The 288,358-nt window shown below is 44.5% G+C and overlaps 1 protein-coding gene across 4 annotated transcripts; it reads left to right on the top strand.

Moving 5' to 3' along the window:
- Positions 1–94,792: 94,792 nt before the first annotated feature.
- DGKG (diacylglycerol kinase gamma) lies at positions 94,793–260,725 on the top strand. Of its 4 annotated transcripts, XM_082461452.1 has the most exons (24): positions 94,793–94,922; positions 108,623–108,699; positions 116,572–116,737; positions 117,316–117,378; positions 132,830–133,000; positions 136,276–136,325; positions 139,711–139,785; positions 140,523–140,645; positions 144,842–144,959; positions 146,510–146,598; positions 149,668–149,784; positions 150,803–150,895; positions 152,452–152,511; positions 155,009–155,088; positions 156,273–156,347; positions 158,922–159,007; positions 163,594–163,683; positions 165,752–165,912; positions 173,318–173,382; positions 202,257–202,347; positions 221,550–221,727; positions 243,044–243,164; positions 245,435–245,495; positions 254,304–260,725. In XM_082461452.1, exons 1-24 carry the CDS (start codon positions 94,856–94,858, stop codon positions 254,400–254,402), a joined length of 2,376 nt encoding a protein of 791 aa, XP_082317578.1. In that variant the 5' UTR covers positions 94,793–94,855; the 3' UTR covers positions 254,403–260,725. The 4 variants fall into 4 exon arrangements, with proteins under 4 accessions (XP_082317578.1, XP_082317580.1, XP_082317579.1 ...); XM_082461454.1 differs by lacking the exon at positions 149,668–149,784; XM_082461453.1 differs by lacking the exon at positions 156,273–156,347.
- The last annotated feature ends 27,633 nt before the right edge of the window (positions 260,726–288,358 follow it).

The following is a 288,358-nucleotide window of genomic DNA, read 5'->3' as shown; positions in this document are numbered from 1 at the left end:
CTTTTTGACCCTACAGGCTCTTAGCATCTAGAGATTATTATATTTAGAGACTACCAAAGTCACCGTCCTTGGTCTTACCTGGTCCCTAGGCTGCCCATCACCTTGTAAATATAAGTTTGCTTACCTAAAGCATCCAGCTTTATAAGATTACACAAGAGTTTGTTCCCATTGAATTGACACTCACAAATCAGAGATGTTTAACATCAGTTTCATTCTTTTCCACATGACACATAAAAATGTTGACTAAGGCCAGTCCCTTACTTGGATCCCTGCTCTTTCTAGTTTATCACTCAGAAAAATGTCCTTTTTTTCATACCTTTTACTTCCTGTCTCTTAGGTATGTCCCTGGACATAATGGGGGGAAAACTGAGTTATTACTGATATGGGGAAAATACTGTAATAAACTTTGCACAGAATTTGTTATCAGTAATGTCTAATTCATGAATGCCCTTTACCCCTATAAAAATATGGTGTATAAAAGTGTACCTTAATATTAATTTATGAGAAATATCCTTTTATTCCTTAGCCATGAACACATTATATTGCAGGGTTCAATAATTACATCTTTCAGTCTAGCACCTATCAACTCACCTGATGTGACTGTAACCTTCACGTTTAGTACTGTAGCACCAAACTTGCAAATTTTTTGCATTTTCTTTCCCCTGAAAGGAACACATAGAGCACCTGGTTCAAGTTTCTTACTTAATTGATGTGAAAACTGAGGCCCAGAATGCTGAAGTGACTTGATTAAAGCTGCAATTTTTTTTTTTTTTTTTTAGTAAATTTATTTATTTATTTATTTTTGGCTGCATTGGGTCTTCGTTGCTGTGCATGGGCTTTCTCTAGTTGTGGCGAACAGGGGCTACTCTTCCTTGTGGTACACAGGCTTCTCATTGCAGTGGTTTCTCTTTGTTGCAGAGCATGGGCTCTAGGTGTGCGGGCTTCCATAGTTGTGGCACATGGGCTTAGTTGCTCCACAGCATGTGGGATCTTCCCGGACCAGGGCTCGAACCTGTGTCCCCTGCATGGGCAGGCGGATTCTTAACCACTGCGCCACCAGGGAAGTCCCTAAAACTGCAGTTTGAGTTGTCCCCAAGATCAAGGTTCTCACTAGCTCTCCAGCATTTCAGTATGCCCATTTAGACTTTCAGGTGCCTGTCATTTATAAGGATGCATTCAAACATTCTGACTTGGCATTTCTGCCATGTCCCTCATGGGCCAGCTGTCCCAAGAGATGGGTCAGTTACTAGGGCATCTCCATTCTTAGCCTATCATAGAGCTTCTTCCTGAATACTCTAGTAGGCACTTGGCATGAATGATAAAATGATTCAGATTTTATGCTTGGGTGGATGATGTGCAACTTGTTTTTCTCTGCGTTATATTACAGTTCTTACCAACATATGTTTCTCTTATACTAGATGATGAACACCTTAAAGGCAGTGGTCATTCATGGTTAGTGATTAGTATCTTGGATTATAGCGGGTACTTGGGAATCACTTGAATAACTGAATAATTAAAGCACTTACCAAGGACACATAGGTAAACACATTGTAATTAACTATCTGTGTACTTAACTGTCCCGTAAGCCTATGTTACAGGTCATTCAAAAGTGGTTTTGGCAATCAGCCAGCCAAATGTAAAAAAGAGAACCTTGGTCCATGCCTGGTATCACATATGAAAAAAATAAACACTCAAAATGGATCATAGATCTAAATGTAAAACCTTAAACTATAAAACATCTAGAAGAAAACATAAAGAAAATCTTTGTAGCCTTAGGTTAGATGAAGATTTCTTAGATATAACACCAAAAGCAGAATTCATAAAAGAAAACAATGGTTAAATTGGACCTTATCAAAATCAAAGCATCTGCCCTTCAAAAGATACTATTAAGAGAACAAAAAGACAAGCCACAGAATGGGAGAAAATATTTGTAAAGCACATATCTGATAAAGTCCTTGATTGTGTAATATATAAAGAACTCTCCAAACAATAGTAAGAAAGCAAACAACCCAGTTTTTTCTTAATTGGCAACAGATGTTAGCAGACTGTTCTGCAAAGATATGTAGATAGGAGATAAGTATATGAAAGCATGCTCAACACCCTTAAGTATGAGGGAAATAAAAATGAAATGCATTCAAATAACCATGAGCCTAGTGTTATAAGCCTATTAGAATGGCTAAAAATCCCACCACCAACAAATGGTGGCAAAGATGTTGAGCTATCTGTCATATATTCATGGTGGGAATGCAAAACGGTACAGCCACATTTGAAAACTATCAGACAGCTTTTTAAATAAAGTTAAACATACTAAACACATGATCCAGCAATCCACTCCTGAGTATCACACACACACAAAAAGAAAATGAAAAGAAAGAAAACTTATGTTCACAAAATAACCTGTACTGGAATGTTTATACTAGCTTTATTCGTAATTGCCAAAAGCCAGAAACAATGTTCTTCAAATGTTCTTCAACCAGTGAACGAATAACAAAACTGGGGTACATCCACACAATGCAGTGCCAATAAGCAGTAAAAAAAAGTACTGACACACACAACACAGTGGATGAATCTCAAATAGATTCTGGCCAGTGAAAGCATCCAGACTCAAAAGGCTACGTAGAACTAATATGTGACATTAAGGAAAAGGTAAAACTTAATAGAGGGCTTCCCTGGTGGCGCAGTGGTTGAGAATCTGCCTGCTAATGCAGGGGACACGGGTTCGAGCCCTGGTCTGGGAAGATCCCACATGCCACGGAGCAGTTGGGCCCGTGAGCCACAACTACTGAGCCTGTGCGTCTGGAGCGTGTGCCCCGCAGCGGGAGGGGCCGCGATAGTGAAAGGCCCGCGCACCGCGATGAAGAGTGGCCCCCGCTTGCCGCAACTAGAGAAAGCCCTCGCACGAACCGAAGACCCAACACAGCCAAAAAATAAATAAATAAATAAATAAATAAAGTAGCTATAAAATTTAAAAAAAAAAAACAACAAAAACTTAATAGAGAGAAAATTGATCAGTGGTTGACAAGGACTGGGAATGGAGGGAGGGGTAAACTACAAAGAGGTACAAAGGTATTTTTGGGGTGATGTAAATGGTTTGCATCTTGACTGTGACAGTAGTTACACGACTGTGTGTGTTTGTTAAAATTCACAGAACTGTACACTAAAAAGGTGAATTTTACTTTCTATATATTGTATCTCAGTAAACTTGACTTTTTAAAAAATTTATTTTATTTATTTATTTTTGGCTGCGTCAGGTCTTCGATGCTGCACGCGGGCTTTCTCTAGTTGCGGCAAGCAGAGGTTACTCTTTGTCGCGGTGCGCAGGCTTCTCACTGCGGTGGCTTCTCTTATTGCGGAGCAAGGGCTCTAGGCGCGCGGGCTTCAGTAGTTGTGGCACGCGGGCTCAGTAGTTGTGGCTCGCAGGCTCTAGAGCGCAGGATCAGTAGTTATGGCGCACGGGCTTAGTTGCTCTGTGGCATGTGGGATCTTCCCCGTCCAGGGCTCGAACCCGTGTCCCCTGCATTGGCAGGAGGATTCTTAATCACTGTGCCACCAGGGAAGCTCCAAACTTGACTTTTGAGACAGCATTTTTGTTTTTTTCCTTTGTTTCCAGGTTCCTGAATGTTGAGACGCTCATTTAGGTGTTATTAACATAGGAACACCAGAACTGGCTGGGTGCACCTCCACACCCCAGCTGACTATCTTCAGACTTTGGCAAGACTTCATCAGGTTCGTGATTTTTCAAATATCTGTTAAATAATTAATACAGAAATTGTTTATAGTTTGGATAAGGCCAGGTAGCCTAGCCTTTACCAGAAATACATATTTTTTTAAAAACATATATATTTTGGGGGGAAAGACCCTGAGATAATTCACACCACACATAATGCTTAGCTTACAAAGACAAACCTGCTAAAATGATTATCTGATACTGACTGCGAACAAAAAAACAGCAAAGATACAGACATCCCATATTTGTCTAATAAGATTTTTGACTATAGTATGAACTTAGTTAGTATGGGGTAGGAAAAATAATATAAGCAACATTAAAACTGTTAATAATATTTATGTCAAAGTGATAGAATTATGAATGATTTTTTTCATTCATAAAAATTTTAAACATGCATAAAAGAAGAGAAAATTGTAGAGTGAACTTCCCAACTGCAGCAGTTTTTGTTTTGGTGCATTTGATTACTTTTAATTTCTAAAAGCATAAATGTCTTTATCTATTTCCAAAAATAATACACATTGGTTGTACAAAATATTTGAAAATACTGAAAAGTACATGTGGGCACACATACACAAATAAATATCACCACTTTCAACATTTGTTGCGAGTTCTATCCTTTTTCTAAATGTAGAGTATACAAATATTTTCCACATTCTTTTACAAACATGGACTCATCCTACTTTACAACAAGCCCTTTTCCACTTACTGATATTTCATTATCGCAGAGACCCCACTGAAATGGAGTGGCTGCAGGAGGCTAATGTTTACTGCTGCAGCCTGATTTGATAAGGGGCCTGCACGCTAAGCAGGCTGTCTTCTTCCAGTGAAAGTTTTCTAGGCTAATTCAGGAGTGATGTGCAATTGAGATAATGCCACCCCCCTCTGTGTCTTCCCAGAGTGTCGTTAAACTTCCCTAGAGGCATGTTTGTGTTCCTGTGGCGGGGGAAGGATAAGGCTCTTTCCTCTTTGCAGCCCCTGCATGCACAGGGCTTTGTTTCATGCAGAAACCCAGCAGCTGTAAGGCTTAGGGCTTTTGGGAGCCACCTGAATGAAGACGCTCCCTTCATTAAGTGCTCTGAGGGTTGTTCTTGGCTAGACCCAGAGCTCACTTCTGGAGCCCTTAGGCAATGTGTTTGGCTCCGGTGACTGTAGGCCAAAGGGAACAATTCATAAAGCTGCCACACCCCAAGGCTAACCCAGGCCCTGGGGCTCCTTAGTCCTCAGAGCTGGATTAAGCAGTGACTATGGAAACACCCAGCATCACACACCTGCCTCTCGGGGGTCCGGATCTCTCCCACCTGAGACGTCTGCCCAGCACTGTGGCCCAGGAGAGTAACTGCTTGTGTAGGGGCTAGCTTGAGCAGATACATGATCTGAGCTATGCTTTAAGCTAGCAGCTGCGTGCAGGACTCACTGGAGCCAAGAGGGCTTCCAGGAAGGGGCCCCTTTGGCAGCCACGGGAACGGTCCACTTATAGGTTTACCCAGTGGAGAACTGAGCGGAAGGGAAGAGGCCTATGGGAGAGATTTCTTTTCCTTTATTGTGTTTGTATTAGTCAAAATGTAATACATGTTCATTGAAGAAAATCTAGAAAATATATAGAAACAAAAATGGAAAAGAAAAATCACTCGTAACTTCACTGCTTAGACGTAAGCTTGTTAATAGATGTGGGGTCTTCTGACCTTCTTATGTATGTGGGAAAGTGGCTCATGCTGTGCATACTGGATATATAACCAGGTTATAACCTGCGTTTACTTACTTAATCACAGGGAGAACATCCTTCTCCGTCATTAAATGTTCCAACTTGCTGAGGTTGGACAAAATGGGCAAGGGATGCCTTCGGCTCTTCAAATCTCTCTTCTTCTCTACTCTGTCTATCTGACTCCTCCTCTCCAGGACTCCCCACTCAGGCAGCTGTCAATGCATGTCTGATAAAGTGCTACCCTGCCCGGAGCTGTTTGCCTTTTACAAGAAACTTAAAAGCAGAATGGTTTCCACATACCCAGAATTAGTCACTAATGGCAGAATACCTGGGCAGGGAGCTGTTTGGGGTTTCTCAGAACTGTCTACTGTGTCAGCTCTCTGGTTGAAAGGAAATCTGAAGATAATGGGAACATCTCGTGCCTTTGTGAGATGGATGTAGAGATGTCTACATTTCTCCTAGAGCTGAAAGGATGGTGTAAGCTAATCCATTGATGTATTAAGATCTGCTGGTAATGGAGGAAAAGCACTGGGGTAAGACTCACCCACAGCTTGACATAACAGTAAAAACATGGGTCACACAGCTATGGGATACAATTCTGGCTCTGTAAATTTCTAGCTGTGTGACCCAGGGCAAGTTGTTAGCAACTGGGTACCCATTTCCTCATCTGTAAAGGGAGATAGCAACACCTCCCTCACGGGATTGTTATAAGAATTAAAATGGGATAATGTATGTAATGTATTTAGCTGGTACGGAGCACTCAGTGATTGATATGAATTATAAAACAAGAAAAATAACACATAATTTTGGAAAGGATTTAGCTAGCAGACAAGTATATAGAAACTCAAGAAAATTTGATATATGAATATCTGAATTTGCATAACAAAGTAAGGCCTGCTTGTTTATATCATAAAGAATAATTTGCTTTGCAAAGACTCAATAAGTCAACAAGTATTTATTGGTATGTGCCAGGCACAGTACCAAGTCTTGGGTACATACAGGTGAATAAGTCTGTCCTTGCCCTCAAGCTCCTCACATGTTGATGGGGAAGACATGATTAACTCATACTTTCATACTTACAACTATATAGATATGGATATAGGCATGGATGTGGTGATAGGTACTATGAAGAAGATGAAACAGGATAATCTGGCAGGGGATAACTGGTGTAGGGATGCTATAGCTAGAATAGTGACCTCTGCAGAGGTGACATTTGAGCTGAGCCAGAAGAGTTGAGGAAGAAGCCGTGTGAAGATCTGGCGGGAGGACAAACCAGGCAAGAACTACAAGTGCAAAGATACTATGGCAGAGCCAAGCACGGGCAAGGAAAGAACGTGGGCCAGTGTTACTAGAACGTTGTGAACAAGGCAGGAAATAAAGAGAAACCTGATGGGAGAAGGAGGCAGGAGCCAGGTCATTTACAGCAGGGAAGACAAACGTTTTTTTTAAAAAGGGCCACACAGTGACTATTTTAAGCTTTATGGGCCACACAATCTCTGTGGCAACTCCCCAACTCTGCCCTTGTAGTGGCAAAGCAGCCATAGATGGTTCAGAGATGAATGGGTATGGGTGTGTTCCAATAAAATTCTATTGACAAAAACAGGCGGGAGGCAGGGGTGCTTCTTTGGCCCAAGGGCAATAGTATGTCAACTCTTGATTTAGACTCTTGAAGGCCTATATGAGGAACCTGAGCTTATTCTCAGTGTGTTTCAAGCAGAGGACTGATAGGATCTGACTGACACTTTTCACTGGAGGATGGGTGGGGGAGGCAAGGGTGGAAGCAGGGACCTGGGAAAGAGGCTCTTGAGATAGTCTCAGTAGAGATGAGGGTAGTGTAAAGTCAGAGCAGCAGAGGTGTTGAGAAGTGTTCAGATTCTGAGTACATACTGGATTAGAACCAGAAAGATTTTGAATTAATTGAATTGGCAAGTGAAGGAAAGAGAGGAATCAAGGATGATTGCTGGGTGTTTGGCTTTAGCAACCGGGTCCATGATGCTACCTCTACTGAAGTGGGGAACCCTAGGAGAGACGTGTATTTCCAAGGGAAAAAAGCAGTAGTTCAGCAGAAGCTATTTTGGTCTAAGCCATTTTGTGGTCTAAGCCTGGCCATAATGCTTGCCCTTGAACAGGTCTCAATAATCAATAATCTTAAGGGAACAAAGGAATGCAGGAACAGAGAAAAGGCAGCCAAGCAACAGTACAGTGATAAAGCAGAGTCCTAGCTCCTCTTCAAGGGCTATACATAATATCTTTGAGTTCTGCAGGAATTAAGGCCCCCACCCAGGTGGAAGACGGTGTGATGATGTCAACCCCCCTGACTTCAGTCAACTAAAACTTGGACTCTGTCAACCTTTGCCCAAATTCTATGCTCATTTCTCTTCTGCTCAAGCCCCTTCATGAATATGCATATACCAAGGCTTAAGAATTCCCCAATTTTGTTGTTGGGGGGGAAACCCTGCTTTGGGAAAGATCTCCTGTGTTCTCTTTACTTGCTGCAAGTAATAATAAATCCTTCCTGTTCTCACCCTTTGGCTTGACTGTGTCTTTTGGTTTGACAGCCACAAGAGGCGAACCCAGTTTTTGCGTAACGTTTCAAGAAGGAGGCCGTGGACGACTGCATCCTATTCTACCTAGTGATTCCATTAAAAGTTTCTCTAGAGGATTCACCAGAGGCATCCCATAACTGTTGAACTGTCCAGAATGTTTAAATATGATTCAACCTACAAAAATACAAAAATTCAATTTACCCACAATTTCTTGGTAACAAATCAACTCAACACGTATTGAGTTACTCCCATGACTCACTTATTTGCTTAGAACTGGAACAAAGGCAATTGGGCAAAGTGTCTTAAATTAAGCAGCCCACACTTACAGAGGGGAAAAGTCAGAAAATAATTTTTCCTTATTGCCAGAAAGGCAGAGGTGAGGTGGGGGAGGTGAGGGGAGAAGGCCAGTTTTTTATTATCTATGCCAATCAGAAACAGGTGGAGATAATAGAACCCATCAGTAAAATCCACAGGTGATTGCTTTTTAGGCAATGGTTTTCATCTCTCCCACCATTTAGATTTTAAATTAGAGATGAGAAGAAAGCTGCCTTAATTTCACTTCTCCTTTTTCCCTTACTGTTTTTTCTTTGATTGTTTTGTTTGTTTTTGTTTTTTTTAGGAAGGAGTGATAATAGGAAATAAAATGACCTCAGGGCACAGGGAAAGGAAGAAAAAGCAGGAGGCTTCTAGATGGTCATCAGTCTGGTTCTCAAGAACAGCAGGAGGTGCAGTCTCCCACCATTCCCTGCCAGGCTGGGCAGGTACCTACCAACAGCCACCTGGCCATGCTGAGGCTTCCATTCACATTTCCTGATTTGCATTCAAAAGACTGCTCTTTCTGGCCCAATTTGGCCATAGGCACGGGCTTCACTGCCTCTTTTTTTTTTTTTTTTTTCTTTAACATCTTTATTGGAGTATAATTGCTTTACAATGGTGTGTTAGTTTCCGCTTTATAGCAAAGTGAATCAGTTATACACATACATATATCCCCATATCCCTTCCCTCTTGTGTCTCCCTCCCACCCTCCCCATCCCACCCCTCTAGGTGGTCACAAAGCACCGAGCTGATGTCCCTGTGCTATGAGGCTGCTTCCCACTAGCTATCTATTTTACATTTGGTAGTGTATATATGTCCATGCCACTCTCCCACCTTGTCACTGTCTCTTGCTTCACTGCCTCTTGCTATGTCTCAACTTCCCTTTCTCATTTTACTCCCCTCCCCTCCCAGACTCTAATGCTCTCCTTCCTGTCCTGTGAAAAGCAATTAGGCCCCCGGAGGCCAGTAGATGTATAGAGAAGGGAGTACCTGCTCTATGAAAAGAATTATAAATCTTTTTCTAGCTTGTGTCTTAAACCATGAGCCCTGCAAGGCCCCCAGATATCAATGAGCTAAAAATAGCCCGAGGCTTGTAAAAGAACTGGAACGGTTTCTGCTGCTCTCCTAGTCCTTCACAGGCATGGGGACATGGGGAGTACTGTTTATTTTTCCTGCCATGCCTGGTGGAGGCCAGAGCCCGCGTCCCCTGTTGCTTACGGATTAATGATGGCATTTCCACCTTCTAGTTTCCCAGTCTCCTGTGAAGGTACAGCTTGTCCTGTTCTGGGACGCCACTTGGCATTCCTCCTAGAGGAAGTGGGTTTTGAGTTGCATTTCAAAAGCAATGTAATGCCACACTGATGTGCTCTAAATTAGCCATCTTGCCTGCTGTCAGGATAAGTCCCATTGCCCACAGCTCCAGCTCTTTGCCCTGAGGGCCCTCCTGGCCTGGCATGTGCAGCTAGGAGACAGGGTATCCCTCCTTCTATCTTCTAATATTTTGGGGATGGCTGCTAGGTGCTATATACTATATGCAAAATGCTGCTGGGTACGATGCCAGATGCTCAGAATTCACAAATGAATAAATGCAATTTATTTGTAATTCCTCATTTGCTCTCGGAGATAATGGAGCAGGGGAAGGGTGTTCTCTCGGTCTTTCCGGACAGCCCAAGGGTAGGCAAGGTCAAGAACACAGTGAGAGGGAGGCAGCCTAGAACATCTCCAGGGGCTGGGGGTGGGGAGGGTATTTTCCTTGGGGTCCAAAGACCCTAAGGATGGCCTTGGCTGCTTTAGTCTTATGCTCTATTTTGGCACCCAGTAGGCACTCAACAAATGGCAAGAGAGTACAGTAAGTCCCCTACATACAAACCTTCAAGTTGCGAACTTTCAAAGATGCGAACGTGCGTTTGCACGTCCAATCACATAAGTTAGTCCATGTGTCTGGTGTACACTGTCACGTGCGTGCATCCTCTACAAGTGGTTGTGCTTTTGTGTACTTTACTGTACAGTACTTTATAGAGTACAGTAGTACAGTATCTTTATTTCAAGCCCAGGATGTCATCTATGACGAGAAAAAAAGAACTACTACCCAGACATCACTGGATCATTTTTTTCAAGAGGGTAGATAGAATTGAATCCAGCAAGAAACCAGAACCTGTGCCATCAATGTCAGGCATAAGTGAACTTGCAGCTTGCCCTCTGTCTCCTATTGCTGGTGATCCTTCAGCTCTACCATCTCCCACCTCCTCTCCCCCCTCCAGTCAGTAGCTCTTCTTGCCTGTTCACTCGATGCCAGCTCCTGTATGCCAGCTGTTGTACTGTACTACTGTACTTTTCAAGGTACTGTACTGTAAGATTAAAAGTGTTTTTCTTTAATTTTGTTTGTTTTTTATATATTATTTGTGTGAAAAGTATTATAAACCTATTACTGTACAGTACTATATAGCCAATTGTGTTAGTTGGGTACCTAGGCTAACTTTGTTGGACTTACGAACATGTTCTCAGGACAGATCTCGTTCGTATGTAAGGGACTTACTGTAGCTTCCTTTGAGGCTTTCTTTTATTCAGATGCTTCATAATGGTTGATTTACATAGGATTTCAAAGAAGTGAACTGAGTTAAGTTCCATTGAATACCAAGGGCAGTTTTGAAAGGAAAAAAATTTACAAAAGGCATCCTGCAGGATATATGTGCAAAGAAGAGAAGAGAGTAGAATTTATAGGTGGATCAAATTTGTACATTATAGACACTTGGCTTGTTGATGGCCTAGCGGTCTTTGCCATCCATGGCCTGGCCACCCTCCCATACCCACCTCCTGGCTGCTCTGGAGGCTGTCAAGCCACTGAGGCAATGGTCTTCAAATTCTAGGATACATAAAAATTACCCAGGACTTTGTTATAAAACAGATTCCTGAGACTCCTCCAGTGCCCAGATTCTATCAAGTTGCACATGGAATCTAGACATGATCTTGAGGCAAGGGGCTCACACACAGACCAGACACTTGGATGCTTCTCTGATGCCACCTCTGAGCCCTAGTTCTCAGTCTCCTGCCAACAAACCTGGGGTGGCAGTCAGGGCCCACAGACAAGACTCGTGGAGCCAAGGGCCTTAGACTACCATTCAGATTCTGGGCAAGTACTTCGTGGGTGATAAGGCATTCTGCATATTAGTCTGGAGTTTAACTACCTTATACTTAAGTGTTTCTATGAGAAAATGAGCTTCAGTTTACTTACAAGCTAACTTTGGAAATAAAACCCACTCTTAAGGAGACACTGCCTACGCTGATGGCCAAGGTGTAGTTGTTGGGACCTGGGGACTAGTGTGAGGCTTTCCTCAAGAACCTGAAATAAAAGCGTCCTCTAAGTGGTCATTCTCAAATCAGCACAGATGATCTGATGGGTGACAGCAAAATCCAACCTTAAGAGATAGTCCAGCACTTGGGTCTGGAAGATGTAATTGGTACCCAACTGAGTGTATTCATTAATTCTTCCCCAAGCTTCCATCCCTGTCTCATCTGCTCAGTTCTTGAAATATCTGTCTAGTGTCTAATCCATTATTATGTAATATTTCCCTTTAAAATGACAATACCCCACACAATTTTTTTAAAATTTAAAATATTGAAGAGGAAACTCCTGTATAAAGGGGAAAATATGAAAACTAGGACAGATCCTGGACCCAGAAAGAAAATGATTCCCCCAGAGTGAGAGGGCAGGGGTCATAAGACCAAGAACAGGGAGGACGAGCAGGTGGTGGAGGAGAGAGAGAGCAGGGCAGGGAGCGGTAAGGCCTGGAGAGAAAGAAAGAACCCCAGCAGTGGGGGAACATCGCTCGCTGGAAGCTCAGGGAGGAAGACAGGGTGGGGAAGAGACAGGCCAACAAGAATGCAACTGTGGAAAGAAGCTGGGGACTGGGAGAGGCACGGGGCTCAGGAGGGGTACTGTGGGACAGCCGAGGCCTCCCAGAGGAGGCACAGAGTGGGAGGCTGAGATTTGGGCAGGCTTGGGGTTTGCAGGGAGAGGAGAAGACGGAGTACTGGGGGCAGTCAAGGCCCAGAATGGCACATCGGGGGTATTAAGAAAGGGGATGCAGAGATGAGAGAGCTGAGGAGGGGCCAGATCTGGCTGATGTGGGCAGGTGAAGTGCTGGGGAGCTGGTAGAAGGTGTGCACCCCGCAGCACAAGGCTACAAGTTTTATCTTCCTGGGACTGGGCAGGAGCAAGGTGGCGCTGCCAGCAGCCAGCGGGACAGATGATGTATTGGCACCTGCATTTCACCCTCAGGGAAATACGGCATTAACACCCCCAAAGGAAATATCTCTGTCTCTAGAAGAAGGGCTGCAGGCACGGCATCAGCAAGGGAGAGAGGAGCAAGTGCCAGCCCAGTCCATTCCCAGCACCGCTGATGGTGGCAGGGGAGGGCTCGCCTTGCTTAGTCCTAGAAAGTAAGGTCCATGAGGGCAGGAGCCTATCTTATTTCCTGCCATATCCCCTGTGTCAGAGCAGTGCCAGCACATAATAGGAGCTCAGGAAGCATCTGGGAATGGACGAGCGTGCGAGCATGTGGGTGACAGGCGGCAGTTATCCATACTGTGAAGAGAGCTGAGTCAGACCCGGCCTGATGTCATTAACCTTGGGATTCTGACAAGGAGCACCTGCTCAGCTCACAAGACCCTTTGAACATACCGAGGGGAGAGAAGCCATAGTCGTGCAGAACAACCCTCCAGTCTGCAGGGGTGGACAGACATCGCCTTGGAAAGTGCACACCTGTCTTCTGACTTTGAATAATCAACCTTGGAGACGAATTCATTCTCAGTATTTTGGCAAAACCAGGCTTCTGAGTCTGCCAGCTTTATACTGGGCTCTGGACCATGGACGTTATGAAAACAATAGTAATAAAGTAGCTAAAATTATTAGTGCTTATTCTATACCAGGCTTAACATATATCATCTGAATTAGTCCTGACTGCCCGGTGAGTCAGGTCCATTGATTAGCGCAGCAGAGGGCAAGGTTCTGGCCTAAGTGACAACACTTGAATGCTGACAGTAGGATACAGACTCGCACTTGCAAACTTCAGCCCCCTATCTTCTCACCATCTGCAATGAATCCCACCCAGTGACACCCCCTCTGCAGCCAGCCCCTCGCTTAAAACTTCTGCAAGTTAGTGAAGGAGCGTGGCCTGGGAGACAGGGACCTGGATTTGACCTTTCTGTCTAAAATTTGCTGACTCTCTAGCTTTGAGCAAAGAATAAACTCAGCTTCTTTGAGTCTGGGTTTATTCAATTGTAAAATTCTCATACTCAACGCGGGATTGTAATTATACAGCCTCAAGTCTTTGTTGGGATTGTTTTGGTTCCCAGGGAACAGGACTGCCTCCTTTTCCTGTGCTCTGAGTTCGGACTCAGGGTTGGTTTTCAAAAGAGCGCCCAGGGTAGCGGCCGGGCCTCAGTGAGGACTGTACAAGGGATCCGAGCTAGGCTGCCCCGCAGAGGTCAGGACCGCGGGAGGCCAGGGGCAGAGAAGCAAGGAGGATGGCCATCCTCCGTCCGAGGCAGGGGAGGAGGAATGAAAAACCCTCTGAGAGGAGAGAATTCTCTGAGTAGTTGACTGCTCATGGGGGCCTCTCCCTCACCTGACCTTATCTCCAGGTAAACCCACTGCCCTGCGTCAGGACCATTTTTTTTTTTGGCCACACCACGCAGCTTGTGGGATCCTAGGTCCCTGACCAGGGCATTGAGCCCTGGCCCTTGGCAGTGAACGCATGGAGTCCTAACCACTGGGCCACCAGGGAATTCCCAGGACTTTTTCTGCTAGTGTCACGGGCCTTCCTGACTCTGACCTGCTGTAGTTAGTGGCTCAGTCAGAGACCTGGGCTGCTGCTTCCCAGATACTTCAAACTGTCCTTATGTTTTCTGAAACTCCAGGCTCAGGGCTGGATCTCAGAGCCTGGTACCTTCTCCTCAGCTGGGGGCCTGTGCACCCTCCAACGACTGGATGCCTGTCCAGCCTCTGGTCAGCTCCCTTACAATCCCACAGGGCCAGAGGCGTCTGCGCTGCTCCCTGACAATCCCCAGGCCTTAGCCCTTGTCTTCAGGGAGGTAGCCTTCACACTGGAGTGGACACGGCCGTCACCCCAGGGGGACACCTCGTGTGTTTGGGCAGAAACTTCAGGATTCTTAGAAGCTTAACTTCAGTTCTTGACCTCTCTGTTTTTCTTTTTCCACTTAAAGGGCAAAAAAATCTATTGCCAGGCTATTTTAGGTGAACTCATCGAAGCGGGGGCAGGGGGAAGGAAAGAAGAAAATCAACATTGGGACGTCACAGCTATTTTTAGCTGGTTCTTCTCTCCCTTCAGGACTCAGGCTCTATTTGGGAACCTTGTGTCTTGGTGGGCAGCCAACCTTGTGCTTTTTCACAGAGTAATCCCCTGGCATATGGCAAAGGCTCCTGGTCTTTCTCACTGTTTTTATGGAGAGGAGTTGATGGGCGACAGCCTAACCTCTGCTCCGGCTCCTGGCTCACTGGCCCCCGCCTCCAGCTGCTCAGCATCTTTTATATTTTGCAAAGCACTTTGCAGTCGGGACCACTGTCCTGCCTCTCCGGGCTTTAGACACGTGAGAACAGAACAACTTTTAGCTAATTAATGAATCTATATTTAGGTCCCATTTGTTATGAAGGATCATTCATTATTTGTTAGCCTAAGAATTCGTATTAACCTAAGAACCAAAGTCATGTGGAAATGTCATCTCACCCGGGATCCTGGCTCCCAGATACAAATCCAGAAAGTCACATGTACTTTTAATTCAAGTAGAAGAAGCTACTCTGGTTTTGAGATGGGTCACCATGAAAACTGGGGAAAAGACCAAACATAAACAAATGGGATTGAAACCCGGGCGAGGCACCAGACTTAGGAGCGCTGAGACCTGGGTCAGGGAGGTCCCAGCGAATGAGGTTCGGTGTTGGAGGCAACTGGACACAACACGGGGTCCCAACAAAACGGACCATGGAGAGACCTGGTACCTGGTTTCTTATTGCCTAGTCTCACTCCTAGAAAGAGCCATCAAGAACGATGAAGTCCTGGTTCCCAGTTTCTAATTAGGAGTTGATGGAATTAGATATTTCTGAGAATCAGATCTCCCTCATCATGGGGGGCAACAGATAGAGTACTCAGAAATGCTTAGTGTTTGGCCAGAGGGGACAATATTTCTTGGGATACATAGTTTATTTTTCTTTCCCAAAATGGAAATGGCTTTACTCCAAGTATAAAAATAATTTACGTGCATTATGAAGAGAGTGAAAGGCATCCCAAACCCCATCACCCAGAAATAATCACGGTTACCGCTTCAGGGAATAACACACAGGCCTTCACTTAGATACACAGGTATTCAATTGCATCTAAACAGGTTCATGCCATTCTTGAGGGATGGCCTTATTTTGACAATAGGAGATGCAGTTATCTGCTTTTTTTTTTTAACACCTTTATTGGAGTATAATTGCTTTACAGTGTTGTGTTAGTTTCTGCTGTATAACAAAGTGAATCAGCTATATGTATACATATATCCCCATATCCCCTCCCTCTTGCACCTCCCTCCCACCCTCCCTATCCCACCCCTCTAGGTGGTCACAAAGCACCGAGCTGATCTCCCTGTGCTATGAGGCTGCTTCCCACTAGCTATCTATTTTACATTTGGTAGTGTATATATTAACTACATAAGATAGGTAGAGGTACCTATCTTACCAGCAAGGGTCAGGGGAACACATTTTTTTTTCTGACACTGTCAACCACAGTGCAGTCATGGGGAAACCAGCCCGTTTATCTGCAAGGGGCCACTTTCCTTTGGAAATGCACTAATTCCAATCAATCCTTCCCTTGGACCTGCTCTTCAGCTGGGTGGGAGGTGGGACTTCTAGCTAACTTTTTCCAGTAGTGGCTAAGAATCCCTCCCTTCCTCAGATGCTACAGCACAAGGTGGATATTTGCCCCAGACTGGCCTGAAAGGGGCCAAGTGCTTTAGAGCTGGGGACGACCATGATCTAAAGGGGCTACTTACCGTTTACTCTACTGGCCCTCATGATGGAGTGGAGCCCTTAGGCTGGCTGCCCTACCAGTGACAGAAATTATGGTTTACACAAGCAAATGCCTCTGGTTGACAAAAGTTTTATTACTGAATATGCTACCGTTCTCCCTCACATTGCCCTGTTTGAGCTGTTGGCTACTGGGATGGGAGTCCTGGGGACATTTTAGTTCTAGGCTGCTCTTACACATGGACCCCTTCCTCCTATTTACTGACATTGGTCAGTAAATAAATGATTTCCTTCTTTGCCTTTAAAATGAGGGTAGCAACTGATTGTAACTTTCCATTTTGTTCGAACCAGGATCCAAATGAAGTTCATATATGGCAATTAGTTGATATCACTTCTTAAGTTTCTTTTATAGATTTTTTTTTCTCCCTTACACTCTTCCTATCTTCTTTCTGTCAACTTATTTGTGGAAGAATCTGGTAGAGTTTCTACAGTCTAGAATTTGCTTGGTCTGCCTGTGGTGTCATGATGCTACATTTTAATCTATTGCAGTCAGTATCCTTATTGATGCCCAAACTGGTTTCATCTTTTGTTTGTTTCTTCACTTTGGCTCCTGATCCATTTGGTACGACCTCAGTAGTCTTTAACAGCTTTTTTTTTTTTTTTTCTGTATGATAGGATGTTCTAGGCTTATCCTATATAGTTCCCTCCACAGACCTGTAATCAGTCATTCCTCCAAGGAGTCCCGGTTCCTTTTGTGGGAAGCACAATTTAGGGACCACAAAGTAGGCATTAGGGATGCTCATCACTGCTGGTTGGTCATTGTTTCTGGTCCTTTTGAATGGACTAGGAAACGTGCACCCTTACTGTGATAAAATACGTCATGAATTTCTAGCAATACCTCAAATTCAGGACGACAGGGTTTTTATCCGCTATTATCACTCTTATCTCCGTATTTTCTTCCATGTCAAAATTCCCCATTCTCAACAATATCAACATAATTACTTTCTTTATCGCACATACAACAATCTCAAGATAACAAAACCATTACTACCACCAACAATATGATTACTGAAAACAGTTTAAGGTGTGTGTGCATGTGTAGTGTACGTGTAAGTTTCTTTTTATTTTTACCTGTCTCCCAGTAGGAATGTACCATTAAATAATTGTGTTTTAGTTCTGTGTGGTTATGCCACCAACTTAAAATACATCTATTTCATTTAGCTTTTGATTTGGGGGATAGCTTTTTAAATTTTTATTTTGTTATATAGTTGTATAAAGTATTTTCATAGTTTCAAAGTCAAATCTACAAAGCTATGTTCAGAGAAATGTAGATTCTCCCTTCCCTCATACCATAGATAACCTTTATTATTATTGTTATTATTATTTTAATGGCTTATATCATCCATATTTTTAATATGACCAGTTATGTATTATATATATTGGGTTGAGTCATATGATATTGCTATTTTTGTTAAGTCAAAAATAGTCCAATATTGGCAATTTCATTTGGTTTTACCTAATACATTCACATCCCTCTTCTCAAATAAACAGTAGTATATGATACATTCTTTTCTCCAACTTGCTTTTTCCCCTTAATATATTCTAGAGATACTTCTATAATATCAATACCATTTCTCGAGTTAAAACACTCAGTAAATTATGAGTAACTATATTTCCCTAATGTGATGACATACATCTCTTTCAGCCCAAGAGCCAGCTGCACGCAAAACAGCAAACATTAGACATTTCCCCTAAAGTTAGGAGGAAGACAAATCCACATTTACTACTAATTTTTAAAATACTGTACTAAACTAAGTAATGAGAAAATAGAAAGAAGTTAAAGCTATAAAAATTGGAAAGGATAAAAAAATTATTACCACTTGGAGATAATAATGAATTTATACCCAGGAAATCAAGAGAATCAACAGAAAACAAAGAATTCTGTTAAGTAGCAGAGAATAAAAATAACAACCGGTTGGAAAATGTAATGAAAGAGAAAACTTCACATATTAAAAAAACCAAAAAGATAAAAACATTTAGGAATAATCTTCATGAGAAATAAGCAAGATCTTTATTTTTAAAAAGAAAGCTCCTGAAAGTCATGAAAGAAGATTTGAAAAAATGATAAGATATTTCAAGTTTGGGATAGGAGGTCTCAACAACTTTAAGACAATCACAGTACAAATACCAGTAGTTGGTTTTTGCTTGTTTGTTTGTTTGTTTTGTTTTTACATAGACAAACTGATTGTAAAGTTAAAATGGAAAAAAAAATTAAATACAGGAAGAATGGCCAGGAGGTAAAAAGCAATGAAAAGGATAGGAATATCCCTATCAAATATTAAAACAAATGATAAGATGTCAATAATTAAAACATTATGAAATTATCCCATAAGCCAACAGCAAGGATATCAAGAAATAGATCCAAATACATATGGAAATTTAGAATATGATAAAAGTAGCCTTTAAATTAGTTGGGAAGGTAGGAACTAGTGAGTTAAAGATATTGGGACTACTGATTCTCAGTCTTCTAGAAAATATTAAGTTGGATTCAGACTATACAGTGTACACCAGAATAAATTCTAAATGGATCATGGATTTCAATTTAAAAATTGAAATCATTCAAATACCAGAGGAAATCTGGAAAAAAATCCTTTAAGAATTTGGAGTGGTGAAGGTCTTTAAAATGATTCAAAACCTAGAAGCTACAAAAGAACAGAATGATACATTAACTGCCTTAAAAAAGTAAAAATAAACCTCTACATGGTAAATAAAACACCAAAGACTAAAAATGGCAAACTAGAAAAAGTAAATGCAACTAATATCACAAACAAAGATCTAGTCATCCTAGACAAAGGTCTCATTCTCCTAAAAATCAGTAAAAGGACCAAAAATTCAATAGAAAAACAAGCATAGTTATCGACAAATAGTTTACATACAAGGAACAAATGAAAATATTTGTTCAGCTTTACTCAAACTAAGAGAAATGCAAATTGAAACTACCCTGAGTCACTTCCATTTTCCCCATAATCAGTTTGATATTACTTTCTGTCAGGAAGGCTGTGGGGAGAGGGATACTCTCATTAATTAATGATAGGAATGGAAGTTGGTATGACCACTATGGAGGACAATCTGGCAGTAATATCCCAAAATAAAATATTGAAGCCAGCAATTCCACATCTACAAACGCATCTTATAAAGATACTTACACAAGTGTAAAATAACACATGTGCAAGGTTATTCATGACATTGGTGTTTATAACAGCAAATATATGGAAATAACCCAAATGTCCATCAGTAGGAGACTAGCTAAGTAAATTATGGTTTAAAGAGAATAATGAACCTTTCTGTGTTCTGATACGGAAAAATATTCAAGATATATTAGGTGTAAACAGCAAAGTCAGAACTGTAAGTATCATTTAACACCTTTTTTGTAAAAATGGCAGGGAGTAGGGGGGAGATAGAATATATATTTGTATTTGCTCATGTATGCCAAGGAGACTCTGGAAAGCCATACACGAAATTGATGACCGTGGTTACCTGGATGGATAGGAATTGTATGGATGAGGGATAGGGGTGGGTGAGACACTTTTTGCTGTATATATTTATATATTCATATATATTTATTTTATTTATAAATCATGTGAATGTATTACATATTCAAAAATAAGATTAAAAAAAGATAAATTAGAAGTTAAAAAATAGAAGCCCCAGCGCAGCTCAATTCCTGCAGCCCTGTCATCATTGCCAGTCTCCAGTGGCAACCTAGTGAAGGAAACAATGACCCCTATAAACCGTGGGCAATGAGCCATGCCATACACAACTAACAGAAATTAAGTTTGTAGAAAATAACAACGTAATTAAGAATTTGGAGAACCTGAGGCAGGTTTTTGCAAGGGAAAAATCATAAGCTCATTAATTTTCACAAGTTAGTAGAGTGTTAATTAAATATCCTGTTAGTGAAATAAAGTTTATTTTTTGAAAGAAAATTGCCAAGAGGAGAATGGAAATAGTGTTAGGCCACCATTCTTCTTACCGAACATAATCTCTGTGAGAGTTCGTTTCACTCTCTTGATACCCTTCTATATTCTGATGAGCTCTATGTAAGACTACAGCCCTTTCTGCACAGCTCCAGACCCACAACAAATAGTCTACTGGACTCCTTCCCTCAGACATCCCACGGGCACCTCAGATCAACCTGTCCAAGGGGAAGCCCAACACTCCAAAGCCCGTTCTACATTAGTGTGGGTGGTACTGCCATCTACCCAGTTTCCTAATTAGGAACCCAAGGAGGGACGTTTATTCCTTTCTCTTCCTTCTCCTCACCAATCATAAAACCCTGAAGATCTTACCTCCTCAGTACTCCTTCATTCCTTGAAAAAAATACTTCTTCTTTTTACCTTTTACCACACCATCACCTCCAACCCATCCCCACTCTCTCTTATGCTATTGCCAGAGCATCCTAAGTGGTCCTCCTCTTCAGCCTGGCATCCCTTCAATCCATCCTCCACATTGGTCCCTGAATAACCCTTAACAATTAAGTCTGGTTTTACCACCTCCCTCTTAAAACCTTCAATGTCTCCCCACTGTGCATAGACTGAGGTTCAAATTCCTCAGTGTAGACTCTAGGTGAGAGTGACTATACATTGTGGTGTCCCCAGGATAGTTCCAGGTTATTCCTGTTGTCTTGAGGTCCCAGCTTGCTAGCGCCCACTCTCACTCTCAAAGTATCCTTTAGGAAATTATTTGGTCTCCCTAACCATAGGACTGTCCCCAGTCCAACTATTGCCTACCTCCAAGCTGCATCTCTTACCATTTTATGTTCCAGCAACACTAAACCGCAGATCACCCACATCATATATGCCATTGTTTCTCATCTTTGGGCTTTTCCTCCCATTGTCTTCTCTGCCAGGAATGTGTCACAACCTTCCCTCTCCTACACACTCCATCTTGTTCACTCCTGCTTGTTCTTTAAGACTCGGCTAAGCATCATTCTTCGATAAAGTCTCTCCTGGCAGCTGTCCTCTTACACACACACACACACACACACACACACACACACACACACGGTCAGTTTTACTTCCCTGTATTTCTGTTATGTCTTAGAGATCTCCATTAACGAATTTAGTAGACTGCATTATAATGATCTATCTACGGGTCAGCCTCCCATCACCAGATTGTAGATTTCCCAAGGACAGGCGTTGTGTCCTACATATCTTCACATTTCCAGAAGTTGCAGAGTTTCTACATTCCAGGCACAGCAGGACACAAGAGCAAAAGCACATTGGCAGAAACAATCTGGGTGCATTTGAGGAACGGAAAGAAGGTGTGTGTGGCTGGAGCACAGTGAGGGGGCGAGTGGAATACAGGATGAGGTCACAGTAGAAGGCAGCAGCCAGCCCTGTATTGGCCTTAGAGCACAGTTAGATGCCTTGACCACCCAGACGATTAAGCAGGGAACATGAGATCTGAGGTCCAACAGACTTGAGTTTGACAACTGGTTTTCCTGCTTACCATCTGGGTTAACATGAATAATATTTTTAAACATCTCCAAGCCTCAGTTTCCTTGTCTATAAAATGCACATAGTACAACTGTGGTGAGGAGTGAAGGAGATAAAGTCTGTTAACCACCTAGCACAGCGTGTGGCATGTCAGAGTTGTTCATTAAATGGGAGGTATTATGATTATTTTCCAGCAGAAATTGAAGGAAGTGAGCCAATTTCCAAAAGTTCTGAGTGTGGAGTCAATATTTTCAGGGATTAGAGGATTTCTTATATTCTGAGAAGGGTTGAGAGGTGGCAGCAGACAGGAGACCCCAAGGTCAGTGACGTGTGCCAAGTTCTCCAAGTTCTACAGAAGCAATCCTGTAAACCAACAGCTAGCAGGCTTCAGGCACAGGACTCTTCTCAAGCCCTGCCTGATCAGAACAGGTCTTTGTCCATCAGTAATGAGCTAACCATTCAAGTGTAATTCTGATTTTTATCATGAGAATCAATAAGATGATAGGGCTCATTTGAAGAATCTCATGTTATCCCGCTTTTGCCGGCACACATCTTTTCTTTTCTTTTTTAGACTTTTTTTAAAATTGAAGTATAGTTGATTTACAATGTTGTGTTAATTTCTGCTGTATAGCAAAGTGATTCAGTTATACATATATTGATTATATACATTTTAAAATATTCTTTTCCATTATGGTTCATCATAGGATACTGAATATAGCTCTCTGTGCTATACAGTAGGGCACATCTTTTCTGAATCGTGGAGAATCCTTGAGCCAGTCTTCACCAGCACCCATGGCCCCTCACTCTGGAACACACCTCACCACCTACAAGTTATCTCTGAAAGCAGGATGTTTCTTAAGCCAGAATCCAACTAAGCATTTCAGATATTGCTCAGCATCCAAGAGCCCCCATTCCATGTCATTCATTAGGTCAGGCAGAAGTGACGCCAAAATATATAACAGGTATAGCACAGGCACAGCCAGCCGGTCAGAGTGAACAGTGACCAAAGCACTGGGGTGACCATGGTCCTGAGGTCCCTGAGGCCCTGGCGATAGCCCTTTAGTTGCTGACTTGTAAAGTCCTGGGAGAACTGACCAGCATGGCTGGGATGCTGCAAAGTCACTCAGGTGGCAATTTACCAACCGGTCAGTATTTAAACAGCCAGCTCAGGCTTCCCAGTGTGTATCTGCCACATACCAGTTGGGAACAGGTGAGTTTGTTCATCTGCAGGAACCTTATCCAGCGGTTATCATTGCTTCATTTCCCACCCATCCATGCCCTCTCCTTCCAGAGCAGGAAAAATGAGCCCCCAAACAATATGGTGTGGTTGAAAGCTGTCCAGAGGTGGTAGCAGGACATCTGGTCCTAATCTGAGCTTTGCTTCTTACCACCTGTATGACACTGGGAACGTTAACTTCCCCACCTGTAATATGAGATGGTCGTGCTCCCTTAGTTCAGACAGAGTGAAAATCAAATAAATACATATAAAAGGCCAAACACAAGGCCTGACCCAAAGCAGGTGCTCAGTGCATGGAATCAGCCTCCAGAGAAAAGTAGAGACATGGAAGCTGCTCTCAGGGACTTTCATTGGGAAGGTCCATTGCCATCTACCCTACAGTTGATTGCTGGGTGGGTGATTCCAAGGAGGGGTGATGGGTGAGAACAGCTACTAGGATTTGCCTGCAGCAGCCTCCTGAGTCCGGCGCTCCCAGCCCTGTGGGGAGATGCCCACAAAATCTGGCTTTGCAGTCCATTTTGAAGAGGGATTGGAGAGTAGGGGTGTCAAATGGGTGTGGAAGGAGGGAGAGTGCTGCTGGATGACTCACTGTTCTGGACCACAAGGCACTGGGGAGACAGGGGAGGGTTGGGGGAGCTGGCGCCCACCCTTGCCATCCTGGTTTTCTTTCCCTCCTGCGCACCACTGTTTGGGCAGTTTAATAGGGTTGCCATGGGAACAGTCTGCACAGCAGAAAGAACAGAAACCAGCAGTGTGAGGACTTGGGTTTGAATCCTGACTCTGCTGTTTTCCAGCCATATTATCTTGGCCATGGTATTTCATGCCCACCACCTTCCCTCTACAACCTTTGCTTCCTGAAAAATTGGGATCCTGTGCCGTCCCTGCCCACCTCTTAAGAGTTGCTGTGAGCTTTGCGAAATATGTACTTGAAAGCAATTTGTGTAATGTACTCTCCAAACACGATGTTCTGTAATGTGACTGTGCTTGCTTAATGGAACCTGAATTTCACCAGACCTACTAGCTGGTGAGGTGCCATTAGCAGTGACTATCCGTGCTTCACTGGCTGCTACCCTTGTGGAGCAAGCTGCGCCCTGGTGCCTATGAAGTTCCCCTTAAGGACTTGTCACACTTCCAGGGGACCTCTACCGGGCACCCCACACAATCTGATACCAGAGGCACAGCTCCTGCACCTCACTTTCTCCTGCTCTAGAGCTGGCCCAGTGGGCATGATGCCAATGGCTGAGAACCTCCTCTGCCACTCCCACCCCATGTCACATACTGTCTCTTGGGTGCAACAGAGCCCTGCATAGGAAGAGCTCCTGGAGCCCCTCTCTCCCTGGGGTTTGGACACCAACCCCCTGGGCCAGGTAGGGAACAGATGCCCATCTGCCCTCTTCAGTACTTCTCTCCACCAATCAGGTTTTTCAGCACAAACCTTCCTTCTCATTCAGACAAAACCAAAGGCCTTGGACGAGTTAATTTCACAAAAATTAATTCTTCCAGGGACCCACACGAAATTAACTGGTGTGGGCTAATCAGACCACAAGTCAACCAGACATGTTTAGAGAAATTTGGATTTCATTTTGGGCTAATGGTGGTATGCTTGCTGCAATAATATTTATTATGAATCACCATTTTCATTATTGCAAGTAGCTACAACCCCATTTGTGGTTCTTGAATTTATTATTTTTCAAATTTTATTTAATTAATTAATTTATTTATTTATTTATATTGAAGTATAGTTGATTTACAATGTTGTGTTAGTTTCAGGTGTACAGCAAAGTGATTGTTACACACACATATATCTTTTTTTCAGATTCTTTTCCCTTATAGGTTATTACAAAATATTGAGTATAGTTCCCTGTGCTATACAGTAGGTCCTTGTTGGTTATCTATTTTAAATATAGTAGTGTATATATGTTCATCCTAAACTCCTAATTTATCCCTCCTCCTCATCCCCTTTGGTAACCATAAGCTTGTTTTCTGTGTCTGTGGGTCTGTTTCTGTTTTGTATATCAGTTCATTTGTATTTTTTTTTAGATTCCACATATAAGTGGTATCACATGATATTTGTCTCTCTCTGTCTGGTTTACTTCACTTCATATGACAATTTCTAGGTTGTGGTTCTTGAATTTAGTTGGAGTGATCCTCATGGTGGGCTCACCATATCCCATACCCCAGGTGTGACTTAGCATGCAGCCCTTCTAGATACTTCTGAAGAGAATCCAGGCAGATGAGCTCTGGCTGAAACGATGATGAAAAAGGACATTTGTGTCTGAAAGTTTACACAGGAGATTTAAAGTGATATTTAAAGGGAGTGGGATTAACATTTCAAAGAAGCATGGTTACCAGAATGGTTTCGTGTAGGTCATATTTTCTCACAACTCATTAGGGTGTCATGAAATCAGTTTAGTGGGTTGTGACCAGCATTTTAAAAGATAAAGTAGGATAGGAAGGGATAAAATAGGAGTTTGGGATTAACAGACACACACTACTATATATAAGATAGACAAACAACAAGGACCTACTGTATAGCACAGGGAACTATATTCAATGTCTTATAATAACCTATTAAAAAAAAAAGAATCTATATGTATAACTGAATCACTTTTTTGTACACCTGAAACTAACACAATATCGTACATCAACTATAACTTCAATTTAAAAAAAGAGAGAAAAAAAGATGAAGTAGGATAAAATATAAGTATTACAATGTATTATACATAACAGAGGTATTATCTCATAACCTTTTTGTTTCTGTTATACCATACATAGAGATTGAACTATATGAAATTACCATTTTAAGGTCAAAAAGGTCCAATATCTGCAGTTTCATATGGTTCACCTTAACAATATGTGCATATTTAGCATATTAAAATTTTTTTCTGTGAATCACAGTAAAAAAATTTGAAAAAGACTTGGAGTCAAAAATCTGCATTGAGATTCCAGCAGAGCTCTTTACTAGCTGTGCATTCTTTTTTTTCTTTTTTTTTTTTTTGATAGCTACTTTTATTTATTTATTTTTGGCTGTGTTGGGTCTTCGTTTCGTGCGAGGGCTTCCTCTAGTTGCGGCAAGCGGGGGCCACTCTTCATCGCGGTGCGCGGGCCTTTCACTATCGCGGCCCCTCCCATTGCCGGGCACAGGCTCCAGACGCGCAGGCTCAGTAGTTGTGGCTCACGGGCCCAGTTGCCCCGCGGCATGTGGGATTTTCCCAGACCAGGGCTCGAACCCGTGTCCCCTGCATTAGCAGGCAGATTCTCAACCACCGCGCCACCAGGGAAGCCCCATAGCTGTGCATTCTTTTTTTTTTTTAAAGAAATTCACGTTCTTTTATTTATTTATTTATTTATTTATGACTGTGTTGGGTCTTCGTTTCTCTGCGAGGGCTTTCTCTAATTGTGGCAAGTGGGGGCCACTCTTCATCGCGGTGCGTGAGCCTCTCACCATCGCGGCCTCCCTTGTTGCGGAGCACAGGCTCCAGACACGCAGGCTCAGTAGTTGTGGCTCACGGGCCCAGTTGCTCCGTGGCATGTGGGATCTTCCCAGACCAGGGCTCGAACCCGTGTCCCCTGCATTGGCAGGCAGATTCTCAACCACTGCGCCACCAGGGAAGCCCATGTGCATTCTTTAAGTCTCCTTTATGTTTACAATGGGGATGATCAGCCTAGTTAATGGAACTGATGTTGAGAATTGTGGGAGAGAATGCATGTGGTGGCACTTAGCGTCAGTTAAGTCCAGGGAGAACGGTAGATGCCAAGTGTGTGTTGTTCAGGACTCTTTAGCTGCAAATGTTAAACCCAATGCAAAGCAGGTGAAGCAGAAAATGGAAGTCCAGGAGTGGGGTAGCCACAGGCATAACTGGATGAAGGGACTTGAATGATGTCACCAGATCTGTCCCTCCCTCCACCACTCAGCTCTACTTGCCTTTAAGGATGGGGTTATTTTAGCAGGAGGAGAGGGGATCATTGTTACCCACGCTTCAGGTCTAAATCACCCCACTAATGACCTCATAGGTGCTCTCAGGGGAAGACTGATCCAAATTGATACATGTGCTGTCTCATGAGCTTGTCTCTGTGATAGAAAGATGCGATGAAACTGCCTGGGCGGATTCATCCAGGGGTTGATGAAACTTCCCCTGTGGCCAGAGGGTGGGGTGTTGCAACTGATGGTTCCAGCAGAGACATAAGGGGGTTGGAGGAGGGCAGTTTCCAAGGGAAGAGGAAGTTCTTATCACTAGAAGCAGGAGAAGGAAAGGAACCCTGGGCAGACCACCACCACAAGATGAGTAAGAGAATCCGAGGTGCCTCGCTGGGGCGCCTGAGACAACATTTCTCATTGCAGATGTCCAAAACGTCTGCGTCTTGAGCAAAGTGAAACAGGTGATCCACGGGGCATCCCATGTGCTCTGGTATGGCTCTCTGGGTCACAGCAATATGGGCCTCAAGGCTGAAATAGGACAACTGAAGGATAGGTGCCATTCATAAAGCACATACCCACCACCAACAGGCCAAAGCAGAGACAGAAGTCAAGAAGGTTTAGGCTACCTGGAAATGGACAATGCTCCCGAGAGGAGCACTAGGCAAAGGAGCAAGTGGGGGAAAAGACACGATAGAACCTGGTCAGAGAGAGGAAAGGGAGGGTGCGTTCTGATACAGCTCATAAAACTGGCCCCAGGGAGAATATAGTAAGCTGGGAACTTGTACTATTCAGATCTGTGGAACATCATTAGGCTAAAAGCAGAGCATCTGATACATTCATAATTTGCCTTTCTGACTATTTTATCTCCCAGGGAGCAAAGGAAGTAGCAGATAAACTTTTCTAGACCAAATTCCAACCAGTAAGGAAGTTGTGATGGTGATGTGGTCGTGGTGCGGGTGGAAAGGAACTTTGGGGAAAAAAAACTTCCAAGTAGTCTCACAGTTAGTTCACGATGACATGGGAGAAGATAGCTGGACCTCCTTACAGATCCACCCTGCACCCGGGGCAGGCAGATGTCAGAGCCTCCGCAAAGAATAGGTGTAATTTCGTGGCTAAGAGGGTGCCTGGAGAGCATCGGCAAGCTCTCAAATCACAGTTCCGATGGTGTAAGTACAAAAGGTCCTTATGAGGAGAAAAAATGTGGGATCTTAAAAAAAAAAAACAGAAATGGTGGAAAATCCACATAAATGACTTGTTTTCTGTTTACAGTGGAACCTAGGTTTTTAAAAAACATTTTTATCTTCTTGTGAGTTCTCTAAGCATCTGTCTTCAACCAGTGACAGTGCTGACAGTTTAATCTCTCTCTCTCTCTCTCTCTCTCTCTCACACACACACACACACACACACACACACACACACAGACTGCTTCTCCAATAACTCAGTTCCCTATTTCTCTAACTTCCTCTTTTCTTTACTATTAATGGGAAACTTGGACAGTCATTAGTTTTGTCATCATCTTAGCGTTGCCGTGCAATATTTGGAACATATTTACACTAAAAAAAATTATTTATCTGAAATTCAAATTTACCTGGAGATCCTGGATTTTTTGGTTGTTTTGGGGGAGAAGATTGTGCTAAACCTGCAACCCTAGCCCACCCTCATCCCCAGACCCTCACTCTGGAAGGCTCGGGTAACAGACAGGACACTTGATGGGTAGAGCAAGGGGCAGGGAACCACCTCCAGGTTCTGCAGAGTCCCCAGGCTCCAAGAAAGGAGGTGCTCCTCAGGGCGGCTCTTTAGCTACACCACTCCCAGTAGAGCGTGTTATTTTCTTGCTCACAAACAAAAGCTGTGAGGAGGCAATGCTTTTGGTCAGCTCATGGTGGGTGGTTGTTGCTTCCGTCTCCATCTTGGCGCTTTCTTCTCGGGGACCTCCTGCATCTTCTGTTGCTTAGTCTCTCAGGATTTGCAAGTCAGACCCGTCTTTGCCTGGTTGTAAGTGGGAATCACCCCCACCCCGTTTACTTCCTCCGGATGCTTAACACGGAGCCACTGGTCCCTTCTTTCAGGCTTTTCTTATAGCCCTTCGAATGGTTATCGTAATTCCCTTTGAACAAGCTCCAACTGGCTGTGGTTTTCAGAAATGAGCTGTGCACCCCTGGATCCAGCGTTCTAGGCAGGACCCTCCTTATGCGGACAGGTCTTCTGTTGCCTGCTACAGGGACCTTCCCAGAAGATAAAAATACCACTTCCTGACCCTCGGTTTTAGGCTTCCTCACTCGTCCAATGCCTTCTTTCTACCGAAAGGATTTTGTTTAAACTGTCACCGTTCCCTTCTTCCCCCAATAAAACATCCCTTTAGATTTTCTGGGAATCTATGGAATTCACATATACACGTTTCATATTTGTATGCACGGTTTTCCACTTTTTTTTCCTTAAAACTAGTTTTTCTTATTCAGACCCAAGTAAGAAAGAGTTGATCCCATGAAAAACAAATTAAGGAGATTTTGTTACACACCAGTTAAATGAAATTGAGAAAGTCATTTACTCTTAGGGAAGGCATTTTATGTGTCTGAAAGAAATACATGATGATGATAAATGAGGTCAGTGGGGATGGGGGGATGGATTGGTTATTTTTAAGTCCTATTCAATTATAAAATGATTGTCATTAAATTACTTTCTACAGAAGGTACATGGGTCCAGGTGTTCAAAGACCCTTTGTTTTCCTGAGTCCCAGGATGAGTGTAAGTCTGTGAAGCTAGGAGCTCTTAGTAGTTAAAAAAATATATAATGGGGGGGTGGGGGTAGTATGTAGGAAGAAGGAAAGAAGAATTGGGAAACAAAAACAAAAATGAAAAAACTCCTGCTGGTGCTCCAGCCACATAGGGGCTTAATATAAATCAGAAGTGGTTAAGAGATGAATTTATTAAAGTTGTTTGCTTCAGGATAATGCATTGCAGTATCTTTCTTCTGTCTTCCCTGTCAAATCTTCAGTACCAGTCTACATTCTTCATTGCTCATTGTTGCTTTGGAATGAACGAATTCTTCTTAGAGAGCTCAAAGTGATGCTGAGTTCTGCAAATGGATTGTACAGGGAACAAAGAATATAGGACGGAGTTGGAGCACTAAGGGAGAGCTGACTCAGGATTACATCTATAAATCATTGCTAATATTAGATTGAAAAACATTATGCAGCAATTAATATATATAATACATAATAATTATATTTATAGAGCATTTTTATGATATAAATGCTTTATGCTAAATGTTACATTTAGAAAGAAAAATTTAACTTGTGTATACTCTATGATCTCAATTATGTAAAAATTATAGAAAAATGACTGGAAGGAAATATACCAGAATGTTAATAGTGATTGACCCTAGATGGTAAAATTATGATGACCTTTTTTCTTTTTTTGTTGAAGTATAGTTGACATACAATATTACATTTGTTTCAGGTGTACAACATAGTGATTCGGTATTTCTATATATCACAAAATGATCACCATGATAAGTCTAGTTACTATCTGTCACCATACAAATTTATTATGATATTACTGACTATATCACCCATGCTGTACATTTCATCCCTGTGACTCATTTATTTTGTAACTGGAAGTGTGTACCTCTTAATCTCACTCACCTGTTTCACTCCTCCCTCACTCCCCTCCCCTCTGGCAACCACCTGTTTGTTCTCTGTATCTGTGAGTCTGTTTCTGTTTTGTTATGTTTGTTCATTTGTTTTGTTTTTCAGGTTCCACATATAAGTGAATTCATATAGTACTTGTCTTTCTCTGTCTGGCTTATTTCACTTAGCATAATACCCTCTAGGTCCATGCATGTTGTTGCAAATGGCAAGATTTCATTTTTTTTTATGGCTGAGTAATATTACATTGTATATATTTAATATATACTATATCTTCTTTATCCATTCATCTATCAATAAACACTTGGGTTGCTTTCATATCTTGACAATTGTAAATAATGCTGTAATGAACATAGGCGTACATATATTTCTTCAAATTAGTGTTTTTATTTTCTATGGGTGGGTACCCAGAAGTGAAATTGCTGGATTGTATGGTAGTTCTATTTTTAAGTTTTTGAGGAACCTCCATACCGTTTTCCAAAGTGGCTGCACCAATTTACATTCCCACCAACAGTGCACAAAGGTTCCCTTTTCTCTATATCCTCACCAACACTTGTTATGTCTTGGCTTTTTGGTAATAGCCATTCTGACAGGTGTGAGGTAATATCTCATTGCAGTTTTGATTTGCATTTCCCTGATGATTAACGATGTCGAGCATCTTTTCATGTGCCTATTGGCCATCTGTGTGTCTTCTTTGGAAAAATGTCTATTCAGGTCCTCTGCCCATTTTTAAATTGAATTATTTCTTTTTTGGATATTGAAATGTGTGGGTTCTTTATATATTTTGGATATTAACCCCTTATCAAATATATCATTTGCAAATATTTTTCCCATTCAGTAGGTTGCCTTTTAATTTTGTTGATAGTTTCCTTCACTGTGCAAAAGCTTTTTAGTTTGTTGTAGTCCCATTTGTTTATTTTTGCTTTTGTTGCTCTTGCCTGAGGAGACAGATCCAAAAATATATTGCTAAGACTGATGTCAAACAGCACATTGCTTATGTTTTCTTCTAGAAGTTTTATGGTTTCAGGTCTTAAACTTAAGTCTTTAAATCCATTTTGAGTTTATTTTTTATATGGTGTAAGAAAGTGGTCCAGTATTCCCAACACCATTTATTGAAGAGACTGTCTTTTCCCCACTGTATATTCTTGTCTCCTCTGTCATGAATTAACTGACCATATAAGCATGGGCTTTTTGGGGGGCTCTCTTTTCTGTTCCACTGATCTATATGTCTGTTTTTGTGCCAGTACCACACAGTTTTCATTACTATAGCTTTGTAGTATAGTTTGAAATCAGGGCGCGTAATACTTCCAGCTTTGTTCTTCCCTCAGATTGTTTTGTCTATTCAGGGTCTTTCATGGTTCCATATAAATTTTAGCGTTATTTGTTCCATTTCTGTGAAAAATGCCATTGGTATTTTGATAAGGATTGCACTGAATCTCTAGATTGCTTTGGGCAGTATGGACATTTTAACAATATTAATTCTTCCAATCCATGAGCACAGAAAATCTTTCCATTTGTTTGTGCCATCTAATGACTTTATCTAATACTTTATGCTTTTATGTACTTTCTGAGCTCTATACAATGAACATACACTACTGTAACAAGCAATACAAAAGAAAGAAAACCAAGCTTCTCAAAAATTCCATTTGATCTATAGAAATTTTTGGTTCTCATTCTTCTCCTAAGTATGTCTCTAATAGAATCTGGGGAAACCATGCTTGGACCTTAGCAGCCTAGGTAAAAGAGGTAAGATGTGGTGGGATGGAAGTTGGGGAACTCTAATTCTGCTGCTGCTGGTCCTGAGGTACAGCTGGATGTTCTAACAGAATATGGGACAGAGAGGGTTCTGTCCTCAGACAACAAGGCTGGCTGCTGCCGTACCCCTAGGGTCCAGTGCACTGGTGGAAACCCAAATGGATGGTGATTACAGGTAACCAGTAAATTCAGGAGAGGACCATGGACAGTACTTAATGGTATTGGAAGTGATTCTTTAATGGAGACTTGAAAGAATTTGTTCCAACCAAGCTCAGAACAGAGATCCAGGGAGATAGTGTGAGACAGGAGAACTTAGGTTAAAACCCATAAACATTATGAAGAACCTAGGGGCAGGACAGGAATAAAGATGCAGACATAGAGAATGGACTTGAGGACACGGGGAAGGGGAAGGGTAAGCTGGGATAAAGTGAGGGAGTGGCATGGACTTATATATACTACCAAATGTAAAATAGATAGCTAGTGGGAAGCAGCCGCACAGCACAGGGAGATCAGCTCAGTGCTTTGTGACCACCTAGAGGGGTGGGATAGGGAAGGTGGGAGGGAGACGCAAGAGGGAGGAGATATGGTGATATATGTATATGTATAGCTGATTCACTTTGTTATAAAGCAGAAACTAACACACCATTGTAAAGCAATTATACTCCAATAAAGATGTTAAAAAAAACAAACAAACCCATAAACAGGGACTATATTGCAGGATATAAGAAGGTTGTGATATGGAGGTTCTGTGGATATTCAGGGCTCATTTCTTTTCATTCATTCATTCATTTGTTCATTCATTCATTCATATATCCATTCATTCCTTCATTCATCCAATAAACATTTATTGGGGCTTCCATCCTAGGTACTGGAGACATAAAGCAAATAACACATTGTCAGCAAATTATCAGACTCATGCCTGGTCCTTTCACCTTGGTGATGCTAAGGTCATGAACACATCTAGGATTTTTATGGTCTTGACCAATCTATGGACAAAGTACACAGTGACCCCAGTTTAGGCGGGACTGGAAAAGGGTTTACATCCATAAACCCTCCCTAGGATCATTCATACCTTGTGTCACTGCTTCCTGTTCACAGAATCAGAGAAATGCCAGAGCTACCAAGAGCCACAGAAGACTCTCCCAACCTGACTCTTACTTGCATATCACTAGGGATCTGCCCCGGATTGTGCACAGGAAGCAGGATTTAATGAAAAATAATAAGGTACACGGAGCTTTAAAGGTGACAAACCACCTTTAAGTCCATTATATCATGTAGTCCTAACATGACAGCAGTGAGATAGTCAGGGATTACCACTCCCATCTATGATGAGAAAACGGGCTTGGAAAGGCTAAGTCTTCTGCCCACCACAAAAATCAATGAACTGGATCTCCAATTCAGGTCCTCTCCATACCTCCAAGTCTATGGCTTTCTCACTACAGCTTGCCCAGAGAGTCCAGATGCCCCATCATTCCAAGGGACACAGAAAGCCCATGACACACTCAGACTGCAGGGCATGTGTGCAGAATGTGTAGGCATGAGTCAGGGGGCAGGATGAGACTGGGTGTATTCATTTTCTACGGCCACTGTAACAAATTACCGCAAACTTAGTGCCTTAAAAACAACAGAAATATATTCTCTCACAGTGTTGGAGGCCAGAAGTCCAAAATCAGTCTGACTGGACAGAAATCAATGTGTCACAGGGCTGCATTCTGTCTGGAGGCTCTAGGGCAGAATCTATTCCTTGCCTTTTCCAGCTTCTGGCATTCCTTGGCTTGTGGCTGTATCACTCGCTCCAATCTTAAAGGCCAGTGTCGTTCAAATGGTCTTCTCCTCTGTCTGCGTCAAATCTCCCCCACTTCCCGCTTAGAAAGGTACACGAGACTGCATTTAGGGCGCACCTGGATAACCCAGAATATCACCTCATCTCAAAATTTTAACTTAATCACACCTGCAGAGCCCTTTCTTACAAATGTGGTAACCTCCACCGGTTCCAGGGATTTGGGCCTAATATCCAAGGGACATGATTCTGCCTACTACCCTGTGCTAGGGTCTTGCACCTCGTGACCTCTTCAGTCTGTAAGTAACTGCTCAGTTAAAGCTGAGTCTACATGGGGAAAGAGAAACATGGTATGACAACAAAAGGATTTTGGGAAAACTACATGAAGGAGGGTAGGCCTAAGATTGCCTTCCTTAAGTAGCAGCTTATTTATTGATTCTGTTTTAAATCTGCCACTTCTTCACATGGTCCTACAGAGCTGGCTAAAGTCCCCAGACTCTTAGTATCCTCTCTATCCAGCCAAAGCCAGGGAAGTGGGCTGGCCCTGATGTCCTGGAGTGTCAGAGCTGGAAAGATCACCTGGGCTAATCCTCGCTCCCCTCCTTTACTGATGGAGAGCCTGAGGTCTAGCCTCTTCCTTCAGAAACCAGTACTTCCAATACTTGAGTCTATACTTTTAAGGAGCCAGCACAGTATCCCCCCAAAGAGGCTTCAGGTCTGGGACACAAGGATGAAGGCAGGAGTAGCCAGGATTGACTGAATGTGTGAAAACCATCCTTTTTTTGCCCTCTTTGAGCCCCGCTATGGTTCTTCCTGCTTCTCTTTCTGGATCAGTGGGCCATCTCCTTTTTACCCTCCGTATCTTCTTCTCCCCATATGATTAGGTCTCTGCCTCCACACTCACCCCTCTCTTCCTGTCCCTTAGCCCTAGGTCCTCACAGCCCTGGCAGGACTTCCTCCTATTCCCCTCTCCCTCCCTCCTCCCCTCCCCACCGCCCATTGTTATCCTTCTCTTCTCAGCCTACCACCCACCCTACTCTGGTGTCCTCGGCAGTAGGCTCTTTGTCAGTTTCAAGGCAAACATGATGAAACAGAGAAGCATAGTGGCTTCTGGAGGCAAAGAATTCTTTTTTTTTTTTTTTTTTTTTGTCAAGTTTAAGGCCTCTAAAACTGAGAGAGATAATGAGGAAGGAAGTGGGGATATGAGGGAGGGAGGTTCACCTTAGCTTCTCTGTTTGTGGGTTTCACTTGCATGAATTTTCCTGTCACCAGAATGATGAGTAGATATCTGGGCATCTACTTATATAAGTGCTAGGCTGAAGCTTATGTGCATGAGCAAAAGAGACCCCCAAAGTTAGGACATCCATTGTTTGGGTGGTCAGACTGAGGGCTCTAATTCTACCAAAGCTCCATATCATTCATTAGCCATGTGACCTTTGGACTTAAGTTTCCCCATCTTTGAAAATCACAGGGATAATACTATCTACTTCACAGGGTTTTTGTGAAGCATAAATGAGATAATGCCTGTGAAATCCTCTAGCACAGAAATTGGTGTTAACAGTCAATAAATATTCGTTGACCTGATATCTGGGTCACTTCCCCTGTGAAGACTTTCCTGACCCTCCTAATCCCAGGAGAACTGACCCCTCTTTCCTCAGTGTACCCCTTACACCCTATTTATGTCCCTGTGTTAGAACCTATAATACTTTTTTACCCTCTTGGCCCTCATCTGTCCCACTCCTCACCTCTCTCCAGCTCTAAGCATCTCCAGGACAGTGACAATCTTACTCATTTTTGTAATTCCATTGCCTAGTATAGTGACTGGTTCATGGGAGATGCCCTGTAAATATTGGCTGAATTGATTTGAAATGGTGAGGGTTTCTGAGCACAAGCCTCCCAGGTCAGGATTGTTTTGAATTTATCGTGCCAGTTGCTGCCTCCTTGTATTTATTAAGATTGATGGCAAAACCCGTTGAAAGGCATCTGGCTCTAGGAGCCCCAGGAGATTCTGTCGGCTCTGGCCCACCCTAGGCAGACGGGCCTTATTAAGAGAGATCAAACTGTTTACTATGCTGGCAGTGCCCAGACTTGCTTCCCACCAAAGCTGGGGCAGTTCACCATTCAATGCCATCATATCATTGAAATGGTGAAGGCTCAACTGAGAGCCATGCTCCTCTCCAACACTTCCAAGGAGGCTGCTTCATGGGCTCATTCTCCCTGGGAACAGTCTCCTCTACTTACAACCAGTCTTTCAAAGGCTTTGGGGTTGGTCCTGTCTGGATGTGACGGGTGGGAGTGCAGCCCAGGGAGTCACCTCTGGACAGGCAGAGTCCTGGGGCCTGGAAATGCCAGAGGCTGTTCTCCAAGAATGTCTGTGGGACATTGCAGGATGGAGTACCACCAATGCTGTAACTTGGGAAAGAGTAAGTTGTGTGTCCAATGTGAGGGTCATGTGGAAACCCAACAGAAGAATGAGCTGCTAAGACATAGTTGGGAGTTGCTGAAACAGGTCACAGGAGGAATTGGGAAACTGGCTGAATGGTTATTAATAACTAAAAATAATTACCATGTATTAGGAAACTACTGATGTGCCAGGTACAGTTATATACTTTATCTTCTTAATCATCATGACAACCTGTGTAATAGGCTTGCACACAAAGAAACTGAGGCTCTAAGGACTAAGTGACTTGCTTAAGTTCCCACAACAACAACAAGCAAGTGACGAAAACGGGGGCAAAACCAGGCAGTGGGCCACAGTCTTCTGGTCTACCACGCTCAATTGCCAATATAGGAATGGAGGGTATGTACTATGACATCTCTTTTATACGGTGTTCAGCATGGGCCTGGTAGAGGCCTGGGCCTGGCTGATTCGGGGGTCCACACTGGTAGAGACCCATGACCCATTCCATAGCTTGTAAAGAAATAATGCTCTTGTCCCCATTATGACCTATTTCTGGCTCTTGTATCAATGCTTGTGTCATTGCATTATACCGGATGGAGTTTCCTTCTCATGGATTATTCAACAACATTATTCATTGTCTCTGTTGTGGCCTTAAGAAGGACTTCTTAAAGTTGAGACATATGGCCTTTCCCAAGTCAATCACCACAAGAAAAGGCAGGAAACCGAGAAGGTGGGAGAAAGGATTCCCTGTTCCTCTAGGGCTCTTTCCTTTACTCGCATACGAGGCATCAACGAGGATGGATTTCTAAGGCATGACTTTTGGATGCTGGATGGTGCCCAGCATATAAAGACTGAATGAAACCCAAAGCCATAATCTAAAGACCAAGGAGTATCTTGAGAACCAGATTATCTAGTTGCAAATTACGCTCTGTGTTTTTTCCTGCTACTATCTCTGAACACTGCATGAAGAATTGTTTAAATATCCCAGCCTACCCTCTGCTCTACAGAGGAGCTTTTAAGAGAAAGATTGTAGTTATGGCATTAAAGAGGAGTAGCGCCCTCTGAGGTCCTCATGAAAGGTGAATCTTTGGAAATGAGAGTTGGGCCGTGTTGTTTTTTCTGCCTCTCTCCATGTGGAGAATTTCCCTCTCAACTCAGCCTTGCAGCGAATGTCACTTAGGATCATTTTGACTGCAAGGAACAGAATGTGTTGAATCAAACAATAGGGAGATGCATTATCAGACATAACAGGAGGCTTGGGGTAGAGTAGGCCCCAGGCATGCTGCAATCCACATTTCAATGATGGCATCAAATACGCAGGTTCTTTCTGCGTTCCACTCAGCTGCCCTCAGTGTCAGCTCCTACCCAAAACTGGTTTCCCTTGTGGTTTTAAGATGGCTGCTAATGGCAATCAGGACTACGTCTTGTGCATATCAAGAAGTATGATGCTACCTCAAGCATGGACTATAATTTCTTACACTTCCCACTCCTGGACCAGTAACAGACGTCAGTGGAATGCCACATTGGTAATGGGTGGATGTCTGAATAGACTCAGGATTCAGTTGGGAAGTTCGGTTAGCAACCAACAGAATCTGCTGCAGAGAGTCTGGATATTATTTTATTTTACCACTGAAAGTGGCAATTTCCTTAAAACTGGCCTTTGCTTCTGTGGTTTACTAGAATTTAGGGGCCCCTCCTTATATCGAGACTGAGAGCCAGGTGGAGTTGCAGGGACACTGCTGCCAGGTACACACAGTGACAAAGCCTCATGCCACAGGTGACTTTTTGTTTATGGCTAATCTCTGAGTCACCGTCCAGAGTTTCAAGGGGCTGTAGCTACCAAGGGCTGACCCTATCCTCATGCAGACAACTGGGATACAAAGGAAACCCTTAAAATTGTGGGTCTGGAGAATTTCTAGGTACCAACATGTACCACTGTCTTATGCAAACCTGTCCAGACAAAGGCTTCATAGCCTGTGGTCCTAGGAAACTGTATGCATGGTCTGGCAGTGCTGAGTTGGGCCCTTTGCTTCCCGGAGGCCGTCGAAGATTTCAGTTGACCTTTTCCCTGCACTGCAGTTAATGTGGCCTTAAAAAAACTAGAGATTCCACATCTGGAACTCCAGTCCTCATTCCCCTCACTGAATGTTCATTTTCTAAGTGTCTCCCAAGAACCAGGCACCAAGGAGGAATGATTATTTACATGCTCTTCTACCTTCTTCTATTACTCACCCATGCAAGGAAGTAAGGGATCATATCAAAGGCAGACACTTTAGTGAATCTCTGATTTGGGAGGTACTGCTGGGAGCATGGGGGTGATGGATTGAGGAGTGCTTGGAATATGAGCTGTACATGCTTTTGTGGGGAAGGGGTTCTGTGGAGCATAATAAATGATAGGAGTCATTATGGGTCAAGGCTACCCTAAAACAGCCTTGAAAATAGCTACTCGCCAAGGGAGGCCCATATGTCATACTGGTTAACATAGATCATGCAGAGTAGAGGTTTCGTCTATCAAGTATCCCATATGTCACTCCTGACAGGTAAGAAGCCTGCTGAAACTCAACAGAAGGCAAGCCTGGTGTTGACTGGGGGACCGTGGAGAGCTGCTGTCAAGGCCACTCTTTGTGACTCTTCATCTGGCATGCTCTCACTGCAGAGAGGCAAACAACATATTGATTTTCTTCACGAGTGGTGTCTCAGTGACTAAGTCAGTGGCAAAGCTGCCAGCACCATGTAAGCAGCCCGGATCAGGATGGCGGAGGTGGGCATGTGGCACGTTAAGCACATACTCCATTCTGTGTATACTGGTTTTTAAAAACAAATAGCACGAACTTCTGCAGACACTGTGTGAGTGTAAGTGTGTGTGTGGGGCGGGGGGGTATGTATCTATCAGAGGAAATGTGTTACAGTTTGTGGACCTGAGAGTGTTTCTATCAAAACCATTTCTATTGAAGCTTCAAAAATTTTGCAAGGTCTCAGAGTCCTGTGACCTGGGAATGGTGGACACTGGCAGTATCTGGCAGGATTCTGGCCTGGGGGACTGCCAGAGCCAAGTAGCACCCTGGGCTGGGCAGGCCGGGAGGGAGCTATGGACTTTTGCTTCTCCTCATGGCAGTGGGCTACCCTGAGACAATCTGGATAGGTGTTTGGTGTTCTAGGAAGGAACTTGCCCTCTGCCAACGCTGGGCCTGGAGCCTTCCCCGTGTGCACTGGCTCCTCATACTTTGAGAAGTTCAGCTTAAGCCTAAATGTTAGAGGGTAAACCACCATTCCCTCTAAGGCCACCACCACACCCTTCCACCTTCATCCCTGCCTCCTCCTCTGGAATCACCTCCCCTCCATCTTTAACCGCCATCACTACCATTCCTGCCACCCTGTCACCTCTACTCCTCCCCCACCACCTTCATCTCCAACCACCATCACCACCACTTCCACCATCATTGGCCACCGCCACCTCCTCTGCCACCATCAGCACCACTTGCACCTCTTCTACCACCACCAACACCATCACCACCACCTTCATTGTTACCAACAAGCCACCACCTCCATCATCATCCCTACCTCCTCCGTCAGGACCACCAGCACTGCCACTGCTATTACCGAAACCAAACCGTCTCCTGACCACAACCACCACACAATCTGGGCGCTTACCCTGTAAGCCTGCGCATTGCTGGGGTCACACCCCACTTGCTACTATTTCTTACCATTCTTCCCTTTGTAAAAATTCTTACATTCTATAAATCTCCAAGCACAGACCAGAAAACTGTCTAGTTTAGCTACTAGAAAGTTAATGAATCAGGGATTTGGATTAAATGACCGACCAATTCTTTGCCAGCTCCAAGATTCTTTGGTAGGTGTGTGTGTCTGTCTGATTATGCGTGCATACTCATCTATATCCATATGCACGGAGGCGGCCAATTCAGTCTGGTAATCGTCTGTCTTTCCAGGAGAATTTCTGATAGAGCCTAGATTTAGAGTGTGTAGAAGGAGACAAGGCACAATGACCACTGTGCACGTGTAAGCCCCGCCAAGCTCACGCCATTCAGCACTACCTTAAAAACCAGTGATGTGTCCCAGGAACTCTGGTTCACGGCAAAGCTTGGGAGCTGCATGGCATAAAGGAAGAGTCATCACGGAGAATTAGAAAAGCCTGGTGTTAAAGAGCGTTTAGGCCTCCTACTCACTGAATGACCCTAGGTGAATCACTTTTCTCCCTCTTAGCTTCAACTTCCTCTCCCTGTAATGGGAACAATTTTACCCACTTCCTGGTATTACTGAGGGGACTAAAAGAAAAAACAATTTGTGACAGTACCTGATGCCAGCCTGGAACACAAGGGGTATTGGCTCCTGCCTTTGCTCCCCCACTGCTCCGACTCCCTGAAGCCCTCCATTGCTCGGGGAGCACCATCCTTGGTCCAGTTCTCTGAGACAGTGGGCTTCCTGTTCTCAGTTCTATCTCAAATGGCTCTGAAGAAAGAACACAGTGATCCTGTAAAATGTCACTGAATCAGAAGTTCTGCAGCTTTGCCAACAATCTGGGGGAGAGGACTTTCTACAGGGAGAAAGTGAGAGGACACAGTCCTGGGCTTGAGCTCCTGCTGGGGATGGACACTGGGCCTTCCATCCCTCACCCCCGAGCATACAGATGGGCCAGCTGACAGCCTCCCTGCCAGGCCCCCTCAGCAGGTTTTTTTGCTCCACTTCTCTCCCTTCTGACTATGTCTCTTGCCAGCCTTTAGCCCAGGTCTCTCTCTCCTTCCCCTTGGCCTCAGCAATGGGGGCTGGCAGGCCAGGAAGCCACAGAAGCGCAGGCTGGGGCTGGGGAGCCATTGAGAGATGACGGCTTGGTGACAATGACCTCACCTCTGTCCCAGCTGCTAGCACTGTCCTCGAAAGCCCAGGGTCAGCTCCCAGAAGCAGAGCCAGCGAGGCAGTTGGGTCTGCCTCTTCAGCAGTCATGGTGCTTCCTGGAAAGTGTCTTTTTATTTCCTTTTTAGCTCATAAGACTCTTCATGGGAATAAATTCCGACCAAACCTTGGGGTTCATGTGCTGGCGTCTACTGGAGGTGGAGACTTCACTAATACCCCGAGCCCTGGATTTGACCCCTGTTCTACCGCATAAGGCTAGATGACTTTGGACCAGTGACTTATCCTCCTTCTTTATGCCTTTCTATCTTAATCTGTAAAAATAGGAATAATGACATCTGTTAAGAGAGCTGTTGTGAATTTAAATGAGATTATTTAAATGAGAGTTATTTTCTGGCACTTGAAGATTTCCCAGTGTTCTACAAATGTTAGCTAATGCTGCTCCTACTACAACCGCCTCCATCACTATAATTACTGTCACTATCAGCAAAGCTTGTTAGAAGAGTTAACACCAATCTCAAAGTTGAAATCAGCTTTAGTTACCATTTAATTCGCACCTACCATGTGAATACTCTGTTGGGTACCTTTGCTGACATTAACTAGTCTATCCCTCACAATTAGCCTATGCAGTAGGTCATACAATTTTCTACCCGTTTAATGAGAAACCAGCGATAATGGTGGAGTCGGGGGGTAATTTCTTAAGGTCCCAAGGACAATGAGGGTAGGGAAGGGAACTTTGCATATTCTTGATCCAGGCATTTATTGAGTAATTTATGCCTTGCTTCAGTCCAAAGAAGAGTTGAGGTCATGTGTCAGGCAGCAGAGTGCCCTAGAAAGTACAAAAACAACAAAACTGATGAGCTCTGGGTTGGAACCCCAGCTCTGTCACATACTAGTCAAATGACATGGGAATGTTATATAAAACCTCTGTGAGCTTCAGTTTCTACCACCCATTGAATTAGCTATGCAAATTGAAAGATATTCATTATCATCCCCATTTTTCTGATGAGTAAATCAAGAGTCAGAGAGGTTGAAACTTTACAAAGTTTGCAAAACTATTAGGTAAGTAAATAACAGAGCCAGATATTGGCCCCAATTTGAAATCTGATCTGATTTCAAATTCCAAATTATTCTGAGCTATCTAAATGGTGCCCTTCCCAAGTGCAAAGCTGGGATTCAAACATAGTACCATGCTTCCTATCACTGTCGTTATTCTAGCAGCATTGGACTTAAGGGGAAAACATACCAGACGTTCTGACTCCCCCATTTGCACCTGTGGCTCCCGAATGACTAAATATCTCAAGCCCTTCTTTCAAGAATAATTAAAAACTATACTGCCTTCAAAGTGAAGAGGGAGAAGACGGACTAGTGGAAAGTGAGGCAGCCCGGATTATAGCTTGAGTTACTGGTTTCTTTTTCCTTCATCCACATTCTGTATACCACTGCAGTCTGGCATCTGCCCCAACACACCTTGGGAAAATGCTCTCCTAAGGTTATCAGTGATCTCCTGGTGGTCAACCCCATAGGCCTTTAAAATTTTTCCATCATTTAGTACCAAATATATACAAACAACCTGCTACACAAAGGCACTGTGGGAGATGATTCAACGTTTAAAAGGTGCCAGGCCTCAAACCCAGTACAGTCTGTGGTGGGGAATGACAAGAAGAAAAATAAGCAGAATGCAAGGCAAAGCATGAGACGCAGACGCACAGACAGCTCTGGGTGATATCCTCACCTGTCCTCCCTCCCACCTCCTGCTTCTCACCCTACCCATCTTCTCTGTGTGATCTTTCCACTCCCACGAACAAAGCTACCCGCCACCCCCCTCCACCCTCAACCACCACTCCCCATTCAGCATCTCCCTAATTACACCCTGATCACTCAGTTGCCACTGTGATGGCCTTCAAAACCAACACGTTCAAAGCCGCACTCACCATTCCTGCCGCCAGCAGGCTTTTCCTGCAGAAACGCTTCATTGTTCACCCTTAACACCTTTTTCTCCCTCGTCCCCCAAATCTAATCAGTCTCCAAAATCTTTTCATATCTTCCTCCTGGATAGCCCTTGAGCACATCTGCTTTTCTCATCTCTACAAGTCACTTGGTATATTTCAGACCACCCTGTCTCTTGCCTGGAGTGTTCAGTCAGCCTCCCAGCTGATCGCCTTCAGCTCTTTAGCCCGTCTCTCGTCAGCTGTCCACACTTTATCAGAATGATCTTTGTAAAGGCAAACATTGATCTTGTACTTTCCATGTTAAAAATCCCCATAGTCTTCACCATAGAAGTCAAAACTCTTATGCCTGGCCCACAAGGCTCTTCCAGGCCTGACCCCACCTTCTCTCTCATCCCTTCCCATCTCCCACTCCACACCCTATTATGGTCCATAATTAAAGTGATTGAATAGTTTTTCATCCAAATCCGAATACTCATGAGAGTGAAATGAGGCCCTAGTCATAATTACCCTGAGACCAACTGGGATTCCCCAGGGCAAATTGAGACGTTTGGTCATCCAATCCACAATGGCCATCTCAGACCCCAAATCTAAGTAAATTTTTCTCTCTTCCCCAGAGCTAACCGGCAACTTCTCTGTGTCTCTTGGCTCATGTTTTCAGACACAGAGAATTCAGTTGTCCCAGCTCTTCTTTTTAATGCAAACCTAAGTTACAGCCCCTGGCCAGCCTCCAGACTGGTTGGCTGCCCTTAAGTCAGGTGACCAGGATGGGCCATTCAGGGGTGTCCGTGTGGGCTGCCTCAGGGCATAGTACATGGCCAGGCTCACACATTCATAGTCACTCACTGCAGCAAGGCCTGTGGGTAGGGACTCCCTTAGAAGTGCATGGAGAGGAGGGGAGTGAGGGGGGGAGGGAGAAGGGAGAAAAGGGACCAAGATCTGGTAGCATCTTATCCCTGGTTCCAGCTGGTCATGAAGACCATCCATTTCCCTGCTCTTTCTTCAGTTTGGTGATTTAGAGGTTTGGGTTGGTTTTCTATTTCGTAATAGAGTCTTGACTACATGGGACCACCATGGATAGGTCAGACCCCTCTTCCCCAGGACCCCCCATCAAATGTTGGAAGATAGCTCTTGGGTCCCCTGCCCCTGGGTCATTCCTGATCGGCAGCGCAGCACAGTCCACTGCACTCTGTGCATCCCTAGACTTCACAAGAGCCTCCTCAGAGGCCACCTAGAGCTTTGCCTTGCTTTGATTGTTGGGCTTATCTGTAAGGTCTCCTTTGAACAAAGGACTCTGTAGTTTAAAAATATTTAAAGACAATTGCCCTGAGTTTTAGAACCAGAGCCCATGTTGGATTCACTGTTGTATCTTCAGTGTTTACAATAGGCTATGCATACAGTGGCATCAGTAAATGTTAGACAAATGAATGCATTATTGGGATCAACTTCCTTTACCACCTGCTCTCCTCTGCAGGCACTGGCCTCTGAGTTCCCTGGACTTATCTTCTACACTTTAAAAACCCCTCCCCTTCCTTGGGAACATTTTCCTGGAGGTGACAGGCCTAGAATGGACACCACCAAGTTCCCACCCACCCTGTTCCTCCTCCATACCCCAGCCACCCTGCCCCACCTCTCCCAATACTGACAACCCATCAGCTGGGTAACTTGGAGGATGTCCTTTCTCCCCAGCTGAATTTTCTTCTTTCTCCCTTTCACATCCTGGTGTGCTGTTATTCACTACTGGAAACAGCAGAAATCACTTTAGAGAGGAAGCCATCTGGTTCATTAGTCTGATTAAACTCAAGCAATGGGATCTGAACACAGTTCACGTGATGAATTGTGTGCCTTCTCTTTGGCCACAGTGAATTTCTCAGTGATTATTAATCTTGGGGCTCAGTCAACCCTCACATCTGCACAGTCATGTGGGTCAGAAAGAGAGGACAGAGCTATAGCCAGAGGATGTCAGGATTTTTTGAGTAGAAGGGGTTCAGTCTCCCCTCTCTCCCTCATTGCAGGCCTGGCAAACTCCACAAAGTATGCCAGGCTCCCCAAGTCTGTCTGAAAGACCTGGTCTTCAGTGACAGTGAGACTTGACTTTAAAATCAGATTTTGCTGCCTATTAGCTGTGTGATTCTAGGCTCAGATTCTTCACCTGAAAGGAGGTATAAAATGTATTTTTAGAGGAGTTGCAAGGACCAGCAGCTACTTAAAGCTCCAAATGTAGTGCTTCAGAACGTCTGGAGTGTAGGCAGGAGTGGGCAGAGATGAGAAATGAGTCAGAACAAGGTAAGCAGGGACCAAGTCACAAAAGGTCTTATTGGATGGGGAAAGGAATTTATGATTTTACATTGAAAGTATTGGGGAAATTGCAAAAAGAGAAAATCACAGGACAGTGATATGATCAGATCTGCATTTTGGGACACATGAGGAATCGGCTCTCTTGCAGCAGATGTGGAAAACAGCAAGGAAGCAAAACAAATCGTCGCTGCTGAGGGGCTGAAGATGGAAGGGGGCACTGGAGAGGGAAAGTCCAACTGATCCTGAGGCTTCTGGCTTGGTTGGCTTTGCAGAGAGTGGGAGCCAATCTCTACGGAAAGGAGCACAAGTGGAGAAGCAAATTTATGGGACACAAGGAGACAAGTTGATTCTGGGACATGCTGAATTGGAGTCAATAGTTCAAATGTTCCATTTAATGCCATAAAATCCAGTATGTTGGGGATATAGAGTTAGACCCGGTCTAAAGGGGTCACCTCCCCAGGCCCTATTTCTAGGAAGATGAACAGCCAAATGAGCCAAGACCAATCTGTTTATCCCTCCAGTCTGAAAATTTTCCTGGGAGGTCCTTTTGGAGGCTCTAGCAGCCATGGCTGGGTCTAGAAATACTTCTAAGTTTTCTACCAAGAAAACTCACTTGCTGTGTAGAACAGCAAAACCTACCATTTCTTACTTTGCCCTCAACCTCCAGGTATGCTCCTGTGAATATACCTTTTCTCTGCTGGTTCCAGGGGTGGGAGGGGGAGGGTAGCAGCTTCAATAGGAGGGAAGAACAACTGGTTTGTGCTCCTGCGGAAAGAGGTCAAAGATGACCCCAGAGGATTGCTGCTCTTAGGGGGAAAAGTCACAAGGGTGGGGAGAATGGCAGGGATAAGCATAAGGAATAATGATAATCAGGGACAATAAAAATGAACAAAAGATGACAAACAACCTACATCCAAAGGAATCCCCAAAGCTGTCTACAATAGGAGAGAAAAAGAAAATGGACCTAGTAGGTGCCTTCAGAAGGTGGGTCCTGTGATGGAAAGAGCACAGGTTTTAGAGCTCCACAGTCTCAGGTTCAAACCCCAGGTGTAAGCATGGCTGTGTGACATTGGCTAAGTCATGGAGGCTCTCTGATGCTCAGTTTCTTCACCTGTGAAATGTACTGTAGGATAGTAATACTTTCCTTGCGGGGTCGTGGTGAGAGTTGGCCCAGCACGGTGAGCAGTGCAGGGGAGGTGATGGATTTGTTTCTGTAGTTGTTACCGCTGTGATCGTCTCCATTGCCCTCCTTCCAGCTGTCCTTGGGCTGGTTCTCTCTGCTTCACAACCCCAGGAACAACCCTGCATCCCCGTGGGGACCCAGACCTGAGGGACCCTCTCTGGCCACAGCCCGGGAGGACACTGAATGCAGGACATCTTCACCCAAGGAGCTCCAGTGGCCCCTTTTGGTTTGTGGAAAAATGAGGTTTGGCCTCAGCTTCCCTGGAGTTTGAAGACATCTGGTGATTATGAGGAGAGGCAATGAGATGGAATGAGGCTGGGCCTCGGTGTCTGACAGAACTGCACCTGCCTCCTGCCCACTGCCACCCCGGCTCTGTGACCTTGGGTGCCTCACCTAACTCTCCTGAGCATCAGGGTCCTTGCCTCCCCCTTGAAGGGCTGCTGTGAGGATGAAATGACACAACCCACAAGAGAGTGCTGGCACATGACACGTATTTTCCTTCTCCCTCTTCCTTTCTTCTAGATACCTTTGAGATTCTTGACAAGACCAGAAATTAAATACAAAACTGCATAGGGCTCAATGATATAAATCAATCTCTTAAATGACTATTAAATGTAATTTTCAGCAGAAGAGAGCAGAAAAACCAGCATCCAGAATGCAACAAAATAAGCTGACTCTGACTTCGTGGATGGATGGAAAACTGGCCAAGTTCCTATTCTTCCCCTTTTCTTTCTTTTTTTTTTTTTTTTTGATGCTGCAGAGATGAAGTAACACCAATATCCAGGCTGAGGAAGAAAATCTCCAAATATATTTATGTTTTGAGTTTCATACAAGAAGCAGACAGTCACCTAGAACAAAGCAGCCCAATGATGCTTATGCAGCAACTAGGGTATTGGAGCTCAAATTGGGAACTTTTCTCCATCTCCATTCACCACCCAAAAGCAAAAGGACAAAGAGCACATTTCTGCTGTTTATTTCTATACTAAACAATCAGGAAAAGATCATGGAGTTGAGGTCCAAATTTCTATCAGTTTTAATGACCAAGCATGAGGCAGTAAAGAAATCCAAAGCTCGCAAGCTTTGCCTCAAGACCCAAGGAGGAAGACACACGCTTACCCTGCAGTGACAGTGATATTTCTGGGGGAAACATCTGAGAAGAACTGTGTGGGCAGCAGTCTCTACCTTCTTAGCCCCATCACCCTTAGGAGACCCACCGTCAGAAACCGGCTCCCCAGTTCTCAACACAGTGGCACACCCCATCACTCCTAGAGACTTGGTGGGGCTTCTGTTGAGGGACCCAATGGAGGGCAGCGGTCACTGTGAGGGTCTGAGTGGAGTGTTTACCCAGGAGGCTGGAGAGGTGAGGGTAGGAAGGTAGGCAGACCATTCACATGGTAGAACCAGAAGCTAAGCTAAGCTGAGGCTCTTTCCTCCTCCCTGTGTTAGTTTCTACCATGCATCAGGTATTGGGGGGGGGGTATGGTAGGTACCTGCTACTAAATATTTGACAAACAGCTCTGGTGAGAGTGGGGCAAGGGTGCCTGATTTACAGCAGCATTTGCTGTAAATCACAGTGGTATAAATACTCTCACTGTGGCTGATTTCAAACTACCAACATGATGTCACTGAGCACAGAATTGGGAAGAGATGCACACCATTGTCTCCAGCACCCCACTGGGTAGGGCCCTGGGACCACCGCTGGCAGCAGGTGTCAACGGGTCCCACGTGTCACAGAAGGACAGACAGAAGACCCTGGCTAGCTTTGAAGACACAGATAAGGCATCATCACCTACCTCTGAGAAGTCTCATTCCAGCCCCCTCCAGCCACCTACCCCAGCTGGATGCCCTGTGCCTCTCTCTCCCAGACCAATTGTGAGGCCATGGTGTCATCATTGGTCCACACGCCAGTCCTCCCATTAAACACAGGCCCATTCTTCATTTCCATACCCCCAGCACCTAGCAGAGTGCCTGGAAAAAGTAGGCTCGTAAAGAGCGTTTGGTCACTAAATGTGTATTGGATGGACACCAGAGTGAATGATAAGTGAATGTTCTGGGGCAAAGAGGAGGAGGAATGTGGCAGCTGCCATCAAGCACCTGCGGAGATGTCCTATAAAAAAGGGATGCATTTTATTCTTACGGATACCAAGGCAAGATCAGGACCAACAAGAGGAAGCGGCAAGAAAGCAGGTGTAGAGTCTCTTTGAAAAAATAAATAGAGCTCCTAGCCCCTACAAAGCCATAGAATGCAGGGTCCTCCCTGTCTTCCACCTCTCAATTAGCATCTCCTGCCCCTCACCCACTTGAAAAATGGCCCTGGTCTATTCCCCCTGCCTCCAGCCCTGCCCCCATACCCCAGCACAGGGAGAGGAGTTTTTGCTGTTGTCACAAATACTGAGGGAACATCTGCTGGTGTGCATGCCTAGGCCAGCAGAGGTGGGGATCGCGCAAAGCAATGGAATATCTATAAATAAAAGAAAAATAACTCCCGGTGGGTGCTTGGGATCTCTCTCATCCTTCCTCCACCAACTGCTTGATTCTCTTCCCTTTAGACCTTAATCCCACAGCACCCTTCTCACCACCAATTCCTTCTCTGGGTGGTCGGTAATTTTTGCTCCACCTACCAGACTCAGCCTCTCAAGGACAGAAAGCAAGACTCCTGTCTGAATCCCCAGTGCCTACCATAGCATCTGGTACACTGGAGGTGCCCAAGAAGCATCTGTTGAATGAACAAATTCACAAATGAGAAAAAAAGTCCACTTCCTACACCTGTAGCTCATATATCCCAAACTGGCAAAACTCCCAGAACACCTAGAAACAATTTGCAGATCAAGAAAGCCACAAAGCTAGCTAGAGTTCTGTGAGAAGGAGATTTGGGAAAACTCAGAGCCCCCCAAAGCACATCCTTCTAGGGCTAACTGTAAAAGTCTTTTTCTCAGAGATAAATAACTACAAAAACTGTAAAATACAGACAGTTCCCTACTTAGGAACATGTTGTGTTCTGAAAGTCTATTTATGAAATTGTTGTTTGAAATTCTGAATACACTTTTTCATGGACCCACGTTAAGAAAAGTAACTGACAATGTAGCTCTAACTGGAGATATTTGCAAAGGAAAATCATAAGAAGCAATAAAGCTATACTGTGAAGGGAACTTTTTCTTTTAAACATCACAAAATAGACATATGGAATGTGCCAAACTGTACAATAGCCTTTGGACCAGGGGCAACACTGGGAAGCAATAAAATGAAAATTTAAATGGTTTCTCTTTATTTATTATGGATGCTGATAACTTGAGAAAAAGCCAGTTTCATCTGGAACAGCTGCAGTTGAAAGGGATCCCTGACAGGAGCTTAGCACTGGCTGTGGTGCTCAGATTTCAGGGTCCAGGTGAGTCACCTTCGGGACTTGTTTAAAGAGGCAAATTTCCAGCCTCTGCCCCCAGGGAGGCAGATTCAATGGGTCTGAGATAGAACCCAGGAATATGCATTTTAACAAGCACGCAGGAGAGTCTGACCCAGGTGATTTGAAGGCCACACCCGGAAGACTGCCAGCTGGAGAGGAAGGCACATCACCTCAGCTGAGCTTAAGTCTGTCTCCTGAGACTGTGTCTCTTTGGTATAGCACCCTGCCCCTTTTTCTCCTCCCATTTCCTTTCAGTGGTGGAAGAAGGCAGCCAGTGACTGACTACCTGTCATTTCACGAGATATGTATGGGTTTAGGGTTAAGAGCATATGTCAGAGAGATGAAAGAAACTATCAATCATTCAATAAAAATTGAGGGCTGAGATTCAGCTGGTATGCTGGTGATTAAAATAACAAAAACATTATACCTGTTGGAAAATAGCTTCCACCCTGAGTATCACATCCCCCCCAGTACTTCCCTGCCAATAGCAGGCCCCAATTAAACTCTCTGTAGAATGGGATTAATAACATCTCCTTTGTAGAATTAATGTGTGTGTCTCTGTGTGTGTGTGTAAAGTGCTAGATACATAAGCATTTAACAAATGGTTATTTATTTCTATTATCATATTGCTCAACAACTACTTGGAGAAGACAACGTCAAAAAATACAGCCAGGCAGCAATAAACCAGTTTTATATCATACAGTTCACAAGTGTTGTAGAATGAAAATTCAAGCGCGCTCAGTGTGGGAGACACTCAGAGGAAGTGGGGAGTGTACTCACTGAGGGTTCTGGTTTCTCTTACCAGCTCCACTGCTTAATGCCTGGGTGATCTTGAGCGATCAAGTCTCCAGGGTAAAGTGAGGCTGAAGGTGCTCTCCTCACACGGCTCTCAGGAGGGTGAACATAGGAACACGCCACAGTGCCTGGCACACGGTATGTGCTCAGCGACTGGTAGCTCTTTAGAAGATTTGAAAGTGGGGATCAACCTTCCCTCAGTGGTAGAACCTCAGGGACAACAAGGAGGTCTTCTTTAAATTCAATCCAATATTATTGATCCCCTACGATGCACAATACTCTCTGAGCGATAGGAAGATGATTAAGATGTAGTCTGAGGGGCAATTGCTGTCCCAGGGATGGGGCAGGGCAGTGGGTGTGAAGCACATGCAAGGAACCATAATAGGAGGCAGCCTGCTGTAAGTACTAGGGTAAGTGTTAAATAAATCTCAATGGGAGGAGAGGAGAGGGGATAATTAACTTCAGCAGAGTGTGTTTAAGAGGTAGCACTATAGAAAGAGTAAGAGAGAGGAAAAAGGCAGCTCTCCCTGCCGTGGGAGGAGCCTGAGTAGGACACAGAGAGGGGTGGGTCCAAGGTGTGTTGGGATGATGAAGTCAGTCAACGTGTGGACCGAGTCCTTGAAGGGCTTACAGGAAGTGTAAGTGGATGAGTAAGCCGGGCCCACTTCACGGAGGACCTCACATGCCATTTTAGGGAATATCAAGGTTATTCTAGAGCAGTAACAACAATAATTCCATTCGCTGAGAACTTACTATGTGACTGACACTGTGCTAACTCTTTTTTGCAGCTTCTTTAATATTTTTAATAGATCTTTATTGGAGTATAATCGCTTCACAATACTGTGTTAGTTTCTGTTGCACAACAAAGCGAATCAGGCATATGCGTACACATGTCCCCACATGCCCTCCCTCTTGAGCCTCCCTCCCATCCTCCCCATCCCACCCGTCTAGGTCATCGCAAAGCACTGAGCCGATCTCCCTGGGCTATGCTGTGTGAATTTTTTAATAGATAATTTCTTCTAAACGCCGTAAAAACTTATGCATAATAAGCATTATCATGTCCATTTTATAGATGAGGAATCTGAGGCCTTGAAGGCTTTTAAGCAGAGGGAGGGCTCTGGGGTGTCTGCCTTCAGAAAGTAATTCTGGCAGCAGGTCGGGAGAATGGATGAGAGAAGGGCCAGCACTTAGGGGCCCCCTTAATTTCTAACATTTTGTGACATTTTGTCCCTCTAAACTGGTTAACGAGAGATAAAGAAGTGACCGGTATTTTTAAAAATGGACTGATTCTCTCAAAAGTTTTGTGAGTTGGACAGGCTTTGAAGCACATGGTCATTTATGGAACTGGAAGCTTTTCCTCCCTGTGGCTCTTCCCAGGGGTCCCCAGAAAAGCTTCCCCTTTAGGGACAGCAGTGAAGAATTCCACAGCAGTGTCTGCAGAAAACAGATCCAGAGTGATGTGAGTGAACCAAAATTAGCCTCTTTACAAGCTCATTAAAGCATGAAGTTAAGCATCCATTGCCCAAAATACAACAGGAAGGCAACAGGCTTTTCTCTCTCTCTGTCCCTACTTCCTCACACTTCCCTTCCCTTCCTCCCACCGGGCCTCTCTCAACAGGCAGCAATCAAAGCAGGATCTTGGATGGGTGGGTGTCTCCTTCCTTTTCAAATAAACCCAATCAAAGTTCCTGAGAAATCCACTGTAACATTGCATAATTCTAGGCAGGGGGCAGATTTGCAGCCTGTTAGTCTAAAGTCCGCCAGCTCCTTTATTAAGTTTTCATGTTAAAATATTGCTATCCTTAGGGGCGTGGAGACAGTTACTGACCCAAATTGTTGCTTCCTAGGAAGCAGACCAGTGAGTAAGTAATATAATTGGGCTGTTTTTTTTTTAAAGACAGACTGTCTTAGGGGAACAGACCATCTTTAATAACTATACATTTTTCGCATAGCAATTCTAAATATACAAAGCATTTTCACATATGCTTCTTCATTTCATCATTACCCTATCCAGTGGTACAGGTATGGCTAGTTCCATTTTACAGAAGAGGAAACTGAGGCTTAGAGACACAGACCCAGGTCTTCCAATTCCATCTAAATGGTCTGTTTATTACTCTTAACCTCATGGCTTCTCTCTTGTGCTTTCCCCCCAAGTTTATCAGTTGTTATTGTGGTTATTTTTCAAGCTAGCCTTGTGGAGGTGGTCCACCCCGGTTATGAGGCAGTACTTAAAAGTTATTCAGTTGACAGTACTTAACACAGTAGCAGAGCCAGAAAGGGTTGTAGAGACCATTTCCAACCTCCTTATTTTACCAATAAGAAACCCGAGGCCCATAGAGGGGGTTGCCCTGCCTACATTCCCAGGGCTGGATTCACCTACCCTGTTCATGGCAAAACTGTGACCAGGAGCCGAGCCTCCTGGTTCTTCTGTCCCCATCCACAGCCTCACAATTTCTTTCCAGCACAACCTTTACAACCAAAGCAAAGAGGAAAGCTAAAGTTAGGACTTTAATATCCATTCCCATCTTCTACCTATTTGATAAAATGGAAAGATCCTACTAATCATGAAATCATGAAATACTGGGTGGAAGGCAACTTGGAGATAATCTAGTGTAAGTTTTTGGTTTTGCAGGTGAGAGAAGTGAGGCCCAGAAAATTGAAGCAAACTGATCCCCCCAAGCAGGGTCTTGACCGAAGCCAGGTCGCCTGGTCCCCAGTCACTGACGCCACCTCTGTGACCTCAGCTACGTGCAGCATCACGCGCAGTTCCCCTAGCTTGTCAGAGACAGTCCAGCTTAAAGCTCTCCAGACACAGGTACCTGACGCAGCCCCAGCTTTGCCTTGGCAATAGAGATCAGCCATCAGCTGCTGGCTTGGATGATGTGTTCCCAGAGCAACATGGCAAGTGTGAGCTGCCAACATCGAAGTCTCAGGGAATGTAAAGTGTTGAGCCAGTTAAACATCCAAAAATGCCCTGTCTCTCAGAAACGAGGGTGACTCATCAGAGTGCTTGGCCACCAATGGGAACAGCATTAGAGTGGCCACGGAGGCTAAAGCCCACGCTCAGAAGGCTCCAGCCCTTTCCTCGCGGTTCTCCTCTCCAACCTGGACCCAACGCAGGCTCCACTGGGAAGCCCAGAACTTCCCCCTCCCTGAAACCCCCCTGGACTCTTCAAGTTCGGAGGAGGTCTCCCTTCTCACGCCCTGAGAATCTGCTCTATACAACTCGACACTTAATTTTATACTGTCTTTCATTGCTTCTGAATCGTTTTGAGTGTTTGTTTTATAGCCGCCATGGGTTGCAAATGCTCTGGGGAGAGGAAGTAAGCTTCCTCCTCTGTACCCTGCAGTGCATCTCCCAGTGTCACCCAAGAGCAGAGGTGGGCTCAGGCTCACAGCTACTCCTGCTTCAGACTCTTTCCACGTTACCTGCATTTGCACTTATAGCAAATGCTCAATAAATCCTCACTCGTTTCACTGGGGCTTCAGCCGTTTCAAAGACAGAGTTCAGCAGCCAGGGCCTCTGTCAGCACATGCCAAGCCTCTGTGCAAACTAGAGAAAAGGCAGGACACTGTCTCTGCCACGCTGCACGGCTGGGCTGGTGGGGCCTGGGCTTCAGCCCCTCACTGGGCGCCCTGTGCAGTGAGCCACCTGCACCCCTGGGCTCTGGTTCCTCATGGAGGCAGCAACACGACATCTCTGCCTCCTGACCCTCCTCGGCTCTCCATTCTGACGGGAAGCCCTTACCTGGGGAAGCTGGCATCAGAGGCTTCCCAGCCCCTTCCCTGTCAAAACCAAATGAGAACAACAAAAAGCGCATATCTTCCATAGTTCCTCGATACTCATAGCCTGAAGTCTACACTGCTGGCGGGGCACTTAAGGACCCTCTACAACAGGGTCCCAACTTCCTTTCTTCTACTGTAAGGCCCAGAACTCACCATGAGTTGTCCTCCTTCTGTGCTTTCGCTTTCCCTCAGCCTAGGTTGTCCTGGCTTGCTGATCTGTGTGTCAGATCCCTACTCTCCTCTCACATCCCATCCCAAGCCTCACCTCCCCCATGAAGTCTCAGTCAACATAAATGTTCTTCTCCGTGCTTCTCCCTACCTCCAGCCCCCTGCCTTCCGCATTGCTTCAACCTCTTGCACAACCCTTTTCCCACATGTTATTTGCATGTAACCCAGTGGCCAGCTGTCTTTAAGTCCTCTGCCCACACAGGCTTCTCTGTACTCACCCTACATCAACCCAGATGCTGAACTCAACACCACCCTGAGTTCCCCAAAGGAATCCACTCAAAAATTGAGGAACAACTGCCTTTACAAATGACTTAGCTCACAGGAAGGGTAGAGAGCAGGAACCTCATAGTGAGCCCCCTCTCCCCTAGCAAACTACTTACTGATCTTTGCAAGCATTCCTGTTCTCCAAATCCTTGCTTGGCAGCCCTGTTCTGGGCGTTTCTCTCTCGTTACTCTTCCTCAGTGCACTCCCAGCCAAGTGTCTGCATTCTGTCTCTGCATGTCTTCCCCATTCCTCCCACCCAACTTATTTCCTTCCTGTTCAAATAGGCAGAATAACTCCATGTTGCCCCAACCCCTACCTGCAAGCATGCATCCCCAGATCCACCATGATGCCCGGCCAAATACAAGCTCTCTCTCAGTTTCCCCTTCTTTGGAAGGAGGCAGGATTAGACAGAACAAAATTGTTTTCTGTGACGTGTGTATAAGCTTGTTTTCCTCCACAGAGAATGTGGTTCAGAAGGCAAGGATTTTGTCTTCTACATCCACCCAACCTAGCACAGTGAAAATATATACAGTAAGCTTGAGACCAGCCTTCTCCTCCATCAGGGACAGGGACAGTTCTAAGCCCTTTCTGTCTCTTGCTTCCTCTTTCTTCCCAAGTAAGGCGCAGGACTAGAGTCAGGGGAAAGTGCCTGAAGACACAGGAGGAGCTTAACAGATAGTCAAGAAGTGAATGAGTCAGTGAGTGAAAGGAAAACAAGAAAAGATACAAGAACTTTGAGAGCAACCTCACCAGGATTATTTCAGTCTAGCTGAAGGGAACTTTAAGAACCAAGCCAGGATGACAGATAGATAGATGACAGGTGAATGGTAGGATGAAGTGTGAACATGAGATTCCTGGTATTGGCACTGCCTTCACTACGCTCTGGAACCTTGGGGAAATCTCTGAGCCTCAATTTCTCACGTGTCCCATCATCCTGCCTGCAGATGGCCCAATATGGACACTGACCACCAGGGTCCTCGGGGCTGTTTGACATTCATGTTTGAGGCTTCTTCCCCAAATGCCCAGACACCCAGGGCCCCTTGGCGCCTCTGCATCTGCCGAAAGCTTTTCTTGGCTGCAGTCCTGAGCCGGGGACCTTCACTGCCGGCTGGCCGAAAAGAATTCTCAGTGTGGAAACTGGTAAACTCTACATATTTTACAGATGAGAGACCAAACTCCGGATGACTCTAAATGTGGTGTGAAATGGACAGAAGTCACCCTGCTGGTGTGACATGCCTGAGATAGTGTCATCACCACCACTGTCACCCCATACAGACCTGCACGTCATGGAAAGAGTGGTGCCTTGGCCAATGTTGGCCCTCATCACTTACCCCTCACTCCCAGCCCCTTTTCTGTGCTTTTCTACATTTTAAAAGTAAGAAGGGGTCTACTTGCTGTGCAGGAAAACAGCCCATGGTCACCTAAAAGCAAAGGAGAAAGGGAATTAACCCTCAGTCCTGAGACCTGGCCCAGCGACCAGAGCCCAGCTCCGGTGAGCTGCGGCGGTTGCCACTATACCCGCGGAGGGAGAAAGCTTTTCAGATTGAACAGCCACCAATCCCCAGCCTCCGAAATGCGTCCCTGGGCAGGGGCAGTGATTTGAATGCTAGAGACAGTGCCTAGGGAACGGAGCGAATTTGTTGACTTTTAATTTTTTGTTTTTTCTTTGACTTGGTCGAGATAGTGAGGCAGCCTAGGCCCTGGCTGAGATGTGGGTATTTGTCAAACCGTTGTCCCTGTCCCCTGAGTCAGCGGGCCTTTGGCCTCTCCCTGCGGAGCCCACCACTGCTGCATCCTCTCCAAACCACTCAGCCTCTAACTCTTCCTCCCAAACCGAAGCCCCTATCCGTGAGAAGTGCCCGAACCACCAAAGGGGCGCGGGCTCTCACCGAGCCCACCCGCATTCACGCGTGTGTGTGCGAGCGCGCGCGCGGGGGTGTGGCGCGTGTGCGCGCGCACGCGGTTGTGTGGCGGGGGGCGGGCTCTGCGCCCGCAGGCAGGGCTCAGCTCTGAGCGTGGCATCCTGACTTGCCCGCTGCGAGGGGCAGGGCGCCGCAGTGCCGTAGTAGCGGGCAGCCGAGACGCACCGCTCGGGAGCCGCGGGTACCGAAGCGGGCAGAGACCCCGGCGCTGCCTAACCCCCACCGGGCCGCCCGAGCTCCATCCCCCTCCCCGGGAGGGCTGCGCGGGCCGCAAGACGCCCAGACGCCAGCTCGGTCCCCTTTCCGTCTCTTGGTTCATCTTTCCTCCCAAGTAAGGGAATAAGCCCCAAGGAAGGAGCGCTCCGGAGAACCGCGCAACAAAGTGTTGCATGCTGAGGTAAGACAGTGGCCGGCGCAGTGGAGGGGGGCTCGGGCTGGGGGCGCGGGTTGCAGCAACTTGGAAAAGGGGAGCAAAGCGGGAGCCGGTCCCGGGGCCAGGGGACGGAGCTGCAGACAAGGCCTCGGCGCGCCACCCCCCCCGCTCCGCCCCCGACGATGCCACCTGCCGCACAGCCCCTGCCGGAGGAGATGCCCCGCTGTCAGGGTGAGGGCACGGGGAGCCGCCCGGGGTGGCGCACCGGCTTCCTCTTCGACTGGGAGGACCTTCCGAACCTCAAAGGTGTGCGGGCGGGAGGCGTCCTGGCTCCACGCAGTTTGCTGAAGCAACTGGTCAGATTTCGCCCCTTCTACACTTACCTTTGGTATTCAGTTCGCGCTCCAGGGCGCACAAGGGCGGCAAAGAGCGGGGACACTTCTTCTAACGTCTGGCCGCCAAAGCGTCTGACCGTCCCGCGGGGTTCCAGGACTTTGGGGGACTCCGCAAAGCCCCCGAGCTAGGGGGGCGTAAAGGGAAGCTGAAGAGAACGCGGAAACCTTGACAAATAGTAGCTACGGAAGGAGAGGAGGGTCAGGGAGAGAACGTCGGGTTGACCTGTTTAGTCTCGGACTCACGAGATGTGTGTTCCTGTGTGTGCGTGCATCTAGTATCACCTGTGGGGCTTTCGAAAACTCCACCAGTGCACTCATCCTGCACATTCAGTGATTTTCTTCCTCTAGACGAGTGGGCTAGAATTTGGGGAGGGGGCTGTGGAGTTCGAAAAAGCCCTACAGGTGATTCTGATACGCTGTCCCCATCCGTGCCATCACTGCAGCGGGAAGCACGAGACCGGAGCCAGGAGGCAGCTCCCAGGTGTGAGCGATCCAGGTGCGGGACTCAGACCTTCCCGCACCCTCCCTCTTTCCCCGCGGCGAGGCAGGAGGGTCTGCAGCAGCGCGCGGTGATTTGTGGCTGCGCCGCAGTGGCGCGCGGGAGAGCTGCGAACCCGCGGGCGCGCTCGCAGGCGGGCGCGGGGCGGCTGTCTCCTCCGGCTTCATTAGCATACGATGACCTCGCTGTCCGGAAGAGGGCCTGGGAGGGTTGTTTGTCCTTCTTTCATTTCGGGACTTGGGGGAACGCACCTTGGTTTGGGAGGTGTGGACCAGGGGGAGTCGCTGATGAGGGGCAGCGGTCAGGACACAGGGCTGGGAACTGACCCTCGGGTTCGAAAGGTGGAGACGACGTCGCTATTTCGGTGCCTGGGATTTTTTGTTTAAAAAACAGCCCTCAGAGTCGCTTACTGGAGCACAGGGCATCCCTCGTTGTCAGCGAAGGGTATTAGATCATAGGGGGCAAGTGTCATCACTATTTGGACACACACACACATACAATTTACCTTTCCCTCTCATTCCAGGGCTGTGTCCTAACGTGGGAAGGGACTTAGTCTTCTTAAAAAGGGCTGTACTTGCCTCCGTTCCGAAGGTAAATTATACTCATCAAATACAGCGTCTGCCACTAAGCTAACTTCCCTGCTGTACCTCCCATCCAAGTCTTTTCTTTACAGATCACCCTTAACGTTTGTGAATAGCACTGTAGGCGTTATTACAAGCATTTTTCTGGGAGGGGTGTGGGAGTAGGGAGCAAGTGGATGAGTCTTTGCCACCTTACAATCTCATGTCAGTGTTTGGTTCAGATCAGCCCAGACATGGGGAGAAAATGATAAACAATCAGAGCGTCTTGGAACCTAGACTTTCAGAGGTAGGAGAAACTACTGAGGACATCTGTTCCAGCTCCCCCTCAAATCTCGCAGAGCACCTGCAGCAGGTAGGGGAGGATCCCGCCAACCTTGCACTCCCAGAGGTCGCAGCTGTGCTCGAAAGGCTGTGCTCAGGAAGGTCCCCATAAAGCAGCAGCTCTCCCCTCTACTGCTGATCCCTAGAGGGGAGGCTGCCCCTACCGTTTTTGTTGTGGTAAAACTCTTTTTTTAAAAAATATCTTATTGTATTGCAACACTATGATATACTTTTTTAGTATAAAGGTAATTCATGTTGAAGGTGGAAAATGTGGAAAGTCGAAAAGTGTGCAGAGAATCAAACAAACCACCCACAATTGCACACAAATCAGATTATTGTGTAAAATATGTAAATGGCATAACATCCCACTTCTCCACACAAATAATTAGAACAGCCCTCACTCCTAGGAAGGTACATCACTATCAGAGCCAAATTCAGCCAGCCCAGCCAATCAGTAACAGCTTCTTCACATACTGGCCGTTTTCGCAGAAGTGTTTGTTTACACCAAGTATTAGAATTCCACAACCAAACCACAGTGGGAGGTGATACCTTTTCATATGTAACAGAGTTCACCTGCCTCACTTCCCTTCCCCACCCCAGCCGCTCACGGCTAGTGACTATGGATCATGCAATAAAAAACAAGGTGATACATATCATCCAAAAAAATGTCCTCAGGTGAAAAGAATGTGGCCACAGAAGAGAAACTGAATTAGGCAACACGAAAGGGGAAATTTTGTGGTAGAGAATTTTCCAGGTAATGGACTGGGTGCTCTATGTGCGTTCCTCTGTCGATGCATCTCTATTCTGCTCAGATTGGTTGGTCTCAGAAATGCACCTGAAAGCTGTCTAGAGCTGTGCAGTGTGTTTCCACAAGTGACTATTACCATTTTCACTTAATTCATTAAAATTAAATAAAATTAAGATTTCAGTTTCTCAGTCACATTTCTAGCACTTAAATGCCACATATGGCTTCCGGCTGCCATATTGGAGAATGCACATATAGAACATTTCCAGCATTGCAGAAAGTTCTACTGGACAGTGCTGGTTAGATTGGAAGCTTGGTGCAGGCAGAGGTGTGCATTTGGTCTTCCACAGTATCCCCTGCAACCAACACAGTGCCTGGCCAGAGGAGGACGAAGGGGAGGAGGAGGGATGGTGGGAGTAAATGTAGTGTTAACATTAGCTATACCATTTATTGGGCACCTATTTTGTGCCCCTCACTGTGCTGTATTTTGTGCATACATTGTCTTCCTTTAGACTCAAATCACTACAAGCCTGGTGGTAACCTTATTTCACAGACAAGGAAACTGAGTCTCAGGAAGTTTAAGTAAGTGGTTGTAAAGCTAGGAGTAGAGAGGCTGAGTTTTAACTCAGGCCTTTACGATTTCAAAGCCTATTTTCTCAGGCCTTTTGCTTTACCGCCTCAGTAAATATCATGTGTGGTAATGCACATGTGAATTGTCATCGTCTTGGCTTCCCAGGAAGTCAGAGAAAGGGTACTCTTGAAGGCTTCCCAAGGGAAATACTGGTATTATTTGCAATGTTAATAGCATTTCAAGAGTGTAAAATTTTGCTTGGGGGCTCAAGAGGTTTTGTCCTTGGATGGGTGTGACGTCGGGAGAAAGGAACCCACCCATAGTGTGGTCTGACCAGAGGGCCAAAACCTAGGAGAGCAGGCCAGCCAACCACCACCCCCTGTGCTTCTCCTCAGGGAGGCTGATTATCAGCCCGGGAGAGAAATACTGGCTTGGTTAGGATCTTACCACCAATTATTGGCATAACCTGGCTCCCGACTCCCTGGCCAGTGCCCTTCCCACTGCACCATCCTGCCCCATAGGCCACTGGCTCCAGTATTGTCTTATCATTATCACTCTTGCCCCATTTTTCCCTAATTTCTTTATTCTTAATGAATAAAACACAACATTTCAAGGGATGCTTAATCAGCACCAAGTAGAGTGAGATTATCACTTCCTTTTTTCTACATCTCATGCTTCTCTTAAAACCCTGTCAGGTTGAACTGGCAGTCTATACAAGTAACATCTGTTGAGTTTAGTATCAGCTGAAAAAACTCAGCTGTCTTTTAAACTTACTCTTGAACTGTATCCCCTGCCTGCCACCCCCCTCCCCTTCTGTGCTTGTACAGATGATACCTGGGACTCAAATACAGAGCCCTTGCATTTATTCCCAGTTTTATCTTGTTTAATTCAGTCTGTCTTGCCAGCTTGCCCAGATATTTCTGACTTTGATTCTGCTATCCAGCATATATACTGTCCCTTCCAGCTGGCTTCCTGTTGTCCCCAAACCTGATGAGCATGACCTCTTCAACTAAGTCATCAATAAAAAATGATGAATATTACAGCATTCTGAGACATTCCACTATATGCTCCTGAAAGACAATGTTAATTCAATAAGTAAATAGCACTTTTTAAGAAAATTTATTTAACTTCTTGTGCTATCTATCACTCAATCCATAATTCATCTTTTATGCTGGAGTTTTTTGGTTTTTTTTTTAAATTATGGTCAATTGATTTTTTAAAAATTTTTTTTAATTTTATTTATTTATTTATGGCTGTGTTGGGTCTTCGTTTCTGTGCGAGGGCTTTCTCTAGTTGCGGCAAGTGGGGGCCACTCTTCATCGCGGTGCGCAGGCCTCTCACTATCACGGCCTCTCCCGTTGCGGAGCACAGGCTCCAGACGTGCAGGCTCAGTAATTGTGGCTCACGGGCCTAGTTGCTCCGCGGCATGTGGGATCCTCCCAGACCAGGGCTCGAACCCGTGTCCCCTGCATTGGCAGGCAGATTCTCAACCACTGCGCCACCAGGGAAGCCCCCTCTTCATCTTTTTCAAAAGATTATCAGATTATAAAGGTCTTGATAAAGTCCAGATACTCTTTATCACTGGTATTTCCCTGATCTCCCTGCCTAATAATGTTGTCAGAGAAGCAATTTTGTTACTTTGACATAAACTACTAGCAGTTAACCCACGTTGATTTCTCAAGATCACAACTTCAGTCCTAAAAGCTCATTCCACATCTTGTTCTGCAGTGTCTCCTGGGATTAACATCAACACCTCAAGTTAAGACATTTTTATAAGTTATTTTTCCCATTTTAAAAAAGTAAAATTGTCTTTGCCATGAGGGTGATGGTGATGGTGGTGGCAGTGGTGACAGTAGTGGTGGTGGGTGGTGATGGTGGTTCATGGTAATGGTGGTGGTGGTTGTGGTGGTGATAATAATGGTGATGGTAATGATGGTGGTAGTGGCTTTCTTATTCTATGATTCTGAACAGATTAAGGAGAGTGGTTCAGTGATCTCAATTGCATGTTGTCTTGGCACCCTGGAATATATTCAGTAAGGCCAAAAGATTGTATTAATTTGAGGCAGATCTAAGAGTCTCTAGCATCACTGAAAAATGAGATCAGAGAAGGAGCCAAGGAAGCAATTGGTCCCAGGCCTTTCTATTCAAACTGAGGAATCCTCCATCTAAAGGGGAAGGGCCCTGCATGGGCTCACACCTCCAGGACAGGCCAAGGTCTCACCATTCTTCCCCAGTGCTTTGTCCAGGACATACTCCTTCTTTCCATCTCTGATTCTGAAGAAACCTAAGGCTTTGTTTCCTGCAGAAATGTTCTTTTATTCTCTTGGAATTAACCTCTTAATCATTGATGTCTCAGTGAAAATTAAAGATTCTTTCCTGGTATCATGATTTAAAAGGAGAAAGGAGAAGCAAGCTCATTTTCCAAGTGGGAAATGGAGCCAAAATATCTCCATAGCAGGACAAGGGCACAGAGAGAAAAGGGCTAAGTAAGAGAAGACTTTTTAAAAAATTTTTATTTTATATTGGAGTATAGTTGATTTACAATGTTGTGCTAGTTTCAGGTGTACAACAAAGTAATTCAGTTATACATATACATATGCCATTCTTTTTCAAATTCTCCTCCCATCTAGGTTATTACAGAATATTGAGAAGAGTTCCCTGTGCTATACAGTAAGTCTTTGTTGGTTATCTGTTTTATATATAGTAGTGTGTATATGTCAGTCCCAAACTCCTAATTAATCCCTCCCCACTACCTTTCCCCTTTGGTAACCATAAGTTTGTTTTCTAAGTCTGTGAGTCTGTTTCTGTTTTGTAAATAAGTTCATTTGTATCATTTTTTTAGATTCTGCATGTAAGCGATATCATATGGTATTTGCCTTTGTCTGACTTACTTCACTTAGTATGATAATCTCTAGGTCCATCGTGTTGCTGCAAATGGCATTATTTCATTTTTTATGGCTGCATAATATTCCATTGTATATCTACCACATCTTCTTTATCCGTTTCTCTGTTGATGGACTTTTATTAGGTTGCTTACATGTCTTGGATATTGTAAATAGTGCTGCAGTGAACATTGGGGTGCATGTATCTTTTCGAATTATGGTTTTCTCTGGATATATGCCCAGTAGTGGGATTCCTGGATCATATGGTGGCTCTATTTTTAGTTTTTTAAGGAACTTCCATACTGTTCTCCACAGTGGCTGTACCAATTTACATTCCCACCAACAGTGCAGGAGGGTTCCCTTTTCTCCACACTCTCTCCAGCATGTATTGTTTGTAAACTTTGTGATGATGAAATCACAATAATAATAACTGTCCTTTACACATGTACCCACTTGAAAGATAACAATGTATTCATATCCATGATCTCTCCTGATTCTAATCATGAGTGTGAGACAGGTATCTTGGATGCCATGGGCCTCATTTCACTGGTGTGATTTCACCGAAGCAGAGGCTGTGAAGAGTAGAAGAGTCTACTATGGCAAGAAAAGGGATGAATGCTAAAACTCAGGGGCCATGCAGCAGCTGACCATTTGGGCCCATCACTCCTTTCTGTGTGAGTTTGCATGTAAAGTTTTCTTCTTGCTTAAGGCATAGATGGTGTCATCTACACAGGAACCAAGTTTTCACATTCCTGTTGGCTGATCTGGTGTGAAAGTACCAAGTGGCCAGAGGTCAGCAAGGCCACTTTGACCCTGAGATGCTGAAATTCTTGAAATGTTTTGGCCCAAACGTTTTCATTCCCTGCTGTGTTTCTTCACCTCTCTGCTCTGGGACAGCAGCCTATAGCACTTTACCAGCTGCCTCGGTGCCCCTGCCCTTCAGATAACATGAAGGAGCTAGAGAAAGCTCTCTCATTCCCTGCCGAGGGCCAGAGTGTTCCTTCCAGAATCCTTGAAAGACACACAAAATAGGTGCTGTTATCCAGTCCCCCACACTCCCCATCCCAAGGTCTCATCAACAAGGATGTCCATGACTCCCAGAACCTGACATCAGGACAGCCACTGGTAGAAGACAGTCCCTGCCCTTTTCTCATGCCAGGATGTCCAGGAGGCTTTGGCAGATCACAAAATGATCCTTCCCAACAATTAGAAAGCCAGTAGCCGTACATCTCTATAGCTGGGGAAGTTCCCGCTCTGCCCCAAAGCCCCCACTGTTCCTAATCCCTAAATCATGCACATCCTGGCAAATGCTCAGATGCCAGGCAAACGCTCAGATGATTGAGTGAATCTCCCTGAGGAGATTCACTCAATCATCTGACCAACATTAAATCAGCAAATAGTTATTGAGAACCCTCTCTGTGCTAGACACAGGACGAGTTTCCAGGAGCTGGGTGGAACTGGGTAGAACAGATAATCATGCAGCATTACCTTTAGATGAGAGTCAGAGGAGGGTCACCTCCCCAGCCTGGGAAGGTATTGGACCAAGGAAGTCAGGTAATACTCTCTGGAGTAGATGGGCTTCAGCTGAAATCCAAAGGCTGGCTAGAGGTTAAGTGAAGAAGTGAGTGTAAGTAATACATTCTAGTTAGAGGGAACAGTGTAAACCAAGGCTCAGAGGCAGCTCTTGTCTCCAGTGTTGCTGGAGCAAAAACTGTGCATTGAGAAATGATGGGAGATGAGTCTAGAGATGTGGACAGGAGAGTCTTGTCTCCCAAGTTAAAGCATGTGTATCGTTTCTCATAGACAGTGAGGGGCCACCAAGAAATGTTAGGTGGGAACTGACATGATCAGATTTTAACATTAGAGCAACCCCTCTAGCTGCAGTGTTGGGAGGGGAGAAGACATGAAGCAGGGCTGCCCATTGGGAGGCTTTTTTTGGAAGTTAGGAACTATGAGGGCTGGACAAGGTAGTATGGATGGAGGAAGGGGCAGAATCAGGAAAGAACTGGTAATTAGGTGGATATGAAGGTAGTGAGGAGGGCAGAGGAACCTAGGGCAATTCCCAGGCTTCTACCTTGTGCATCTGGGAAGATAGTGGTTCTATCCACCAAGAGGATCAAGGAGCAGGAGCGAGGTTATTGATGAGTTCAGTTTGGGGCCTGCTAAATTTGCAGTGTCGGTGAGAGATGCAGATGGAGAGGTAGTTGATAGACGAGCTATGTGGCTAGAGACCCAACATTGTGGAGGCATGAGTCTAAGTGGTAGGTGAAACCACAAGAGCCAACGAGATCATAGGAGAGTCAATTTTCATTTATCTTGATACGTGTACTGCCAGTATGTGAAAGATCCATATCAAGGAGATTCATGCCTTTTTGACAAAAGGAGGAGACTTTTCACAGCATTGAGGGTCTGGGCTTGACAGGCAAGCTGTGCCAATAGCCATCTGCTGACCCAGCTAGACCAATGCCCACTTCTGCCAGGTGAGTGGGCAAGCATGGGGGTTTTTACAGAAACTCTTGTATTCCTCTTCCATTAGAGCCTCACAAATTTGTCAACATGGTCCTTTTCTCTAGACCAGTGGTTCTCAATGCTGGTTAAACATTAAAATCATCTGGGGAGCTTTGCAAAAATACCAGTTGTGGGTCCCAATCCAGGAGATGCTAATTTAATTGGTCTGGGGTTAGGGCCTGGGCCTGAGTATTTTTTTTTTAAAGGTCCCCAAGTGACGCCAGTGTTCAGCAGAGTTAAGAACCATTGCTAAACAAGAAGTTCCCTCAGTGATTTATCAAATTACAGGGTTTTTAATTCTTAACCTCCTCTGGAAAATCTCCTATGACTCCGTTACAGTTTCTCTAAAACTCACTTTAACGTGTCAGAACCTACACTGGACACTGCACTCCATCTGTGGTCTTGGGCATACTGTCCCTGTCTTTGCATTCAACACGTATTTCTCCCTCGTGCCTGCAAGGTTCATGGGAAACTTTGTCAAATATCCTGTGCTTACAACCTCTGTCTACCACATTCTCTGAGTTATGTAACTAATAGACATCAAAAAGACTTAGGAGTCACCTGCTATGACTTCTGAGTGAAACTTGGTTAGTTCCAAAGTATCCTTGCTTTCTCTTCTAAGTGCTCACAAGGCAGCACTCAACCCAGCAGTTCTTGAATGAATTTTCATTTACATTCAAATTACCTAGAGACTTTCCCCTCAGAGATTCTGATTATCAAGTGTGGGGTGGGAGCCCAGAATTTCCCCGGGCATTTCTAAGTTCAGGTGGCAGGGACTGCAAAGAGTGGGAGAAGATATTTGCAAATCACATATCTGAAAGGGGATTGATATTCAGAATATATAGAGAATTCCCCAAACTCAACAACAATAAAACAAAGAATCCAATTCAAATATGGGCAAAGGATTTAAAAAACATTTGTCCAAAGAATATGTACAAATGGCCAGTAAGCACATGAAAAGATGATCAGTATCACTAATCATTAAGAAAAGGCAAATCAAAGTCATAATGAGATAAGACTTCATATCCATTAGCATATCTATTATCAAAAAACCCCACAAAAAACAGAAAATAACAAATGTTACTGAGGCTATAGAGAAATTGAAACCCTTGTGCATTGTTGGTGTGATTGTAAAATGGTGCAACCACTATGGAAAACAGTATCTCAGTTCCTCAAAAAATTAAAAATAGAATACCATATGATCCAGTAATTCCACTTCTGGTTATATACTCAAAAGAATTGAAAGCAAGTATATGAAAAGATACTTGCGTACCCACGATCACAGCAGCATCATTCACAATAGACAGAAGGTGGAAGTAACCCAAGTGCCCATTGATGAATAAACAGATAAACAAAATGTGACACACGCATAAAATGAAATATTATTCGGCCTTAAAGCAGAAGGAAGTTCTGACACATGCTACAACATGGATGAACCTTGAAGACATTATGCTAAGTGAAATAAGCCAATCTCAAAAGAACAAATACTGTGATTCCATTCATATGAGGTATTTAGAATAGTCACATTCATAAAGACAGAAAGTAGAATGATAGTTGCTAAGGGCTGGGGGTGGGAAGGGAAGAATGGGGTGTTATCATTTAGTCATACAGAGTTTCAGTTTTGCAACATGAAAAACGTTCTGTGGATGGATGGTGGTGATGGTAGTACAACAATGTGAATGTACTTAATGCCACTGAACTGTAAACTTAAAAATGGTTAAAATGGTTAATTTTATGTTATGTATGTTTTACCACCATTTATAAAAGTAAATATATATATATATATTTTAAGTGGCAGGGACTATAGGAGTGCTAGACAGGTAGGTGGCGGAAAACAAATCTCAATTACATAACTGCCGCCTCGGACAGGTCTTGGCCAGCACACATGGTGATGGGCCGTGGGACTCACTTTCAATCAACACATGATGGAAGTTTATGAAAACAGTATTTAGTAGTTCAAAAGAAAGGAGATATCTAAGAATGCAAAACTAATGTCTCCCTATAAAATAGACACTAAAAAAAAAAGAGAGAAACCTTTAAAAAAAATCTCCAAGTTGTATATACAGAGATTTAAGAGGATGTAGCAGGAATTATCAAAATGGAGCAATGTGAGATTAGGAAAATTGACCTCTTTTAAAATGAAAAATATTTTGCAAAATTCAAATCATACAATGGAAGCATGAACATTAGAACAATGCAGAAAACCAACGATGAATGTAAATTCTCATAGTACTGATAGAAAATACATAAAGAAATGAAATAAGGAGTGAAAAAATGGAGGCTAGAATTCAACACATTAAATATAAAAATACAGAATTTTTCAGGAGAAAGGGAAATGGAAGATAAGTTATAATAAAAAATATAGAAAAATATTTTCCTGATTTCAGTTCAAAATAGTTCATTGTTTACCGGAGAAAATTAAAGCTATATTCTGATGAAAGTTAATTGTTTATATGAATAAGAAAATCTATTGTTATACTGTCAGAAAAAAAATATTTTATTAAAAAAAAAAAATAAGCATGTGCCAGACATTCTGTAACACTAAATGTCAGAAGAAGGTTGATATATGGCTGTCAAATTTTGTGGTAATAAAATTACAACCCAGAATTCTGTATTCAGTAATTTGTGAAGAAAAAGAAAATTTCAGACAAAAAAAAGTACCCAGAAAGTAGACCACTAAAATCCTTAACAGAAAAGAAGTATTTACTCCAAATACTCTGATCAACAAGAAAATTAATGAACATTAAAGTTTGAGAATGGAGAAGATGAGATATAGAAGATATGAGGTGAAAAATGAAACCAGTCAAACACTGACTTAATGTTTAAATGTTGTTAATATGGTTACAAAACAATGCAACTGTCAAAAATCATTCTTAATAAAAAAAATACATAAGAAATTTAATGATAATAATCTGGGTCTAAAAACTCAGATTACTCCAGAAAAAGAAAAACAACCAAAAACCCTTAGAGGGCTAACTTCCTCATTTTGTATCATGGGCAACATGAATATTGTTTCATTGTTGACATAGATGGAAAAATATAAGTTTAAATAAAATTTTAAATCAGAAAGAGAGTAGATGAATATACACTAGAAGTGCCATGTTTAACTTCAAAATTAGGAGGAAGATTTGGAACGTTAGCACCAAGGTTAAAAACTAATACAGCAAATAGCAAGGAAACATTAAAAAAAAAAAGTATAAAATAAGATGATAGAAGTGAGGTCAAACATATTATTACATTAAGTACAAATGGTTTAATCATTTTTATTAAAAGATGAAGAAACATGGATTGGGCAAAAACTAATTCTAAATATATGCTCTTTTAAACAAAATGGGACAGAAGGGAGGGAGAAAAAGAGTATAGATATACCAGGAAAATGTAAACCAAAGAAAGAAGGGAGAGCAGTATTAGACACAGTAGAATTTAATGCAGGAAACATCGAGCGATGCATTAAATGTGGCTAAAAGATATAATCCATTAGAAGACATACCATCTGTGAATATTTTTATTCTGAATAACATAAAAATATCAAAATATATAAAATAAACTTGTCAAAAACACAATCACAGAGGGAGACAACATATTTCTATCAATCTTCAACATGCTGAGTGACAAAAACAAATGAATATGTAAAGAATTTTAAGGATGTAAGAAACTTGACGTAATGGACATACACTCCTTCACATTCAAGAATGAACATATATCTATTTAAATGCTTATGCAATATTGGGAAATTTTGGTGACATTGTAAAGAAAATTGTGATACATTCCAAAAAGCAGAACTTGTTCTATCAATAAGAGGAAAATAAAACTAGAGTTACTCTAGGATAATATATTCTGGGAACTTGATGTTGCCTGGGATCTGAGAACATCCACCTGCCACTATTAATTCAACATTCAAGAGAACAAGACCCAAGACCTGTTATTTGACAAGCATCAAGTCTGTAGAATGCTTCCTTCTTTAAGAAAGAATAAATGTTTTAACAGAGAGGAACTAAGGAAAATGCAAAACGAGAGAATAGCATACAGAATTAAAATGAATGAGCTCCTCCAGCTGGGCCTAAGAGAACATTTTAGGAGACTGGAATCGTCTTAAGAGGGCAAGAAGCTATGGCCTTTACAAATCAGAAGAGAACAAGAAAAAGCTGAGGTGATAATGAAATATGGTATGCAAAGATATGAATGAGTTATGGAAGGATGGCAAGGAAACTAAAACCCAACTACAGAATTAAAGTCTATTAGGTGGAACTAATGAGCAGAGTTTAATCTATAGAAAATCAAATCAAGTATGCAGAGGAAGTAATGTTATAAAGGATAGGCAATCAGTACCGAAGCCAATTTAAAAAGAGATGTCTAAATAATTATTGTAAATCCAGTTTTTAAACTGTATGCAAAAGTAAAATATATTCAAAGAGAAGATATGTATTGCTACACAAAATTCTGAAACACCAAATTTAGATTTAAAACCCCAGATAACATTTTTAAAATCCTGAAAAGTCTGGTGTTTCTCTGGAGAATGTAGGACAGGATGGGACAATGTAAATAAAATGTTCTGAATTCCTTGGTTCAACTGTGAGAGATTCATTTTATTCTTGACATTTAAAATTTAGAAATTGGGCGATTGGGATTGACATGTATACACTGATGTGTATAAAATTGATGACTAATAAGAACCTGCAGTATAAAAAAATCAAACAAAAAAAATAAATAGATAAAAATAAAATTTAGAAAATAATAGTTATCAGGACTTCCCTGGCAGTCCAGTGACTAAGACTCCGTGCTTCCACTGCAAAGGGCGTGGGTTCAATTCCTGGTCGGGGAACTAAGATCCCACATGCTGCACTGCGTGGCACGGCCAAAAAAAAAGAAAAAAAAGAAATTAATAGTTATAGAATTCTTTTCCCCACTATTCTATCTTCCAAACCAAGGGGTCTAAGAAAACATACGTCACATGACAAAGGACAAAAAATAAAGGAGATGGCAAGGAAGCATTAAAAAAAATTAAAAGGAGCATGAAAATGATGAGATCAAATACTTCATTGATAACAACTAACATAAATGAACTAAATGACCCATTTTTAAGAGGTCTTCATATTGGGTCCAAAACTAAAATTCAACCATATATTGTTTACCATAGGCATCCCTAAAACAGAACAGTGTACAAAGATTAAAAGAAAATGCTGACTACCAAATGTAAAATAGCTGGTGGGAAGCAGCTGCATCGCACAGGGAGATCAGTTCCGTGCTTTGTGACCACCCAGAGGGGTGGGATAAGGAGGGTGGGAGGGAGATGCAAGAGGGAGGGGATATGGGGATATATGTATACATATAGCTGATTCACTTTGTTATACAGCAGAAATGAACACAACATTGTAAAGCAATTATACTCCAATAAAGATGTTAAAAAAAAAAAGAAAATGCTGAGAAAAGGTATAGCAGGCAGATGCAACAAACACTAAAGCAAAAGTCATGATATTAATGTAAGACTAAATGCAACTCTAGACAAATACTTTATGTTTTTCAGGATATTTATTTATTTTTAATTGAAGTATAGTTGAATTACAATGTTGTGTTAATTACTGCCTTACAGCAAAGTAACTTAGTTATACATATGTATATATTCTTTTTCATATTCTTTTCCATTATGGTTTATCACAGGATAATGAATATAGTTCCCTGTGTTATACAGTAGGACCTTGTTGTTTATCCATTCTATATATACCAGTTTGCATCTACTAACCCCAAACTCCCAATCCTTCCCTCTCCCATCCCCCCTCCCCCTTGGCAACCACCAGCCTATTCTCTATGTCTGTGATTCTGTTTCTGTTTCATGATAGGTTCATATTTTTGATTCCACATATAAGTGATATCATATGGTATTTGTCTTTCTTTTTCTGACTTACTTCACTTAGTATGATAATCTCTAGTTGCATCCATGTTGCTGCAAATGACATTATTTCATTATTTTTTATGGCTGTGTAGTATTCCATTGTATATATGTACCACATCTTCTTTATCTGTTCATCTGTTGATGGACATTTAGGTTGTTTCCATGTCTTGGCTATTGTGAATAGTGCTGCTATAAACATAGGGGTGCATGTATCTTTTTGAATTATAGTTTTGTCTGGATATATGCCCAGGAGTGGGATTGCTGGCTCATATGGTAATTCTATTTTTATTTTTCTGAGGAACCTCCATACTCTTTTCCACAGTGGCTGTGCCAACTTACATTCCCACCAACAGTGTAGGAGGGTTCCCTTTTCTCCACACCCTCTCTAGCAAGGACAAATTCTTTAAGACAATTAGGGTGGTTTTATATAACTGAATAGTTCAATTCACAGTGAAGATACACTGTTGTGGAAATACATGCATCAATAAATGTTGATAGATATAAAATTAATGTTGCATTCAAAGCACAATCATGGTAAAAGATTTCAAAATGCCACTCTCTAGGGCTTTTCTATATCAAGTAAAGAAACAAAAAAAATAAATAGAGGAATTATGTAATATTATGAATATGATTTTTAAAATACATGCTGTATAATACCCAAACTACAGAGAATAAAATTTCTTTTCCAGGGTTCATAGAACATTTACAAAAATTAACTCTGTATTAGGTTACAAATAAAATCTCTGCAAGTTCCTTAAAACAGAAATAATAAAGGTCACAGTCTCTAACCATTAGAAAAGAATAATAATAAATAACAACGGGGGGACAAGCAATAAATTATGGTCCATTTATATAATAAAGTACTGTGTAGCCATGGAAGACAATATTGTATGTAGAAGGATGTTTAGTAACACCAAATAATGGTCACCTTAAACAAATAAGTGAAAAAAGTCAGAAAGAGGTTAAAAGAGTTAAAAAAAAAAAAGTGTATGCATACATATATACATAGGGAAATTCTAGAAACAATTTATGGCAAAATGTTAATGGTGGTGGTTATAATTGGTGGTGAGGTTACATGTGATTTTTATTTTAAAATCATTAAAATATGATTTGGACTCTTGGCCAAGATTAATATTATGCTCACACTGTTTATAGTTTGTAGAATCCATATTCTTCCAGTTGTTTTGATAATGAAGATTAGTTTGCTTGTTTCTAGTCGTTTGGCTTTTTGTTGGTGCTGTTGTTGTTCTCCAAAATTCTTCAAAGATCAATTAACAGTGGTTAAAGAGCCTGGTCATCCTGGTCCCAAGCAGTAGACCAAACTATCCTTTGCTCTACTTGCTCTAGAATTAACCAGCCCACTCCCCAAACTTCCCTCAAACATTGTTTGGTCAGTAGTGTTTTGGGTTAGTTAGTTTGTTTCTTTGTTTTGGTCACTTAATGTTTTCAGATCATTTTGAGCTATTTTTTTCATGATGTACTTCATGTAAGTTTGTACCATCTTCCTGTATATTGCTAAATTGTGTGCCTTCCCTCTTCCTTATTTCTAAACGTCCTTTCCAGCTATGAACCTGTGGGTTAGTCCTGCAGGCACGTTTTTGTTTTTTTTTTAAGAACCATTCCTTTTCCCTCTTGTGTCTGCCTAAGTTTAAAGGTCCTGGCTGTTTATTACAGCCTGGCTTCTCCTTGACAATAATGACCTCTGAGCTGGAGTAGCTTCTTTCTCCTAAGATGTCTCTTACGCTGGCTTCACCCTTCTGCAAGTAGGGTCTTTCTGTTGGTCAGAGTGAGGTCCAGAGGAGTTCATCCAGTTAGACTTCTTTACTCCATTTCAACAAGGGAAATAGAAACACTTGGCTGATGCTCTTTTAGCCAAATGAGGCTTTCTGCAAACGTTTAGCCAGCACGAGTTCCCTTTCACTGCTCCAACTTCCCTCATGCCAGAAGAGTAGGGGCTAGGAATGCACCCTTCATTTCCTCCTTGTGGTCAAGAGGCTGGTAGAGCATGCTCACGATGATATCATACTGTTCCTCACCCTTTTCTGCTCATTCATGAGATATTTTAGGTGCTCTGTCTTTAGGGTCATGAATATCCATCATAAACCAATTTTTGGTCCAAAGCCATGTTGCCATATAGACATGCCAGTCCTTAAATACAGTTTTTAGTACTCTTTGTAATAATGTGTACATGTGTGTGTATTTGTGTGTATCACCAGGCACCTCCCCTGTCCTATTTGTTTTACCAGCAGTTCTACACTTTAGATTGATTCGTAGTGTTATTACAGCTCTTTGATCATTTGCTCATCAGTCTCTAGGCAAATACCTGCCCCCCCACCCCATGCTCATGAGATGCAAGCATTTCATTACTAGATATGAACCCCCCTTTCAGCATATGGTGAATCATGACCCAGAAAACTACATCCAGTATTGACACTGTTTGCTTCCATTTAATCTCAGAATCCCAACTGTCAGCAGAAAGAACGGATGACAACATCATCCCTATTCCCAAGTTTTTCACTGTCTTGCCGAAAACTAGTGGGACATCAGGTCAGACGAGATGATAAGGGACCTTGAATGCCTGGAAAAGGAATTGGACACAAAGTGATAGTCAGTAAGAAGTAATTCTTAGTTCTTGAGAAGGGAAATAATTGAAACTAGTGGTTCTCCTAGGGTAAAGTATTCACATGCAGAGCAGACTGAAATGGAACGAGACAATTCTGAAGACTAGAGGCAGATGCTGGGGCCAGTGAGCAGGCTGTTACTCAGAAACTGGAGGCGCTGCCACAAGCAATGGAATGAAGGGGCAGAGCTGATAGATAATACAAAGCAAAACTTGGTAAATTGGTTTCTGGTTTGGTCTGGAAATTTGGGGAGGAGGAAGGAGGCTGAAAGTAAATAACACCAATTATCAACCCGCTGAATGTGGAGAATGACATTTACATTGAAAAAGTTAGGAAAATCTGTGTTATTCAGTTTTTGAGGTAGAGGTGGGAGGAAGATAAGTTTGAGAGTAAGATCTATTTATATATTTAAAAGTCACACCTTATATATGCTTGGAGCACTGTGTAAATGCATGTGATTCCATCAGCAGCAGGATGCCTTTCTGACCAAACTAAATTCAGTATATGATTTCACACTCCAATCAAAATAGAGTTAGTCAATCAAATCAAATTACTTTTCTCTTTCTACTATTTCTTCTTTAGTTGGGGCTGCTTTCTGTTGGCTATTTTTGTCTAGTTCAAAGTGATTCACCCAGGGAGGCCAGTCCCTCCAATTGGACTGTGATTTATTAAATACGTTCATCCAAATGACTAACTCTGTGCTCATCTCCCAAACCCTCCAGTGTCCTAATCTAGCTCATGCACCCAGCCACTCCTAACCACTGCAGGCAGATGTTGCCACAGAGTTCCCATGTCATAGTTTTTTTGATTTATTCATTAATTGCTTCTGAGGGGTGAAAGTGAAAATTTATACCGTTTCATCTTTTATAGCTGGTTCTGAAAAGCATCATCGTTCCCTTCCATCCTCTTTCTTTTTTTTTTTTTTTTTCAGGTAGTGGACCAACCCCTCCCTGATCCCATGGCCCTCTCTGTGCCTCTGTTTCTTTTTTTTTTTTTATTTAATTTATTTATTTATTTTTGGCTGTGTTGGGTCTTCGTTTCTGTGCGAGGGCTTTCTCTAGTTGCAGCAAGCGGGGGCCACTCTTCATAGTGGTGCACAGGCCTCTCACTATCGCGGCCTCTCTTGTTTCAGAGCACAGGCTCCAGACGCGCAGGCTCAGTAGTTGTGGCACACGCGCCCAGTTGCTCTGCGGCATGTGGGATCTTCCCAGACCAGGGCTCGAACCCGTGTCCCCTGCATTGGCAGGCAGATTCTCAACCACTGCACCACCAGGGAAGCCCCTCCATCCTCTTTCTTAAATTGAGATCTAAGATTTTTCACCCTGAAATTCATATCTTTTCTCATCATAAACTCATTTCTCCATTATATGAGGCCATGCAAGGTATCAGGGGATCTTGGCACATTTACTCGTATCTGATAAAAAAGAAGGGAAGGCAGTTGGCCTCCATGGAGTCCTATGGCACTGTGCTAAGAAATCTGTATTCATTATGTTTAATGCTATTCTGCAAGGTGATACCACTATTCCCATTTTCCAGCTGAGGAAACTTGGACTCAGAGAGATGAAGTAAGAATAAGTAATGTGCTCAAGGCCACAAATCTAGGAAATGCAGACCCAGGTTTGTTGAACTCCTGGGTTATACTCTTTTCTATTTTCTGACAAATCTGTATTTCTAGGTATAGAATACTGTTGGTATGTTGTTCTCCACATCAGAAACCAGTGGTGCAGAGGAACAGTCGAGAAGTGCTTTACACCTCACAGGCCCTGGTGTATAGGTCTCCTGACACTCCCAACCCATACACACCCTTGAATGAACAAGGCTCATGGGTTTGGAAGAGATTTGGGGGAAATGAAATGGCATGCTCCTAATTATTTTGAACTAAGGAATCCATTAGCTATAATTTTTATTGAAATTGAAAATACAAGAAATAATCTTATAGCATGAAGAAACTCCTTTAAATTAGACCCAATTTAGAAGTTTTGAGGTTTTGATTTCAGCAGTTCCTCCCTGCAGTGCCAACATGTCAGGTACACTTAGTAAACCCGAGTCTTTTCTCTTCTCTGCCCTTTCACATTAGCTGTGTGAGCACCATTGTGAGCTGAGCTCTCCTGTCTCTGAGCTGCACAGTGTCAGTGCTTTCTCAAAAGTCTTCCCATTTCATCTAGGCTTTCAAATGTAGTGCTGTAAAGTTGATTATCTTATTCTCCTATCATTTAATAAAACCTCTTGCGTTTATAGTGATGCCCCCATTTTTATTCCTAATATTGGTGGTTCCTCCTCCTTTTCCTCCTTCACCTCCTCTTCCCCCTCCTCCTCTCTCTCTCTCCCAAAGAATTGTCTATTTTATTGATTTTTGTCAACAACAGCAAAAAGAGCTTTTGATTTTACTTACTGTCCAGTTGTTTTGTTTTGTTGTGGGCTCTAGCCTTCATCTTTAGTGCTGCCCTTTTCAGTTTTATTTAGCTTTCTTTTGTTCCTTTTCCAGCTTCCTGAGTTGGAAGTTTGATTTATTTATTTTCATCTTCCTTGTTTTCTAAGAAATTTATTTAAGGCTACAAGCGTCCTGTAATCAAACTGCACATTTACTAGATTGATAGTAACTCTTCCATATTTTCACTTTCTTCTTAAACAAGAAGTTACTTAAGAATATATGGGGTTTTTAAAAAATTACCATATTGTTGCAGATTGACTTCCCGGGGAAGCAGATTCTGAGATGGAGATTGCAATGCAGGAGTGTTATTAGTTTTAAAGGGAATGCTTTTGGGATCACTACTTGTGGAAGGGATGGGACAGAGCAGGATGTGGCAAAGAATTTGGACTGGGATGGCCCTGCTGAGTTGTTTCCCATTGGGTTGAGGGGACCAGGCCTTTATGCCCCTTCCCATTTGTATCATTCAGTAATTGTATGTGGGTTGCCCAGGAAGGGGGCATGACCTTGGGCAAGGCAGATCTTTCCAGCTAAGGCAGTTCCTGAAAAGGGCTGACAGCTGAGAGCTGTCTTCCAGCAGCACTCCCAAGTAGCTGGGGAAGTAAATCCTTTCCAAAAGGGGATCTGGTTGGCACAGTTCAGCACATACTACAAATATTTACAGTTTAATATTTTAACTAACTTTTGGCTGTTGACATTTAATCTGTATAAGACATTTCCCCATAGTATTTAATTAGATGCATGTACCAAAATGTATTTAACAGTCCCATCTTGTGAGACATTTAAATTGTTTGGAATTTTTTGCTATTATAAACATACTGCCAAAAATATCCTCAGAGCTGAAATCTTGTAGAAGTACTAACAGTAGTCTCAGAGGTAGTGCTGTTATTTTTGTCCATAGTTACTTTCTTTTTTTAAAATATATATCTATATCTATATTTTATTCCTCCTCACCTGTTTGTACTGTATACACTATTCTACAACTTTAACTTCTCTCTTTGTAATAAATTCTGATAAGTTGTCCATAACGGCTCATGAGAAACATCCTCACTTTTTAATTTTGTTTTTTCTTTAAGTTTGAGATATAATTGACATACAGCAATGTATAAGTTTAAGGTGGATAGCATAATGAATTGACTTACATACATCATGAAATGATTATCACAATAAGTTTCATGAATATCCATCATCTCATAGAGATACAAAATTAAAGAAATAGAAAAATTTTTTTTCTTGTGATGAGAACTCTTAGGATTTACTCTCTTAACAGCTTTCATACATAACATAAGCAGTGTTCATTATATTTATCAAGTTGTACATTACAACCCTAGTACTTACTTATCTTATAACCGGAAGTTTCTACCTTTTGACCACCTTCATCCAGTTCCCCCTCCCCCCACCCCCATCGCTGGTAGCCACAAATCTGATCTCTCTTTCTGTGAGTTTGTTTGTTTGTTTTTGAGGTATAATGGACCTGCAACACTATGTTAGTTTCTATTATGCAACATAGTGATTTGGTATTTCTATACATTTCAAAATGATCACCACAGTAAGTCTAGTTATGATATGTCACTATATAGAGATATTACAGGGACTTCCCTGGTGGCGCAGTGGTTAAGAATCCGCCTGCCAATGCAGGGGACATGGGTTCGAGCCCTGGTCCAGGAAGATCCCACATGCCGCGGAGCAACTAAGCCTGTGCATCACAACTACTGAGCCTGCGCTCTAGAGCCCAAGAGCCGCAACTACTGAGCCCGTGTGCCACAACTACTGAAGGCCGTGGGCCTAGAGCCCATGCGCCTAGAGCCCATGCCCTGCAATGAGAAGCCTGCACACCACAACAAAGAGTAGCCCCCGCTCACTGCAACCAGAAAAAGCCCATGCACAGCAAAAAAGACCCAACACAACCATAAATAAATAAATAAATAAATAAATAAAATTTCTTTTAAAAAAAGATATTACATAGTTATTGACTGTATTCCCCACACTGTACATAGCAATATATATATGATTATTTTGTGTAGCTGATCTCTTAAGTTCAAATGCATTTTAACAAACCTATGTTTTTACTCACTACCACTATGTTTACTGTTTTTGACATCATATTTTACATATTTTTGTTTTGTGTATCACTTAACTACTTATTGCAGATATAGATGACTTTACTACTTTTGTCTTTTAACATTTCTGCTAGCTCTCTACATGGTTAATTTACTGCCTTTACTGTATATTTGCCTTTACTGATGAGTTTTTCTTTTCATAATCTTCATGTTTCTAGTTGTGGCCTTTTCCTTTTTATTTAAAGAAGTCTCTTTAACATTTCTTGTAAAGTTGGTTTAGTGGTGCTGAACTCTTTTAGCTTTTGCTTGTCTGTAAAACTTTAGATCTCCCTATCAATTCTGAATGAAAGCCTTGCCAGGTAGAGTATTCTTGATTTTAGGTTTTTACCTTTCACCACTTTAAATATATCATACCACTCCCTTCTGCCTGCAGAGTTTCTGCTAAGAAGTCAACTGATAGCCTTATGGAAGTTCTTTTGTATGTAACTCATTGCTTTCTCCTTGTTGCTTTTAATAGTCTCTCTTTATCTTTAATTTTTGCCATTTTAGTTGCAGTGTCTTAGTGTGGTCCTCTTTGGGTTGATCCTTTTTGGGACTCTCTGTGCTGCCTGGACTTGGATGTCTGTTTCCCTTCCCAAGTTAGGAAGTTTTCAGCTGTTATGCCTTCAGTTATGTTCTCTGCCCCTTTCTGTCTCTCTTCTCCTTCTGGGACCCTTATAATGTGAATGTTAGTACATCTGATGTTGTCCAAAATCTCTTAAACTGTCCTCATTTCTTTTTATTCTTCTTTCTGTTCAGCTTCAGTGATTTCCACTAACCTGTCTCTTCTAATCTACTATTGATTCCTTCTGTGTATTTTTCATTTCAGTTATTGTGTTCTTCACCTCTGTTTGGCTCTTCTTTATATTTTCTAACTCTTTTTATTAAAAACTTCCCACTCTGTTCATCCATTCTTCCCCCAAATTCTTTGAACATCTTTACGCCCTTTACCTTGAACTCTCTATTGGGTAGATTGCCTTTCTCCACTTCACTTAGTTCTTCTTCTGGGGTTTTAACTTGTTCCTTTGTTTTGAACATACTCCTCTGTTGCCTCGTTTTGCCTAATTTGCTGTTTTTATTTCTATGAATCTGGTATTTGTTATGTTTCCCGACCTTGGAGAAGTGGTCTTTTGTGGGAGACATCCTGTGTGTCCTAGCAGCTCACTCCCCTCTGGTCACCAGAACTATATGCTCTAGGGGTGCCCCCTATGTGGGCTGCGTGGGTCCTTCCACTGTGGTGGGCTGACTAACAGGTGGTCCGGTCAGCATGGCCGGCTCCCCATCCAGCTGCTTGCCAGGCCCTGCCTTGTGCAGAGGCTGCTGTTCACTGATGGGTGTGGCCGGGTCATGAGGCTGCTGGCTTGGAGCCCTGGGGTTTCCCAGGGCTAGTGCTGGCCTACTGTTGGGTGGAGCTGAGTTCTGGAATAGGTAATTGTGGGTCCCAGATCTAGTGTTGGCCTGCTGGTGGGCAGGGCCAGTTCTTGACACGGCTGACCGTGGGGTCTGAGGTGTCCCGAATCTGGTGTCAACCCACTGATGGATGGGGCCGGTTCCCAGGGTGGCTGGCTGAGAGACCCAAGGTGTCCCAGAGCTAGTGGTGGCTTATTCTGCCCGTGGGTGGGCAGGGCCGGGGCCCAGTGGGCCCAGTGCTGGCCTGCTGATGGGTGGGCTGTGTCCTGGTATGGCAGGCTGCAGGGCTGCAGTGCTCCTGGGGCTGGTGCCTGCCCACTGGTGGGTGAGGCAAGGTCCTGGGGCTAGTGCCAGCCCACTGGTAGGTAGAGCTGGGTCCTTGGGCTAGTGCTGGCCCTCTGGTGTTTAGGGCCAGGTCCTGGGCCCTCTAGTGGACAGAGGCAGTCCTGGGACAGCTGTGGGCTCAGGGGGTCTTAAGGCAGCAGGCCTGCTCATGATTGGGGCTGTATCTCTCCCCAGCTGGCTGCATCTCAGTACTGGGACTGAAAAGCTGGTGGGTGGGACTGGGTCCCGGCACTAATAAGATAGAGGGAGGATTCCAGAATGGCCCTTGCCAGCGCCAGTGTCCATGTGGTAGAACAAGCCCCCCAGAATGGCACCCACCAGTGTCTATGTCCCTAGGGTGAGCCCCAGTTGCCTCCTGCCTCTCCGGGAGGCTCTCCAAGATCAGTAAGTGGGTTTTACCCAGGCTTCTTTCAAATTACTGCTTCTGCCCTGGGTTGCAGGGCAGGTGAGATTTTTGTGTGCACCCTTTAAGAGTGGAGTCTCTATTTCCCACAGTCCTCTGGATCTCCCAAAAGTAAGCCCCGACACCTTCAAAGCCAAACGTTCTGGGGGCTCATATTCTCAGTGCAGGACCCCCCCAGGCTGGAGAACCTGATGTGGGGCTCGGACTACTCGCTCCCTGGGGAGAACCTCTGCGATTGTAATTATCCTCTCGTTCATGGGTCACACACTGAAGGGTATGAGTCTTGACCATACCGCATCTCTGTCCCTCCTACCTGTCTCACTGTGGTTCCCTCTCCATATATTTAGTTGTAGAAGATGTTTTCTGCTAGCCTTCCGGTTTTTCTCATCAATAGTTGCTCGGTAAATAGCTGTAATTTTCGTGTGCCCAGGGGAGGAGATGAGTTCAGGGTCTTCCTACTCCACCGTCTTGACCACTACCTCAAAAATCCATAGTTACTTTCTTAAGATAAACTTACAGAAGTAAAATTACACAGAAATGTACATTTCGAGGCTATTGATATATAGTGATATTTTGGCTAATTTACTTCAATACCAGCAGTGTAGGAGAGTTTCTATTTCATTGCTTTCTTAGCAACAAGGATGTTCCCTATTTTAAAATTGTTAACAATTTGATAAGGTGGCAATAATGCCTTATTATTGTTTCTATCCAATGAAGTATGATTTAAATGAGTATAAAAACAAATGGCATTTCCCAGCCTAAAATAATGGTACCAGATACTGTGTGGCAAGAGCGAAGATTTAGATTTTGTGCTTTTACTCAAATCAGAATATTTTAAAATTATTACAAATATGTTTGTATTTTCTTGATGATTATCTAATGCCAAGTGCTGTCATATGATTTCATTGCCCCTTTTATCTTTGTGTCACATGGCATAATGGTGAAGAACCACCCCCAGAGTCAGATTATCTGGATTTGAATCCTGTATTTTTCAGTTCATAGCTGCATGACCTAGGACAAGTTACTTTACTCTCTGTTCTTTAGTTTCCTCATCTTTAAAATGGGCATATTTGTATCTACCTCTTAGGGTTGTTAGGAGTAGTCAACCAGATAAGTCATGTAAGTTGCTTAGGACAGTCTGGCATGTTGTAAAGGTTAACCATTATTAATAAGGTGTTTTTCAAATTGGGGGCTAGACACCTCTGAGGTGGAGGGGGCCATCCAGGGACATATTGTCAGGGGTCAGAATAAGGGGTAGCCATGTCTGGGTGCTGTTGTCCATGGTGCTGAATCATAGTTATGTAATTCCCCAAAGGACATTGCTGCTCTATAGAGTTGGTGGAAGAAGAGGCACATGACTGCCCAGAGTCTTCTATAAACTAAATCCTGGGTTCCTGAAATGAGCCAGAAAATTGATCCTCAGGCAGTCTGTAATCTAGAGATAGTATTAATAATTTTCCCAGGTCTGAAAGTCAGCACAGATGCCAAGGGCAAGTATGGGCTTTGCATCAGGCAGACATGGGTTTGAATAATGGCTTAGCTGCCTGCAAGGAGTCTGATCCTAGATACAGTGGCATGATAATTCCTTGAAAGATTATTTTGAGGATTATATTAATGTGGAGAAGGCAGTAGATTCTCAATAAATAGCAGCTATTCTTCAGATTGTTATGGGAATCAGGAAGTGGGGAGAAGGAAAAGGAAAGGAGAATTAGAGAATGGAGATGGAAGGGTAGAAGAGGAGGGAGGGGAGGGAGAACACAAGAGGTTCTTCAAGTGGAGAATGCTCACGGGCCAGCTCACCACAAGCTCCTTCTGGCCCACAGGAACTTTCCAAGCTTAATGCGGTTTCACACACTTCCAAACTTGAGTGTGGTCTCTGTGGTGTGTCTTTGTTGTGGTTATTGTTAACACACACACAAGCACACACCACGCCACTGCCACCACAATACCTGATATTTTTATAGTGCTGTCTTTTTCTAGTTCTGCCTGGGCCCCATACTCGTATCTTGAGGTGTCTCTTCTGTGACTGTTCCATTCCTGACACAGGGATGCTCTGTGGCATGAATAGGGCTGTCATTTTCTCACCCCCTCAGGCTTTTCTGTTTGTTGGGTTTTGCCCTTCACTTTATGGTGGGAAACTCCTATTATCTGCTCTGTGCCCTCTCAAGATTATATATTTGGCACAAAATGTGATAGGAAGAGTATGAAACATAGATCCAGATTGTAAAGAAAGGAAAATTCCCCAGGGAATATAAATCATAACATGAGAATTTTAGGAGCTCGGCTGGATGACAGACATCTGACAGTCATGGGGCTCTGGCTTCCCTGTAATGTTTTCCTGCCTTGGGAAAGTGGAACTGACTTAAGAGATCCAGAACCTGTCTGCTTTAGGGCCCCCTTAAGGAGAAGGAATAGCTCCAGATAGTCCAAGCTTCTCTTCTTCTTTCTGTCCCTTACATTAATGTAAAGCAGTGCTTATAAACACTGGAATGCATCAGAATCCCCAGGGCTCTATAAAACGCAAATTGCTGGACCACCCTGAATTTCTATAGATCTGGGGTGGGTTCTGAGAATTTGCTATTCTTACATGGTCCCAGTTGATGCCAGTACTGCTGGTGTGAGGACCACACTTTAAGAACCACTGATAGGAAATTTTACTTGCTATGATACTCATAAAACATTATACAAATAATTCCCATAGCAACCCTGTGAAACATGTACTACTACTATTATTATACCCATTTAGAGATGAAGAACACTGGTTTAATGTCACATACTAGTAAGTGGTAGAGCCAAGATGTGAATTCAGTTCTAATTCCAGTGCCAGACTTGTGCTTGGTGCTTTGGGAAGAAGGCTCCCTGACATTGGATGTGAGTCATTTTCCCCAGGCATTAGTGTTGTGAAGGAGGCCTCCTCTCATGCTCTTATCCCTACATCAGCCCCTCAGCTCTGGAGTCCAGAATCGGACCTTGGTCCTGATGTTTATAGCCCCACTTCTTTAGCATTTCCACTGCAGCGTGCCCCTAATGGCAGAGCCAAGTGAACACTCTCCCACATTTTTGAGAGCAAAGGTGGCCCCAGGGCAAGAAATTTATTTTTTTCCGAAGTCTCATATTTTACCTCAAGCTTCCTGAATATTTTGCATTCTATGCCATTCTCTGTTCATGTTTAATATAATGTAGATGTTTTTCCCCTCAAATAATATTGGCTTTCCAGGTGCATGCCATGGTTTTTCCTCTGGCTTCTAATTTACCTTCCAGTTTGAGGATGAGGATTTAGGCTCTCCATAGTTGGTTTATTGATGGTATCAGCACTTAGCACAGGACCTGGCACTTAGGTACTCAATAAGTATTCATCCAGAGGTGTTATGGTGAAAGAAAGACCATGGGCTTTGGAACTAAACAGACTTGAGTTCAAATACCAGTTCTGTCACTTACTGATGGATGAACTTAAGAGCATCACTCTGGGGCTGTTTTTACAGCTGTAAAATGGGCATCAAAATACCTTCCTCTCAGGGGTTGGTGACTATTACAGATGCAGTGTGCAAAGCACCAGATGTGTGATAGTCTATAAATGAAGTTTGCTGCTATAGCTTCTATTTTAATGACTTGTAGAACAGGTGGATAAATAAATGAATGAGCCCACTTGAGCTGTGATGGCCCTGGGATTTAAACACTCCCCAGTCTGACATTGCCTGCCTGTACCAAAGGCAGCCCCTCAAGTAGCAGGTCTCAGCTTCTCCCAGGAGACTGCATGCCTCTCCTGGCTACCGGTCCCCTGCACCTGGGCAGCTCTGTTCAGCCTGACATTTTCACACCTCCGCCAGAGCAGGGCTTCTCATGTTCACTCTGAGGCCACTAATGAGATGCAGAATCCTCAAATGCAAGTCCTCTCTGAATTCTTATGGGTAGCACACAAATCCAAGGCTTTTATTTTTATGTTTATGTAAAGACTTATATACTGGTAATTTACTAAATGAGTTATTAGGGATTACTCATATTTGCTATTCATGAAATCAAATTAGATCTTTACCAAGTTCTCCAGGGGCTCTAGTTGGGTTATCTGTGAAGTCAAGCTGCTTCTAAATGTTCAGCAACTACTGGCTCCTCTCTCAGCCAGATGGTTCGAGAATCCTGTGACCTGGGGGAAGGTCACGCTGTTATCATTGCAACGTCAGACTTGTTTTGAGTTGGTTGTGGTGTTCAGCTACTGCTCTTCTTGCTTTTTAATTAGAAATGGTAGTTCATTTAACTTCATCATTATCGCATTAGTCTGTGGAGGATAATTGGTTAACCTGACAGCATGCAGTGATACGTATTTGCATCAAAGGTATTTTAGGCCTATAATTTTCCAGTTACTAGATTTTAAGACATGAGCAAGCTGCAGTTCAAGCATGAATCATGCATACTCTCTTGCTAAACAGATACATATGTAGTCTGAACCCAAACATGCTTCTTCAGTTGTTTTGGTTATTTACGACTGCATAACTATCGTAAAGCGTAGTGGCTCAACCGTTACTTTATTATTCTGCATGATTCTGTGCATCCAGAACTTGGGCAGGGCTCAGCGGGGACAGCTTATCTCCACTCCACATCATGTCTACTGAAGCTGTAAAGTGCAAAGTGGCTTCATGTCCGGCATCACAGCTAGGGTGGCTTACATGACTGCCTGCTGGCTGGATGGCTTGACTGGAATCTTACCACAGGGGCTTCAGGTGTCATCATCAGCTGGTTCTCCTCCCTCTGGCCACATGGTTTCTCTGTGATCTCTCCAGCAAGGTGGCTGAACTCCTGACATGGCAGTCCAGTGCTTCCAAGAGCACAAAAGTGGAAGCTGTCAGGCCTTCAGGCTTAGGCCTAACACTGCCACAACGTCACTTCTACTGTAAGTTAAAGCAAGTCACAGGCATAGCCCAGACTCAAGAGGTAGAGAATAAAAAGGACATGAATATCAGGAGGCATGAACCACCAATGTTATAGACTATGACAAAAGTGACAGTTCCTTGATGAATTCAAGCAAGTTAACCCCTAACATACTGTAAGTTAAGCCTAATAAAGTGACTATTATAAGTTTATAGATTATAGTTTATAGTTATAAATTTATGGGTAATTATTTTAATATTAAAATATATACACCAATTCATGTTTTTTATTGTAAGTGAGGCAGAACTAATATTATCATCAATTTTACGTCAACTAGTGTCTTCTGTTCCTCTCCAGTTCTTTGTTAGCACCCAGTTCTTTTTCTATTGGGAAGTGCAAACAGGTGTGGTAGGACTTTTGCTCCATGCAAATAGTCTCAGTCAAAAAAAGTTGAGAATCACTTCTCTAGTGGTCAAGAAGTGAACCCTTAGAAGTCCTCTAATAACTAGAGCTACAAAGTGGGCAGAACACTGTTTCCACCCTGAAGGAGCTCAGTCTCGCAGGAAAGAGTGGGCAAGTACACTGCAGTGTGGTGAGTGCCGCAATGGAGAAAAGCCCAAGGAGCTATTAGATAGCAGAGAAGATATGTCCAGCCCCGTCCAAGCAATTAAAGGGAGCTTCTTAGAGTAGATGATACTTGAACTGAACTCCAAAGCCTGAATAGGAGTTGCAGAGTTGAAGAAGGATCAGCAAGAGCAAAAGCCCAGAGATGGTACAGTTATCAAGATGTGACTTGTCACAAGTCTGGGAAGAGAGAGGGGTTTGTGTCTTTCTAGTTTTTAGTGATTCTTCCCTTTAAAAAATATACTCATTACGGTCTGTTATAAATCATCAGACGCATATAAACAAGCTCCCCCAATCTGATGTTATATTTGTAAATTAATATTTTTATGAGAGCAAAGAGGAGATGAAGAGGTGTTTGTTCCTGGATAATTGGCGATGGCTGATTCATTGGAATGAATAGAGAGACCTGGGGTGCAATTCAATACCTATTGAATTTGCCATCTTCCTTCTGACTTGTGATTTCCATGCCAGCATCTGTACAGAACAAACAGGATTTGATCCAGTATATGAAATTGCAGAGCTAGAAAATGTGTTCAAAACCATGACTCCCACCCCCTCGTTTTTAGACAAGGAAACTGAGGCCAGGGGAGCTGAAGCAAGTGCTAAGAGTGGCATAGCTGTAGGGATGTACCACACTCTTCTCCCACCCAAGCCTGACAATATCCAATCTGAGTGTTATTTAGAAGATCCGATTACATTTTTTTCTGTCAGCAAAGATGTTCAGGGTGGTAATAAGAAGATTGTTGGCACTGCAAAGAGCCTCCAAGAGGGAAGTGATAAGATAGGCTGCTGAAAGAGAAATGCCAAGAGATGTCAGCTGGAGCAAGCCCTCTTGTGCAGTAGCCATCACCTCTATCAAAGGATGGAAAACCAGAGGGAACTGTCAGGTGGGAGCATGGTCAGCAGTTACCATCTGGAGAGTCAGGCAGTGTTTCCTGTTGGAAATTAAGAATGGTGCAGTTTCACTAAGCTATTTACAAAAACAAGTGGCAGATCCGATTTGGCCTATAGGCAATAGGCCCCTGGTTTAAATAATAGCCTGGGGATGATTATAGTATATACTCCCAAACAGCAAAGCAATTTTTTTAAGCCCAAGTTTTCTACATGTTGTCAGCCTATATATAGTTAACAAATAAGAAGACATGCAAAATAATTATCCTTTGGCCTAAGAAGAGGCTTTCTCAAAGTACCCATAGTATCTGGTGTCATAGTAATTTGTAGCACTATTTGAAAATCTGCCAGTTTCCTTAAATAACAGAAGTAGGTTTATATGTCTTACCTCCATTTAAGTTGCTGTAATAGAAAACAAAATACCTGTTATGTGCCTTCCATAAATGCATCTAGTAAATGGAGAAATAAACTGGGATAAAAGCTGTTTTGAGTTATATTTGAAAAGGAAAAAAATTTATATTAATATACTTGTTATTCAATCTTGAATGTGTAAATTAAAAAAAAACAAACCTTATGCCACACCTTCAAGTTAGGTAAAGGTTTATTAATACATTTCAGACAAACTTCAAAAATATGAATAAAAACACTAAATTATGTTCATTCTAAAAAAAAAAAAAAGAAAAGAATGGTGCAGTTTCACTAAAAATAGAACTACCATATGATCCAGCAATCCCACTCCTGGGCATATATGTGGAGAAAACCATAATTCGAAATGACACAGGCACCCCAATATTCATTGCAGTACTATTTACAATAGCCAGGACATGGAAGCAACCTAGATGGCCATCAACAGAGGAATGGATAAAGAAGATGTGGTACATACAATGGAATATTACTCAGCCATAAAAAAGAATGCAATAATGCCATTTGCAGCAACATGGATGGACCTAGAGATTATCATACTAACTGAAGTAAGTCAGACAAATAAAGACTGATATCACTTATATGTGGAATCTAAAATAAAATGGTACAAATGAACTTATTTACAAAGCAGAAACAGACTCACAGACTTTGAAAACAAACTTATGGTTACCGAAGGGGAAACATGGGGGAGGGATAAGTTATGAGTTTGGGATTAACAAATACACACTACTATATATGAAATAAATAATCAACAATGACCTACTGTATAGCACAGGGAACTTTACTCAATAGTCTGCAATAACCTATATGGGAAAAGAATCTGAAGAAGAATGGATATATGTATATGTATAAATGAATCACTTTGCTGTACACCTGAAACTAACACAACATTGTACATCAATATACTCTAATACAAAATAAAATTTTAAAAAAAGAATGGTGCAGTTTCTTCTTCCACTATGAAGCCAAGCACTGAGCTGCAATGGAACAGCAATGATAATAATAGGAGTATTTGTTTAGTTATTGCAACATATACCTCTTTACCTTGTTACTCCTTCTCAACTTCAGGAATCTTTCCACCTGCCCTGTGCCTGCTACAGACACATTAGCTAGCCCCATAGTTCCCTTTATATATCTGTACCACTCCTCTTACCAGCTGTGTGTTAATTATCTGTTCAGGTGTCTGTCTCCCACATGGGACTGTCAGCTACTACAACAGGAAAATATAGAGTGACATGTGCCTGTCCAAACACAATGACATGTGCCTGTGCACACACAATGTATGTGTTCTATGGGAACGCAGCTGGGAGAACGGCTTGGTTTGCTCAAAGAGTTCAAAAAAACTATAGTGACCTTTGTATCTGCAGCCAGACATATGAGTAGTGGTTTGTTATGGGAAGGAAGGAGTGAAGGGAATTCCAGGTAGATTAAAGGCATGGTGTGTTTGTCAGTCCCTTAACTAATGTTTATGAGGTCCTACCATGTGCCAGATACTTTGCTAGGTGCTAGGAGTACACAGTAGGTTGATTTGGCTGTAACGTGGAGCACGTGGAACAGGAGGTCATCGGAGTAAGGATGGGGAGGTGAGCTGTACCACAGATGAAGGATCTTCTGCAGCTGCCTAAAGAACCTGCCTTTAATCCTGGAAGCCAATGGAGGCCTCTGAAGGGTTTTAAGCAGGTAAATGCTGGAGTCAAATTTGGTTCTAAATGGGGAGGATATCTATGAACAGATATGGAGTGATTCATGGGATATTTTGTTAAGTGAAAAAAACAATGTGCAAAAGACAATCTACAATGTGCTACCTTTTGTAGGTAAAGAAGGGGAAATAAGAAAATGTCCATATATCTGCTCAATGATGTGAAAATAAACAAGAAGAAAAAACTAGAAAACATAAGGATGGGGTGGGGAAAAGATGATAAGGAGGGGGATGGGAACAGAGTAAAGGGAACGGGGGAAAGCAAGGCTTCTCTGAAGAAACCTTTTTATATAGTTCTGACTTTTGAAACCATACTAAAAAAGAATCAGTGGGAATGGAGGAAAACCCTACAGTGAAATACAAACAGGAATGAATGGGAGTGGGAAAGAACTAACCTAAGTAACTTCTGAAAATAGTCCTTTGAGGATATGCAGTTGGATGAAGACAAAGGAACTATAAATAAATCTTGAACTCTATTTTTCACAGAGATGTGGCTAGCACTTCAGAAACTACTTTCTGTATATTTTAGGGTTGAGAAAATAAGCACGTTGTAGATAATGGAAACAGAGTTTGTTGGAGAAGGGAGTTTAACAATATGGAACGACAGAGTGTTTGAGTATGAACTTGGGGTTTCTAACATGGATGCATGGATGGATGGATGGATGGATAGATGGATGGATGGACGGACGGAAAGATAGATAAATAGCCAGAGATGAGATATGTGTGTATACGTGCATATATTTCCTAGCTCTGCCCCTGACAGGGCCTAGAAGTAGTGACACCCCAGTAGCAATGAGCATACCTAGTACCCAAACCTTGGTTTCAAAAACCATTCCCCACTAGAAAGAATCAGGGATCTTTGGGAAAATGACTGATTTCAGGACAGTACTGAGGAAGAAAAAGATGATCCTGAAATATTTTGTAGTACCAGAAAATAAAGATGTGATCAGAGAATGATAGGAATATGTCTAAAGAACAAGGAATCACCTTGAATGAGCTTGCTCTGGCCAAATCTGGGACGATTTGAAAATCAAAACAAATAACGATGGTAATGGATTATAAGCCATTGAGTAAAGTAAGAATCCATGAATATAAGTAAATATATATTATATGTAAAAGTAATACACATTTATACTTATGTATTTATTATGTATATTTATATAAACATTTTATATATTTATAGTATATGCAGTATTTATAGTATAAAGAAAGTATAGTATAGTATAAAGAAATAAAGAAGGGAAAACTCTCCCTCACAGTAGAATCCCAACTAATATAGAAGGGAGGATGGAATTAGAAATTCATATCATAGTAATAATTAATCCAGGAAAGAATCCTCAGTGGGTGCTAAAACTAGTGGATAAAAGTTTGATGAGTAATTACAAAATTACAGCAACCTGAAGCAGGATGAGATCAAGTTCAGAAATCTATGTTACAGCACAAAGCACCCAAATGCTGTCAGCTGATTGTCATATTGCTAAGTGTTGTATTTGCAATAGGATGATAACAATAATTATTTATTGAGTGTCCATTGTGTGATAAGCATTATGCTAGGTGGGGTTTGGGGAGTTTTTTGTTTGTTTTTTGCATATATTAACTCACTCAATCCTAATACTAACTCAGATTTTTTTATTAGTTATTCCCATCTTTAAGATGAGGAAACCAAGATTCAGGAAATGAAAAAATTGTTTAAAGTCAAATAGTTATAAGAGGCAGAGTCAGGACTCAAATCCCCTGCCTTCTGACTTCAAGTTCTGTGGTGTTCTATCACGTTGTGTGTCTCTGGGTCCTCTTAGAGTTCTGAGCTTCTGAAAGTGTGCAGAATGATAAGATCAGAGAGGCATTTTTAAACAAAAGCATTGGGGGGTTCCTTCTTTATCCTCACCATATTTACTAAGCATCTTGCCTCATATTTCTTGTCTAAAAATAGGGAAGGCAATGCTTAATTTACATGCTTGTTATGAGGACTAAATTAGATAATATATGTAAAACATAGAGCACAGTATAAAATGTGTCTGGCAGCAGTGTTAATACCAGTTGCAATGCTGAATTCCCTTGTATGGTGGAAAATGTTTCTAAAGGTCCTGCTTTTGGACTGAATTGGTAATCAAAGGCCAGATCATAAAGAGCTTTGTGTGTCATGAAAAGAAGATTACCTTTTATTCTATAGGCAATAGAAACCACTGAAGAATTTTATTACTGGGAAAGATGTGATTTGGTTGGCAATTTAGAGCAGACCAAGGGGAAGAACCCAAAACCCAAGGCAGGCAGACCAGCAGGAGGCTGTTGTCAGAGACCAGGCAGATGAGGGTCTGAGTTAACAAGCCACCTGGCATCATGGAGAGGAGGGAACACACAATGGACAGTCACACCCCCAGACTGGTGCCTGAGTGTGGCAGGAGAGAAAGGGTGAGGAGCTTAGGTTCAGCCTCAGGCCTCTGGTCTGAGTATTGGCTCTTCTTGGGCATGACCAGAATATAGAGGAAGGGCAGGCTGGGGGCGTGGAAAGGTGCTGATTCAGGGTAGTTTGGGACATAGAAGGGAGTCACAGTAGACAGTTGGATATGCAGATCTGGATTGAAGGGAGAGCGCAGGGCTGGAGCAGCATGTCTGGGAGTCATTGAAGCTGTGCAAGTGGATGAGATCCCTGAGGGAAAGGGTGCAATGTGAGGAGAGGGCTGAGGATAGGATTGTGGAAACACCCAGTATTTAACAATGGCAAAAGAAAAAGTGGAATGAGACTGAGGAGGAACACTTACAAAGATAAAAGAGTTTCCAGGGGGTTGTTTTCTGCAAAGGCCAAGGCTGCATAGAGAGCAAATAAAGCAAAGAAGGCCTGAAAGGTGCCTGTTGGATTTGACAACTGGGTTACTGGTTTTGACCTTAAAAATAAAACAGCCAGTTATTTTACAGCAAAAATGGGTTTATTTGGGAATAGCAGAGGAATTGCAATTCAGAACATGCAAGCTATAGCAAATGCCATAGGCAAGTCCAAAAAACAAAGAGGAATGTTATTTTATAGAAAAAAAGGAGGAGGTTGGGAGGGGATGTTTTGAATAAAAGTCCATTTGACAAAAGTGAGAGCTCAGGGTGATGACAGTTACTTATTGGTTGAATTGCTAGGGTAGTAGATTTCTTCTAGGCATGCAATGTACACCTTTTCCTGTTGGGGCCTGTAATTGATGATTCTTTCCTGTTGATGAGTCTTCTGTTGGGGTCTATAATTGACAATTCCTCCTGCAATTGACATCAGTATTACTGTATGAGAGCTTCCCCTTTTGACCTCTTGCCTCCATCCTAGTGAGGTTTCCCTTTATTAAGTTTCACACTGGAAACCTTGGCAAGAGCAGGTGCTAAGAAGCAGAATCCAGTTGACCAGTGGATTAAGAAGAGAATGACATTTTTTTTTCCCCCCCACAGCATGTGGGATCCTATTTCTCCGACCAGAGATTGAACCCTCACCCCCTGCAGTGGAAGCGCCAAGTCTTAACCACTGGACTGCCAGGGAAGCCCCGAGAATTAGACCTTTCAAGGAGAGAAACTAGAATTTGGATGCTCCCAAAGATGCAGGCATCTCACTCCCTTGCCATGCACTTCCTCCTACTGTTGGAGAGTGCTGACTGATGGAAGGTCTTCCTTATAGAGGATCTCCTTACAGAAGATCTCCCTCTAGCATTTTCCCTCAGCTCTAGTTCAGCCCTCCAGGTCCACACCAACCAAGTCTATTTGCCATTGCAGAGAACTGTCCAGATCTGCCACCCCTCCACCATTCCTCATATGCTCCAGACTCCCAGACTTGCCTTCAAGTCTGACCCTGTACGGTGGATTCTCGTTTATTAAAACTGGGCTTGTTTTTTGGTAACATTGGTCTTTATTCTTTGTCCTATGAGGTTGATGACTTTTCAACATTTTTTTAACCTCAACCTAGAATAAGAAATACACTTTATATTATGATAGGTGTATACATATATGTATAACTGAAAGGAGATGCACTCTTATTTTCAATTCCATCTCATTCCGTTGCATTCTATGCTATTGTATTATGTGTTTTTAGAATAGCACACCCCATTAATTTCACAACTCATTAAACTGATTTAATGACTGAGGGTAGGACTGATAGAGCCACCATGCTAGGAGGGGCTCAAAGGAAAAGATGCTAAGTTTTTGTCTGAATCCACCCCCTCCCTCCCTCCCTCAGGCTCTCCACAATGGAGCCAGCAGGCCTTCCCTTTAATCATGTTTTTATGGTTCTGAGAGGAAAGAAAACTGCTTCAGTCACTAGGATGTTAGCCAGCCTTGAGGAGAGTGGTATTTGAATTTCCAGAGTGACTCAATGACTCATAAAAGGAAGGTAAGCAGCTCTAATAGTGGAATTTAGAAATCAGTGGAGGAGAGACTGGCTTACCTTTCAAATCACGCCACATGAGCTACTGTCCTGTACTTACTCATGAGACACCTACAGCCTGAGGCATTTTCATGACTAGAGGATGCCCTTAGGTGGCCCTACTACCACCTCTCATGAGACACATTTTAAATTTTCCAGAGTTTGGGAGTATGGCTACCTCTTTATACAGATCACCTAACCCCCACTCCAGCCAGACAGCTGTCTGGACTTGTGCTGCTCTGGTCTGTATGTCCTCTTCCGAATTCCCTCAGGTGGCTTCCCCCCAACCTTGAGAACCATTGCCTCCTATAGAGCTTTCAGCAAAGAACATTTGGGGTTTTTTTTTTCTTTACAAGAAAAGATGACTTATATATTCTAACATTCTCATTCCCAATGTCTTTTCTACTCCTGCCCAGGAAAAGCAAGGATTTCTGAATTTACCATGACTACAGATAGAAGGATGTTGCCTTAGGAATAGCAGAGGTCTTCTCTCAGCTGCTAAACGGTGCCCGCTGCTGCCATAGACACTTGGGTCCTCGAGAAATCTCCTGAAGGACTTGTCCATCGTGTACTTGCAATGAGCCAGGCCCTAGGCTGGGCCTTGGCTACAGCCTGGTGAACAAAACTCTCTCCCTAGCCTCAAGCGTGCACATCCAGGAACGATGAGTGAAGAACGGTGGGTCTCCCTCACTCCAGAAGAATTTGGCCAACTCCAGAAATATGCAGAATGTGAGTAAGTGGATTGACGCATCTGGGGTGGGATTTCCTCTTGGTTGGGGAGAGCATTATTGGAGAGCAGAGTAGTATAATCATTGCAAAGCACAGAGAATGGGATCAGCTTATACCTCCTTATAAAAACAGAATTTGTGTCTTTAAACATAAAAACACAATTATCTTTATATTCTATAAATGATACATGCTCACCATAGAAATTTGGAATATACAGGGAAGGAAAATAAAAAGTAGGTTAAAAATCACAGCTAAACTCTATGAACATTTTGGATGCATCCTGTGCATATTGCTGTACGTGGTTGAGTTCCTGAATGTACCTTTTTTCTTTTCAGTCTGCATTTTTCACCTAGCGTAATATTGTAAGAATTTTCTCAGGTCATCAAAACCTCTTTATAGCAGAACTTTTGAAGGGCTGCAAGCTGCTTGGTTACAATGTTACTCAGTCATTTGCTTTAATATACTCTTGTGTTTGGACCCAATGCCTTCTTTCAGCAAGATACGGAATTCTGATGGGTGTCTCTTTCTCGACTTTGCTCTGGAAAAACCTGGGCTTTTGCGTGGAGCTCTTGGTTTCACTAGTTGCACCCAGGAACAGTTTCAGTGCATCAAGCCACAGTGGTGGCGAGGCCCACAGCCGTGCCCCCCGCAGGCCACTCCTAATCCTGACTGGTGACAGGAGTCTGCCCGGGCTGACCGCTGCACTCTGCACACACACAGTGCCCGTCATGGTTGTGCAACAGCAAATTGTTGCACAGCCTGTTTGTTGCAGAGCCCTTTGTCTGGCAGAGCCCTCAGCTGCACTGCCAACCCCACCTCATCGTTCTAACCCTCTCCCTTCACGTTGGTCGTGCTGGTGCTTTTGTAAGTCACTAGGCCTGTAGCGCATTTGACCTGCCCTACAGAGCGTGCCCAGGTGGTCCTCCGAATGCCCTGTAGGCAGCCTGCCCCCTCCCACAGGGCAGGCAGCCCCTCCACTGGCCTGGGAGCCGGGGGCCGGGCTCATGCCAGCTCTGGCTCTTGCTCTCTGTGATGTGACAGCCCTAACACCCACCCCACCCTTTAGTCCCCCATCCCCATGGCCGCACGCCCAGCCTCTGTGTCCTCTGAAAGGGTTGGACTAGATGATCTCTCCCCGTGATCCCTCCAGGCCTAACACCCCATGACTCCATGTGCTTCCCCTGTAGGGCTACTGGTCCGTCTCTCCTTGGTGACCTGGAGCCCGTGGGCTCTTGTCTGACCGCAGTAGGTTTAGAGAAACTCTGTAGTGTATCGACAGGGAGCAAGGAATCATCCTCCAGGGTAAACTCCATCTAATTCGGCCTCCTCCGTAGGTCAGCAAAGTACCAGGCCCTGTCAGGGATGAAAAAGAAGCAGAGAGATAAGGCTTCACCTGAGGAATCTGAATCTTGTTAGGGAGTCAGATATGCACTTGTGATACAAGCAGAGAACAGGCTTAAGGCAGCGGGGAAACACCTCTGGCAGAGATGGCTAAACGGAGTGCACAAATGAGAAGGGAATTTAGAGCTGGGGGAAACCGATACGAGTGGCTTAGAACAACAGAAAGTCTCTCACAGTTCCGGAGGCCAGAAGTCCAAAATCAAGGTACTGGTAAGGTTGGTTCTTTCTGAGGGCTGTGAGGGAAGGATCTGCGCCAGGCCTTTCTCCTTGGCTTACAGATGACTGTCTTCTGTATCTTTCACATGGTACTCTCCCTGTGCACGTGTCTCAGTGTCCAAATTTCCCTTTTTATCAATATATGGACACAGTCTTCTTTTTTCTTTTTCTGTCCTTACTTTTTTAATTTATTTTTTTATTGATGTATAGTTAATTTACAATGTGTTAATTTCTGCTGTACAGCAAAATGACTCAGTTATACACATATATACATTCTTTTTTGCATTCTTTTCCATTATGGTTTATCCCAGGATGTTGAATATAGTTCCCTGTGCTATACAGTAGGACCTTGTTATTTATCATTCTATATATAACAGTTTGCATCTACTAACCCCAAACTCCCAGTCCATCCCTCCCCCAACCCCCCTTCTCCTTGGCAACCAGAAGTCTGTTCTTAATCTCTGGACACAGTCATTTTGGATTGGACCCACCCTACTCCAGTAAGACCTCATCTTACCAATAATTAATTACCTCTGAAATGACCCTGTTTCCAAATAAGGTCACACTCTGAGGTACCGGGGAATTAGGACTTCAACGTATAAATTTGCAGGGGATACAACTTAACTCATAACAGAGGATTTAGCTGGATGAACTCTGTGGAGAAAAGAAGTTTAAAATGTGAGTAGTAGATGGTGCGGGGAGGGATAGAAACTGTGGAAGCAAAGGTAAAGGGGCACAAAGGGAGAAGGTGTCTATGGGGTGGTAAGGAGAGCTTGTGAGCTGGATGGAGAGAAGCAGCAGGAGGGTGGGGAGGAGGACGTGGGAGGGATGTGGGTAGCAGCAGGCCTTGGGCCCCGCATGTCAAGGCATGGCATTTGGACTGAGGTGGCCAAATGTAGAGCCATGAATCTGGTGACTATGTGCAAGGTGGCCCGGATGAGGAAGCTGCCAGGGCAGGGAGGGCAGGCAGGTCCTTTGAATGAAATCTCGTTTGAAGAGCTAAGATGGGGAACGTGGCAATGAACAAATGCTAATGTGTGGGAAATTGCTGTGGAAGTTCCTCACAACTTGTGGAACGAAAGGAAGCCAGCAAAGATACCTCAAAGCCTGAGAGTCTGTGGAAAGTAAGGACAGAGGGGTCCAAACGTGGCAAAGCAGTCAAGGAGGGAGGGGTGGGAAGAAACCCGAGTATTTGGTAGGAAATGGCTCCTCTGTGGTCTTTTTTTCCAACCGTAAGCTTTGTCCTTCTCGGACCCATCCTCATTTTGTCCGTGTCCCAGGACTGGCTGAGGTGCTCCGGCACCATTTCTAACAGGAGAGGAAAAGAAGATACAATTCTTGGAAAATGATTAATCCTCAGAGGAAACCCTGAAAAAGGCACTTCTACCAGTTTTAGACTCATTCTGGCATTCAGTCAGATTGCATTGCCATAGCAACCCCTCTTCCATAACCACAAAAACAGTAGCTTTACAGTAGCGAAATAACTGAAGTGTACAGCCTGAGAATTGAAAACTTTCTCCAGTGCAGTTCCGGGTGGGAGAGGCCAAGAATTTCAGGACAAGAGGCTTTTTGTATGTCCTGTTTAAATGTCATAAACCCTGCCACTTCTCTGGGGAGAAGCCATGTTAAAATACTCTCAGAGATAAAATATGTATTTATTATATATATATAATCAACAGTAAACTTAATGTGAATTAAGATTGTAAAGTGCTTGTCAAAAGGATAATGTGACAGTTTAAGAATTTTCTGTTACAAAATAAAAACAAGTGTAAAATTTTTGAAAAGCGAAAAGATGAAATTAAAGACACTCATGATCCTATCTCCCAGTGAAAACCACAACCAGTATGTTTGTGTATAAATATAAATATCAAACTACACATACACCTACACATATATACATATATATATATTTAAAAAACAAACATGCTAGGCTATTTTGCATGCTGTTTTCTTCACCCTAACAATATGTTTCAGTTATCTATTGCTATGTCCAAACAACTTCAAAATGTGGTAGGTTAAAACAACCATTTTGCTTTTGTTCCCATGGTTCTGTGGCTCGGGCACCCTGGCCAGGGCCCAGCAGGATGACTAGTTCCTGCTCCACAGTGTTTGGGGCTGCAGGTGGGATGCGTCACATGACCCAGCATGGCCTGTTCACTCACTCGCTGGTACCTCAGCGCTCCTCTCTGGAGCCTGTTCCTCCAAGTGCTTTCTCATCTCCCAGGGCCTCTCTGTGTGGCCTCTCTTGCCAGCAGGGTAGCCTGGACTTTGTACATGTGGCTCAGGGCTCCAAGAGCATAAAAGCAGCAGCAGCAGGCCTTTTTAACACCTGGGCTTAGAGGTGCTAGAACATAACTCTCTCCACATTCCATTGGTCAGAGCAGTCACCGGCCTGGCCCAGATTTGATGGGGTGGACGATGGACTCCACATCTCATGGGACAGTGACGCACAGCAGGGAGGAAGATTGGCAGCAGCCTTCTCTGGAGACTAGCTAGCACACAACATGTCATGCGGTGTTCCCAAATCATCCAGTACTTTTCAGAAGCATGGTTTTTAGTGGTTACAGAGATTTCTTTTGAGTGCATGTACATTATTTTATTTAACCAAATCATTAATTGTGATCTTAGGATGTATTAATAGACTCATAGTTTCTAGTAAGGCAAACCGATATCCACATTCTATCCTACCCTGATCAGACCTTTCTAGAGAACTGAATTTATTTCTGGGCACCACAGTTTCCAGTGGATATGGACGAACCAGAACTTGTTTGAGAAGTGCCAGCAGCATGGTGAGGGGCCTCACAGCCTGGATATGAAAAAATGGATGAAAATACTATGCATATTTTCTGGAAAGGGGAAGACTCAGGGAAGGGTGAGAGAGAGCTAGCTGTATTAAAATAGCCACAGTGCTCTTGTGGGGAGAAGGTGTAAACTTAATTTTGAAAGGCTTCAAGAAGTAGCCCTAGGACTAATGGGAGGAAAGCATCAGAAGAAAGACTTCAAAGTAAAGAATACTAATGGTATGAGTATTAGTAATGATTCCTAATGGTCAAACCTGTCCAAGATGGAACAGAATGGACCCCAAAGTGACTGAGTTTCCTTTCCCTAGAACTGCCTGGGCAGAGTTGGCTGAGACTCTAGAGGGGAGGTTAGAGCATCAGATGTCTGGTTGATTAAATGACCTTCATTAGCCCTGTCAATACTTAGTTTCTATGTTTAAACAGGTTTCTTTTCAACCTCACAGGGTGTGAGCATGTGGGGATGCCTCCTACTGACCCTCCCCTAACAGCTTCAGAGAGATAATTGTCTTATTGTCCTAATCCTGTTATTTGGGGGGAGGGATTTTTCCAGTTTTTTCCATGATTTATCAAGGACAGAAACTATCATCTTATTCATAAAGGGAAAAAGGGGGAAAAAAACCCAATAAAACATCCATGTTTACTTTTAATTCTCTAAGAAGTGAAACCAAACATTTCCTACATCAGCTAGTTGTTGCTTGATTTTGTAGACTTTTTAAAGCTAGGAGAGATCTTAGCCATGATCAAGTGCAAGTCCATTTTACAAATGAGAACACTAAATTCAGAAGAGCTCAGTGACTTGCCCAAGGTCACACAGAAAGTCAGTGGCAGAATAAGAATTAGAACCAATGTTTTCAATTCCAGGTAAATTCAGTTTGCTTCAATTCAGTTTCAATAAATTAAACAGAAAGTACTCATTGGAGCTCAACCTTCAACCATACATTGGTAAAGAAAAATAAATATATGTATATGTTAATTAAATTATAATAGAACAAAAAAAATTTTAATAAACATGTGCCAAAGATTTTATTTAACTCATTAATTAGTGGAGGAACCAGTAAGACGTTAAAGTTGAGAAGCGAGGTATGGACGGACCCTGGATGGATACAGATCAAATCCATAAATTCCTAGTTAGGCAACTTTGTAAACAAATGTAAGGATAAGATTGCTTGGTTAGATACAAAACTGGTTACTGTCTTACAGGACAACAAACCCTAATCTTTTGGGTTATCTGTTCCACCAGACAGTTCTATGCATATCTGCTGGAAAAAAATCTGTAAGTTAACATGTAACTTCACTAAATCTGGTACATTTAATACGTTTAATCAATAGTAAACAGTGAGTAGAACTAAGTACATTCACCTAGATAGTCCTTGGGTAGCCTTTATTCCATATGACATTGAAAAGATGTGCTGCCCACTTTTTTTCTTATTTCTAAGTTTTAGGTAATTTTAAAAATAATAGTGACATACAAAGAAATAGAGAAAAAACTGGGGTTTGCTTCAGTGCCCTTCTAAGGCTCTGAGATGGGACCCCCCCTTCCCCTTTATGCTTCTGTTCTCTATTTAGTTCTTCACAGAGGAGTCTATAAAGTCTCTTTGGCCCAGAGTCCCATCTTCTTCCTTCCATAATCTTTTCATCTTAGTTACCACCAACAATCATTCTCCCCTTGAGATAGTGGGAGAGGTGTAGACAAGAAGAAAGAGGGCCCAAGGCAGGGTTCCTGGGCAGGAAGGTCTCATTTAACCCCCATGCTGGTTCCCAGGTGTTGAATTCCACCAGGTCAGCAGGGTCCTCAGTGAGGGGCAGCCCTGATGCTTTTTTCTCTTGCTGACTTTTCGTACCTGGACAAAAATTTTAAATACATTTTAAGGAGAATGAATCAGCAAATTCTGCTATTCAGAAATATATTTCAGTAGAATCAGATCAAGGCAAAGTTTTTGACTTTAAGATGTAGATAATTTATAGCTCAAAATTCAAACCTGTCAGAGAAAATGTTTAGGGCTGATTTGTAGAACAATGTAAAGCTCTAAGTAAGCTTTGTTGAAACTTTGCTATTTATATTGGCCAGTAGAGTGAGATTTAATCACTTGTTCATGGATTCCTAGTCCCGTAAAGGGTCATGTCTAGTTGCTTCCATCGTGAAAGGGATAATCACAGCTGTTTCTCCCCACATCTCTTTTGGTGCGACTGGCCTTCTTTTCATTAGTGATGACTGGGACTCTGCCACAGACAGTCACAGAATCTACAGATAGGGAGAGCCTTCTTTGGAAATAATGGCTCTCAAGTTTGAACGTGCGCATGAATCTCCAGGATTCTGTTAAAATGCAGATTCTGAATGAGTAGGTCTCTGCTTGTTCTGAGATTCTGTGTTTCTGACAAGCTCCCAGGTGATGCTGGCGCTGCTGGTTCAGGGACCACATTTTTAGATGCAAGAAGGTAACTATTCCTCCAACTATGGCTGATGAGGCCAAATTATTTGGAGAAAAAGTGGGAAATCTTGCTAGCAATGCAAATTTTACTTATACAAATAAGCCATACCAGCCCTTCAGGTCATTTATGATGAATCAGAAAAACTTAGTATCCCAAAGAGGGTTTTCTTTATCAGCCAAAATTCCCTCTGCTTCAACGTAAAGTATTTTTCTCTTATTCTCTATGTAACACTGTGGCAGAGCCATCACTTCCACGGGTTTCCCCGAGAAGTTACCTTGGTGGGCCCCAGTGGTCCTCAGCCTTGGCTGCACACTGGAAATACCTGGGAGACTTTGAACAATTGCAGTGTCCTGCCCTCATACTCCCCCATCCCTGGACCGTTTAATCATCATCTGTAGGCATGAGACCCAGGCATCAGTAGTGTTTAAAGCTCCCCAGGTGATTCCAACAGGCAGCCAAGATTGAGAACCACTGGTCTACCTTTTCATGCTTTTTTTCTGGTTGTGACAGGCAATCCTTACTAGTCAGCCACAGATACACAGGAACCTTGCTTAAGGTGTGCTCATGAAAAGTGAGGTCCATGGACCTGCATAATTGGTGTCACCTAAGCTCTTCCTTGAAATGCAGAATCTCAGGCCATGATGCAGACTTACTGAATTAGAATCTGCATTTAAACCTTATCCCCAAGCAATCCACATGCATGTTACAGTTTGAGACGATCTTAGGGAAGTTTGAGGTGATATTAGGGAACTTGGAGGTATAGAAAGTTATCATGTACCTTAGAATTTCACCCTCACCTATGGGTTTTCAGATTCACTTTTTAAAATGTTGATTTATAGTTATTTCCAAGTTTAATGGTCTGACTAGTGCCAAATACTCAGGGCTCCTAACTAGAAGACAGTCCATAAACTTTGGGTCCTGGTTCAGGCAGCGCAGCTGACATTCTGCTGTAAACACTGAAGCTCCTGATGTGTCTGTTTGTTCCGAGGACATCCCCGTCCCACACAAATGTGGCAGCAAAGATGCCTGTGAGGGAGATCAACTCAATGCTTTGTGACCACCTAGAAGGGTGGGATAGGGAGGGTGGGAGGGAGGGAGTCTCAAGAGGGAGGGGATATGGGGATATATGTATACATATTGCTGATTCACGTTGTTGTACAGCAGAAACTAACACAATATTGTAAAGCAATTATACACCAATAAAGATATATATATGTATGTGTGTGTATATATATATATATATATATATATATATATATATATATATATATGTATATATAAAAGATGCCTGTGAGTAGGGCCAAATTTTCTCCTTCAAAAGGCTTTGGAGTTGCTCAAACCACTAGGAACAAGTGCTTGGTTAAGGTCCCAGAATTTTTGGCATCAAGAAACAACTTTAGACCAAAACTTAAGGCAGTTGTTATCACTAGCAACTTTGATCACAGAAAAGAGCCTTCTAAACCTCTAATTTGGGGTAAAACTGTGTGCTGATGGTCCCACCAGGGTGGGTTAATGCAAAATGTGTCCCTGCATTGCCAAGCAGCTGAATAAGTTGACCTGTTGGGTGGAGTCCTTTAGTGCTGTCCACTTAAACTATGGGGAATGTTAGCCAAGGACAGCAATTTTAGATTTAGCACAACTATAACCTTTTTTTCCCTTTTGCAATGATTATCCAACAAGGTCAGCAGTATCCTAATTTATTATTATTTCTAATAATACAATCACATTATAGAACAGCAGTTCTCAACCTTGACTATACATTTGAACCCCCAGAAAGTTTTAAAATATACTGATTCCTGAGTTCCCCAAGAGATGCTGACTTAATTGGTCTGGGGTGAGGCCTGGGTTTCAATGTGTTTAGGGGTCCTCAGGTGATATTAACATGCAGTCAGATTTGACAGCTATTGTCATAGAAGGAGGGCCTTATCTTCTGACTTACCAGTATTCATGTATCCAATAACTCTAATTAGATATGTTTTTTTTAATTAAATTTATTTATTTATTTAATTTATTTATTTTTGGCTGCGTTGGGTCTTCGTTGCTGCGCGTGGGCTTTCTCTAGTTGCGGCGAGCGAGGGCTACTCTTTGTTGCAGTGCGCGGGCTTCTCATTGCTGTGGCTTCTCTTGTTGCAGAGCACGGGCTCTAGGCATGCGGACTTCAGTAGTTGTGGCACGTGGGCTCAGTAGTTGTGGCTCACGGGCTCTAGAGCACAGGCTCAGTAGTTGTGGCGCAGGAGCTTAGTTGCTCTGCGGTATGTGGGATCTTCCTGCACCAGGGCTCGAACCCGTGTCCCCTGCATTGGCAGGCGGATTCTTAACCACTGCGCCACCAAGGAAGCCCAAATTAGATATGTTAAAAGTAAGAGTGACCCACTCACTAGTTCTGTGCCCTTGAAAGAATCACTATTTCCACAAAGTTCAGTTTCTCCTTCTCTAAATTAGGGGTAACTATTATATTCGGGGTTAGCTGTGGAGGTTTAAATAAAATACATAAAGTGACTAGGACAGAGCTTAGCACATAGCAGGTATTCAACATAGGAGTTGCTGCAAAGAACTGTGGTCATGGCTCTGCTTTGCACACTTAGAAATGGAACTCCATCTCCTGTGAGTCTGGAGGTGGTGTTACAGCACAGACTTGGACAGGGTGGTCTCCACCGAGGTTGTTTGCTCTTGGGTCCACACGTGGTGCCTGAAGTAAGATCAGGGAATGCTCTGAAGAAGCCCCTCATTGTTCTTAACTATCGTCAGACAAACAGGATGGAGCAGTGCCCACTTATTCCTCAGGGAAAGAGCAACCCAGCCCAGAAATCTGTTGAGAAGAAAGCTGTGATAAAGTATCAAAGGACCTCCAAGGAGAAAGTAATGGGTCTCAAGTTTGAGAATTAGACTGTTTCCCTTTTTTGAAAGGGAAAGGTGTTGATGCTATGAGCTCATAAAAGCCCATAAAACAGATTGATGTAAATGTATGGTGAGGAACACCCCTCATGGAAATCTAGGAGCCAGCAATCTCTTAGGTTGCTTTTTTCCTATTTAATTTTAGGCTAGTGGTCAAATATTTTCAAATGAATGCCTCTGCTATTTTTTTCTTTTTAAAACCTGTTTACTTGAATGTGTACATATGAATATATGAGTGTATGTGTTTATATGTAAAACAAATATATACACCTATGTGTATATAAATATACATATCATACATTTAAATATAAAGCAAGATTAGCTCAATAGCACTTGAGAACCAAAGGATTTCTGCTAGGATGAATCGTGGAATCTCTAAAATGTGACAATAACATCAAAAATTCAAGTGACAAAGAACCCAATCCAAAAATGGGCAGAAGACCTAAACAGACATTTCTCCAAAGAAGATATACAGATTGCCAACAAACACATGAAAGGATGCTCAACATCACTAATCATTAGAGAAATGCAAATCAAAACTACAATGAGGTATCACCTCACAGCGGTCAGAATGGCCATCATCAAAAAATCTACAAACAGTAAATGCTAGAGAGGGTGTGAAGAAAAGGGAACCCACTTGCACAGTTGGTGGGAATGTAAATTGATACAGCCACTATGGAGAACAGTATGGAGGTTCCTTAAAAAACTAAAAACAGAACTACCATACGACCCAGCAATCCCACTACTGGGCATATACCCTGAGAAAACCATAATTCAAAAAGAGTCATGTACCAAAATGTTCATTGTACCTCTATTTACAATAGCCAGGATATGGACGCAACCTAAGTGTCCATCGACAGATGAATGGATAAAGAAGATGTGGCACATAAATACAATGGAATATTACTTAGCCATAAAAAGAAATGAAATTGAGTTATTTTTAGTGAGGTTGATGGACCTAGAGTCTGTCATACAGAGGGGAGTAAATCAGAAAGAGAAAAACAAATACCGTATGCTAACACATATGTATGGAATCTAAAAAAAAAAAAAAAATGGTTCTGGAGAACCTAGGGGCAGGACAGGAATAAAGATGCAGATGTAGAGAATGGACTTGAGGACACGGGGAGGGGGAAGGGTAAGCTGGGACGAAATGAGAGACTGGCATGGACATATATATACTACCAAATGTAAAATAGATAGCTAGTGGGAAGCAGCCACATAGCACAGGGAGATTAGCTCAGTGCTTTGTGACCACCTAGAGGGGTGGGATAGGGAGGGTGGGAGGGAGACACAAGAGGGAGGAGATATGGGGATATATGTATAGCTGATTCATTTTGTTATAAAGCAGAAACTAACACACCATTGTAAAGCAATTATACTCCAATAAAGATGTTTAAAAATAATAATTAATTATTTATTTAAAAAAATAAAGCTAAGGAAGTAAAATATATAGTATACTAAATGGTGGTAAGAGCTATGGAGAAAAATAAAGCAGGAACGAAAGATGGGGGAAACAGAACAAAACAAAATTCAAGTGAAGTCACTTTCTTGGTTCTCAGTCAAAATGCTGGCTCTATACTACTTTTGCAGAAGCCACACCAGGAAGACCCATGCTCCAAATTTTTCATTTTTTAAAAAATTTGGCCATTCTGGCTAAGCTGAAAATCTCCCATTGAAATAGATTCTAAAATATAGTGTTTTTTCCTAAATATTTAAGCTACTCATAGAATAATTTGAATATAATTTATGTGTGACCTTAACCGAAATCTGACCTAATTCTAACCTCTCTTCCATTCTGTTGCTGGAGTGGCTTTTTAAAAATAGACCTGGTTATGTTACTCTACTACTCAAAAAGTCTTCAACAGTTTGAAATCAATGTCCTTAACTCGGCATTCAGTACTCCCACAAATCTGGCCCCAGACTACTCTCTGGTTCTAACCTTGCCTAAAGGTCCCGTAGTGCCCATCTTCATTCTTTGTTCACCCTGTCTCTTCTGAGAATGCCCTGTCCACTTTATGTCTGCCTTTCAAAACCTTACTCATTTTTACACCCCAGCTCAAATGCTACCTCCTTCATGGGGCATCCCCAGTCCCCACCTTAACCCCACTCTCATCCTAGTTTTACTTCTTCCCTGTTATTTTACTTCTTCCCCACTCTGTACTTCCTAGAGCTTCATATCATTGCCACAGCATTAATTACACCTTTCCTTGTGTTAGCAAATGTTTGGGAAGTAATAGTGAATAGTGCTTAAGGAAAAGTAATACAGACTTTTGAGCCAGACTAGACCTGGGTCAAAACCCTGACTCTTAGGCAAGTCATTTAACTTTTCTGACTTTCAGTTTCCTCATCTGTAAACTGAAGAAAATATTACCAAATTTGCATGGACTGGTAGGGGAGAGCATATGAGAATATGCAGTAAAGGTCTTTAATAAAGGGCAGCTATTATTACCACAGTTATTCATATCCTGTCCCCAACTAGTTCATCAGCAGTACCTAGCAACATCTTACTCTCCATAGTGTTTTCTGAATTGACTGGAAGCAGCCCAAATTGATGGCATCTGCTGCCTGGATCTCACTGAGCTATTAGTTTTCCAACATCTGTTTTGAATTTCAGAAAGAAATGTCCATTTTTAGGCAACAGCAGCGTTTTCCTGTGGCATTTCAATATGTCTCAATCCTGAAATGATTATAACTTGTGCTTGATTGAATCCAAGTCAGCAAAGTCATGGAGAACAGCCCAGCCCACAAGCACATCCACTTTACGTAGGCCTAAGAAAGCATAGCCCTCTGTACAAAGAGCCCAAACACCAAGGAACACTATATCAGCTTTTAATGACATTTCCCTTTGTTCAGATGTTTAAATTATGGCAGTAATGGAGCTTGAGAAGCTCTTAATTATCCACAATACTGTGAGACAGAGAGAGTGCAGAAATCCTGGTTTTCTTTGATGTCTAGAGTACTGGTAACTACTCAGGATGTTATAATGGCAATTATTGACTCCCTTCTCTTGACTCCCAATTCCCTTATAAACTTAAAAAAAAAAACAACCACAATTTTCTCCAGTAGTTTCTAAATTATTTCCTATGGAAAGCAGAATTTTCTAAACTACCATGCTTTATGAATCCTGTCTCTGTTTCAGCACCAAGGACAGAACCCTGCCAGGCTTGATGCCCACCCATCCCATTTAATTAACAAAATTTTAAATGTTTTAAAATTTCTGCTCAGATGTTTATTCAATCATCTAATATATTGGTTTTCTGAACACTGGTTATACGTCAGGCCTTGATATGGTATACAAAGACTTACAGCTCTCAAGGTTGAACTGAGGCAGGAGATGAGCAAGAAAGGCAAGTTAATAAATATAACACCATATGACAGGCGCTGTTACAGAGTTATGTACAAGCCATGTGGGAGCCAGGGGAGGGAGTGATTAACTCTGACTAGTAAAGGAAGGCTTTTCAAAGGAGTTGACATTTGAGCTGGGTACTGAGAATTGAGTGAAGTTTGTAATACACAGAAGAGACTCCATGAAAAAGTACAGAGCATAATAAGAAATTTCTAGAAATGTGGTTTGATGTGGCTGAAAAATGGAGTGAATGAAAGGTTAAGGGAAGAGATAAGGAATAGGCTAGGTCAGATCACCAAGTACTTGTATACCAAGCTAAGGGTTTAGGCTTTATCCTGGGAAGGTTAAGAGCTGTGTAAGGGTTTTGAGCAGAGACGTGATCTAATCAGATTTGTGTTTTAGAAAGATAGTTCATACAGCAAGAGAGAAAATATACTAAAAAATAAATAAATAAATGAGAGGGCAGAAGGGCAGATAAGGGTGACATTCCTCCATGTGGTTCTGGAATGAGGGCTCACTCCATCATAATCAGGATTAGACACGGAGAATTTACTTGGCCCAGCTCCTATTCACTGTTCACCGTGTTTCACATATGCATTATGTCTCTCCAGATTCTTCCAAGAAGATAAATGATGTCTTGGCTGAACTTAATGAGGGTGGGAGCCTCAAACAATATGACCCACATGAGGTAAGAACATTTTCATTTCAAGCCTTTAAAAACCCCACGTTCTAGCCTTCCCATAATTTGTTCCTCTCTTAGAAGTTTAGCTCACTTTGAAGAACATGCTTCTCAACATATTTTCTCCCAAGTTTCAGGTGAGCCATTGGTGCTACCTGGAATCATAAGTTCCTCAAGTCCATTCGCCTTCTCACTGTCCTAGAAGGCCACATCATACCTTTTCTTCTCTCCTCAAATCTCTCACTCCTCCTCCCTTCCTCAATTCCCAGTTATCAACTGTGTTTTCTACATCACTGAGAAAATAGAAAGAGTCAGAAGCAACCTTCCCCAAAATCCTCACCTTATGTGCCCACCTAGCTGTACCTTTTCTCCTGTAATTAGGGACAAGCTCTCCATGCTCTGATCTCAGTCTAATCCCTCCACTTGTGCACTCAGTCCCATCCTCTTTGGTCTATTGACAGGCATTGCTTCAGCAACGTATTTCTCTCTCACTCTCACTCCATCTCCTTCCCATCAGCTTTCTCTATGTATTAGATCTTCCTCATCAACAAATAAACATACTGCTCTTTCTCCTACATTAAAAAACATTTTTCTGGCTCCACTTCTCCCTCCAGCTACCACCTCATTTCTCTCCTGTCCTTTATAGCAAGTAAGCTGTGCAAAAGATGTGTCTATACTCATTGCCTCCAATTTCTCCTCTTCCCACTTTTCTGAAAGCTCTTCAAGCAGCGTGTGACCCCCACGCCTACACTAAAATCACTAGTCAGAATAGCCAAGGACCTCCATGTGGCTAAAACTCAAGTCATTTTACTCAACAGCATAGGACCTGATTGGTCAAATCTTCCTCCACTTCCTTCACTTGGTTTTCAGGACGCTATACTCTTCTGATTTTCCTCTTACCCCTTTACTTGACATTTCCACTTAAAAATCAAATAGGTATCTCAAACTTAACATAAGCTAAACTGAGCTCCTTGATCTTCCTCTATAAAACCTGTTTTTCCAGCAGTCTTTCCCATTTTAGTAAATGACAAGTCCAGTCTTCAAGTTATTCAGCCTAAAACTATGGAGTCATCATTGACTTTTCTCTTTTTCTCACATCCCACATCTAATTCATCAGCAACCTCCATCATTTCTACCTTCAAAATACATCCAAAATCCAGACACATCTCACTACCTGCTCTGCTATCACCGTGACCTGAGGCACCACCATATTTTGCCCAGATTATTGCAGTAGTCTCCTCATTAGGCTCCCTGTTTTTGCTCTTGACCTTGAAAATCTATTCTTTATGCACATCCTGAGCAATCTGTTAAAACTGAAGTCAGATCATGTCACTGCTGTGTTCCACAATCTTTTATGGTCTGCCCACCTGGTACTCAGAGTCAAAATCAAGGTCATTACAATCTGCATCTCCCCTACTATCGGACCATTACAATCTGCATCTCCCCTACTATTGGACCATTACAATCTGCATCTCCCCTACTATTGGACCATTACAATCTGCATCTCCCCTACTGTTGGACCTCATATCTTGCTACTCTTCTTCCCATTTTTTCCCAGCCATATTAACCTCCTTGATGCCTTCATACAAGCCAAGGCTGCTCTAACCTTAGCACCTGTGCCATGCTCTGGCCTCTTCCTGCAATGTTCCTCCCCCAGATATCCATATCATTCATTCCTTCACCTCCTGCAAGTGTTTGCTCAAATCACCTTCTCAGTGAATGTCACATTCTCTATCTGAAATGTTAAACCCTCTTTCCTGACACTTCCTATCTTCCTGCTCTGCCTTATTTTCCTCCTTAGTTCTTCTCACCATCTGTCACACTGTATAACTTACTTATTTAATTGTCTATCTCCCTGACTAGAATAGTTTTGTTCACTGCTATGTCCCCAGTGCCCAGAAGAGTATCTGGCTCATAGCAGGCACTCAACAAACATTTGTTGAATGAATAAATGCATGCAAGACCTCCCCTACTTTCAAATTCAGCTCATCTAATGTTTCTTGAGCATCCAGGCACTGTGCTGAATGCCGTCGAAGATATGAAGATGAGGAAGCATAGTTCCTCCCCTCCAGAACTTACTTCCTACTGACAAGGCCAAGTTTAAGAGCCATGACCCTGGAGGTTATGCTCTTAGGTTAGACCCCTAGCTTTGCTGAGAACCAGCAATGTGGCTTTGAATATTTCACCTCTCTGAGCCTCAGTTTCCTCTTCCGTGAACTGAATATATAAAACAACCAAAAAGAAAGACCTTGAAGTTTGCAGATGAGTGAATTAAATAAGATGCTTTTTGCAAAATGTCTAGCACTTTAAGGACACTTAAAAATAGTGCCCATTCTTATTACCCTTCTATTACCTTTCCCCAAAATGTTTTAAACTCAACTCCCTTTTCCCTGGTCCTGGGTCCTTTTATGAGGGCTAATAGCAGAAAAGCAACTGATAAGCAGGACAAACTTGGAAGGAGGCTGGCCGCTTATTTATTCATATTGTCATCCTTTCAACGAACCTTGAGTTAGCTCCTTCTCTTCTGGGCCCTGGAAGTGAATCAACAGAGCCCACACCCTCGAGGTACACCTGAGAGGTGCTTTGAATAAAATGCACTGATCACCTGAGAATGAAGCAGGAGGAAGGGTGCCAGAACAGGAGCCAGATTGAGAACGCACCCTTTCAAAGAACATTCCTGAGGAGGAACCATGTGGAAATGATGCCAAAGCCAGCAAAGAACTTGCAGCCCCCCAGTCCCCACCCCCACCTCCAAAAACACAGGAACAAAGACTGGCGGGGGCTGCTCCTCAGCCTGTCCGCCCTGAAGCTGACGAGAGTGGGAGGGGAACAGTTTGGTCAGGGCTGCCGAGGGTGTGAAGGCCGTAGGAGCTTTCAGAAGCAGGCCCCCGCCTCCATCAGGCTGGCCCCCGCTCTTTATACCCTGCCATTGCCATGTCCTTGGGGAGCTCCGTCACTCTGATTTCTTTCTCTCTCACAATGTGGCTGGCTTCAAGTAGGTCTAATGTCCCAGCACGGGGTTCAGAAACAACAAGGGTTTAAATTCTCTTGAGTTTGATGGCTTACTGCTGCTAAAATGTCTCAACAAGAAATGAGTTAGCTGTGGGAAGGGGCAGGTTGCTAGGAAAGGGTGGCTGGGAATAAAAGTTTACAGAGTGGCAGGGCTGCATCTGGCCATGACAAGCGTGCCCTTGCCCACCGGCACCGAGTGATTCTCTGGAGAACAGAGCACAGCTGAAGATGGCCAGAAAGCAGACAGAAACAGTGCAGCCAAAAAGGTAGGGGGGCCTGGTATCACCATGATCTTAGACTCAGACACACCTTAGCACAAAGCATAGCTCTGCCACTTGCTTTATGACTTGAGCAAGTTATTTATGTTCTCAAAATTTTTTTCATCCACAAAATGGCAGTAATAGTACCACGTCACACTGTTGTTTTGAGGCTTAAGTAAGATAACGTATGTACAATGCTCAATAAACTCTCCATCTAGTTCTCCTTCCTTCTTTGACCTGTGGAAGAATTAACAATTGCCTAGCTAGTTTCCACATGAAAGTTGCAGTTTCTGGGGAAAAAGAAAAAATGTCTGAACAATGGCAGTGTCTAAGATGTTACTCAGGGCTCTGAGAATTGTCAGCGTGCTACATAGTGGTTGTTTATCTGGTTTGGGCAGAGTACGAGCCACTCCCTACCCATCACACATGTACCAAGCAGCTACCCGGAGCCTGGCCTGTGCTCATAAAGAACTTACTCCTTTGCAATCCAGATATCACTTTGAGAGTGGCCCTCAGGCACATTTCCTTGCCTACTGAACTTGGGGTGCTTAGAGGGAATGACAGGGAACACGATGTCAGCACCAGGGCCTGGGACAGATCAGATACTAGAGCAGGAACACTGGACTAGGAGTCAGACGATCGGCTTCTGGTTTCGCTTTGCTGCTAGCTGGCTGGGGCAAATCAGTAAAATTCCAGAGTCTCAGTGATGTAAGGAGATCTAGTCTACTCTGAGCTCTTCTGACATGAATGCTCTGTGTTTCTGGGCTTATTTTATGCCATTTTGTTCCCCAGGATAGGGCCATAAATGGTTAGACATGTGTTCAATCATCATTGTTTTCTAAGTTCTCATAATAGTTTGTCAGTTCTTCTGCTGTGACACTCACCACTGTTGACCCTGTATTAGAATTATTTCAATACCTTTCCCACTGAGTCTCTTAAAGGTATGGGCTCATGCCTAATTCACTGGTGTGTTCTCCAGTGGTGCCCAGCACTGTGTCTTGTACCTGGGAGACTCAGTACATATATGTTGACTGAACAGACCCCACAATGATTGATGACAGCCAAGTGTACCAACTAGAAACCCAACGTCCATTAGAATACCTATCAGGAAATACCGTGATAGGTGGTGTGGAGGATACAAAGATGAAATAAGACATTTCCCTACCTTCCAGGAGCTCTAGATCTAGTCAAGGAACTAAGGTGTGTATGTCATGAACAACTGTATATTGCGAGGGCAGCAGATATGAGTGTCCCAAGTCAGGAACCAAGGTGGAAATGTATAGCAATTCAGGCACAAGAGATCATACCAGGCTTCCTGGAAGAGGTGGCATCTGAGTTGGGCCATAAAAGATAGCTGGAATTTTAACAGGTAGAGAAGGAAGCAATTCATGTAAGCGCATGGAAGCTTGGCCAGGAAAGAACACAGAGATCAGTGTGGGCAGAATGTGAAGGTACACACAGAGAATAGTAGGAGAAAAGACCAGAATGGTCTCCGAACTTGAAGTAGCTACAGATCTAGGTTGGAGTGGGATTATGGTAGGGCTGTGAATCCCAAAGGACTCAGGGAGTGCACAGGATGATCCACTGGACTGTAGGAACCCTGCATATTAGACCTTCTATTTACATTGATTTTTATCTCATCTAATTTCCATTTTCTAATTTCTTTGTGTGTCTTTTATAATGTATCATAGCGGAGCACAGTAGTACATATATATAATGTATAAGTAAAGATAAATGGCAATGTATGCTTGAAAATCTTACAGAAGGGCGCATGATTTTAAAAGTTTGGAGACAAGTGATCTCAACTCTCCCATGAGCAATTAGAAGCCATGGAAAGTTTTTGAGTTGGGAAGGAGTCTGATCCGAGTTGCGCTTTGGGAAGATCACCTTGGCAAGGATGGAAAAGATGAGAGGACTAACAGATGGAGGTGGAGGCCTGGAAGCCTTTGAGGGGCGTTGCAGTTGTACAGATAGGACACATGAAACACGAGTCGAAAACCAGGAGCATGGGGGACTTCAACAGCCGCCTTGTCAGGGTGGGGCCGACGGGCAATGGATACAGAAAAGACCTGGATATGACAGACGTTGCAAAAGAACAGTGGAAAGAAGGAAGGGACAAGAATTGATCTCAGACAACTGGGAGTTCAAGCTGAGCCTGGAATATTTGGAGGATAATGCTGCCATTGACATGAACAGAAACTGTAGGGTCAGGAAGAGGAACTGGTTTAAGGAAGAATCCAGTGGAAGTTTAGAACTTGAGATCTTCTGGTCCAGCATTCACAGTTTGCTAAAGAAAAACCTGAGGTTCAAAAAAGGAGGAAAATGTGGTGGACCTCAGACCAGCCACGAGGTCTCCTGAATCTCACGCTGATCTTGTTTGAAGATCTTTCAGCTTTGGTTTTTTAAGAGCATTATGTAAGATTTTGTTTAACTGAATTTCCTTTTTTGTTAAATCATTTAGTATACGCTGTTTTCCAGAAATATGCTGATAGTTTTCAATTTGAGGCCAACCAGAAAAAAAATTAACAACATTTTGGAACTCAAAACTATATTGTAAAACAGTACTTGTCGATCAAAATAGTGCAAAGGAAAGGACGATGCAAAAAGAGCCTTTTAAAATAAATTAATAATAAAGATGAGAAGATCTAAAAAAAAGACCATTGAATTTGTGACCTTCAAGAGAGCAGATTCAGAGGTGATGCGCTAGAATCCAAATTGAATGGATTAAGGAGGTGAGGAGAAGTGTGAAGGGGAAGGGAAGAAGCACAGGCTAGTAGCTCGAGCAGCCAGCAGTTTCTTTGGAAGAGTGACCTGAACGTGCCTGCAGGTAGACAAGCAGGTGCTGGGAAATGCCATCAGAGGCAGGGAGGGCGGAATTGCAGGTCATGGTGGGTTCCACTGGGAAAGTAGGAGGAAAAGATTTTGCTGATGTGTACTGGGAAAAAGAGGATGTGTGTGGAAGGGACATTCTGAGGTGTTGAGGCAGTGGAGACAGAGAGGGACAGAAAGAGTACAAGAGAGAGACAGAGATTCTGGGGCAGGAAAGGCAGAGAGATAGAGATTGGTGGCTGTCACAAGAAATGTGAGTCCACCATTTGCTTAGAGATGCCTTCATCTGGTAATGAGCCTTCATTATCCTCTGTCCAACTGAATCAGGCTTCCTTCACTCTGCTAAAGAGATGTTTAAATAGCCCAGCCTGGGGCTAAGGAGAAACTGCCTTGCAAGCTCCCTCCTGGTGGGGTCCAGAGGGCATTGCTTGTTTTAAGGACCAGGACTTTGTATCCAAAACCTGATCGTGCACGTGCCAGCCAACTCTGGTTCTGGGAAGGCTCCCAGATCTTCCAGAAGAGACAAGGGGTTAAATGCTACCAACATTTTCAGAGAGAGCCAAGTAGGCTCCCAAAAAGGGATTTTATCGCTATTATTCACAAAAGCCTGCACAGCAGATCTTGGAGGAGTGCTTCCTCAGATGATTTCCAGGAGCATCTGCTGATTTGATGAAGAATCTGATGCCATCAAAGCACAAGCCAGTGATGACTCACTGCTCACTGTTGTTGCCGAGTGTTTGCTGAGTGCAGCAGCCCTTTCTGGCACAGTTCTCCCAACCTGGGACCAGAAGCCAGGCAGCACTGGGCGACATACAGCAGGGAGAGGTTTTGGCTTTGTTTCTTGGTTTTTACCTTCTGTCCTTGGCTTCCTGCTCTTCTCTCCTAGTGCCTGAAACCTTCACAAGGACATGGTTTGAGAGCAGTCGAGCCAGACACACACCCTGCCCTGTTATCTTGAGGGTTGTCCAAAGAAGGTCAGTTATGAAAGTAATGAAAGATGGAGCCTGTTCTTTTTTATTTTCTGAGACCTGAATCCTCAGGAATCACATCCCTCACGGCATAAGCAGAAAATTGACATACCGCAGAAGAGCGATTTCTTTCCATTGTGTTTTCAACTACATCCTTCTTCATCTTTTTTTTTATTGCGATACAGTTGATTTATGATATTATATTGGTTTGAGGTATACAGCATAGTGATTCAATATTTTTATAGATTACACTCCATTTAAAGTTATTACAGAGTGATGGCTATATTTCCCTGTGCCGTACAATATATCCTTGTTGCTTTTTATTTTATACATAGTAGTTTGTATCTCTTAATCCCATACCCCTGTCTTGTCCTCCCCACCTCCCTCTCCCTACCATTCTTCTTCATCTTGCCTAGGATTCCAGGGCACTGACCTAGTCCTGCTCATTAGAGACAAGACCCTCATGTGGTCCCCGACTCAGGCAGAGCCCTCACTCCCAGTGCTCAGTCTTCAGCACCCCCTTTTCTTCCTAAACTTAGACATGTCTTGTTACGAAAGCCTCCCATGGTTCCATGGCCCACCAAGCCCCAACACACAGCCACCAGCATTTTCTCTTCCTCACGTCCTACCCCCGCTCCCTATGCTTGTCACCCTCTATCAACTCCGAGGCCTTTTCATTCCTGCCCCCACCAATCACTCCACTCCCTTCTGCTTCCCTTGCCATTGCCAGCTCCCCCATTCTTTCTTCTTCTCTCCCGCCCTCTGCCTCTTCACTTCTCTCCACTGACTTTTCCCTCTTTATCCCTTCTCAGCCTATTAGCTACGACGTCTTCAAGCTGTTCATGAGGGCGTACCTGGAGGTGGACCTTCCACAGCCACTGAGCACACACCTCTTCCTGGCCTTCAGCCAGAAGCCCAGACAGGAGACCCCGGACCACCCAAAGGAGGGGGCCAGCAACAGCGAAGCCAGTGGCCCAGGTACATGGACCAGCATTCCCCAAGATGGAAGGGAGATTTTGCAGCTCTAACCCACTTGCCACAGGTTCAGCCTGCACTCCTAGATGGTCCTCTGTGCCTGGTAACTTCCCTATGGAGAAGAGGGGGTCACGGAGACCAGGGGACCAAGACTCCTGCCCTTTCAGGAAGCCCTGTCTGATGGATCTCTCACTAAGAGAAATAAAGAGGGCATAATTCCTGCTACTCAGGATCGGAGGAGAGGATGGGGAGAAGAGGAGGCACAGCCTAATGTATGGCAGGGGCGGGCGGGCCGCCCACAAAAGCTGCCAGTCCCTGGAGAGCACATTCAGCTCTTGTGCCCAGGCTGGGACGAGCCTGGGAGAGTCACCGGAGGGGAAAGTCGTGGTTACTGTGTTTCTGAAGTTTGGGCTATAATGGGGGAGACACTACCAACCCCAATAAGTGAGCATGAACCCAGCTGACACCAGAGACATGGGCGTAACCCAAGTGATCCAGACTTCGTGGGAAAGTCTCCTACCTGCCTCTCTGAAAACCTAGAGGGCATGGGCTGCTCACCGCATCTTCTTTTTATTCCCCAGATTCCAACATACAGAATGCAGATAATGCTGCCAAAGCAGACGAGGCTTGTGCCCCTGATATGGGTAAGTCTTTGGGGGAGGAGTGGGCAGTACCTCATCCTTGGGGAAGGGGGAAAATCTAACCAGCAGTTTTGTCTCCATGTAACTGTAAGCCTTTGAGCAGATCTTGTCTGCCTCCATCTCTGGGGCCCCTGACACTCAAATGTGTTGGGATTCTGAGGCTGGATGAAGGTTCTTGCTTCATTTGTCCCAAAAACAGGGCGGGTCAGGACTTCGGATAGCTCATTACATGTTTACTTCTGACGGGTCTGCCTAGCCAAAGAGGGGAAAAGGAGAAAGTGTACCGTGGGGGGAGCAGGGGGCAGAGAAAGAGGGAGAGACAGAGAGCATGTGGGAAGAAATGGCCGTAGGGCTGAGGTGGAGATGACGCTACCAGTGAATGGCTGAAGGGGGTTACGGAAAGAGGGTAAGAGTGTGCTCTGGTTGATTTCCCATGATATTTACATGCACTTGTTTGAACAAGTTGAGAGGAGCAAGAGGAAGCCAGCTAATGTTGTTTTGAAGATCTATTTGCCAGGCACCTGCTTTACTGCATGTTTCACCTTAGCCTTTGTAGTCATGCCACGTCACACACTGAGGAGCTAAGGCTTTAGGAGATTACATACCACTGTGCAAGCTGAGGAGCTGGGGATTCAACCCAGAATTGTCCATCCTCCAAGCTGCTGCTCTTTCCTGCACCAAGATAGGAAGCAGTGGTCTCTGTTGAGGTGCCTGGACTAAGGTTTGTCTCCACGTAAAGGCACCAGTTTGGTTAGGTCCTAGTGGAATGATCAAGGCTGCATTCCCAGTGGAGCCACCGTCATGATGCCTGGCTGTCCATGAACCCTCTCTTGGGTCGTGACTGACGTGGAAACTTCCCCGGCACATTTATCAATGGGAGGCCATTCCTCTGTTGACAGGCTATTGACAGGCACAGTCCCAAGTGCAGAAGCTCCTAGTAAAACTGGAAAGAACAAAGATTATCCTCCTTGACCTCTGTTCTAAGATATAATACAAATTTCCTGGACACTATCAACCTAAGCTGGGTCAGGTAATAAGCATATTGGTTAAGAATCCGGACTTCAGAGACAGACTTCCTGGATTTGACACCCAGCTCTGACAACACCTAGCTCTGAAACCTTGGGTATGTTTGAACAATGTCTCTGTGCCTCAGTTTCCCCATCTGTAACATGAGATGACAGTAAGTGAAAAAGGTTAAGTGAGTTATGTGTGTAAAATGTTTAGTATAGTGCCTGGAACAGAGTAAATGTTCAGTAAATATTACCAATTATTATTCAGGCCACCCTCCAGAAGTACACCCTATTCTCAGCTCATCATGTCTGCCAAGATCTCCTTCAGTCTGCACCCTCAGTCTCCAGTTGTGTCAGATGGGCATCGTCTTCTCATGGAAGGACTCTCAGGGACTGTCTCCCTCCCAGGTTGCTCTTGGAGCTTCACATACAAAGACTCAGAGAGACAGACCTTATTTCCTTTGCATTATTGTTTGGAAAAGATTGATGCACATTGGTGAATTCCAGCTCTTGGGATGTGCCCAGGGGATAAAGATGCAGTTTTATTGTATCTTTCAATATATATTATATACATACATACACACATGGCAGAATAGGTAAGAGATAATACAACTGAATGAGAACTAATTGTAACAGAGACTTAGGATGACAGAATTTCTTCGAGTGGGTGATAGATGTAGTTCTCATCTTTTTTCCAGTCATTGCCAAAAGGGCAACTAGAGGATTATAGAGTTTTCAGTGTGTAACTGAAAGACTGATGAGATCAAAAATTCACTCTGAATGGAAAGAAGAACATGGTTGGGAAAGGAGAATTGCCTCTGGACCATAAGCTCAGCAAAATCCAGACTTCTCATAGAGCTCCAAAAAGCAAGGATTAAGAGTATTGGTGCCTTCCTGAGGCCTTCAGGGACAGCAGCAGGGCAAGACTGTGCAAAGTATAAGCTCACCCACCCCTCTGCCCAGCATCTCACCCAGGCGTGCTAGGTCTTGGGCCCCTTGGTCAAATGGATTAAAGTCATAAATAAGTCTTAAATCTTATTTGGAATAGAGAGGGCATTTTATGACATAAATCATTCTCATGGTAGAAAGAAAAGGTTCAAACTGGAAGCTTTGAGATTATTCTAAACTCTCAGCAAAAAAATCAAAGAAAAGCATCTTTTTCTTTACCCAGATTCTTTACCCATAGATGTTCTTAGTCCAAGTATCTGGAACTTCAAGAGGAACCTGAGAGAAGTTACACTTCATTCCCTGAGGTTCCAAATTGTCTGGGCAGGGTTTGTTTCAGTGGCTGAAGTTTCCAAGGTACCAGATAAGGACTTAGTGGGGATCCTGTCATTATGTGATATTTGAGAAAAGATAATGAATGATGATAATAGACGTTGGCTGGCTTATTTGACCACCATGTTTATTTGCAATATCTGTATCATTTGGGGTCTCAGAACAACTTCCAGAGACTTTCTCCTGGAGAAGTGATTTATCATGCACTGTTTTCCCGTGCATGCTGAGTATCAGTCTCTTGTGGTCCAGTCATGAAAGGGCAGTTATCTGACTGCTGGCCCAGGGAGGTGTACAGCATTTTTTCATCCTCTTTTGTAACTCGTGATGTTAAGTAGCAAATCCTTTTCCTGTTGGGCCACCTTCCATGAATGTCTTAATTAGATGCCCCTATTCACCAAAAACAAGAATGTAGGGACAGGTGGACGCCACAGAGCAGGGCCTCTGCCAACAAGGAAGAGCCAAGTTCTGGAATCACCTTAAATCAGGCCATCTGTTGAAAATTCCACCCTTTTCCTGCTGCCCAAGAAGAAGAAACTCTGTTCTCATTTGATATGGCTGTTTATGCCTATCAGATCAAGCTCCAAGCTCAGATCTAGAACAACCCGCTTTAAGTTATTCATTCCCAGAGCCAGGTGGGGGCATGGTTGGGTCCATAGGCACAGCAGACAGGAGTTTCACTGAGTCCAGAGGTCGGCTCAGAGCCTTGAGCAACATGTCATTGTCAGGATGTCAGCTCAGGAAGGGCTGAAATCACCCTTCCCCGAATGCCCATGAAAAGATGGGATAAACAATATGAACTTCATTCCCCTGGTTTTTATTTAGTTCCTCAGGCTGTTGAGATGGTTCAGCAGCTTGGACTATTGGAATCTCAAGGAAAGTCCCTCCATTTTTTTTCTTATTATTTTTTTCCAGTTTTAACAGTAACACATTGTATCAATAAAAAATCTTCTGAAGAGTACAGAAAAACTAAAGAAACAACAAAATCACCTAAATCTACCAATGTGATCACACACACACACACACCTATACATATGTATCCTTGTAGGGTTTTTTCCATAAATTTTGTACAGAACTGGAATCAGACTGTATATATATAATTTTGGATCCAGCTTTGTTTTTCACTTAGCATTATATTCACAAACATTATTCATGTCATTCAAAACTTCTGGTAAACATCAATTTTAATGCAAGTCTGTCTTTTAACAGATGAAAAAACTGAGGTTGGGTGTGGGGAATAAGCATCCTTGTGCAAGATCACACACCATTTAGCACAAACCCAGTTTTCTGCCTCTAGCTTGGTGCTCTTTCCACACAGCCCAACTGAAAGGCAAGAAGTAATGCAGAGACTAAGAGAGAAGGTGGAACAAGTCAGCTCTGCCCAAGAACCCTCATTTAGAAGGGTATGTGATGTGGCACCTGGGCAAAACCTCTGTGCTCTGGAAGAGGGTAGTCCCTGAGGGATGTTCTCGGGTGGGTGTGGGTTAGGGGTATTTCATGTAAGGCAGCATGAGCAGGTAGGACACCAGGGGGACTGTGTGCCACTCAGTCCCTCTGGGCCCCAGCATTTCGACTGCTGGACTGAACAATAGACCTCAATGAGGACTAGAACAATAGCTCAAGATCCATTCAAAGCTCTGGTAACCAAAGGATCTTTGGAAAAGGCTGTCATAATGTTTTTTTAACTGAAGTATAGTTGATCTATAATATTGTGTTAGGGACTTCCCTGGTGGTGCAGTGGTTAAGACTCCGCGCTCCCAATTCAGGGGGCCCAGGTTCTATCCCTGGTCAGGGATGTAGATCCCACATGCATGCCGCCACTAAGAGTTCGCATGCCACAACTAAGACCTGTGCAACCAAATAAATAAATATAAATATATATATATATATATAATATTGTGTTAGTTTCAGGTATACAGCGAAGTGATTCAGGTATATATTTTTTCCAGATTATTTTCCATTATAGGTTATTACAAGATACTGGATGTAGTTTCCTGTGCTATACAGTAAATTGTTGTTGCTTATCTATTTTATGCATGGTAGTATGTATCTGTTAATCCCATACTCCTAATTTATTCCTCCCCCCACTCCCTTTCCCCTTTGGTAACCATCAGTTTGTTTTCTATGTCTGTGAGTCTGTTTCTGTTTTATAAATAAATTCATTTGTATTATTTTTTAGATTCCACAAATGAGTGATATCATGTAATATTTGTCTTTCTCTGTTGACTTACTTCACTTAGTATGATACTCTCTAGGTCCACCCACGTTGCTGCAAATAGTATTATTTCATTCTTTTTAATGGCTGAATAATAGTGCATTGTATATATATACAACACATCTTCTATCCATTCATCTGTCGATGGACACGTAGGTTGCTTCCACGTCTTGGCTATTGTAAATAGTGTTGCTATGAACATTGAGGTGCATGTATCTTTTCAAATTAGAGTTTTCTTCTTTGCCCAGAAGTGGGATTGCTGTATCATATGGTAGCTCTAGTTTTAGTTTTTTAAGGAACCTCCATACTGTTTTCCATAGTGGCTGCACCAACTTAACATTCCCACCAACAGTGTAGGAGGGTTCCCTTTTCTCCACACACTCTCTAGCATTTATTATTTGTAGACTTTTTAATGATAGCTATTCTGACTGGTGTGAGGTGATACCTCATTGTGATTTTGATTTGCATTTCTCTAATAATTAGTGATGTTGAGCTTCTTTTCATGTGCCTGTTGGCCATCTATATGTCTTCTTTGGAGAAATGTCTATTTAAGTCTTCTGTCCATTTTTTGATTGGGTTTTTTTACATTAAGTTTTATGAGCTGTTTGTATATTTTGGATATTAACCCCTTGTCAGTTGCATCATCTGCAAATATTTTCTCCCATTCTGTAGGTCATCTTTTCATTTTGTTGATGGTTTCCTTTGCTGTGCAAAAGCTTTTAAGTTTGATTAGGTACCATCTGTTTATTTTCACTTTTACTTCTTTTGCCTCGGAAAAATGATCTAAGAAAATATTGCTATGATTTATGTCAGATAATGTTTTGCCTATGTTCTCTTCTAGGAGTTTTATGGTGTCATATTTATATTTAGGTCTTTAAACCATTTTGAGTTTACTTTTGTGTATGGTGTGAGGGTGTGTTTCTAATTTTATTGGTTTACATGTGGCTGTCCAGCTTTCCCAACACCACTTGCTGAAGAGACTGTCTTATCTCCACTATATATTCTCCTTTGTCAAAGATTAATTAACCTCAAGTGTATGGGTTTATTTCTGGGCTCTCTATTCTGTTCCATTGATCTGTATATCTGTTTTTGTGCAAATACCATGCTGTTTTGATTACTGTAGCTTTGTAGTATTATCTGAAATCCAGGAGGGTTATGCCTCCAGCTCTGCTCTTTTTCCTCAGGATTGCTTTGGCAATTCTGGATCTTTTGTGGTTCCGTATAAATTTTAGGATTATTTGTTCTAGTTCTGTGAAAAATGTCGTGGGTAGTTGGATAAGGATCACATTAAATCTATAGATTGCTTTGGGTAGTAGGACCATTTTAACAATATTAATTCTTCCAGTCCAAGAGCATAGGGTATCATTCCATTTCTTTGAATCATTTTCAACTTCCTTTATCAATGTTTTATAGTTCTCACCTCCTTGGTTAGGTTTATGCCTAGGTTTTTTGTTTTTTGGGTTTTTTTGATACAATTTTAGACAGGATTTTTAAATTTTTTCTGATATTTCATTGCTAGTATAAAGAAATGCAACAGATTTCTGTATATTAATTTTGTATCCTGCTACCCTGCTGAATTCATTTATTAGTTCTAACAGTTTTTGCATGAAGTCTTTAGAGTACTCTATGTAGAGTATTATGTTATCTGCACATAATGACAATTTTGTTTTTTGGTTTTTGGTTTTTTTGACAATTTTGTTTTAAAACAGCTTTGTTGAGGTACAATTGGCATAAAATGAATTGTACATGTTTAAAATGTACAATTAATAAGTTTTTATGTCTGTATACACTGATAAAATCAGCACCATATCAATATAATGAAGATATTCATCAGCCTCAAAAGTTTCCTTTATCATCCCTTTCTCCCACCCTCGCTACCCACCCATCTCCATCTCCATACAGCCACTGATCTGCTTGTTGTCACTATAGGCCAGATTGCATTTTCTAGATTTTATATGAATAGATTGATACAGTATGTACTCTTTTCCACTTCTTTCACTCAGCATAATAATTTAAAAATTCATGCATGTTGTTGTATATATCAGTAATTAACATATTTTTATTGCTGATTAGTATTTCAGTATACAGGTAGATAGTCCACAATTTGTTTATCCATTCATGTACTGATGGACATTTGGGTTGTTTCCAGTTTTTGGCTATTAAAAATAAAATATGAATATTCGTATACAAATCTTTGTACGGAGAGCTTTCATTCCTTTTGGGTAAAGACCTAGAGGTAGAAATGTTTAGTAGGAGTATTATGTTGTCTTAGTGACTTGACCTCTTTACCATTATGAAATGACTCTGTTTATCCCTAGTAATATTCTTTGCTTTGAAATTTACTTTATTATAATTATATTCATAACTAATATAGCCACTCTGGTTAACTAGTGCTGCCATGGTATATCTTTTTTCATTGTTTTACTTTTAACGTATTTGTGTCTTTATATTTAAATTGACTTTCTTATAGGAAGCATGTTGTTGGGTTTTATTTTTTAATCCAATCTGACAATATCTGCCTTTTAGTTAGAGTTTTAGAACATTTACATTTACTGTGATAATTGATATAGTTAGGTTTAAAACCACCATCTTGCTATTTGTTTTCTTTTTTCTGTTCTTTTTTTCCCTTTTGCTCTTTTTCTGCCTTCTTTTAAGTTAATTGAATTTTTTTATGATTTCACTTTATCTCCTTTCTTATCTTAGTTGTTTTAACTATCACAGTCTACCTTCAAGTAGCAGAATTTCACTTTACATATACTATAAGAAATTTACAACAACATACCTCCATTTCTCTTATCCAGGTCTTTGTGCTTTTAACTTCTACATTTTACTTCTGCATGCTATAAACCACACAGCATGTTATTATTGTCATAGTTAACTATCTTTTTAAAAGATTTAATTAATAAGAAAAATATTCTTTATATTTATCTATTTATATTTATCAGTGCTCATCATTCTTGTGTATAAATCCAGGTTTCCATATAGTGTAATTCTAGTGAAAGGATTTCCTTTACCATTTCTTGTAACACAACTCTATATGGTTTGTACATTTGAAAAATTCTTTATTTAGCCTTTTAATTCTAAAGACATTTCACTGAGTAAAGAATTCTAATTTGACAGGTTTTTTTTTTCTTTTAGTTCTTTAAAGATGTTGTTCCACTGGCTACTAGCATACTTTGTTTCCAGTAAGAAAGCTATAGTCATTCTTATCTGTGTTTCTCTCTATATCAGGTGTCTTTTTTCCTCTGGCCTCTTTTATGATTTTTATCACTGATTTTAATCAATTTGATTTTGGTGTTCCTTGGTATAGTTTTATATATATTTCTTATGTTTGGGGTTCATTGAGCATCTTGTAGCTGAGGTTCCATAGTTTTTATCAAATATCAACAAATTTGAGAAAATGTCAGCCATTATTTCTTTAATTTTTTTTCTGTTCCTGACTCTCCTCTTCTTCAGATATTCCAATTACATGTTTATTTGACTACTTGAAGTTGTCCAACAGCTCACCGGTATGATACTCTTTTTTTTTCTTTTTTGTAGTCTTTTGGATAGTTTCTGTAGCGATGCTTCAAATTCACTAATCTTTTCTTCTGCAATATCTAATCTGCTATTAATCCCGCTCAGTATATTTGTAGTTTTCATTTAGTATATCATATCTTGACAATTGATGTGGGCATTTTTAAATATCTTTCATGTCTCTACTTAACATGTTCAATCTTTCTTCCAGCTACTTAGATATATGGAATAGAGTTATAATAACTATTTTAAACGTTTTGTCTATTATATCATCTCTATCATTTCTGGATCCATTTCAGTTGATTTTTCTCCTTACTGTTGTTCACATTTTCTTCTTTTTTGCATACGTAGCAATATTTTATTGAATGCCAAACTTTGAAAATTTTACATTGTTTGTACTAGATATTTTTGCATTCCTATAAATATTCTTGAGCTTTGTTTTGGGATACACTTAGGTTTACTTGGAATAGTTTGACCTTTTTTTTTTTTTAAATGCGTTTATTGGAGTATAATTGCTTTACATTGTTGTGTTTGTTGCTGCTGTATAACAGAGTGAATCAGCTGTATGTATACATATATTCCCATATCCCCTCCCTATTGCATCTCCCTCCCACCCGCCCTGTCCCACCCCTCTAGGTGTTCACAAAGCACCGAGCTGATCTCCCTCTGCTATGCGGCTGCTTCCCACTAGCTATCTATTTTACATTTGGTAGTGTATATATGTCCATGCGAGTCTCTCACTTCATCCCAGCTTACCCTTCCCCCATCCCGTGTCCTCAAGTCCATTCTCTACTTCTTCGTCTTTATTCCTGTTCTGCCCCTAGGTTCTTCAGAACCTTTTTTTTTTTTTTTAACTTCAAACGTGGGTCATTTTAATTTTTTTTACTTTTTTATTTTTTAATTTTTTAATATCTTTACTGGAGTATAATTGCTTTACAATGGTGTGTTAGTTTCTGCTTTATAACAAAGTGAATCAGTTATACATATACATATGTCCCCATATCGCTTCCCTCTTGCGTCTCCGTCCCTCCCACCTTCCCTATCCCACCCATCTAGGTGGTCACAAAGCACCGAGCTGATCTCCCTGTGCTATGCGGCTGCTTCCCACTAGCTATCTATTTTCCGTTTGGTAGTGTATATATGTCCATGCCACTCTCTCACTTTGTCCCAGCTTACCCTTCCCCCTCCCCGTGTCCTCAAGTCCATTCTCTAGTAGGTCTGCATCTTTATTCCTGTCTTGTCCCTAGGTTCTTCATGACCTTTTTTTTTTTTTTTTTTTTAGAGTCCATATATATGTGTTAACATACGGTATTTGTTTTTCTCTTTCTGACTTACTTCACTCTGTATGACAGACTCTAGGTCCATCCACCTCACTACAAATAACTCAATTTCACTTCTTTTTATGGCAGAGTAATATTCCATTGTATATATGTGCTGCATCTTCTTTATCCATTCATCTGTCAGTGGACACTTAGGCTGCTTCCATGTCCTGCCTATTGTAAATAGTGCTGCAATGAACATTGTGGTACATGACTCTTTTTGAATTATGGTTTTCTCAGGGTATATGCCCAGTAGTGGGATCGTTGGGTCATATGGTAGTTCTACTTTTAGTTTTTTAAGGAACCTCCATACTGTTCTCCATAGTGGCTGTATCAATTTACATTCCCACCAACAGTGCAAGAGGGTTCCCTTTTCTCCACACCCTCCCCAGCATTTATTGTTTGTAGATTTTTTGACGATGGCTATTCTGACCAGTATGAGGTGATACCTCATTGTAGTTTTGATTTGCATTTCTCTAATGATTAGTGATATGGAGTATCCTTTCATGTGTTTGTTGGCAATCTGTATACCTTCTCTGGAGAAATGTCTATTTAGATCTTCTGCCCATTTTTGGATTGGGTTGTTTGTTTTTTTGATATTGAGTGGCATGAGCTGCTTGTATATTTTGGAGATTAATCCTTTGTCAGTTGCTTCATTTACAAATATTTTCTCCCATTCTGAGGGTTGTCTTTTCATCTTGTTTATGGTTTCCTTTGCTGTGCAAAAACTTTTAAGTTTCATTACGTCCCATTTCTTTATTTTTGTTTTTATTTCCATTTCTCTAGGAGGTGGGTCAAAAAGTATCTTGCTGTGATTTATGTCATAGAGTGTTCTGCCTCTGTTTTCCTCTAAGAGTTTTATAGTGTCTGGCCTTATATTTAGGTCTTTAATCCATTTTGAGTTTATTTTTGTGTATGGTGTTAGGAAGTGTTCTGATTTCATTCTTTTACATATAGTTGTCCAGTTTTCCCATCACCACTTATTGAAGAGGCTGTCTTTTCTCCATTGTATATTCTTGCCTCCTTTGTCAAAGATAAGGTGACCATATGTGCGTGGGTTGATCTCTGGGCTTTCTATCCTGTTCCATTGATCTATATTTGATCTGTTTTTGTTGATCTGTTTTTGTGCCAGCACCATACTGTCTTGATTACTGTAGCTTTGTAGTATAGTCTGAAGTCAGGGAGCCTGATTCCTCCAGCTCCATTTTTCTTGCTCAAGATTGCTTTGGCTATTCGGGGTCTTTTGTGTTTCCATACAAATTGTGAAATTTTTTTGTTCTAGTTCTGTGGAAAATGCCATTGGTAGTTTAATAGGGATTACATTGAATCTCTAGATTGCTTTGGGTAGTATAGTCATTTTCACAATGTTGATTCTTCCAATCCAAGAACATGGTATATCTCTCCATCTGTTTGTATCATCTTTAATTTCTTTCATCAGTGTCTTATAGTTTTCTGCATACAGGTCTTTTGTCTCCTTAGGTAGGTTTATTCCTAGGTATTTTATTCTTTTCGTTGCAGTGGTAAATGGAAGTGTTTCCTTAATTTCTCTTTTACATTTTTCATCATTCGTGTATAGGAATGCAAGAGATTTCTGTGCATTAATTTTGTATCCTGCTACTTTACCAAATTCACTGATTAGCTCTAGTAGTTGTCTGGTGGCATCTTTAGGATTCTCTATGTATAGTATCATGTCATCTACAAACAGTGACAGCTTTACTTCTTCTTTTCTGATTTGTATTCCTTTTATTTCTTTTTCTTCTCTGAATGCCGTGGCTAAAACTTCCAAAACTATGTTGCATAATAGTGGTGAGAGTGGGCAACCTTGTCTTGTTCCTGATCTTAGTGGAAATGGTTTCAGTTTTTCACCATTGAGAACAATGTTGGCTGTGGGTTTGTCATATATGGCCTTTATTACGTTGAGGTAAGTTCCCTCTATGCCTACTTTCTGGAGAGTTTTTATCATAAATGGGTGTTGAATTTTGTCGAAAGATTTTTCTGCATCTATTGAGATGATCATATGGTTTTTACTCTTTAATTTGTTAATATGGTGTATCACATTGAGTGATTTGCATATATTGAAGAATCCTTGCATTCCTGGGATGAACCCCACTTGATCATGGTGTGTGATCCTTTTAATGTGCTGTTGGATTCTGTTTGCTAGTATTTTGTTGAGGATTTTTGCATCTATGTTCATCAGTGATATTGGCCTGTAGTTTTCTTTTTTTGTGATATCTTTGTTTGGTTTTGGTATCAGGGTGATGGTGGCCTCATAGAATGAGTTTGGGAGTGTTCCTCCCTCTGCTATAATTTGGAAGAGTTTGAGAAGGTGTTAGCTCTTCTCTAAATGTTTGATAGAATTTGCCTGTGAAGCCATCTGGTCCTGGGCTTTTGTTTGTTGGAAGATTTTTAATCACAGTTTCAATTTCAGTGCTTGTCATTGGTCTGTTTATATTTTCTATTTCTTCCTGGTTCAGTCTCTGAAAGTTCTGCTTTTCTAAGAATTTGTCTATTTCTTCTAGGTTGTCCATTTTATTGGCATATAGTTGCTTATAGTAATCTCTCATGATCCTTTGTATTTCTGCAGTGTCAGTTGTTACTTCTCCTTTTTCATTTCTAATTCTGTTGATTTGAGTCTTCTCCCTTTTTTTCTTGATAAGTCTGGCTAATGGTTTATCAATTTTGTTTATCTTCTCAAAGAACCACCTTTTAGTTTTATTGCTCTTTGCTATTGTTTCCGTCATTTCTTTTTCATTTATTTCTGATCTGATCTTTATGATTTCTTTCCTTCTGCTAACTTTGGGGGTTTTTTGTTCTTCTTTCTCTAATTGCTTTAGGTGTAAGATTAGGTTGTTTACTTGAGATTTTTCTTGTTTCTTGAGGTAGGATTGTATTGCTATAAACTTCCCTCTTAGAACTGCTTTTGCTGCATCCCATACGTTTTGGGCCATCGTGTTTTCATTGTCATTTGTTTCTAGGTATTTTTTTATTTCCTCTTTGATTTCTTCAGTGATCTCTTGGTTACTTAGTAGCATATTGTTTAACCTCCATGTGTTTGTATTTTTTACAGTTTTTTTCCTGTAATTGATATCTAGTCTCATAGTGTTGTGGTTGGAAAAGGTACTTGATACGATTTCAGTTTTCTTAAATTTACCAAGGCTTGATTTGTGACCCAAGATATGATCTATCCTGGAGAATGTTCCATGAGCACTTGAGAAGAACGTGTATTCTGTTGTTTTTGGATGGAATGTCCTATAAATATCAATTAAGTCCATCTTGTTTAATGTATCATTTAAAGCTGTGTTTCCTTATTTATTTTCATCTTGGTTGATCTGTCCATTGGTGAAAGTGGGGTGTTTAAGTCCCCTACAATGATTGTGTTACTGTCGATTTCCCCTTTTATGGCTGTTAGCATTTGCCTTATATATTGAGGTGCTCCTATGTTGGGTTCATAAATATTTACAATTGTTATATCTTCTTCTTGGATTGATCCCTTGATTGTTATGTAGTGTCCTTCTTTGTCTCTTGTAATAGTCTTTATTTTAAAGTCTATTTTGTCTGATATGAGAATTGCTACTCCAGCTTTCTTTTGATTTCCATTTGCATGGAATATCTTTTTCCATCCCCTCACTTTCAGTCTGTATGTGTCCCTAGGTCTGAAGTGGGTCTCTTGCAGATAGCATATATATGGGTCTTGCTTTTGTATCCCTTCAGCCAGTCTATGTCTTTTGGTTGGAGCATTTAATCCATTTACATTTAAGGTAATTATCAATATGTATGTTCCTATTACCACTTTCTTAATTGTTTTGGGTTTGTTATTGTAGGTCTTTTCCTTCTCTTCTGTTTCCTGCCTAGAGAAGTTCCTTTAGCATTTGTTGTAAAGCTGGTTTGGTGGTAGGTTGACCTTTTTGGGTCAAGCTTTTGTTAGGTAGGACCAGGGAGGCATTTTTTTCTAGGGCTAATTTTGCCCAGTTAGCAAGGCAAAACTCTCTAAGTACTCTACTCAATGATTCATGAATTATGGGAGTTTTCTACTCTGATTGCTGGGAATAGACACTATGCCTAGTTCTCTATGCCTTCCAGGGATTGTTCCCTCTCATCCTGATTCCTTCCCCAGCCTCAGGTAGTTTCCTCACACATCTGTGCTAATCACTACTCAGATGAATAATTGAGGGAACTCTCTGCTTATTACTCAAAGGGACCTTCTGCAGAGCCAGCTGGAGTTCCCTCTGTGCAGCTCCCTCCTCTTCAGTGCTCTGCTCTGTGAACTCCAGTCACCTTGGGCTCCCCAGATTCCCAACTCCATCTCTGCAACTCAGAGAGACTTCCAGGATCTGCCTGGGTTTCCCCTCCCTGTGCCACAGCCTAGAAACTCTTTCCAGTCAGTAAGATGTGGCATTTGTAGGGATCACCTCATTTGTTTCCCATCTCTTGGGATTGCCCTTTGGTGTTAGCCATATGCAATGTCCTATGGACCATTGTTTCATATCTTTTGTCCAGTTTTTTTAGTTGCATCACTAGGAGGGTAAATCTGGTCCCTCTTATTCCAGTTTAGTCAGCATAGAAGTCATTCTAATAGTGTTTTAATGGATGAATAATTTGAGGATATAACAGTAACTTGGGGCATAATGGGCTACCCTATACACAGAATTTTTCACCTTTGTCTTATACATTATTAAGTTAAGTTTTTCCCTAACTTTTCCCCCAGTGATGATTTTAATACTTCTGTTGCATACGTAATTTCATGGCAGTTTTCCCCTACCTCACTATCCTTGTTATCTCATCCTATTGTGTTTTCATCTTAACTTGCTCACCCCTGAGGCTTTCTGCTCCTGTTTAATAGAGGTTACACCTTCTTGCAACCTACCGAGGGTCTTGTCCGATAGGAAATTATTTCCAGATATCTTGTCCTCTGAGACTTCATGATGAAGCTTCCTTTCCTTGTTTTGCAACTCTGTTTCATGGGTCCCATCTTGGTCTCTTCACAGGACCCTTTGTAACATACAGAGTATGTCAGTGGCCTTTGGTCTCACCCACTGTCCATCTGGGTGATGGCTAACTCCCTTCTCAAACCACAGCCTAACCCCTAGGACCTGGTAGGCTTTCATCTAGCACAGCTCTCTTGTCCTGAGCTGAACTGTTTGCTATTGCTTGGCACTTTGGTTCTCTGAATAAAGAGTGTACTGGTGGCATTGCTTTCCCCAGCAGGCAGTACCAGCAAGGCTATCTCTCCCTCTGCCTGTGCTTCAGCACTCTATTATTTGGTGGTACAACACTTGGGTTAGATTTTCCACTGCCAGTCTTCCTTTTACTGTTTTCTGTGTTTTCTCTGAGTTGCATCCTCTTATTTGATATTGAGACCATGGATATAAAGAGGCTGGGGAAAAAGAGATAGCCCTTAAAGTGCCTCAAAAGAGTATGATTCACACGTAAAATATTGGTGCCTGGTTTTCTGGTTAGTAATAACATCATATTTCTTAACCAGAGGGCAAAGAGACAGTCTTCCTACCTATGAGAAGGAAAATTTCAGAGGGAAGACTCACTCTATTCCTGTGGTATGATAAGCCACTCTCTATACTTTCCTTATGCAACTGATTAGGCTTTCAGTAAGTCACAATTCTTCCTAGTTTCTGGAAATTAGTTGTCAATCCCAGTTTTCTCTTTCGAACTTTCATCTTTTTATTTATCTTTAAATGCATTTGAGAAGAAAATTGTAAAACAGTATGTTGGTAAATAACCAATAGTCTAGACTTTTGGAATCCCAGACAAAATTACCTCTACAAATTGGGTGTGTTCCCCCCAAAATTAGGCTAAATGACATTTACTTGTTGGCTATTGATATTACTAAAAATCACTATCATCTTTTCTTAAAATTCCCAGAGCATTGGTGAATTTCTTATAAGGCTATAGACTCTTAAAAGGGTCAGAATGGGGTTCATTCAGAAAGTATGAACTCTACAAACTGGATTTCTATGGCCACTGATTTGATCATATCTATGTAATCCATGCTTTTGAAGACACTCATAAAATTTGTGTCTTTACCGTGAAAAGAATGGGGCAACAAAGGGTTTCATGTTTACTAAACATTGTGTCCTTGGATGCTTTCCTCTTGCCTGCCACAGAATCAAAGATCACTGAGAAGCAAGTGCCAACTAAAGACCAAGTATCTGTGACCCCCCTGGGAAACCATGCTGCTCAGTCTTCAGGCTCAGAATCCCCCATAGTGTACCTGAAGGATGTCATGTGTTACCTGTCCTTGCTGGAAACCGGGAGACCTCAGGATAAGCTAGAGTGTAAGTATGCACCCTGTCAAGGGGCTTTGACTTTTTCCTAGAGGAAGAGCTAGTGTCCTGTCTATTGTTCTAAACAGGCTGGAGGTTGAGCTGGGATCCTGGGGATGGGTCCTGCCTCCCTGGGGGAGCTTTTCTGCCCTGTCACCAGCAGTGACATGAATATTTCCTAGAATCTGCCCTGGAACACAGTACCAGTTGTATAGGGTGGAAGGTGCATTTGAGACCTTGGTATTGAGAACCAAGATCTGGAAAGGTAAGGGGTCTCTGCAAAGGGTGAAGACTCCCTTCCTTTGCTGGCAGGATTTCCTGAAAGCCTCCAATCAGAAAGCTGCTGCCTCCTCTTAGAAGATTTTTCAAGGGAAGATTTTCAACATCTATCTTCCTTCCCCTATTCCATGCCCAAGCAACTGTTTAACTATGAAGAACTCTTTTTTTCTTGAGATCTAATCAACCTCTATCTTGTTATAGCTTATTTCCATGTCTTCACCCACCCCCACCCCAAGTGTTTTGGCCTCTTGAGAAAGAGGGCTAGTTAATTAAGGGAGTTGAGCTTGGTTTCAAAAACATGTCTTCAGAAGGAGAATAATAGCTGGGGGCAGAAAGGAAAGCCCACAGTGGCTGAAGCAGCCTGCAGTCTGGCAGATGACTCACTCTGGGGACGGTCTCGCTGACCTTTGCGAGCCTACAGGCAAACTTTGAAACAGATAACAGGTAGGACCTTGTTAAAAATATATATTGTTTTGGCATCTCTTGGGATCTTAGTAGACACTGAGGGAAAAGCATACACATTATAGCAAAAGTCAAAATTCCAGTTAATAATCGGACTAGTCAATGAAACTTAAGCATTAGGAAAAGTCTGGCAAAGGTTAACCCTTGCCCAAAACAAAATGAAACAGTTTGCTCTCTTAGCCAGCTTAAAACTTCCCCCATAAGTTTGAAGTGTTAACAATTACAAGTCTTAATGCTAATTTGGAAGCAAATGTACCAGATTTCTGTTTCTTCTGACTAATGTTAAAAGGGAAATGTCAAATTATTTCCCACATTCAGTTGGATTTTGAGTTTCAGGCATTATATTTGTTCATAACTACCAGAGAGGAGCAAATGTGGCAAATTCCTCGTATTAATGCCTCTCAGACTGAGTCCTGTAATGGTAATGAAAAGAAACTGTATTTCTAAAAGTTTTTTATTACAGAAAATTTCAAACACAGATAAAAGTAGAGACTACAAAGAACTTCCGTGTGCCCATCAACCACCTTCAACAATTACCAGCTTGTGGTCAGTCGTGTTTTATTTATACCTCCCACTCATTTCTTCTGCCCCAGATTATTTTGAAGCAAATTCCAGACATCATATTATTTCATCTGTAAATATCTCAGTATGTACCTCTAAAATAATATAACTTTTTATTAAATATACCCACAATACCACAATCACATCTAAAGAAAACGATTCCTTACTATTATCAAATATTCAGTCAGTATTCATTATTGTCCCTTACTTGGGGAACAATTCAAGCACTGTTTGTTTGAATTGGGATCCAAGTAAGGTCCATACATTGCCATTTGTTACTACGTCTCTTTAGTCTCTCTTAATCTTTTGCTTATTTTTTTCCCTACAGTTTTTTGTTGCAGAAACTTGGTCATTTGTCCTATAAAGTTTTCTTTTTTTAAAAAATTAAATTAAATAAGTTCAAATCATCTCTGATTTTAGTGATTGAAACCAAGTTAAGGTTTTTTTCTAAATAACCAAGCATGTATTTTTTTTTTTTGGGAAATGATAGCCTGAAATCCCACCCATCATCAATGTAATAACAATAATAACTCATCACTGAACACCTTATTTTTGCTAAGCACTTTAAATGCATTTTCTCATTTTAACCTCACAGTAACCCTAGACGGTTGACATGATTGTTCTCACTTTATATGTAAGAAAGCATGGAAAAGTTAAATGACTTGCCCAAGGCCATGCTGCTAAAAAATAGGATGCTTGCTCACACTTTCTCATTCTACTCCTCATGCACAGTGGCGCCAAAGAGGGCTCCATGTTAGAGCCACCTGGGCCCAGAGTGTCTCTGACCAAAGAATCGGAAGCCCATGACTTTTAAATAACTTAAACTCCAACCAGAGACACCACTGAATAAACACAGGGTACAGAGACATAAAACACATAGAAGGAAGTGACAACACAAGGGCAAATGAACAGGAATGCTGTGACCCTGTGGGTACATCCCAAGAGGTCCAGAGCAGTTACACAAGGGAAGGGTCAGCCACAGAGAACACAGGCATGATGAAGGGTTTTAAAGGATGGGAGGGAAATGAAGATGTATTCAGCTCTGCTCCCCACCCTGCTTACTTCTGAGACCACAGACAGGATCTCTACCTTTTAGATGGATGATATGGCAAGTTTCCAAATCCCATAAATGAACATTTAGTCCTTTGCCCAAAATTCACTCCCAAATCTTTATCTTCCATCACCTCTCTACAACTAGAGCATGGTAGAGGATGTTTCTGAATTGCGTGTAGACATTTTAGAAAAAGAAATATAATAACTTCTATAATAACTACTTCATAGCATTATTGAGGATTAAATAAGTAATAATGATAAGGTGCATAGGATGGTACGTTGTACATATTAAATGCCATATATAAATATTCATTAATGAAAGAAAATAAAAATAAATAACATCTGTTGAGTGCTCTCTACATTCCAAGTGCTATAGATTTAGCATATCACTGACATATTAATCTTCATTTGAAAAAAACTTAGGATAAAGAAACTATTATAATCTCCATCTTACAGATGAAGAAATTGTGCCTAAAGAAGATAAATGACTTATGTGATGCCCTAGAGGTGGTAGGACAGGACCAAGGTCTGAACCTGCCTAACCCCACACCCTTTCTGTGTGCAGTAGAAGCAGTGTCCCGTCTATAACTGTGGTGCCTCTGCCCCACCACCAGCAGGGCATCTGCTCTGAGTTGTGTTCCCGTGATGCTGAGAGGTGTGAATGCTCTACAGGGAATCACGCTCGTGACCCAGACCTCATCAGCTGCAGAGTTATTGCTTAGACAGTCCCAGAAGTCAGGTGGCTTGGTTCTCCTCCCTCTTCCCACTGTAAGGAAAGTCAGACTCTGTGCCTTGGAGGGTGGGTGAGCTGGCTGCAACGGACTTCACTCCAGTGATGGTCAGAACTGATCTAAAAACTGGCAGCAGCAAAGCCTCTGCCCACCCCTGGTACCCGGAGGACATCTCAAGCCTCACCTCTGTGTTTCTTGCAGTCATGTTTCGTCTCTATGATTCGGATGAGAATGGTCTCCTGGACCAAGCGGTAAGCTCTCCAAATATCCCTCCAAGATCCAAGAAAGGTGGGGGAGAGGGAAACAGGTGAAGGGAGAGGCCGAACACTCTCAGCTCCATCTTCATAGCAATAGCAGTGTCTCAATATGAGCTGCAGAGATGACTAGAACCCCCTGCCTTCTACTTCCAAAGAGCCCGCCCAGAGGAGAGTGAACTCCAACTTGCTTTTTCATTCCAGAAGCTCAAATCGCAAAATCTCAGGTTGGGGAGATGCTTTAGTATCTCATCTAGTTTAACTTCCCAGCTGGTTCAGAAATTCCCCCTGTAATTTCCTGCTGAAGCCCAGGGGTGGAGGAGAGGAGATGGGGAGAGGCAGCGAGACCAGGGCAAGAAGACAGGAGAAAGGCAGGTAACTGCTGGCGTGCTTTGCCGTCACCCTTGCCTTCCTCTCATACCCCAGGGCACTAGCTCTAGGAGTCTGGCTCTGTCTGCTCTGAGCACATGATCCCATCCCACCACACCTGGGAAAGCCTGAGTCTCATCCCCACCTCCCCTCAGGAAGAGGCAGGGACAGGTCAGGGGTCATAGAATGAGAAGAAGGATGGAAAAGGAAGACGGCAGAGAGGAGAAAAGGCAAAGAGAATCAGACAGGCCCTGTCCTCATGACTGGCAGTGCGAGAGATGGGACTCATTAACAGAAAGGCTCTGAGGTTGAAGTGCACGGGGCTGAGTCAGACCAGAGGGAGGAAGAAAGGGAACCAGTCCACTAGACCAATTGCATCATCCCGGTTCCCACTCAACCCCAGAGTGTCTTTATGGGATCCCTGCAGCCACATTGCAGTTCCGTGAGCTGGGTCATGCGGGGGAACCACCAGAGAATCACAGACTCTCAAGCATTTGATCAACACATATTATCTCATATATGTCAGGCTGAGTATCTCATATATGTCAGGCTACTGTTCTAAGCACTGGGGTGGGTGTATCAGTGAGCCAACAGACAAAGATCCAGGCCCTCATGATGCTTTCATTCTAGTGCAAACACACACACTGCAAAGCATAGTCAAGTATGTGTTAGATAGAGATGTGTGCTAGAGGGAAAATAAAGGAGGGAAAGGAAGTATTGGAGGGAGCTGCAGTTTTAGCTGGAGGAGCCAAGGAAGGTCTCCCTGAGGAGGGGACATCTGAACAGACACTTGAAGGAGGTGAAGGGAGTGAGTCACGGGGAAGCACCTTCCAGGCAGAGGCAAGTGCAGAGGTCCTGAGGGATGCCCGGAATGTTAGCAGATTAACTAGGAGGCCGGAGTGGGTGGAACAGGATGACTGAACAGATGAGGTTGGAGTGAGTAACAGGAGATGAGATCAGAGAAGTAATGAGAAGGGATGGGGCGTTTGCAAAGCATTATCAAGCCTTACAGGTGATTGAAAGGGTTTTCTCTCTTTTACTCTGGAGAGGTAGAGAACCATTGGAGATTCTGAGCAGAGGAGTGACATGATTGACTTAGGTCCTAACAGGATCACTCTAGCTGCTGCGTTGAGTCTAGACTGTAGGGATGCAAGCAGGGATACCAGTTAGGAGACTATTAAAATAAGCAAGACAAGAAATGGTGGTAACTTGCACCAGGGTAGCAGCATTGCAGGTGTAAGAAGTGGTTAAATTCTGAATCTATTTGGAAGGTAACACTGGTGGACTGAACTGAGTCTCAAAATAGTTCTCTCTCTTTCAACTTCCCACCAAGACCCCCTGGCAGTTGGATGCCCAGCCTCTTTGTGAACACTCCCAGTAATGGAGAGTTCACCCGGTACCTTAAAACAGCCGCTCCACCACTGGGGATGACTGTTAGAGAAGGCATCCCTCCCGCACACAAGGCATCTCTAGTCTGCCAGGGAAATTTTCAATCCAAAACCTGATTCTGCTCTTCTCTCCCCTCCCCCAACCCAGTGGTGAGGTCAAAATAGGCCAACCCTCAACTCTTCCCTCCCTCCATCCCTCAGCTTACTTCTGCTGACTGGTGGAGTACCTCACCCCCATTTCTTCTGCTGACTTCTGCTTACTCTGTAGCTGACCAGGGCAGCTGACCAGTGGAGTACCAGTTGTACACAATAGGCCTTCAGGTATTTGAAGGTACTATCACATCTTCCCAAAAATCTTCCCCAAGCTCATATTTCCTAATTTCTACACTGTTTCTCATAAGGAAGGTTTAAATCTCCACTCTGGTCAAGCTCTAGTTTGTCAATGCCATTCTTAAAATATGGCATAGAACTGAACCCGCCCCTCCAGGGCTCTTTAAGTATCCACATCAGGGAACTAGTTCTTCCTGAAATCTGCCCACTCCGCTTCCTGAAAATGCCCACCTATTTACACAGCCCAAGATTGAGTCTAATTCTCCATTCCTGAACCACATCGTTTGCTCACATTGAATCTTGGACCCAACTAGTTTCATGAGCTCTTTTTCATTGGAACTTCTGCTGAGCCCTATTCCCACCATTCTGCCCACTTCCTTACCCCCATCTACCACTTCATCTGCAGTTTTGCAATGGGTTATTTTCTACTTTAAATGAAATACAATTTTAAAAATTGCTGTTGGGTTTTAGCTTGCTTATTTTGACCCAGCATTCTACCTGGTGAAAGTAACACCTTTAAACCTTGCTTCAGTTCTCCAACCTGTGTCCCCAAATCAACCTTACTATGAACATCTTAGATGGTGCCCAAGACATGCAAATGCTTTCTCAGTCCAGTGTGTTTCAGTGGGACTCTCAGTGCACTGATTCATTAGCGTCCAACAATTCTGTGAGGTTTTAGATGGAGCCTGGCCTTGGTACCAAACAAAAGGCTCACTCATTAGGCAAACGTACCCTTCATGAATTTCCTGTTCCAAGAGTCCTGGACCCAGGACTTGATACAAAGGAAACAAAGGAGATGCCAAAAGGAATCTGAATCATAGTGCCTGAGAAAGGACCAACACAGTGGCTCTACATCCAACTGAAACTGACTCCCAAGGGGTATAGATGAATCCCAAGTTGCCAAAGCTGTGGGAATGAGGTGTGGGAAAAGAGGGAGGAAGTTAGTGCCTTGGTTTGTAAGTATTTGTAGGATCACAAAGAAGGAGGGAACAGGAATGCTTTCTATGCTAAGTCAGAGCACAGAATAGGGGAAGGAAGGTGGGTCTAGGAGGAGGTCAGTGTTCAGTGAGCTTTCTGCATACCTCTGGCTTATCCACGGTCTGTGTTTCTTGTGAGCTTTGTGGTCAAGGCAGAAATAAAGAGCAAAAACAAATACTGAGTGCTTGATGAAATGCCAGTGTATTGTACCAGCTGCTTCTCACACTCTGCCCTGCCCATCTTCCCACGGGGTTTGATTTTGAGTCTTGCTCGTAAAAACACATCTTCAGTTGGCTTCTCTCCTTGATGTTTTCTAGGAGATGGATCGTATTGTCAACCAGATGCTACACATTGCCCAGTATCTCGAGTGGGATCCCACGGAGCTAAGGCCTGTGAGTTTCCAAAAGCAAGGGGTGACTTTCCAGTGAGCTTCCAAGATGAGAGTGGGACTTGGAAACACATGTTTACGGTGCAGGCTGTCCCAGATCATCTTCTTAGAGGTGACTTCTCTGGGTCCTACACCTTGATCTCCCACTTCCCTGATAGGAAAGATTAGAGGCAGCAAGGGAAAGTGTAGACTAATTCAAATAATAATACCTCATAATAGCCCCTAACGCTTTCACCAAAGCTAAATTTTTATAACAGGAGCTCAGAGATCAGAGAATTTAGAGCTAGAAAGACTTTTAAAGATTTTTCTCAATCATTAGATAATATTAATAATAAGAATTACATTGGGGGCTCCTATGAGTCCGATATAATATTTAGCATTTTATATACATTTTCTCTAATCTTCACTACCATGCTGCGAACATAGCAATACTAGTTCCATTTTACAGATGAGCAAAGCAGAATCCAGAGAGTTGGGGTGGCTTGTCGAAGTCCACACAGGTCAGGGCAGAGCCAGGCCTGGACCCCTGTTCCCCTCACCCCCGTTTGCTCCCTCAATGCTCTACTCACTCCGAATCAGAGGGGAAAGGGGTAAAACACAAGCCAGAAAACATAGAACAGAAGAGAAAGAAAAGGGGAGCAGGGCCCTTAAAAAGGGCAGCAGGGCCCTGTGGGCGGGGCAGGGGCGGGGCAGAGAAGTCAAAGATGAAAGTGGACATTGGTTGCTCTATGGATTCCACAGATATTGAAGGAGATGTTACAAGGGATGGACCACGACCGGGATGGCTTGGTGTCTCTCCAGGAGTGGGTCCACAGAGGGATGACCACCATCCCATTGCTGGTCCTCCTGGGCATGGACGACGCTGTAAGTTGCAAGCTTGAGGTCAAAGACCTCTCACCTTTCAGAAGCATCAAGTTCCATGTGGAAGTTAATATCCCTGGCTTCTGCCCCGGACTTCCCAATGGACAGCCCGTACGCTGTAGGCCAGCCCAAAAGTCCTCTCTTTTTACCTATTAGTGCCTGAAATATTCATTCATTCATTTGACAGACGTTTACTAAATTATTACTAAATAAAGATACTGTTCTGAGGGCTACGAGGGAACACAGGTACAATATTCACCCACCGGAAACTTATGCTCAACCAGGCAAAGGGCAAAAAATATTCAGGGAAGAATTCCATCTTTTCCACAAATTAGATTTAAAAATGCTAAGAGAGTTGGGGAAGAAAGGAAGGAAAGGAAGAAAGAAAGGAAAAAATACTGATTTGTTGTGAGGCAGAGGGCGTTCAATGATAATATCTTATTTAACAATCAGAACAACCAGATAAGGTAGATCTTTTTTTACCCATTTAAACAGATGGAAAACTGAGATTCTGAGTCCGGAGAGGAAAAAGAATAGCCAGCATTTATTTGTACTTGACTCCAAAGAACCTGCACTTTGGAACATCTCACACTTAGGAGTGAGACCAGTGGAAGAAACTTTGGAGGATGTTTGCCCTGGCTCTGAAGGATGTGTGGGATTTTGATATCCCATTCTTGAGATAAAGATAAAGACCTAGGATATTTGATCTGGCTCTCAAGGATGGGTATGATTTGGCTGGTAGAAGAGAGAGTTTGCAGCCAGGAGAATAGCTTGATCAAAGACCCACATGAAAGAAAGTTCAGGGTATATTAGAGAAACCTCCCAGTTTTGATCAGAGTAGGGAACACATGTAGAGGCTTAATGTGAAATCACTGGCATCTGACCTGGTCTGCTTATTTACCATGAAAGTAGCTTCCATACATTAGGTTGGGAAGATTGGAACTAAAAGTACAAATGGTGACATTAGCGTTTACCAGTACAGTCACACGGGTTGTAAGACAATACCTCTTCAAGATTACTGAAATGTCAAAGAGAGGGACAGAACAGGAGGTTCATTTGGGTTAGCCTCTAGCTGATGTTGTTGCCTGTGCTGTGTCCATCTGACAGTTCTGCAATTCAGGACTAAAGCTGAGCCCTCTTCTCCAACACTCAAGGACTAAGAATCCTGAAATTATCTCATAGCATGTCCAGCTCTTTCCAAGTGCTAAATAGAAATCAATGAACCAGGATCTCCTTTTTCCTTATAACCCTAGAAGGTCAGAGCTGGAAGAGAACTTGGTGCTCCCTGGTCTGTCCCCTTCATTTTTCATACCAAGGACCAGAGAGGTAAAGGCACTTGCCCATGGACACACACCTAGTTAGTACCAGAGGCCATCTTCCATATTGAGTAACAGCAGACTTCTCGTGCAGTGATTTCTTACCAAGAACCTACTGTGTGCACGAACCCACATGAGCTAGGACCTGGGGGTGCTCAGATAGGTTAGGTATACTTTCTACTATCAAGGCTCAACATTATAGCTGAATCAAAGTGGAAGTTCTGCTTGAGTGCTGTTCTAATGTACCTGTTTTCTCTCTGAAACATGGAAATAGAGATGGGACATTTTAATCACAAGGAACCAATTTCTAGTTCTGTTTCCTATTTTGGACTTGTTGAGTCCAAAGTGCCACCAACTCTTTGCTTGGAGGGGATCCACTGTTTTATGGCTGGAAGAGGGAGAGACATTATTTCTTCAACATTCTCCCCAGTGTCTCCCCCTGATGCCAAATCAGCCTCGTACTAAGACCATACTTTACCTGAGGAATAATGCAAACAAAAAGCAAATGTGCATTTGGTTTTTATTAATTGAAATTTTATGCATTTATTTGAAAATAGGCACTAAATTATATGTTTTCACATTAATAGTTGGGGTTCTAGGGAAAGTGTTCCTCTGTGTTTTAAAAGCCACCTTGATTGTTTGGCTTTTTTCAAAACCCACATGCGGCCACTGAAAAGTCTGGGGATCTCTGAATGGCATGTATGAGAAACAATCTGTCTCCCAAGGGAACTGCAGCCTCAACACAAAACCTGGCATGCATAAGGAACGTTACTCCTACACCCTGCAGCCGCCAACGTGCAGAAATAAAGGAGCCACATGATGGTGCTATAACCCAAGCAGAAATGTTACTTTATCCCAAGTCAGGGTCCCTTTGCTTCTTACCCTGTATCTATGAAAATAGCTGACGCTCCCTTTCTCAGATACTAATTGATTGTGCTGATAAAGGTATTTCAGGTCAAATGACCGTCCCTTGGGCTGCATGAAGAAGGAGCTGGGTCTGCTAAGAGTGCTGTAATTTCCCTTCTGTCCATGAAGGAAAACCCTGGTTTGTGGAGGTACAGGAGAGGCATGGAAGGAGCATGGGCTCCGAGGCCAGCAAGAGCCCCCAGTGTGACTACGGGCTCAGCTTGGTCACTTATTATTTGTGTGGTCTTGGGCTATTTATATAACTTCTATGAGTCTCTGCTTCTTCATTTCTAGAACAGGTATAAATCTACCTCCTTACACGTAGGAAAACACTCTTTACTTATTTTTGTGTCCCCTACTGCCTAGCACAGAGTAGGAACTTAATAAATGTTTTCATTTACAATGTGTCGGGCACTGGATTAGGAGCTTCACTTGTAGTATTTCACTTAGTTTTTACAAAAATCCCTTGAGGTCAATGTTTGTCAAAGAAATGAATGAATCGATATTTAAGTGGATCATTTAATCAGTTAGTGAACCCGTTTACTAAAGTAGAAGCCATTAGATTAAAAGACTTTAATTCTGTAAGACTCAGGTTTTGGAAGAAGCAGGGTTTTGAGGTGGTAAGAAGAACTTATCCTGGCCCCAGAAGGAGACCAGCATTTGAAAAAGCATGTGGGCTCCTCTAGAGACCATTAGCAGAAGAGTTGAGCACAGCAATGGGTCTGGCCACCATGACCAACCCAAACCAGAGGGACGCAGAAGTAAGAAGTGGGTTTCAATCCAGCACGTTGGACTCCATGTACCTGACTCTCAATCCTTACCACCTTACAGTACTTTTTACTACCCTTAACAACAGCCCAAGAGTGTTACTCTTTTGATGGAGCCTATGACAAAAGGTCAAGGACACCATATGTGGAGGGATGCTCCTGAAGCCGCAGTCTCCAGCAAGCCTGTGCTCCCAGGGGCTGGAAGGTGGGAGCTTTGGTGTCCAGGGAAGGTGTGTGATTATGTGAGGCTCGGCTTATCTGGTGGATGGAATGAATTTGCTTCCAAGCCAAGTCAGGGGGAAATGGCTTAACCATCTTTCTGTCTCTGCCTCTTTGCTGTTTTATCTGTGCACAGAAAGGTGATGAGAGCAGTACATTGTTTTTACTAAGCGAATTTTTTCCTGATTATAAAACTAGTACCTCCTCACTGTAGAAAATTTGGAAAATACAGAAGAAAGTAGAAATTAGAGAATAAAATAAATCCATAGTGCTGCTAGCTATAGCTAACCTCTGTTAACAGTTTGGTGACTTTTCTTCCCGTACAACATATCATTGTATAAAACCGAGATCATAATAGAGCATCAAATTTGCATTCTGCTTTTTTCCCTTAGAACTTAGTAACATGAGCACATTCCCAAACCATTCAATGTTCTTATAAATCTTTTTGATGGCCACTTAACATTAAATCATACAGATGTACCACAAACCTTTTGGTCATTTTGAGGCCTTTAGGATATTTTCAGTTATTTTCAATAATGCTGGGTTAAACATCTGACAGAGCACAGAAATGCTCATCTATCTTTCAAAAATGATTTCTTTAGGATAGAATCCAAGAAAGGAAATTTATTAGTTGAAGGTTGTAAACATTTAAAGGATAGATAGATGGGTGATAGATGATAGATTGTTGATAGATAATAGATGATTGTTAGGTAATAGATGATTAATAGATGATTGAGAGAAAGAAAGAAAGAAAGATTGTTCTGATTTCCACTCCCCCCACCACATACTCCACTCAGATGGCCCTAATTTTTAATATTTGCTTATTTTAGAAAATACACACACACGAAGAATTTTGTTTTGATTTGCATTTCTATTAAAATAATCTTTACAACAGTAAAATAAGTGAATAACTTGTTTTCCAAATATGAGAAGAGACTCTTTTTAGAAAGAGTGGGGCTGCCTGCGTCTCATTCCCTTGCTGTCCCCGCAGGGCTCCAAGGGGGACGGGAGACACGCTTGGACCATGAAGCATTTCAAGAAACCAACCTACTGCAACTTCTGCCACGTCATGCTGATGGGCGTTCGGAAGCAAGGCCTGTGCTGCATTTGTGAGTAAACTTCCTTCCAACCCCTTTTCCCAGGAACTGTCTTGCTCTATACATGATTGAGCCATTCCCAGAAAAGTTTAGGCATCTCTGCTTCCTAGCTTGAGGGACTTGCCATATTATTCCAACAGCAGAAAATAAAGCAAAACTTCCATGTCCTATTTTTGTTCTACCCAAGTCAAATGGACAAATATTATCCTATTGGAGTCTCGTCATAGGCCACTGACTGCCTAGAAAAAAAGCTATTAAGGTTCAAATGTAATTAAAAAGCATCTCATAATAATTTCAATTGAGTTTTGCTAGTGAATGTTTTGGTTGGTCAGAAGAACCTGTTTTTTTTTTTTTTCAATTAATAAGCAACTATATTCATATATACAATGGAATTAAAATTATCCATTTGTTTCACTTTCTAATCCATTTAGTAAAGTCAGATTGGAGAGGAGAAAAAAACACACATGGAAAAGGAAGGAGGGAGACTGGAAAGGAGGACAGAAGAAAGAGATGGAGGAGAAGGAAGAAAGAAGGGGTCATGTAGGAAAGAGCGTGGGTTTGCGGAGCAGGAGGAGAGGGGAGGGGCTGCAGCAAGAGGGCTTTGTAGGGCCCGGGGTGCGTGGGTGCAGAATCCTGCCCCCCACCTCAGGAGGCAGACAGCAAGCGCTCAGCCTGAACCCTCCAGGGACTGGGGAGCTGCTGCTGCAGCGAGGGCCATCGGGTACGGGGCGGGTCACCAAAATGTTTTATCTGCCATGCACACAGGAGCCAGGCAGCAGGCAACCTCAGCCACAAAGGTCATCGTAGCAGAGCTGGGCCCAGTGTCCACCAAGAGCAAGCATCAGCAGGCAAAAGTAGGGACCCACCTGTCTTTCCAGCACCCATTTCAAATCCAGCTCTCACCCACTTTTCATAAGCCAGCCTCATTCCTAGTACATTCTAGGCCTGTTGACACAGTCGTAAACAATAACAACAACAGTCATTTGTGGAATAGCTGTTCTGACCCGCACGCGTGGTGCTTTATACAAATTATGTAATGCTGCAAAAAGAAAGCAATCTTCTTCCCATTTTGTAGAAAACCCTGAATTTCAGAGCAGTGAAGGAACTTACCCTAGATCGTGTGGGTAGTTACGAATGGCAGAGCCAGAGTTCAGGCCCAGGCCTGCCTGTCTCCAGAGTTAGGAAGATGCCGGCCTTGCTGTCTACTCCCCAACATCCTGACATTCAATACTGTGGCATCGGCATAGCCAGGATGACTCCTCACTCCCCTTAAGCGGAAAGCACCTTTCTGGGGATGTTTTCCTGCTGCATTCACCACCCGCGGTGGAAGGCAGTGTGGCAGGGTGGAGGGTGCAGGAGCATGTCTGGGAGATAATCATGGACTCTTCTCAGTGAACAACTGGAGACTTGAATTGCCATTAGGCAAGGCCAGCTCCATATGTCCCCTGCCCCTGACTGGCCACACAGAGGGAGGCACGGGCCTCAGCTGGGGTGGGGGCAGGGGGATGGCTGACCTTCCCTACGTGGTCACTCACGGTCACTTTTCTTATTTTTATTTTCAGACTGTAAATACACTGTCCATGAACGCTGTGTATCCAAAAACATTCCTGGGTGTATCAAAACGAACTCAAAAACCAAAAGGGGCGGCGAGGTTGGTGATACCTATTGCCTTGTTCTCCTGCATGCTGTGTCCCAGGCAACATGTCCATCTCCACAGATTCCTGGGCAGGAAGGGACTTTGGGAGCTTTATACAGTCCCTTCTCTGCCTTGGGGACCACCCTTAAACCATCTTGTTCATCCGTCAATCCATTTAGCATCTCCCCGGTGCCCACCGTGTGCCAGATCCTGTGCCAGGGGGTTTGCAGGTTAAAAGGTGGTCCTCAGCCTGGAGGACTGTGCAGTCTAGTGGGAGGAGACAGGCATGTAAGCAAAGCGCAAAGTAGCGAGCTGTACAGTAGCGATAGGTTTGTGTGGGACATACAGTTGAGGCACCAAGGGTGGCGGACAGGGAAGCTTTCACCAAAAAGATGGCGTTTGAGTTGTGTCTTGAACCCAAATCAGCAGGATTTCATAAGGAATCAAGGAGGACAAGGCACCCCATGCTGGAGAAGCCTCAAGTGTGAAGGCACGGAGACACGGCTTATTCTCGGATCTGTACTTGGTTCCGTGTGACTGGGATAGAGCATGCTTAGAGGGAGATGTGCTGCAGAACTGGTGAGATCCAGGTCTCGTGAGGCCAGCTGAGGACTTGGGAAGGGGTTTCATGTGTAGCTAAGGGCCAGCTGAAGAGCTTTGGGTACGTGAGGAGATGTTTGGGTATGCGAATTAGGTTAATTGCTCTGACCATGGTGCCAGAGAGAGATCAGATCAGAGGGGATGAAAAAAACTTTTCCAACAGTTCAGGCAAGAGCTAATGCTGCCCTAGGGCCTGACTGGGGTGGGGTCTGCACTCACCCACTATGCTCTGCTATGTCTGCAGTAGCACAGTGATGGCTCTGTCTGTGCTGAGTGAGCGTCCCCCAGCCATGCCGGTTGTTGAGTGTTTTGACTGTCCCACTGGCTAAGGTGGAAGACATAAAGGGAGAGTCTGAGAGATAATTTGGAAGGTCCTACCACCAGGACCTGGTGACAGTCATGTAGGGGATGAGAGAGGGAGAGAGGTTGGAAATGGCTACCAGGTTTCTAAGGTGGCCATTGGCTGGTACCATTCACTGAGTCTGGAAATAGACTCTTCTTCAAATTAGCAGGGGAGAGGCTCTCCGAGTTCCTGCAGAGGGAAATCCCCATTGAGGAATCTGAGTCAGGAGATGGTTAGCAGGTGGGAGTGGTATCCAGCCCTCCCCAGTAGGACTCCGAGAGAGAAGGGCACCTCCAGGGACACGCATGCATGCCTGTGAGACACCGCATGGCCTCTTGTCTACTCCTTCCATACCACACCCATACACACACCGTTCCATGTCCATGCCTTTTACCAGGACATATGGTGCACCTCCTGGGCTCAGGCCCTAAGCCTGCACTCCTGCCATTGCCACACTTGGAACAGAGGGAGACCTCTGAGGGCAGCAGGGCACATTCACGACCTTCTGAGTCTCCAGGGGCAACCTAAGTCTTTAACCATCTCTTCTGATCCTGGAAGAGGATGGAGAAGGCAACGTAGTATTGGGAGACTACCGTGGACTTAGAGTCAGGAGACCTGGCCATGAGTCCCTGCTTGGCCACTTACCAGCCTTGGAACCTAGGGCCAGTTACTTAACCTCTCTGCAGCCTCATATTTTTTCTCTGTAAAATGAAAATAATAATAATCTCAGAACAAATTCATTGTGACCATGTAGATGACAAATTGATTAGCAAACTGAGTGTTTTATACCCTCAGGGGTGAATGGCAGAAGGAGAAACTACAAAGTAAATGTGACACATCTTCTAGAGCAACAGGTTTACCGAAAATCTTTTGGAAGGAGGACACAGTAACTTAATTGATAAGTAATTTAAAACTTTTATCTAATACAAACATGGATGGTATCATGCAAATATTCCATGTGTTTTTAATATTGTGCTTGTAGTTGGCACTTCAGGCTATGTCCCCACGTTCCCCCAGAGTCCATATCCACCCCTTCTGCTATTCGGGATACCCTGGTGAAAAATTTTTTGAGGAGTTCTATAGAATTCCCGGGGGACTTAACTGAGGGCTCAGACCCCCAGGATTTGGTGTCATGGGTCGCTTTGCACTTACAGTCACACACACACACACATGCATTCCCACCTGCTTCCCAAGTTCCTGGGCTGCTTCAGGGGCATGTCCTGGCCAGGAGGCAGGTACAACCCGCTCTCCAGGAAACAGACATGAAAGCCGCTGGCTGATGACCCACACTAACCCTTTGGGCTTTCTCTCTAACTTCCTTCGCGAGTGCTTCTCAACCTTGGCTGCATATGATAATCACTCAGGGTGCTTGAAAACATACTAATGACGGGTCTCATCCCCAGAGACTCTAATTTATTTTGTCTGGAGTGAGGGCTGGGCATTAGGACTTCTAGATGCTGCCCAGGTGGTCCTGAGGGGCTGCTAAGGCTGAGAGGCACCGGCCCATAGGAGACAGTGGGGGAAGGGATTTCCCATCAGGGGCACCCCCCAAGGGCCAGGACTGAGCCAGGAAGGCCCTTCCAAATGCGCTGTCTCATTGGATCCTCCCAGAAAACCCAGAGGTGGGGCATTTTATGCCAATTTCTGCAGATGAAGGACCTGAGACTCAGAGAGGTCCAGGAACTGGCCAAAGGTCACCCCGCTGCAAAGTGGAAGATCAATGACTCCAACCAGTTTTGTCTGTAGCCCAAGCCCTCCTGCGTTTCCCTGCACCCCGCTGCCTTCCAGAAAAGGGCACACACAAACACATCCCTTTGCAAAGAGTTCCGGTGACAGACAGATGAACTGCCAGACAAGACGCTCAGAGGCTTGACTGCCAGAGGGTATGAACTGTTCAAAGAGCAGGCAAAGTGGCTTTCCGTCTACCTCGATTAGCATGATAGAGGTTAGGTAGGGAGTGACCACACCGGTGCAATTCAGCAGCCCGGCACCCAGAAGTGCATCCACTAAACAGGAACCAACCCTCTCCGGCCTCCCCGCTCCCTGCACTCCTCCCAGACCCTTCTCCTCAGGCCCAGGGCCCAGGGCCCTGGGATGTGGTTCTGCAGCCTTCCCTGGTATCCTTCCCTTCCCTCCTGCAGGTGATGCAGCACGCGTGGGTGGAAGGGAACTCCTCTGTCAAGTGTGACCGGTGCCACAAAAGTATCAAGTGCTACCAGAGTGTCACCGCGCGGCACTGCCTGTGGTGCCGGATGACGGTGGGTTGGCGCCCAGGGCAGCCCTGCTGCTTTTCAGTGTGGTTTTTTGCTCAAAGCTGCGGCCAGGCAGCAGTGGACATCCTGCCAGAGGGCATGAGCAGAGCTATGTGAGCAAGGCTAGAGAGGGAGCCTAGAGCCCCTGTTCAGTGCCCTAAGTCTAACTGCCTCCAGTGAATCACCAAGATGCCCAGAGAGAGGGCACCCCCCAGGGCTGCTTAAGAAGAAGCTGACCAGTCTACTCTCTTTGTGGCCAGGCAGCTGTGAACAGCAGGCTGGACCATTAACTTCCTTCGCCTGGGTGTCATCTGGGCCGGGGGCACTGACAGAGTGGGAGAGGAATTAGATACTCAGTCACCTGCATCAGAGGAAGGCATACTCCTGACAGCAGCCCCACTGCCTGGACAAGAGGCCTGTGCCCACTGCCATCATCCATGACAAATGTCCACTTCCTCCTTGGACACCTGGAGCTGCCCGACCTGCCTTCCAAAGCAGACTCAGTGCCGTGTCTTGTCCCCTTGACTGGGTATCAGCCTCAAAAAGGATGTGTCAGACTGCAGAACTCTTAAAATGCAGAGGTCGAGTCATGGGGTTTACCTCCAGCCTCTCGTGAGTTTGTTCAACAAGATCTCCTTCCTTCCCGTGTCTCAGAGCTTAGGGAACAAATATCCCATGGGGGCTCTGGAATCCACATGCGGGTGCCATACGGACGGGCCACAGGCCTGCTCAGGACCGTTTTGCTCCAGCTGCCATGGGCAGCACTTGGTCTCCTTTCTCTGCCCACGGCAGACTTAGCACCCATAACCAAGCACACACACCCGTATACACACCACACACACACACACACTCTCTCTCTCTCTCTCTCTCTCTCTCTCTCTCTCTGCTATACTGTGAAAGCCAGCAGTGCATCAGGATTTAGGGGAGCACGAGACAACCTGCCTCCCTAGTAAATTTCTAAACCCTCATACTTGACATTTCCTTGATCACTTTCACTCACTCTCATCTTCATTTTTTCCTCCAGTTTCACCGCAAATGTGAATTGTCAACTTTGTGTGATGGTGGGGAGCTCAGAGACCATATTTTGCTGCCCACGTCAATATGCCCCATCACCCAGGTAAGTGCTGCCACCCCGATGGGGCTCCAGCTCCCCTGCAACCCCAGCTCATGTTTCAGATGCAGGCAGCGTTCAGACATTCACATCCCTCAGAGGCCTCCCTCAGCAACTCTTAGGATTTGTGTTTTCAGCTCAAGTTTAAAAGAGGTCAGTGCTGCACAGTCACATTGTGAGGGAAAACTTCCCTGACTGAAATGATTCCAACCGCTGGCCACCCAGAATGCTCTGAAATGGCCCAGCAAGGAAAGCGCATTCATTCTAAGCACCTTGCAGGCAGATCACATATATGGAACCTCAGTCACCACCTGTGCACAGCTAGGCTTCCCAGGCCTCCCTTGTCCCTGTCACCCTCTCTCCTGTGTCCAAACATGGACCTTCCTCTGCCGTGAAGATTTCCACCTGGGTGTCACAGCCCTTCTTGGAAATGAAAGATGCAAAATTAAACTCTATTTATCCCCATCTGAAACTTTTTCTGTCTCTTGTGTTGAAGACCCCTCTTTCAAGCCAAGCACCAAACACCTTAACTGTTCTCTTTCCATGTTAAAGATGCTGCTAAGTTCCACTGATTCCTCACATCTCACCCTTGACTTGACCATCTTCTTTCTTATTAAAAACTAAAGAAAAAAACCCACCACTTTAAAAACTATTTGGCAGTATCTACTAAGTTGGAAATACACAAGCTCTATGACTCAACAATTGCCCTCCTGTGAGAAATATGAGCATTTATTCCACCAGAAGACATGTACAGGAATGTTCCTATCAACTTTATTCATAACAGTCAGGCACTGGAAACAAGCTAAATGACCATTGACAAGAGAATAGGCAAATAAGTTGAGGCAGATTAATGGAATACTGCATTGCAATGGAAAACAGCCATGCTTAGATGCAAAAATATGGATAATCCCAAAAATATAATGCTGAACAAAAGAACCTGGACTCAGAAAAGATATGGTCTATGATTCCATTGGTATGAAATTCAAAAGCCAGGCAAAACCAATAAGGTATCAGGAGTCACAACAGAATTATGCCAGAAGAGGCAGTAGTTACAAGGGCATATACGTATGCAGAAATTCATAGAACTGTAGATTTAAATTTGAGCATTTTACTATATGTGACATTAAACCTCAATGAAATGAATAATAAACATTGAAAAAACAAACAAACAAAATAGGACATATGACTTAGTATTACATCATTTAGGTAGTGCTTAACAGAGAAACCAGATCTGAGACCTTGCTTCTCAAAGCTCAAGCTTCTAAATCAACAAAGTAGATTTCTGCCCATTTCAGTGTTTCCTCTGAAACACTGTGTCCCTTCCAGTGTCTCGAAGTTAAAGTCAGGGCAAGTGATGACAACTGCCTGGAGAGTCCTTGAGAAACCCAAAGGGAACATTTCTTTTTTTACATCGAAAGTCCCACTTTGAAAAACTTCTCTCTACACAATACTGGTTTTCTATTCTCTTTCTTTATATTAACCATTTGTTTTTCTTCTGATTTCCTTTTTTGTAGTAGGCATTTTTTTTTTCAAAAGATGCTTGTCTTTCCTCTCTTTTATAGGACAGGCAAGATGGGAAGTCTGATGGTAACATGTCAGCCAAGGATGAACTTGTAACGCAGGTACCTCGGCAAGCCCCAAATCTACTCACTCGTTCTAAGCTGGTCCAAGGCTGTGGAGGGGAGAACAGGATTTGGCTTCTAGAGAAACACATCTCAACATCTGCTTTCTTATCTGATTGATTATATCGCACAGGACACTGTATTTCCAGCCTCTGGGGTTACCTTTAACAACCACACTGTAGGCAAGTGGTGCGAAGGGAGGTTGGTTGATCCCGTGGCTGGCTGAACTGGCTTTATCACCTTTTTAGGAACACATTGCATAAAACTTCAATATGCATACTCTCTGAATAATAACAAGAATGTGGCTTAAAAATAGACAATTAGGTTTTCCAGGACTGCTAAGCTGTCTCCAGAATGTGATCTGCCAGAACAGAGTTAACTAGATCCAAAAGTTCTTCTTCATCCTTAAACGTATATTTCAGAACTCATTTTTTTAGCTGGATTCACCAATGAACTTCTCTTTGTGCCTTTCACAAAGTTCCAGGGAATGCAGGAAAGGCAGCCTGGTGAGGTAGAACAAGTACCAGAAAAGGAAATAGAACACTGGGGCCTTCTCCTCTGCCTCTGAACCTTAAGTTTCCTTGTTTGAAAGGGGGCATAGCAATCCCTGCACTGCCCACCTCCCATAGATGCTCCAAGATTCAATGAGAACATGTAGATGAGTGTAAAACATAAGCAATGATGCTTAATGTGGGAAAGCTCTAGACACCTTGAAAGGGAGAAAGTCAGATGGAGCGCACACACACACACACACACACACACACACACACACACACTGCAGGTATGTCAGTTGTTTACAGCTGACATCTATCTGGTTATCCTGCATCTGTTCTGATTGGGCAGTGCCCATGCTGTACAGGTTGTTAAACATTTTGAATGTCACCCCCAGAGATAAAGAGTTACTCCTTAGGCTCCAAGATGCTTCTGGGTTTCACACAAATAATCACCCTTGGCAGATGAGAAAATTCCTAAAATTTATAAAGGGTGCTGCTGTCCGTTTCAAACAATATGGCCCTGTGTTTGGTGAACTTTTAGCTTGCAATCTGGAAAAGTAGGCATTAGATAGTGAATATGGAGCAAAGCTGCATCTCTGTATCGGTGTGTCCTTCTGCTGAAGACACAGGTATTTATTGAGTACCCACTCTTGTATCTGGGACAATGGGGCCCTTGGTAGAAAGGTTATACACACACCCGCCCTGCTCCTGAGGCATTAAAATCCATTTGATGTTTTGTGATATTTACCTGAGAAAATAAAAAATAAAGACATATACAAATAAATGATAGCAGAAGAAACCCAGAAGATATTATTGGGTTGGCCAAAAAGTTGGTTCTGGTTTTTCATAAGATCTTCTGGAAAAACCCGAATGAACCTTTTGGCCATATCAATATATGCTTCAAGTGCAATAGTTTTCGTTGCAGTGATCAAGGAAAACTTCATAGAGGAAGTAGCTCTTGAATTGGGCCCAGAGAATGAGGAGTTCTTTTTTAAGAGGTTGCTAAGAAGGAAGTGGGCATTTCAGGGCATTAAGGAGGAGAAGAAACAAGTGTGAGCAGCCCCAAGGGGTGGGAATTAACTCCCTAGAAGGTAATAGCCAGGCTTGGCTGGAACTGCAATGAAGGTTAGAGTAATTAAGAGAGAACAGTAGATTGGGGCTGCACTTAAATGCCTTGCATGCCAGCTTAGGAGATCTGGATATTATCCTCTGGGTAACGAGACGTCTGTAAAGGTTTCTGAGCAGGAGTGGTATGACTAGTGATGTCCTGGGAAGGAACTGCATGGGGGCAGCATACAGGGCTTCACCTGAGGGGGGCAAGGCCCGAGCAGTGTGGGCACTGTGGCAGCCGCCGGAGACAAAGAGACATTCCAGGAAAAGAATTGGCAGGACAGGGTCTTCCCTGGATGACGGGATGAATAATAAGAGTAGCCAGGAGAGAGGGCCAGTTTTGTGGGGAAAGAAGATAGGTCCGGTTTGGAGCGTGTTCTGGTGAGACATCTGGCTGAATGTACCCACTGGACAGTGAGAAATGTGGAACCAGGGCTCAGGAGGAAAATGGGGGCTGGAAATGTGGATATGGAAGGTACTGGGGTGGAAGTGTAGTTAACTCCATGGCTGTTAATTTATTTAGGTGTAGGACCAGATGGCCCTAACTTTTAAGATCATAATCAGCTGTATCCCTCACAAAATCTAATCTTGTGCTGTGGGCACAATGCCACACCATTGTGAATAATTTGAAGTTGATGCCATTGCCCCATCTCTGATCCCAACTTCAAATGCCTGTCACCATTAACACTACTTAAAGGCCATTAGGCTGGAGACACTTAGCTGTTTAATCCCTCAGAAAACTCAGCCAGTGGACCAGCACCTGCTGCCTCCTGACCTCCTCTCCTCCATGCCTGGACCCGCTTCTCTCCTGGGAGCTGTCTCAGCATCCACTCTCATCGCATTCCTCCTATTGGCTGAAACAGAGCTAATGTCTTTTTCTTTTGCCTTTTAAGTATAAGATCATCCCCACCCCGGGTACCCACCCCCTGCTGGTTTTGGTGAACCCCAAGAGTGGAGGGAGACAAGGAGAAAGGTATGTTCTCTTCTTTCTCGAGATGGAGAGGCTAGGCCAACCGTAACCGAGTGGGCTGTGGAGAAGGCAGACCTGTGGTCCAATCCCAACCCTACCACAGACCGCTTGATGACCTGGTCCAAGGGACTTAATGTCCTTGTGCCTTGGTTTCCTCCTCTGTAAAATGGAGGTAATGATCGTTTCTCCTCCCACAGGGGTTTCTTGAGCGTTAAACTAGACACAGTGCTAGCCTAGGGCCTGTCACGTGGGCCATTATAATGGTTCCCGGAATCAGACCAAGTTCTGAGACGCCCGTTAACTTCCCAGCCTTGCAAGTCTTTTCTTGATTTAAGAGACGTGGCAGAGGCGCCTGGTTGAGCCCTCCTGGCCTATCGCACCCTTGAGAAAGCAGGACACCCGTCTCATCAGTGAAGGGAGCGCCCAGTCTCTGGGAAGCCCCAGGAGAAGGGGAGGGGAGGGGTGGCAAGGGGCAGAGCAGCTCTGCCTCCCAGTGTTCAGCTCTGGGGCAGTGAACAGATGGCAGGGTGATCTGGAATCCAGGTTTTAAAAAATAATAAGCAGGGTTTAAGCAAGAATTATGAGAGCCCCCACCCCAGTCCTAGGGGCAAAGCACCCCTCCTGAGCTGACCTGATTAGCCTCAGGCTGGAGCCTTGAAACCGAGCCTAGATGCGGTCACTGCCCCCAGCCCTCCTCTGCCCCAACCCCACGTCCTGCGTGTCCTCCTGATCCCAGGATTTGGGGGACCTTTCCATAGAGGGTCCCTTGGTGCCTTTGTCTAGCCCACAAAGAGCAGAATCATACTACCTAGAACATACAGAACATTTGGGAGAAGGTCTCCATGAAGGAGAAGGCTTTAGGAGAATGGAAATTCTGTTCTCCGGGTTGCTCTGTCCTGTCCTCTGTGCAAGGGGTGCTACTCCTGGGGTTGGAGACTAGAGTCCTGGATGGTGGGGAAGACCTTGAAATGGGGTGAGAGCATGGATGAGGCCAGCCAGACCTGGGACTTCAGGGTCTGCAGGGCCTGCATGCACTCTTCTCCCCTCTTGGGTATAAATGGCCCCACGTTCCCACCATCAATGGGCTGCAGAGGTACTTGCCCTCCTGTGACTTCTCACAATGACATTCCCCTTCTCTGTCTCGGTCTCTCTCTCTCTCTCTCTCTTTCTTTTTTTTTTTTCCATAGAATTCTTCGGAAATTCCACTATCTGCTCAACCCCAAACAAGTTTTCAACCTGGACAATGGGGGGCCTACTCCAGGGTATGGAGATATGATCTTTACTTCTTATTTCTCCCCCGCCCCCTTAGATCTCTAAAGAAGATAGCTTTTGGGGTCACTTTTTTTTTGTCTCTTTCATCGGTGGACTTGTCCTTCCTGCCATTTCACTCCTTTTCTCTTCTTTCCTCATATCTACTCTTATTTCCTCCTGGAGATACTCAGGACCACCCATTATGGCTAACTCTGGGAAGTAGCCTCCTGTACTTTATCCCAGAAAAAGTTGTTGATTTTGTAAGAGGGAGAAATTGCATATGTCATTTGTTGGATTGACAAGAAGGGCGGGCTGGTAGATTACTTTAACTTATTTGCAAGGCCATATTAGCTGGTATCTTCATACTGAATCATCAGGGAGAAGGAAAGAGTTTTCTTACCACTGTCTGTCCGTGTTTCAGAAATCTGTACAGCTGACTCAGAGTTCCACTGCATGTTCTATTGTGGGGGCCTGTAAGGATCAAGACAATTGGTTGTTCAATGAAATCACTTCTTTCCTGGATCATCCAAGTTTGAGGTTGTTAAGCTCCCCCTGACCCTTCTCCTCCTGTCATTTGCCTATTGGCTATTTCCTTGCTCATCAGCAAAGTGTCAAGGAGACAGGGAACAATGAGAGGAGACAAGGCAGCCCCTCTGCAGCTCAACCCAAGGTCTACGGGAGGAGCTGGTCCTTGTGCTGGTGGCGGACATGATGTGCCCTGTAATCAGAGGCCCCTCCAGCATTAGGGCTGGAAGGTACCCAAAGACTGGTACCTTCTTACCAGCCAGCGACAGTGCACTAGAGACATCTGCCAGCCGGCCCAAAGCTATCTCAGTGCCAGGTCCTCAGACCTGCACCTGCTAGGCTGGGCTTTCCAACACACAGCTGCTTTGCCCAACATCTGAACCTGCATTTCTACTCTGGGCTCAGCAAGACCTTAATAGGGGCTGGAGTAAGGACTCTAAAAAGGAACTCTGTCCCTGTCTTTGGTTTGACACAAAGCTATTATTAATGGCAAGGTTGGTGCAAGACCCAGTAAAGGGGAAAGAAACATGAATGTAGATTCAGCACCTCTGCCGTGACTTATCTGTAAAACTAACTTCAAAATAGAGCCCACCCGTATGGCTGCGCGTGCCATCACGGTCACCATGATTGCCAATTACTGCTCCGTTGTGACTTGTGACTGAGCAGCCCACAAATACCTTTACCAGCCGGCTCTCTTTTAGGGCATTTTAATCCTTGAATACAGACAGTACTCTCACTTAACTGCATCTGTTCTCAATTGGTTTTGCCCAGGATGACAAGCCTGGTGGCTACTTCTAGAGCCACTGTGCCCTGAGTATCTCTCTCTGCTGTACATGTCAGCCTGTAATCAGACAGGCTGTCTAGCTGAAGGGAGCCTCCATTCAGAACCCACTTCATACAGGAGAGCAGAGTTCTTTAAGAGAAAGGGAGGGGACGGGATGTTAATTTGCCCGTGCACGCACTGGTGACTCAGAAGGGGTCTTCTCAGATCACCATGCAGGGCAAAGAGGAAATACTGAGCTTCAGCTTCTCAAGCCCCACCTCAAGGCCTCCACAGGTCATGTCTGTGCTAAAGCAGAGGTTCTTAACCTTTTTTGCACCAGGAACCTATTTGGCAGTCTGATGAAGTCCACGGACCACTTCTTAATATTAAGATAATATTTTTTAATGTATAAAATGAAATATATAGGAGTAACAGGGAAACTCATTATATTGAAAAGAACAGTTATCAAAAGGTTAAAAAACAAATTTGTGATAGGAGAATATATGTGATTTACTAAGACATTATATAGCAAGTTCCAGAGACAGGTCTAATAGCTATTGTAAATTAAAAGCAGCGATGAGCAGAAGTGATGTAAAATATCTGCCACAACTGTAGGAAAACATCGAAATACCTGTGATTTCGGCTGCTTAACAAAGTCACAGGTATTGTTAATACCTCTGTGATTTGTGGCCTACATACATAATTGAAGGAAATGCTAAATTTCACTTAGAGCTTAGGGAAGATAAGAGTGTAACATTATCTTCCAGTTCATAGCCCTCTGGATTCTACTCCCAGACCCCTTAGATATGCACCTCAGGTTAAGAGCCCTGCTCTACAGGGTTAAGGCCCCTGAGGGGAGATGGTGCTCACTCCACTTAGGTCTGGGTGGGATGAAGAGCCAGCCAGCTCAGTGCATCCGACTTAAAGTGGAGGCCGTGAGGACAGAGCAGGTGAGAGAGCTGGAGAGGAGTCAGAATGCTGGGGGTTAGCTGTATCAGTGCCAAAGTAAGCACACTATGGATTCCTCTGCCTAAATCACAGAGAATTTCTAGAAAACCATTTTCTGTGTTGAATGTTGAGTCAGCATCTCCTTATACAAAGATGGCTCCATGGGATTCATACTCAATGGCGTTGCTTTAGTAAGTTCTGGTTTCATAACATTAAGTGACCCTTTCAACCCCAAAAGGAATCAAGGTCATAACATACTCCCAGGGAAGGGAGTGGGCGGGGGACTCTGACTCAAGGAGTGTCAAAGGTCAGCCTGTAAACAAAACCATTTTGGCCTTTCTACTTCCAGACTTAACTTTTTCCGTGATACTCCAGACTTCCGTGTTTTGGCCTGCGGAGGAGATGGGACAGTTGGCTGGATTTTGGATTGCATTGGTAAGAATGGGCTGGAAGGGCCTTTGCAGTTGACTTATCATAAATATATTTAAAGTCAGAGGAAGGCAATAAACAAGAAAGAGAAATGGAGCCATGTTTTGTTCATCCTTGTTTCTACTCTTGGACCAGTGCTTGACTAAATATCTACTTTGGGTGGAAAAAAGAATAAAAGAAGATAATGGAAGGATTCCCACTGGTACAGATGTAACAGCTTAGTTTCAGGCCTTGCTTCTTAAGTAGCTGTCATGGCCGGGGTTTAGGCAGTTGCAGGACGGGCCAGATGGGGGGTTGCGGGGAAAAGGAGCAGGACTGGGACTCCAGGCAGGTCCAGGGTGCTGGGTAAAAGCCAAAGAACTGAGCATTGATGCATAGCCCGGGGCAAGACACCTTGAGATGAACGCCTGGAGCTGGAGCCCAGAAAGCACATCTAGAAAGCACAGATGAATGCAAGCAAAGAAGCGCCACGGTGGGCTGTGTCCAATATGCCGAGATCCAAAAGGCTATAGGGAGGGTAGGGAGGGCCCAGGCTGGGTATCAGGAGGCCTGGGTCTAGTCCAGCTCTGCCTGGATCTGTGGGTCCTTGGACACAGCACCACCATTAAATGATGGAGAATGACTCTGAAATTCTGGGACAAGGGGTATATTCGAGATCTAACCCTGGAGCACGCAGATAAACACTGAGACATGGGACATAAGCGTAGGAAAGCAGCCAGGGGTATTGCTGGGGAAGGTGGTCATCGAAGTCCGAGATGACCCAGAGCAACAAGCCCTGCGCTGCTTTGGTCTTTTCGTCCTTCATTCCCCAAATCCTACCTGTGCACCTCCAGGTGCCCAGCTCCCCTCAAGGCACTGGTGATGCAGCAGTGAACAAAGGACAAATATCCCACCCTCACGGAGTTTCCTTTCTAGAGGGAAGAGACAGGCAATAAACAAAGAAATAAGTGAAACATACAGTGTGTCAGAAGGTGATAAAAACATAGCAGAAAAGGGGCAAAGGGAGCTCGGCGGAGGGAGTGGGGTTGCAATCTAAGACCAGGTGGTTCCGAAGGCCTGGAGGAGCAGATGACATTCGCATGGAGACCTGGAGGAGGGTGAGCCTTGCGGATACCTGAGGATAGAAGGAACAGCAAATACAATGGCCCTGAGGTAGGAGCAGGCCAGGCTGCCAAAGGCAGTGGGAAGGCTGCAGAGCGTGCCTGGGGTGTAGTGCGTGAGGGTAGAGTGGCAGGGGATAAAGCAGAGATAATGCAGGGCCAAGTCACTAGGACATGTAGGACATTATATGGAATGTGGCTTTCATACTGGGAAGGTCCCAAGATGCTGGATGGTCTTAAGCAAAGCAGGGACACCACAGATTACAGAAACAGAAAAGGGCGGAAGCTGGGAGACCAGTTAGGAGGCTCCTGCAGTAATCCAAGGAGGGGGGACTGTGCCATGGACCACAGTAGTGACAGAGGAGGTGGTGAGGAGGAGTCAGATGTCTTTTGAAGGCGGAGCCAGCAAGATTTGCTGACCGACTTCATGTGGGAGATGAGGGAAAGGAAGGCGTCAAGGATGGGCCAGGATAGACCCTGAACAGGGTGGAGAAGCCTGGGCCCCCAGGGGTCGTACGTAAGCAGACCACCTGGAGGAGGGGGACCGGCACCCCGCACACCTGCCACATCTACTCCCCCACAGGCACTTTGGTTTCCATGGACACAGCCCTGCCAAGCAGCCACCCACACTCTCCTGTCACCTCGGGCTCTGGAGTTGTTTGTGGGAGGAGGGAGGCGTCCTCTGGGAGCCGAGGAAGGAGAAGCTGATCAGCAGGGGGTGGATGGCTGCAGTACCTGGAGCTGCTCGCACGGGTCCCTCTCCATCGGGAAGGAGAAAGTAGGCTTTGCTGATAAGTTTTATAAAATTCAGCTGCAGAGGACACAGGTGCTATACGCTGCCCAGAACAGAAAGGTCATGTGAGGTGATATGCTTTTTCACAGGTTAGTGGCCCAAAGATTAAAAAACAAGGGTAAAAGGAATAACTGCACAGTTTTCATTCATTCATTCAAGAGAGGTTGAAGCCCTTGTTCTGTGCTCTCCGCCGCCCCACTTCGGTCCCCTCTCTGATGTGCTGTCCTGCTACAGCCAGAGTGGTCATTCCTGAATGTCAGTGGGGTTGTGGTGTGTGCAAAGCACATCAGTGGCTTCCCAGGATTCTTAGATAAAGATAAAAACTCTTCAGATGCTCCACAGGGCCCTAAGTGGTCTAGCAGCTGCCCACCCAGCCTCATTTCCTACCGCCATCCTCTCCCTCTAGACCCAGACACCCGGTCCCTCTCTCAGACCCTTGAAGGCACCAGTGTGCCTTCTACCACAGGGCCTGTCTGTTCTGCTCCCCTGGCCTTTGCTTGGTCAGCTTCTACTTCAGATTTCAGCCAAAGTGTGGCTTCTTCAGGGAAGCCTTCCCTGATAACTCATTACAGGACCACACTCCTTTCCTTCCCAGTATGAATCTGAAATTATGCATCATTTCTATGAAGACCTTGTTAATAGCTGTCTCTCCCTCTCAACTGTAGGTACCATGAGAGACGGAGCCATGGCTTTTTTGCCGTCTCTTAGAGCCAGAGCACCTAACACAGCACCTAGGCCTTCAGTAAATATGTGTGGAGATACTATGGTGAATGAGATATAGTTCCCCCAGGGAGGTTACAGGACATTTGGGGAACATCCCCCAGGGAGGTTACAGGACATTTGGGGAACAAACAAGTAGTCAGTTACAAGACAGTGTGATGAGATCACCCCTGGTACTAAAGAAACACTCTGGAGAGGCACCAGGTCCAGACTAGGGCAACCAGGGAGGGCTCTGTGCTGAGCAATAGAGAGCTTGTGATTTAAGGCCCTGAAAGCACTTCAGCAAGGTTGACATGTCGAGTGGGAGGCAGGACATGAGAAGGATGAGGCTAGAGAGAAAGGCAGAGCCAGGAAGGGCTTCGCTGCGTGCTAAGGGGTGGTGGGAGCCATGGCAGAAGGGAAAGCAGTGGACCAGTGTGATCAGGTCATGATGCAAGGATCTCCTGCCTGGGTGGAAGTGTGGAGGGCACACCAGGGGGTGGAACTGGAGGCCGAGAAGTCAGAGAGGAGTCTGCTGCAGCAATAGCAGTGGGAAGGAATCGTACCATCCCAGAACTCAGCCATCACCACGGGATGGAGAGAAGAGATTGCCTGGAGAGCTATTAAGGGGACAGCATATAGAAATTGATGTGTAAATGGATGTGGGACAGCATATAGAAATTGGTGTGTGAAGGAAAAATCTAGAATGACATCCAGGTTTCTAGCCTCAACACTGTGAGGACGGTTGATCTGCTGGGATGGGAACCACAGAAGAAGGGGCAGACCTAAGCAAACAAGGGCCTTCCAGGCAAAGGGAAGAGCACGTGCAAAGGCAGGGAGGCATAAACATGGACTGTGTGTTCTGGGAAAATGAGAGAGTCCACTGATTTACTCCATCTCAACCCTCTTGGTGGTAACCTCAGCCCTGAGTCTTGCCTAAGCTCAGCCACTTCCGGCATGAGTCTGACTACCTGGGGCATCTATGAACACCTGTTCTGCTGGGGCAGCCCTAGCGTGAGCCTCACGCAGGATGCTGATTCTTGCATCACTCCCCGCTCAACCCCCAGCCATGCTTCCCAATCACATCCCTCACATCCTCCCCCGGCACCTGATGCACTGAGGTTTATGTAAGTGGTGTCCTCCAGAGCCCAGTGGGTGTGTGGCTTCCTTCAACTTTCCCAGCTCAGCCAACATGCTGCTGTAGACCTACAGCCAGATTAAAACATACATGTTCTGATGTGCTTTCTCTAACAGTTCAGTCTGATGCTCCTTTAAAACCATCATGGGAGATAGGATTAGGAATCGGTGTGTTTGCAGGTCTGGGAGGTGGTGGAAGTGGCAAACTGGTACCCGGGTGCCAAATAACACCTGGGGGTTTTGCTTATTAGACACAATGTTATTTTTAAGCTTCTGAGCCTGAATGACTTGAGGCGAGGCATCTTCAGTTTTCTAAGTGCCCCACCATTTTCTGATATCTCAGACCCACCTGTTTTACTATTTATGCACCTGCCTGGCCTCTGAAGAAAGGAGGTGCATGGACTTGGAGCCACAGAGATCTGGGTTTGGATCCTGGCTGTGGAATGACTTTCCCTCTGTGAACCTCCATTTCTTCATCCATGAGAATGATAATACCTTGCAGGGTCTGTCTGAGGGATAAATGGGGTAAATGCTACTTATCATTAAAGATTAAAACTGTGCAAACTAATGTTTTTGAGCTATATGCTTTCACCCCAAAGGAAAGAATTAGGATGAAATGAGGATAAACCGGTGCAAGTTACAGGGAGACAGATTTAACTCAATTTGAAAGATTCCTTTGCAGTGGTTAACACACTGCAGATGGAAAAGATGGCTTTAGGAAGTAGTGAGTTCCCCATCAGGAGAAGAATGCAAACAAAGAATGCTATGGAGGGCTTCAAGCATTAGATCAGGGATAACTAGACAACTTGAGCCTTCTATAATCACATGGCATATGGTTCTCTCTTCCTCTTCATGGGTTGCAGATAAGGCCAACTTCGCAAAGCATCCACCCGTGGCTGTCCTGCCTCTTGGAACGGGAAATGACCTGGCCCGCTGTCTCCGCTGGGGAGGGGGTGAGTGTGCGTGGGAGAGGCCTTACCCTGGAGACAAGTGCTCCAGTCTACAGGGAGGCTCTGCAGAGCCTGGCTGAACTTCCCTCTTAGGGATCACATCCCACGGAGTAATACTCAACTCTGGAATCATCTCTACTCCATACGTTTTCCTTAACCTCCATTCCATGCCGAGGCCTGTGTCTACCCCTCACTAGATTTACTATCAGCCTGAAACTCAGCTTCGAGTCTGCCTCCCCCAGTAGAACAAGTCAACTTTAGGGTAGAATCTCCTCTGTCTCCCCTCCAGGGTTCATCCCAGTAGGGGCTCACTTAGGGATTTTTCTGCATGAAATTCTCCCTCTCCAAATTATTGATCTTCTGAATTAGGATTCAGAATGCAGACCGAAAAGCCACTTCGCCAGCTACTAGGGGCATCCAGATCATCTTAGGGCCCCATGGCCAGGGGCCCTCATTTTGAAATTCACCTAAGGGGGGAACTCAGAATGGTAGCCAGCTTACAAGGCAATGGGCAGGAGCTAAGGAGAACTTTGCAAACTGCAACAGCCCCTGTGGAGCTGGGCGTGCTCCAGAGAGGTCAGCACATGGAGCAGACAGATCAGTCTGGCAGGCACAGTTGGGGTGAGACTGCAGATGGCGGATCAGTTCCGAGAGTGATCCAGGACCAGGCCGGCAGCGGTCAGTGTGCATGCTTGGAGGGCAGGGGCAGAGCAAGCAGGAGCCAGCCCTAGAAGGAAGTTGGCAGGCATGGGAAGAGCTCCCAGGGTCCTCAGCCACACACTGGGCTAGGGAAGGACCCTCTGTTCAAGAGGGGACAGGCAGACTTGTAGCCCCACGCCCTGGGCGTCTAGGCAGCATAGCGAGGCACAAATTTCACACAGACTTGTGCTCCCAGATGGCACCAAGGCCCTCAGCTACCTTGTTGGTATCATTGCTGTCTTGTGAGGCATCCCCTAAGAAGCGGACTAGAGCCCTGACACCTTGAAAATACTCTTCAAGGTTGTCCCAAAGGTAAGCAGGAACATGGAAGTGTTATTTGAAAGAAAAGATTGTCTCTCCCACTAACTTCTCACAGTTCTCTTGCTACATTAATTTTCTATTGCTACTATGTAATAGTAACAAATGATTATAAACATAGAGGCTTAAAACATCCATTTATCAGCTCACAGTCCTGTAGGTCAGAAGTCCTGGAACAGCGTGACTGGGTCTTCTGCTCAGGGCCTCACAGGGTAGAATCAGGGCACTGAACAGGCTGCGCTCCTCTCTGAAGACTCTGGGGGAAGAATTTGTTTCTAAGCTCATTCAGGTTGTTGGCCAAATTCAGTTCTTTGTGGTTGTAGAACTAAGGTCCCTGTCTCCTTGCTGGTTGTCAGCTGGGACCACTCTTAGATCCTAGAGGCCTTCCGTGTTCCTTGCCCGATGGATCCCTCCATCTTCAAAGCTGGCAGAAGAGAATCCCCCTTACTTCCAATCCCTCTCAAGCTTCAAATCTATTTCTTAAGGGAAGGCCCAGTCTTTCTAAGGACACACCTGATTAGGTCAGATCCACTCAGGATAATCTCACTTTCTTGAAGTCAGCTGTGCCATGTAATATACCAAATCATGACCGTGGCTATCCCATCTTATCCACAGGTCCTGGGGGTTTGCTCAGTATATATACCCGGGGGGCAAGAAATGTGGGGACCGTCTTAAAATTCTGCCTACAGTGCTGTCCATCTCCATCATGACACAGTCCTGGAACAGATGCTTAGTTCTCCCATGGGCAGCTTCCCGACCATCCAGCCCACCACTTCCCCAGGGCTCACTTCAGCTACACAGGCCTGCCCATCTCTGGCCAGCACCCAGCCCTACCTCTGTTACTCTGGCTTCCAGATCACCCCAGCTTCTTTCTAATTACTCCATATTGTCCTCTCCTTCTCTGTGGCCCAGGGAACCTGAGTGGCTCTGGCCCACAGACACACTGGGGAGTCTCCTGGCCCCAGATGCCCAAGGGGTTCCTTGCCCTGACCGCTGCATCAGCAACAACTTAGCCTTTCTGCTCTGGGGGTAAATGCAGTGCTGTGCTCCACAGGTTATGAAGGCGGCAGCCTGACAAAAATCCTGAAGGACATTGAGCAGAGCCCCTTGGTGATGCTGGACCGCTGGCATCTGGAAGTCATCCCCAGAGAGGAGGTGGAGAATGGGGACCAGGTCCCGTACAACATCATGAACAACTACTTCTCCATCGGCGTGGTGAGTTGGCCAGGGATGGCTCTTCTGAATGGGAGACAAGTGCCCGGGTGGGCAGGAAGGGTTCTAGTCTTCCACTGTCCCCTCTGGGTCCCTATTCTTTACCTATCCCGGCTGCCCCCAGCCTCGACTCAGGTCCAGGCATCCTTGCATCTGGCCTGGGCGTGGACATCCTTATCGCACCAAGCCCCGCCCATGATTATGGAGGAAGCTCCTGTCCCTATCATTCAAAAGACAGCACATTTTTCAAAAGACCTATTTACCCTTTGGATAATTTGAAGTAGTTAAAGAAAAGCAACACCAAGAAATAACCAAGGGCTGAGGTCAGAAGGAGACTCTCAGGTGAGCTTCCAGAATTGGAAATTCTGATCCTCCAGGGAAGATGTTGTCTCAAGCTGGCTCTACTGGCTTAGCTCTCAGAATTCCATCTCTCCTGTTCTCTCCCCTCATCCCAGCCCCACTCCCCACAATCCAAGTGCTCATAAGCCTCTGGGGCATCTCCTCCTGGCTGACCCCTCAGGCTGAGCTCCGTGTTCCCCCTGGTGCTGCCACAGCCCTCTGTGCTCACCTCTGCCTTAGATTGAAGGCATTGTTCTAATGTGCCTGTCTCAGCCCTCCTGAAGTACACACATGTGCACATACACACGCACACACCCATACACAGACACACACAGACACACACACGGGAGTAGGACAGCACCACGTTCCTCTTCCTCCCCTAGCTCCCATCACATGTAGCACAGCTCAGTTAGTTTGTTTTGTTGAACTCAGCTTCTGGTGCAAAGTGCATGGGGTGGACACTGCTTCCCAAACTGTTGGGGACAGCACTGGGGAGAAAAGTTATCGATCATTTCCATAAATAGAACTGGGGTTTGGGAGGAAGGCGCAACAAAGATACTAGCATTTATTGAGCACCTACTGTGTGCTCTCCACGGTGCTAGACTTCAGTCCTCACAGCAATCCTGCAGGTATTATTGTCCCCACCATCCGCATGTTACAGATGAAGCCTCAGGACACCGGGCGAGGAAGCGCACACACACCGTGCCTTGCTCCGAAGCCAGGTTCCTTCCTCTCTGCTTCCCTGTCTTGGGAATTATGCTGCCCGGTTTCATATGCACATAAGCCCCTCCAGACCAAGACTGTGTGATCTTCTCAATCATCACCTGTGCCTCTTTTGCAAATGTTGGTGGTTTAAAAAAAGGAAAGAAAAAGAGAAATGATAGGTAGCTTGAGGGAAGAGCAGGGTTAAGGAAAGGGTTTTGTTTTTTAATAAGAAAACTAAAAGGAGAACCGTGAAAGAGAAAAGGAATGAATAATAATACCTTATACTTACGGGATTTAAAATTTACCGTATTCACAGATATTTTGATACTTATGATTACACTGGAGGGCAGTACTACCTCCGTTCTGTAAGTGAGGAAATAGAGGATTAGACTAAGGGATTTGCCTTCATTTTCTGACTCCCAATGCCGCCCTCTTTTTCGATTACTAAAACAGAAGAGAGAGGCATTGCTGGGCCCGTGATCAGGCTCTGAGAGGATGGGGGCGCTGGACGAGAAACATATTTAGGGGTCTCTGCTGTCCTGATATGGTTTATCTCCCCAGCTCCCCTGCCCTCATGGGGGGAGACGTCTTTCCCTAGCACCCTCCAGCTCCTCCCCCAGTGACCTACGCAGACCTTTTCCTCCTCTTCTTGACTCAAAAGCCCCTCTACTTTGGGACCACCTGCTCAGGCTCCACTTCACGCAGTCTTCAGCTTCTGCAAATCAGACTTGACTGACAGGTCTGGTGTTTGGGGGTCAGAGGACTTCTGGAGCACGGGCTTCCCATCTTTACAGTGTGACAGAAACTCGTGCCCTTTTCCTAAACCAGAGGATAACTTGCTGACATGTACTGAGTACCTAATGCACACCAGGCACAGTGTCCCTATTGGTGGGTATAGCCCTTGCCCTTTTATATTTTGTAAGAAGGATCTGTAGCTTAGAAAGATAGAGACCAGTCCAAGCTAGTGAGCGATAGAGCCGGGAATCACTAGAGTCGAGTTCCAGAGCCCACCTAGCTGTGGACCCTGAGCCATGCAGCCCCTGCACAGCCCTCCATCTCCATGCTGCCGAATGCAGCAGCATTGGGGGTGGGGGGAGGCGGGCCTTAAAAGTTAGTGCATGATGTCTCGCCTACGCCCCACCTGTACCCTTTGTCAGAAATGCAGATTCCACCCCTGTGACAGATCCTGATTCATATCGATTCAGTTGGTCCGGGCAAGGTCTGGGAATTTGCATTTTTAACAAGCCCCTGAGATAATTGTGATGCAGACAGTCCCAATCAAGTCCTCAGTGAGTGAAGACAACCCGTTAGAACAGAGAAGGATGGTCAGAGGAAGTGGTTCTTCACAGGAGCAGAACCCAGATCTGAAGTAGATGACAGAGAGAAAAGATAGAAAGGAGGGGAAAGCAGCACCTGTAAGCCGTGGGCCAGAAGTGAGAGCTGAGCCGCAAGACTGGGTGATCCGCCTGGGAGCTTCTAGATGGCAGGTTACACCCACGGCTGCCTTCAGAGTCCTCAGCCCCAAGTCTTAACATGCCCAGCTCTGGCTGCCAGAAAAAACAGGACTCCTAAGGCCTCCCTGTCCATGTGTGCCAAGCGCCATATGCAAAAAATGACATTCACTTAGTATTGCTGACCAAATGGATGACCATGCCGAAAAGGAAGATACAACTTCCCCTCAGCTAGATAACCAGGCCCTAATCCCAAAAGCCAAAGCTGAGCATGGTTTTAATTCATTCTTACAAATAAGACGGAAGTGGGTGGGGGGATGGGAGGGAGGGAGGGAGGAAAAGAAGGAAAGAATACAGACTAATTGTCCCCCAAGGAAATGCACAGAGAGACTTCCCTGGCAGTCCAGTGATTAAGACTCCGCGCTTCCACTTCAGGGGGCTCGGGTTCTATCCCTGGTCGGGGAACTAAGATCCCGCATGCTGTGCGGTTCAGCAAAAAAAAAAAAGGGAAATGCATAGGAACAGATTCTCCATTTCATTCAGCGGTCAAGATATTTATTTGCCCTGGGCTCACCTATAATAATCCAATCGGTTCATCTTTCAAATTATGAAGAACTTCACAAAATCTTTCTGGTTTTTTTCATATACCTTTAGCTTGTGCGTGTTTAATATTTTATTGCAAAGCAGTGAAGAACCAGGATTGTTTTTATCTCACTAGTGTACCCTTAGCCTTGTCTCAATAAAATGCTTGCAGGGTTTGTGTGCTCACTCTTTAAAAGCTGGAAAGGGAAATTCTTGAGAAAACAAGTAGCCAACATGTAACCCTAAGAGAATCTGGGGCTGACATTTGCAGAAGCTCTTGCTCCCTATTTGACTTCCCAAACTTTGTAAGAGGAGAAGTAGTATGTAAACCAACTCCCAGTTTTACTTCCTTAAGATGATTAGAGTCGGACTCCTTTGGCAAAGAGAGCTGCAGTCTTCGCCTCTTTTGGAGGACCTGGAGTATCTCACTGACATCAAATGTCTGCTGCCCAGCATTTGTAAAGGTGGTGACAATGACCGATGCCATGGTGTCCCTAGGTGGTAAAGAATTCACCCCGCTGAGTTCACTCACTCCTCTTGGTGCCAATAGAACCCATTTAATAGATGGAGGGATAAACAGGGCAGACTCCTACCCTAATGAGAGAGTGACGAGGGCCTCACTGTCACCACATTCCCATCACCCACAAGACACGCCAGCTCCCCACCAATGAAGAGCTGAGATTGTTGGCCTTCTCAGCCCTGAGACCTGATAACACCCATTGGCAGGAGATTTTAAACACAGTCATTCAGGACGCTACTTCCTCTGACTTCTCTGGCCTCCTCATCCCTGCTCTTTATTTTTGGATTTGCAGAAATGTCAGGATGGCCAGGTATCAGTGACAGGAAGTTTGGGGCTGCAAAGTAATTCCTGTGGTATGTGTAATTCTGAACACCTCAAAGGCTCTGCTTTCACTGAGCCTTAACAGGATAAGTAAACAGCTAATCCCTTGAGTCAATGAAATCTATTTCTGATGCTAGGGGAACCCAGGGGCCAAGGAGAGGCCACAGTCATTACACTAACCCACACACCATCTTCTACCTTACATTCTGTACTTATTAGACTTTACCAGCTAAGTTTCCACAATGGTAGACCCATTAAGGAATTTGTCAGAAAGTCATCATTTCCCTGCAGCCTTTTAAGTTCCTTCAGCCTCAGGTTCCTGTCTGTCACCTATGAGAGCCAGGAAGGTACTTGAACAGTGGGACCCCCTGAGAGGTGTCTTGGACAAGGGGTCTACACTTTTTCATTCCCCAGTCTGCTGTCATTTTTCAGAACAAGCCAAATTCCAAATAATCTGTCTTATTGTCTCCTTTCTGTTTTTTTTTTTTATCTCCATAGATTGCCAAAGTGACTTAGACCTACATTGTCCAGTATGGTAGCCATTAGCCACATGTGGCTATTGTGCACCTGACATGGGGTTACTCTAAGTTGAGAGATGCTCTAAGTGTAAAATACACAGCAAATTTCAAAAATGTAGTGTGAAAGAATTTTAAATATCTCAATGATTTTTAGATTAACTACATGTTGTAGTGATAATATTTGTGAATTGAAATGTATTATTAAAATTAATTCCATCTGTTCCTTTTCACTTTTTTAATGTGGCTACTAAAATTTTTTAAATTTATTTCTATTGGACGGGACTGGCCTAGACATCCAAATAGCTCAGAGTCCAAATGACTACTGCTTATATTTGGAAGAGGCACAAGAATCTTTTGTCCAACTCTGCACTTGGGAATTTTAGTTCAGGAAAGAGTAGCCATGTGTCCATACTGCTTTTATCTCCTTTTCACCCCACACCTCATAGAAAGGACCCTGGAGAATGAGGCCATCAGAAATGGGTGTGCAATTCCCACCTCCACCCTCACCGTCCGAACAGAAGTCTCATTTTGCTGGAATTATTACAAGGAAGGGTTGGAACCATGGTAGCACTGGTTTCTAAAATTTAAATGAAGTCACTACTGAACGTAAGTACAGCCAGCTAGCTCAGTGCCTGGCACAGAGAAGCCCAGAAGAGGATGGAGGTGAATCTTGCCTCTCTTTTTAATCCCCAGGTAGAGAAACATGGTCAGAGTCTTTACCAGCATTGCCTTTTCAAAACTGAACAGCAAAGGACCTGCTCAGCTCCCTCTAACCACTTTGTGTATTTACCATGGGATTACACTGTCAAATTAGGAACCACATGCTTAACTAGTAATATTGTAAAGGCTGGTCTTTGTGAAAAGAAGCTTTGCAAAACCTAGTTATGAAAAAGAAAAACAAAACAAGGATAATCGGAACTACACAGAGGGCAGGGGCCTGTGCACATATCCCAGGGAATTAAAAAAACAGGAGCCAGTCATAACAGTGTTGGGGGCAGGGTACAGTGAAGTACAAATCGTGCCAGGCAACATGTGATTGCTTTTTTCTTTTCTTTCTTCTTTCTTTTTCCCTGACAGAAGAAAATTAGTGCTTCAAAAGAACACAAGTAGATGGAATGTTTTCTTGAATTCTAAAGAAGCATTTGACAGATGTCACATGAATCTTATTCAGAGTGTTCACGAAACTTGCTCAGAGGAGGGAACTGGGGGCATGAAGCGCTCCTGCCTGGAGAAGCTGTGCAGGCTGGATAGGCCCAGAGGACAGAGGCCCCGGCAAGGTGTTGCACCTCTCCCATCGTTGTCCACAGGGGTGCCTAAACTTCAACTCTTGATGTGTCTTAAACAAAAAACTAACAAAGAAATCAATAACTAGAGTTAAAATGTTAAATTCCTGATACATTGTTTCAGCAAAGAGTGTTTGCCAACCATAAAATAAGCCCATATCCTTGACTTGCCCGGTCCGCCTTTCAACAGGGGCTGCTAGCTGGGTTTACTTCTCTGCCAAGTGCAAATATTACAAAAGCTCCTCTTTGCCCCCAACTTCCCTCTGGATTTTCTGTCCCCACCCTTAGCCTGTATTTTACTCCCCACACACAGCATATGCTCAAAATAAGCTTCTTCACTGAGCTACACCTCCTGATGTTAAAAAAAAATTTTTTTTCAGAAATTTTCTTTTGTCAAATTTCCATATCAAGAAAAGGAATTAATATGCACTAGCTGAAAATTCACCGTGTGGAATTTGAGTTTTCTTTTAGCTACACAGTCCAGTAAATGAGTTTCTGTATCTTTTTTTTCCCTGCACAAATCTGAATCAGCTCCCTTGTTCTGTCGCCACTCCTCCCACCCTCCCCCACCCCACCCCCACCATTCCTAGCTCAATTAACCTGTTTACTTCTAAAACCCACCACCTGCCCCCCCCCAGATGTGCTGGGGGGAGGCCTGAGCGGTGAAGGCGGGGCGTAGCACATTCTTTTGCTGGAAAAGGAGACCATTAACAAGGGTGGAGGACCAACTTTGAGGAAGAAAGATGAGTTCAGTTTTAGGACTGAAATTCAGGTTTGGTTCTAGAGTGATTCACTGTGGAGACATCAGCAGCTACATGCTAGTAACAACTGTGAGAACTCGAGATGGCCCGTGGCATGGAGTGTAGGCTGCAGAACGGGCTCAGGGCTGTGAAGTCCTGCTCCGGGCATGGAGAGCCCGGAAGCATGGTGACATGAGAACTATCCTAACTGTGAGTTCTGAGGAGCAGGTGGCCAGAGTGCAGCAAAGGAATGTGCTAATAGGAGGACAGCAAAGTGTCCATAGAATGTGATAATGAGACTCTTACTGACCTTGGGGAGAGTTGTTTCCGTGGAGTGATCAAGAGGCAGAAGCCAGAAGTTTAAATATATTTTTAATTATCTGCTAAGCCTGTTATCCAATGCTACCAATTCTATCTACTGATATGGATGATTAAGAGTTAATATATAACAGCATCTACCAACATCAGTTTTCTGGTTTAGAGAGTTATGTAAGATGTTATCACTGGGGGGAGTTGGGTGAAAGGGACACAGGGACTCTCGGTACTATTTTTGCAGCTTCTTATGAATATTCCAGAATACAAAGTGTTTTCTTAAAGAGTGAATAGGGTGAGGCATTTGCAAACACTCACACTCAGCCCCACGTGGGCTTCTGCGTTCTCACTGCTCACAGACCCAGACACGCTCCCTGCCCCCAAAGGGCAGCCGCGTCCCCTTTCGCTCTCCCTGAACTCGGGCGGGTAGAGAGTGAACATTGCAGGCTCTAACAGGATGGGGGGCACTCGCCCCTAACCTTGGACCTGGTGTCCAGCCTCTGTGGGGGCCTCCCTGGTCTCCCCTGTGAGATCTGGGGGATTTCGGTGAGAGCGTGTGCTCGCTTCCTTTCCTTCCACATTATGCAGGGTCAGGACCACTAACCAGGGATCTGCTTTCTGTCCCTTTGCCTTTCAGGATGCTTCCATCGCACACAGATTCCACGTGATGAGAGAGAAACACCCTGAAAAATTCAACAGCAGGTAAGAGGGCCCAGCGGGTGTAGCCGGGGCTGCCCTGCCCACCTGCCCTGCCCGCGCGGCCACGGGCCTGTCCCAGGCCTCCACCTGCTGTCACCGAAATGTTCTCGGCCCGGCTGCCCAGCGCTTTTCCTGCCACGTTGCCGGAAGGAGGGCTTCCATTTCCAAGAAGAAAGCAATGTCAGAAACCTGCCGCAGTCTGGTGGCCTGTCCCCTCGCAGAGGGTGATGTGCAGAGGGAGGGCCTGGGGCCAGGAGGGAGGGCGTGGTGCGCCCGCCTTGGGGAGTGGGGGTCTGCGCTTGACTAACTGGATCCCCCTCCTGGGGCGCGCCGCTTTCTCAAAACCAGCTGCTCCCAGCCCCAGTCCCTTGATTCCTCGGGTGAGGGGCTGGCAGGGGGCAGAGGCCTCATCTTCCCCTCGTCACAAAGAGGAGGGGGGTGGCGGCTCGCGTCCCGGGCCGAGAGGGCCGAGAGGGCGGCGCCTCCGCCTCCGCCTTCCCTGCCGGCAGAGGGCAGCAGAGGGAGGCCCTGCAGAGGCGGGGAGCCCACCCGAGCCCAGCTTCCGCCCGCGCACCTGTGAAGGCAGGCTGTGAGGTCCAAAAACCAAGCAGAAAAGAAAACCAGATCATTTGCAAAGTCAAACCATTCTGCCGGCGGGTGGCATATAGCTACCCTGGGATTGCTCAGTTACCTTTCTCCCTTCCTCCTTTTCCTCTTCTCGGTGGCTAATTTGCCTTCTTTCTCTTTCCTTTTTGTTGGAGCTTATCTAAGTGACCACTTGATCCCACCCCCCCCCTCAGGCAGGTGGGGAGGAGAGGGGGTATTAATTTGGGCTCAGATTGAGTCTAAGAGACTTGACTTTATTTAGCCCGCCAAGCAGAAGTCCCGTGTTACCCGCACACGTTCATGTAAAGCCAGGCACTCCCACAGACCTCCATCATTTTCATCCCTCCTCCTTTCCCCGGACCCCATGGCTGGGAGGTTAACCAAGAATCAGAAAGTTTTTTTCGGGGTCAGAAACTGAACGTAATGAAGGTACTTTGACTTAAGGAAAAGTGATCTGTGGAGTCTAATAGTAGCTGAGCTAACCTTATTAGAATGTACTTTCTCTCACACACACCAAGTCAGCTCACAGAACACTATTAACATGTATATTTTCAGCCCCTACTCCTATTATAGTCACAGACTTACAGATCAACTGATGCTCTTTTCACAATCTTTTTCACTCTAACATATACACCAAAAAAATCACTTTAAAAAAATACTCCTTCTCTTCCATCCATTCCAGACTTTTAAGGTCCTCTTTTTACACAGATATCATTATGCATACTCATGCACACATGCTTGATAGGATGCCAAATGTTTGTGAAACCCATGGGGGGTTCTGTTCATTCACTCGATGAATGTATCTTTTGAAAACAGTACCAGGCACTGTTGTATAGGTGTTTTGGATAGACATGTGTAGGGGGCTCACAGTGCAGGGGTGGAGACAGACTGGAAAGCAGCATTGCAGAGTGATTTGTGTTAAATGTTATGAATCAAGGTGACATAAAGCAAGGGCATGGAATTTGATGTGGAGGGTCTTCCAACTAGAGAGATGCCTGAACCAAGACACAGAAAACAAGTAAGTACTTTCCAGGTTGACAGAAAGAGAAGGTCAACCCAGCGAGAAGGAACCAAATGTACCAAAAGATCCAAAGGAGTGATGGAAAACAGCCTGCTTGGGCAAGAGCAAGCTATTCAGTGTGGTCTGTTGTGTGGTCTCCTTTAGTGGAAAGAAGCAAAACCTCCATAGTTTGTAGAGAGCAAGGAAGCAGAAGGGGGGAAGAATTTCTCCATACTCCAAAAATCAATAGACAGGTCAACATATGACATAAATAGAGCAATCATCAATTATCCACATGATTAAGTACAGTTAGAAAGATACCTCTGTCAGAAAAAAGTTGTAACTGTTCATTTCAACCCAAAGTATGAACAGTTTCCCTGTGATCTGAATGACTGCTTTTCCTCCCCACTTCCCAGTTTCCATCAACAAGACTACTCTCTGCAGTTAGGTGTGCATCTTACTCTTAACCTGGTTGAGGTCAAGGTCATATGGTCGCCTAAGGATGCCAGACACAGGGATTTGCATGTAAATCCATGTGCCTACTAACAAGTGAAGACATAGTGGCGTAGAGGTAGGCCCTGTTTCACAAGGTCCCAGAACACTTCCTATTAAGAACTTTGAGTTCATGCTGCTTCTACCCTGCCTGCTTGCTCATGTTGAAAATACCCAGGAGTGCCCAGTTTGTCCACTGAGAGGCAGGCGAGCAGCCATGTTTTTCCAGGATTCCTTATTTAGCTTTGGAGATGGTTTTAAATAGGCAGGTGGTTGTTGCCATGGTTACCCCATTACACCAGCAGCTAAATTTAGGAAGGGCCACAAGGGATAGGAAGAAAGCTTGATACGGGGATTTGGAAATGTAAATGATATTATCAAACAAGGCTTCAGTTTTACTCAGCTAAACTTAGGTTTTCCAAAGAGTAGTCACTGCTTGGCTGGATGCCCTTACTGTTAATGCCTGGGACTAGGCCCTCAGGGATAACCCTGAGGTTAAATCTAGGGACTTGTAACTGTTTTGTTTCGCTTTGTTTTGAACAAGGGAATGTGACTAGTCAGGGCTAGAATTTATCAGGAAACTTGAATCTTTTGCGTCGCTCATTCGGTTTTCTGGGCTATTATAACAAGAATTCTTAACCTGGGTACAAGGGCTGCAGGAGCTCTGAAGACACCTTGGAATTGTATGTAAGATATTGAGTACATTTTTCTGGAGAGAATGTCCATAACTATCAGAAGGTTCTTGAAGGGACCCATAACCGCTCAAACTGTTAAAAGTAACAGTTCTGAACCCTCTTTGAGTCCTAAGAGGCATCAAATTATGACTCAACTGTTGGGGTTTCAGGAAATTCTTCCCCCAGTGGCCTCTCGACATAGGTTGTTTGTTGGCAAGGAAGGTGGTTGCTTGCACAAAACTGTTGTTCCCTGTGGAATCGTTTTGTTCATGGCGTAAGAACCAGACCCAAGGATGCTGGATGACGAGCCAGGTGTGATGTCAAGTATTAGAAGACCTTCAATGGCAGGGATAGGGCTATATTGAGTTCATTCTACTTCCTAATCATTAACAGGCTAATTACTAATTGCTAACTGAGGAATGTTATGAAATTTATCATCTCATTGTTGGCATAAACAAAAGAGAGATTTAATTCACCTGAGATTATATAATGTGTTGTTAGAAGGTGTTCTAGGACACAAGGGTAAATAAGACATGGTTTCTGCCTTCAAGGAATTCATAGTCTAGCAAAGAAAAAATAAACCTCAAATATTTTTTACAAAATGATTTTCACGTACAAGGAGGCTACATGTTGTAAGTCATAGAGTATACAGGAAGCTGTATAGTATAAGACACTTATTAATGGTCGTATCCTAGCATCACTTGTAAATGAATTGTTTAGAGTGCAGAAATTGCGTTGTAAGGGAACCAAACTAAGAACTTATTTTTTGAGCTCCTACTACATGCCAAGTGATAAACTAGTTATTTTAAATACATTAGAATAGTTGAATCCCCAAACTGCCCTACAAGGTAAATACTAACATTCCCATTTTGCAGATAATGGAACTGAGGCTGGGAGAAGCCAAGTCACCCGGCCGAGGTCATACATCTTTTTAAGCAGTGGGGCTGATATGATTTAAGCTAGCTTCTAATTCTAGAGTTCAAACTCTGTTTTCTGCACTTGCTGTCTTCCATGGATTGCATCAAGCAAACACCAATTGTATATCAAACATTCTGATGGGTACTTTATACATGATCCCACCCAGTGCTTGCAATGACATGCAAGGGTAAATGCTACTGTCCCCATTTTAGAGATGAAGAAATTGAGGCTGAGGAAGGTGGAGCTAGTATCAGTTGGATCCACCTTTATGGATGATCTCTATGTGGAAATGCCTGCTGAGTTCCAGAGAGGGACCGCAGCTATCCCACCACTCTTACCTTGTGCGGTGGGACTCTTCTCCCTATCTCAGTGTCCACAGCAAGGAGCACGACTGACTACATGACTTGCGTGGCCCAGTGCAAAGTGAAGTGTGGGGCACCTTGCTCAAAATTCATTAAGAATTTCAAGTCAGTGACAGCAGAGCATTAAACCAACCACAGGGCCCTTCTCGGTGTGGGTTCCCATACAGCTATACAGATCTCACAGCCATGAACTGGTCCGAGCAAGGAGAGAGGAGATCAAAAAACGAAGACACATTTGCCAGGGCTCACAGAGTGGGGAGTTGGCAATAAAGGTAAAAGAATGGAGGAAAGAGGGTTTCAGTTAGGGGAGGAGGGGGATGGATTATCAGTCCCTCAAACGGGCGGTAGTCAGAATTAGCAGAGGAGCCAGCAGTGTCTTCCAGGTATCCAAGAACCAGTCCCCCACGAAGTTTCTGGACTCACTCTCTGTGAAGCTTTTTGTATGGATGGGACAGATACATATAAGCTACCTAATTCTCATGTCACTGTCAGTGAGTATCCAGAAAGAGAAGTCTAACTATGGAATTTTTTCACGGTTGCTCAGAAACTCAGAGCACTTGAGGAATGTGGTATTCCAAACCTGCTGAGTGCCATCCACTTGAATATGTCCCACAGCAGTTTAGGCTGAAGCAAGATATTTCCTGTTAGGTCCTTGAAAGGGACCGAAAACAGAGCTTCATTCCTACCAGAAGCTGACCACCTTTCCCAAAAGCCCTTGAGTCATGAGCGGGCTGTGGAGTGTTCACTTTCTTGGAGCCAGGCCCGTGGAGTAGTTGATGAGGGGTTCCCCAGAAGCCCTAATGAAGCCTGAGTCCTTAAGAGGCTGGCAATACATCTTGCAAATAACTAAGCCCTTAATAGGTATTTATAGAATGAGGCAGCAGGGTATAGTCTAAGTTGGCATCAGAACTTGGCCCTGCCACTTACTAGCTATGTGACCTTGGGCAAGTTACTTAATCTCTTTAATCCTTTGCTTCCTCCCCTGAATCTTACAAGGTTGCTATAAGTATTTAATGAGATAATGTGTAAGTGCATGGCACATAGTAGGTTCTTAGTAAATATTTGTTGTTGCATATTATTGAATGACAAGCAGGAGGAAAGCGTTGCCTTAAATTTGCCAGTAAGGCATTGACAATAAAAGGCTTTTCTGGTGGAGTGGCAAGTGGGATTCAGTTATAGAGTCTTTGCTTCATTGACATGGCCCTTGACCTGAAAAGCTGGAGGACAGCTAAAAGTTGGAGGAGACGCCAGCTGTGAAACATTGAATCTGTCCAAATCCTCTTAGGGGGTGGGAAGATGGCACCAGTTAGCCAGGATTGGATTGGATTCTACAGACTGGAGCTGTAGAAAAAATTCCCTTCACTGGCTCCATGGGTGTCCAAGAGGCAGAGATTTGGGGTCTGAAGACCAGGGAGTTTAAGTCCAAATGCCAATTTCAGGCTAGAGGCAGGATTGAGGTAGGGGTCACAGACCCCTGTTGACATTATAACTGGAGGAACAGGGTGGGAGTGAGTAAGGGGGAGTTGCAGGACAGGTGCCATGCGCTCCATGGAAAATCTGGGCTTACCAGCTGGGGCCATGGAGTGCACGGTTAGTGGGTAGGTGGGTGGCCCAGGGCAGTCAGACGCTGGAGGTGTGATTCCCCTTCCTTCGCTGATGCTAGCTCTCCCCTCACCCTCCGAGCATCTCTTCTCCCACTTCAGACGGACACAGAGATGTTCTGTGGGAGGCAAAGCAGAAGCCAGCAAAGCTCAAGCCATACAATTCTGGAAGCAAAAAGGCCTCCTCTCTTGAATACCTGTAGCATGCTCTGCAATCACAAGCACAAACTGTATCACCATTTACTTAAGATATTCTTTTTGTATCTAAAAATGAGACCATTCTAAGCTATTCTTTCCAGGAGCCCTGTGAGGGAGCCCAGTGTTATGGCCCAGATTTTTGACTTTCCCAAAGCATAAATGTACAACAGCAGCAGATACATCAGGGTTAAAATCTTCATTCTGTGCCTGAATTGGGTTTGCTTCTTCTTATCTAATACTCAGCAGCCCAAGAAAGACCTGCCCTAGGTAGGAGTCAGAAGGCCAAACTGTCTGCACCTGTTTGCTTAAATATATCAAACTATTTTTTTTCAAACATGTAGGATTCAGAAAAGCCCCAAGTGAAGTTGGTTATGGCATTTTCTGTTTTTATTCTTACTCCCCTATGTATTTACAAAGGAAATGCAAACCTTATGCTTTGTGTTCAAGTACCTTCAAGTCTTCAAGTCAGGTCTGACAGAACCACTTACTTAATTAGTCGAATGTTTCTATACTAGCCCACAAAAATGTTTTATCCCCCATCCCTCCTAGAGAGAGACGCAGCTAGTGAAATGAATGAAATATGGGTTCGTGTTTTTTTCACCAGGCGTTCATCATTACGCAACTGGTGAAGACCAGGGCTTTTTTGGCTGTCTTATTTGTTTACAGTCAGCCCTTGATTATTTGCAGGAATGAGGGAACAGCAACATAGATCATTTAAAGCTGTGGATGGTCAGAGATTTTAGCAGGCTGCTGTTAATCTTTGTGTGCAAGTCTCTGCTCTAAAGATTCACAGTGTTTTAAATGATATGAAATCACATGGACTCTTAACATTTCCTTCATTCTCCCCCTGGCTCCCCAGTCCACGTTGGAACAGACAGCACAACTTCTCAGACTGGTACACACAAGCAGCCTATGATATCTCAACGCTCCCTACAAAGTTGCTTGTTCGCCAGAACAATTCCTTACTGTAGCTTAACAGGCCATTTCTTCTAGCCCCCGCCAGGCTGGAACATATCCTGCCAGGTACGATTCATGTCAACGAAGAGTGGAATCAGTTTGTGATGATATCAGAAGGAACTTGAAAGCCAGCTTTGTTTTCAAGTCTTTAGGCCAGATATTCCAAAAGTTATCAGTATTTATTTATTGATTGCTCTCTAGAAATATTTCCATCAAAGAGCTCAAGATATGGTATATGATGAAGTTCAGAAAGGTTAAGGTCAGCATGATAACCTCATGGAAGAAAATCAAAGTACACAAATTGACAGTAAGGTGGGAACTGGCTAGGTCCTCAAATGGGTGTTGACAGTCTGAATGCTTTCCAGAAGGGAGAGGTCAGGAAAGTGCTGGAATCTGAAACCACGTCTTATAAGGAAGGGCTAAATTGGGGATTGTTTCACGCAAAGAAGAGAAGACTTAGAAAGAAGTGATTATTGGCCTCAAATATTTTAAAAGTGCTTCTCATAAAGGAGGAATTAGGTTACTTTGAGTGAAAAATCAATGGGAAAAGTGACTGGGTAGACCAATTTGAGCCCCATATAAAGGACATCAATTCCACCAGTTAAGGCCATCCTCAAGTGCAGGGGGCTAATGGGTAGGGGAACAGGTGTGGTGAGTTTTCACATGTTATGCCCAAGCAGGCACTGGACAATCATTTTGGAGCTCCAGTGGAGCCAAGTGCCCAGGAGGGCAGGTTCTGTCATCAGACAACCTGGATTCAAATGCTGGAGTTGCACTAACCACTTGTATGTGATCTTGACCAAGCTACTCTTCTAAACTTCAGTCTGCTCACCTGTAAAATTGGAATATAATACTGTATTAGTTTCCTACGACTGCTGTAACAGATTACCACAAACTAGTGGTTTAAAACAACACACATTTATTACATCACAGTTTTGGAGGGCAGAAGTCTGGAATAGGTCTCACTGGGCTAAAATCAAGGTCACATCAGGGTAGCATTCCTTTCTGGAGGCTCTAGGGGAGAATAAATTTCCTTGCCTTTTCCTTCATCTAGAGGCTGACCACGTTCCTTGGCTTGTAGCCGCCTTCCATCTTTAAAGCCAGCAATGGCCAGTCAAGTCTTTCTCACATTGCATCCCTCTGACAGTCTCTCTTCTGCCTCCCTCTTCCCCTTAAAGGATTCTTGTGATTACATTGGATTCACTCGGATAACCCAGGATAATCTCACCCCTCAGGGTCAGCTGACTGCCAATTTAAATTCCAACTGCAACCTCAATTGCCCTTTGCCACGTAACGTAACATATTCATATTCACAGGTTCCAGGGGTTAGAACATGGACATCTTCAGGACATTATTCCGCCTACCACAAGTGCCTTACCTCGTAGAATTATTTTGAAGATCCAATGAAACAGTGCATTTAAAATGCTTGTTACAGAGGTTCGGCACGTCAGTGCCAGCTATTATTATCATTAACATTCTTATTATTACAAAGACAGAACCCACATAGATAATAGTCATGTTAAATGACTCAGAAAAGCCCTTAAAACTCTGAGATTTGGAGATTCTCTAAGAGGGACAGGTAAATATCTATTGGTCATAGGGTAGGAGTCATCAAAAAAACATGACATTTTTTTCATTTATCTTGACAGAGTCTCTTCAATAAAATAACAGTACAGGTATCATTATATAATTTAATAATATATCATATAGTATGATATCATAGTATATTTCAAAATCATTATAAATAATTTGTAAAGTTCAGAAAAGTTAAAGGAAAAACCAATCACTCATATTCCCATCACTCAAAAACATAATATCGCCATTTTTGTGCTTTCCAGCAGTTTACTTGATATACGTATTTTAAAATAATTAGGATAATATGTCCTTATAAAGTTTTATGTACTATTTTTTTTTAATTAATTAATTAATTTATTTATTTTTGGCTGTGTTGGGTCTTCGTTTCTGTGCGAGGGCTTTCTCTAGTTGTGGCAAGCGGTGACCACTCTTCATCGCGATGCGCGGGCCTCTCACTGTCGCGGCCTCTCTTGTTGCGGAGCACAGGCTCCAGACACGCAGGCTCAGTAGTTGTGGCTCATGGGCTTAGTTGCTCTGTGGCATGTGGGATCTTCCCAGACCAGGACTCGAACCCGTGTCCCTTGCATTAGCAGGCAGATTCTCAACCACTGCACCACCAGGGAAGCCCTCTACTACTTTTTAAACAAATTTTCCTTATTCAAATAAAGGCTTATTGTAGAAAATTAAATCATATTGTACCCCCCCAAAAAATAAACGTTATTATCATTCTAATGTATTTTCCTTCAGCACTTTGCTGCACAATTTTATTTACTTAAGATGACATGGTATACACTGGGTTAAAACATTATTAACCCAGTAGCACTTACAGGTTATAAAAGAAAAATGATATAAAGGAGCTGATTGGAGTGAGTTTATCTGCAGTGGGAGTTTTATTGTCTTTTCCAATTAAAAAAATTCCAGTGATTTTGTTCAGTTAATATGAGAGTTTTAAAGATGGTATTACTCAAGTCCCTTTGCAAATGAAATAACTACTTGATATGTTATGCAGTTCTACTTTTGTGGAGAGCAAATGAAAAGATATAATTCTCTTAGCACAGTTCCTGGTCCTGTACATAGTTTTGCTATATCTGAAAAAGACCAGTTTGTGTTTTATGTGACCGTCAGAGGTAGCAAGAATTGCCATCTGGACTCTGCAGTGGTGTAGTTTTTTAAGGATGCATGACTATCAGGCTGTATTGAAGTGCTCACGAAGGTGATAAGCCCAATATAATCAGCATCGCTCCATCTCATACTAACAATAGGAGCCATCATTTATTGAATGCTTTCAAGAGTTTTATGTGTATTATTTTTAACTGGTACAATTCTCCAAGGAGCACATAAATATTATTGCTCCATTTTACAGATGAGAATATTGAGGCTCAGAGAGATTATACAACTTTCTCAAGAACGTACAACTAATTAGGGGAGTGGCTATTCAAACCTAGTCTGTCTGACTCCACAGCTTCCATTCATCCCACTACACTTCCTGCATCCCTGAATGCCCAGTTTGGTGCCCCATGACCAAAGACGCACTCAGGAAAGAGACAAGAGAAGAGCCGCAGAGACAATTAACAAGGCCCATGAGAAAACTTTTTTAAAAAATCATTTTTCCTGGAGAGGAGAAACAGAGAATGTGTTGGGAATGGGCCTCAGGGGTGTGAAGGATTCCGAACAGGAAATAGTGACCACACCTCCTTACTCTTCCTCTCGGCTCAGGAAAGAATGCGAGGGGAAGAATGTACTTCTAAAGTGAGGAATTGCCGTTTGGAATGGGAGGAAGAATCTCCTGGCTTGGAGACATATTAAAGGCTAAAATGAGTTATTGAGAGAAGTATTGTGGAATGTCTTGCAAAGATTTCTAAAAACAGAAGACAGCCTCATTCATCTGGGCTGACAAACACATCATCTTCTCTGAGCCCAGGAGTGAGTCATTGTGCTACCAAATGGGAGCCCCTGCTTTCCACCCCACCAATGACCAGGGGTCCCCGAGAGACCTCTCACCCGCTTTATTCCTCAGTTCCCACTTGGGCCCCAAGATGACTGCTCCTCAGCATGTCCTCAGCAGCCCCCTGGCCCATCCTGGTGCTCTTCCCTCTCAGGCCCACCCTACCTGGAGCTGCTCGTGGCTTTTGTCCCATTTCTGCCCCATGAGAATCTGCTGCCACAACCCACATCCCATTTTATAGAATTTAAATGCACCTGCTTTGCCTTCAGGGCCCTTTATAAAGTTCTCCTTCCCAACCACCGGGCCAGTCTTACTGTTTGCTTGCTCCGTCATTCCCACCTTCCCCCACGTGCCCTTAATTTCTCAGTCTAGGATGACATCTCCTTCTGGGACCTAATCATCACCTAGCACTTGTTTCAAAATGCACTCTAAAATATTCTGAAGACTCCCTCCCTGCCCACCCCCAGCCCTGGCCTCTGCTTTTTCTTAGAATCCATCTACAAGGTTTTTGACACATTTTTTCCTACTTTGATTTTTCCTCTTTGTCTTCTATAAGTCATCATTTTGGCACCAAACTCCCTCTACCTCGTTCACAAGCTTGCTCACTCAGAGCAGGGTCTGAACCCTTTGGGGATCCACTGACTTAAAACCAGAAGGGTGGTGCTGAGCACATGCCCTCATTCGGCCAGAACGTATTGAGCATCTATTCTGTTAGCATGATGCTGGGGCCAAGAGGAAAGATGGATTACCACAGGCCCTACTTGCCGAAGTCCGTGGGCCTAGTTGGGAAGATGAGCATATAGAGAGGCTCTTAGCAAGTGTATTGGTTTCCTAAGGTTGCCGTGACAAATTACCACTAACTGGGTAGCTTAAAGCAACAGAAATTTCTCTCTCACAGTTCTGGAGGCTGGAAGTCTGAAACCAAGATGTCAGTAGGGTTGGTTCCTTCCCAGGCTCTGAGGGAGAATCTGTTCCATGCCTCTTCGCTTGCTTCTGGTGGTTGCCAGCAATTCTTGGCATTCCTTGACTTGTAGTTGCATCACTCCAATCTCTGCCTCTGTCTTCACATGGCATTCTCCCTCTGTGTTTCTGTGTCTCTCTGTCCAAATTTCCCTCCTCTTATAAGGGCATCAGTCATTGGATTTGGCCTGCTCTAATCCAGTATGGCCTCCTCTTAACTTGATGACATCTGCAAAGACCCTATTTCCAAATAAGGTCACATGCTGAGGCACTGGGGGTCAGGACTTCAACAGATCTTCTTGGGGAACACAACTTAACTCCCAATACCAACCCTCCCTCAAACCCTCACAAGGGATGGAAAAACCATATAATATGGTGAGCCTTGTTTTAACAAGGGGACATGAATAATGAATGGGAGCACCTAACTGAGAAAGTGGGATGAGACTTCTGAAAGAAGGTTACGTTTGAGCGTGAGCTTGAGAGAGAAATGGGAATTCACGAGGACAGGAGCTGGGTGTGTGCTAGGAGGAGGGAAGCAGGCTGGGCTAAGGGCAGAAGTGTGAGAAGACGGGAACACAAGAGGAAAGGAGAGTGGCTCTGAGGTGAGGTGGAAGGCAGCTACAGCAGGGTCTCGGTGCTCTGCACAGGAGTTTGCACTTTATCCTGTAGGTGAGCGGGTGGATGGTGAGGTAGTGAGTCAGCAAATGCTTTTTGAAAATATCAATGTTGAAAATATCAATGAAGGAATAAATTATTCTTCCAAGTATTTCCAGAGCCAAAATGTCAGGGTTCCTGAAACACGGGGACCTTTATACACTGAGCCTTGCTGAAGGGTTAGGCTAGTGCAGGCTGTTAAATCAGACAGAGACCCAGGGAGAGAGGAGGAGAGGTAACCCCAGGGGGAAACGGAAAGAAGAGGATAGAAATAAGGGGAACCAGCTCTGCTAACCTGGGGGAGTTAGTACATATCAGGGCCAGAAAAACTATGGAAACCAACCAACTTTCGTACAAACTCTAAACCTTGATGCATGCTGTTTGCTTGTGGAAGTAGAAATCCATTTTGAAAAAAAATCCATAAGTCATTCTCTCTTTTCTGCCACCACAATTTCAGATTCTCTCATGCAGAAGTTGACTTAGGTGGCTTTTAAACTTAGCAGAATGTGGTTTTTTGTTTGTTTGTTTTTAGCTCCAGAGAAAAGAATATCAGATCTTATTCACCCTTAATCGTACTTTACTCATTAAAACGTTGGAGAATTACTGTCCTTTTGTATAAGGGCATTTCTGTGATACAGAGTCCATCTTTATATTTAGAGCTGATGTGATTAGCGTATTCATTCCAATATATTTTCCTTAAACTCTTCATACTTGCACATGTTTTATTAAAAGGAGTTTGGAAGAGTAATAGATACTCTCAAGAAAGAGTCAAGTGATTAATTCCTCATTTAAATCAACATCTGCTAAAGAAAATTTTACTGCATTCATTATTTGGCCAAAGGAAATTCTGAATTCATCTTCTTGCTATACTTATTAGGAAACTCAGTAACTCTTTCGTGAAATAAGTGAATTATCTCTCAAGAAACCCTGAGCAAATGGCTTTACAACTCCATATCTCAGGCTGTGTCACCCTTATGTGAAATGTAGATGCTAATCCCTCACGAGTTAGTCACTTCTCTGATTCTTAATTTTCTGGCGTGTAAATGGAAATTACAATGATCTCACAAGATGCTTATGAGAATTAGAGTAGATAAATAAATGGATTTGAAATGTTTCAGGTGCTGGTGTGATGCTATTTGTTATACAGGAATTTGTCAGGAGGACATACAGCAGTATATGTGTGAGTACATGGCAGAATCTCTCATTTAAATGCATAGTGTTGTGATTCTTACCTATAATAACAACATATAGAATCTTAGCTTTGGACTGGATTTTAGGTTTTAACCCCCTTCCCAGTATAAGCATCCGTTCTACAAACATCACTCTGAGAGAGGTCTTCAGAGCTCTACTTTGAAGATTACAGATCTCTACTTTGAAGATTGTAGGAGTGGTGGTGGGGGTTTTTATTTGTTTTTTGTTTTTTGTCTTTTTTGCCTTACCACTTCACATTTTACTAAGAAAGCCTTTTCCCGATCTTCTAATGCTCTTCAATGAATGAGGGGCTCTCCTCGTTCCAAGAGTGTACTTATACCCTCCAGTTGTCAAAGTATCAGGGACTTAACATAATTGCTGAATATTCATGTTTATTGAACCTACACTTAGGTTGAAATTCCTCACTGTCTAGTAACAAGATGTTTTCTATTCTGTTGAATGAAGAGTCCCTTTAATCTTGAAAGTGGACCATTTTGGAGAGCATTCCAAAGTGCCAATCAAGCCAAGTACCCTACCTTGCCTTTGAACTCAATGAGCTGAAAGTGTGTCTGTAATCTCCAGCTTTGGGTTACCACAGGGCAAGAGGTGGTAGGAATGTCATGGATAAATTAAAACCCCAAACTGTTAATCTCAGTGAAACTTTTATTGGAGCCGTCAACACAGAGCATTCTAGTTAATCAGGTTCTCCCTTTTGTCTTCTGTCCCACCTCGTCCCTGAACTTGGGTAGGGAGAGGGGTGGAGGCTTCTTATAATCAGGGTTTCTGCAAACACTTGCAGGGTTGGGGGTGAGGAAAATACAACAGGATGCCCTCCAACTTGAGCCGATGGCCTGGTTCATGATTTGTACTTATAATCGTGTTCCCCACCCAACTGGAGATGAGTGTACTACAGAAAAATTAAATGACCAACAGTAAGTCAATGGGTTAGAAAAGAAGAAGAGATTTGGGGACTGGATAACTTGTCCCTTAATTATCAAGACTTGATAGTATAATGTTAACATTCATAATAACCATCCATGTGTGCAAAGTGGGAAATTCAGGGGCAAGGTAAACATGAACTTAAGCTACTTCTGCAGTAGTTAAAGGACAAGTTCATTACTTGGTGTTCCATGATTGCTGAATAGTTGATAACTTACCAGGTTGTACCTGATTTATAAACATAGAACAACTGAAAAAAATTTTTCCCCGAAAAGGTGGGCTTGGGTTGATATTTCATTTCTGTGCACATGATCTTTACAAATACCAACAGCTTCACCTCTTACTGTCCTGCAGCTGGTCAGACCTTCAAACCAGACACATATTAGGACTCATAACCAAAGGTACCAGAGCACAGATGGAAAGGATCAGATTGGGAAGGAAGTGGGAGAGACACTTTTGAGGCAGCTTTTAGGATGATTCCCAGGAGGAAACTACAGAGGTCTGTATGAGGGGTCACAAATCCAAATGTCAGCAGAGACAGGCAGTTAGTGTAAATGAGGGAAGTGGGAGGATATAAGGCTTTAAGGAGTGGTGGTAACTCTGGCAAAGTGGAGACAATATACCCTGTGTAATGGGAGCAGCCAGTACTCAGCTCTGGTCAATTGTTGCCAGGTTGGAAAGCAACCCAGTGTTAACAGATCTGATTTCTCAAGAGAAGCTGGGCTCCAGGTGTTTATGTAAAATATCTTCCAATTTTAAAAACTGCTGTGCAAGTCAAACACCTTTCCAAGCCTCATAAGATCTGTAGGCCTCCAAGTTGTCAGACTGATGCCCAGGAAATATAAACTTAGGGATATGATGGGGGCCAATTACTTTTTTTTTTTTTTTGCTCCACCATGGTCACAAATTATTGGTGTTGCAAATGTAAACTGGTCTCCTACCGAAGGAGAGAATGAATAGGCTTGAGGAAACCTAAGAGGTCAGTGTCTTTGCACTGATGAAGGGTTCTTAGATATCCTAAAAGAAATGATCCAGAAAGAAAAGGCACTCAGAAGGTCAAAGAGAACATAAAGCAGAATCAGAGTTTGATTAATAAGTAGATATAACATAGAAATAAAGAGGGAAGGCCCAATCCCTTTTGGGGAGAAAAAAATTAAAGTATGAGATTGTACTCGAAGGAGATAGATTTGGACCTTCTGGAGAAGGGAAAGTAGAACAGCTAACAGGATCATCATGAGGTTTGATGAGCGCCTGTGGGAGTCACAATCAGGTTGTCTTCAAGCAATTAGAATTGGTTAAAGTGCATTCCATGGGATGTTAAAAGGAGAGGCACAGGAAGACAGGGGAGCTCAATCATGGGAAAATTCAAAGTTAAATCTATTTCTTTTCTGTATGATAATGTAGAGCCTTTAGTATACGTAGATTCTAACCTATTGAGACCATGCAAAAGCAGGATAAATTATTTAGTCTCCCAAATTTAGTTGACCACAGAATCCCCATACCCCAGAGCGTCTTGTGAGACCAATATTTTGCTGAATTCACGTTGGTGAAAACCCCTGCATTAAAGACAAAAAGGAGTAAACATGCTCAAATAACCCATAGACTATTTCTCCCTTCTGGCCATGGGTGTGGGAACAAGTCACTCATCCAGAGGAATCCTGGTTAGTATCTCTGGTGACTCTGGTATCTGGGGTAGGAAACTAAGGGACATGGGGCAGAGGTGATGCTCTAGTCTCTTCCTCAGCCATTAGTCAAGATTTTAGAAGAAACAGGCATGCGTGTATGGGGAACACGAGCTGCTCTGTAACTGAGCTGAGAACGCCTATTCCTCTGGACCACGGATTTGGATGCTGTAATGACAGGCCCCTTGGCAAGGCATTGGGAGCTTGTCACATAAACCAAGAAAAATATTTTTGGCCGGAGACTTGAAGACCAAACAGGAGAGCTTTAAAATGAGATTTAAAGGGGATAAAGTAGAATGTTCAAATGAAACTCTAAAATCACAACCCACAGAGGGGCAGCAGGTGTGAGCTAGAAATATGAGGCCTGGCAAAGGGGGTGCTAAGCAGTTCTCCGAGGGACTGGCAGTGGGGTCACATCCACAGTGGGGACACGTTTGCCAACTGCACAGTGAGGGGGCAAAGTGAACAGGGGAGACAAGCATGACCTCCGAGACAGCAGAGATGTGGTGGGTAGAACACACAGCCAGAACGCCATGCTAGGTCAGGGTGACAAGTTCACATGATCACCGTCACTGAAATAGGTGTTAGGAGTGTGTACATAAGTAGAAGAAGTCACAAACGTCCGAGTGGAAGCAAAGCCGAGAGCATACGGATGAGATTTTCAAAAAGGCAAAAAAGAAAGGATTTTGCTGGCGGCGTATACTGCAGTCTTCTCAGGCAGAGGGAGGCTCTGGCTGACGCTTTCCCATTTAAGATTTTTTCAAAGCAGCACAGGAAGAAGATGGAATAAAGATGGGAAGAGGATATTTATTCAGGTATCTGCCCCATCAAATGAATTGTTGACTTGCCTTGCTAACAATTTCATGATTTAAAAGGTAGAGGGAGCAAGGAGGGAACTGCCTTACTCTGTATTTAATTCTGACCAGGAAGCATCCAACTGGCTCATGGTGTGGAAGGCACAGGAAACTTCGGAGAAAGTAACCAGATCATCGTGCAGTTTTATGAAAGCCAAAGGAAGAAATACGATGCATACTTGAGTCGTGCCCTTTCCTCCCCTTCCTACCTCTTCTGCTTCTTACTTCCCTCTGGCAACTCCAGTCCCAGTCTAATCAGAACTCCAGCCCAGACTTCAGGGTGGCCACCAGGGATTTTAGGGTGGAAGAGTCCCCATGTTTCTTCTCCAGGAAGTTGAGGAAAGCAAATATTCTCCAATCCAAATTCAGCAGGAAAGACGTGCCATTTGTATTTCAAGTTGGGACTCAGAATCCATGAGGCCACAAAGCCAGTTTTATACGTGGCAGTGGAGTTCTATTCCTTCATTATTTGAGTGTATGTCAGAGGACCCACGTATACATTCTCAACTAATATTCCCAACAACCCCTGCAAGGTAGGGAATATCATCCCAATTCAAAGATGAAGAAACTAAGGGAAAGAGACTAAATGACTTGCCCAAGGCCACATAGCAAGTAAGTAACTGACCTGGGGCTGGAACCCAGGCCTTTCTAGCTTCTAACCAGGGCTTTTAGCTCTACCAAGCTGTGTCCAAAACTAGACATTGGATACCTAACAGGCTAATCGCCTTTGGTAGTTACTCTGAGAACCCAATCTCAACATAACATTGTTTCTATGGGAAAATGTGCTCCGAGTGACAAACAACTGGCTTAAGCATGGAACTTTTGTAACCTGACCTATCACAAATGGGGCAGCGCCTCAAGCTCAGAAAGGCTGGTCGTGGGAGGGAGAGATATTCAACCAGCACCCCTCAGACACCACGATACCACTCGAGGCCAGCCGTGCATTTGCCAAGAAACAACAGCCCCAAACGCATCTGCAAAATAACCACATGGCACCCACCACAGAAGACAGGTGGTGTGAGGACCCCGTGAGGGGACCCTTTGGCTCCTGAAGCAGCTAGTGAGGGTCCAGCACAAAATAGACACTGGATAAGTGGGGACTGAGGGATTCCCAACAGCTGGGGGTGAGCTGGAGTGGAGGGCACGGAGAGGGAGGGGAAGCTCTGCCGTCTCTCTCGGGGCCTCCCTGGGAATGCTGGTAGCGTGAATTGCGGTAGGGTGAGGGTGTGGACCTGCTTTGGGGGCTTGCCTCCTGCTCCCCGAGACAGTTCCTCAGTTTCTAACCTTGGTTGCTCAGGACCCAGGAAGTGGCCTTCCTCAGCAGGAGCTTCTGAGGGCTTCCTCAGCCTACCTTCTCCAGGTGTTCAGGGCTATGTTCTAATCTGCCATCCTCCCCACCTCGGCCCTAACCGTCCCCTCCTGCCTTCAGATACCAGCTTCCTGGGCTGATGGATGTGTGAGTGCTGGCAAAACATAGCTCGGAATCAAAAAGCTGTACAACAGCTAAGCAGTCGTTACAGAACCTTAGAGACCCCACACCCATCTGCCTTTGCCCCTTTCCCTCCGGGAGCAGGATTGCTTTTTGTCCCCGTATTGGATTTTGCTGTCTGAGAACTGTGCGATCGAGCTTATTCAGAGCCCTGTAGCCTCAGCCAAATAGGCCTGAAGGGGATTTTCATTCCACAAATAAATCTTCAAAGGGAGAAAGGATTGCTAAAAACAGCCAAACTCGGTGAGATTTTTATCTTATTTTTATTTTTATTTTTACGTTTTTGGATGGGGGACGGTAGCTGTTTTCTCCTGGCAAGGACGGATACTGACTGAAAGACACTCTAGACACTCAGGCCCTCAGGAGAGGAAAACCCTAGCTGCCTCACCAGCTGTCTCTCCTGAGGGTCACCCCCAAAGTGGCAGGACCATGTGGTGGCATTCCCATCACTGTGGCGGTTCTCGAGTCGGGCTTTGGAGAGACCCCGGGGCCTCAGAGCATCAGAGGCCGTGAGTGTGCTCGGTACCCGTGGATGGAGAGCCTGAGAGAAGCCTCCCTGTTTGGGCCTGGGTGTGCGCCTGCACACACGTGTGTCTCCGGGTGCTGCACTGGGGGAGGGTCCGGTTTCAGACTTTGGCTGGCTTCGTGCTGGAGACCTGCCCTTAGCAGGAGATACTGTCGGGTGCCGGGCAGAATTCGGGAGCGCCGACCAAAGGAGACTCTGTCCCTAGTCCACGGAAACAAACTGTCTTGTGTGCAAGAGAAGGGTCACTGCTCAGAGGGAGCAGATTCTCTGCAGCTTAGAATTACCCTTGAAGGGGTAGAGGGACTGCCCTGGATGAGGCCAGTGGGTTTGGCCCTTTGTTACTTTGGGGCAAGAGTGGAGACCGGAGACCAATAGGGAGACCCAGACTGCACACTCTGTGGGGAAAAGCACCGCGGGGTCCTGAGCAACGAGCCGGCCAACCTCGAGCTGGAGCTCGTGGCCTTCCCGTGGCCTGAGCAGTAGATGTGATCAAAGCCAGCCCACAGGCAGGCATGAGAATGGCCCGCAGCTTTGCAGTCACCAGCTCTTGTGGCTTTGGCTGACCTTTCCACTTCTCTCAGATGCCTTTGGGGCATAGCCGCAGGAGGGGCGGGGGGAGTGGAAACGTAAGGGATAAGGATGGGAAGTTGGGAGCTGGGGTTCGAATTCCAGCCACTGCATCCTCGAGGACTGGTCTCAGTTTCCTAATCTGTACCCTGAGAAGGCTGCTATGGTTTAGAAAGGAAGCACCATCCAGAGCTGGTGTGGAGTGACGGTTCTGCATACACCCAGATCCTATCCAGTAGTGCACTCTTTTTTTTTTTTTTTTTTTTTTTTTAATATTTATTTATTTATTTATGGCTGTGTTTGGTCTTCGTTTCTGTGAGGGAGCTTTCTCTAGTTGTGGCAAGCGGGGGCCACTCTTCATCGCGGTGCGCGGGCCTCTCACTATCGTGGCCTCTCTTGTTGCGGAGCACAGGCTCCAGACGCGCAGGCTCAGTAATTGTGGCTCACGGGCCCAGCTGCTCCGCGGCATGTGGGATCTTCCCAGAGCAGGGCTCAAACCTGTGTCCCCTGCATTGGCAGGCAGATTCTCAACCACTGCGCCACCAGGGAAGCCCCCCACTCTTTTTATTTATTCTTCGCCACCAGCCCCCCACCAGCGGTGCCATACTGAATAAGATTTCTGTCAGCCATAAGGCTGTTCTAAGTAATCATTCATTTTCCATCTTTATGAATCAACAATATCCATTTGCCATTCAATCAGTTCCTCTGGTTGCCAAGACTAACCGATGTAATTGATTTTATTCCATTTGACATCACAAAACACTTTAACCCACTAGTTAGTCTGTGCAGTCTTTGTTGTGAGTAAATGCCCAAGTACTATTACATATTAAGAAATGTTGACAGCAACTCATGGACTCCTTCCATACTTTGGAATATTCCTTGGAACCTGTGATCTCCTGGCTGGGAATCCCTGGACCCCAAAGTTCCCTTAAGTGCAAACACTCTGTCATCTGTGATTTTGCAGGTAACTTTTCACACATGAAAATGACTTCAGAAGTGCCTTCATAGGTTATTAAGAGGATTCGATCTATATACTATAAAATACATGCTAGGCGGGTTTCTCCCTCCTTTCTTGGTCTTTTCATTTTCTTTAGACCCTTCTTGAGTGCTCCCCTCTTTCTTGTTCCCCATACCTCTGCCCACACGCTCCTGGACTCTGGTCTCCAGTCCTCCCGTCCATTCACCACCCTAGATTTTTCTGAGCACCATGAACACCAGTCTTGTCCCCAGTATGGAAAAAAGCCAGGGAATACCTCGCCCCTTGAGCTGAGCCAAGACAAATCTGTTGGCAGGAACAGCGGGCACAAGAGTCACACTCAGAGAAGAGAAACAGCTATTTATAAAGCCTGCTTCCTGCCTGCTGGGGGCTCACTCTCCCTTGTACCAAAGGGGTCACCGCCTCCTCTTGGAAGAGCCCCTGCCATCCACAGCTCTGTGCCTGCAGGTCACCGAGTGCCATTCCAGTGAACAGCGAGAGCAGGGGACAGCATGCAGGGTGGATTCGGTGTGGTGACAAGCTCTCTGATGGGCCAGGGCAGCTGGGTGTGCAGGTAACACAGATGGCCTCTGCAGCACCTGTGAGGTGACAGTTAGTGGTCCCTTACAGGACTGGACATCCTGGCCTTAGAACTAAGCCTACCTACCTTGGCTTTTATTTTTCTTTTTGAAACCTTTGATCTAAACTTTAGTTAACACAATTACTAAGCGTCCAAAAGCACTTGGGATTCAAATAATGTAAAATGTTAACAGATAAAGTAGTCTCGGTATTATTACTAACAGTCGTCATTCAGCTCGAGTTGCATTTGCCCTTCCTGTGTTGCTGTCATACCTGTCTGGTTGTGCTAGATTACTATTTTCCTGAATAACCTGGCACCAGTCTACTATCTTTAGTAGTCATAGCAATACCACCACCAGTAACCCAGCAAACCCATGGTATTAAGTGAGATCATTTGTTTTTGTTTTTTAGTTGAGATGAACCTTATGAAAATGTATAGCTAGTGTACTGAAGTAGCCTGTTGGCTAGGCATAGTTCTCCCTGGATGTGTAGTTTTTGGCCTATACAGTGTTCTTTTAAAGAGTTGAACTGGTTGCAACTTTAATAATCAGGAGATTTTACATAAAACACATTTCTGGCATCTTTGTAAAAAATGGCAGCTCTGGCAATACTTGGGCCCACACTTCTACACGGCACTGGTTGTGGTGCACGTGGGCCATCCGACCCTACCCTGTATCCTGTTATCTCAGGTTGTTCACGGAGCTTGGAGAAACCTCAGAAATCCATCGTTCCGAGCCCTTCATTATAGGGTGAGGAAACTGAGTCTGGGAGTCCCCAAGTAACTCTTGCGGTATCACCTTCTAGTGTGTATGCGAACTGGGGCTGGAGGGGAGTCTCCTGCCCACTGGCCCAGCATGGCCCCCACATCATTCGGCTCCCTCAGCACAACACAGAGCACCATCACGTGGGCAGCGTCTGCTTCACTGGGCTGAGAGAGGCCTCACTGACTGATCGAGTCATGACCCACTCAGGGAACCTGATTATCAAAGTCCAAACCACAAAGAGGAATACCTTCACTTCAAGGGCTCCTATTTCTAGAAATAGCTCTAGGGTCTTCTTTGTAGCCTTCTACGTCCAAAGAGATGTTTTCATGTTTTGATGACTTCAAAAGTCTCCTGCCCTTAAAACTTCCTAGATTATCAGAAAAGGGCCACCAGAAGCTCGTTGCCTTTGCTGGTGAAAATGCCCAGCAGCTAGCTTGGTTTTTCTTGTGGACATCCTTGAAGACAGGCTATTCATAGGCTGTCAGGATGGTGACTGAATCCAGCCCTAAATTGCTGACAAATATAAAAGAACATTTTTAATTCGTCTCATTTTCCCCTCATCTGTCAAATGAAAAGATTCAACTGATAATCAATATTATTTTCTTAGAAAGCAGGGGGAAATTAAGAAAGCCCAGAAATAGAATCAACCCATGGTGTCACTGCTGCTGTTTGCCGCTCCTCCATGTGACTGAGAGTCCCTTGGAGCCCAGACAAGGGGCTTCTGCCTCAAGAACAGGTTCACCGGAGTAGTTAGGCCCTGACAGTGAACCTAGGAGTTTCGTGGACCTGGAAACCAGCCTCAGGACAACTGGTTAAGGATTAGTCATCTCCAGCTGAAAGGTGATTATGAGAAGGAAAGAAGTGGTGGGCCAAAAAAAACTCAGGAAGAGGGATGCAGAAAAAGCAGTCCAGAAGTCATTAAAACATTGTTAGTTTTATTTTCTTCAAAAAATATTGGCTGCCTGGGATAGACCGGCACACTGCTCCTGCCCCTACCCCTGCAGCCTTTGGGGAGCGAGTCTCCCAGTGAGTGTGTCTCCTAGCAACAAGATAGAACAGTCAGGGAGCACTTCCCATGTGTTAAACACCTGCTTGGTGCTTTGCATTTGCCACGTGAGCTTCACAACTCTGCTGGGTAGAAAATAACATTCCCATTTTGTAGAAGAAGAAATGAAGGGTCAAAGAACTGAAATAACTTGTCTAACCAGGAAGTGGCAGAGCCAGGCATGAACCCTAGGCTCACGGATTCCAAATGCCATGTTCCTGTACAACTGAAAATGAAACAGACAAAAACCAGTGCCCCATGCAGCAGCAGCAAACCTCCAGCAAGGGCTAAGGGTAAACTGGCGGGGGAGACATCTCCAAAAGACAAGAGGAACGCTGGCAGTCAGGCTGTCTACTTAGCAGGAAGAGTGGGGGCTTTGTCAAATTATAGGGTATCACATGCCTGTTGGCTTTTACCAAAGGCTTTGGAAAGGTGCTGGTGCTGGTAGAGGGAAAAGGGGAAGGGGAAAAGAGAAGATGAGGCAGAGGTGAATTTGCTTCAACCTGTGAATTTCTTATTTGTATCAAGAGTACCTACTCATAGGATTCTTCCAAGAATGGAAAGAGATAATATGTGTAAAATATTTATCAGAGTGCAAAACCAAAAGCCCAAAGCCTCCCTGATGAGAGTCTTTCTCTACTTCCAGATCAACAAATAACCTGTTGATTATGTGCTATACAAATCTGCTCTGCCAGTGTAGACAGAACCAAAGAATCCAGATTACTGCTCCCTGGTGTCTTGGTACGCAATGACAGTAGGCTGGGAGCTTGCCTTCCTTCCTGTTTTCAGAGCAGCTGAGAAACCTTTAGGGAACCCGGCCTCAGATAGGCCTGCCAGTGAAGTCCTTGGCAACAACCTCCCAACATATACAAAGAGAGGGTCTGTCTTGTCTTCTCTGTGTCACTTGGCCTGAAGGCAACCTCCACCTGAGGGCCCACCATTAGTGGACCTCAATCATGCAGGGTTCTGGGGGCCATCTCCACCTGATCAACCTTTATCCCAAGAGGAGTCTCTTCCTTCTTCTGCCCCTACCCCCATGGCCCCAGCCTTTGTACTTTCAACTATTTTGGTGGCCAGGACAGAGGCAACCAAAGTAATCCCCCTCTATATTATCTAATATAAGGCTAGCGGCAATTTTTCTGAGAAACAAGATGTGACCTTCATTAGGAAGATAGTACTTTGATTATTGACAGGCCATTGGTGACATTCAATCAACAAACTTTTAATGTGTATAGGGGATGAGGGCCTATAGACCAAGAGCTGTTCTAGATGATTTTACATGTCTCATTCAGTATCTATAACATTCACACTGTGAATTAGGTATTTACCCATTTTATGAGTTAGGAGGCTCAGAAAAGTAAAAAAAATGCTCAAAGTTATACAACCCATAAAGGGCAGAGTCAGAATTTGAAGGCAGGGCTCCTCGATTCCATCGTGGGGTCTTTGCATTAGGCCACACTACCCTCTCTTGTTATGAGTGGCCAAAATTGGCCGGTGTTGAAGCTGAAGTTGGAGGTACCCAAGGAACAATTTACGTTTGTCTCCCAGCTTTCCCTGTTTCACTCTGTGTAGGAGATGGTGCAAGGGCACTGCCTCTGCCTCATTTCTGGGTGAGCAGAGAGAATGAAAGGTGCAGGGTGTCCTGGGAGCATCTGGCTTTTCTAGGGATCAATTCTGGTCTCCCTGACTTTCTGAGACTGTGTAGATTCAAGACCAGGAGGTTCCTGTGACAAATCCAATTGAAACTCCTCTAGAACCTCCCTGGCCACTGGGACCTGGGGGAGGGGGGCAGGGGGCGACACACACTCTTCATCAGACAGCATTTCCTAGTGCATGATGCAGCCACTAACACCCCAGGCCCACACCTGCATCCATTTCACAGCCTCGTGAAGGACAACCAGGGCAGCCTAGGCAGTGTAATAGGAGCACACACCACCACACCACACAACATGCAAAAGCATGAGAAGATACCGTGGCAGGGGAGCAAAGCACAGGCTCTGGGGTCCGACAGTCAGGGTTGGGTGTCCCCTCCGCACTTATTTGCTCTGCAACCTTAGGCAACTTACTTCTCCCCCAAGTCTTCCCTGACTTGTAGTAATAGTACCTACTTCACAGGGCTCTTCAGGGAATCGAAAGTGATAGTATACGTGAAATGTTTAGCAGAGTGCAAAACCAAAGAACCGTAGGAATAGAATGTATTTACTTCTAACTAAAATGTGCCCGAGTTAAAAGAGGAGAAATAAAAGCTGTCAGATTTCGTCTTTGTTTTTTTTTTTGGCCGCACCATGCGGCATGCAGGGATCTTAGTTCCCCAACCAGGGATCGAACCCATGCCCCCTGCATTGGGAGCACGGAGTCTTAACCACTGGACCGCCAGGGAAGTCCCAAAAGCTGTCAGATTTTGAACACATAGTTACCTGTGGGGCAGAGGTTAGCATCTTGGGGAAGCTATTAAAAGTATGTAAACTCTGTGAGGCAGAGATCCTGCCTGTCTTACTCATCACTTATCTCCAGGCCTTTATGCAGTGCCTGGTCCATAGTATGGCTCAATAGATGATGTATGGATGGGTGAATGGATGGATGGATGGACAGATGAGCCACAACACAAAAGTGCTGTCCTTCAATTACAAAGAGGACTGCCACTGGAGAATTGATCTGCGCCACTCTCTCAGTGAACAGCACCTGCCATCAATCATGCCATCTCAGACAAAAACTTGGGTGTCACTTTGACTATTCTTTCTTACTCACTCCTTACAACAAACCAGCCCTGTCAGTTCCACCTCCTATATTTTAGTTTGTGAATCCCTTCTCTTCTCCTGAGCTCTACTATCACTATCTTTGTTCAGGTCCTTCCCAATTCTCTCCTGGGTTTCTCCTCAGTTTCTACACCACCTAAAAACCATTCTCCAGGCCTCCAGTCTGTACCCACCCCTTGCAGTCCACTCTCCAGACTTGGGACAGAGTGATCTTTAAAAAGCACAAGTCTGTTCAGGTCACTACTGCCACCCCCTATCACCACCCCCACTTAAGGATGGTCCATGACACACTATAGACTTTAAGATAAAGCTCAAACACCTAAACATGGCATCCCAGCCTTTATAATCTTGCTCCTATCTGCCCTTCCAGCCTTATCTGGCCAATCCACCCCTCCTTGAGTTCCAGATCCCCTCCAGCAGGTCTATGCTCTCTCTTACCCTGTGCCATTGCTTGGGCTTTTTCCTCTGCCTAGAATGTTCTTCCTCCACCTTCCCCATTCCTTTCCACATCCTTCGGAACTCATCACCCACCTAGGATGAGTGGTGGTCCCACTAAGCATTGGATGTCCCACCTCCTAGGTGGTCCCAGTGCTTAGCACACGACCCTATGATCTGTTTCCTTGGCTGCCCTTCCCAGGTGTCTGGCCCGTGGAGTGCTGTGTTTTGTTCTTCATTGCACCTAGTGCACCCTATCTAGTCCTGGCACGACGAATATTTCTTGAATAGATAACTACTTTGTCTCACACCAAACGTGCAGTTTCTTAAAAGCATATTTGCAATCAACATCATGTCTTTGGACAATCATGTGACCAGTCAAGATAATTAACCAAGGATTAGGGTGTGGTCTGTGACTCTGGAAAAAATCTATTAGATTAGACATGTCGGGAACATGTATTTTTAACCAAAAGTCAAGACACATGATCTGACAAATATGATCACATATTTTTCTGTCCCAGAAAAATTTGAATGTATAATGTCTACGGCTACCCAACCTGATCTGTCATTTAACCTTATTATGTTATCCAAACATGCCAACTCAAAAGACATTGAAATTATAACTGATAAGTAAGTAGCTGACAGTCTTGGTGAGTTCATCATGCAGCAAGCATTATGGGAAGTGCCTTGCAGTCATCCCATTTAATCTTCTCAACTACCCCTTGAAGCGGATCTTTTTATTATCTCCACTTTACAGATCAGGAAACTGAGGCTTAGGTTACGCAGCCAGCAATGGACACTTAACCAGCAATGGAAGAGCAGTCTGTCTGATCCTCTCAGTCATTCTGCGATACTGACCTAACCATGACCTCTTAACCTTATTAGGTCATCAGAAGAGCCACTTCTGGGCAAAAATAGCTTGTGGCTTCTGGAAATTTTTATTAAAACTCTAAATCTCCTGGCAATAACTTTCAAAAGTCATGATTCAGACCAGCAGTGATATTTGAAAATGGAATCATAATGCGGGTCTCCTGGCTGCAGAGATGCTCTCATTGCTGGAGAGCCATCCTCAACCTTGACATTTATGACAATCTGTGTTCTTCCTATTACTGGGTCTTTTGCCATCACTGTCTATTGAAAGGCACTGACCCTCATTCTGTCCTCCCTGAGGAATCCTCTCTTTCAGGGTTAATCGGTCTGTCCTCTTCCTCGGCTGTCATTTCACTGGGATCTAGAGCAATGTTTCTCAAAGTCCTGACAGCTGACCACCTGCATAATGATCACCTGGGCACTCATAAAAATGCGTATTCCTGGGCCCCGCCCCACAGCTATCACACAGAATCTCTACAAATGGGACCCCAGGAACTAGCATTTTAATCACATTCGCCAAGTAATTCTTATGAATACCAATGTCTCAGAACCACAAATGTAGTCTCCAGATCCTCACGGCTCCAAGTGTGATCCCTGGACCAGCATTAGCAGCTTATTAGAAAACAAGGAATTCTTATGCCCAAATCCTGAATGACTGAATCAGAATTTGCATTTCAATGAAATCCCCAGGTAGTTTGTATTCACCTTACTGTGCATACAGAGAACTAGCGATCAGAGCAGTGTTTCCTATGTATATCATGGCAGGCATAGAAAACAAAAGCACTTGTTTGGCATCTCTCTCACACAGAAGAGAATGCCAGCTGTGGCATGGGGAGGGGGTGTGCTCAGCCTGCCCCAGACCCCAACCTGGCCACCCTGAAGGCTGAGGAGATCGGTATCTCAGGCGTACCTGTGCCGCAGCACGCTGGTTGAGAAGCACTGGTCTACTTAAAGCACACCCAGTCCTTCTAACCTTCTTCGTGAGCATAACTCCACAAATCTTGCTTATTCTTATTGCCTTCATCATTTGTCATTTCTTCTCCTGCATACCAAGAGTCAGAAACCTTCCCAACTAGGTCTTAGAAATCTTCACGCAGTGGGAGGACACAGTCTCATCTTCCAGTTCTAGGTGGACTCTTTGAGAAATGTAGAGGGAAAAGTTTGTCTGTTATTCTAAACAGTCTGACCTAAGGAATACTAGGAAGAAATAAGAGCCTTCTTGCCTTTGAAGAATGCTCCTTTCCTCTTAGCTCACAGATCTGAGGATGGAGGATCCGCAACGCGCAAAGCGGCGTCCTCTCTCCTGAAGAGTGTGCCGAGAAGAATGTGATTTTGTTTAACCCTTCCTCAGCAGAATCTGCCAGCTTATAAACTGGACAGTGTCCCTTCTCTTAGCCAGCCCCTGATAAGGGGATGACAGTTGGCATGGAAGGAATGGAATACCTTCAGAAACACTTCCTGGTGAGCCCATCTGATCAAAACGACCAAGTGTCAGGACACACCATCTGACTTCGCAAAGCTCCCAGCTGCGTGGGAACCCCATTGTGGTTTTTTTTTTTCCCCAATAAGGAAAATGTTGAAAATGTTTAAAGTTCAAAATAGTGAGCTCTTCCTTTGAAGCAAACAGAACAAGGATTGTCATAGCCTAAGCAAACACAGTTGAGAAAGAAATGGGGGGAACTATTGCTAGCAAACAACTCACTTTTTTCCTTCTCTTTCCACCTTGCCTGCAAATCTGTGTCCAATTCTCTCCACTCTGCTTCTCCCAATCAAAGCATAGGCAAAGTAGCACACATTTTAGCTGGTTTAACGTTGGGCTGTTCCCCCTCTGTCCTGAGAGTGTACATCGCTCAAGTCTCAAAGGGCTGTCTGATCGTCCCTTTGTACCCCAACTATTGAAGTTCCTCTGCGTTAGTAGTAGAAAGGACAGTGACCAGAGAGCATGCTGTCCCTTGCCACCTCTGGTTGACTTTCATGGAACTCCTCCCTTGATCCAGATACGGAGGCAAAGCAGGCCTTTCTCCTGCTCTGACCAGGAAGTTCACAGATCCGTTGGCAGTTCACCCAGAGTAGCCATGATGTCTAAGAAATAAATGGGTTTTTCTCTAAGTTCATAGCAAGAACGGTTGGTTAAAAGTTTTCCATCCCTGATCCGATTAACAAGTGCTGAAAACATAAGGCTGGGGACACCGACAGCAGAGCTGTTGTACACGACCATTTCAAACACAGAACACTGAGCCATCTTTCTGCTTCGTGGTCCAGGATGAAGAACAAGCTGTGGTACTTTGAATTCGGCACCTCAGAGACCTTCGCAGCCACCTGCAAGAAACTCCACGACCACATAGAGTTGGAGGTGAGTTCCCAAGACTTGCTGGACCTTGGTTCTGCTCCTGGACTGTTACACACCCTCAGGACATGTCCTGTAGCGTCCTCAAGAGGTGATCCCAAGTGTAGTCCATTGTACATCCATCCTGTTCCCAACACATCCACGGCCTCACTCCCAGGAGGCTCCAGTCATGGGGCCTGCATTTCTCGGCCCGTCCAGGGAGTCCTGGGGCTCTGAGACCTAGAGGCCCAGCGGACCCAGGGCCGCAGTCCCTTCCGGCCCTCAGCCCTCTCCCCGCTGTAGCCTTGAAAGTTCCCCTTTTCCAAGAGGTGAAGACAGGTGCTGCCCACGCAGGGAGAGGAGCTGCTGTGAGGGTAGAGGCAATGTCCCAAGCCTGGTAAAAGTCTGGGAACTGATGGCCACAGGGCTGAGGGGTCTGGGGTTGAGGCCGGAGGTGGCCAGACATCCCCCAGCTCGCCCGCCGCTGCTTTCAAGGAGCTGACTCACAGGCACCCAGGGCCGGCTTCATGTGTGTGCAACCTGCACAGTCGCTCAGAAGGACCCTTGGTTTAATGCTCTTCTGACACTGTCTTGAAATTCTTGATGATTTTTTAGCAAAGGGCCCTGTATTTGCATTTTGAACCAGGCCCCTCCAATTACACAGACGATCCCGCTGGTGCACTCGTGTTTTCCTCACTCTGCCGGCACTTGGAGCAGCCTGCCTCAGACACTTAACTTGGCAGCTTCCCGTCCCGGCGGATAAGCTGCCCACTTCCCACCTCTCACCCCGCATCTGCTGGGCTGCTCTCGTGAGGTCTTGTCACTTCTATGAAAAGGTCTGCTTGGTCTCTGGCCACCTGAAAGCCCAAACTTCTCTGCACACCTGCTGTCTCTGCTCTGCTGGACCTCAGGCCCATTGGGTCCCTTGCCCATAGTTCTCAGTTTACCAACCCGCACAGCCGCCCCCCCCCCAACCCCTTCCCATGGGATTCAGGCCTGTAGTCTTGTTTTCACTTGAGAAAAACAAGTGAAAGGCGGTCAGAGAGTTCGGCGGGGATGGTCTCCTCTCGGCCCATGGGCTTTGTCCCTAAGCCTGCAGTAGCAGTCAAGGGGGGCCCAGGCATCCCTTGGGGGAGGAGCACTTCGCCTGAAGCAGTGTGGGAAAGCCCTGCCACTCCCTGCAGAAGGCAGCCTGCGCTCACAGGGAGTTTTCACAAACAAAACACAAAGCCAGAGATTCTGTGCTTCTCTTTGACTCATCTGCCTGCCTCTCCCCAGCGGTTGCCGGGTTACCAACCCCAGGGTGGGAGGAGCCGCCCCAGCTAATCCCCTGAACTTTTAGCCGGCTCAGTCAGAGGACAGAGAGGCCCAGGAGCCGGGGGCACATGTCCCCAGGTGGTACCACCTCCACCGGGGAAAGGCTGAGGAGCCCGCCATCCTCTATGGATACGTAAATCCACGGCCAGGGAGCTGCAGGGAAGGAGGAGAGGGCTGGGCTGGAGACTGAACGCGGCTGGAGCTATGTGTGCATTTTTGCTGTTGGCATGATCATCTGCTGGGGTGTCTTTAAATACACCCCAAGTGAGGGACAGCCCTGGCCTAACCGCTGCCAGCTGCAGACACACAGCAACTGCTTGTTCTCCCTGCAGCTGGCCTTGAAACTGTGCCCAGAATAGAGCAGCTCAGCCCCCCTGCCTCTGTGGGCCCCGCCCTCCCAGCTCCCAGCCGGCAGCACCCCGGGCCCCCTCTGAGTCCAATACTCAGCGGCTCTTCTTCAACCGCAGAGGGGGCTGGTGACCTCTGCAGCGGGGGAGGGTGTTCACACTGTGGGCCGTTGGGGGCTTTGGGAGCACGTCTTATTTTCCTTAGCTCTCCATAATGAGTCTTTTTAGTATTTATTCATGAGGCCAAGGATGGGGGGCTCATATGACAGGCGGCTTCTGACAGCCTGGAGGATTTGGGGCAGGCATCATTTTGTATCCAGGGAGCAGTGGGTGGACGGTCCTGGGTCTTGCGATCCAGAGGAGGTGAAAGAGACAGAAGGGGGAGGCGTGTGAGTGGCAGGTGTTAGGAGGCTGCAGGGCACCACAGGTAGACGTGAGAGCATCGGGGGCCTCAGGAAGAGCAGTAAGAGAAGGTATGTTAAGTGACCTTCTACATGTGGCCACTGCACACAACAGCCCAGGCCTGGGAGAACCAGCACACTCATCAGTTCAAGGTCAGCGATCCAGGGAATAACCCCACACAGGTATTTATACTACATGTCATCGTTTCCAAAGCCCTACCTCAGCCTTTATTCCAGAGTCACACAACAAGCAGGGAGCTAAGTAGGCCAGGTATTCTTATCCCCTCGTCACAGAAAGCAAGCTGAGGCACGGAGGTTTAGAAAGATAAACAGAAGGGAGAGAAAAGCAACAAGGAAGAGGGAAAAAAAAATCACAGGCTCTGACTACCTACTGTAATGTGTCCTCATTTGATACAATAACCCAGGGAGGCAAGTATTATCATATTTTGTTAAATGAGGAAACTGAGGCTCAGATACATTAAGTAACTTGACCAAGATTTCATTGCTGGAAACTTGTAAGACAGGAGATTTTAGGCATCCTGGAAGGAGTTTAACTTAGAACACAGTAAATAGAGATTGACCTAACAAGCACTAGAAATTCGGCGAATTTTTCAGCATGGACGCACTGTTTCTTCCTCCTTTACTGAATGTGAGACCACTTGGTCCCCTCTCAGCTGGGGCAGCTGGGCAGGTCTGCTGAGAAATGCTTTAAGAGAACAGAGGGCACAGTCCTACCGCTCATTTGAGGAAGGAGGGGGCTCAGGCTGGACAGGAGGAGAGTCAGAGAGGGAAACTGCCTTAAAGTTTACCAAAGGTCTTCCCACAGCATCTCATTTTATTTTGATCCACAGAACATGCAGGGAAGATATTAATGTCCTCACTTTATGGTTGAGGAACCTAAGGCTGAGAGGTTCAGCGACTTGAGAAAGGGCACAAAGGTAAGGGGTTCAGGGGAACAGATAGGAAAGTCTATTTCTAGTTTCGTGTCTGTGTGTCACCTTGGTAAAACTTGGATGGTGAAACTTAAAGCTAAAATGAGCTTATGCAGGGAAGGTCTCCATTGAAAGTCTCTCACAAGGAATACAGCCTCTTTTTCAGAGGCCTGTGGCCTACTGAGGCCTAGAAGACTTGGTCCCTTCTCTGAAATAAAGCTTACAGCCCAGTTGACAGAACATACAAGAAGAGCTGGTTAATATAATACTTACTTAACTAGTGCTAAGGAAACTGGATCCTGGGGCCTTGAGGAGCCACGTGAGCAATCACCCTGGACACTATTTTGGGGTCAAAGACTAAGGCTGGGGAGAAGGTGACTCCAGATCTACTGTTCACCTGCAGATACTTGGTTGGGGGGGACTCAGTGAAAGGGGCTTGGCCCGGACAAGCATTAGCCCTCCTCAGCGGAAGTGTGTTGTCTGGGCCTCAGTATTCTCATCTATAAAATGGGAAGAAAGGGGTTAGCCTACTTCCCAAGGCTATTATTCGGATTAACATTTTCAGGTTTGTTATTTTTTTAAGTTAACTGGCAGTGGTGCTAAGTGCCTCACAGAATCTACAAAGCAGCCCCAAGTGGCAGGTATCATATCACCTTTCCAGAGATGGGGATAGAAGCTAAGAGAAAGCGAGAAGCTCACCTGAGGTCCACAGCCTCTGAGTGGTCAGGTCAGGCTTCAAATCCAGATTTGCCCAAAACTCAGGAGTTTCAGGGCAGTACTGGCACTTTATTCTAGAGCAGAGATTCTCACAGGTATGAGGTATACTTGATCTGCTCGTAGTCACATACTTTTATTTATTTTCACATTTCAGATAACATTAAAAGCAGGCATGAGACTTTTACATTTATGAAAAAGAGAGCAAAAAAATATATATTGCGAATGCATGCTCTAAATGCTTCTTCCACGGGCACACAAAGGAAGCTGTGAAAGTTAGTGCCGTTCCCGGGAAATGGGTGCCCATAAATTGCGGTTGCCTCTAATTAAGAAGCCAGCATGTCACCCACATCGTTGTCATCAGCCCTGGTCTCAACGTCTCTGACTTCCCTTCCCTTCCAAAGCGGCCTTTGATGTTTATTCTAATCTGATTTTACCTGAATAAACGGGTGGGGGAAGGGTGAGGGAGGGACACAGTGAGTCACCTCCTGCACCCCAGGCCCAGAATAGCCTTGCACAGGTTTTGAGCTGTAGTTACATGGAGCAAAAGAGGCAGGCTTCTGCTTGAGCACTTATTTTATTACAAGCTGTGGAAAATTTTCATTTTACTGGTTAAAAATAAGAACTTCCAAAATTCCTTGATATTGTATCTACTTTTAAACAATGTTCACAAGGGAAGGCTAGCCAGCTCCACTAATATGAACCTCTGCATGGGGAAAAAGTGAGTCCAAATGTGGAAGCTGCTTCAAAAAAATCTGTTACCCAGTGTATTTTGGGAATCTCTGCACATCAATTCCCCCCTTTTAATTGAGGATTTTTTTTTTAATACAACAAGGTTTTGAGAACTTTTTAGATCAAACCCTCCCATTTCCCCCTCACTTAGAATTGGTGTTTGTCAATATTTTGTTGTATTCCCTTCAAGTATCTTTGTAACCAAAGAAATAAAATTTTCTGGATGGAGTCGAGTTCCCACAACCCTTTTGTGCTCTGCAGCTTGCCTTTTTCACTCAGCGTTAGTTCTTGAGATCTCTCCATGGTGACATTGCCGGAGCTGGTTCATTTCTTTTACCTACTCTGTGCTGTGGGGCTCCCACACCACAATGGGGAATATCGCACCCCATGATGGGAGAAGGAGCAGAAATGGAAACTCTCAGACACTGCCGGGAGACAGACAGCAGTGGTAAACCACTCTGGAGAGCAGTTTGACAGCAAATGCTGAACTGAAAATGCACCTGTAGGCCAAATGACCCAGCAGGTTCTTCACGTCCTAGACCTGGAGAGTTTCCTGTGCGTGAGTTCACAAGGGGATGAGCATGGAGGTGCAGTGCAGCACTGTTTTATTAAAACAAAACGGAACCAACCCCAAAGACTATGTTATTCTAACACCTCAAAAAGATAGCGTGAGTGAAAGTACTAAAGGCCACTGAATCATATATTTTAAAATGGTTAATTTTGTGTCAGGTGAATTTCATCTCAATTTTTTAAATGTGATTTTTACAAAAAGCAATGTGCTGGGCACAGTACTAGGGATCTTGAAGCCATATCATGAGATGGGCCCTGTCTATGAGAATCCTAAATTCTAAAACTAATATTTAGCACAGCCATGTGCATGTAAAGAAGCTGAGTAAATAATGAATCAGATTACTTTAAGATTGAGCAGATATCTTTAGCTACTCCAATCCAGTCAAGTGTCATTATTTTTCAGAAGAGCGAAAACAAGGACTTTACAGGTTCAGTAGCTTGGCCAAGTTCACCCAGCCAGTAAGTGGCAGGAAAGAACCCATGGCTGCCTTGGCATCCACTGGCAATGTTGCACACTCCTCAATTAGAGGGAAGAGAACTTCGAGCACCTTGGCCTCTTCTGGCATCATCTACACCTTCTCAGCTTGGGCAGGTAGAGCCTTTCAGAGCTTGGAGTAATGAAGGTGGGAACTAGCCAAATGCTCAGCCCATCAACACAGCCGCAGTGATTCCAGGGGAGATGAAACGAAAATGTATTCACGGGGAAGGGAAAGTTGAGAAGAGCATTGCAGGGGATTTTGAGTTCTTAGAAAACAAAAGGTGGCAACCTGATCATGCATCAAACCCTGGAGTCAAAGACTGGAAAGGGCCTTAGAGGACATCCTCTGCCGTCTCTGGAGTCCATTCACTTCCTCCATCGAGTCCAGGGGTCCATCTTTCCAGCAGCATCCTCACTGTGAGGCAACCCAAGGCAGCTCTTGCTCTTCAGATTTCTCCTTCTTGCCCATCCTACGGTTCTCACTGCTCCAAATACCCCACCTCAGTTTCTTCCCGCTCCCTCCTATTACGTGTGCTAAATTCTCTTCTTTTTTTTTTTTTTTTTTTTTTAATTTTTATTTATTATTTATTTATTATGTTTATTTTTGGCTGTGTTGGGTCTTTGTTTCTGTGTGAGGGCTTTCTCTAGTTGTGGTGAGCGGGGGCCTCTCTTCATCGCGGTGCGTGGGCCTCTCACTATCGCGGCCTCTTTTGTTGGGGAGCACAGGCTCCAGACGCACAGGCTCAGTAATTGTGGCTCACGGGCCCAGTTGCTCCGCGGCATGCGGAATCTTCCCAGACCAGGGCTCGAACCCGTGTCCCCTGCATTGGCAGGCAGATTCTCAACCACTGCGCCACCAGGGAAGCCCCTAAATTCTCTTCTTGATGATAAAAGCTATCCAAATCCATGGTAGAACATTTTAAACCATAGAGAGGCGAAAAGGAAAAGTAACCCACAGTCTCAGCAATCAGGGATCAGTACTGTTCTAATGTTGACCTTATTTCAATCCTGTAATAATATTAGCCTTTGTATCTTTAAAAGCAGGCCTCTGGAGGACCTCTGTGATTCTTTGATTTCCTAAATCTTTATCCATTTTTAAACACAGCTCCATCCTTTCCGTCTCTCTACCTCTTTCAGCCACGCACTGACTATAAGTTTCCTTCACTGATCCTTAAAATCTTTCAGCCTACTACGAAGAAATTGTTTCTGTCAGTTCCTCTTTAAAAATCCCATTGTTTGCTTACAGTTTCTGACACATAACTTTTTCTCTCTTAAATGACCCTCTTTTTTATTCTCTACAAATGCATACCCTGTATTTCGCTTCAAGCCTCCATTCATCCATATGCTTTTATTTTCTTGTTCTTTTCCATTTCCTTTGTTCTTTGTGAATTGCTTTGATTTTCTTTGTCTTCAGACTCCTGGCTACATATGCTTTGTGTCTCCCAAGGACTTCGGAATAATTTTTAGGGATGAATTCTCATGCCTACATTTTCACAAAGCAGGTGGGGGTATATGCAGCACAGTGGATAGATGAGGCCCGAGGAGGTCTCAGGAGACTGAGGCTGGGGTCACATGACTCAGCATGTTGGGCTACAAGGCACCTCCACACAGATTCCTGGGCGATCTCTCGGCTAACCTCTGCCCCAACGAGCTTAACTTTTCTACCCACCAAGGTCCCTTAGTGAAAGAATAACTTTCCCCAAGCTATGTCTACCAAACAAATGCATCTTTTAAATAATAATGACCTGTGAGGCCCTGTCAGTGGGAAATGAATTATTTCTCTTAGACTTTTTAGAATATTGAAAAGAATTCATGATCTTCATCTCTACACTCAGGAGATTCAGGGACCTTAGATGAGAACTATTCCAATCCTTTTCTGCTTCTACAACTGGGTTATGAAACAGACAGAGACTATTACATACAAATATGTTCATTGGCTATAGTGGATAGGTCTTTGGTTATCTATCTTAGTGAGGTCGTAAACTTGCTGATCCTAGTATTCTATAGAAGAGGAATTAAGAAAGGAGAAGAATTGACTCTTTCAGGAAGGGCATATAACCTAACATAGGAGCGGTTAAACAATGTGTGCACATACACATTATATCTCAAGTCCATTGGGATCCACAAGTTAATAACAACAGCAGTCACTTCCTGAGCACTCACCTTGCAACAAGGTCTGTCCTAGCACTTTGGTACACTGTCTTGTTTAATCCTCATAACAATTCTGCATGGTGTGTATTATTTACTCAAGGAAATTGAGCCTCCTAAAGATAAGTACCGCAAGATCAGATCAGATGAAAGCCCACATGCTCCCACAATGCCACAGCCCTCCCAGTAGGAGCTGGCCTCTGCATTACACCTCTGCTTGCCCCCTAATGTATGTGTCAGCTGAGTTGGTGGTGGGGCTCCCATTCAGGACTTGGCATATCTCTTAGGCAGTCGGCTGTCTGAAGCAAGGCCTCTATCTTATTCATCCTGTCTCCCCAGTACCTGAAATGAAGTAATTGCTCTCTAGTTATTGATTGTACAATTTGAACCCAAGTGTGAAAAAATCCCATAATTAGTGTGAACACTAACAGAAATTACTACTTGACCGGACTCAAGTGATACCTTTTTGTTGGAAGCCGCCAAAGTAAAAGGGACCCACCTTGCTCCAACTGCAACACAGAGTGGGAGACGGCTGAGCTTGCAGTCCGGTACGCAGGCCTTCTCCTAACTGTGAGGTGAGTGGGAAGACCTCCCACGCCCATCTCTGTGCTGTTGCTGAGAACTTTGAAAGTAGCCGAGGGTCTGGGACAACTGTGAACCCAGGACAGGAAATGCCAGAGTTCTCCCACCTCTTTCCCACCAAGGAGAGTGAAGACAGTGAGTGGGCAGAGCCCATATGGCAGCAAGGGTGCAGGGCTGCTAGGGGGTCAGAAGAAGCGACTCTGAAAGGCAGAAGGAAGGGTCTCCATCCTGAGCCCTCTCTGGTGGCCAAGAAGCCTACCTGCCCCTATGGCCATCAGCTCTGCTCTATCTGCAGGCAAGTCTGACCCTTCAGAAAGCCCCATGCACCCCAAGTTGGTCTGAGCTCCCCAGACAGACAGCAAAGCCCATGAATCTGCATCCAGAACAAGAATGCCTCAACACACCAGGATTTTTTTTTAACTTGGGGAGGATGGAGCAGCGGATAGGAAACGGCTTTGCCCTCTGTCCAACTCTGAGGCAACCCACCACCGTGAGCTCTGAGAAGCAGCAGTTTTGTTTTGGAAACTGGCATCCAGGGCAGGCTTGCTCCTGGAAATGAATTTGGTTCCCCCTCAGCTGCAATGTTCTACTTCCAGCCTCCCTGCCAACACCCCCTTCCAGCTGCCCCTCTCAAAGGCACCATTGTGCCCGCCTGGCACAGCAACAGAGGAGGGATGAAGAGGAAGAAAACATTTTCTGCCCATGGGATGTTCTTAAGCAGGTTGTGTGTACATGGCTTCAATGCTGCATTCCTGGAGCCCACACAAACCCGCCAAAATGCCATCATCCCTGTCACAGATGGCAGCCACTTTCTAGTCTAACTGGCCCGCCACCACTCACTGTCAGAGAACGCGGAGCATGCAGCTAGATGGACACGGGCGGTAGGAGGGGGACCGTGATGACACTTTTTCAGCACAGCACTTCAGCCTGCCGAAGCAAGGCTGAATGAAGACTCCGAATCTCTGAACTGGCAGGGGATCTGGTCCCATGTACCGCTCAACAAAAAGATTCATTCTGGCACATTCTGATAAGTACACATCCAGCCTTTGCCTGAATACTCCAAGGGTAGGAAGCTCACTACTTTTCCAGAAGCCTGTTCCATTGTTAGAAAGCTCTGACTTTCAGAAAGTTCTTCACGATGTTGAACAAGGATGTATGTCCCTTTTATCGCCATATCCTTCCCTTGTCAGCCCTTAGCACAATGCTTGGAAGAAAATAGAGGCCCAATAAGTGTTTGTGGGATGCATGACTGAATTCCCCATCTTTGGGCCTATTTCCACCATCTGGAGGCACACAGAACATGCCTTTCTGCTCCTCCACACGACTGCCCTTCATAGGGCTGAAATCTATCTTCCATCTCATCTCCTATCGATCTTTGCCGACGTCCCCAGTTCCTATACAACTTGATGTACAGACTCCTGACTATCCTGACCACTCTTCTCTTGATAGACTCTATTTTTTCCAGTGTCCTCCTTAAAATGAAGAATCAAATCCCTTATATCTAGAAGACTCCAAAAGTAGTCTCATAGGTAACAAAGCACAAAATTCACAGGCCTCAGGTATATGCTCCATAAGCTGGACTGTCTTCTTGATCTTGTCATTTGCATCTTCTGTAGGAAACCTGTAAGTTCATGAAGCCCACCACAAACCTGGATAAACTGGGAAAACAAGGACCTTCCTCAGTTTCACTGACTCAGTGTTTCCTCATCTGTAAAAAGGAGGATACAAATACCAACCTTGCAGGGCTGTAAGGATTAGACATAAAATATATGAAGTGCCTGGTTCATAATAGTTACTCAATAAATTATATCTATTAATATTATCATATAACACATGTGTATTAGTATCTAACTGCCCACAGCAAGACATGAGCTCTGAAAATGCTATAAGACAGCTCCTCTGAATGCAGGGGAAACCACTGCTCTGGAAGATTTAGCTACATGCCAGGCCAAAAAAATTTTTTTTAATGTAGATAATACCAGACGGTCTTTCTAGAAATGCTATCACCACTCATCAACACCACTCAATTTCTTCCCTTTTCTTCCCTCAGGATACACATCAGATTATTGACACTAAAAACATTCTTTCTAGTTCTTCTCTAGGGAAAATAGACAGCACTATTTGCCCTGACTGCTTTTCTTTCACTCCCAATAAATTTCTCTGTTCTGGCTATAGGCCCTGCAGATATGCAGATATCTACTGCCTTCTCAGTGGTATGCTGGGGCCAGCTTGCTTGCTGGCACATCTCTTCCTACCTCTGCTTTCGGTGATGTCACATTTGTAGCTTGAAATTGGCCATAGTGGGAATACTTACACTGTGGAACACCACGATCAGAGCTTCTTTTTTTCCTGGAGATCCTGCTGTTAAGCATTTAGCAGGATATCACTGCCTCTAGCGTTGACCTGCAGGAGGTCCCTTAAGGAAAGGGACTGTGTCCCATTTCCACTCCATCCCCAGGGTCTAGCACAAAGTAGGTTCCCAACATTCTTGATGGATGAATGAGTGCTTTTTGTCTTCTGTCTCTTAATGTTTGTCTCATATACGTCATGCCCCATGTGTCCTATTCTTATCACCAGCTGTTCAGATATAGAGTACCCTTAGCTGTGATCAGAGGACCATTTCTTGCAGACTTGGATTAACCTTCCGTATTTCTCCCTAATCTGGGTATTCAGTCCACTTTATTCGGTCAATATACTCATCCTGGGAAGTTGTGTGAACTCATCTGGAAGGAAAAAAACCTTGTCAGGTTTCTTTAAGGAACACCTTGGTTTTTGTTTGGGGATCTCTGTACACATTCTTCCAATCAAAAAATAGTTATATTGGACTTCTGAAATGGGTAAGACATACCACAACTATGGAAAACACAGAGCCATGTAACATATGGTCCCTCCCCTCTGGGAGCTTAAAATCTCCTGGGGACAGGCAAATATGCATGATCTACGGCAGAATATACATTCCATATATGACAGAAAAACAATGCAATGAAAATTCAGAGAAGGGGAACATCATTTTCTAGCTAGAGCAATTTCCTCTATAGAAAAAGCCTCAGAGAGGAGTTAGCTTTTGAGCTGGAAGGGTAGGATTTTAATACGCATAAAAGAGCTGCATGGCAGTTTAGACAGTGAGCACGGCAGAAACAGAAGCAAGTAGGCCCAACTCTGTGGCCTATATATGTGGCCCTAATTAAGCCCTAACTCTTGCAAGAGACAGCCGTGTGATCTAGAAAGGTCACTTACCACCTCTAGGCCTCATTGTTCTCATTTTGGTAATCAGACATTACCAAACCTAATGTTCCATCTGGCTTTACCATTCTAAGATTCTGTGCTTTGGCCCTCATCCAGCTGCCAAAACTCCTCCTTACAAAATCACTCATGTCCTCTTGGTTGCCACTCTAAATGACCAAAGGTCTAATTCCAGATCTGATGACTCTGATTAGCTATGTGACAATGGACCATTCCTTTCACCTCCTTAACCTCCATTTTTCTCATCTATAAAATGAGGTCATTAGACTGAATGATCTTTCAAGACTCTTCAGGTCTTTGATTCCATGAGAACACAGATGCAGAGATGAGAGATAGAGAGAGATCCTTTTTGGAGAATGGAAAGGAAGAATTCATGGAGAAAATGGCATTTGTAGAAATTTGGAAGAAGAGCACAGAAAGGGTGCTAGGGTGTCCTCAGGTGTATCCTGCCACTGAAGGACTGTAATAATGGGTCCAGACAAGGATCATCATCCGCTGATAAGAACTCTATAATGGAAGAGTCAGGCTGACGACACCTGAACCCACTAACCAACCTGAACATCACCAAAAAATGAAGACCAGTAAACTATGTGCCTCCCGATGAGATGCAATAGGAAATACACTGATAGAGTATTCTTGCCAAAATGTCAACCCTGAATTTGATCAAGCCTCCAGATAGGCTGGGAATATGTTTAAAAAACACCTCAGAGATGCAATCAGCAATATCCAGAATCTGGAAAATGCTACATGGCCTTACTTCTCAAAGTGTGGTCCATCATATATGCAACCTCAGTATCACCAGGGAGGATGTAGAAATGCGGTCTCAGGCCACCTCAGACCTCCCAAATCGGAATCTGCATTTTAATCATCCTGAAGTGATTCGTATGCACGTTAAAGTTTGCTCTGCTGTACAGGACAAAAGACCCATTACCCATTTCCTTCAATAAATATTATACGGCAAGAAAAAAAAAAAGAACAGGGAATTTATAGATCAGAAGAAACCTAAAAGACATATCAACCAAATTTAATCTGTAAACCTTTCAGACAAAACTTTTTTTTTTTTCAAATGAGACTGTTGAGGAAATTTGAACAATTACTGGCTATTTATCAATGTTAAAGAATTATTGTTACTTTTTAAGAGTGATAAACGAATTGAGATAATTCTTTTTTTTAAGAGTCTTATCATTTAGAGATACATACAGAAGTATTTATAGGTGAAATGGTAGAATATCAGAGATTTGCTATAAAATAGTTCAAATGAACTGGGGTAGAGTTGAAATAAGATTAGCTGTGAATTGCTAATTGCTGAAGCTGAGATTTGGGGTACATGGGATTTATTATTTTATCTTCCTACATATTTGAAAATATCCATAATAGAAAGATTTTTAAAAAGAAAGTCCAGGAAGGAGTCACCAAAGATGGGAGAGACAATCAAGACAACGCAGAGGCAGGGAACCCAAGAAAGAAAATTTCAAGCTGAAAGGGGACAAATGCCCCCAGAGGCATCGAAGCCTGGGTTACACCTTATAATCTGGCCTGGAAGAGGTCATTCCAGAGAGCAGACACTGCCCAATGGCAGGAGTATGAAACAAAACAATCTGCGTTCTAAACTGGAGAAAATCAGCGTAATCCGTGGCACCGTGAATCGAGGTTAGAAGACGGGAGAATTTCCTAGTTGCTAAAAACTGAAACAGGTCATCAAATAAATTATGGGATCTCCTTCTCTGAGGACCTTCCTAAATAGGATCGTCCGGGCTGAAATGGAGGCGGCCTCACTCAGATCCGCCGCCTTTTTCAGGTCACCGAGGCCGGCAGGGACGCACCCTGGTCTCGGAAAAGCCCGAGGCCCGGGCAGGGAAGCACCACTGCCCTCTCTCACCTCCTCGGCTCTCTGCCCCTCAGAGAGCACGGAGAACTTGGCGGGTCCTAGTTCTGCCCAGAATTACGGGGATTTTAAGGATCTGAGAGATGGGGGAGGGGGTTGGGGGAATGGCATGAATAAGACTACCCACCGGCCCTCCACCAAACAGACCATCCCTTGGCTTAGAAAGAAACTAGAGCTTTGGGCACTGTCGTCGCAAGTGGGGACGACTGTTGAACTTGCCGACAGCTGCGGCCGGCGCAGCAAGGCCTGGAGCAGGCGGGCGCGGGCGGCTCCCGGCCTGGGCTCCGGCAGATTCCTGAACGGCTTCCAGGCGGGCAGGAACCGGGCTGGTCTGGATGCACCCCACCCCACCCCGCGCCTGCAGCGCTGCTGCCTCGGACCCGGGCGGCCCGCGTCCGGCACCTCGCAGCCCGCGCCCACTCTGAGCACAACTTGGGGCGTGTGCGAGCTTGCTGCCAGCCAGCCGGGGACAACAGCTCTCTGTTTCGACCCATACCCGGCTGTAAATACCTGGGTTCCGCTGCAGCGCAGCCTCGGCTCAGGGGCGAGCCTGCCAGCCCGGTCCTAGGTTAGCGATGGCCGATGGTGCGCACAGGGACCGCCGTCCTCCTTGCGCTCTCCCCAGGAGGCGCCCCCCACCCGGGTCCCAGCAGGGGGAGGGGGCCCCATGACGTCATGGAACTATTGGAGGATTTAGCTCAGGAACCCGCCGGGAGCGGCCCTGGGGCCGGTGTTCCATTTAAGCCTACAGTGTACTTCTCTCGGCTCCACGTTCCCAGATCCAGCAGGGCAACTTTCTACCTTTCCCGAGCCTTAAGCAGCCCTGGGGTTCTGAAAGAAATCAGTGTGTGGTGTCTAGGCCAAGAAGCGTGGAGAATGGGCATACGGGTATGGTCAGTCAAGGCTCCCACTAGCATAAGTTTAATGGCCAAGGGGCCATTAAAATGCTTCCAGCAAGATCTCAGGTAGTGGGAGAATGATTTCAGGCTGAAAAATGCCTCATGGCACAGGTAATATTATTATTAACTGTAATAACAATGCAGACAGTTTGGGAATGCTGCTGTCTTCCAGAGACCAGTCAAACCCTCGAAGTAGATGTTATTTCCCCATCCCCACCCCATCTTACAGATGACAGATTAAAGTTCAAAGAGGTTAAGGAACCAACGCAGGATCGCACAGCTGGCAAGTGACAGAGCCAGGATTTAAACCCATATCTCTTTGTCTCCAAGCCCAGGCATGCTCCTTCCAAGACAAGGCACTGCCTCTCAATTTTCAAATAGGTGCATTCCAAAGGTGGGGGGCAGCAACATCCAACAGTCCCCAGGCTCCCCCCACCTCTTCTACTCGCCCCAGTCCACCTATGACTCAGTGAGATAGTGGGGGAAGGGGACATTCCATCATAAAGCAGAGTGATGACTGTTTGCTCTTCCAGAGAGATGTTAACGGCTTACCAAGTTAATAACTAACACTCCTAGCTTGTTATGACTAGAGATGGAGGGGACAGAGTACACTTAAAACAGCAGTAGGGAAGAAAGGTGACTTTATGGAACACCGTGTGCCAAGGACCGTGCTGTGCTAATGGTTTACTTTTTTTTTTTTTTTTAAACACAAAGCTGGCACAGAGGCAAGATATAATACTGATACCAACATTGACGTGCCAGGCACTGCTCAAAGTACTCTGCAATACAGAGTAGTAGTGGGAGATTTCAATTATTCAAACAACAGCTGGAAGTTTAATTTTGCGACAAGTCTAGCATCAGCAAAAGTCCCAATTTGCTGCACTGACTCTTTCGTCTCCAGAGTACAATCTGGCATCTGGCTTGCCTGGGTTTGCAACCGAGCTCTGCCAGCCTGTAGAGGGGACGTTGTGTAGCCTTAAGCCAGCACCCTAACCCCTCTGAGACCCTGTCACTTGGGGGTAGCAATGGTGCCTCCCTCACGGTGTTCATGTGAGCATCCCAAGAGAGGATGTAAGGGAAGGACCAGCACAATGCACAAGGAAGCTCTTGTCAAATAGCTGCTAGTATTATTATCATTACCTCTAGAAGGGAGGGGGCGTTTTGGCCAACAATGAATAAATTGAGGTCATGCTGGAAGTAACTACAACCAACAGAGAAAGTGACTGAGTGGTCTAGGAGGTGATAAGGGTTCAAGAACTCAATGCTGGGCACAGGGTTGAGCAAAGCTAATTTCAGAGTTTGGAGAAAAGTCTGACCCAGTGAATAAGTCAGAGAATAAGTCTGACTTATTTATAAATCCCTAAATAAGAATATGTGTGTAAAGGGACTTCCCTCGTGGCACAATGGATGTGACTCCTCGCTCCCAATGGAGGGGGCCCAGGTTTGATCCCTGGTCAGGGAACTAGATCCCACATGCATGCCGCAACTAAGAAGCCCACGTGCCACAACTAAGGCACCAGCAAGCCACAACTAAGGAGCCCATGTGCCGCAACTAAGGAGCCAGCCAGCCACAACTAAGGAGCCCACAAGCTGCAACTAAGGAGCCCGCCTGCCGCAACTAAGACCTGGCGCAACAAAATAAATATTCTTTGAAAAAAGAATACGTGTATAAAGGACAAAAGGATGGAAGATATTCCAAAATAAATTCTTAACAGTTCATCAATTCTATCAAGAAGAAAGCAGCAAAGAGCTTAAAAAAAAAAAAAGAATCACCATGACAGCAACAAGGAACTCTGGGTTGAGCCCATGCTTTTGGAGGGTTGTACACATACTCACAGACAGGGTGTGAGCATGCAACCAGGTGTAAACGCACAAGGCACCTCAGACCTGTGAGCCTAGCTTTGGACAAGCTGAAGGCCAAGCAGAATGTTAGACAAAGTTTGAAGCAAAAAGCAACATGGAAAGCATACCTCTTTAGGACTTTGACATTCCGAAAGAGTTTTTTTTATCTTTTCCAGAGAGAGAGTAGCCTTAACCAAAAATGGAAGAACAGATGATAAAGGTGGGTATCAGAGCCCAAAGCTGATCAATAGAGAACTAACTGGCCTTGGAAAACATACACACTTGAATCCAAGTTGCTGGACAAACCTATAGATGGCATTCGGGGACCACTTTGACAAATCCAGAAAACACAGTGGGTTCCATCCAATGAGAGGCAAACAGATAAATGTCCCAGTTATTAGTAAAGAATACATTCTGGGAACCACAGACTGATATACTTCATCCCAACCCCTGGCAAAATTCTGGAATAAAGTATTAACCAAGTACTTGCCCTTTACAGATATTAGTGGCTTAATATGAGTTCTCTTATTCCTTATCTGATAGAGGTTGTAGGGTGGTTATTTAGGAAATGCTATGTGATCTCAGCACAATGTCTTATGTTTTAGTGGAAAGAGCACAGACTTGAAGTCTGAACACCTGGATACTAGTCTAGCTCCACCATTAGTAAGTTGGGTGACCACAGGCAAGATCCTTAACCTCACTGGGCCTCACTGATGAAAGATAGGACATGTTCTCTTGGGTCCCTCTCATCTCTGAGTTCCATGATTCCACACTGTAATGAAAAGTGGGCTGGGTGACAGTCCTGTTCAGAGGATACAGCCCTGATAAGACAGCCACACCCCGAGGGCCATTTAATGCACAATATCTGGTGTGTTAAACTGACCGAGGAGAGGGCTTATTCCCTGTTTTGCCCTTTATATATGTGTATTAATGGACTTAATCTCCAAATGATAAGAGAGCTATTGCATAGGGTCACAGAATGAAGATTTAATATAAACTAGATGGACTGGTGGGGGCTTGGGCTGAAAGTCAGATGAAATTAAATAAGTGCAAAACCCTCTGTCTAAGTTATTTAAAAATACCTACACAAGTTCAGGATGGGGAAGAGTGGGCTGAGAAGTAGATGATGGGATGAGGGCCTGAGTGCCTGAGATGACCACCCACTCAAGCTGAAGTGATTCAGTCATCATGTAGCTGCTCATAAAAGAACTAGTGCAAGCTTGATCATATTTAACACTAAGGATAATGATCGTGGGGGACATGTTGAGCCTCTACATGGGCTCCCCACATTATCTCATTTCTGGGGCGTGACAATATTAGGGGATCCCAGACCCAGGAAGTGCTGGTGCCGTTGCCGCCTGTGCCATCAGATTCTGCCATTGGTGTTCTTTTCAGTGCCAGGACCTTATGGAGTAGGACAGTAACAAACTGTAGTGTGTACAGAACGGGGCAAGTCCCACAGGAGGAGCCAGAGAGTTGACAGTGCTCAACCCAGAGGCACAACTAAATGGTGGTGTGAGAGGGAGGAGAGAGAAAGGAGTGGGTAAGACTGAGGCTCCGACAGCCTGCCATCAATCTGTGTACTTCCATTTGTAAGTTGTGTGACTTTGGGCAAGTTACTTAACTGCCTCTGTGCCTCAGTTTCCCCAAAAGTACAGTGAGGGTAATCCTAGTAACTAATTTATAAGATTATCATGAAGGTAATAAATGAGATGTGTATAAAAGCCCATCTGGCAAATGGCAATGTTTAATGCATATGCATGATGATGCTGGTGATGATTTATGCACATCATCGTGTACCCAGTGGGCACTTCCCTGGAGGAGAAGGAGGTTCATTCTGTCTGACTTCAGAAGGGAGAATAAGACCAATGGGTGGAAGCAGGAAGGGAGAGAATCAGGTTCAACATTAAAAGACCTCTCAAATAATCAGACCTTCCTAATAAAGAAAGGAATTCCCAGTCACCAAAGAAGCTCACTCTCTACCATTTTGTAGCTGGGGAGACAAGTCATGGGGATGATAAGATACGATAAATTGAGAGCTGCAAAGAAATCAGGAAGTATGCCAAAATGAATGGCAACAAGCTCTACCTTTCTATTACTCATCTGTTAAGAAATCTCTGGAAGTTTGGATTTGTTGGTAACCTCAAAGATAGTGGATTTTTGTTGCATGCTTTTGATTTTTTTTCCTGCCTCACAATAAGCAAGATAAAGAGCTTGGGCTTTGTAGTCAGATTCCCCAACTTTGAATCCCTGCTCTGTTATTTATCAACTGTGCAATCTTGGATAACTTAGCTTACCTCTCTGGGTAATGTTTTCCTCTGTAAATGAAGTAAACTACCTCCAATCCTGAGGAATGAGGATCAGAGCTAATATCTTTTTTGCTGCATTGGTAAGCATTATGCCAAAGTAGGCTGACTTTATAGATATGTGAGACAGGCAGATTGGAGCCTACTGGCCTTTTGTACCTGGCGGTGATGTGGGTGGTAGAGACTGGATAAAGAGACTCTGCTACATCAGCAAGCACATATGCCAAAATTGCACTTACGATACAGATACAGGAGACAGGAAAATTCTGAAAGCCATCCAAATCTTAAAGTCTTATACTTCTCACAAGAGGGGTAAAATAAGAAGGGGTAAAATGAAACTTTTCTGTCATTTGTTGAGAATATGCTGTGTTAGGTTCTGGACTCAGTGCTCCACCAGATCTTCACAATGGTTAGGGAGGGGCAGGATTGATGATAATGAGGTTGGACTGGAGAACAGTTTGCAGTTGTCTTCTGAACCATTCCTAAAGCCCTTCGAGATCTATAGACGGTTCCTGAAGCTTTGTGCTGTCTCCCCAGAGCTGACCAGGACTGGACCTCCCTCATCCCACTGCAGTGGCCAAACCATTAGGCCAGAGCAACGTTGCCCAAGATTCAGCTTCTGACAGAGGCTGGCTGGTGGCTGATGGCCTTTCACATTCTCCATGAGAGCCCGCACCACACACGCGCACACACACACACACACACACACACACACACACACACACACACACACACACACACACACACACACACACACACACACACACATATGCCACCTTGGGTTGGGATATACTGAGGACACTAACGGATGAAATTTTCTCTCTGCCCCTCAGTGTGACGGAGTTGGGGTGGACCTGAGCAGCATCTTCCTTGAAGGCATTGCTATTCTCAACATTCCCAGCATGTACGGTGGCACCAATCTCTGGGGAGAAACCAAGAAGAACCGGGCTGTGATCCGGGAAAGCAGGAAGGTCGTCACTGACCCCAAGGAACTGAAATTCTGCGTTCAAGGTAAGCCAAGCATGAGGAAAATTGCTCTAGGTCAGTGGGAGGGATGTTCAGGCGGGTCTGGCAGCAAACTGTATTAGGGTCTACAGCAGGCTCTAGAAGCTTCTACAGCCTTACAAGGACTCGGAGATACACTGACTCGTCATCCCTGATGCTGCAATGTTTAATAACCTAATTGAGAAGAGAAAAGTTACAATAAGGGAGCCCTAAATGACAGTCAGTAGTCAAACTGTGGGACTCCATGAGGTTAGGAGTCAAAGGCTGTTTGTGTCAAGGTTACCAGTGTCCTTCAGTAGCTAAATCCAATAGTCAGTTCTCAGTCTTGACCTTGCTCCATCTGTCAGCAGCATCTGACCCAACTGATCACTCCGTCTTCCTGGAAACACTGTCCACTCGGCTTCTAGGACTCCACACCTTCCTGGTTTCCCACTGGTCACTCCTTCTTCCTGGAAACACTGTCCACTCGGCTTCTAGGACTCCACACCTTCCTGGTTCCCACTGGTCACTCCTTCTTCCTGGAAACACTGTCCACTCGGCTTCTAGGACTCCACACCTTCCTGGTTTCCCACTGGTCACTCCGTCTTCCTGGAAACACTGTCCACTCGGCTTCTAGGACTCCACACCTTCCTGGTTTCCCACTGGTCACTCCTTCTTCCTGGAAACACTGTCCACTCGGCTTCTAGGACTCCACACCTTCCTGGTTCCCACTGGTCACTCCCTTCTTCCTGGAAACACTGTCCACTCGGCTTCTAGGACTCCACACCTTCCTGGTTTCCCACTGGTCACTCCGTCTTCCTGGAAACACTGTCCACTCGGCTTCTAGGACTCCACACCTTCCTGGTTTCCCACTGGTCACTCCGTCTTCCTGGAAACACTGTCCACTCAGCTTCTAGGACTCCACACCTTCCTGGTTCCCACTGGTCACTCCTTCTTAGTCTCTTTTGCTGACTCCTCATCTTCTCTCTAACCTCTTTATGCGGGAGGGTCCCCAGCCCTCTTCTCTTTTCTGTCTGTACTCACTTCTTTGATGATCTCATCGAGTAGTGAGACTTTATTTAAATACCACGTGAGTGCCAGTGACTCAGCAAGTCCAAAACTGATCTCTGACGTCCCTCCCCCAAACCTTCTCCACCCACAGCCTTCTCCATCTCAGTTGACGATAACTCGAACCTGCCCGCTGCTTAAGCCAAAACACTTGGCACCATCCTCGATTCCCTTTTATCTCATATCTCATACCCAACCCATCCAAAAATCTGTTAGCTCCACTCTTTAAAAATATCTAAGATTCCTACCACGTTGGTCTGAGCCACCATCCCTTGTCCCCTGGATTCCTGCACACCTTCCCAACTGGATTCCCTGCTTCTTCCCCCACCCTCTACAGTCTCTTCTCACCACTGCATCAGAATGCCCCTGGGAAAATATGTCTGTCCGTGCCACTCTCCTGCTCAGAATCCTGCAGTGGCTCAGATTAAAAGCTAAAGCTCTTCATGTGGCCTAGAGAGTCCTAGATGGTTTGGCCTCTCGTCACCTCCAGACTTCATCTTCTTTTACTGCCCCCTCACTCCCTCTGCCTCTGCCACCCTGCCATGAGCCGACTCTTCTTCCTGCCTGGAACAACTGGGTAGTGTGCCTTAGAGGCCATCAACTACCCACCAGGATACAGGACACAGCTTTCTGAGAGTGCCCTTAAAACTACCTTCAGCCCTACCCCTTACCAGCCACTGCCACCAGCGAACCAGACGGGCCTCAATCAAAGTTCCTGGCAGCTCTGCCTCTTCTGTGGATTGGATGAGCAGGCCTCGCTGATCCGCAGGGATTCTCCGTGGCCTGGTGAGCCAGGGTCGGGGTGTGGGGAGAAGCCGTATGTGAGGGCTTTGGCAAAGACCCCACCTGAGGAGGCAGGAGAATGGATTCAAATCCAAGTGCTGGCACTGACCTACTTTTTGGGATGTGGGTTTTCTTTGCCATAAAACCAGCATCTGGTATAAAAGTTTTGATGACTGAATGGATGGGACTGACCAGACCGTTGATTTTTAAACCAGACCTGCCTATCGAAAATGAAGTCCTGGGCCCCAGCCCAGAGCTCCGTAATCAATCTCTAGGTTGGTTCCTGGGAATCTAAATTTGTAATGAGCTCCCCAGACGATCTGATGGGCTGCGGGGTTTGAGAACCACTGACACAGACAAGTGTCCAGGAATCTGGGTCTGGGTTCTTTGATGTCCTAGGCGGTTAGTCCTAAGGCTGGATGTGATCCCACCAGTAGAAGGAGACAAAACTTGGCCAACCATTGAGGGAGTGGTTACTGGCTTATTCCAGACCTACCTATTAAACAGTCAGATTGTCGTATTCTGATGCAAGGTCATCAAGAGGGGTAATCTCCACACCTGTGTCCTTTAAGAGAAGACTTGGGAATTTTTTTTTTCTCTGCTTCCCTCTTAAGTCCCCTTTATTTCAGAGTAAACTTTTCAATTTGTATAAATTATTAAACTGAATAATGTGTTCCTCCTTCCTCCCTTGGCAGGGGAAGTTGTGGGTGCCAGCAGAGGGTGGGGGAGGCATTGGAAGTTGTAGAAAGTTCCTGCAAACTTTCCCACCCTGGTGTTCCCACCCCAGCCGCCACTCTGGCATCCAGGCAGAGCAGAATCAAGGCAGAATCCCCTTCCCCTCAGGCAGGGGCTGGGGGACACTCTTGCTGAGGACGGGCTCTGGTTGGGGCTCAAGGACGATGGTCATCTTCCCTTGTATGTCTTACCGTGTATCTTCCCCTTCTTCAAGCAAGAGTAATGTGTCTGCTGATCGCTCATGACCATCTTGTACAGAAACTCTCTTCCCCAAATCCCCCTTTCCCACCCCAAGAATATGCTTTCAGAGCTAAAAATGCAGCTACTTCCTGTTCTTTAGATGAGGACGGGAGCTGATCAGAGCAGAGGCCGAGGAGGAAGTCTTGGCTTCTGGGCTTTGCAGAGAACGAACCTACAGTGCAAGCTCTTTCTTAAAGGGCCATGATCTCCTTTAAGATGAGATGTTAATGAGGAAACGCTAAAGAGGCAACCCATTTTGAAAAGTGGAAAAGCATTGGCCTGGGAGTCAAGAGTCCTGGGTTCCAGTCCAGACCCTGCCTCTCACTAGTGTATGATGTTGGGCAAGTCCTTTCAACTTCTTGGGTTTCAGTTTTCATTATCTGTAAAATAGGCGAATCTGCCAATCATACAGGTTCCTGTAGAGCATAGGTTGCTTACAGCTTCACAGAATTAAGGCATGGCCAGGTTTTGGTCTAGTGGACTCCTTGAACAGAATTATATGGCAGGTTTCTTCCTTCTTTCAGCGTGTTTTGTCTCAGTTTATAGGCCAGTGGCTGAGAAGGTAGGGATCTTTCTCTGCAGGCTCTTTATTTGTTGGGATTCATTATTCCTTGGCAGTTTCACTGGGGTTGGAGGTGAGGGAGAGGTCAGAAGAGAATAGTGGGAGGGAGGGTGTTTATTATAGGAAGTGTTAAAGGAAATGACAACAGAAAATGTTACTGTCAAATCTCATCACAGATCAGTCTTTCTCCTTGGAAAAGCAAGCCAAGAAAGAAGGTCAATCAAAATTAGCATGGAATGAGTTCTATAAAACCATTGACTGATTAGAAAGCAAGAAGTGGTCCTGGGAAAAGCACCAAGCTTGCAGTTGAATGACCTGGGTTTAAATTTAGGCTTTATACTTTCTAGTCTTATAAACCTTGGAAAGTTACCCAACCTCTCTGAGTCTCATCTTCCTCATCTGTAAAATTGGCATAATAATACCTAGCTTGTCATGATGATGGATGTCAGAGTGCCTGGAACATAGTATAAGCTCAAACTTTAAAATAAATTTTCTCCTCACCTTTAACGCTATGTTATGTTGGGGCATACCAGCTGAATTCCTGATTTTGAAGTTCTTAGGTTTAGCATTGCCACCTATCTGCACTATCACTAAGAAAGAGCAGAGATCCTGCCAAACTCCAGCCCAGCCTTTGCCCTAGCACGTTCAACCTATACCATAAATTGTACCTACTGCCTCCTTTCCTAGACCTTTCAAATTCCAAGGATGGAGGCTGGATATTATTCATCTTTTCCCCAGTGCCTGACCCAGTGTAGTTAGTCCAAAAAAGGTTATTGGATAAATGAGAGGTGCCTGGGCAATGGTTCTTTTTAGTTTTTATAATACCAGTAAGAATAGTGACAGGTATTTATATTTCCTTTTGGCTGACAGATAGTTTTGCACATATTAACTTAACCTAACCCTAACCAGAAACCCATGAGCAAGGTTATACCCACTCCCCTCCATGTCCCTATTTCATAGTTGGGAAAAACAGAGGCCCAGAGAAGCAATAGGACTTATACAATTTATGTCCAGTGGTCGCATCAGAACCAAGTCCCTGATTCCTAGCCTAGCCCCAAGTGGCTAGTGTCCAACTAGAAAATTTATTTGAGGTCCTACTATGTGTTCTGCACAAGCCAGACACTCAGAAAACAGGAAGCATTTATGTTCCAGTCCAAGGAAAGGCTCCATATACACTTGGTTGAAATTCTGCTCCTCCTACAACACCTACCTCAAGGGCCATCTCCTTCCTAGAGCCTATGGTGGCACCTCTGGAAGTGAGTCTGGCCTCCGAATTCCTAGAGCATTTAATTTGGGCTTCTGTCTTGACAGTACACTGATTATGGGTTGCCTTGTCTCGTAGGCACGTGTATCCTCATCATATTTTTCTCCTGCCAGTACCTGGAAAATGGGGAGCGTGTGTTCTTCACCTCTGTGTCCCCTTCAAAGCCTAACATCCTACCTGGCTCAGGTTGTTCTACAGAAATGTTTGTCAGAGGGAGAGAGGAGTGGGGGGGGGGGGGGAAGGAATCTTGCCTTTGGCCTGTGAGCACAGTGGGCAGTAGATTCTGGAGCTGGACAGGAGCAGACCCTCAGCGAAAATTCTTAAAAAAAAAAATAGTCTTATAAAGAGTTCGATGCAAGTATTTGTGAGACTGAGAATTTAGTTTCATGGAACCATTAGAAACTTATTTGATAAGTAAGATGTGCTGGCTGTCTTCAAATAAGTAATTCAAATATAGCCTGGAGGACTTACAGCTGAGAGTCGGTGTAGAGTAAGGGACTGACCATTGAACTAGAAGCTAGAAGACCCAGACCTCCCCACCACCAGCCATGTGACATTAGTTGAATCATTGAATTTTTCCAAGCCTCCATTTCAACCCTTGCAAAATGGAAACAATTATAATCTCTCTCCATCAGCATAGTCACCTTGTTTTGAGAGTTAAATGAGATCATCCATGCAGAACACTTAGCAGAATGCCTGGAACGTGGTGAGCGCTTGATCAATAGTAATCAGAAAAATTGTTAAGTGATCAGTGGAAGGTGATGAGTATTTAGTATGTGAGAAAAGGGCCAGATTTAGAATTTCACTCTCTTTACTTCTGCTTCAGTAATTTGGTCTGGATTATCTTTAAATTACCTACGGTTCTAACAGCCCACAACTCTAGGGTTACTTGTTGGCACTTGTGCTTAAGTGTGTTTGGTTGTTGCTGCCAATGTGGAGGTGCCACCTGAGCGGCTGTCCGGCGAAGCCAGGTGAGGGTAAGGGTGCCGAGCCTTGACGCACCAAGGGCATGCATGGCACAAGCTAGATCAGTCCCCCCCCCCCGCCCCCCCACCCCACCCCCGAGGCTAGGGAGCGAAGCTCTGGAAGCTCTGCCATTGGTTCTCTCCAGCCCCACCTTGGATGTGAATGCGGAGACTTCCTACACATGTTCTCAGACTCTTCTCTGCGCTCGTGTATGCCCCCATCCAGCCTTCAGCCTTGAGCCAGCAGCAGCCTTGAGGCTGTGTCACCCAGAGCTGGCTACCTTACCCTCAGTGAGCTTTCTTAGTCAACCCCGCGTGAACTGAAACCAGGGTGTCCTAGACAAGATTCTAAGCAGAGAGGGCAAAATCTCCCCAGACTTCCCCTAGGTAATAATGTTTGCAATTCCTGGTAAACAAAAACAGGGAGATCTTTGGTAGGATATACATTTTGATTCAGTTTCCCAGCAGCAGTGACAGGCTTTCTGTCATTTATTCAACACACACCTTTAAAACACCGACCAAATGCCAGGCACCAGGGCACATTGATGAGCAAAACCAGATCTAGTGCCTGCAGCCATTAGGGAGTGCGGGAACCAAGCCTCAGTAAAACAATCCCACAGATAGGCATGTAATTAGCATCTGTGATAAGCGCTAAGAGGGAGAGTGGCATGGCTACTCAGCACCCCAGCAAGGCCAGCCAGCCACTGCGTGGCCCACAGGTAGGCTCGCTAGCCTGGAACTCAGACCAACCAGCAGGCACTCACACAGGCGCCCTCCTGGCAGAAGCACACAGTCATCAAATCTGCCACCCAGATGCCAGGGTCTTACCTGGGAAGAGGAAAACCCTCCCACTTCAAAGTCAGTTGACACCACTGCTTTGCGGGCACAGGGGGTTCAATCTGCCTGTGTGCCCGTGTGGATCTTCACTAATTGCATGGGTCGTACCCTGAATCCCAAAGCCAGATAAAGGGACGCCATCCAGCTGTCATAGATCCACCCTCCCGGGTGGTGAGCCAGAACTCAGATGAGACAATAGGATAATCATGAGTACATGAGTTCATTGCTTCTCAGGGCTCTCTCCTCACTTGTAGGAAACCATAACAGAAAGTGGCCGGTTGGGTTCAGGAGCTGTCCAGGGTTGTATGTTCCCAGTTTTCCCATTTGGTGGAGATCTGACCAGAAAGACAGTCGTAGTGAGCAATCGCCAGCCATGTACGGCTCATTCGGGTTGAAAAATAGAAATGTTCCTAAAAAGTGTGCATTTCACAGAGGTCTCTCTGGCCAAGGTCTCACCTAGGGACTGAGATGGAGCAAGGCTAGCGACCCCTAAAGAGCCTGGGGGGCACTTGGGGGGTGTGCAGTGGGACACCCCTCAGCGCTGGGAAGTAACCATGGCAACACACCAGTCATTCCTCTGCAACAGTGGCAGGCCTACAGAGAGACTCTGCTCTGCTTTTCACAGGAAATCACAGCTTTGTCACTCAGTCCCTCAAGCACCCACGTTGGAATCAACATGCCCCAAACCCAGATGAGGCATTCTCTTCTCCCTCTTTACACACCCTCCCCCTTCTCCTAAAGCCCATTGCCCATCCCCACGTTCCCTGCCTTGTTCATGGCATCACCTGTTGCCCAAGCTAGGGACCCAGAGTCACGCATTTCCCGTCACAGCGGCTCATGGAACTCTCCTGTAATTATTTACTCACATGGTGTCTCTCCCACCCAATGTGAGCTCCTTGGCTCCAGATATCATAGTTCCTTCTACATCCCTGTGCCTGGCACGGTCTCTGAGGCCTTGAAAGAGCTTATTAATATTGGTTGGCCAAAAGCATCCAGGGTCAGGGGCACCTGGAGCAGTAAGATAGGGAATCGTGTTTGATGGGATGAAATTTGTGTGTGTGTTGCTCGTGAGCAATGTTCCAGAGCTGCTGTGCCAGCATCAGCCTGTACAGGAGGCCAGAAGGTCTGCCTTCCATCCTCACTGGTCCCTTCTCCAAGCCCCTATGTGTTCCCAGCTGCCTCTACATCACGCAGTCCCTCCGTACCTGTCAGGGTTGCCTGCTGGACTCTGCGGGTTAGGCTAGGTGTGTTTTTGCAGCTTCCAAATCAAGGCCACACAACCTGATTCTCAGATGCCTGTTTCTGTAGAAACTGTGGTGTTTTCTATGTAGTATTGAAATCCCAGAATCACTGGTCTCTTAGAAATTTAGAGAGCCTTTTGTCCTCTAGATAAGGAGAGGGAGAACCAGCAAGGTGAAGTGGCTGGCCCTTGGCCAAACCCGGACTGAAATGCAGGTCTTTTAGTTCACACAGGCCAGCCCTCTGTCCACTAGAGCAGAGGTTGGCGAGCTTTTCCTGTAAAGGACCACATAGTAACTCTTAAAATAGTTAGGCTTTGTGGGCCATGCAGTCTCGGCTACAACTGCTTACCTGCAACCACTCAGCGTGAAAGCGGCCATAGACCACACGCAAGCGAATGGCATGGCTGGGTCCTAGTCCCCCTTTATTTACACAAACAAGCAGCAGGCTGGGTTTGGCCCTCGAGCCGTGGTTTGCCCATCCCTGCACTAGAACCTCACGTGGTCCACAGCCAGCAGCAAGGGCATCACCTGAGAGTGTCAGAATGTAGGCCAAACCTCCTGAAGCCCAATCTGCCTGTCAGCAAGATCCCCTGGTGATGAATGCTTACTCAAGTTTGAAAAGCACTGCACCGGTGGGCCTAGCTGCTCCCCCTGAGGATGCCAAGAAGATACGTTATAGATTAGAAAAATGAGGCCTAGGGAGATTAATTGACCCATCCAAGGTCACACGAACTGGAGGACCTGGGACTAGAGCCCAAGTCCTAGTATTTCAAACATGGAATTCTTTCTATACACACCAGACCACCCACCCCAGCCTCCCCATTTCTGCCTGTCCCTGACCCAACCTGCATTTACTAGAAGTTCAAGTGAAGCGATCCTTCATTCTTCCCCAGCTGACTTGTGAATCAGGAGGACTCTGCCTCCAGCTGGGTACCCCCCCACCCCCCGCCAAGACTGGGAGGGGTGGGCGAGGCAGAATAGGGCCTCCGGAGGCTGTTCCACGTCTGCAGAGGGAAACTTGCTCATACAGGTTCAAGCTGGAGGTAAAATCCAACTGAATTCCTGCCTTAGGAGGTTTGTTGCTCAAAATAGAACCAAAGAACCAAGGAAACTTTCATTTTTCACATGCAGAAGAAACTTCTAGACTGGCTGTCTGGCAGGCCTAGACATCTTAGATTTTTCCCTCTTCTGCTTGCCCCATCTTGACCCACCACCAACTCCTGTTCCCCTGTAGCAGCTTTAACATCTGGCACCTCCTAAGACCCAGCCCACAGCAAAACTCCATACTGGCCACACGCTCTGCACAGCCTGTGCTTCTTGATCTGTTTTTAAGTCGTGCAAAAGTGCTTCATCTTCTTAATTAATCAAAAAATATGTATTGGGCTGTTGTTTACTGAGCACTTATTTATGAGCCAAGCTGTTGCCTATTTAATTATTTAATCTATTTTATGGCTGAGGCTAATGGGGTTAAGTGACTGGCCGAAGAATACAGATGATACCCAGTAGAGCTGACTCAAAGCTGCCTTCAAGTACCGAGAGCTCCAGGTGCTATAGAGGGTGCAAGCACCATTGTGACATGGTTCCAACCTCCAGCAGATCCCAGTCTAATATAAGAAATATATGTAGAACGATCATGTTACCACTGGCATGATAAGCAAGCGCCACGGAGTGGCAGAAACAGAGTACGGTTAGAGCGTGGGGAGTGAGAAAAGGAGGGGCTTTCCTTAGGGACTCAATCCCCAGCTGCCCAGCACTTTGCCAGGCACCTGGGAGGTGATCAATAAATATTTGATGTATGACTGACTGACTGAATGAATGAATGAACAAACAAGATAGAATGTGTGTGTGCCAGTACTTGAAGCCGGAAAGGATTTGAAAGGACAGAATGAGAGAAGAGGCACATGGACTAGAGATTAGCACACAGAAATAGCAAAGGGGAAGACTGGAAGCGTAGAGACCCTTGAGTAATGTGCCATGGAGTTTGTATATGATCCTTTGAATAATGGGAAGAGATGAAGGGTTTTAAGCCAAGAGCAATAGGATGAGAGAGCAGCACGCAGTTTGGATTCAAGGAAAAGGAAAGGAACTGGCAGCAAGGAGGCCAGTTAGGAGGCTGGTGCAGAACACAGGCTTACAACTCTGAGGCCTTGAATAGGAGTCAGTGGCACAAGAGGAAAAATGGACAAAAGCCAACAGGAAGTGGGGGACAGACAAAGGGGACACTACCGTGTGGATGATGCCCGCCTCCCCGCAAACCACCCAACAGGGTCCCCGCTTCTTCTGCCCACAGGCTCAGCCCTCTCCTGTCTGCCTCCACCCCGAAGCCCTCCCCATTACCAGTGGCTGCTGTTGGCAGAATGGATGCCTTAAGCAGGGCCCTGTGTCTTTTCCACCTCCAGCCTGCAGCCAGCACCCATCTCTTCCCATTTTCCGGACAATTCGTCCAACACTCGTTAAGCACCTACTTGAATTTAGCACCATAGGCTAGAAATATTTTGCATTCATCATCTCGTTTCAGTCCCCTACAACACCCCTGAGAGACACTTCATAATTAGAAAAATGAAGCCCAGGGAGGTTAATTGACCTGTCCAAGGCCACACTAATTGGTGGATCTGGGACTAGAGCCAAGTCCAAGTATACCAAACCTGGTATTCTTTCCATTCACACCACAATACCCTCCCCCACCTCCCCATTTCTGGTTGATCTTGACTCAACAACCAGAAAGTCACAACTATCCTTTAGCTTTGCCTTTCTGCGTACGTGCGTCCCTCTGAGCTGTGATTCATTTGGTGGGTGTTGCTCTCTTTAATGTACCTTATGTGTGTCATGCCTGAGGCTCAGGCTTGAGTTGAACTGGAAGATCTCACAGCTAATTGATTGATTCTATTACATACACTGTATGTGGAATTGAAGCTTCTTGAGCTCAGTGGGCAAAGTAATGCCAGATAATAAACCAACTAGTATTTCACCTTCAGGCCAAGAGAGTCGGCATTCCATTTAACAAGAAGTCTCCCCTGCGAGGAGCTGAGGATAGGCTCACCCCACTCCACGCCCCCTTCCCTGCACGGAGAGGCCCCACCATGCCAAGATGTTTGGTCTCTGCTTTGAGTCCTTTATCCAGAGCTTATTTTGGGGGTCAGACCGGCCTTGGTTTGAACTCCAGCTTTACCATATGCCAGTTTTGTGACATTAGGCAAGTTCCTCGACCTCTCTGAGCCTCAAGATTTTTTTTTTTTTATGTTGGGATAATAGTGTCTATCCAACGAAGTTGCCACAAAGATTAAAAACGATAAAGCTGACAAAGCTCTAGGCCTGGCCTGGAGTCTGTGTCCAGTAATAGTCATTCTCTTCATGTCCTCATTGGGACCACCAGGGCAAGATTCCTGTAGCTCCACTGCCTCCGAAGCCTTATGGGATATTCTCACTCTTGCTCTTTCTTAGAGGCATAATGATGATGTCAGACCCTCCCTTCAGAGCCATTTCAGGAGACCATTGCTTCCGGGGAAATTCCCCACCACACAACTCCACCAGCATGCTGCCCCTCCCCTTCTGAAGCACCTGGCCCTTAGGCATGGAAGGGATTAGGAGCCCCCCTCTCCCAGTGTACCAAGCCTTCATCAGAGCCCTGCCAAACCCTGGAAGAGAAAGCCACACAGAATAGAGGCCCCACCACACAAGCAGGCTTTCAGGAACCAGCCACAATGGCCATTGTGAGTGCAAACTCACTCTTCCTCTTGCCTCAGTGTAGGGCTGCACAGAACGTTCTGTCTTCTGCACAGTGTGAGAAGCAGCAAGGCCTGCTGCCAACCTACTCTTGACCCAGCCGGGCAGGAAACCCAGCCTCCACCTTTGTTGGAAGAGCTCAAACCAAACTCAAGGATAGAATGCCCTCACCCCTGATCAAGGAAACATAGGCCCAGCAGAGGAAAGTGACTGGCCCAAGGTCATACAACTAGACAGCTAGAGCAGAGGCAGAAATCCCGGCCCCTGCCTGCTGGGCCAACACATTTCCTCTCCCTTCCACCCTGCAGCCCCTCTCCTCCTCAGAAAGCAGTGGCTCTGGGCTGCTTTTCCTTCCCGTTTCCATCTGGATCATCCAGAGTCCAAGACCACTCAATACCCTCTGGCCACTTTTATGCCCTGATGGGGCTTTACAGACCCCTGGGAGTGGAAGATACCTGCAAACCAGTGTGACGAGGACACAAAGGAAACACCCGTCAGGAGGGGTGCCCAGCTGGACCAGGGGTGTCAAAGCCATGCCTGTAAGGTCTCCAGATCCTCCTCTGCGTCCTCATTGCTCAGCCCAGGAACAAGGGAAAGCCACCAGGCCCGTTGTGGGATTGTACCTCTCTCTCTCTCTCTCTCTCTCTCTCTCTCTCTCTCTCTCTCTCTCTCTCTCTCTCTCACACACACACACACACACACACACACACACACACACACACACACAGGAACACAAAGGCGGGGAAAGGAAAGGAACTAAAGAACTCATTTCCAAGTAAAAGCTCCCTGTTTAAAGGAAAAAAGTTGAAATAGGGAGGCTTCTCTTGCCAGGAGGGACAGTCACCCTAAAATCTCAAGGTCACGGTATCTCTGCTCCTCTTTTCCTCAGTGCCCTTCTCCTCTTTCTTTTCCTACCCTCCCCCCCCATCTTCTCCTCTCCCTCCTCTTCCTCCTCCTGGACTATCTTCTCTGGATTACATTGATTACCATCTGCAGAAGGCCACGCACTTACTATGTAGCAAAGACAATTTCCTGAGGACCACCCTTTCTCAAGAAACATAAAATCACAATGACAACCACTGTTTCTTGAGGGCCTTCTGTGTGCTCTCTGTGCAGGCTCTGGATGGCATCACTTCTAAACCTCATCAGCAACCCTGCCAGTGAGGTTACTAGACCTACATTTTCCTGATAAAAGACAGACTCGGAGAGGCTAAGCGACTTCTCCCACAGTAACAGAAGTAGTGAGCGCCGAACAGTAGGCACTCCGACCTAAGTCTGTCCAAAGCCCGTGCTCTGTGCTTCACAGCTTGGCTCACAGTAGAACGTTCTTTACGCTGGGTTTACAGAACGCCAGGAAGTGAGCCCCCTGCCTGCTCCGTTTACCGGCAAGGAGCCCTCTGACTTTATGCTGTGTCTGAGTTAGGATCTCTAGGGAAAGCACTGGTCATAGATTACCCTTCAGATAAGCTATGATTGGGATACCTGGTGCCTGGTGCTTTGAAAGGCCAGGTGGGAACATGGCAGGTAAGTTACAGCCTTCCTTCCTTACTCACCTTTTTGTGCCCAAGGAAGCCCCAAAGCCCCCTCCATCTCCATCTCCCCACCCCCAGCCTGTTTTCAGGCCGCCATGCTTCTAAGCTGGCTTTGAAGCTCTCTAGCTGGGAGCAGCCTTTCATCTGCACAGACCAGACCCAGTGGGAAGCTTAGGTGGGCTGATCAGTGCCCGGCTTTGTTGGGCTCTGGGTTCCTGAGCCGCCAAGGGCACGTGGCCTATCTCCATGGAAATCTGGAGGCAGGAGAGGAGCCCAAGGTGACGCTTGCCACAGGCTTGGCAGGCCGAGTCTGCCAGCTACCACTCACCCGTCCAGAACCTGGGGGCCGAACCTGGCGTGCTGCAGGGCAGAGCGGGGTTGCATCCTTGCTTTCTGAGGCGAGTAAGAAGGTCCCACAGCCCCTCCCCGTGCATGCCAGCTTCTCAGTAGCCCAGTGATAAGGGACGTTCCTAATTGCTGTTTACTGAGCACCTTCACATTCTTTATTTCTTTTGTCCTCAAAATAACCCATGATGTAGGTTTTATTATTGTCCCTCTTATGGGCAGGGACGTTGTGGGGGGGGGAATTTTGTTCATATGTTGAAGCCCTCATCCCCAGTACCCCGGAATGTGGTTGTATTCGGAGACAGAGACTGTAAAGAGGTGATTAAGTTTAAATGAGGCAGTTAGGGTGGGCCCTACTCCCAGCTGATTGGCATCCTTACAGGAAGAGGACATTTGGGCACAGAGAGAGGCACTGGAGATGTGCATGCACAGAGGAAGGGCTGTGTGAAGGGGCAGCCAGGGGTGGCCATCTGCAAACCCAGGAGAAGGGCTTCAGAAGAAGCCAACCCTGCAAGGTGGAAGACGTACCTTGACCTTGGCCTTCCAGCCTCCAGAACTGTGAAGGAATAGATTTGTGTTGGTTAAGCCACCCAGCCTGCAGGATTTGTTCTGGCAGCCCTAGCAAACTAACAGACTCAGAGAAAACAAATGCCCTGCCCTGTATGGACACAGCCATTGAGCTGTTAGCCCCAAACTCGAGAACTTGTACAGAGTTTCTGAGCTTTTTCCTTTATCCCTGTGACGCCATATTTGTCTGTCAGAGGCCACGTATGAAGTAGTGACAAATTTTTGCATTTTGAATTAATCAGACACATACCCCTGTCAGTCAAAGCTTCAGAGCAGCATTAGCTGACTGGTGTTACCTGCTGAACTGATAGGATTCTAGCCCAAAGTAAGCACAGACACCTAACACCTCAGTCCACCTGTGCTGCTGTAACCCAGGTAAAGGGGCAGAGCCCACAGGTTTTATTATGTCACACAGCTGCTCTAGGGTATGGGGCGGCCTTCCTCACCACTGGAATGGGATGGTTCAGAAACTTGCTGGGTGCCATCACATAGTCAGGGTTTCAGCACCTCCACTGAGGGTTGCTTGATTCCGGGGGTAGCCCATTGCAGCCCTCAGACCTGAACCCTGGAGTGCTGATAGAAGGGGAAGCAGGGTGGGAGTGAGATTGAGGGTAGCAAAGCACCCAGCTAGGCTAAGGATCTCCCACGCTTCTCCAGGGCACCACAAGCGAGGAGCCCAAATCATGACACCCACGTCATATCCCTTACATCTTAAAGGACTGAATGTTCATTAATGTGAACCAGCAGCCAAGATGAGTATGAACATAAAAATTATGCATTAAAGAAGAGAGGTGAAAACCAGACTGGGTCATCATTATCTGTTATATGCAGATTAAATGAGTTAATTCGTGGAAAACCTGTTACCCAGTTTAATCTGGGCAAGTTGTTATCATTATTATTAATCATTATATTTTTCCTCTTTCAGGCTAAACCTGTCAAGGTCTTTGGCACTAAAGCATGTATCTTATTCAATTTATTCAACAAACATTTATTGGGAGCCTTCTATATGCCAAGGGCTGGGCTAGTTGCTAAGGATTCAAAGATAAACAAAACAAGAACACATCCCTGCCTTCAACTCTCAGTGGGGTTGGGAGAGTGATGCATCCAGAAACAGTTGTCGTTGGGTGAGATCCACTGAGCAGAGGACCAGGAAAAAGCACACTGCCTGGAGTGTCCCGGGAGGGTAAACAGGAGTTCTCCAGGCAGAGGGATACCTGTGCTGGGAACAGGGCCAGATAGCGAATGACCTTGCATGCCTCACTAAGAACTGAGATGTTGTCCTTGGGCTTCCAGAGGGTTTAAACAGGGAAGATGTGCCCCTTAAATAGGAGAGCTCTGCCAGCCTTTACCTATTGGCACTGAGCTCCACCCCCTCCTCCAGGCTGTGGGAAGGTCTAAAGAAATAAAAGCAAAATGGGGCTGAGATCAAAGAAGTGGGAAAAGGAACAGAGTCAGGGAAGAGTTTAAAGGAAGAAAAACAGCTGGAGCAGGATGCCCACTTCATCTGAAGCCCACCTGGATTTACGGCCTTTGTGTGGAGGTGTGAAACCATGAGGAACACTGAAGATTGTTAAAGATGTTTTAACCTGACTTATGGTCTGGACTCTTGTACACAGCTCTAAGAAGGTAGACAGACAGATAGACTGTTGGGAGTTGCCAGGGTGAATGTGGCAGAAAAGGAAAGCGAACCTAATATGTTTTTGGAGCCCACTCTGTGCCAGGCACTTTCACATACACCTCTGCCATTTAATCTCATAACCACACTTTGAGGTCAGTATTATTATTCCTAACGTCTCCTTTTCAAGTGAAGAAGCTCTGGATCAAAGCAGTCAGGAAGTAACTTGTTTATATTCTTCTTCACTCCAACTCCTGCGTATGTTTTGGCCAGTTTTATTGCCTAAGGCTCAAGTTCTCCAACTTGATTCTGAGTGTGCCTCAGAATCTTCCAGAGGGCTTGTTAGAACACAGACTGCCAGGCCCAACCCCCTGTGTTTCTGATTCAGTCGATCTGGGTGAGGCCTGAGGATGTCCGTTTCTAACAAGTTTCCAGGTGATGCTGATACCACGCTCTGAGAACCGCTGGCCTATGGGGATGATCTACCCATCAACCTAGCCCAGCGGTTCCCAAACTGTCTGCATTTTGGAATCACCTGGGGAATCTTTAAATCAGCTAGGTGAATACTGATGCCTAGCTCCCAGGCCCATGCATTCTTGTTTTTTTTTTCTTTAATTGAAGTGTTGTTGATTTACAGTGTTTCAGGTGTACAGCAAAGTGATTCTGTTATATATAATATATACATATATATATTCTTTTTCAAATTCTTTTCCATTATAGGTTATTACAAGATATTGAATACAGTTCCCTGTGCTCTACAGTAGGAGGCCCACACATTCTGATTTAACTGGTATGGGGGCAACCTGGGTATTATTATTTTTACGCCCCGCCCCAGGTAATTCTAACATGCAGCAAAGTGGAGGAACTGCTGACCTAGCTGCACTTCTCCTTGACTCTGATCCCTATCACCACCCTCTCCTTCAGCTGCCCACCACTGGGGCCACAGGTAGAACTTGTCATCCTAGCGCCACTCACAGCACACCCTCCCAAACCTTTCTCCCACCGTCTCAGAACACCTGCTCCTGGAACTCATCAAGTCTCTCACTTGGCTTCTCCCTTTTCGCCTAGTCCATCATCTCCTTCCCTGTTCAACCTAGATCCTGTGGTACAGTAATTACTGCACCCACCTCTTGCCCACAGCAACACATCAACCACCCTGTTCTTTCTTTGACCATATATGTCTACCTGGGAATGTTTGAGGAGGAATATCTAAATCACACTGCAGGCATGGAAGTCCAGGGAGGCTTCTTGAAGTTGACGGTGCTTGAGCTGGGTTTTGATGAACAGGTAAAAGTGGAAGAGGGCATTTCAAGCAGGGGTACGGCATGGGTAGAGGCATAAAAGAGAGAAACAGTAGGGTTTATTGGGGAGCTAAGTGTTGTTGTATATGTCTGGAGCAGGAACTTAGCCCTACGATGTCAGGAAATCACAGTACAGAGGCAGCCTCTTGTCAGATGGGGGTGGGTCTTGGGCATCATCAAGCCAGGGAACTTAACATCTTTACAAGTATGAACAGCAGTTGATAGGTTTTTTAAATAACTTTTAAATTATAACAGTGATATACACTTATAGGACATGCAAAACACTTAGAAAAGCATAAAGTAGAAAATAATAATCACTTTTAATCTAATTACACAGAACTCACAACTCTTAAGATTTTAGGGGAATTTGTTCTTTTCTTCCATGCATGTTCTTATATAGTTGAGAACATGCTGTGGAAGTAAGTTTATATCCTGCCTTCACACTTAATGTTATAACATATACATATTTAGTGTTTTTGAAATCTGTAAACATTTTAATAGCAGTGTAAAATTCTATAGTTTGATACCATATAATTTAACTATTCTCATATAGGTAGAAATGGAGGAGGGGAAGTTTCACTGTAATAAATGACGCCACAAAATTCATATTTGTATGAACTTAGATTTTTTCAATGGTTTCCTGTGATCAGTATCAAGAAAGAAATGAATCAACAGTGTGAAAGTTTTAGACATTTATTACCAAACTTCTAAAAACTTTTCTGCCAGTTTACACTCTTATCGTAGGTACGAAAGCGTGCACGTTTCACCTTCCCTTCCCAGTGCTTGGTGTCATGGTTGGTGCCACTGAAGGGTTTTTGCTGTGGAGGTGACATGAGCAGATGTGCATTTATAAAATCCCATACTGGAGGCTGAATCAAGTGCACCAGATTGGAACTGCTATCGCTGTCCTTGCTGTTCCGCCTTTGCTTCCACATTCTCCTGTTCCCATGTTCCCATTCTTCCTCTTTTTTCTTTCTTGGAGGAAGTGTTTGCTGCACACAGAGCACTGCACAAGACTTTGTTATCAGGAGCAGTGCTGAAAGACCTAGCTCTGTGGTTGCAACAAGTTGGTGCCCAGCCCAGAGACCTTCTTTTTATAGTTCTATGAAAAAAAAAAAAAAAATCTCTAGATAGTAATTCTCATTAGGGAGAGATAATTTTTATATTTTCCAATGACATTGCCAAGTGAGTTTATTGATAAATTAATTTCCTTGTGCATCCAGTGACTATCCAGTCCTACACACGACCATCCTGTCCCTGGAATGTCCTTCCTCTTTCTCCTTCTTAACCCAGCAAATTACCTTGGCATTCATCCTTCAAGACCTTCCTTAAATGTCTGTGACACTTCCTTCCATACCTTGCCCAGTCATAATCGGTTACTCAGGCCTCCTCGTTCCTATAGTTCACTGACAACATTTTCTACACCTAACGCTTTTCCTTCCTCTTGGCCAAGAGTCCTTCAAGAGTTGAACATTTTGCATTCCCAGTTATTAACACAGTGTCTGGCACTTGGTTGCCATCAGTAACTGTTGAATGATTGAGTGAGTGAATTAATGAGTTCCTGTTTTGCTAAGGTACATGGACATTCCATCTTAAATACAAATGAACTGAAGAATGTAGAGACAATATGGAGATGATATGAATTACCAAACCACACTCTGAGCCATTGGTACCTAAGGTAAAGCAGACACGTGGTCTATCAGATGTCCTGATCCTGGATTCTAAGTTCTGAACATTAAATGTTCTGTGTGCCTGGACATCAACTTGTGCTCTGTTCTGTTTCATTTTAACTCCAGATTTAGTTTCTGCATAAGTATCTGTGTGCTAGAGGAAGTACAGGGAATTGAGTGATGCCAGAATTTCCCAAAATGTGTTCCAAAGAAAACTACCAGGGATACCTATAAAACTGTTTCTAGGTATCACACAAAAGAAGAGTCTCATGGTCCAATAAGTTTGGGAAACAAAGTTGAATATATTTCTTTACTACAGAACTTCCTGGTAGGCATTTTAGGAAGTTGAAAGATCAGTTAGGCAATGGTAGAGAAATAGAAGAGCCAGCAAATCTTCCTTCAGTAGTAAACAGGAGTCATTCTAGCCTCTTCATGCCGGGGAAGATTCAGAGTACAGATTCAAAGGCCGAATGGTGAAACATAGAAGATCCTAGCCCCTCCCCCTGCACTTATCTCCCGAGTCCCACATTTGTGTAAACCCCTGCCCCTACCCACCCCCCATACTGATGAGATCAGCCTGCATTATGTCTCTTCTAGAGCCAGGAAGCAAGGTAATGTGTGGGAAGTAATAGCTGCAAGGTAATGTGTGGGAAGTGATAACAACTTTTCGAGTTAAAGCCATTCAACAGGAAAATTTGTTAAAAGACCAAGACATTGTAAAAGCTGAAACACTTGAGTCTATTAAGTCCCCTGCTTCTTAGAACATTTTGTTACCAGGGAATGTTTCAAGGAGGGAAAACACTGAACTATCACAGCACTGTCAGATACCAAAGCCTGGTACAGAGAGCAACATTTTACAAGACCTCTGTCTCTCTGCCAACAGAGAAACTTCTACAAAGTTCTACCTCTCTTTCCTCCTCCTTTCTCCTACCCCAGTATGACTCCCCCACTCTCCTCACCCCTAAACACACCCTACACGTCTTTCCTCCCTCCCTTTCCCTCCCCTCCCTCCTCCCCCTCCTCCTCATTTTTCTCCTTCTCCTCCTCCTTCTTCTTTTCTCTCTCATTCACAACCCATATTGATTTCACAGACACTGTAAAATGACACATTAAGCTAAAACTATCCAATGGTTATTCAACACACTTTAGTAAGAAGGGAACTAATTAAGTGACTAGAGGTTTAGACATTTGTTGTTTACTGGATCTAAGCTCCTTAAGAGAGCCTGGAGCGTTCTCCTAAACAAACTTTGCCCATTCATGGCTTCTTGTTCCAAATCCAAATGAGATGGAGGGTTTAAGGAGACAGTATCTTTTCACAGTTGTGAAAAAAGGAGTACCAGAGAAGGAGAATGAGAGTGTCAGCGGGTGTAGAGGGGAAAACCATGGGTGTAGAGAGACTAATGCAGTTTTTGTATCTGTTGGCAGCTGATGTCCATTAGTGATCATTAGGTTAGACTTCAGCGAAGTTTACACATTTGTGGTCAGCCCAATAGTTTGTTTAACTGTCTTCATTAGAAGTATATCCGTCAAGAGGGAGGAGATGTGGGAATATATGTTTATGTACAGCTGATTCACTTTGTTATACAGCAGAAACTAACACACCATTGTAAAGCCATTATACTCCAATAAAGATGTTAAAAAAGAAAAAAGAAGTATATCCGTCAAGAGACTGTTTTTTAGATAACAGTCTTCTAAACAAAAAAGTAAAGACACAATGCTTGGTGTCGGTTTATCTATCTCTTGTAAAAATAAAATACAGTGTGTGTGTGTGGAAAAAAAAAAAAAAAAGTAAAGGCAAACCCAAATATCTCCTTGCCAATCTTAATACACACTATCACACTGTATCAGGAGGCACCTTAGAAGACAGAAGCCATCTGTCAAATAAGCAGAAACATTAACATAGAACAATTTTCTAGTTCGTGAATATTAATAGGGTGTTAGTGATTAGCCACAACCTATGAGAGAATTTCCCCTGCCTTAGTAGGCAAAGAAGGAATGGAAGCTTTTAAAGAATCTGCCTTTTTATTTGCTTCTGTTTTAAATAAATAAAAGTTGTGTTGTAAAAATGAGTCTTTGGGCCCACGATCAAACCTTAATCCTGCCATTGCTTTCCCCGGAAATTGGACAGGCACAATCCAAGCCCCAGGAACTCTGAAAAAAAGGACCTCTTCTAGGTGCTGAATCAGAAGCAACTGCCCCTGTGGGAAGCCATCGATCCTGTGTGACTCTGAGCCTGAGACTCGTATTTTCTATCCCTCTTTTTGTGCTGTGGACCCAGAATAATCTGGTGTAGGTGAAATATTCTTTTCCTTGGCTCAGATTAGGCACCTGGTGTCCTGAAAGAGGTCACTGACTTCCCCAAGGATGTCCAAGGAGGTTGGCTCACCACTGGCTTACCACAGGCCAAATTTGAAGTTAATTAAGCATCAGTCATCGTCAGTAGGGCCAAGATGTTATTCAGACATTCAGGGAAGAGAAACCTGATCCAGCTCTGGATAATGACCTTCATCAGCATTCCTTCCTATCCTAATCCCAAACCAGTGTGTCTTTAGCTGCACTGGGGGATTGTGGTTCAGAAATAGCTGGTTCATCCTTTATGTTACTCTCCATTTGAAGAGGCTTCTGGATATGTCAGCCTATTCATTGGATGCATGTTAACCTTCTGGATCAAAATCTTTTTTTTACTAGAACCGGGTTTCTGTTTATGAAAAGGTACATTTATTGACTTCTGGGGAAATTCCCTATTCAGAATGAGGATGAAAATGCTGTTTGGTAGGAGATGAAGGGATATTGAGAGTTCTGGGTTGGCCATCTAGGGACCAGACCTTCTGGCCCAAACCAGACTGGGAAACAGAGAGATGTGTATGCACTGCTTTTGCTTGTCTCACTCTACAGACCTCAGTGACCAGCTTCTTGAAGTGGTGGGGCTAGAGGGAGCCATGGAAATGGGGCAGATCTACACTGGCCTGAAGAGTGCAGGCAGGAGGCTGGCCCAGTGCTCCTCTGTCTCCATCAGGTATGCTTCCTCACCACCCAGCAGCCCCCCAGTCTCCCCACCTCCCTGAATATTCTTACAGATAACAACTAGGAAGCCATCTTTAGATTTCAGTGCAGAGAGAGTGGGGTGGGGCAGAAGCTTGATAACATTTATAAAGAATGTCTTTGGAGACCACTTCCCCAACCAGGTATAATGCAACCATCCAGGACATCAACTAAAGGGTCCCACCACAACCAGTTTGCTGTTCTCTTAGAATGAATTGGTGAGATTCTCTAAATAGGATTGTCATATTATGAGGTCCAGAGAACCAGAGATCCAACTCCTCGCCTTCTTTATCTTTACAAGTTGAACTGTTCAATGCATGCCAGAGGGCACACTTTGACAAAAACCAGGCTCTGTGCTCCACTCTGCTCTTTCTTGGATAGTGGCCTTAGAAATACTTTTATTAGAGTTAGCAATCGCGTATACCTTTGTAGCGCTAAACCATCAACCTCAGCAAACCCGTCCTAACTGACTGAGAGGATGACAGTTCTCTGGAGTACGGATCACACAGACCAGCCACTGCAGGTTCCTGAATAGATGGGGTCTAATGGAGGGGACCTTCTGATTTGGGTTGCTTCTGTTTAATAAATGCAACTCGTCACAGATTTTTCCCCACCTGATTATTTCAGGAGTCCTTATTCCTTTCCATTTCCCATTTAATTTCTATAGATCAGATCTATTCGTGTGTCTTGGGGATCTCCTGGAGGGGACCACCACATGCGGGTTTCCCGAAGTTATTTAAACACAGAACACTTTTATCCCTTAACCTCTTGGGTGAATGTCCTCAGAGCACATTCAGAGAAACGCTGTTCTCGGTGCCACCCTGCATCCTTCAGAAAGGTCCTCAGAGCTGGTTCCCTGATCTATCCCACTAACCCCCTTTCTTCATTCCCTCTCTGTGTCTCCTCTGTCTTTTCAATTATTCCCCAAATCTTTGCTTCTCTTCTTCGTTGGGCTGTTGTTGTGCTGGGGCCCCTGTTTTCCAGGTTAACCTCTGTAGTTCCTTCTCTGTCCTTTCCCCATGACTCTAACACTGAGTAGGTCCAGTCCCTTAGCACATCTAAGCCATAACATATGTAGACCAGAGAATCTGGTCTCTGAAGAATTTTTTAAAAACATGTATAAGAGATAGGATATTTTCTGTTTCTGGATAGAAATAGAGGAGGTGAGTCAGAAGCCCTAGCCTCCTGGGCATTCCCCAGATACTCTCCGCACTCCCCAAAACCCAAATGCCACTGTCTCCTCTTATTTGTTTTATTATTAGGTTTATTGGTTCTTGTTATTAAATATCCTCGGAGTCAGTAGGAGAATCATCTACATCAAAACACAGCCTGAAAAAAAAAAAAAAAAAAAAAAGAAACGCAGCCTGCCTCCCTCATTTTATAATTTCAGAAACAGGACAGATGCCAAACCCAGGTGAGGGCTTTCTGGCCAGTGGGTGGCAACTGTTCCCTGCTCGCCCAGACCAGAGGCCTCCGAAAGGACCTGCCTTTTCTCCCTCATCTCTCTCCTTTAATAATCCATATGCCAAAGAAGCCTTGACCCAAGCAAGAAAGCAACGCTTTCTCCTCTCTCCTCTGCCTACCCATGGGGATCACATTCCCAATGACCCCCTTTCCCAGCTAAGCCAGGTCCACAGTCCATGCAACCGCAGCATCTACTGTTGTTCAGGAGATAAAAGAGGGGATGCTTTAGGACTGGGGGCAAGGCAAGACACACTCAGACCTGAGCTGTACCTCGTTTAAGTGGGAGACGTTACCTCACTGACATGATGCAACTGCTCACTCAACATTGAAACCAGACCTTTCCCCATTTCATAACCTTTTCCATTTCACAGTGGCGTTTTGGCACCATGGACAGGCCCTCTGGCTGATCATTTGACTAAGGGTCCACTCAGCTGTGGTGCTGCCATACTTGTTGGCCGCTGTTTCCCAGACTCCTGTGCACTTCACTGCTCACCCAGGGCCACGTTTCTCAAAGTAGGGTCTGGGGGTCAAAGCAACAGAATCATCCATAGTGCTTATTAAAACACAGACCCCTGGGCCTGGCCCACACCTGTCAAGTCGGGACCCCTGACGTGGGCTCAGAAATCTGTTTTCAGCAAGCCCCACCCCACCCCAGGAGAGTCTTCAGAACCACTCCTAGGTGGGCAGGTCTGGTCTTCCCACTTCTATTTCCCTGGTGGGGGCAACCCTCATCCTCAGACTCCAAGAAGCTCACTGTGCTCTCTGTTCTCGGGGCTCCAGGACGAACAAGCTGCTGCCAATGCAAGTGGACGGAGAGCCCTGGATGCAGCCACCTTGCACGGTAAGTTTTGCCAACCTTTGAGATGAGGGTGAGAAGCTTTATTTTGGGCCCCTTTGGGGCACTGACTTAATATGAAACTCTGAATCTCAGAGTTACAGGAGCTTTGGGAGATCATCTAGTGCAGCTTCTCTTCCACTTTATTCATCCATCCATTCATTTAACTGCCAAGCTTTTATTGAATATGTGCTATGTGCCAGACACTGGGAGACACCAGTTCCAAAACCAAAGGAGACATAGACCCGTCTTCAAAGAGCTTATGGTTCTAGATGGTGAATTCTAAGGCTTCATCTACAGTATCCTTGAGAGCCTCAGCTTGAATCACTCAGTGGCAAGGAACTTACCACCCCAAAAAGAAGACTGTTCCACGGATGAACAAGCCTAATCACTAGAAAGTGCTTCTTTATATGGCAGCCAAATTTGCACACTTACCGCCAAACTTCCACCTAGTTGCTGTGACCACCGGGGCTCCTGGGGGAGAATTCCCACAGTGCACAGACACACTGCACCCCAGGTGCACCTGCAGCCCCGAGGACCCACCTGAAAGCTCCCCTGAAAAGGTAACCACACGGGTTATCTATTTTGTTTATGGCATTTCTGTGAGCCATATTACCCAGCACCTAGCACTGTGCCTGGTTTGTTTGTAATAGTTGCACAATAATATTAATATTTGTTTAGCAATGAATAAAGGATTGAACAAACAAAAATCAAGGGAACAACCCCAGTCCCTGACTTACCATACCTTTGTTAGCAGTTTGTTCTCAGAAACGCAGCTAGAAATTCCATGGCAAAGAGAAACCACTGTCCTGGTGTCCAGGGCCCAGGGTGTTCACTGGGATACTACATTAGTAACATCCTCAATACTATCGTGAGGATGCAAATCTCAAGACAGAAGTTGTGTTTCTGAGCTTCCTCACTCTAGTGGAGTATTCAGATACCTCGATAACCTGCTATTTGGAGCCCTTCAGAACATCAAGTTGTCTTCTAGAAAAGAGGTTTTCATAAGACAGTTACTAGGTTTGAATTGTAGGTTTATTTCTATAATTCTTTGTTCCATGTAACTTCTACAAATTGTAAAATTAGTCCCTAGAGACAGAGACTTTAGAAATGTCATCTTTTATAAAGATTATCAAAAGTAGAAGTTTTTCTGCAAAATCTTACCTCAATCTTTTGGTTTCTATGAAGTCTAAGAAAAGGATGAGAACACACTACAGCAAAACCTAATATCTTACCACCTTGTTAGAGTTGGGAAGGATGGAGGGAATTTGTACTACTTATAATTTTGATGGAGCTGAATTAAGAAACATCTATCCAAGCTCCTCCTGTCTCCTAAAAGAAAGAAAAAAAAAAAAAAAGGCTGGAAGAAAGCAAATCCTCGGCCACCTAGCTCAGTAGTATCTGGAAACTGGACTGCTTTCCTCCAGATCCAAGCACTGGTTTTAAAATAGCCAGATACTCCTCCTATCCTCACTCTCTCTCCATGCCACCTTTTAGAGATTACAACTCACTTTGAAAAAAAGACTGTGACCCAATGATTTTTATGGTGTTCAGTCTGTGGAAGGTATGTTAGTCAGCTCAGGCTGCCCTAACAAAATACCACAGACTGGGTGGCTTAAACAACATAGTCTTTCATAGTTCTGGAGGCTGGAAGTCCAAGATGAAGGTGCCGGCAGGGTTGCTTTCTGGTGCGGCCTTTCTTCTTGACTTGCAGGCAATGGCCTTCTCACCTTGTCCTCACATGGCCTTTTCACTGTGTGCATTCACTCCTGATGTCTCTTCCTATTATATGGACACCGGTCCTATTGGATTCGGGCCCCCACCCTTATGACTCCATTTAACCTTAATTACCTCCTTAAAGGCCATATCTCCAAATGCCCTCACATTGGAGGTTAGGGCTTCAACATACGAATTTTGGGGCATGGAGGTGGGAACACAATTCGGTCCGCAGCAGAAGGTAACAGAAAGTCATTCTTAAACTTGAAAGAGTTAAAACAAAAGCACCCTTTTTGAATAATTTTCCTGAAGGCACATACTATGAAGTGATTCCGAATTGAAGGCTTAATGATGGGACAGCACAGCAACAAAAGAACTTTTGGTAAAAATTAAAACCAGTTAAATTAGAATAAAGTAAAAAAAAAAACTGTTAAATATGGTTATGCAACTGAATGCAAATGGCAAAAATCATTCTTTGAAAGAGAAGATATAGAATATAAACATTCATAACTTGGATCCCAAACCTAAAGTTATGTTCACCAAGGCTGAAAGCATGTGGGAGACATTGTTGAAAGAATAGTAAAAATGTTAAATTTTTCACTGTCTCTCTTCACTTTGATAATTACAGGATGTAAATCTGAAGAAAACTTTAATAACTAGATAATTACTAGTGACACTAAAAACAGGGCACACACCTTTCGAATCTGGGAGAATTTAAAGTTAATGAACCCTGTCAGTGTAGCACAAGACGAAGTGAATAACAAGCAAACATTTAAAAATTTTTTGATTAAGATAAAAGAGGTTAAGGCTAAATATATCAATAATGACAAAAAAATATAAATGTGCTAAAGTCCCCTATTAAAAGTGTAAGACTCTCATATTGGGTTAAAAATTAAAATCCAATGATATACTTCTTATAAAGAGATACATCTAAAACAGAAAGACATGTATATATATCTTTTTATCTTATCCTTAACAAACATAGAGAAATTAAAAGTAAGAAGTGATAATTTGGGGCAAACTAACCTTCCAACATGCCAAAAGCATAAAGTGGAATAAAAATGTCACTTTTTATTTAATAAAAAGTACTCTCAATTTTGAGATATAATGGTCATAAAATTTTAGTTGTTTAATAACAGAATCAAAATATATACTGTGAAAATCAGTATAGATGTATATTCTGAGAAAAATACATATATAAAAAATTGACAGAAAGACAGGTATTGAAAGGCTTTAAAATATTTGTTTCTGTCTTTGAGGTCAAGCTGTAAAAAAAGTAAATGACATAAAACTTGGATTTTAAAAAAACAAGCTCATAGGTATGGAGAACAGATTGGTGGTTGTCAGAGGTGGGGGTAGGGGGAGCAGGGTGGGTGAGACGGGTGAAGGGGGTAAAAAGGTACAAACTTCCAATTATAAAATAAGTTAAGTCCTGGGATGTGATATACAGCAGAGTGACTATAGTTAATAACACTGTATTGTATGTTTGAAAGCTGCTAAGTAACTCTTAAAAGTTCCCATCACAAGAAAACATTTTGTAACTATGATAACAGATGTTAACTAGACTTATTGTGGTGATCATTTCACAATATATACAAATATCAAATCATTAAGTCGTACACCTGAAACTAATATAATGTCATATGTCAATTATACCTCAATTTAAAAATTAAACTTGGATGAAATAACTATGCCTTAAATAATTAAATATCTCATTTCTTCAAGGGTTCATAGGATATTTACTAAAATAGATCATAAACTAGTTCACAAAGAAAACATATATATAAAATCCAGAAGCAGAAATTATAAAGGTTGTTTTATGTGACCACAAAGCAATAAAACTAGAAATTAATAATAGAAGATTAAATGAATAAATAAAATCCAATCAATCACTCAGAGATTTTTAAATTCTCCTAAAGAATAATAGATTTAAGAGGCGATCAAAGCTAACATTATTGACTATTTAAAAAATAATAAAAATGAGAAGGCTCACATTCAAACCTTATAGAATATAGCCTAAATTGTATTTGGAAGTAAATTCAGAGTCTCATATACTTCCATCATTTGAAAAGGAAAAAAATGTAATGAATAATCCCCAAATTAAAAGAATAATAAAACAAACTTAGGAGAAGCAGAAGGAAGAAAATAAAGATAAAATTAGAAATTAAACAATTAAAAAACAGGAAAATCTAGAACTAGTTCTTTAAACATGTCAAATGTTTGAAAACTTAATTTTAAAAAGAGAAAAAGAAGAACAGATTAGAGATATTAAAATATTTAATACATATGTAATATAAATATAAATATGGTAATGGTTTTATTTAATAAGATATTATATGACATATATATAGTTTTACCTTGATTCTAATAAACTTGAACATCTTATAAAAATCCTAGGCAACCTTAATAAAATGAAAAATGTTTTCAAAGAATTACATCCACAATGATCTTAAAACAGATGATCTTACTGGTGAGTTCTTCCATATTATTAGGGAATAAATATTTATGTAAACTGTTCCATAGAACAAAGATAGAAAGCTACCCAATCCATTTGATAAAATTAAGACAGATACAAAAACCTAACAAAAACTATGCTTAAAAATAGAAAACTACAGACCAATCTCAAATATGAACATGATACAAAAATTATAAAGTATCGGCAGATAGAATTGAACAATATATTAAAAGAATCATTCACTCCTCAAGAAGAATATATCAAAGGAATGCGAAGATGTCTTCTTATATAAGTTTGGATAGAAAAATCACATGATAATATGAATAGATGACCCCAAAATACTCAATTACATTCAACATTTCTGATTTTTAAAGATGAAAACTCAGACCAGAAAGGCACTTCCTCAAAAGAAAAAAACAGAAAAAAATCTCCTTTTTTTTTGGCCGTGCTACGCAGCATGCAGGATCTTAGTTCCCTGACCAAGGATCGAACCCGTGCCCCCTGCAGTGGAAGCATGGAGTCCTAACCACCAGACCACCAGAGAAGTCCCGAAAAATATCTATCTTAAACCAATGAGTAATATTTTATGTAACACACTAGCGGAATTCTCATTAAAATCATGGGTAAGACATGTGTGCTAATGTTATTTGGAAGTTCTAACCAGTGCAAAACACATGAAGCAGAGAAGAAATATAACTATTTGGAAAAGAATCAAAACTGTCATTATTTGCAGATAATATAGTTATGTATATAGAAAGCTAATAAAATCAACTGAAAACCTCATAGGTTAAATTATTTCAATGAAGCTGTACAGAAAGATAGACAAAAGTTAATAGCTTTTGTACATACCAGCAATAACCAATCAGAGGAATATAATAGAAAAAATTTAAGTATTATAATGGCAACAGACAAAAACAAAATACCAAACTGAATTGTGAAAAATAGATGAAGAAGATTTCAAGACTTAAGTAATATTTTTTAAAAGATTTGAATTTAGAAACATCCTATGTTTCTAAATAGGGACTCCCAGACAAAATTCTAATGCAGTTTTTTTTACTTGACAAAACAATGCAATAGCTAAGGCATTTTATAAAAGAGCTGTGAAGAAGGACCTCCCACAAGATATTAAAATAGTTATAAAGCCACAGCAATTGACGCAATATTGGATAGATAATAGTACAGAAGAGAGCCCTAAGAAACCCTAGTATACATAAAAACTAATGAAGGAGAGAAGATCATAAACTAATTTGAAAGTAATGGACTGTTTAACATATGGTATCCAAGAAATTGCCTGTTTGGGAAAGTGCCATTATACAGTCGGCCCTCCACATCCATGGGCTTCGCATCCTTGGGTTCAACCAACCTTGAATAGAAAATATTGAGGAAAAAAAATTCCAGAAAGTTCCAAAAAGCAAAACTAGAATTTGCTGTATGCTGGCAACTATTTACATAGCATTTACATTATACTTACAACTATTTACATAGCGTTTACGCTGCATTAGGTATTATAAGTAATCTAGAAATGATTAAAGTATACGGGATGTGCATAGGTTATATGCAAATACTATACCATCTTACACAAGAGACTTGTATAGAACCAGCATCCATGGATTTTGGTATTGCCAGGGGTCCTGGAACCAATTCCCTATGGATACCAAGGGATAACTGTATAGTAACCTCTCACCTCAAAGTATACTCCAAAAAAAAACCAAAAAATCTCCAATTCCATTAAAGAATTAAATGTTACTTACCTAGGGAAGGGGAAAATGGGTGACTATTATTACACTATGAGCAAGGACTTTCTAAGGAAAATGTGATATGTTTAACTGTTAACAAATTTTCTCTGTAATAAAACAGAAAACTAAGAGCATGGGGCTGCTGTCCCTAGTGCTTGCCAGATGTTATAAATGTGATGAAGGGTTTTTAAGACAATCATACAGACTTTAATAAATTGCCTGACCAGAGACGTTTGGGTTCTAACTACAGAAATGTGGGATGCTCTCTTTCCATCAGGGGTTGAAAAGGCAGATTTAACCACATCCAACTACCTCCTAAAATGGGATCTTACCTATTTAACCCACTAGCCCCTCCTAATTTGAGGATGAGGGGGTAAGATACTGACATTTCTTTGACTCGAGATGAGGACATGATCTCATACTTCTTGCCCCCAGTGTATGTACATACAGTGAACTCCCAGTTATCTGTAGAACTAGAATCCACAAACCACATCAAAACCTCACGTTACCCAGCATCTCCAAACTCCTGCCCCATCAAGACCTTTGTCAAAACTGCTGAAAACCCAAATGAAAGGGCTTTGAGTTTCACCTCCTCCCCTTTGCCCTGGAGGTGCTAACAAGCAAATAAACTGGTCAGCTAGAGGGAGAAAAAGGAGAATCAAGGATCTTGCACGGTCTAAAAAAATGGGCTCCATCAGTGGGAAATGTAAACGGTGCCACAGCTGCCACTCTCTGTCCCAAGCACGGCCCGCTCCACTGCCAGAACATTCCCCCATTCTTCTTGGCTGTGCTAACTAGTCAGTACTTCCATAGCAGGTACAGGCTCTGCGCTGGCTCAGGGAATACCAAGGTGAATAAGGTGAATGTCTTCTTCCCCTCGGGGCTCCTGTGCTCCGGAGTGGGACAAGGCTTACCACAGGAAATGTGCCACAAATCACTACCATCAGATGGGGCTAAATTGCACACCACAGATAAGTGCCTCACTTCCCTGAATTCTGAGATAAAGACAATGCCCATAAAAAGGCACATAACACAAAACGGTACTTGATGTGTGTCGGTGTGCTCCCCTGATGACTACCACAAAACAGAGAGACTTGCTCCCCTCCTAGATTTCCAGGCTGATGGAAACCAACCTAACAGTCGTTTTCAGCTTCCTTCCCCCAGGTTATGTTCATTCCCCACAATGACTTTTGGCCCCATCTTTTTCTTTCTATATCCTGGGGCCTTATAAATTTAAACCTGGCTTGCAGTAGAACCCTCTTAGCCAGACTCTTCCCAGCTCCAGCTCATCTTGACAACAGCTATTGAATAATTCCCTTCAAACTCTTTTCTTCATGTTATCCTCCAGCTTAAAAAGTTATCATGGTTCCCCACTACCTCATATTAAGCCCAATCTCTGCTGCCTCCTTCCCTTTAAAGCCCTATTCCAACTGGCCCACCTGTATCCCTGGCCTCATTTCTCATCCTTTGGTCCACACTCAACCAGCTGGTATGTAGCCCCTCAACCTAGTGCCTTCCCTTTCTCTTTCACCAACACGTTTTCTTCCCTTCCTTTCAGATCTTAAAATTCTTCCTCGATGGCTCCATTCAGGTTCTTCTCATTCCTTACCTAACTTCTTTTTGACACCACTTGGCTTATCCTACATTTAAACTTGTTGATGGGTCTCTCTCTTCAAGAGTTCTTCTGTTGTCCTCTAGGGTCACACCGTCATTTCAGTAGGTGGTAAAACTCATGAGAACAGGTTCATAGATTGTGTTTCTTTTGACAAGCATCTTTCTCCTCCTCCAGTGTAAGATAAATTATTTAACTGGTGCATTCCATTTTACAGTTTACATTGGGCTTTTATTGACAGATTGTCATTTGATCTTCACAACAACTTTGTGAGAAAAATAGAATAAATGCTACTATCCTCATTTTACGGTTCCGCAAGCACTGCTTCTGAAGGCTAAATGATTTGTCCAAAGGTTCACAGCAAAGAAGGGGGAGTCCTAGGACCCAAACCCAGGTCTTTGAATCCTAAGTGCCTCTTGTTCCCACATCATCTTCCTACTTGATAAATGTTGCTGGACTGACAATGCAGATTATCAGCGCATCAGTGTCACCAGGCCACGTTAAAATAGGGAGTAAGCATTTTGAAGCCATACCCTGAGGGTAGGGTTGGGAAGAAAGACCAAAAAATGAGAATTCACCAGTGTCTTTCATTTCCAATTGACTTAAAGTTTGCAGGAGAAGGCACTCATTAAACCTAAAATTCAAACAAAAATAAAAGCTTTTAAAAGAAACTTGGATCTCCCCTAGAAGACTAAGAAAAGAGGAAACGCCTAAGAGACTCCCTTGGAAACTTTCCACCTGAGTAGCGCTTGGATCAGAGGTCAGACTGAAGCCCCTAGGTCAGTTTGGAGTTACTGGTTGACATCTCTGCACTGCCCGGGCAGGAATGGCCAGGAGCAGTGGAGGCGGGGAATCCAAAGAACTAGGCTCTAGCTGTTCTGGCCCTCTCTGTGCGACCTTAGGCTAATCCAAGGCTCAAGAGAGCCTTGAGATCTCCATTCCTTTATCTATCCTGCAGAGGGGTTGAATGAGATGGTCCCTGAGGTCTCCTCCGGCTGTGACATTCTGAGGGACTATGAATAGCAAGAACATGAGACAGGTGTGAGCTGATCGCCACGTGGGAAGCTCACACCTGTCTCTCCCCAGCGTTTCCGCCCCTTGCTTCCAGCAGTGCCAAACGCCAGGCCCAGTCAGGGTCCAGTTGCCAATTTTGAAGCTGTTCAAGGACAGTCGTCCTTCTGCACGGGGCTCCTTCCAGCCCGAAGCTGGCCTCCCTTCCTCTCTCTGCAGCTCACTCTTCCATAGGCTCCCAGGATTTGCAGGCCACTAATTCATTTCTGCCTCTTTGCTTTTAGATTAAAATTACTCACAAGAACCAAGTGCCTATGATGATGGGGCCCCCCCAGAAGAGCAGCTTCTTTTCTCTGAGGAGGAAGAGCCGTTCAAAAGACTAGACACTATGCCCAATGCCAGTTCAACCAAGAGAGAAGACAAGAAACTGAAGCACACACACACACATACACACCACACACACACACACACACACACACACACACTCTTCTCCAACCAGTGGAAGCCAAGCCACCGTTCAGGAAGAAGGCTTCACCCTGACATCCATTCTATTTCAACCATGGACACACTCCAACAGAACCAGTGCCGGCAGGACATTGTGAATGGACTTAGGGCCCTCCAGGGTGCAGCTGGCTCATGCAGCAACCTCCACTTTCCCAGAAGACCTTGAGCGGGACTTTCTGAGACTGAAGGAGAAACCCCCCCTTTCTTTCCACCAGCCCTGCAAGTTTCTTCGCCGCTCGCAAGGAGCAAGCTGCAGGTTTCCTGTCTAAGGGGAGATCGGATGTGGCCAAGGGAAAGAGCCTGCGTTCCAGGGGACGCTCACAAAGGTCCCTCTGTGAGGAGACAAAAACACCTCCGACTCTCAGATCGCAGCCCTTGGCAGGACTCAGCATACGCACGCTGGTTTCTCGGTTGTCCTTCGAGTGACAGCTTCTCCTGGAACTTGCTGAGGAGGCAGAAAGGCTGTGGAAAGCTGTGTTTCCCTTCTTGGTTCTGCGCACTCTCAGTGGGCACTGGTGATTTTCCTGAAGCCTTCTGGTGGCTGTGTGTTTGTTTAGAGCCGGCTCCAAGAGCCCCCAGAGCTGCCTACATAGCACACCTTAGATGTGGTATTTATTTTCTTAGTTCTGTGAACACCTGGGAGGGAAAGCAGAGAAACTGAGATTTATTTTTCAAATTGGTGTCATAATATTGTGTAAAAAGGGAAGAAAAAAAAAAAAAAAAACCACCCCCAGCTTCTTTCTTTTTCAAGCCACAGCGTGTTTCCTGTTTGAGTTCCAAGCCCTGGTGGCAGACTATTCCTGAAGGCAAAGAAGATGGGAGGGAAGGGCCTTTTGCTGAGACCAGGAGACAAGGCGTCAGGCAGTTCCCTCCTGCCTCTGCAACGACCACTCCCCGAGCACGACCTGGAGGCCCTACTGAAGGTCTTAGGTGTGTGTACATATATGTAGCATATATATATTTATATATACAAATATTTATTTACTGGTGGATTTTTCTGGATTGAAAAAAATATGCAGTACAAGAACAGAAAGTGGGAAAGAAAAAGAAGGCTCTGACTCCCTGTTTCTGCCATTTCATTGTCAAGGCACATTGCCCCGTGGTGATCATGAGATTTAAGGGAAATTAAAGTATCTCCTTATCATAAAGAGACTGAGAATTTCTATTCTAGATCCTCAAAACAACATGAAAGCTATGCTGGGCAGGATTTACTCTCCCATTTGTCAGATAAGGAAACTGAGTCTCGGAAAAGTTAAGAGACTTGTCCATGGTATCTTGGCTAATGTGGTTTGGGACTAGGTACCACTAAGAAGATATGTAATAGAGAAAAGAACCTACACATCTTGGAAAAGGGTCACTTCTGGTCACTGAGAAACGATTCCATTTGGATCCAGGTTGCCAGGGAGGAATGAACGTGTGGCACATGTGTGGACGGGACAAGCCCACATGAGAGAATGAGGCCTCCCAATACTTCCCAGAGACTCTCTCTGGCCTGCCCTGGTGAGAAGTTGGTCCAGGGTTGAAGGCAGTGGACAGATCTTCAAATTAAACTCTCCACATGTCATCTCATCATGGTCATCATAGTCTCTTAACCTAGAAACACCTCTGGCTGCCCGGATGACCTCAGTGGAGAGGCACAAGGAGGACAGAGGCACCTCAGCAAGGAGCTGCCAGCCAGTGCCCAGAGGGGCCTCAGCAGAGTTCACTGGGCTTCATTCAGCTGGCAACAGCATCACCGCCTTCCCCGAGGGCAAGTCTGTGGAGAGCTTTGTTGGTAGAAAGAAACATTCACCTCGGCACCTTTGGTCCTTCAGCCTCCATCCCCTCTGAGATTTCTGAAAAGGAAACCTGGACCCACTCGACGTCACTCCACTGAGCTCCCTCTAATCTCCTAACACTGGGTCAGGAACTTTGCACAAGGAAGGGAAAATTAAGATTGTGTGTACAAACTGATCCTAACTCTGAAAGAAGCAGTCATCTAGGACCGTCTAAGACAGAGATCTAGAGCCATCCTGTTCAACCTAACAGTTCAGAACACTGGGCAGGGGGAAAGCAGGCCACCTGAAGAATGTCCTGAATGATGGGCTCCTTGGGGATGGGACTAACAAGCTCAGAATGACAGCAGGTACTATCTTGGAAGCCACTTGATTCTGAAATGAAGGCAGGTTCAATTTGGGGGTCACTGATTCTAAGACATTTGCAGAAATTCTTGCATGTGTTTCAGCCTCAACCCCCCAAGATTGAGGCTTTTGAGACATGGCACTATCAACAGGTGAAAGTGATTCTTAGAGACTCACAAGTCAGAGACTGGCCCCTGCCTGCCCACTGTGGTGCACAGGACTGGCAGTGTTGCTTGAGAGACATGTCCCATGTCCTCCTTAAAGCCACAAAGTATAGCAAACATTGGTGGAATTGTACTTTCAATTTTGTAACCTCAGTAAGTCTGGTGGTGTTGTTTAATCTGACTTTGCAACTCATCCCTTAACTACTGGGACTGTGGTTTCTCACGGTGGAGTACCTCATCATAATGCTCCTCACAGCAACCCCCGACGTTGACAGAGACGATATTATTAGCCCCATCTAAATAATGAGGAAAACAAGGCTTACTATAATTTAGTGACTTCTCAAAGTTAGGCAGTCAGGGGAGAATCCTCCCTTATTCCTCATCCCATTCTGATTCTGGCCATGCCCCAGACATGTTCTCACCTGCCCCCACAGTTCTACCCCTCTAGCAGTAAAAAGAATGAAACAGGAAGTCTTCAATACATTATGTTGTCCCTGGACTAATGGGCTAGGCGTTGCATCTCATTATGACTTGGTCTTTGTAGGTTTCCTCCAGTGAGTTGAGAATGGAGACAGACTTAGTAGAATGATTATATTTCAGGTCAGAGACCAGCTCCTTTCAAGAGAGTTCTTTCCACAGATGGAAAAGATATGTTAAAATTGCCAAATAAATTAGGAAATACTTGGCAGAATCTGGAAGAACCTCCAGACTGGCGTTACATAACATGCATATACATTATACATATGGACATTATATAAGGTGACATAGTACTTAATGTGCTGTATATATTATGTAAATTACATATTTGTGAGTAATCATGATAAATATAGAGACCCACTAATCACTTTTTTACACATACCCAGTGACAGATTAGGAAGTTACTTTGCCAGAGAGTCTTAAAACTTACTCTCTCCTGCTGCTTTGGTTCCAACTCCTGCCAAAAATAATTGCATCAACTTTTCCCATCTCTAGCCCCCTCTCCTCTTAGCCAAAACCCTCAGTCCTAGCTAGGCTGTACCTTCCGTGGAACACTACCATGATTGAGATCCATAAAAATAGATTCTGGGGATGGGAAGGATCTAGACTCCCAGATTCCCTGTGTCACCGACCTACACCCCAAGGCTCCCAGGCAGATGGATGTCTAATGCTGATATTAAAGGGAGAGAGAAGGGGAGAGAGGAAGAGTCTACCAACCCTCCAAGGAAGGAAACTTCAGTGTTCCTTGGCCACCAGTCCCAGGATCTGACCATAATCAATCAGGAAGTTATTTCAAAAGTCTAGTTTAAGTTTCTGCAGCATATCTGAAACCATAATTTCCTAAAATGTGTTTCACACAATACTAGTATCCATAAAATGCTCCATGAACAAAAGAGTTCTGTGGTCAAGTACTAGATCCCCTTCTAGAAGAAATGGTGGGCTTTGATTTGTCTCTTGACGTCCACTGATTAGAAACACTGCCTTAAGCCCACCATTTCTTCTTTTTGTTCTCCGTGGAGATGGGAACATGGAATTAACCATCCTCTGCAATAAGATTCCATAAAGTACTTTTCTAGGACAAGGAACTTCTCTTCTTAAGACACTCTTTCTAGTTTCTTCTGAGATTGTTTAACTGCTTTTATCGTTCCCCTCTACGTGTCTTCAAGCAAGAATCAAGGATCTGGCCTCTTTGCTTCCTGAGTAGAGAAGGGATTGGGGAAAAATTAAGGGGAAAACAGGATAGCTGCCAGGGGTCAGATTTCATCTGTGTAGACCTAGAGGACAGAACCAGGTCTAAAGAACACAGTTGTGGAAAGGATCGATGTTTATTCAATTTAATGACCGCTCTTGGAGCTAGCTGGCCGAATATGGAAAGAGCTGACTTGTGAGGGAATGAACAGCCACCTGCTCTTATAGGAAGAGCCTTGACCTAGTTGAGGAGGAACAAGCGGTGATTGATCTACCTTGTTTAAAAGCTGTTGAAACTATTTTTGTAGGCATCAGTGTTAAATCAATAGGTCTAGTACTTCCTTTTGAGCAGCAAACCTCAGTGTCCATTGTTTTCTGAAAGAGTGAAAGATGACTCCCAGAGAGATTTCTGGATCAGAAAATAATATTCATAAAGTACTTTTCTAAAGTACTTTTCTCCTTGTTCTAGAAAAGTACTTTCTGGTCTAACTGGTACTGACCAGTTAGACCACACTTGTACATGGCGGGATTGACCAGAATCATTGGCGCCCTCAAGGGCAGCTAGTGGTGGTGGTGATCTTTCCTTGGCAGCTCTGAAAGTTAAAGGAATGAGTTACAGTGTTAAGCCCAAAAGAGATTTTGCATTTCTGTTGGTGTTCATATTAGCAGTTTGGAACTGTTCTCCTAGTCACGAGTACCAGACCTGCATCCGACTTGCAATAAATAGCAAGGAAAAAGAAACTATCCTACACCTCAAATATCAGTCAAGTTTTGCATAAAACAGGTGAACAGAATTGTGTAGAATTTCACACGGGGCCATCATTTTTAGCTCACTTTAACGTTCCACCATACTCAATTACATCTTTTAAATTTCTACTATAGAAAGAAAACAGGAAAGGGAATTCTCATTTATGGCTTGCTGAGTACAAGGCACTGTGTCAAGGCCTTTTCATGTGCTATCCCATTTAATCCTCATGATCTGGGCATTTTGCTTGTTTCACAGAAAAAGGAGTTAGTGCATAGAAAGGTGAAGTACCTTGTCCAAGGTCAAACAGATAGCAAGTCGTAGAGCAAAGACTTGACATGGGTCTGTCTTACATCAACATTTATGCTTTTTCTACTATATTTTAATGCCTTTAACCTTCTTATCTCACTATTTCCAACCCTACCATCATCCTAGGTGAGATTACACAGCAGTGAAAAATCGATGTCCTATCTGGTCAACCTCTGTATGGCCATCTACTCATGTTCCTACTGAAGAACTTCCAGTGCTTGCTCATATGGAAACTCAACAACCTCCATGGGCAGCTAGAACCCAAAACTTCACCCTTGCAATCAAACTGGCAGCCATCCCTTAATCCTCAATGTTTCACATTCTAGCTGATTGAGAATCGTTTCCCAAGGCACACCTAATGGATTTTTCTATTCAGCTCTGTGAGTAGGAGAGCAGCAAGCAGCCTTCTCAGACTTAAATGCCCTGGTCAGCAGTGCCTGGCCTGCACGGGGAAGGATAGCTAGGGTTGTGGAAGGGAGCCTCCAGCAAGAAGGCTCTGCATGTGATCCTCATTAGTGATAGACGTGGGCTGGGCCATCTGTGTTCCACGGGAGAACAGAATGGCAGGCTGCCTTTCAGATGCCAAGAGATGCTATCTAATGGCAAGATCCAGAGAGCTCAAAACTCAGAGAGACATCTTTCCTCCTGGGCATCTCTGTGGGAAACCAGGGACACAGAAAACCACGGGGTTTTGGAAACTAGCTGCTTAACTTACAGGGCATTTCACCCTTGCTACCACTTCATTCTTCATGTTCATGGTGGAAGCCAACGAGCAGAGCCCTGCAGACTTACCTGCTAACTAAACTCCCTGAGATGGATCCCAAGCTGAACCTATGTTATCTTGGAATCTGTAGACGCAATGGCAGGTGCCTTATAGCAAGGCACCAGGGTTTGCGATTAAGCCTCCGAGTCTCCCAGGGGTCAGGAAACACTACAGGTAGAAGAGACCATTTAATTGGATGCTCAGTGAAGATTCTAGAGGAATAATCATAAAACTTAGAGTACTCGTCTAAATGGGTCAAATTAGAAAATGCAGTTTGGAAGCAAAGAGGATAACATCTAACCCAGTATCAAGCATGTAGCAGGTAATGAGTAAATACTTGTTGAATGAATGAATAGCTAAAATGGGTATCTGTCCTTCTACCCTGGAATGGGTAGGGGAAAGCGGGTAGAAGGGATTAAAGCTTTTTAACTAACAACTCAGAAACTTGAAACCACAGGATGTAGAGGGAGCTCATGAGGGCCTTTAACTACTCAGACATCTGTTGAGTGATGGATACAGCTAAATACGGATCATCAAAGGGCTTTCTAGGTCACATGGAGGGCAGCTTCATGATTCAGAAAATATGAAATTCAACTTGGACAAAAAGACAGAAATATTTGCAGTCTACTTCTGAGAGGTCAGGTCGGAACTGACAAAACAAAAAAAGACAGCACAGAAGTGGAATTACAACACAGTAAGAGATCAGCATAATAAGATACAGACTCATGAGATGAAAAGAGATAGAGAACTGGGTTTTCTAGCAGGTTTATTTGGGCAAGGGAGATGAGCCTGAACACTCAGTCCAAAAATGGAAGAAAGGACTGAGAAATCCTTTTTTCTTAAAAAAGCTTAACGTTGAGTTCATGGTAAAATGGAAATGTCCAGGCATTGATGAAATGGTTATTAAATAACAACTATCATTTATTGTCCAGTCCAAAGCCTATTGCTTTTATGACCACTTTTAAACTTCACCAGAACCTTATGAAGTCAGAGCTATACGGTTCCCCATTGGACAAATGAGGAAACAGAGCAAATCTCATGGGGCAGATCTGGGATTCAGATCTGTCAGGATCTGCCTTTCAGAGCCCATGTTCGTGCTGGCAGTGCCCTGGCTGAGGCCACTGAGCTTCAAGCACGGTGACAGGGATTTACTACACCCAAACCCACCCCCACCCCACCCCTGTGCATGATTACTTCCTTCTCAAAATGAAATCCAAGTCCCTCCCCTCCCCCTTCCACAGAGCTGGAGTGGAAACGGCATTAGCTTGGGCGCAGTGGCACGGTGGCCAGAGCAGGTCTGGGCGGCAGCAAGTCCATACACGTCTTGCCCACCTCCCTTAGGCCCTCTCTCCCAGGCACAGTGGGGCCGCCTCCTAAGACACCGATCAGAGAACAGAGCACCAACGCGAACACCTTGGTGTTCAGCCAGATCAGAGTATTCACAAAATATTAAAGATCGTATTAAAAGACACACAGAGGCAACATCAAAGGTCCAGTGAAGTGAGGTCGGGCAGTCAAACATCAGAATTTAGTACCTGATATCTAAAGGTGGGATGGAGACTTGAAGTGTCCTTTTAAAAATGTGTTGAGTGAATCATAATTTGGAGTAAAAAGACTGCTTCTAGAAAAATGCAAAAAAACTTTTTCCCTTCCAAAAAAAAATTATTTTTAAAATGGAATCTTCGCAAGAATTACAAGTGAGGGGCAATAAAAATGGTAATTTCTTTTTATGTTAGATAATACCAAAAAAAAGAATTTATAAATGTCACAATATAAGTGGCAATCCAGAGAAAGATTCCAGAAAGTCTGCTGTGGAGGGACTAAACAACAGTACTTTCAAAGTAATTAATGAACTTTATTTTTCTTGTCCTTTTCTTTAAAGAAAAAAAAAAAAAACTGGTACCAAGTGGTTACCAGAAAATGGCATGATCTTCAAGAAAAGAAAAATTTTCCTGGTGAATATTTCCTCTCTCCCCAACATCCTTGAGGTAAAAAGGTTGAGAACTAGAGCTTTTAACTTAGAGAACCATCCGTGCATGGAAGGTGTTAATGATAGACGATGTCATTGAATTGCTGTGTGGAGTTGGCTGTCATCACACTGTGCTACCACGAGGCATTAATGTAATGATCATAAACTTACGAGGACTAAGCAATTCCCACTCCCATCCTCCCCATCAGCCTCCTGCAGCTCCCACCCCCAGTTACATATACTTCCTGGAATTAGACCATCTGGGAATAATTTCTATTATGACAATTTTCAAACATACAGAAAAGTAGAGCCATAAGTATAATGAGAACCCATAGACCCATCACTTAGATTCAACAGTTGTTATCATTTTGCCATATTTGCTTCATCTTTTTTTCTACTGGAATACTTTAAATTATAGATGTCATGACACCTCACACCATAATATTACACATACAGCATTATGGGGGATCCCTTCTTAAGTGTTAAACGTTGTGTGTATCATCCATGTTGCTGAAGGAAGATTTCAGGGTGTTGTGCATCTGAGCTCAGTCATTTCTCAACTGACTGAATCCAGTTGTCACAAGTAGACGTTAACCAGGACATTGCTCTGTCACTGATAGGAGAAAGTTTTGGGTGGAACCCAAGGAAGATCTTACCTGTATTCAAAACATTCCTGATTGACCTGGAAAGAGGAAGGTGAACAGCACGTTAACTAAATTCTCAAAAGACACTAAATCGGGGAGTGTTATAAGCACTGATGATGCCAGAGAGAAAACGCAAAGCACTTGGAGGAGTTAGAAATGTACCTGAAGGATGCGTGTTCTAATTTTTGAAATAAATATTGTTTAAAACAGTAGGAGTTACAGAAAGACTAGGCACAGTACTAGTTGGGACAAATAAAACAGTAACATCATATCTGCAGGTTCGTTTAAAAACCATATAAAAACCAGTTCTGGTTATTGCCCCCACCACGTGAAGACGAGGAAGCTAGACTGGGGGAGGGGACAGCTGCTGAGGTGTACAGACAGGCCCTCCCCCTCCGCTGGGGCAACTGAACTGGAGCTGTGTCAAGCCCCGAGAGACCATCTGGGAGGCCCACTTAGTAGGGCGAGCTATCATTTTCAATGGGCAAAGTGTAAGGGGAGCAGGTAACGCTCCACGTGCTCTGTGCTCGGCTGCTGGGGTCAGGGCAGGCTGACTGCAGACGTTCTGGACAAGATGGTGGGCAAGGTGGTTGGTTGGCTTGCTTTCAAAAGTGACTCTGCCCAACCAAAGGGAGGATGGTAAAATGAATGACAGCAGGTTTCAGAATATTCAGCCCATCTCAGTCAATGAATGAAATGAGTTTATTATTTAAGAACAGCCTAGGTGGCAGCAACAACTGGAAAGCAAGGCCTGGTATTCACGCAAGGCCTGATTCCCAGCCGCTGGCTGGTGGACCTGAGCACCCATCCGTCGTCCCACACGTCAGGAAGGAACGCTTTCTCATCTCTACCCCCGTGCACTGCTGCAGACCTCTGACTCATTAAACAGCCCAGCCCACCGCGCCATCTCCCAACATCGCGGGGCTCATAAGACCAAGTACCGCCTTCTCCTTTCCTGACACTGCTGCCATGAGGAGTGACGGTCGGTGTTGACTAAGACGGGAATGAAGATCGTTTTCATCCTCCTGCCAGTGGGAACATGTTTTCTTCCCAGAGCACCCACTCTTTGGAAGAACACAGTCTCTTCTGAGCTCCCTCCTCCAGCCTAACCCCCGGCACCCTGAAGCCCAGGACCCACTGATGGGCGTGAAAACACATGAGCTCCCTCCTCCAGCCTAACCCCCGGCACCCTGAAGCCCAGGACCCACTGATGGGCGTGAAAACACATGAGCTCCCTCCTCCAGCCTAACCCCCGGCACCCTGAAGCCCAGGACCCACTGATGGGCGTGAAAACACATGAGCTCCCTGGGGCTTGCAGAAGAGCTCTCGACAGGCCTTCCCGGAGATGACGGCGGGCGGGGTCTGCACACCCCTGCTGCCTCCTCTGGGCAACATGACTTGCCTTTTCTCTGTCTGCTTGGAACCAGAGGCCGGTCTATACTGTTGTTCGTGAGTCATTTGGGAGCAGGGAAGAGGAAGCACAGGGTCCCCTCCTGTATCCCAGTGCTCAAAATGGTCACGGTCTCCTGAGGGGGAGTAACAGAGACAAAGTTCACTCGCATATGTTGAGCCCTCTTCCCGGTGGCACTGCCCTTTCCTTGGCTCTTTTCCGTGATAAGCCCATCCTGCTTGGGATCTCAACAGAGGAGCAAAGAGAGAAATAAAATGGGATCGGAGGACAGAAGTCTTTTTTTTTTTTAACATCTTTATTGGAGTATAACTGCTTTATACTGTATAACAGTTTCTGCTGTATAACAAAGTGAATCAGCTATATATATACATATATCCCCATATCTCCTCCCTCTGGCGCCTCCCTCCCACCCTCCCTATCCCACCCCTCTAGGTGGGCACAAAGCAGCGAGCTGATCTCCCTGGACAGAAGCCTTCTTGATGACTCGAAGGACGCCAGCTCAAGTGTTCCTTCTGAGATGTTTGTGAGCAGGGTCTGGGGCAGAGGGAGAGAAAATAGATGGGAATTCCTGTCTTCCTCCAAAGGGATGAAAAGATGGGGATTTATGGAAATCTGTCAGATGTCCCCAGAGGCAGGCCATCTGCAGGAAATTGATCCTGCCTCCACGTGACTTGGGAAGAACTCCCGTCCTTGCCCAGCCTCCATTTTCTTGAGGGAGGAGAGAAACTTTTGGGAACCGCACTCAGGAGACTCAAAGAAACGTGAGGAGACAGAGAAAACAAGGGAAGGCCAGGAGCCCAACCTCCAAATCCAGTGGATGTTTCACATGGCTCCCAAGAGGAGGAGGGAAGATTTTAGGTCAGGGTTTGGTTCTTCTGTGGCCATCAAGGAAAAGAAAGGGACGGGGAGGACCCGTGAGGCCCTCGGCAGTAACGCACTCTATGCCGCTGCCTCAGTGACTCCAGGCCTGGTTAGCGGGAGGCAAAGCCAGAGAAGGCTGGGGCCTCAGCCTGTCTCCTTCAGAGCCTCACAGGCCACGACCCAAGGGCAACTCCTCCCCACGCAGCCTCCGGGGGTGGGGGGGGGAAGAGTGCTCTCCCGCCTCTGCTCAGCTCTGCCCTGCTCCTCTCGTGGGCCGACTCCCCTTCCTACCCTGACACCAGTTAGCAGCAGGGACTTGGGCAAGTCAAATTATATCTCAGGTTTTCCACCTGTAAAATGGGGCTGGAGAGGATGGTTAATGCATCTATTCATGTATTCATCAATAAGGAGTCTATTTGCTAAGCATGTACCTTAGCCTCTTAACATGTTTCAGTGCAGTTCTCTTACTTTTCTCCACTTTTTCCCATCACATTCTGCTTTTCTCAACCTCCACCCACCCCCAGGGTCCGCTGCTTCTACTTTTTCTTCTTCCTTTTATCCTCATGATGTTTCTCTTCATTTTTCCCCCCGTGATTCTCTTTTTAGAGTGTTTCTACATAAAATCGGAGGATGAGAGGGATCATAAGAGATATCTGCCCACTTTGTTATCTCCAGGCAAGTCTGTGCTTAAAAGATCAGAGGACATAGTCCAGAGCCCAGTCTCAGGATGCATTTCAGCATCTCACAGCTTCTCCCGTCAAGAACTCATCCTCAATGTCTCACTTACCCCCTATTCAATACTAAACAACTCATTTTCCTCTTTACCTTTTGAGTCACATCTCAGCCGTAAAGCACCTTTGTGGGGACAGAACTGTTGGAACGTTTAACCCAAAATGACATAGTTCAACATCCTAGACCATAAGTATATTAGTTTCAGTGTAAAAACAACAGAATCAGGAACAAGAAGGGACAAGAGGCCATGGCAGTTAAGAGGGTTTGAATTCTATAAAAATCAACAAAAAGAGAACAAATAAGCAAAATCCCACAAGCATAACCCTTCTGGAGTCACAATTTGATAGACTATCTCAATTGATCTGAAAAGTCCATTGAACAGGGAGCTGTGGAATCATAGGCCCCTCTTGTTGGAAAAGCCCTTCCTTAGATGTCACTGAGTCCAAGCTTTCACACCAAGTTGGTAGCCCACGTGGCATAATGTCTGTGCTCTGCTGATGGTCGTTGAATAATAGGTGGTGGTCATTCAGCCTTGGTTCCTATGTCACCATATACAGAATTCCTCTCCAAAGCCATTTTCCCAGGCCCTTAGGTAGGGAGCAGGCCAGGTCAATGCTTAGACAGGGCCTGGTGCCCCAGAATGTGCCCCTTTTGATCTATTCGAACCTGCCAAGGTAGCTTATGGTCTTGATAGAAGCCGTGTTCTCTAATGGGCAGGTCACCTGACAAGGGAGCAGATTTCAAAACCTGGAGCATCTTTTTTTTTCCTTCTCCAGATGGCAAGAGGCAGGAGATCCAACTAAAGAGAAGAGGATCCGACAGCAAGTTGCTGAGCCAGCGTACAGCACAGCTGCCCTCTCCTGTAGAATGGGAAGAAGTCACCTTGTGTTCCTCTCTGTACCGTCATCCTCAATGCTTGGTAGAGACCTCAGAGAAAGGATTATTGTTAGCAAGTAACCATAATTCCAAGAAGCCACCACCTGTTAAGGAGGTTCTGATGGATGCTTTTCTCTCTCTGCAGAAAACAAGACCCTTCTATCTTGGAAAAATCTGGCAAATGTTCCATCGAGGCTGCTGAGGAAGGACGCTATGGTGGTTTGAAGGAAGAAACCCTGCCTGGGAAACAAGAGCAACACAGGGAGGGGGCTACAGTCCTGTCTCAGCCATGTGGCCTTGGGCATGTCCTGTAGCCTTCTGGGACCTCTCTTTCTCCATCTATCACACAAGGGGAGCTCTGAAGACCTTCCCACTTCACCAGTCTTGCCTTCACCTGGAGTAAACGCTGCCATCCTTGTTCTCGTGGGTCTTCCACCAGCCCCAAGGCTCCCCCCAGCCCTGCTGACCCCAGAGGGCTACTCCTAGCCCCTCAGCCGAGAATCTACCTTCCTTCCCTTTTGAGGATTGATAGTGCTCAGAAATCAGCTGATTTGGGGGGCCAACATGGAAAAAAAACACTTCAAGGAAACTCTTCGATAAGCCCTCCACCTATACACACATTTACACACACACACACACACAAATACAGACACACATACCCAATCCCTGAAGTGTAAACATTTTCCCTTCTGTGTATCAGACCTCTTTTACCCTTTCTAATTGCCAGTGTATTCGGAGAAAATTCATTCCCACCAACAGAAAAGCACTGCTTCCTCTTAGGGAACTTAGCCAAACCTCCGTGTTTGGGGGTGACTCTGGGCTCAGGTTGAATGAAGCTAAAGGTTCTAACACCCCTCAACTGCAGCCCCCAAATGCAGACTCTACCAGCTGAGACTGAGGCAGCAACTAGATAGACAGTGCCAGGGCCCAGATCCCTCCCTCCCGGCTCGTCCACCTCCACTGCCCACACGCCCACCCATAGATATGTTGTTCTGTAATGGTGGGTGCCTGCTCCAGCCTGCCTGTCTGCCTGCCTAGAGTGCCGTGGACTTGTTCTGTAACGTACGGTGTGTGTGTATGTCTGACTCTGTGGTTTACTGCAAATAAAAATGGTAGCAGATGGCTGGCCTCTGACTTCCTGGTGGGTTTTTTTTCATGCCATGGCTTGAGAAATCAGGATTGGTTGGTCAGCCAAGAGCACTGGAGCTGTACAGTTTTCTCTAGACTATTCTGTAGCCTCTCCACAGTTGCCCACTGCTGGGGGAGCCGGGTACCACTGATATGCCAAGACAGGGAAGAAGGGAAACTCTATTGCCACTTGCCTGAGATTGAAGGAGGGGGAGAGGAAGCCAAAAATTCTATTAAAGAAGCACCTGCTAAACGTTTTATGTACACAATGTCATTGACATCTGAAGAGTCCCTTACGAAGTGGTTAGCATTTTATAGATTAGGAAACGAAGATGCAGAAAAAGTGATGAGCTTACTTAACAAGTAACACAATAAGTATCCTAGTTCTGTCTCTCTCATACCCCCAGATTCAGGTTCTTGCCTCTAAACTAGTGTTTCTCCAAGTGTGGCCCATGGACTGCTTACCATCAGAAACGTTTGGGAGTCCAGATTCCTGCACCCCACTCAGATCTTCTGAATCATGATCTCTGAGAGTAGGACCCTGAGACCTGACATTTATAACCTGGGACTGTTGATAGATCCTTGTGCCCCCGAAAGCTTGAGAACCATTGTACCACACCTGCTAGAGGGCAGGACCACTCTGGGAGAAGCCTGCAGAAAAGCACACTTTGACAGAAGAGACCGGGAGAGGAAGCTGGTCTGCAATGAAAGGGCGAAGGGGAAGCGAGGCCGTGGACTCCACATCAGAGTTGGCTGCCCCTCGCCCCAGAACTCAGGCCCCAAGAACAAGTCCCTCCGCTGGTCTCCGGGTGGAGGCTGTCCTGAGCCAAGGGTCCAGGGTCACACCTGGATGTGGCTGGGCAAGGAGGTGTGGGCCCAACACAGCAGCCTCGGGGGCTGGGCGCTGCCGTGGGGCAGCAGCCCCCGAGGATGGAGCTGAGGACGCTTGGCAGCTGCTCGCCGCAGGCTCCTGCTGCCTTCTCAGCCCCCATCTCCCTGGCCAGCCTGGCCTGACTGGCCACTCCCCAGGCTTTGAAGAGCCATTGCTGTCTGCTCTCCAGGCTCTTCCTGCCACAAAAGCCCTGGAACTCACGCCTGGAACCCTCAGTCTTCTCCATGTCCCTGCTGTCATCCTCAGGGCTGGGCACGGATTCCAACCTCAGGGAACCTACGCAAAATGTTACTCACTCCTACCCATTCCCTCCCCCTTCCACCTGGATCTACCGAGTTCTATTTTGTGCCTCTGAGTCTAGATGGAGGTTTCTGAAATGTTGGTTAGGATGTTTGAGGCAGGGCCACTGTGAGACAGATGCATAATTGCTACTTGGGGGCAGAAGAAAATGCTGGAAATAGCTTAGCTGCCCACTCAGCTGGGGAGATTCAGCTATCACCCTCCCAGCTGAAACACTAACTATGCATGAAAAATATTTTCCTCAAGAAAATGGCTTTTTAGAGGCAAGAATTCAAGAAAACCCCTCTTGTACAGAATTTCATGTTACCAAATCAGCAAAACACTGAAATTATGAATCTGGAAAGTTGTTTATGATACTGAATTCTTACAGTGAGAGTTTTCTTGAATCTCTGTAGCTAACAAAAGAATTGGGTAAACAAGGAAAATGCTGGTGTTCAAGAACAAAGGCCTTAAGCAGTTGTGTTTGTGTTTTAAACAATAGTGAAGAATGAGCCATTTGCTGTTAACATTTACAAGATTTTCTAACACAGGGGACCATGTTCCTGCTCCTTCCCCCACATAACAGGTTACTGTGTGCCCTTAAAAGTAACAAAACTGACTTTGTTTTTAGATGTTCTTCCCTCCTACTTTCCATTAAACCAGACTATCACATATTATTCAGAAATCTTTCTGAATCTAAAACTCTAAAGCCATTCACAGGGGGGACAAAAAGTCAAAAGGCAGCAAAAAGTGGTGATGGAAGCAGCAAAGAAAGATCAGCGAGATCAGAAGGACATGGTCGTCGTCTCAGAATGGGAGGGCTCCCAGAGAGCACTTAGCGCTTCCTCCAGCCGGAGCCAGATTCCCCAGCAGCGCATCTGTCTGTGCACACCCACATCTGCTTGAAGATTTCTGCTGATGGGCAGCCCACCACCTTCCCAGGCAGCCCATTTGGGAGTGGTTTTCCGAGCCTTAGATAGGCTCCTCTTGCACCCAAATCCGCCGGCCATTCACTCCCATCGTTGGGCCCTGACTTGGCCACTAGCAACACACAATAAATCTCTCCTCTCTTCTCCAGGACAGCTTTCAGATATTTGGAAACAGCTCCCTTGTCCTAACTCTTTATTTTTTTTCCCTCCAGACTAAACATCCTCTAAATCCTTGAATCATCCCTTATATGTCATGACTCCCAGACCCTCAGCTATTCTTGCAACTTTCTGTGGAGCGACTGACAACAGTTTGCCAAGGTCCCTCTTAAACTGCGATTCCCAGAACTGAACACAGCACAGAAACGGGTGGACAAGTGCAGAGCCGCATCCTCGCTCTGGATGCCACGTTAGCTTTCTTTGGCACCTGTATCACCCTGCTAATTCATCCTGCTCTCACAGCCGAAATCTCCTATCCTCTAACGAGTGCTAATAACGACCATGGGTGTGGTGCTTCACAGATCACAAAGTCCTTTCAGAAACATGGTCTATTTTACTCCTCACTACAGCCCAGTGAAGTTGATTAAAGATGAGGAAACTAAGGTGTTTCCAAAGCCATATGGCCAGGCTCAAGCCAAATCCATGCTCCTCTAAACACACCCATGTTGTCTTCTCACTTGAACCTCTGTTAAAGCCAAGAAAGTCTCCCTGGCTTCATTTGTTCATGTCTATTCAAAATCTCCTTTTTTTTTTTTTTTCTGTTCCACTTTGTCTGTTAATTTCTTCCCATCCTTTATCCTATCTCCATCTTTTGACTCCCATTTCTGCAACCCCTGACATTAAAGGGAAGACACCAAGTCAGAGAGAGAAGGCAGCAGAAGAGGACGAAGTGCCAAACAGGGAGAGCCTTTGGGAGGCAGGAGCTGGAAGGGAGCATTTCAGAGAAGAATGGGTAATGTGGGGTGGCAGATGCGTGTTGAACAGGGAGATTGGGAGAGTGGGTCCCCGGTCCCATCCAGCTTGGCTGGCTGTTACCCAAGGCCAGCCACCTAGCCTCTCAGAGCCTCACTTTCTGAGAAGCAAGCATCTCCGTGAAACTAGTCAATTCCCAAGACCTTTCCCAGTTTTATGAATCTAATAGGTAAAAAAGACCTTATCGTTAATCCAACAGTTCCTCTTTTCTTTCAACTCAATGAAGATATTGAACATCAGACTCAAAATATTGCACATGACTTTCCTCTGCTAAAATAAAGAAAAGCAAAGATGGCTTGGGGTCATGGCAATAAGCAACATTTATTTCATCTGATTGCCAGCCCTGGTTTTATTGGGGGGAGGGGAGAGAAAGATTACAACAGCTACCTCTCAAGAAGTAGGACCCAAAGACTAAGGAATCCTCAGGGGGGCTGAACTAGAGGCTCTGGAGCTGTCGCCTGACACCCTCTTCACATCAGAGGACTGAGGGTCCCACAATGAACAACCCTTTCCACAGTGGCCACTTAGATGATGTGGAAAAGGAAAGAAACTCCTACTTGTTAAGCAACTCTTGTGTGCCTTCCTGGGGCAGTCACGTGGTAAGTGTTCTTAGATCATTGCACTAAGGAAATATCATCCCATGTCTTTATTCTTCCAGAGTGGAGCTGTTCAATCGAAATATAATGTGAGCCACATATGTAAGTTTAAATTTCCTAGTAGGCACATAAAAGGAGTAAAGAGGAACAGGTGAAATTAACTTTAATCAAATATTTTATTTAACTCAGCAAATCCCAAATATTGGGTTGGCCAAAAAGTTTGTTCGGGTTTTTCATGTTACAGAAAAACCCAAACGGACTTTTTGGCCAACCCAATATTATCATTTCAACCCGTACTCAATATAAAAATTATTCATGAGTTACTTAACATTATTTTTTTCATACTAAGTCTTCAAAATCCAGTATTTATTTTACATTGGCAGCACTAGCCTGGGGTCAGTGGCTACCATGTTGGATAGAGAAGCTCCCATAGCACCTGGTGCCCTCCCCATCACAGCACTTCTCAAACTACATCGCAGTTGCCTGTTTCATGGTCTGCACTATCCATCACACTGGAGCTCTGAGAGGCCAGGGACTGTGGAGTTAACTGATATGTTCCCAGCTCAGTGCTTAACATGAATATAACAGGCCCTTGAATATTTGCCAAGGAAGGAAGGAATACAAGCTCACGTACCCAATCAGTACAGGGAAGAGCTTGGGTTTGAAACCATGTCCATCTGATGATAAAATGCACCATCACCTCACTATATCATGCTGCCACCTAAACTTCAGGAAGCGTTATAAAAAGAGCATGGTCTTTTATGCCAAACAGACAGGTTCAAGCTTCAGCTAGGAGATCAGTGATGGGGAACTCACTACAGAAGTTATCAGAGTTACCTTAATTCTCTTAGCCCTAATTTTCTCATCTCTAAAATGAGGATGATGATATTTACCTCTCAGAGAACTATGAAGAGGACATGTATCTTGCAAATATTAGACTTTCTATAAATGTTAGTTTCTTTTCCTTGTCTAATTAAATGGAAATAAAACATTCTTATCTGGCCAAGGTTTAATCATGCAGCAGCTTTGACCCTATCTAGAAAGGGGAAAGTAATGAAAAGCAAACCAAAATTTGAGAAAGGGAGCCAGCTCCTACCATCTGCCTCCTTGTGTGTTCTTTAAAAAGCTCCACAAAATGCAGATCCTAGCCCAGGCAGCCCGTGAATTGTGAGGGTGCTAGAGATCCCCTTGCTCTGCTGGCAGGTAGCTACACACTGCCTGGTTTCTAACCTTTGCCTCAGGGATCCTAGCATTTAACCCTCCTCTGCCCCGAGCCCAGTAGAATCCACCTTCGCTATCCTGAGGTCTCGGGAGGCTGGAAACCGTAAGAAGCACCCCTGGTGCAGCAGTGCAGGTTGAGAAGGGGCCCGGTGAACGCTCGGAGATTCAGTCAGGAGGCCTGACTTCTAGCTGGGGTCTGACCTTCAGGGAAGGAAAAGACTCCTTTAACCCAAGATCCTAGCAGGAGCTTAGGATGAGGGACAGTTGGTGTGTGCCAAATGGTCATTGTCTTGATCAGAAAGCATTTATCAAAACTAAACACTCCCTCCTAGCGTAGTTCCTACCACCCACCCTCCCCCTGCACGTGCCCCCCAGAGCTGTCCCATCTCCGTGGCTTTGCTGGCACAACTCCTCTGCCTGCTGGGCCCTCCTCCTCCTCCCCGTCTGCACTTGCCAGTAGACCTTCCCTCTCTCAGCCCTACCACGACCGAGGACAACGCACGCGCACACACACACACACACACCTCACCATACACATGTACCCCACCCATCTTTTTCCTACCCACCCCCCTTCGCCTAAAAGTCTTTCCTACCTCATTTCTACCACCAGCACGATCAATATACACACACACACACACACACACACTCATGCACACACGCATACATACCACCTCCACTACCACACAGTCACACCCACATTCACTACCACCACTTACTACGTACACATAGGCTTACTCCCGTTAACATGCACACACAGCCCCCCACACACAGAGGCACATACACATCACAACCTTCCGCTTGTCCTCCCACCCTTAACACACACACACAGAATAATCACCCACCTCAGAGCATTTGATCTCCTGAGTTCTGAAGACTTTTTTCTTTCTCACCTAGATTAGAGTCATTCATATACAAACACCTCTTATCTCCTCTACTTGACTATGAGCCCTTGAGGACAGAATCTGTTTCTCTTTTTTATTTCTGTAACCTGCACAGTGCTTGGTTCATGGGTGGCACTCACTGATTATTTCTGAATGAATCAAGGAATCAGTATGGGTCCCTATGGCCTAGGTGAGCCAATAGGGGAGAACCAACTGTGTAGGCCCTGGGGGCCGCGGGATGCTCTCTTTGGTGGCCGGTCCTGCCTGATCCTGTTCCGCTGCCTCGGTTTCATTCCAAGGGAAATATTTGCTCTGGGAACAAATAAAATGTGAATGTGTTCTAATCTGTTGCAAAGATACACAGAGCCTTCAGCCTGACGCTTAGCTCTCTGAGGGCACTTCAAAGAACTGTGAAAATAAAACGTCCAGGGTGGGAGCAGGAAAAGCGTTAACTCTTTCCTCCCGAGAGAGAAGAACAGGTGAAGCCAGGAGAGTAAGTTCTCCCTGGAACATCTCTAAATACAACCTCCTGGGGCCTGTCAGCATCCCATACCTGGCAGGTGATCAAGATTTTCTTTCCTATCATTCTACAGGTTCAGAAGTGCCTGGGATCTGAAAACACGCCAACACACTCCCATCAGAAATCGTTACTTGATGTCCACGGTGAGCTAATGGAGAAATCTACCTCCCAGGAATCGTGGGAGTTGAACCAAACCTTCTCCAGCTCCCTGGCCCACCGAAGCTAGCCTTCCGCCCACCCAAGCATCACATGCCCTGTATCTGGGTGCCTACGTTTTAGCAAACAGGCAGCACGGTTGGAGAAGTCAGAAAGATAAAAATTTTTAGTGGCAGAAAATTCGGAAGAGATCTTTGTATTTTGTTTGTTTCCTACTAAGGAATTCTTAGAAGTTCAGAACCTTCCATAATAAGCTGTCATCGGATACAGTTGTTTCCGAATAAGGCCTCAGCTTTGATTGCAGGGTTTTAAAGTGTCTGAGGGAGGAATGCAATGTTTCAGCGTTCTCTTAGCCCAGCCCTGTCCCCCACCAGGCTGGGGGGGGGGAGGCGGTGCAGGCGTGGGAAGCACAGCGTTGAACTATCAGTTATGGAAACCCAGTGTGCGCAAATTAAACCATTTATTAAACGCCTGAAGAGAGATCGCTTAAGATCCCTGCAGTGGATTCTGAAAATATAACCCAGGACTCCCCTTTCATTTCCATGTCCTGTTAAGCGGGAGTCTTCTGGGTTGGGCTGTCCTGAGGACAGGCACATCTATTTAGAATTCTGGGTCAAGAACATGCCTCAGCCACTCCTTTGGGCACAGCCTCAGCCATCACTTCCTCCCCCTTACTTGGTGTTCAGTTCCTCTCAACAAACTGCAGGTGACCCATGACGGTGTCCTCATCCACCTCAGTTTGTAAGTGAGGAATCTGAGGCTCAGAGAGGCCAAGCAACTTGCCCCGAGATAGCTCAGCTCGAGTCAGAATTCCGATTTGCTGACCCCAAAGCTCCTTCCCGGGGGACCGCTTCACCAAGGGAGCCGGCCTGAACAGAAGACAATGTCTGCCTATTCCTACCAGTTTTTATTCAAAACAACTGCTACTCTCTACTCATTAGATCCTCTATCTTTTAACACATGTAATTTAAAAGCCAAACAATACTAACCCAATCAATTCAAATGACTTTTTGAAAACCTCTATGTTTCCTTTGAAAATTGTCTTTTAGATTCCCCCATTACCAAGTGGAACTGCAAGACCTCCCTGATGTTGATAACACCCCTGTGCTCTGAGTCTTATTGCCTCTCCCAGGAGCCAGATGGATGCCTCTGGCCCAGCCCTCCCTTTGCCTGACAGCTGTCATTCACAATGGGAGGGAGCCTTTGACCCTCATCTGAGATAGGCAACAAAGTATGGCCAGATTTCCAACAGTCACACCTATACTCACACACACACACACACACACACACACACACACACACACACACACAATGTTCATGGTAGTGTTGTTTCTAACCTCAAAAAATTGGAAACAGCCTAATATCCAACAGCAGGGGAACAAGTAAATGATGTTATAGCCATAAGAAGGTACATTAGGCAAAACTTAAAAATGGAATTTATGAAGAATGTTTAATGCCCTGGGGGACATGTCTATGATATCATGCTAGGTAAAATGCAAAGTTCTGTTAAAAAAAGTCTCCATTATGCAAAACAGTGCCCTCCCCCCGACCAAAAAAAAAGACAGGGAAAAAATATGTTTAAATGTCAACAGTATTCATTTCTAGAATTATGGGTACCTGTTCATTTATTTTTAATTGTTTTTTGTATTTTTCTAATTGTACACAATGGGTATATAATGATTTTATAATCTGTAATGTTTTAAAAACTTTTCAAAGATGAAATTCCCAGTTTGGGTGAATTAAGAAGACTCATTTAAAAAATTAAAAACAATTTGAGGGAAACTACTAAAAAAGCAAGTATTAAATATCCAAAATTTCTCTGATTGGAATTAGGCCATAAATTTTAAAAAATTTTAAGTATCATGATAGATATGCATGCCTGCCTGTTGAAAAGAACAAATTCTACTTCTGATCCCCACTCCCTTAACAAATAATAATGTACCAAGTCTTTAAAAATAACAAATGTAACAGTGTGCAGGATTCTGTTACTTGTCAACGGTGGACTTGGGTGGAAAACAACTTGAATTGACCTCTACCATTCATGGTCAGGCTTGATGAAGGGCCCCTGGAAGAAATCCCTGGTGTGTGGGGGGCAGGGAGGCAGGGGGAAGGAGCAAACATGAGTCTCATCCCCAGCCTGGCGTGTGCTTAGTCACTTACTCACTGAAGGAATTTAGACCTCCTTTCTCCCTCCTCTCTGCCAGCCAGCAGAGGCAGAAAGCAGCAGCAGAAGGGTGTGCTGGGTTGATGCCAGTCATTCTGAGGCACTCAGAGCACCAGCAGCCCATAGACAGCCTTCCCCATCCTTCCTGTGGACTCCGTCCTGTTTATTTGCACTTTGGAGTGATCTGGCCCTGGGCAAGAAGGCACCTAACAGATGCTTTTCCGATCCCCCTATCTCTTCATCTTAAAGCTGCATGATTTTCCTCTCACCTCTCTGCTCTGATGCGCTTCAAGCCACCCTTCACCCATTTGATTTGTCTTCTGCAGATTTCCCCTCTCCACTTGTCCCTCCCCTACTCCAGGACTACTTTACTTACCTTGGCTCCCTCTTGCTCATGGAATCAGATCCAGATTCCTCAGATCACCAACACACGGTCCCTACCCAACTCCCTCCAAACTCACCTTCCTCTGCCCTCCACCTTCCCCAGCCTCCCTACCACCCACCCCAGCATCCAGCCCAGCCCTCCGGTCTGGCAGGCTGCATTTCAGTGGCCCTCAGAAGTCCCATCCAATGGAAAGAAATGTTCCTTTACTAAAATGGAATAATGGAGTCTTGTCCAAATTGTGCTCAAAGATACAATTTTCCCCAATGTTAAGTTTTCTCCCATCAACTTTTGTTAAACCTTTGGCACCAGCAGCTCTGCCTAGCGCTAGTGAGAGCCTACAGATGGCAAAGCAAAAAAACAAGTCCCTGGTGAAAATTCATGGAAAAGCCTCAGGAAGAGCCCATCACGTGTCTTCAACAGCTTGTTTATTTCACAGACATGTGCTCATGCTTGTGGTTTTATATGTACACGTAAAATAAATTCCCATTTTCTACTAATAAAATTGTTATTGGTTCATGTGATAGAATTATATACCACATGCTTTTGTGGTAGTCTTTTTAAGGATTTTTTTATTTTTATTTTTTTTTTGAATTTTTGAATTTTATTTATTTTTTTATACAGCAGGTTCTTATTAGTCATCAATTTTATACACATCAGTGTATACATGTCAATCCCAATCGCCCAATTCATCCCACCACCACCACCCCTGCCCCCTGCCGCTTTCCCCCGTTGGTGTCCATACGTTTGTTCTCTACATCTGTGTCTCAATTTCTGCCCTGCAAACCGGTTCATCTGTACCATTTTTCTAGGTGTGGTAGTCTTTTTAAAAAAAAAAAAAAAATCTTCGTGGTCTGCTAAGAAAATTATGATTGCTATGAGCCAGGACACCTGGGTGACTTTACAAACCGTTGCTTCAGACACATGACACCCCTTTTCCGCCAACATATCACACACTCAGGCACATTTGTGCCTTTATCACACTGTTCCGCCTATGATCTCTAAACCCCTCTGCATTCCACAAGGTCCCATTCAAACAGCACAGCCTTCATGAAGGCTTTCTGCCCTCTGTCCCGAGATACAACCCAACTCCTTTAGTTCCTCCAGAAATAAATGAAGAAGAAACACTAGACATCAGAGAAAAGTAGTTAAGAAGAAAACACTACATGAAATCTACAAGGGAGGAAATAATACATTGAGAAGTAAAATGTTGGGAACTCTTTAATTTACCAGGGTTGGTGGGGGCGGATACTGACAGAGTCAGTAGTAGTCATGAAAGGTTAGCACCTAGTGGCTGCATTCATACAGAGAAGAGGGGAGGGAGAAGATGTATTATGTTTTTACTCTTGCCAGACATTCCGTTATGTGCTTTTTGAATATTGTATTTATTCCTCCTCGGAAATCTTAAGGTTTGCATTATCTCTATTCTACAAACGATAAGACTGAGTCTCAGAGAGATTGAATTTGCCCAAATTCACCCACTGAGCAAGTAGCAGAGCCATGAGGGAAATCCAGGTTCACTGCCCACACCTACTAGGCACTGGATATCGTCACTCAGGCTGTCACTGAACAATCCAACAGCTCTGTGAGGCAGGAGTTGTGATTCCCTTTTTTCGAGTAGGAGACTGACGTGCAGAGAAGTGAAATGGCCTGCCAACAGTCACCTACTTATGATACCGGCCAGGGTTCTTGGCCTTCCGCAATCAAGAGAAATTGACTAGAGGCCGGACAAGAAATTCCTGCAAGGCTCTATTGGGGTCCCTGCTGCAGCAGAGGGGGAGCAAAAACAAGTAACGTGTTCCCTTGCTCACTCCCCAAGGGGGTTGATGAGCTGGTTCCTTATATGGGGCGAGGGTAGGGGTGGGTCCAGGGGTCAGGCCAGAGGGGTGGCTGAGGTGGTCTGCCCACCCCTTTGGTGGTGTTGAGTGCAGGGGGCATGAGCAGTGCCCTGCTTTTGCTCCGGACACCCTGTTTTTGCTTCCAGCTCTTCAGAAGCGGCAGCTGGGGTTTTTTTGGTCTTTTTGTATCTTGTATCAAGAATTTGCCCCAATGCGCATGCACGCTGTTATCTTTAGTCCCTTATGGTTTCTTTGTATTTTGTTGCTCGAGGAGACATTTGTCCAGGTGCAAGCACTGCAGCAGAGGGTCCCAGGTCCCAGCCTGTGTCAGTTAGTAGTGATGGAGGTGAGCTAAGAAATGGGGGTTTGGCTCTTCATGTCCACCCTCGATTCACCACACAAGGAGTGCAGATGTAACTTAGTAACTGCAAGAGAAGGCTGTGAATCTGGGAAGCAGGGGGAGGTAGTTTAACCCACTGAAGATCTTTGAATAAATCAAGAACTGGTTCCAGAAGGGAGTCTATAGAGCTATTACCATATTACCATATGGATTACCTCGTTACAATTTACATTTGCAAGGTGTACACATAGTTGTAATGAATGCTGCCTGCATTCCAGTCAGGATGCGTGGGTTGGAAAGGATAAAACATGGATCCCGTAATGAGAAAGTACATCTTGTCATTGAAGGCAGTTTAACACATAGGGAGGAAGAGGAAGACCATATTTAGCTTTTATATTCTATTGTGGCAGAGACAACCTTGTCAGGGCAGACCCTGAGATCAGTTTTCCTGGTTCAAGATGAACATTCCTAGGTGGGAAGGTCCAGCTGAAACCCAGATAAATATCCGAAGCAATTAGGTTATGGAGAGAGGAGCAACAAGAGTGAAGAAAGATTTCAAAGGTAGTTCAAGTCAAAGGGCACATGAAATCCTCCCAACCAGGATGCTACCTGATGAAGAAAATTCCTCAGTGGTCAGAATGAAATGTTGATCTTTCTTGCCTGCTTAAAGGAGATGGTCTAGGTGCCCTGGAGTCTATCCCAGAAAGCTGGCCACACTTAGGAGGAGCAGGCAGGCCCAAGGAGAAATGGAAAGCTGTTCAAGATTGCCAGCCCAATGGGCAAGGGGGCACCTGTTGGGGAGGATCTGGGTTGAACAAGTCGATGAGGAGGCTGATCCCCTCCTTCTGAACAAGGCCTGGATTTCCAAAATGCAAATGGGAGATTGGGGCGTTCTGGTGCAGTATGAATTGCTCTGGGTTGCTAAGGGCCGTGCTGAGGCTTTAGGGTCCCACCAAGCTCCATGTCACCCCAGATCTGGCTGAAATGAAACGCAGTGTCCCAGGGCCCAGGTGTTGCTGCTAAGAAAATGCAGCACCTCTCTCAGCCCACAACCTGAGCTATGGCAGAGCCCAGGTCACCCGCTTCTCAGTCCTCGCCTACTAGGTGGGCAGGCCGAAGCAGGCCATGCATAAAAACAAATCCACCAACAGAGGGTAACCCAGCCACCCCCTTTCTCGAGCAGAGGGTTTGCTGTTCAGTAGAAATCGCTTGCATGGTCACATGTTCATTCATCCTTTGGTGACCTCTTGCTAAGTGCCAGGTGCTATGTTTGGGGCTGGGTAATTCAGACAGGCGTCCAAAGGGTCCCTATTAGAGGAATTTGTCCCATGGGTGAGACGGACACATGAACAATGTGATATATGCTGTAATGGAGGGCAATACAGAGGTATGATGTTGGAAGCAGTCTTCGTGTGCCTTTTGGTTGATATCTGTAAGCATCTATGAGGTGTATCCCATGACTCCAAAGTGTGAAGGGTCACCCCTCGAATGACTATATCAGACGCCTGACGCCCTGTCCCCGGGATCCATTCTAGCCCCCTCTCAGTCACATCTCGTCCCGGCCCGAACATCTACAGTTAGCCACACGTGAACGACTGCCAGTCCCTGGACCCTCCAGGGACCGCGAGGCCTCGGTGTGTGTGAACGCTGTTCTATCTGCCTGGAAGGCCCTTCCCTCCTCACTCTGCCCAGCAAAGTCCTAGTAATTAATCACTCAAGGGTTGGCCCAAATGTCAAGCCTCTCTGGTGCCTTCCTTGACCCGAACAGGATGTACTCACTGCTCCTTCGTTTGTACTCCCAGAACCCATTTACAGGCCTCGGTTACGACACCTGCAAACATTGTATAATAGCTATTTGTTCCTGTGCCTTTCACCCACCTCCCACCAGACTGGGAGCTCTTCTCGGACAAGCCTCACGCCGAGGACACTGGCCACTCAACAAATGTTTTTGGACGTGGAAATGAAATTTACGGCTGTGTAAACTCCCGTGCGTCTTACCTTAATAAGGTAAGGGCCTATTAAAAGTGATAGCCCAGCCTAGTCTAAGAGGTGGGAAGGGTCGTTTGCCTTTCATGGCCAAACACTCCCATCCACTTATTACCTGGCCTCTACAGTGCTATGGGTGGCGGGAGCAAGGGCAGGGGGCAGAAAAACAGTGTGGTAAAGTCCAATTTGTGGTTTTTTAAAGGCTATAATGCATACGCTTAGATATGATTGTCTAGGCAGTAGAACATATTGAGAAACTGTTAATAGTGCATGATTCTGAAGAGTGGGTAGGGCTAGGAGGTGATGTGGGGTGTTTATTTTCCATTCTGTACCTTTCTGTGATCTTGAGATTTTTGTCATGAGTCTCTGCCACTTCTCAAAGAAATAAGACAAGAAAATGAATTCTGTGACTATATCTTAAATGAACAATGAAAATCAGATTGCAGTTTACCAAAGGACATATATTAGAGTCTCACTAGAGTGTTCAAAGCAACATCGTTAATAATAGCAAAAAAAACTGGAAACTGCCCAAATGTCCATTAACAATTAAATGGAAAAATCAGTTGTAATATATTCATACAGTGGGACACTGTACAGCAAAGAGAACAAAACACAAGTACACACTACAAAATGGATGACTCTTCCAGACATAACGGTGAAGAAGCCAGATACAAAAGAGTGTGTCCCGTATGATTCCATCTATATAATGTACGAAACCAGGCAAAATTGATCCGGGATGCTGGAAGCCAGGACGGTGACTACCCTTGTGGAGCGGGGGGAGGGGCAGCCACTAGACTAGAGGAGGGGATGAGGGGTCCTCTGGGAGGGTGAGCTGAAAATATTCTGTAATCTGGATGCTAGATGCACAGAGGTGCTTGCTTCGTGAAAATTCATCAAGCTCCACACTTATGATTTGTGTACTTTCCTGTATGTATGTTATACTTCAGTAAAAAGTAAACAAACACACGAAATAAGCCACAAATGAGATGCCTGAGCATTCGCTTACATCAAGCTGATAATCCCTCTTAAGAGTCAGATGCCGAACCTTCTAGCCTCCTAGATATCCAGCGATGGCACAGCAGCGGGAGATGGCATCTAAACCATTGTCCCTAATGGTTTTATGAGCACCTGCGTCCTGCCAGAGGCAGAGCCTGACTGCAGGGCACCCGGCACCTCTGTGCTGCTGAGGAGCCAGAGCTTCCCTGGGACGAGATGCTGTGCTCAGAGTCTACCTTTCCAGCCAAGTAGTTTGGCTTTTTAATGGGCGAGAAGGCAAAAAAGGGAGAGGAACAGGGGTGCGGAGAGGTTTTCAGGTGGGCTCTGGTTTAAATGGAAGCTGCCCTACGTCCCAGAGGTTGGGGGCCAGAGACAGACTATTAGCAAGAATCTAGGTGGGGAAAGGTCAGCAGAAGCCACCTACTTGTTTCAAACACGCTGATTGTTTGGCTTCAGGTGGCAATAGGCGGGAGACTGCTGCAGGGTGAACGGGCAGGCTGGACGCCCCATCTGAAGCCTTGTGATAGGATCCACACTGGTGGAGCATTTCACCTGAGGGCTCTATTACCAGTTGGGCAGAGTTGATCTTCCCTTTGTCCAACTCCAAATAAATACAGCCCCCTTCACAGGGCTGACAGAGCCCGAGCGGGGGTGGGCACTCACAAACCAAGCCAAGAGCTGAAAGAACCGCCCCCCTCACCACCCGCTCTCCAGCTGCCACGGTGAAGCAGGCCCATGAGAGAAGGCACCTCCCAGCCCCACCATCCCCTCAGCCTGCTCGCCCAGTAGGATGGTGGGGCAACGCCACAAGCCTTTCACAGCTGGAGGAGGGCAAGTTCTAGGTTACCCTGCTACTCAGATTTCAAGGGCTCAAATCTGAGCACATCCAAGCAAGGGTTAACCCCTGGCCATAGGAAACTCTCCACTAACGGCACAGAAGGAAGCAAAAAGAGGACTCCGAAAGGTCAAAATAGATTTTGCCAAGTCTACACATTCAAGTTCATCCACTTCCTCATTGGAGGGGGCCCTTTAGCTCTCACTCAGAACCCGTGGACGCCCGTTTCAAACTCCCTTGGTTTGTTGATTTCCAAGCACGTGGTACATCGGAGGCAGAAAATCCCAGCGAACATGAGGGGCTGCTGGAAAAGCGTGTTCTTTTTTTTTTTTTTTAAACTCTTGGATTCTTTTTTTTTTTTTAGAAATTCACGTTCTTTTATTTATTTATTTATTTATTTATGACTGTGTTGAGTCTTCGTTTCTGTGCGAGGGCTTTCTCTAGTTGCGGCAAGTGGGGACCACTCTTCATCGCGGTGCGCGGGCCTCTCACTATCGTGGCCTCTCTTGTTGCGGGGCACAGGCTCCAGACGCGCAGGCTCAGTAATTGTGGCTCATGGGCCCAGTTGCTCCGTGGCATGTGGGATCTTCCCAGACCAGGGCTCGAACCCGTGTCCCCTGCTTTGGCAGGCAGATTCTCAACCACTGCGCCACCAGGGAAGCCCGCGTGTTCTTAATGTATTGAGAAGTTCCACTTGACAACCTACTATGGAAAAGGAGCAGGAAAACTCTAAAGATCAGACATGGGATCCCCCAGAAGCCCAGCAGTCTGAGGCTCTTTCATGCAGGGACCCTCCAGGGGCCTCAGAGGTGGAGCAGGATGCTGATGGGTGACGGGCTCAGGGAACAGGCAGCTCTGTCCTGCATGGCCGGACCCAAGGTCTAGGAGGCTCGGGAGACGCTGCGGAGTCACCAGGGAGCAGTAAAGATCCTGTTCTGGAGCTGGACTCCTTTCTGAAGGCAATACGAAGCCATGGGAAGTTTCCAAAGATTTTCACCCTACGGTTCTGGTAAGGGTTGGGGCTTAAGGAAGAAATTCCTCAGCAGTCAGGAATCTAAATATAACATGTGCCCCCCAAGTTTTCTTGATAATGGATGTTTTATAAAGTCTAAGAATTGAGAATTAGGAGAAAGAGGTAGGAGAGAGGGTGTCCTCAAGCTCAGGAAATGAGCCGGGAGAGGAATGAGGCCCCACTAGGCCAGTGGGTCACAGGGTCAACCTACTGGATCAGAGGCCTGGCTTGTTCCTTCCTGACTGTGAAGCCTCAGACATGGTTTTTAAAATCTCACTTTGACCCTCTGTTTTCACATCTGCAAACTGGGTATTATCACCACCTCCAAGAAGGAATGGGAGCACTAAATGACAATGTATGTGAAGTGTCTTAGCACAGAGCCTGGCATCTAGGGGATGCTCAGTACAGGTAATTTCTAGTCTCTTTCTGACATGGCTCTAATGAAGACAAATTCGAGCTGGCCCAAGATAATAATTCAGAAGTCTGCCTGGATTTGCTGGAGCACGTTCCCAAGGAAGCACAGTGACTCCCAGGGGAATGGCAAGGAAGCAGCCAGAGCCCCAAAGGCAAGATGAGGGAAAACGACAGAGTTGGAAGATGGCTGGGGCTAAGACTTCACAGCAAAGTGTTTCGGAGCAAGGACTCTGTACAAGATCTGCGATGGGCTCCTGACTCCAACTCTTACTGGCTATGCGATCTTGAGCAAGTTACTTAACTTCTCTGTGCCTCAGTTTCATCATGCATGAAATAGGGATAATAATGGTATCTACATCACAGCGTTGTTAGGAGAATCAAGGGGGTTAGTATAGGCAAAGCCCCTAAATGGCCTGGTGCAGTAACATGATTTTTTGGTGTCAGCTACTGTCAGTAAGCACACACACCTTCTCTGGAGCTGAGACAGCCCAGCAGAGTGGTTACTGGCCGGACTCTGGAGGGGGTCCTGTGGGTACAGTCTCCCTCTGACTGTGTGCTAGCCATGTAGCGATTTATGTAACCTCCCTGCACCTAACCTTCCTCATCTGTGAAAAGTGTAGGTGATAATAATAGTACCTCCCTCAGAGGGCTGTTGTTGGGACTAAACGTGCTAATACATGTGAAGTGTTTGGAAAAGTGTCTGGCTCATATTAAGCACTCAGTAAATGTCAGCTATTATTATTCCCTGACTACAAAGAACACTGAAGACAATATGGCACCTATTCGTTTGAAGAGACGTTGAATCTAAAAGATTTTCCTTTCTTGCCTCAGTTTTTAGGGTATTTATATCTGAATTTTACAAAGGAAGGTGTGACAACCAGGTAGAATCCTTTATCCCTTGAAGACAAGAAAAACGTTGCTGCACCTTTTTGACGCAGTCCTCGAGTCCCTTCCCCTGTATTATACAAGAATGGGAAAGGACCACCCCCGCCAGGGTCATGTAGCCCACACCCTCACCTCCAGACAGGGCCACACTCCCTGCAGCATTTCGATCAGAGGAAGGGGAGGCACTGTCCCACTGTGAGAGAGACCAAGATCACCATGCTGCCACATTTCCCACTGCCATCTTGGTGATCAGCTCAAGGCAGGGTTACCTGCGTTATACTTTAACTCGCTTTTGGGGTTTTAGGGGAAGACTTTAAAAGCAGTCCTCTAAAGGGAAACAGAAGCTTTCAGGCTGGAGGCAAGGGACTTGTTTTTCTATCCTTCTGTGTTATTCCTCTGAAAACACACTGCAAATCGAAGAACAAGGGGCTAGTTATCCTACTGTGATTGAGTTTTGCTGTTGCCAGAGAACAAAGGCTAGATTGACACTAGATGAATGTTCCAGAGGGCTGGTCTCTCTTTTTGTTATCTTTTCCAGTCCCGTTTCTCTCCTGAAGGAGAGGGAATGGTACATCAGAACAGAGGCTGGACAAATCCTCCAATGTAAGTAATGTTCTTAGGAGGAAGGACTCGGTGTACTAAACAAAGAACTTCTAAATACCGACCCTTAACTCTTTTTAAAGGCAAAGATAATTCAAGAAGACGGGGAGTGGGATGGGGACGGGAGCGGGGGAGGTAAGTCACTAAGAAGGAGAAGCAGAAGAAAAGAAAGAAGAGGTGTGGAAAAAAAATATCATAAACACTTAACAGTAAGGAACAAACTCTGGGCCCAGGCGTCAGTCTGGCAAGGTAGTTCATCATGAGTTATACCCTCGCATTTCACAGCAGAGGCAAGGTGCCTGGGCCCAGGGCCTGAACCCCTGTCCAACACGAGTCATGTTCTCAGAGCTGGAGCAATCCTCTGAGTTCATCTACGCCACCCAGTGCAGTAGTATCTCTGCACTAAATCTTTCTGCGTAAATGCCTCTTGTGACAGGAGACTCATTACCAGCAGCAGTATTCCTTTTGGGGCCGCTCCAAACATTCCAAAGTTCTTCCGAACCCGATACTGAGCTAAAAATCTGCCTCCCTGTGACTTCAACCAGTTCTGCCCTCTACCATTTGGGGTTCAAATGATATTTCCTGGTGTTTTCTGAGTAACAAAGGCACATGCTAAGTCGGCCACTTATGGGCTCTGGAGCCTGCCTGCCTTAGTGCTTATCCAGGTTCAGAAACCTACAAGCTGTGCAACTATTGGCAAGTTACTTAATCTCTCTATGCCTCCGTTTCTTGTCTATAAAGTGCAGATATAACAGTAGAGACCACTTCAGTTCTATTCTTATGAGGACTAGATGAGATAATCTGTAGAGAATTGTACATGGCATGAACAGGTTATACATTAAGTAAACTTCAGCCGTTGAAATGGTACAATAGATGGTGGGCTCCTCCAAGACAAAGACTGGATCTTACTCATCTCTGTAACTTTTTTGCTGAGCACAGGGTTTCACCAAGTATTGAGTACAAAATAAATGTTTACCGAATGACTAAATAATTAATTGGCAAGAGCTTTACTCTGATGTAAATCCCTCCATGATCTCGTGTCTGTGACAATCTTCTCATAAAAACCCCTCCCTCAACTCCTCCCCTCCCCCCAACTAAGCTGCTATTTATTACTACTTAATCCAGAAATATCAGCTTTTCTCCCCAAGGTGGGATGGAGAGCCTTGGCTCGAGGCAAAGGTCATCCAAGTCACACTCCAGGCCTCAAGTCCAACCCCATGGAGGAAGTCGCTGTGAAGTGTCCTGCACTGTTTCTATAGCCAGTGTGATGATGCACCAAGGTTTATGTGGCCCCATGGGCTGCAGGCCTAGCCGGCTGAGGCCTGAAGACAGATTGAAGCGAAGAGGAATTCAAAAGCTCTTCTGGAGAAACTAGATCAGAGAGCAGGATGAGATGGGATGAGGTGGGGCAGGATGGGGGCAGACAAGCTGGGGAGGAGGAGGACTGGGGAGCTAATCTGGGCCCCGAGTCTAGCCAGGGAGACAGCCCTCAGCAACACACTGGGAGCACAGCTGGGCTAGGGCTGTACTCTAGCCGCCAAACAGAAATGGCACTACCTGGAGAGGCACTAAGGGAAAACTCCACTGGAGCTGGGGTAGGTAGCAAATTGCTCTCCTAGGAAATTAAATATCATGGAACTGCTTGTTAAAAGTTCAGAGCGCTTTCCCACCCACCCGCTCATGCCCACCCCACTCTCTTGCAAAGTCTCATGCCTGGTCAGCACTGGGTCTCAGAACTCCCGGTTTCCTTTGGTGAATTCCAACATTTCTTGGCTATAAACAGACCAAGAACCCATAAGCGGAAGCAGAAAAGAAAGTGGGCAAATTTTTACTTAAAATTTTTTTTCCAGAAAGCCACACTGCATTCCCCATGGTAGTGGTATGAGGCAACCCCAGAGTTGCCTGGGGCTCCCTTTTCTAGGCGCACTCCCCTGATACTTGGCGTGTTTCTTCCCCACCGCCGGCACACGGGGGTGAACAGCAGGGCACACGAACAGAACGAGAACAGAAGAGCTCCCTGACAAGCCCCAGCATCCTGGGGGAGAGCACAGAGCCGCCCCACGGCCTTGCAGGAGGGGGCAGAGGGGGCGGAGAGGGGAGAGGACTGCTTATTTGTTTCCTGGAACACCCTGTTAAGAATCTCAGCAATTGCAGTTAGTGCCCGGTCGTTTGGCAAGCGGAGTAGCTTCTCGTCGTTCCCAGCTGCACGGGATCTAATTCGCAAACACACCATCTTGCATTCAACACTTAAATGGAAAACAGCAGCCCCGGGAGGGAGGCAGGCGATCTAACTCTGCAAGCCCGTTTCGGAGGGCTTTATGTTTCTATTTCTAGGTCTGCGGACTGGTTGGTGCAGTCCTCGGAGAAGATTTCTTTGAGCGCCGACCCTCCCTCATCTCGGGTCCAAAACCCACTCTGGCGGTTATAAACCGCAATTAGACGTGGGGAGAAAACGGGATTTGGTTGGGCCTTGGCCGGCCAGTATAAAATAGTAACTAAAGTCTGTTTGAGAGATCAGATTTTAAAGGGAGATGGTGCTAATTCTTCCCCCAC

The sequence above is a fragment of the Balaenoptera physalus genome, assembly GCF_965194825.1.
Source record: "Balaenoptera physalus genome assembly, chromosome: 4".
In the NCBI taxonomy this organism is placed as follows: domain Eukaryota; kingdom Metazoa; phylum Chordata; class Mammalia; order Artiodactyla; family Balaenopteridae; genus Balaenoptera; species Balaenoptera physalus.
The sequence above is the reverse complement of the archived record's forward strand: the minus strand, read 5'-3'. Positions and strand labels throughout refer to the sequence as shown.

Excerpts from the sequence above, each read along its gene's own strand:
- DGKG (XM_082461452.1), top strand. The coding sequence starts at position 94,856 with ATGAGTGAAGAACGGTGGGTCTCCCTCACTCCAGAAGAATTTGGCCAA. Across the intron at positions 144,960-146,509 it reads GCAAGGCCTGTGCTGCATTT|ACTGTAAATACACTGTCCAT; the intron begins GTGAGTAAACTT and ends TTTTATTTTCAG. Across the intron at positions 156,348-158,921 it reads AATGGGGGGCCTACTCCAGG|ACTTAACTTTTTCCGTGATA; the intron begins GTATGGAGATAT and ends TTCTACTTCCAG.